Source organism: Sminthopsis crassicaudata, chromosome 6 (assembly GCF_048593235.1).
Source record: "Sminthopsis crassicaudata isolate SCR6 chromosome 6, ASM4859323v1, whole genome shotgun sequence".
In the NCBI taxonomy this organism is placed as follows: domain Eukaryota; kingdom Metazoa; phylum Chordata; class Mammalia; order Dasyuromorphia; family Dasyuridae; genus Sminthopsis; species Sminthopsis crassicaudata.
Window position 1 is genome coordinate 153,118,297 of NC_133622.1, and position 288,358 is coordinate 153,406,654.

Here is a 288,358-nt window from a genome sequence, read left to right on the forward strand (position 1 = left end):
AACTATATATATAAAATATATAATATATAACTATATAATATAATATATATAACTATAATAATAGCAGAATACTTTAATGATCCTTTATGAAGTAGACAAATCTAAAAGAGATAAAAAGGAAAATGTACAATTGAACTAATTGCTGGAGAGATTAGTGTTGAGTTATGCTGTCAGGACCAGGAAATCATTATATACTTCAACAATACTACTATATGATGATCAATTCTGATGGATGTGATTCTCTTCAAGAGATGAATCAAATCTCAATGATGGACAGAAATAACTATACCCAGAGAAGGAACACTGGAAGTGAATGTAAATTGTTAGCACTACTGTCTATCTACCCAGGTTACTTATACCTTCGGAAGCTAATAATTAATGTGCAACAAGAAAATGGTATTTACACACATATATTGTATCTAGGTTATATTGTAACACATGTAAAATGTATGGGATTGCCTGTCATTGGGGGGAGGGAGTGAAGGAAGGGGGGGGATAATTTGGAAAAATGAATTAAAAAAAAAAAAGAGATGAATCAAATCAGTTCCATTTATTCAATAATGAAAAGAACCAGCTATACCCAGAGAAAGAACTATGGGAAATGAGTGTAAACCACAGCATAGCATTTCCACTCCCTCTGTTTTTGTCTGTTTGCATTTTTTATTTCCTTCTCATGTTATTTTTACCTTATTTCTAAGTCAGATTTTTCTTGTGCAGCAAAATAATTGTATGGACATGTATACATATAATATATTTAACTTATACTTTAACTTATTTAACATGTGTTAGTCTACCTGCCATCTAGGGGAGGTGTGGGAGGAAGGAGGGGAAAAATTGGAACAGAAGGTTTTGCAAGGGTCAATACTGAAAATAAAAGCTATAATAGAAATAAATAAATACATAAAAAAGATAAAGTTTGTAAAAAGTGCTTTGCAAAGTCTAAAAAAAAAGTTATGCTGCCTTTGAAGACAGCATAACTGGAACTACTAAAGAATATATATAGTTTTTTTTAGCCTTACATGTAACCTTTGCAAAAACTAATTATTTATTTAGACAGCAATACTGCAAAATAAATGTCAAAAGGCAGAGATACTAAAAATATTCTTTGCAGACTATACTGTAATAAAATAGCAATCCTATTCAGGAGCATAAACAAAAGAAAGCACTAAAATGGAGACTTAATAACAAAATCTTAAATAAAGCATTTCACATGGGACAAAATTACATTCCTATTAATTAATATTATATTGACAAAATAGAAGAGGATTAATGAATTGAATATGTATTTTTAAAAAATCAAAACCCTCAACAAATTAATCCACATTTAGTATAAACAACAGTATAATCCACATTTAGTATAAACAATGAGATATTAATAAAAAAATTAATGAAAAATAAGAGAAACAAAAATATTATGGAACTGATAAAACTAAAATCTGGCTCAGAGAATACTTGCAAAATCATTTGGAAATATGTCCAAAAGCTATAAAACTGTGCATACTCTTTGATCTAGGAGTACCACTATTGGATCTGTATCCCAAAAAAATCATAAAAAAAGAAAAAATCCACATATACAAAAATGTCTGTAATAACTCTTTTTGTGGTAGCAAGGGATTGGAAATTGAGGGGATACCCATCCATTGGGAAATAACTGAATAAGTAGCATATGAATGTCGTGAAATATGACTGTTCTTTAAGAAATGCTGAACAGGCAGATTTCAGGAAAACCTAGACAGACTTACATGAACTGATTCTGAGTGAATTGAGACAAACTAGGAGAACATTGTACATAGTAACAACATCGTGAAGATGATCAACTTTGATAGACATCCCTTCTCAGCAATACAGTGATCCAAGACAATTCCAAAATAGACTTGTGATGGAAAACGCTAAACACATCCAGAGAAAGAACTATGAAGACTCAATACAGATCAAAGCATACTATTTTCATTTTTTTTTCTTTCTCCTGGCCTTTTCCTTTTGTTCTGATTTTTCTTTCACAACATGGCTAATAGGGAGTTCTAATAGGGAAATATGTTTAATTCTGTACTGCAGAATTGTGTGATGATCAACTATGATAGACTTAGCTCTTCTCCACAACTTAGTGATTGAGACAATAAACTTTGGATGGAGAATGTCATTTGCATTTAGAGAGAATTATGGAAACTGAATGTGGATCAAAGCATATTGTTTTCACCTTTTTTCCCTTTTTCTCATGATTTTTCCTTCCTTTCTGATTTTTCTATCCCAACATGACTCATAGGGAAATATGTAAAAAATACATTAAAAATGTCTAACTTTTAAAAAAAAGATGTTGAAAACTGCTTTACATGTAAATTGGAAAAATAAAATGCTATTAAGAGGATACTTGCAAAATTGATAAACCTTAAGTCAATTTGATTAAAAAGGTAAAAGCAAACCAGATGAAATAAAGAGAATGATAGTGACCTACAAAGCATAATTAAATGCCAACAAAATTGAGTACAAAAGAAAAAGAGGAATAATATCTTAAGAAACAGAAAATACTCAAGCTAAAAGGTTCCCAAATAGAAATCTTAAATAATAAAATACAGAAAGGGAAATCAAAGTAGTTTTGAAGGAACTACCAAAAGGGAAGAAACATTTTTGGTCCTGATATATTTACTAATGAATTGTCTCAAACTTTTAAAGAACAATTAAGACTTATGCTACTCTCAAAGACTGGCAAATAAAGTACCAACCTCCTTTTAGGAGACAAATCTAGTTCTAATTATTTTTCAAGGAAATGATAATACAAAGAATTAGAGACCAATTCATTAATGAACATCAATTAAAAAATTTTAAACAAAATCCCATTACTTAGGTTACAATTATCTAATTCAGAGGTAGATCATCTGGCCCAAAACAGATTAAAACATAAATGAGAAATCTTTTAAAAAAATACAATACAACATAAATTATGTTAATTTATGGTTTCGGTTTTCTAAGTCAATATATAACCCTCTTGGGATGTCTTTCTATTTGAGCTGATGACTGCTGATTTAAGATATCATCATAACCTATTTGGATTTATACCAGAGATGAAAGGATGGTTCAACATTCAGAAAATAAACAATATAATTAATCATTAAAAACAAAAATAACTAAAATTATAATGATCTGAATTGATATAGGAAAAGCTTTTGACAAGGCACAGCATTCAACTGGGCAAAATAAACAAATGAACAAAAAAGGGATCTTTTAAAGAAATATCATTAAAAGCATTTCTCTAGAATCAAAATTAAGCATCATATAAAGGCCTCATCTCCAAAATATACAGAGAATTGACTTTAATTTATAAGAAATCAAGCCACTCTTCAGTTGATAAATGGTCAAAGGATATGAATAGACAATTTTCAGATGATGAAATTGAAACTATTTCCACTCATACGAAAGAGTGTTCCAAATCACTACTGATCAGAGAAATGCAAATTAAGACAACTCTGAGGTATCATTACACACCTGTCAGATTGGTTAAGATGACAGGAACAAATAATGATGAATGTTGGAGGGGCTGTGGGAAAACTGGGACACTGATGCATTGTTGGTGGAGTTGTGAAAGAATCCAACCATTCTGGAGAGCAATCTGGAATTATGCCCAAAAAGTTATTAATCTGTGCATACCCTTTGATCCAGCAGTGCTACTACTGGGCTTATATCCCAAGGAAATACTAAAGAAGGGAAAGGGACCTGTATGTGCCAAAATGTTTGTGGCAGCCCTTTTTGTAGTGGCCAGAAACTGGAAAATGAATGGATGTCCATCAATTGGAGAATGGTTGTGATAAATTATGGTATATGAATGTTATGGAATATTATTGTTCTGTAAGAAATGACCAACAGGAGGAATACAGAGAGGCTTGGAGAGACTTATATCAACTGATGCTGAGTGAAACGAGCAGAACCAGGAGATCATTATACACTTCAACAATGATACTGTATGAGGATGTATTCTGATGGAAGTGGATATCTTCAACATAGAGAAGAGCTAATCCAATTCCAATTGATCAGTGATGGACAGAATCAGCTACACCCAGAAAAGGAACACTGGGAAATAAGTGTAAACTGTGAGCATTTTTTTTTGTTTTTCTTCCCAGATTATTTTACCTTCCGAATACAATTCTTCCTTTGCAACAACAACAACAACAAAATTCGGTTCTGCACATATATATTGTACCTAGGATATACTATAAGATACTTAATATGTATGAGAATCTAGGGGAGGGAGTGGAGGGAAGGAGGGGAAAAATTCGGAACAGAAAGGAGTACAAGGGATAATGTTGTAAAAAAAAATTACCTATGCATATGTACTATCAAAAAAGTTATAATTATAAAATTAATAAAAAAAATTAAAAAAAATTAAGCATCATAGATAATGGGGATAAAATAGAAGCTTTCACAAAAAATATAGGGATAAGTTAAGAATATCTACTCTTTCAAAAGCTTTTAGAAATGATAGCAACAGTAATAACACCAAAGAAATAAACTGAAAGTGTAATGATAATTATAAAGGCAATAAAACTATTTCTTTGCTTATGACATGATGGCTTACTTATATACCTTAGGGGTCAGCAAAGAAACTCAAGACAACAGCTTTAGTAAAGTTGTAGTCCATTAAAAAAAATCCCAACAACAACTCAACAACAACCAACAGCATTTCTATATAATATTAACAAAATGCAAGAGTCAATAATCTGAAGGGAAATCCCATTTACATGGCTACAAAATGGCTAAAAGAATTTGGAATCTCTCTACTAAAGCACACTATCTTTGCTTCCACTACAAAGTGGAACTTAAGCAGCTGAAGGAATATCCAGTGCTTATCGCTGGGCCATTTTGTATTGATCCATTGCTTTATATTGCCATAATAATAAAAAAATGACAAGATCACCAAAGTTAATTTATAGTTTTAATGCTATGATAATCAAACCACCAAAGTGATACTCTACAAAACTCAAAAGAATAACAACATTTACAAAAGACCTAGGATACCAAGGGAATTAATTTAAATTTTTTATCAAGAGAATTAATTAAAAAAAAAAAAGAAAGAAAGGAATGCAGGGCAATAGAACTTTCAGACTTCAAACTTATTTATAAAATAGCAGTCAACAAAACCATTTGGTATTGGTTGAGTAGAAAAAAGTAACGGACAGATGAGACTCAGATATAATGGAAAAGGCAAATATGGTCAAGACAGTTACTTGTTCTCCTTTATGGACTAGTGGAAAGGAATGATACAACAAATGGAAACGTTCTATGGTTGAGAAATTAGTGCAGTCAATTTTAGGTTAGGTAGGCTGGCTTTTGAACAACAGATTATATAGGATGTTACAAAAGTCTTAGTGCGACTTAAAACTTTTGGAACACCCTATAGAGTTGAACATCAAAACCATTTCTGTTTGTTTGGGCTTGCCTGCCAGCACCACCTTTGATCACCAAGCTTTTGTCACCATGATGAAACATCAGAGGAGTCAGATGGAGTTAGTTAAAAAAAACAAAACAAAACACATTTGCATAGTTAGTGCTTTAAGGTTAAAAAATTCTTTTTTTTTTCACAATAGCAATCCTCAAAGGAGGTAGCAGCCATAGTATTATTCCTATTGTTATACAAACAACAAAAATGAAGTTCAAAGAAATCCAGTACAGCTAGTAAATACTGGTGACAGGATTTGGGTCAGGCCACGTCTGATTCCAGGTTCAATCTACTTTCTACTCTTCTACCTCATTTATTCCATGTTTCCTTACCCAACCTTCACATTTTCTTTGATATCTTTTGTTTTTCTTCCAGAATGAGACTGACACACAGTGCCACAGCAGATCTGGTTAGTGGTTTCCACTTTAGAAATCCAGATAATGCAGACTCCATATGAAGAAATGTGGACATTTCCTTCAACATGTGGGAATGATCAGAGACTAAACACAGATCCCTGTGACCTGAAGGACACAAGTACTTTTGACAGAATTATTATGAAATCACGCATTAGGGTCAAAGGTTCAGCTATATTTGCCATATTTCAAAGAAATAATGATATACTGAAACATCTCATTAATATGCAGGCACATCTTTAGCTTATGGAGTTATCACTTTTTAAAGATGTATCTTTATTTACAAAATGATAATGACTAACCAGTTACAAAGAGACATCAGAAAATTTCATTTTCCATGTAATGTATATAAATATGTACAGGAAATTTTATAAAGTAAACATTAGAAACTGTGACAGTAAACATTTGCTACTTATTCTATGTCAATTGTTATCTCTTAAATCTTAAATACTGGTTTCAAGTATCCCTTATAAAACAGTCCTACTTTATTAAAATAATGAAAAAGAACTCTGCTATAAACAATATTGCTTTAAAAATAGACTAAGAAAATATCCCAGTAACAATGCTCACCTTGATCAAATACTGATATAATTTTTTCTATAGTCTTTAAGCAAAAAAGGCAGTTTCATAACTGCAGTGATAGGTTAGTGTTTTTTAATACAACACTTTATTTCAATAATCATCATAGGTTAAAAAAGCTATACAGTACAGCTTTATTAGATATTTACTGTTACAGAGGAGATCCTCTCGTTTCAGAGTGAGGAAGGTCTTTACAAAGGTATTGACTTGTCTTGCCCTTTCCCAAGGCTGCTAAATGGCCAGGACAGATGTCTCGAAGGAAGAGTTTAACTAGTTAACACCACAGATGTATGCACACAGAGAACTTCTAAGAATCACTTTACATGCTGCTGCTTATTTTTCTGCTCTTCTTCAACTTGAAGACGTCTCAGTACACAAAGGACAACTTGATAGCAGAAAATATATTGATCCTGGGGGAGAGGAAAAAGCATATGTAAAAAGGTAATATTTTCATATTTGTTGAACAGTTGTTAAATTTGGGGGATTTATAGTTTTAAAACTTTAATATTTAAATCCTATTTTGGGAAGGAAACTAAGAATGAGATATTCTAGATTGGATTAATCTTTCACAGATGGCCAAGGGGAAGCCTACATAACTGATCAGACTGAAATTCACACAAATTTGTTTTTGTTTGGTTCTACTTTCGTTACCTCTTACTTTTATATTGCCATCTCTATTTGAAATTCATGTTTATATAGACATAGGCAACTAACTATGTTATAAAGTGATATAAATCCTGAAAGTGTGTACAGATTTTTTAAAATCTCAAATTGAAAAAAAATTCAAGCAATACATTTCTTGGAATATTGTGAATAAAAGCATTTTTAAAAATAGAACTTAAAAAAGTTATATTTCCTTCACAGAGGCAGCATGGTAGAATGGGCAGAGAAATGGAATAAGAAAGACTTAAATTCAAGAAAGATTAGTTAGAGCACTGGCCACGGGAGTCAGAAGGACCTGAATTCAAATTCAGACACTTAACATACTTGTGTTACCCTGGAAAAATCATTTAATTACAACTGCCTCACAAACAGAAAAAAAAAAAGGTGAGAAAGATAAGCCTTTGACATATTTCAAATATATGTTTATAGGTACCCCAAGTTCTTAGGGGCCCCAGGTAACTCCTTACTATTAAGTTGCAAATGAATTGTTATTTTTTCAATTCAGTACAATGACTTTTTTGCAATTTAATTGGGATGACATTAGTTTATATAAACTAGTTTAGGTAAAATTATCATTTTTAATTATATTGAACCATGCCTACCCATAAACAATTAGTATTTCTCTAATTACTTAAATCTGATTTCATTTATATAAATTAAAAAAAAAGTTTATATAATTTCTGGATTTGTTTTTGCAAATGTATGTATATTATTTATAAAATGATTTTACATATACACATTTGCCTAAAAATTTTACATTGATAACTTTTATTATATATTTAAAAGGAATTTCAAGTTGTACATAACAGATTTATGATTTCTATTATAGACATGCTTGTTTTAATCCATAAATTAAAAGTAAAATTAAAAAAAATTGAATTGTAGATAGAAATTGGTTAGTTTTCATATCAGAAAATCTCCAAACTGATGAAATGACATATCCTGACCAAAGTAAGGTGTTTTTTTTCCTTATATCTTAGTATCCCTAAATTTGACAAGGCATATCACTGGAAAGTTGGCCACCAAAGAATGAATTTTTCTCTACTACATAATGAAGACCATTTCTAAATGTGGAGGGAGGGGTGTCTATGCTCCACATTATTTATCTTTGAAGTAAAAATATTTCATTAACTTAGTCATTCAGGCTTGCAAGTGTAATTTTTTTTTCTTTTTGGTAAAGTGATGATGGATTTGAAAATATACATTGATGTAATATTTTCCTAGTGCCTAAACTTCCCTTTGTTTATAAATGACACTGTAACCAAAATCAGTTTTAAGAACATGGTTGGAAAACTGGTGATCACATTACAATGTCATAGCATTAACAGGCTGCATACCTGGGTTTGAGGTTTAGGCAGCACTAGCCAGTGTGGTTTCCTTGCCATGAAAATGTCTTTGTGAAAGTCAGCTGAATGTTCAGAAGACTGAGTAGATTTAAGAAAATATGTGAAGTAGTCATAACATGAAAGGCAATTTTTTTTTCTGTTTAAAAGGAGCAAATTTTATTTAATTTTTTAAAAGACCAACAATATCTACAAAAGCAACATGTGTGTGACTATATGTGTGGAGATTTCGGATTCTAAATGGAATTTCAGAAAATATTCTAATAATTTAGGAGGGGAAGCAAAATGATTATACTTTCTAAGTGTTATACAATTATGTTTTCTTTTCTTTTTTTACTATACATTCTAAATAAGAAAAGCCGTTCCCCCCCAAAAAAGGAAAAGAAAAGAAAAATGTGGCTAATAGAAGCTTTTAATATTCTCTCCTTAAAAATAACCTTCCACTGTTTTTTAAAAATAATATTTTATTTTTCCAAATACATGTAAAGATAGTTACATTTAAAAAAATCTTTATATATTCTTTAATTAGTTACTGTACTTACTTTTCTTGTATTTCTGTTGACTGGGGTTTTTTGTAAGTCAAATATTTTATTCAGAACCATTTTTCTTTTTTTTTGCAGGAAAGTCTAAAATTTATTCTCTTGTTAAATGCTAATTTTTTCAATGATGCTTAGGTTAAATTTTGAAAGTTCCTTTGTTTTCTTGGAATACATATCCCATTCAGTTTTTTTTTTTTTTATAACTCCTCCATTAAAAAAATACTATTTTATTTTTCCAAATACATGCAAAAATAGTTTTAAGTTTTTAACATTTTTATAGACTTTGTGTTCCAAATTTTTCTTCCTCCGTCCTTTACCTCTCCCCTCCCCCAAGGTAGCAAGCAATCTAATATATGTCAAATATGTACGTTGTTTTAAACATATTTCCATATTTGTCATGTTGCGTGAGAAAAATCAGACCAAAAGAAAAAAAAAAAACACAACTTCCCACTGTTTAAAAAATATTAGTGCCAAAGACATACCTCAGTCTGAATCATACCATGTCTCTGCAGCCTCATTGTGCGCACCAGGTCAGAGATGTCAAACTGCCAAAGTGAACAATGTGTGCATATTTTGGTAAATGCAAAGAACCACAAAAGACTCTTCCCTGCTCTTTCCCCTCTTCTGCCCAAAGCCTTCTTCTAGATTTGTATTAATTCTGAGATCAGTTGTACTTTCCTCTGCCATTTAAGCATATCTACACTGTGTGCTGAAAGGCAGCATCAGTATTGCTCAGTACTTGAATTTCAAGTTTGAAGATTTGTTCCAAGTCACCGTTGAAACGTTTCCCAGCTGATGACTGCCTTTTACTAGCTATGTGAACACGGGCAAATCACTACCTCTTTGAACCTCCATTTTTTCATCTGTAAAATAAGATGGTGGGAGTAGCTGATGTCTAAGGGTCTGCCTTCAGCTCTGACTCCTATGATTGGCATGTTGCCCAAAGAAGGATGTCATTGTGGCTATTATTATTCTGAATCATACAGTAATAATAATAATTAATATTTATTCAATATATTGAAAAGTCAGTATGGCATGGTAGATAGGGAGCTAGTTTCAAAGGCAAGAAGTCCTGGGTATAAGTCCTCGTTGTGCAACCTTTAGCAATGTTCTAAGTATTTCTTTAATACTTTAAGTGACTCTCTGTGTTGGTAGCAGGAGTTTTATTTCCTCTGGGAATTCCCTATGCCAATATAAACACAGATCTAATCTTTATCCTTATTTCATATTTTAAAGGTTATAGCAGAATGCAGATTTGTTATAATTCTCCTCTTCTTTCTGTTCCCCTTTCCCTGGTATTCTCAGAAGGCAGCTACTATTGTAGAACTGGGGCTTAAAACTTTTGGTTCAAATTCCAAATCTGTCATTTATTTTACTGTCACTTACTTTCTTTGAGGTTTGATTCCCTCAATAGTAAAATGGGTATAATAAAATGGGAACAATTTGTATTCAGGGGGTTATTGTAAGGACAGTATGTTGTAAACTAAAAAGAAAGGTGTAAATGATGTGCATCCTGCACAGTATTCAGAGGATCATACTATATCAAGGTTGGAAGGCCTATTATCTAGTCCAATGCTATCATTTTACAGATGAGAAAATGGTGACCTAGAGAAGTTAAATCATTTGTTTTTAAACAGGTTTTCAGGAACTAGAGAAAGAGATTTTGTTTGTTTGTTTTGAGGGTTCTTACTTGACTAGAATTTTTTTCCTTGAAATTTGACTTAGTGTCAGTAACACAAAGTCTATTTATAAAATGAATGAAAAATTTCTCAACTCTAATTTCAGAATCATAATCTACTCTCCAGAGCATATGGATTCATAGAATTTGAAAGTTAAAACACATCTCAGTGGCCAACAAGTCAAATCTACTATACCTGACAGGAATCCTAATGACACTTATATGGCTAGTGGTTATCCACTTGAAAACATTCAAGGATGGGGAAGTACACACCTACCAATGCATGTTTTTGGAGAACTCTTAATATTAGGAAGTTCTTTTTGACACAACCCTATATTTACCCCCTTGTAATTTTTACCAAGGCTCTTAGGTTATGTTCTGTGAGGGAAGAGAAAAAACCTGATTCCTTTCTTGGTGTGATGGCCCTCCAACTATTTGAACACAACTGTCATGCCTCCCAAGTCTTCTCTGGACTAAATGTGGCTAGTTCCTTCAAATGATCCAAGATAGCAAGGACTTGCAGTATCCCTTGGGATACTTTCTCCTTAAACTTCTCATCAAGAACTGAATATGATACTCCAGATGAGAGCAGAGGAGTGGAATAAGTTTCCTTATTCCTGGAAATAATGCCTATCCTAATATCAATTTAACTTCCATGGCTGCCCAGATTCCACTTCTAACTTCTGCTTGGTATATAATCCACATAAATCCACAGTTCATATTTTATAGGGAAACACTCCTAAAACCAGGGCAAAGTTGCATTTTATGTTATTTTTCTTTATCTTTATCTACTGTGAAGTATGAAATACAAAACTTTTGCACCTTATAGTCTAATTGGTTTAATGGATGAGTTTACAAGGGTATGCTGGTAAATGTTCAATATCTAGTTCTCTGAAAACATAAACTTTAAAGTTCAATTTGCATTATTAATATTTTCTCCATCTTAAGTTTAAAGAATCAATAATTCAAGCCCTGATTTGTATTGTTTGTTGGTTTTCAGGGGCTAAATAGTTACACTAAAAATTTAAAAATCAGCTCCTGCACAGCAAAATTCATTGAGTTAATTAGAGAGGTGTTAAGAAGCTCAAATGTGATAAAGGAGGTAAAGCACTTTGCATTCCTTAAAACATTATATAAATTCCAGTTGTAATTATTGTTATCATTAGCCTCCAATAACCAAATGAAACCGATGACTTCATTCTTTTTGATTTCCACTGCATTTAGGCTGATCTCAGGCATTAATATTGGGTAACATAGAAATGCACTAGTAAATGTTTAACACTCAGGCTCTCTGGGATGTATCCTTAAGTATATATACAACACAAGTTTAATCAGCATCACAAAGTCTTCTTTGTGTCTGGACAATCAATAAGCAATAAATCAAATTTTTAGGGATAGTTGCTCTCTGGCAGCAAATCCTTGGCTACAAAGCATGTCCAGTTTAAGGAATATAAAACATTAGATTTAAGAAGAAGAAGCTGAATAAATCTAGCCCCATAGTTTGCTTATTTTAAAGGTGTTTTGTCTACTTGAACCTTAAGAATTATTATAATTCTGTAACATGAAGTATAATTTTATAACTACTGATTAAAAGGAGGGGGAATACATCTGTTTCTAGGTAACATATAATTATTTTTTTTGAAGAAACCAAAGGATTTAAGTGGAAATGTATCTTAGTTAACTGAGCTAGTCTAGCCCTTTCTTTTACACAACAGCAGAATGAGCTTCTGTGAGATTTCATAATGCATATAAAATAGGTAATAAATAGCAAAGCAAAAATTAAAAATTCAAGTCTGGTGAGTAAGAGGTGAGTTCAAATCCTATATAATCCTGGGCAAATCACAAAATTAAGCTTTTTAAAAAAAATCTATAAAATGAGATGGACTAAACTACTTTTAAGATTTCTTCTAGATCTAACTTTTATGACTCTAAATCCAGAACTTTTCCTCTTAAGCCTGAATTTAATAACCAAATTATAAGTGATGTTTAAAAAAAAAATCTCACTTTTAAATAAAGGATTTAAAACCAGAACTCTTGTCAAATCATTCATTATGACAGAGAAAGAGAAAAGATACCTGCTTGATGCTAGACAGAATATATAACTTACTATGTCATCTCACTCTCTTCACCTGAATTCTCAGTGTTTCAAATTTCCCATTTATAAATGTAGGATTACAATCAATATTGACTTTTTATCTGATTCATACTTTAAAAGACCTAAGATTACATCATTGTTATGTACTTTCTTTATGGATGCAAATTGTAACCCCTATATATATATCTAAAATAGAATATGGGAACTTCTTGATCTTTATTGATTATTGATTTATTAGTATAAATATATTGATATAAAAGTCTCTGAATGTTCAATTCCATTACTGCAATAAGTGGGTCAGTACTAAGTTAAGAATTTTCTCATGTAAGAGATAAAAATAAATTATCTGGTTGATAAGGCAGGTCATAGTTTGTCCATGTAGTTAAATCTAGATGAAAACAATACTGCATTTCTCTAATTTGAAAGTAGTAGGATCTAATTTGAAATTAGTAGGATCTTTGGACCATATTAAGGTCATATATTTATGGACCTTTAATGGACCCTTTCTCTTTCTAATTTGTTTCCTCCATAAGTTCCTCATATTTTCCTTTAATGACTGAATCCAATCTCACTTGACAGATGATGAAACTTAACACTTTGGCAATAAAAGGCAGAGTTGGGATTTGAATTAGGAGCTGCTCATCCTTAAGTATGTATGTAACCCTTAAGTTTAATCAGCAAAGAATTCATCTCCTGGCAGACAACCTTCTGGTGATGACCTTTCATATGGTCTTTGGATGTCACATTATCCATTGCAGGCCCATAATCAAAGTTTGTCCTTCTTAGCAGAGTCTGCCATAGCACTTGCATTAAGAATACTGATTTTTAAAAAATATATATGCTGTGATATTAAAGTATCAGAATAGAACTTAGAAGACATATATAGACTTCTTTGTTTCTGTAATGGATCTATGACCTCATTAGTGTAAGGGAAAGATGTCAAATATGTTTTGTAGCCTTTGATCCTGAATGCAGCCAGAACCAGATTAAAATCTAATTGGAAAATATTTAATGAAACAAATAAAAATAAAAAGGAACAAAGTCAATGTTGATATGTAATATTCTAAGTCAGTATTGGTCTACAGGGATCCTTATGTATGATTTCTCTTTGAGTTTCATCATTGGTGTAGGGAACTCAAGGGGAACATGATCTCTGCCAGTACAGACTAGTACCTGCCTGGGGGCAGTGAGACATTAGGTGATGTGCCCAGAGTTACATAGCCAGTGTGTATCTGAAATAGCATCTGAAGCCACAACTTTCAGAATCTTTGTCCAACAAATTTGCTATTATGCAATGCTGTCTTGTATATGCATAATGAAAAAACTAAAATTCAATATTAGTAAAGTACTTCATACAGAGTGTATGTAAAACATTCATATTTACAAACTGAATTTATTATCTCTTTTAAGCTTTCTGATATTCACATTTCCTATGTTTAATGCTATAGCCAAAGTGAATGAAACTCCCACACATACACATCCATAAAGATGTAAAATAAATATATATATCATAAAATATAATTATTATACATTATATAAACATACACAATTATATAGTGATGCCAACTATTAAAGCATCCAAAACTACTGAGGCACTGCCTAAATTCAAGCAACAAAATATTTATTCTAATTAAATATTAAGATTCGTGTACTTACTTCAAGATCTTGATTGATTAGTCCTAGAACCACATCTATACAAATAAGTGTCCCTGAACGTCCAATCCCAGCACTGCAGTGAATGATGATTGGCCCTGATTTGTGAACATGTCTCATGTATGAAATAAACATGAGTAATTCATCTGGTTGAGAAGGTGTATCATGGTCTGGCCAGGCAGTGAAATTTAGATGAGAAACATATCTTACTTCTCCAGTCTGAAAGTTTATGAGACAATTAGGAAATAAAGGTTAAAAATGTTGTTTTTATGCAAATAATTATAGTCCCACCCCCGATCTAAATAAACTCCATTAATATAAATTCTAAAGTACTTTGGTACTTAAAACTATTCACAATCTGGTCTCTCCTACTTTCTAGTCTATTCATGGGGAGATTAGATTTTACTTTAATCTTGAGTGTAATATGAAGATTCTATTGGTATCTTGAGTGGACTGTATCTTCAGAAAGTAAGATCAACTGTGGTTACAACAAAAGTTTAGATGACCTCTAACTGCGCTCTTTATCACAGGTTAAATATGTATTTTAATAGTTTTTATTTACCAGATATATACATGGGTAATTTTACAACATTGACAATTGCCAAGCCTTTTGTTCTAATTTTTCCCCTCCCCCCCCCATGGAAGGTTGACCAATATGTGTTACATATGCTAAAGTATAAATTAAATACAATATATGTATACATGTCCAAACAGTTATTTTGCTGTACAAAAAGAATCAGACTTTGAAATAGTGTACAATTAGCCTGTGAAGGAAATCCAAAATGCAGGAAGACAAAATTAGAGGGATTGGGAATTCTCTGTAGTGGTTCATAGGCATCTCCCAGAGTTCTTTCGTTGGGTGTAGCTGGTTCAGTTCATTACTGCTCTATTGGAACTGATTTGGTTCATCTCATTATTGAGAATGGCCACATCCATCAGAATTGATCATCATATAGTATTGTTGTTGAAGTATACAATGATCTCCTGATCCACAGGTTAAATATGTAAATAATGACACATCTTTTTTTATTACTGATTTTGCTTTATGTAAGAAAAGCTCTCAATATGTTAGCATATGCATGTATACATGTGGGTATGTATATACCTAAGCGTATGATTTTGTTTGTAATTAGCACTCTAAAGTCTACCACCTCCCTATCAGGAGATCAGATGATTTTAATAAGACTCTGCTGAATTACATTTGGTACTACAACTTTTTATTTTGTCACAAAGGGTCTTTCTCTAGTGAAGATATTAAAGATCCCCAGTGTAGAGAATTCCCTACGGCTAAAAATTCTGTTATAAAAACTGGTAGTTTCTAATATTCAGCTTTGGAACCAATTTATGTTGCTGAGTAAGGGCTGACATAAATTATAACTTATTTGTAATGAAGAGGGTTCCATTCAAAACTTCAAAAGAAACCCCCAAAGGTTGGCATCTATTCTAAGAATAGAAGGCGGACAGGAAAGCTAGGAAGCTGATGCAAGAGAGGATGGATGCCATCACAGAAAGAGACAAAGTATATGGTGTCCCTGTTTTTATAACATATGATATCTCAGAAGGCACAGATGATTTCATTCACTTACCTGAATATCCTGGAGCTCCATTGCTCTGACAATAAAGCCTTTTAACTGCTGCACTCTCACTAGGGCAAGCCGAAGCCTGTTATTTACCATTATGGTTTTCCCCAGGATATCTGGCCAATAACGTTGGCATTTGATCTTTTCTCCTTCTACCTCCTGGGTCATCATAGCTATCACTGTAGCATTTTGTTCCCAAATCATTTGCCAAAAGTCTGCCACAGTTGTAGGAAGAGGTCCTTGACAGGCGATGTAAAAAAATTCTTTGTTCCCCACTGGCATCTTAATGAAGCTGGCGTTGATATAGCCCCCTTCATCTCCAAGTGGAACTCTTGTCGCATCATCTGTGATTTCCCATAACAAAATTCAAATAATTATCTTTCAAATAGTTTGGGGTATATTAAAATATTCATTTCAGCAATAAGGAACATTTCAGTGTAGATATTTGGAAGCATCAGAGGTGAGTTTGATATGTCTCCCCACACATGAGCATATGTGCTCCCCTTAGCACATGAGCACAAGGAATTTCTTTTATACATGTTTCTATGTTGAGGCATATAGTCTATTAAATCAATTACAATTAATTAAAATGAGTAAATAAATTTAAATCTTTTGAATAAGTACCTAGGGAAAAGATTAATAACTGCTGTTATTACCTCCTTGTCTATTATTAAGTAATAATAAATGAAAAAGCCACAAAGCTTTTTACTAGAGAACAAAATAACAAGTATTTTAAATATATCAATACATTAGTAATTATCAAGGTTATGGATAAAGTAAACATTTCTCTTATTTAGTTATGCTATATAATATGAATCATTAATTTAAAATAAATATTAACTGAGGATGTTCTTAGTTTATTACCATGTAGATTAACTCCAGGGAAAAAAACGAAACAAAACAGGCAACTATTTCAAATTGGCTCAGTTTATTTGTTAAGTAGAGTTCTCTTTCTCTTATCTTGGAGCCTCATCCTAACATTTATACTTTCAAAGACTCAAAAGACATTTTCACACTATATAGTTTTAGATAACTCGAATACCTTTTTAAAATAAAAGCAGAAACTTTCTGTATTTTTGATATTCCCAATAGAATGATTCTGTATATATTTACATATTTCGATTTAGTGTGACAATCTCTAAAACTAATGGGCAATTATCATGTTGAGAATTTCTAACAATGAGTTCTGAATTTTTCTACCTACTGAGCTTAATTAATTAGTTAATTGTCCTCACTTCTTCCTAAATTCTGGTTCACGCTATTTGACATTAACCTTTCCTACTTATGAACCATCTTCCTGAAACAACTTTTACTTTCTTCCTCTGCTAATTTCTGAGACATAAGTATGCATACAGAATATTGAAATCCAGAAAGTTGAAGCTGGCTTAAGGTACCCCCTGACTACTTGTGCATAATAATGAAAAGAAACAGGTATGCCTATTCATTACTTCCAGATATTTAAATGAATAATCTATCTTGTTATTTGAGTGAGTTATTGTGGTAGAAGACAGAAGTGAAAATAACTTCTCTTAGTCTGCTGGAAAATTTTAAACAAGTGAGGACTACTATTGTAACTCCAAATCTAAATTATTTGATGCTTCATAGATAAAACATAGTTAATTCTTAAAATACAAAATGGGCATAAGGAAGAAATCGTTGATGGTTACAAAGTATGAACTTGGGAAATTTGTCTATTCAGAAATCAAGCCAAAAAGATATATTATACTAGTAAAAATTCAGGAAACATTGAAGAAACTGTGTTACCTGACCCCCATCCAATCAATTTTAAAAGCAGACAAATGGATGCTATCCAAATGCTCAAAAAACCAAAACCAAAACCAAAACCAAAACCAAAACCAAAACCCCAATAGTTCCTTATAAGAGAGAAATGAAGGAGCGAGTATTTGAGAGAGAAAAACAAGAAGGAAGAGGATGAAAAACTGGCCAGCAACTTAAAAAACTTGAAATTGTCATCATAATTTTTCTTTAAAATAATAGCAAATTTGGAAATGAATAATTAGAACTTACAGGGAAGTATATTCTTATATCTGTTTTTCCTTCTGTTTTCTTTTGTTTGTCCAATTAAGCAATGATCCAAAGGTTTTAATTCCTGAAGATTCTGGAAATATAAATGAAAACAATGTCAATTTTTCTGAGATAGACAAAAGGCCACAGCCATGATGATAAATGCTATATATGTGAAGAGAATGGCAGTTGATCAGAGAAGTATAAAATGCTAATTGCAGAGGATGGGAACTCTAAAAAGGTGTACTTAACTAAGCACATACTTAATGTGAATCAATATAGTTGGCATATACTCAGGGTAATATGGTGATATAATGTGTTACACTTGCACATGCTCAGTGTGAGGTAGTGATGTAATTGTACTGGAGTATTTAGACATTACAGCCAATGAACAGATCAATTTTCTAAGTTAATGTTTTGGGCCAATCAAGTTAAAGTTATCCTGTTTAGGGTTACCCTGATTAGGTAAGCCATTGCTGAGTCAACGTTCCTACAAGGGTTTTTTCTTTAACATACTGAAAATAGAAAAGCCTTCTTGGAAATAATTAGCAATCCTACAACAACCAAATTTGAAAAGGGCTTTTAAGATATTTCATATAAATTGTTTAACTCTCCCTTAAGAGGATTCAATATGCTTTTTTGGGGAGGTGGGCATCTATTTAAAAAACTTTGACTCAATAATGAAATTCACTAGAACTACAAATACAAATAGAACCAAAAATACAAATACACAAACCACAAATAGAACACAAAAATCAGTGAGATCATAAAATCTTCCTTATTCCATTCTTGTTTCTATTGAGCAAGTAGAAAGAATGACAGCATAAAGAGAAACATTATGTCTCTCCACCATCAAAAGCTTCATCTTTTGCTAACCTCCTTTGTCAGCTAGTTTTTCTCCCATTGGCTAAATGCTGTAGCATCTGACAATAATAATTAATCCATTAAAATATGAAAAAAATGAATGGCAGCAATGCTATAAATTAGACACTAGTAGAAAAATCAACTGACAAAAATGATGAAAAAAGGATCATAAGATGAGGGGAGTGTGTGGGTGTGTGGGGGGAGGGAGGGATGTATCACCCATTACTACTTTGAAATGGGATGGTGTATTTGAAAGTCTCAGTTACATTAAAACTATAGCACAATGACTGATGTGGATTCTATCTTGTGCTGGAATTTATTTTTTGATATTTTCTGAGTTCTTTCCTTCTTTCCTCAAAGTTAAAAAACCTATGAAACACATCTCTAGGAAAATTCATCAAGCTTCAAGGTAACAGAGATCTAACTCTGAATCAATCTTCTAGGGATTTATTTAGAAGAAATGGAGAGCAATAAGGAGATGTTAGAAAAGACACTATGGGACAAAAATATTTGTATTTGGAAATTAAACAAAGGTTGGTGTTAAGGCATCTCTTTCATGCAACAAAATATTTTATTTATATTCATAAGAAGCAGCATAAGGAACTCACCTCTAGCTCTTTGGAAGGAACCCCTTGCTCTAGAAGACCACGCAACATTCGGATCACACATTTCAACTTGTTACCAGTGTAATTGCCTGAAGGAAGCACTCTGACAACAGGGAGGGCAGAGAGCTCTTTATTTGTTAAGAAGCAGTAATCTACAAAGAAAGATGAAGTCCCCTTATGTATAGACATATTTATAGTAGCTCTGTGAGAGCAAAGGACTAGAAACTGATAAGATGCCCCAAATTGGGGAATAGCTGAACAAGTTATAGCATAGGAATAAGAAGAAATAATATTGTGCTGTAAGAAATAATGAAGGGGATGGTTTCAGAAAAACCTGAAGAAACTTGTATGAAATGATGCAAAATGAAGTGAGCAGAACCAAAAGAACAATTTATACAATGAAAACAATACTGTAAAGACATAGGAGCTAAACAATGTAATGACTAAACATGACTGCAGAGGACTCATGATGAAACTGGCTACCCATCTCCTAATAAGGACTTTATTGTTGGACACATCAGGGGTGTGAATTTCTTTATATATAAAATTCTAACAGGGGTTTTGTTTTTCTTGTTTTCTCAATGGAGGAATATAGTAGGAGGGAAGGAAGGCAGATCATTTTTAAAAATTAGCTAAATAAAAAAGAGATGATATCTAGCAAGGACAGATGAGATTTATCTGTTTTTACCCCTTTTGTCCTTATTGGGACAATTATTTCTGCCATCCTTACAATGTTTTTATTGTATAAAATTGTGCAGCCAGGAGAGATTTGGAGGGTTACTAAAATTTTTTTAGGCAGTGCTATAAGACCAATGAAGTGGATGATAATCCCTAACTCAAGGAGTACTTATGAAGCATCTTAAAGAAATCCTAGATTAATGGAGAAGATGAAATGCAAACAGCTATATAGAAATATAATACATACAGGACAAATTGGGAATAGGTCAGATGGAAAGCACTAAGTTTGAGGACTACTGTAAAAGGCTTCTTGGAGAAGGTGGATCTTTAGCTGGGATTTGAAGGAAGTCAGGAAAACTAGAAGGCAGAGAAAAGAAGAGAAAGAGAGAGTTTTAGGTATGGAGGATGTCAGTAAAAATATTCAGAGTTGAGAGAGGAAATATTGTGTGTGAGGAATAGAAAAGTGACCAGTGAGGCTGAATTTATGAGTAGGTTGTGGGGGGAGGAGGAAAATATTTGAGTTCAGAAAAGTGGAAAGGTAGGCAAGAGTTAGGTAATGAAAGATTTTACATTGTAAACAAACGATTTCACATTTAATCTTGGCAGGGGCATAACACAGTCAGCTCTAGGCATAAGAAACACCAATTTTACAGCTGAATAGAACATGGGCTGGAGTGGAGAGAAAAATGGAGGCACACAGACCCACCCTCAGATATTGTAATATTGCAGGTATGAAGTGATAAGGGCCTGCACAAGGATAGGGGCATTATAAGAAGAAAAAAGGGGGAGTACGCAAAATATGTTAGAAAAGTAAAAATGAAAGGTAACAACAGATTGAATGAGGTGGAGAACAGAAGTGAGAGATGGTGAAGAGTTAAAGATAAGCACTAGGTTGCAGACTGAGTGACTGGAAGAATGGCTGTAGCATCCAGAGTAACAAGGAAATTCAGAAAAGGAGAGAATTTGGGAGGGAAAGTGAATTTAGTTTTGTACATTTTGAGTTTAAAATGGGACACACAGTTTGAGATGTTCAATAAGACAGATGGAGATGTGAGACTGGAAGTCAGGAGAAAAGTTGGGGCTAGACAGAAATTTGAGAATTATCTGCAGAGATGACAATTGGATTCATATGAGTTGATGGGATCATTAGGCAGAATGGTATAGAAAGAGAAGAGTCTGAGACAGAGCCCTTAGACATACACCCACTGTTAGCAGATGTGACCTGGAGGACTAAGAAAGGGTGGTCAGACAAGCAGAAAAAAGAACCAAGAGAGCAATGTCCCAAAAACCTAGAGAGAAGAGGGTGATAAACAGTATCAAAGGCTGCAAAGAGGTTAAGAAAGATGAGGATTGAGAAAAGGCTATTAAATCAGCAAAATTGGTAATTTTGGAGAGGGTAGTTTCAGGTGAATGATAAAGTTGGAAGCCAGATTGCAGAGTGTTAGGACAAGAGCAAGTGGAAAGGAAGTGAATGCCTTTTTCAAAGGGTTTAGTCACAAAAAAAAGAGAAGTTAGCAGGAATATATGCTTTTGAGGATGGGGAGATAGAGGTATGCTTTCAGGCAGGCAGCAGTTTATAGATAGGGAGGGACTAAAGATAAGTGAAACAGGAGGATAATAGTTGGGACAGTCTACTGGAGAAGACAGGATGGTATGAGAGCACATAGACAAGGAGAATGGTCATCTCAGGGAAGGATCCGATGAGCAAGAGCTTTCAGCTAATGGCTAACGCACAAACACATACATAAATATGCACACACACGCATGAAAAGACCCTGACTACATTTTTGCAATGTTTAGGTTTAGTGAACCAAGTGTTAAATTACAACTTGCCTTTTGAAGAATCTTCCTGTTTTTTTGTTTCACTTAGCAACTTTTCATTTCCCCACATTTTGTCACCTTCATCATCTTTCCTCCTTTCAAGCTTTTGAGTTAAGCTATAAAAAAGCAAAGACATTTGTGACATTTCTTTTAGTTTCATTAAAAAATTTTTTTTTAACTTAGACTAATTTTTTTCCTCCTGGTAATTTTGTAAGAAAATACCTAACAATCACATGAAACTAATGAAAGCCTATTTTGCTGGATTCCTGAGGAGGAAACAACAATTGTGTCACCAGATAAGTTCCTCTCTGGATTTCCCTTGCCTTCTCTGCACTTCATAAGGAAGGATCCCTCTCTCGAGGGAGAAGATACATTGATTTTTATGCTTTCTCTTTCAAACAAGGTCATAAGAAGTATATTTTGAAATGCAAACTCTTGCTATATCCTTCTGGTCCTTCATTCTTTCTTTGCACAATATAACCAAATATTATTCAATGCTTAAGAGAAGCAGGAAGGATTAAAGAATCACAAAATAGGAGAGTTGGAAAGGGCATAAACCAAAGAATTCCCACTGACCTCAGTGGTTGTCCATTGGAAAGCCTATAAAGAGGTGGCAATCACCCCCTGTAAATTAAGCAGTTCATGCATATTTAAACAGATAGCTATCTAAATAAATTGATCTCTTGGCAATTTTCACTCGCTGCTTCTAGTTCTGCTCTCTTGGGCTAGCCAAAGTCTTCAAATGATATTATTTCAAATATTTGAATATTGGAATGTTCTCTTTTTCCAATCCCTTCAATAGATCCTCCTGACAGAGATTTCAGATCCTTTACTGTCCCGAGTACTTGATCTCTGAACATTCTTCAGATAATCAATTTTTTAAAAAACTATGGTGCCCATAACTGGACACAATACTCCAGAGAGGTCTGATAAATATGATGAGATTATCATCTTCTTGTTACTGGAAATGATGGCTCTCTTAATATGACCTAGGATCATATCAGGTTTTTTTGGCTGCTACACCATGTTTCTTACTGATTTCTATTAACCTGGGAGTGTACTAGAATTTCCCAGATCTTTTTCAGATTTAATTATGTCTCTTCCATTTGTACTTGAGAAGTTGCTATTTTATATTTATTCCTTCTGAATTTCATCCTATTAGATTCAGTTTGATAGTCTATCATGATCTTTTTGAATTCTGACAGATACTCAGTATATCATCTATCCTCCACGCTTTATGTCACTTGCAAATATGATGATCATACCATCTGTGCCTTTATCTAAGTCACTAATAAATGTGAAAATATATAAATAAATACTCCCAAACAAACAAATAATGTTAATTATCCCATGCCTAGATTCCTAGGAAGTGCTCCACTTAACTAGAGACCATGTTGACATGGAACCATAACAGCTCTTGGAGCCTGTCACCCACCCCTTGCTAGCCTTTCCATAAAACAACAACAACAACAACAAAAAAACCCAAAACACTAAGAGATACTTTAAATTTATATTTTTTGGTTAGAAAAAATGACTGGGAAAAAAAATCAATTAGAGCTCCAACAAATATGTATTCCAAAAAGGTTACATTAAATGACAGAGAATTCCAAAAAAACACAAGTATGCAAAAAATGCAAAATATATCTATGGGCCTGTTACTATTTCTTTCACGTATCAATCAGTATGCGGGACATTATTTTCTCTCTCAGTTCTTTATATGGTAATATGGCATTGTGGTTGTCATTAAAACTCCAGCACTCAAAAGCCTAATTTTATGTCCTCTACAGTATAACAGCCTGCAATTGGAACAAGCTGACTCTAGATTGGTAGGAATATATTAATTATATGGTTTGTGGTCCAAAACATACATCACAAACTAAGAAATGACCATCTTCTCTCTAGACTTTTTAACAAAATAGTATATCAAAGATAAAAAATATCTTTATAGAGCAATCAATCAATAAGCATTTCTTAAATCTTAAGAGGAATAAACACCCACGTACAACCTTAACTGTTTTGATGTTCAATGTTTTTTCTACCTTTTTTTCCTTTGTGGTTTCAAAATAATAAACTTCTTTCCTTATTCTCTCACGTATGTGATTCATACCAGGCACTGAGGACTGCTCCAAATCACAAAAAGAGCAAAAGTTACATATGAAATGTGAACCAAGATCCTCAAACTCCAGAATTGTATTGAACTTTTCTCAAGTGAGGCTGTGATTTCTCTGAGGCTTGACAAGGACTTTGTGCTTCATCTAACTAGATGATGAGTTATCTAACTTCCTGGTCATAGAAAGTACGTGGAAGAAACAGGGGAAAAAGGAAGGCTGCTTCAAACTGTTCAATACAGATGAAATATTGAGGTGACAAATTATATTTCATAGTATATCTGCATCCAGCGTGTATCCTTAGGAGGAAATTTTCCTGTTAAAAATTTGTCTTTCTAGAAAGAGCTCCCCCTCCTCCCCACTATTTCAGATTAACTGAAATTTAAATAAAATTATTCTCAAGGCAATCAGAAAATATTTAACACCAAATTCTAATAGCTTGGGGTTACAACAATATCAATCTATAACACAATTTATTTTCTAAAAGGAAAAAGAACAAGTTATTTTAAAACAACATTTAAACAACAAAAACAAAAATACTCAACTAATTTTGAATAGGGAATTACAACCCTTTTGTTGCAGATATATTTTAGTGATATTTTAAGATTCTCACCTTTTATTTAATATTTTTTCTTCACAGTTGTCTTCACCAGCATCTCCTTTTGTGGACTAATAAGAAGGAAATATATAAACTGAGTATGTTGTTGTTGTAGTAAAACACCAGTTAAATTCAAACATAAATTAGAATTCAATCTTAATTATGCTTTTTTGAATTATTGTAATAATCCAAAGATCAGAAAACTTCACAGGGAAGCCTACCAGTCCTTTGTAGCCTCACTAAAGCTTCTTGTGATCCTTAATCCTCCTCAGTCATGGTTCTATATTTCTCATATAAGGGAAAAGAGAAGATTTCTGAGGTATCTTTTAGCTTTAAATTTATGATATAGGGGAGACATTGAGAATGGAAAAAGAAACCTGAATAACATTAGGATACTTTAAAACCAAATGTAAGTTTGCACATTTCCCCTGAATGGATTATAAGTTTCTATATAACTAGGGTTTGGAGTTATGATTTTATCAATATTAGTAACTTCCAGATGAGAAAATTTTCTCTATCAACACAGATAATACTTTGCAATTTAAAGTAGGACTGCTTGGATAGACTCACAAGAAGCTTAAGTGACTTGTCAAGAAGGACTGAGAAATTCCTGGGTCCAACTTTAATTCTTCTGCCTCTTACCATAGAAATAAGTGAATAAATCATTACACCAATGAATAGACTTTGTTATATTCTCAACTCCTATAATCAGTATATGTCGCTTAAAAATATTACTTTGCACTTTTAATGTTACAGTGAGACTTATACAAAGGACCTAAAGCAGGTCAAGCATCTGACAATTTGGCTGGCTATGGTGCTGAATGGAATCTTGTCATAAGGACAAGATAGTTGGGAAAGGGAAGAATAAGGAAAACTTTATTTCTATGTAACTATCTGCCAAAAAGTTGCAATGCTTCATGACATTCTAGCAATGAAATCTTACTGATGTAATGAAAATGGTATAATTTGTATGCTTATTTAGTGATGATCCTTTATATATGAAGGCGTAAAACTGTTGCTTCAAAACATAAAATACCATGGGTATTAATTGGAAAAAATGGAAAAAACTTGGCTATTTTGCAAATAATATCTTCATTCATCTAAGGTAAAGGAAGCTTAATTCTTTTGGTCTTCTGTCAATATAAAGAGAAATTTCCTGGATCTGATATCTCTTTAGATTCTGTGTATTTTAAGTTCAGTGTAAACTTCTTTCTTCTATTATAATTTTAGGATAATAACAAGATGTGGAAAATTATTTAGATAACCCTCATATAATATACAGTTTAAACAATTTAATTTCTATCACTTATTTTTAGTCATTTTAAATGTCACCTTTTAGGAGCCAAATTAGATGAAAGTGATATTTTTTACTCATGAAATATGAATTGGGTTTAATTTGGATTTGGGCAGTTAATTCTCTAAGGCAGTAAGTACACACTGACAAATGTCTTTGACATTTTGCAACACTTCTTACTTCTGGAAAATCTTCAGGTAGAGAGGAGCCATCACAATCTGTGTCTTCTGCTTTTTCTTCTGTCAAACTCCTAAAGGTCTCTATCATGTCTGTAGGATATATACATTGAAATATCAACAGTAAACAGGCTGAACTACAGAAAGAAGGAAATATTTTAATTCACATAATAAAAAGATTTATTCAAACCAAAAATACACAATATAGTGTTAAAGTTCATATCTAAACTAAGAATAATAATGAAATAATATGAAAAAAAAACATGCTGAATCATTATCTCCCTCTGCAATCCACCAGCTAGAACAATATAATGCCAGAAGGGCAGTTGAAATTAAACTGAAATATAATTGTAGTTTAGATTGGAGGATAAAATTTGGGCACATTTTAAAATACATACACTCACACATAATATAAAATAAATTATACTAGATTTAATGGAGAAGATTGAGAAGATGCTAATTTAAGTGTTTTGCTAGCCAATGCATAGTGATAGTATGAAAATTCAGGGAACTTCAAATTAATTCAAATTTGTTCTCTTGAAATAAAGCAGCAATGCACCAGCCATGGTGTCCACTGATGTACGATGGCTTTGTCTACATGGTACAGTCACCTGCTATTGTGTTATTGCAGTTCAATAAGTTCTGAGCTTCTTCATCTACAACATCCAACAAAGACTGGATGACTTCATCTTCTTGGGGATCATCATCATAACTAGCATCTTCTTGCACTTCAATATCTTGAAAAACAAATTCATAGGAATCATTATTATAAGAAACTGAGTGGAGATTATAAAAAAGTATCCCACTTTTCTATATATTTGTTAATTCTATGAAACTAACTATGATGAGGGAACCCCAAAACTCTGAAAAATCCTTAAAGGAGAAAACCTCCTTGGACTCTGCCTCAGGGAGGGGACTCCACCCTAAGCACAAACAGTTTCATCTTTGTTATCTGGCTCAGTCCTGAAACCCAGCCTGGAGCAAACCTGGGACTCCACACACAAGCCTCCTTCACCCCCTATTATAAAGAGCCAAGCTAGAGTCCTCTCTTTGCAGAGGTCCCAAACATGGCAACCTTACGCCTGCCATGTCAAAGGATTTCTGCCCACTGGAACCCTAGTTCTGGTGCCTCTTATCTCTACCTTCAACTTTACTAACTAGACTTTACTTCCAAACCTCACAATAAACCTCTTTTATCAATCTAGGTTTTCCAGTCTGTAAATTCTTTTATAGGGGACTCTTGCACCGTTACTAGACCTCATTTAACTCTGTATCCTTGTACCAAATCCAAAGGGGTTGCAGGGGAGCTCTATTTGACTCCCTGTACCCCAAACCTGCCACTAGACCTCAATTAAACCTAATTTCATTTAGGTACCCAATTCTAAACCTCATCAACTACAGTTCAAGGTGCTTGATAGTGATTTTCAGCCTTTACATAGAGGTATAGGTTCTACTTCCATGACAATCGTTCTATCAACAGTTTAAACTAGGTTTATAAGGAATAAGATCTCATCACAATGAGCTGACAAGCCATTAATTAACTTGAAACAATCATAGTATTTTGAGGCACTGGGTGAGAGGCAGATAAAAAAAAAAAAAATAGGTGAAATATCAGATAGAGCTCTGAGCCTTAACAGAAAGCCAGATGAGAGTTATTGGCCAATTGATAAGCCTGAGAGAAAGTAAAGCTTCAGAGAAGTAATCATTCTTAGGGGGAAGAGAAAGTTTCTTTTTCTCTCTCTCACCCACCCTTCTTCTTTGGACCATGTTATTAGAGAGATTTAAGCCATCAGGAGAAAACACATTTACCAGAAACACAGACAAATTAAGGATACATTGAGGTCAAACACAGACACACAAGGATATAGAATAATAGCCACTTTATGGAGGAAGCAGCATCTGGAAGTGAGACCCTTCATGGAAGTGAGAATACTGGCTGTGAATTCTACGAAATCACTAAGGTTTGTAACTTAGCAGAAAGACATATAGCTAAGTGAAACTTCAGGAAAACTCTATGAAAATGAGTTCTAGTAAACAGGAGTTATGAGTTTTTTACACATATGTGTCCTACCATTGTATTTTAAATTCAAATTGATGCTTCCCCCCACTGTATGTATTTATGGAAGTGTGTGCCCTGGACTAATTTTTTAGGAGATAGGCAGGTGTTGTAACTACTGTTCTTGCTATACCATCTTAGTAAATTCCTTTTTAAAAAGTTAATGGAGTTCAATTGGTTGACCCATAATGAGAAGCATACTATTGAGTGCTCATTAGCAATAGCACTGGAAACCTATGGGTTTGAGAGTCTTTTGCATTTGAAAGGATTCAATGTATCAATGATGCAAGACCCTGGATTCTGATTCAAGACTCTTGTTCTAGGATAATGTAGCCTGCAGAAATTTGCATTCTCTTCCGCCCTGTTTTAAACTGATATTATTTCTTGGATATTTCCTTAAAGTCAGTTATCTTTTGTAAGATAATTTTTGCTTGTTTAAGTATTCAATTACTGACAATCTGCTATATTATTAGACTCATGTTTTTCAAGATTATGTTACTATTTAGTCACATGTGGGTCATATTTTTTTTTTTTTCTTTTAGACTGCTGGATACAAGTCTATATTGCTTGTATGAGGTTCTTGTGGACTGCAGGATCATATGATAACATTTGTCTGCTGCTTTGGAAATGGTAAGTTTGACCCCAAGTGCTTAATCTCTTTGGTTTCCTTTTAAGTTAAGTTTTAGTGAAGTATAAGTTATAAAATTCATCTAAGTTTCCCTATGTGTTGAGTGAGATTCTTTGGAAAAATTTTGGGAATCTCAAATGATCTAGAGGTCACTATTATCTGGACTTCCAGTAGCATCATCTTATGTTTGAAAGTGATTCCTTGAGACATTTGCTGTACCTTGAATGAATCACTGAAAAGTGATTTAACGTACTTACTCCTTTATTAGGCAGAGGCAATGAAGTAGTATAGTAGGTGAATGAGATGAGGTGAGATCTTTCAAGACAGTTGTGAAAATCGAGTAAGGCTTCATCTACTTCAGAGTTCGAGTAGGCCTGAAGGACTCTGAAGGGCATTGCCTTCCCCTCCTATGATATCTCCCTATTTCATCCAAATATGGGCAACTATGTACTTATTGGTCAAGTTCAATTTCATGGGTAGATCTCGCGTTTAGAATGTAAGACTCTCAGCCAATGAGGATGAGGGTCAGTGGTGGGAGGGGGCGTTTTGCATTAGGGATTAAAGGTGCTGTCCTGCCCACAGGAGGCGCTTCCTCTCTTCGATAGTCTACTCGAAGAGTGGGACGCCCTTCTCGCGAGAATGTACAATAAACTTTGCTTTTCTCTAGAGCTCTCTCCAGCTTTTTTTATTAAATGGTGACCCTTCACCATTTCCGTACCACACAGTTTGGGGGCTCGTCCGGGATCCTTTACTCGGTGAGTAAGTGAACTCCTGGGTGCTAGTGGGATGGCGCCCTGCCTTGATTTAGGCAGCCCGCCAGCTTCCAGGGGCTTCTCCTTGCTCCCTGACGTAGAGTGGACCCGAAGTGGAGAAACTCAGAGAAAAGCAACGGAAACTCCGCGGTGAAAATCCCAACCGGTTGGTGGAGGACAGATCAGTCAAGTAATTTGTTGCGCAGCAACCCAGAGGTAAGCGTCCTGTGAAGCCCCTTGAGTCTAGTTATAGGTTCTGGAGGGGGCTGTAGACGGTAGACAGGAAGAGAGCTAGGCCTTCCTGGGTGACTGAGTTAACTGGTGACAGTTAGCGTGTTTGGGCGTTTTGGAGTCTGTTAAACTCCTTCCAAATTCAATGGGTGTGGCCTAGTCCCAGCCAGCCCTCGCGGAGAGAAATGAGAAAAATATCAGAAAATACCGGTAGATATTCCCTTGGGAGATAAATTAAGTAATTGGAACAAACTGCCAAAATATGAGGAAAAATAAAAAGCAAGAAAAAGCGGATAAGGTATTGTTGTTTTGTTGCAGACTGGTGGTGCCAAAAGGATTAAATGGTACCTGAAAGGAAGGACCTGAGAGGATTTAATTCCATTAGCTCTTCCAGGGGCCTTCGGGCGGGGAGGAGAACGAGGTCTTTTGAAGCAGGGGTCTTTCCAGCTGACCAGAAATAGCTGTTAGTAGATCCCATTTGGGATCAGAAACCCTGTACACAGGGAAGTTTGTGGGATTGAGCCAGTGAAGATGGTGGCTTCCTTCCTCTTCCTCCCACGTGTCCTGACTGCAGCAGGGCCATGTGGGCCAGGGGAAAGAAACCGCTATTTAGTGAAGTTCATTGTTTTAAATATGATAGCAAAGTAGTTTTATATTATTGGGAATTAAAGCTGTGATTGGGATTTTAAGTTAAAACATAGGTTTTTAAAACAATGCTGGTCGCTTACTTAGGGGAGGTTGTGGTTGTATCTCCCTACTTCCGATGGTATGTTTGCTAGAGGTAATTGGGTAATTTGTAACTGAGCTATGCCTTAAGTGTTTGTCAGCTCTGTTGGGCATGAAATTTGGGTCAGTTACGTGCAAACATTGAAGTGTAAAGTTTAAAAATATATACATATATATTTACTTAAAGACGGGACAGGAAAGATTGATTTGTAAAAGTAATTAATAGTTTAAATGGAGCTATGATATATTGGGTCGGGAAGCATGGTAGTGTGGGGGAAGGGTGACCACGTGGAGAGGTCCCTCCTCCCATTAAGTATAGTGGGGTTTTTTTTTGTTTGTTTGTTAGTTTGTTTTTAATAACTGCACCTCCTTGCTGATTTAGATATTAATTATTTCTACTGTTTAAAGGAACAGCCTACATTTAGATAAAATCTTTTGGGACTGAAGCTAATATTTACTTGGAGTTTTGAATTCAGGTATAACTGTTTGCAGAGGTCGTTAAACTCCACCATCTGGAGGTGGGATGGTTAAAATTAGGACAGCTACCTGAAGTAAAACTGCCTTAAATCATGCCCCTGGTTTTTCCTCTTATGTTTGTAATCAGAGCCAAGTGGTCAGTGAGATATACAGTGCTAGGACCGCTCCCACTTTGCCTTTCTTTTTGAGACGAAGCTGACAATCTCTGGAACCCCAATCCCAAGTTCCTGAATATATAAATCTATATTCAGATGCGTTTTTCATGTCTTGCATGATCATGGTGGGGAAAGAACTTTTGACACTCAATCCCCTATTAAATATGCAGAGAAGATGAAATGAAGGGGTATTCAAGTTAGAACAATATTAAATCTAGAGGGCTGGGAGATGGCTCACAGATTCCAGAGTGTTGAAACATGAGGCAATACTATTAGAAAAGAATGCTCCATAATCCAAGATCATAATTTTAATCCTGCTTCCTTTTTGTCCCCTGGAGAACAGAACTATTGCTGTATAAAACTGTATGACTATTGCTATTTTGGGAAATTTACTAGTCTGTTGTGTATAATCTGATAATTTCTGTAAACAGGGGGGGAAGGGAAACTGAGATTTCAACTGGTCAGAAAATTGGGAAAAACTGACGTCTTATTTCAGTTCAGGCCGAATTGGAAACTACTTACTCTTTGCTTACCTCATCATTTTGGTTCCCTGATGAAGGACCTCGAAAAATAGACATGCGGGGTTTGGAGAAGGCTGCAGAGACAAAAGGCCTTTACAGGGGACTCTAGCTGAAAATTTGCTAGACTATGATTGGCTAGCTTATGTTTTAACTTTGAATTATTGTCCTGACTCAGTCCTGCCTCAGTTTCCTTGCCTCTTAGTTCTGCCAAAAAAAAACACCCCCTGCCTCTTTATCAGAATACTTGATAAGACCTTATGTTTCAGAATAGCTGAATGTCTCTCCCATTACAAGTTAATGGGAATCTCTTATCAAAACTTCTTGAATTCTCTTGTGTGTCATTAGACATTCTGTATATGATTGTATTTGCATTGGATGTTTTTAAAAACAAACTGATTTGTATGAATAATGTTCACTTATGAAAGATCTACTTGGATATAAACTCATTGGGACAAATTCCTTATTGTTATCAACACAAGGTTATGATAAATATTTGTTTAGAATTTATGTATGGTTCTTCTAGGATGGTAAATGGGAAAAGAAATGGGTTTGTTAGAACTTCCACTGTTACCAAGGGCAGCCTATCTGCCCATTAGTTGGCTCAAACTTGTGAATTGTTGTGAATTGTATGCTTTAAATCAAGCATTAAAATTATTGCGTGACTAAGATGGGAATATATATATGCTGATTCTAAATATGCCTGGGGTGTGGTGCATGTATTTGAGAGGATTTGGGAGGAAAGAGGATATGTAAACAGTAAAGGTAAAGAACTGGTTCATCATACACTAGTCAGAGAGATACTAGAAAATATTCTGACTCCTAGGAATATAGCAGTAATACATGTAAAGAGACATCAGATGGGAAATTCTTTTGAGGTAAGGGGAAATAGATTAGCAGACCGGGAGGCCAAGGGAGCCGGAGACCAGGATATTTCTCATATAATGGCTTTGATACCTGTACTTCCCCCTAGTCTACCCTCTCCTAGTTTTACTCAGGAGGAAAAAGAGAAGGCCTCAACTCTCGGAGCAGTTGAGAACTCGGAAGGACGATGGCTCTTACCTGACGGCAGAGAGGTACTGACCAAAGCAAGTATGAGGCAAGTCCTTCAGCAACTGCACCAGGCCAGCCATTGGGATGTCCAAAACCTGTGTGATGCTATACTGACAAGGTATGTTTCCCCCGGCCTATATACTATGGCTCGACAACTGGTGGACGGTTGTCTTGTTTGTCGAAGGACTAACAGGGCTGCCCAACGCCAGCTTGCAAAAGGGGGACGACCTCCTGGAATCAGATCATTCCAAAGCATCCAGGTGGACTTTACTGAGCTGCCACCAGTGGGTCGAGTTCTTGCTGGTCATAGTGGACCATCTGACCTCATGGGTGGAGGCATTCCCGTCAGGCCGAGCAACTGCCTCGACAGTAAGTAAGGTCTTATTAGAACAAATTATTCCTAGATATGGAATGGTGGAGAGGATAGACTCGGATCAGGGAACACATTTTTCTGCCCAGGTATTGCAGAATCTGATTAGGGCCTTAGAAATCACTTGGGATCTCCATACCCCTTGTCATCCTCCCTCTTCTGGGAAAGTAGAAAGGATGAACCAAGAAATAAAATGGCAGCTGACTAAGTTATCTTTAGAGACCCAACTACCTTGGACGAAATGCCTTCCTCTCGCTCTGGTTAGAATCAGGACCAAGCCACGTAGAGATATTGGGCTTTCACCTTATGAATTATTGTATGGTCATCCTTTCCAGGCTTATTCTAAGGGAGACTGGGACCCTATTTTAGAAACTAAGGATTTGTTTGTTAAGAGATATGTGAAATCATTGCTGGAACATTTGCAAGGACTTCAACAAAAAGGGCTAATAGCTCAGACTTCTAGGTTTCCCTGTTCATAGAATTTAGGTTGGTGATTGGGTGCTGATCCGTTCCTGGAAGGACGAGAAGCTGACTCCGTGCTGGGACGGACCCTACCAAGTGATACTGACTTCAGATACTGCGATTCGCACCCAGGAACGAGGCTGGACACACCACACCAGGACAAAAGGACCTGTGGCGCCACCTTTATCAGAGTGGACAGTTGAAGACAGGGGAGACCTCCAATTACATAAGAGGAGGGGACCTCCACTGAATGGGAACACTGATTCTGAATCCAGTGCATTGTGACTGTATGACTTCTCTTTTCTTACTTTGGGTCTCTTTGCCTGTTTGTGATTTGATATATTTTCCTTTGGGAAGTTCACCTTAACTTTACGGTGTTATAATAGTTGAACATTATGAGGCTCTCCCTAAGCTTTGGGTTTATCTATTTCCTTATGACATTCTAGAGATGAGAACCAATTTCTCCTGCTCATGCAAGAATATAGGGAGGACATTTAACTTATCAAATTGTTGGATCTGTGGTGGATCCCAACAATTGAACCAATGGCCATGGGTACCTGTCCCCTTAAGCCCAGCCTGGATCCTTAGCAACAGATCCCAAATTCATAATGGGACCGGTTTCTGGAATTTAGAAGAGAAACATCAGTGGTCATTGACAGAAGATAGGAAAGGGAAATACTGCTTAAATCAGACAGGACGAGGTTTGAAGCTGGGAAATAGTGTTTGTGAGTGGACCTATTCGAGAACAGACCTGAGGCCAAAGACAATTGACTGTACAAAAATGTCTAAATATTGGCAGAATAAGGGGAGGAATCCTCAATTGAAGTGTGGAAAGGACTGGAAAGACTGTACCTTGAATGCTCTCCCAGAAATAGGAGAGCAGGGATATTGCTATCAACAAGTCACTACTGCTGAGTGTAGTGAAGTAGAATGGGATGTATTAAGATGTATAAAAGAGAATAAGAGGAAAAGGAACATATACATTGGGTACAGTTACCAATGGGGTTGGTATAATGTCACCCCAGGGACACCCGGGCAACATGGGACTCTGTTTTCCACATTTTGGAGTACCTCTAATCTAACAGGCCAGTGGCCAGTTGCCAATTGTAGTTGGAGAAAAGAGCAAGGTTTATGGAAATGCCAGTATGACCCCTTTGTGGGGGGAAGCCCCCTAGGGATGAGAGACCAACAATATTACCCTTTTACAAGGAATAGCTCAGACATATTTCCAAGGGAACAACCTGCTCTAAAGGGTCATTATTGGATCTGTGGTTTAACTGCCTATAATCACCTGCCTCTCAATTGGACAGGGAATTGTTATATTGGACTAATAAAGCCAAGATTTTTCTTTCTTCCCTAACAGGCAAACCAATATTTAGGGATTCAGTTGTATGATGATTTGGGAAGGGAGAAACGGAGTTTAGATACCTCCATCACTTGGACTGGAGATGCAAATGGTTGGGGTGAGAGGCCTGGCCTCCAGAAAGAATAGTCAAAGAGTATGGGCCAGTGACCTGGGCTCAAGATGGAAGTTGGGGATATAGAACTCCAATATAGATGTTGAACAGGATAATTAGGCTTCAGGCAGTTGTAGAGATTATCACCAATCAGACAGCTGAGGCACTACATCTTTTGGCTGATGAAGCTACTCAACCAGAGAGGCTGTTTTACAACATAGACTTGTGCTGGATTATTTGTTGGCTGAGGAAGGGAGAGTTTGTGCTAAACTAAATTTATCCACATGTTGTATAAAGATTGATAACAATGGTAATCTAGTGAAGGAAATCACTAAGAACATTAGGAAACTTGCTCCTGTTCCTGTACAGACTTGGACCTCACTGTTCAATACTTCTAGATGGTCCTGGTTTGGGAAGCTGGTGGAAGCAGCTCCTTTGGCTTGGCCTTATAGCCCTTAGTGGTGTTATATTATTCCCTATCTACATCCCTTGTTTGATCAGATTAATAACCAGAATTGTCCAAAACTCATCATCTGGAATGATCAGGTTGGAAGAGAAAGCTGAAGGGTCTGTTAGATGGATGCTGTTAAAAGGGTAAGGGTGGAGCCGGTGGCCCAAGGCCAACAGAAACCAGAAGGAAGTGAGGAATTCATAGGGAATGTGAAATTATGTTACAAAAATTTGAAGAGATCTCAGTGTACAAAATAAGAGGAGGGACTGAATGAGATGAGGTGAGATCTTTCAAGACAGTTGTGAAAATCGAGTAAGGCTTCATCTACTTCAGAGTTCGAGTAGGCCTGAAGGACTCTGAAGGGCATTGCCTTCCCCTCCTATGATATCTCCCTATTTCATCCAAATATGGGCAACTATGTACTTATTGGTCAAGTTCAATTTCATGGGTAGATCTCGCGTTTAGAATGTAAGACTCTCAGCCAATGAGGATGAGGGTCAGTGGTGGGAGGGGGCGTTTTGCGTTAGGGATTAAAGGTGCTGTCCTGCCCACAGGAGGCGCTTCCTCTCTTCGATAGTCTACTCGAAGAGTGGGACGCCCTTCTCGCGAGAATGTACAATAAACTTTGCTTTTCTCTAGAGCTCTCTCCAGCTTTTTTTATTAAATGGTGACCCTTCACCATTTCCGTACCACACATAGGTAATGCATAGGACCTGCAGTCAGAAGACCTGAGTTTAAATGTGATTTATTAGCTATATGATTTTGAGCAAGCCACTTAACTTCTGTCTGCCTTAGTTTTTTCAACTGTAAAATGATGAAATAACAAGTTTGGAGTTGTGTGGTCTAACAATTGAGAACTTTACCTAATCCCTAGGAGAGAATCACTTAGAAATTTTTTCCCCCTCTTTCCCTGCCTCACCTTCAGGTCACTACAACTTCAGGAGAGAGTGGCAAATACAATCCATAAGAGAGCCACCTTATGGTCACAATGGTTGGGACAAGAGTGTATAAAGGGGTGCTGTATGGAACAGGCTGCAAAGAGAGAAGGAAGGACTCTGGATATCAGGAATGATGTCTGATGACCTTGTATTGAGTTCTCTTGGTGACATATATGACTCCTTGTAGAAATATTGCTTCAAAGAACATGGCCTATACCAAAATACTCGTTTTTACAATTATTCCCTTTGATATACTAGATCAGATGCTTGGATCATATTGAACTAAACAAAATCGACAAGAATCCTTGTGCTTTACACCGCCCCCCCAAGTCCCATTCCTACAATACATTGCTATTTAAGTCAAATATTTTGAGGACAAGTCATTAATTCTTCTTACCTGAGGTATTACTGAGCGTGGAATAACTGGATGATTGATTGATAAAGGAACCTAGAGGTGTCTCACTGGACATAATCAAATTCACTGAACTCTTGTCTTGTGAAATACAATTTGTTGCTTCAAGAAATGAATCTTCAGCTACTTTCCCCCTATTTGTCTAAAATGTCAAAGCAAAACAAGAAATTAATTTTCTATTTTATAGACTTCTAAATAACGTTATCCCTTTGATAAGAAACATAAGCATCTCTATTTACCTGGGGGTCTAGTCTTAAAACCTTTACATGGTAATATACAGAAGTTAAAAATATTCCTTCTATCATTGATAAAATGGAAATGAATTACTGGAGATAGTAAAATTTTCAAATTTTTTTTAAAATTGAAAATTGCCATTAAAAAAGCCACGTGAGATCAAGTTTCTTCCAGGACAAAGTTGTACTCTGTCTCTTGAAGACAATAATACAATAATGCAATCCAAAAAGCTACTACATGTCATCACTGGGAAAGGTGCTAGAGACAGACAAATGCAAACAAAACAGTTAAGAGCCCAAACACTTCTGATAAAGACTGGAGATGGGAATGGGTGTTTCATCCAATAAGAGAAAGGAATATGGTGGACATCTCAAATTGGTACTTGTGAAAAAAAGATCAGATTTCAAATAAGATAAATTTGGTATTCCATTTAAATTCAATAAACTTTCATTAAGGTTTATCTCTTTCCTGCTCTAGAATGGGAGAACTACTGAAGATTTCTATAGAATTGTCCCCTAGATGCTCTGTTTCTGAGTTCAGAATCAAAGCAGACATGAAGATAAGAAGAAAAAGGGACCCAAGTGTCAAGGAAAAATCTGAAGAAAATGTTTTGAACTGGTGGTGGAGAGAGAAGAAAAGAAAAAAATGAGAGAGGTTAGAATGGGCTCTAAAAGATGGCGTCAACTTCAACAAATGGGGACTGGGATGGTAGATTCCAGGCATGATGACCAGACAGAGTGACATGGGAATGGTTGGGATAAGAGTATGTTAAGGGACAAAGTGTGCAACAAAATGAAAAGAAGGAAGATAAGGCTCTGGATGTCAGGAATGAGAATGTATACTTTTATTGATGAGTAATAAGGAATGACTGAAGGTTTTTCAGTAGAAAAATAAAACAAGAGAGATAACGTGAAGCTTCACTTAGTAGTGGTAGGCAGGCTGAACTAGAACATGGTCAGGATGAAGGCAAAAAGACTAGTGAGGAAGCTAAAATTGAAATGCCTATTTTAATTATCTGATTTTATTCTTCTTGGTTTAGAATCTTGAATAGGATCAGAAGTAGCAAAAGAAAATATCTTAATTATGGCAAGATGAGAATTTCCTGAAGACAGAGTATCAAAATTGTAGGGTGACAGATTTAGATCAGGAAGGGATTTCAGAGATGAACTAGTCTACCCTCTTTTTTTTTTTTTTTTTTTCCCCCTGAGGCTGGGGTTAAGTGACTTGCCCAGGATCACACAGCTAGGAAGTGTTAAGTGTCTGAGACCAGATTTGAACTCGGGTCTTCCTGAATTCAAGGCTGGTGCTCTATCCACTGCACCACCTAGCTGCCCCCCTTCCTTCACTTTCAAGAAAGGGACTCTGGGTGTAGAATACTGCATACACTGTCAAATTCAGTTTATATGAAGTTTTGCCAAATTACTTTTATTCTTAGTTACAAGAGAAAGCCTTCTCTGTAGAGAACAATGTAGAGACATATTTGGAAAGGCAGGTAAAGTAAGAATAAAAGTTATTAATGAAATTCTAAAGAGTATTTTGAATCTACTGCCGAGACACAATTGTAACTCATTGACATCTTACATAATTCCAATTCTCAGACTTCCAGGAATTTTTTTTCCAAGTTGAATACAAACTTCATTTAAATTTAAGAATCAATCAAGCAATGGCTTTATAACAATTTTTGGATATTACTTTATTTTTCACTTTACTTACAAATTACTGCCTGAACTTCAAAGAATAGGATAGTTTGTTGAAAGGAAAATGATTTTGTCAAAAATCCAAAGATAACCACAATGGTTAAGCTGTAAATGTTCTAAAGATGACATTGTTTTCATTAAAATGAAAATAAATCTGGTAGGTGTCTTAAGCCAGTTATGTCAAAAAGTTTTATTCAGTTGTAAGATTCCACTTCTCATGAGGAAGTCATGGTGTAATCATTGGCATTCAAAGGCAAAATAGAGTTGGAGGCTCCTCTGGGAAGATTATGATTACATTAAAATATGTAGGCAGCTTTGGACTGGAAAAAAATCTCATTCAAATTATGTTAACTGAAGAGAAATTCTCCTTTTCTCCCTCACAGCAGGGTGCTGACATTTACAAGAAATACACTCTGCTCAGCAGGAAGAAACCCTGGATGCATGAAAGTTTATTTGCTTGAACTCGGTGAAAGTGGAAAATTGCTGAATAGGCTGAAGAAAGTGAATGTTCTCGCAATTTCTCAAGATTTGAAACAAGAAGCAGTCTCTGACTAGGAATTTTAGATGTTTCTGGCTTATTATTTCTATGATTCATTACTGCCCATGTTTAACTTGGCTAAAGGGAGTGAGTTACCCACCTGAGATAACACAATATATTTTATCATCAAGTTCATACCTGGAAACAATGCCTTTTTTGAAAGTAGGAAGAAATCTCAGAGGTCAAGGAAAAAACAGAAATGGATGGTTAAGTGAGATGCTTAGGATCACAGGGGTAAGTCCAGAGAGTGTAGTAGAAAGGGAATCCAAAGTTCAAGCCTTGACTTTTTTCTTAGACTCTGAGTTTCAGTTTCTTAATCTGAAAAATGGTTCTTAATATATTTATATTACTTATCTTACAGGGCTGTTGAGAGGAACAAATGAGATACAGACATATGTAAAAGCCATATTGTTCATAGTGGAGGTTTGGGTCTAGAATTCAGATTGTAAAGATCTACCGATAGCTAGAAGAGGGAGCAAATCCTGCACATTGTAAAAGCCAAAAACATTTAATCTGTGAGCTTTAAAATGACATTAATAGAGTACATGCAATGTGACGGAAGCTTTCCTCTAAAACATAGGAAAGAGGACAGACACAGCTGTTACCATTTTAGAAATGTTCATCTTAAGTTCTTTTAGGGGCTATTTATACAGATATAAAATAAAAAATGATCAGAAAGAATGAAAGTAGGATTTAGGTATATGTTTAAAATATCCTCTGCAAAACTGTACTCATTTTTCTCTCATTCACCAAAATAACTACCCCCCACGTGTCTATTTTGTTCTTTAAATTAAATTTTGAAAAAAGTGTTTAAAAACATCTAATTCACTTTTTCTCCTTTCTATTCACTCTCCCTTGTCATTGGAAAAGAAAAAGAAAAAAATTCTTTGCAACACACTAACTTAGTCAAATAAGACAAATTCCCACATTAGCCAAGTCTAAAAAATATATATGAATTTACACTGATTTGATTATCCCTTTTTCAAAAAGTAGGTAGCATGCAAAACAATTCTTAAGCTTTTTTTTTTTTTTAAATAATTCCTTAGTGATGAAATTCCTGAACCTTTAGGGAGTATAGTAGATTTTTGCCACAAGTGGTCTCTTGGAAGCGAGGTTTGACATTTGAAGGTCAGAACTGGTGAACACAAAGCTGATACAGCAATTCTACTAACCACATCCTCTTCTGGTATTCCATATCCTGAGGCCAACTACACATAATTCTGCATGTGAGCCAAGTACTCCCAGAAACAAAATGATCCATTTAAGTAATTCAGCTCAGTCAATAATAGTTAAGCGTTTGCCTAATGCTTTGAGTCTATGAATGTGGTATTTTCCCCTTAGTGATCCATTAAACAATGTAAAATTATATGCTTAAAAAGGACAAACAAATCCTTAACTTATTGGAATAAAATGAAAAATGTGAATATTTCACTTAACTTGAGTATGACAGGAATGAATAAACAGGGATTTCTATTTACCTTAGGGTTAGAATTATCTGAGGTTATAGTTGGTTGTCCATAGTGAATGCCATGGTGATGACCTATAAAGAATGGAGAAAAGTGATGATAATGCAGCAGAAAAAAAATAATCAGATTAACTTCAAATAAGCTAAGACTGGCATTTATTCTAGTGCCATAATGGCATAATATCAAAAGACTTATAAAAAAGATTTAGATTTAATTGAATAGTAGATAAAAAGTCACAGTCATGGAATGTTGGAATTGGAAGAAACTTTAGAGATTATCTAATCAACCCTATCATTTTATCAGCATCCTAACATGCTGCTTACCTTATACTATTCCTTTTTAGAAACCACTTTTTAGATATTCCCAATAAATGGATCACACACATCTATCATCAGTGTAAAAATTGATGGAAAAGTGTTAGAATGCAATGGAATGTTAATGATATTAGGAAATGACTAAACTATGATATATAAATGTAAGAAAGACCAATACAAAGAATTCAGAGCAGCATAGGAAAGCTTAAATGAACTGATTCAGAGTGAAGTAATCAGAACTAGAAAAATATATATATATATACCAAAACTATTCATGAAAATGGAAAGAACAAAATCTCCCAAAAAGAAAGCCAAATAATTCTAATGACTAAGGTTAGCCCCCAGAGAAGAGGTGATAAATGCAGCTCCCTCCTTTCTTTGCAAGTTTAGTTATATGCATGTGGAACACTGCCTAAAATGAAAGATTCGGTGATTATTGGCTAATTTTGCTGAATGACTTTGTTTTTCTTTTATTTGTTATTTGTTAGAAGGGACAGCCTACTGGCTAGGGAAGAAGGAAAGATATATTTAGAAATTAAGGTGATCTAAACATCTAGTACATTCAAGTTCATTTTGTAGCTAATGAAATTTAGGTTCAGGACTGATCACTTTTTGGTATAGTTATAGAAACATGAGCAACTGATTAACAGTTATTCTTTTTATATCATGAAAGTTAGGGGTGCAATGTCCTTGCTATCTGAAATACCTGTATAAAATTCTTTATTTTATTTATCTTTATTTCCCTTTGTACTAGAGAAGAAGTCTAAATTATTGTGGTATCAAGGTCTGGTCTTTTAATGTAGAAGCTGCTAAGTCATATGTTATCCTGTTTGTGCTTTCACTATACTTCGATTGCTTCTTTCTAGATGCTTGAAGTATTTTCTCCTTGACCTGGCTATAATATTCCTGGGAGTTTTCATTTTGGGATCTCTTTGGGATTGTTGGATTTTTTCCATTTCTATTTTACCCTCTGATTCTAGGATATTAGGACAGCTTTCTTTGATAATTTCTTGAAAGATGATGTTCCGGATCCTTTTTTTGATCATAACTTTCAGGCAGACCAATAATTTTTAAATGATCTCTCCTAGATCTATTTTCTAGATCAGTTATTTTTCCAATGAGATAGTTCACCATTTTTCTATTTTTTTTTTCATTTTCTTTTGGTTTTGCTTTATTGAATCTTGATTTCTCATAAAATCATTAACTACTGTTTGCTCAATTTTAATTTTTAAGGAATTATTTTCCTCAGTGACCTCTTTTGTACCTCCTTTCCTAATTGGCCAATTTTGCTTTTCAAGGCATTATTCTTTTCATTTGTGCTTTTTTTGTACCACTCAGTTTTTTCCTAAGTTTCTTCCATTTTTCTTAATTTTCAAAATTCCTTTTGAGCTTTTTCCATGGCCTGAGACCAATTCTTATTTTTCTTGGAGGCCTTGAATGTAGGAGCTTTAATTTTGCCATCTTCTGAGTGTGTGTTTTGATCTTCCTTGACACCATAGTAACTTTTTATAGTCAGAATCTTTTTCTGTTGTCTGCTCATTTTCCTAGTTTATTATTTGACTTTTAACTCTTTGTTACAGTAGGACTCTGTTTCCAGGGTAGAGAGGGTGCACTATCCTAAGCTTCAGGGATTTTGTGCAAGAAAAATCAGAACAAAAAGGAAAAATATTTTATTTTCTTTCTTTTGAGAAAGAAAAAACAACAAAAATGTGAAAAAGAGTATGCTTCGATCTGCACTCAGGTTTCACACTTCTTTCTTTGGATATGGATGGTATTTTTTTTTTTTTTATCACAAATGTTTTGAAATTGTTTTTAGATCACTGTATTACTGAGAATAACTAAGTCTACCCTAGTTAATCATCACATAATCTTGCTGTTACTGTGTAAAACATTCTCCTGATTCTGCCTCATTTCACTCAGCATCAGTTCATGTATCTCCAAAGATACAAAAAGAGCTGCTACAAAGTTTTTGTAGCTGTGGGAACTTTTCCTTTTTTTAGGATCTCTTTGTGATACAGACCAAACCAGTACACAATTTTATAGCCCTTTTGTTCTCCAAAATGTTTGGATCAGTTCACAACTCTACCAAGAGTGCATTAGTGAGAGACTACATTTCTTTTTGTTTATATTTGCATCTCCAGGGCTTAACAGAGTGCCCAGGACACAGAAAGTGCTTAGTGAATACTGACAGACTGGAAAGTCCAGCAGAACCTCCATTACTCCTTGCTGAAAAGCTGATTTTTGAGTGTGTACTCACCTAGTTAGAAAATAGCCAGAATTATGTAGCCACAATGTAGTGAACTTGGAGTAGAAGATCTGAGTTCGAATCTTGTGTCAGAGATATTATTTATGTGATTACAGGCAAGTTTTTAATTTCTTAAAGCCTTAACTTCCTCTTCATCTATAAAATGGGAATTTTTTTATATGTGTGTGTGTGTGTATCATATACTTGTGAGGAAAATGATTTGCAAAACTTTAAAAGCAGATTATAGATAAGCTAGATGTTCTATAACGTATCATTCCTTATTTTCAAAAGGCACATCAATCAGTTATTCACCCCAATGTCCATGATATTCTCTATAGAATCTTGGCCACGTCCATATTTGAATTCATTTTGTTTAGGAATTCAACAAATATTTTTGAAGATGAAAATATTATAATGACATGATATAAGCAATTTGTTTCCTAAAATATTATCCTTACCATTAGCATTAGTTGACCTTGAATTTAAACTGGCATGTCTCTTTGACTTGGGAACCACTGGATGACCATCTCTATGATAGCAAGAAAAAGATATTTGTAAGTTACATGGGAAATCCATTGTTCAGACACTTCAAAATATTAGCTGTTTAGTATGATACTTAACTTTTTAATATAATTTTGCTTTGAGATCTACTTAAATACAAAATAATATATCCTCCTTCCTTTACTGTTTCCCCACTCCAATATTGCAATATACTCAGTGCTCAAAAGTCCTGTTACTTTGATGCCTGATTAACTTTTGACTTAACAGTAATAGGTCTCAGTAAATTTTTAACATTAAGATATTCAACCATGTTTTTCTTTCACTGAAGTATAAAGCTTAGAAAACTGTGCAAAAGGTCACATGATAACTTTCACTGGCTTGAGGTGGCAGTAGAATAGAGGGGAAAGTCCCAGAAATATATTTGGTCAGAATTTAGCAATAATTTTTGCCTTGGGCATAGTTTTACGTTCAGTGCTGCTAGATACCCTTTCACTGTTAATAAGACACTGAGAGCAAAAGCACAGAATAATATGGTACCAGTCATTACTGCTGTTGCCTCTCACTTGCCCATCCAATCAATGTTAGCACTGGTATCTACAGTGTTGATTCCCATAGTGCTGATGGGTACAGATATCCAAAATAACAGTAATAAAAGGGCTCTGGTTATTGCTTCAGCAACCCAAATTCCCCCATTTTCCATTTTTATAATGGTAGTATGGGATTTCTGAGATTTAAAAACAATTCACTGGCAATGGAAAAGATAACTCTTTCCCCCAAAATATTTTTCAGATTGTCTGACCTACTCTCACCAATTATTTGAAAAGCCTCATTGGGCAAATGCTTCTTTGCCAATCTAATCCTTAGAAAGACATTAGAAATCAGGCCCGTTAATTCCCCACTGGGAAAAAGGGAAAACATACACAGTATTAAAGGAATTAATGCTATTAGCAAGTCAACTAACAAATTGACTAAAACAGTAATAAAATCTCACATTTGAAAGATAAGCTGTGAAACTCTTGCAAATAGATAATATAGTATGATACAACAGACTATATGAGAGCTTTCCCTGGCATTTATGTATCCTTGATCTAGTATCTAGATCTACCATATCTACAACCTGGATAGATTACATTCATCTTCATTTTCACAATCTATTTCCAAAGATTATAGTAGGAAAAAAGTATTATTTACTGTTTTCTTTTAGCTCATGTAGTCTTTAGGATGTAATCTATTTGCTTCTAAGAATTCCTTTCTTGTTAAGCAATCTAGCCTTACTAACAGGAGTCTAGCATGATCACTTTTCATTTCCTTCTGGGCTGTGCTTCTAATCAGATACCTTCATTTTCTCCTCCTGTGTCCCCCTTGACTCCAATCCATTACTCCCCCCACCTACTTTTCAGCTCCCCTTTTCTGTGTTCCTTTAGAATGTAAACTTCCTGAAAACATAGACTGACTTTCCTCTTACTTGTATTTATATTCCCAGCTCTAAGCATAGTGCTAAATAAATGCTATCTTAACTTTATGACTAAATCTGAAAAAGTTTAAGGAATGAGTGTAACATATATCAAGAAAGGAGCAAATACCTTGTTGCTTTCAGCACCACTGAGGGAAATGACATTTCCAGTATTCTTTCAGCCTCTTTCAAAGTCATCCCCTGTGTACTGATTCCATTCATATAATGGATTATGTCTAATGGCTGAAGATCACCCTCAATGGCAGCAGTTGATTTTGGATTGATATCACTAATATAGATCACCTGGTAAATGCTGTCATGACCTCCAGATAAAGATAATCCTTCAAAGGAAAAGAAAATATGCTCAGTAAATTTTTTTTGTTTGGTAATAAAAGGAAACTTTTTTATTGTGACCAATAAAATGTTTCAGTAAAAAATTTTTAATTTGGCATTACCAAATTCTTTTTTGAGGCACATTAGTGTAATATCAGGTAGCAGATGAGGCAAAATTGGGATCTTAGGTAACTCCAGAATCCGTCCAAGAACTAATCTGACTGTCTTTGGTGCAGCCCGAAGTAAAGTCACTGCATCTGTATGAGTCATGTTAGTGACATCTGTGTCATTAACCTGAAAAGATGTAAAAAGAAGATTATAATTTTATGGCAGTGGTGGAAAACTTAAAGAGAAACTGAGTTTACTAATCTCATGAATTCATTTAAAAATGTAATTATCGATGTTTTATTGTATTTTTAATTTAGTTTGTTAAATATTTCTCAATTGCATGTTAATGTGGTTCAGGCCACACCTGGGAATATTGCTAACCATAAATGTGGCCTGTTTGTTTGGCACTTAATATTTATGGGATATGCGTCAAGGTTGCCAAGGAAGTCATATTAATACATTTAATCTATTTAAAACAGCTTGGCCAAAAACAGATGCATGATGAACGGTAGCCTCTCTGATTAATTGAATATTTTATTTCTTTTAACTTGTAAATAAAATGAAAATGGAAAATATATAGGTAACATAAATCTAATACAAGATATCTCACTAAATTCAAGACTAAAAATCTGCTCTCAAATTTTATAGCTTAGTGAAAAGAATAAGTTAACCTGCTTATTTTTTTAAAAATTAAAGCTTTTTATTGACAAAACATATGCATGGGTAATTTTTCAACATTGATCATTGCAAAACCTTCTGTTCCAAATTTTTCTCTCCTTCCTCCCTACCTCCCTCCCCTAGATGGCAGATAGTGCAATACGTGTTAAATATGTTAAAATATATGTTAAATCCAATATATATGTACATATTTATACAGTTATCTTGCTGCACAAGAAAAAAAGTATCTAGAGAGAAAAAAACCTGAGAAAGAAAACAAAATGCAAGCAAACATCAACAAAAAATGCAAAAATGCTGTGATGTGGTCCACCCTCAATTCCCACAGGCCTCTCTCTGGGTGTAGATGGTTTTCTTCATCACTGAACAATTGGAACTTAACCTGCTTATTTCTAAAATGCTTCAAAAAGCTGGTAGTAGCTTTAAAAGTGGCCTTTTTCATCAGAAGAAACACTATTATCCTTGTATTGGCTCTGTTCTATTCTTCTTTTACTAATGATATGCCTTTCCCCTCTATCTCTTATTTGTCTTACCTTTATGAGTCGGTCCCCAGGTCTGAGCCTCCCATCACTTTTAGCTGGATCTTGAATGACATCATGGACATAACAGCCAACACTCTCAGCACCTTTGGTAACTGTAAATCCTAGGCTACCTTTCTCCGATTTTGTCAGAATAATATGGAGTTCCACTTCCTAATGGAAGAAAATGGTGATTCAGGCATGTTATACCATGTAGTCAGAGAAAGAAAGAGGGGGCATGCAGAAGGAAGTTTAAAACATAACTTTTTCTTTTTGCCTAGAAATAGCCAAAAAAAATTTCCTAAGGATACTTATAATTTCAACATGGATAAAGATATAGTTGGTAGATAGAACTTTATAACTTAGCAATGATTAACAAAGAAATTTCTTTTTTTTTTCCAAAGAAATTTCTAAGATAAACTATAATAGCCAAGAAACTAGGTCCCCCTAGAAAAATTTTCTCTAGATTCCGTATGATGGTTCTACAGAAATTTGTATGAGTTTAAGGAAGCTATGGAACAGCTTTGTAGAGGAAGGCAAAAATGATAACATTAATATCAAATCTTGCTCATGTGTGATGATACTGCTCAAAATCAAATCCAGAAAGTGGGGGCATCCAGCATTTTGAGACTAAATAGGCATTATTATAAGTTTGAAAAGATGCTTATAAAATTAAGCAAATGACAATGTAAAGAGTATCCTTTACACATGAAAAATGGCATCACAGGGTGAGGGAAACAATACATTAAGTTCACTTCAAAAGTCTGCAAAAAAATTTGCAATTTGTCAAGTTTAGGAGTTCAGTGTATTAGGCAGAGACATTCTATATTGGTGTTATTATTCTTAACCAATTCAAAAAACAAACCATAGTCTTTGTTCCTGTGAAAAATATATTCTCCTGAACAGTCTTGAGAAGAAAGAAAATTTTAATTTAGAAGATAAGAGAATTCACCGGCTCATAGTCTTCAAGTTGTTTTTCTAAGCTGTTCTCCAGACATGCCATGTCTTCTTGTGTAGGGAGTTCTGAAGTATGATGTACACAATTGTTATCAACTGAATTGGAGGAGACATCCAACTGTATTCTGCCACCCTGAAGAGGTGCTATCTCCAATGGCAAAGGAGAAGGAGGATTGCTACAGGGAGACAACACAAACAAATATTTTCTAACATCTTACCTTTTTTTTTTTTTTTTTTTTTAACTGAGGCAATTGGGGTTATTTGACTTGCCCAGGGTCACACAGATAGGAAGTATCATCTTACCTTTTTTCTTTCTTTTTTTTTTTTTTTAATTAATCAGTGGTATCCTATTTTATAATTACATGTAAAGATAGTTTTCAACATTTATTTTTCTAAGATTTTGAGTTCCAATTTTTTTCTTTCCCTCCTTTTACCACACTTCTCAAGACAACAAGCAATCTAATATAGTTGTACAATCTTGTACAATCATTTTAAACATATTTCCACATTATTTAAGTGTAAAAGAAAAATCAGAACAAAAGGGGAAAAACCACGAGAAAGAAAAATCAAACAAACAAACAAAAGGTAAAAATAGTATGCTTCAATCTGCATTTAGTCTCCATAATTCTCTCTCTGGCTGTAGAAGGCATTTTTCATCCCAAGTCTTGCTGGAATTGTCTTGGGTCACTGTATTACTGAGAAGAGCTAAGTCTATCATAATTAACACCTTAACTCTTAACTCAAGATGTGAATCCAATGAATTAAGAGAGCATGCCCGAGAACTCATGAGCAAAAAAATTTTAAATAAACTCAAGCATTTGATGTGCAGCATGATGAATATGAAATACTGGAGTACTCATACCAGTTATATGAAATAAACTCTGAAGCATCATCCAACTCTGAAATTCTACAAAACATTTAAGCGTTACTTTAATAGTATTTTTTCAAATATATGATGTTTTCAAAATTCATCTTTGTAAAACCTTGTGTTCCAGATTTTTCTCCCTCCCTTAGAAGCAAGCAACTCCATATAATTTAAACACGTGAAATTCCCTCAGAAAACTTCTCGAAACCAAGCCTCTGAACAGTGTCTTGATGGAATGAAACTCCAGCTTAAGATAAGCTGGAAAAACTTCAAGAAAGAACAGTCTTACTGGGGTGAAAAAGGTGTTCAGTTCAGTTCAGAGAGATTCTGGGAAAGCTGGTGAGAGGGTCTTAATTATAGTAAGTCAGCAAGAAAGCAAATCAGCAACTAAGATCCTCAGGCCTGGATCAGTAGAGGAACAGAACAGTAGGGCAGCTTCTAGTCCCAGTTCAGAAGGCAAACTCTGGGGAATCTGGCGATTTCTTGAAAAAAGCAGGCAAAGCTACCTCTTACAAACACAAGGGGCCTCTGTGCTCAAAGGCAAGGCACAGAGCTGCACAGGAAGATTGGGACAGCACCCCCTTTACCTCAGAAGCAGAGCTCAACCATAAAAAAAATAAGAAATACCAAAAGAAAAGTAAAGAAAACAGCAAGAAACAGAAAAGAACGTTGACCATAGAAAGCTACTATGGAGACAGGGAAGATAACTCTGATGAGGAAAAAATGTCCACAGAGGAAATTTCAAAGAGTGATATGAATTGGTGTCAAGCCCAAAGATGCTTCTTGGAAGAGCTCATAAAAGATTTAAAAAGGCAAATAAGAAAGATAGAAGAAAAAAAATAAGAAAGGAAATGAATAGCATACATGAGAGAGTGAACAGTTTGGAAAAGGAAGGAAAAAAATTGACTGAAGAAAACTCAAAAAATACAACTGGCCAAATGCCAAAAAAAAAAAAAAAAAAAAATCACTGAAGAAAACAACACCTTCAAAAACAGAATTGATCAAATGGAAAAAGAGATACAAAGATACAAAAGCTAATGTTAAAAACTAGAATGGGGAAAATGGAGGATAATTGCTTTTTGAGTTATGTTGTAAAAGAAAAATCAGAACAAAAGGGAAAAGCTATGAGAAAGAAAAAGCAAACAAACAAAAAAGCAAGAATCAAACTAAAAAGAATGAAAAAAATGGAAGAAAATGTGAAATATCTCATTGGAAAAATAACCACCCTGGAAAATAGATCCAGAAGAGACAATCAAAAAATTATTAGCCTATGTGAAGGCCTTGACCAAAAAAGGAACCTGGATAGCATTCTTCAGGAGATCATTAAGAAAAACTGCTCTGACAATTCTCAGATGAAGAAATTTAAACGATTTCTAGCCAAATGAAAAGATGCTTCATGTCATTATTAATCAGAGAAATGCAAATTAAGACAACTCTGAGATACCACTACACACCTGTCAGATTTGCTAGAATGACAGGGAAAAATAATATTGGAGGGGATGTGGGAAAACAGGGACACTGATACATTGTTGGTGGAACTGTGAATACATCCAGCCATTCTAGAGAGCAAAATTTGGAACTATGCTCAAAAAGTTATCAAACTGTGCATACCTTTCGATCCAGCAATGTTACTACTGGGCTTATATCCCAAAGAGATATTAAAGAAGGGAAAGGGACCTGTATGTGCAAGAATGTTTGTGGCAGCCCTCTTTGTAGTGGCCAGAAACTGGAAACTACGTGGGTGCCCATCAATTGGAGAATGGCTGAATGAATTTGTTGTATATGAATATTATGGAATATTATTGTTCTGTAAGAAATGACCAGCAGGAGGATTTCAGAAAGGCCTGGAGAGACTTACATGAACTGATGCTGAGTGAAATGAGCAGGACCAGGAGATCATTATATACTTCAACAACAATACCACATGATGATCAATTATGATGGATGAGGCCCTCTTCAACAATGAGATGAACAAAATCAGTTCCAATAGAGCAGTAATGAACTGAACCAGCTGCACCCAGTGAAAGAACTCTGGGAGATGACTATGAACCACTACATAGAATTCCCAATCCCTCTATTTTTGTCCGTCTGCATTTTGGATTTCCTTCACAGGGTAATTGTACACTATTTCAAAATCTGATTTTTTTTGTACAGCAAAACAACTATTTGGACATGTATACATATATTATATTTAATTTATACTTTAACATATTTAACATGTATTGGTCAACCTGCCATGGGGGGGAGGGGAAGGAGGGGAAAAATGAGAACAAAAGGTTTGGCAGTTGTCGATGTTGTAAAGTTACCCATGCATATATCTGGTAAATAAAACTATTTAAAAAAAAGAAAGAAAGAAAGAAAGAAAGAAAGAAAGAAAGAAAGAAAGAAAGAAAGAAAGAAAGAAAGAAAGAAAGAAAGAAAGAAAGAAAGAAAGAAAGAAAGAAGAAAAAGAAAGAAAGAAAGAAGAAAAGAAAGAAAGAAAAGAAAGAAAGAAAGAAAAGAAAGAAAGAAAGAAAGAAAGAAAGAAAGAAAGAAAGAAAGAAAGAAAGAAAGAAAGAAAGAAAAGAAAGAAAGAAAGAAAGAAAGAAAGAGAAAGAAAGAAAGAAAGAAAGAAAGAAAGAAAGAAAGAAAGAAAGAAAGAAAGAAAGAAAGAAAGAAAGAAAGAAAGAAAGAAAGAAAGAAAGAAAGAAAGAAAGAAAGAAAGAAAGAAAGAAGAAAGAAAGAAAGAAAGAAAGAAAGAAAGAAAGAAAGAAAGAAAGAAAGAAAGAAAGAAAGAAAGAAAGAAAGAAAGAAAGAAAGAAAGAAAGAAAGAAAGAAAGAAAGAAAGAAAGAAAGAAAGAAAGAAAGAAAGAAAGAAAGAAAGAAAGAAGAAAGAAAGAAAGAGAAGAAAGAAAGAAGAAAGAAGAGAGAGAAAGAGAGAAAGAAAGAGAGAAAGAGAGAAGAAAGAGAGAAAGAGAGAAAGAAGAAGAAGAGAGAAAGAGAGAGAAAGAAAGAAAGAAAGAAGAAAGAAAGAGAGAAAGAAAGAGAAGAAGAAGAAGGAAGAAAGAAAAAAGGAAAGAAAGAAAGAAAGAAAAACTGCTCCAATATTCTAGAAACAGAGAGGGAAATATTCATTGAAAGAATCCATCAATCACCTTCAGAAAGAGATCTCCCAATGAAAATCCTAAGAAACGTTGTTGTGAAATTCTAGAACTACAGTCTCAAGGAAAAAATACTGCAAGCTGCCAGACAAATACAATTCAAATACCAAAGAGCAACAACTAGAATTACCCAGGATCTGGCAGCTTCTACAATAAAAGGACCTGGGGTTACAACTGAGAATTAACTACCCAGTATCCTCTTTCAGGGAAGGTGATGGAGCTTCAATGGAAAGACTTTCAATCATTTCTACTAAGAAAACCAAGAACTAACCAGAAAATTTAATCTACAAACACAAGACTCAAGAGAAGCACAGAAAAGTAAACAGGGGGAAATATATATATTATTTAAAGGTTAAACTCTTTACATCCTTAGATGGGAAAAAGATATCTGTAACTCTTGAGAACTATATCTGTCATAGGGCAGACAGAGGGGGGCATCACATGGACTGAGGGTGTGGTTGTGAATGGACTCTGATGTGGTGACTTCAAAAGAAAAAACATTAAGGGGTAGAAAAAGTCTGTACTGGAAAAAAAAAAGGAAAGGGAGGTATAATGGGAAAATTTCATTACATAAAATAGTATAAAAAAATCTATTACAATCCAGGGAAATATGGGAGGGGGATGAGCATTGTCTGAAGCTTGATCTCATCAGTTTTGGCTCAGAGAGGGAATAACAACTATTCAGTTGGCTATAGAAATTTATCTAACCCTATAAAGATGTAGGAGGAGAAAGGAAAGAAAAAGGAGAGGCAGGACAGATAAGGCAGAAACGCTAGAAAAAAGTTAAGAGAAGGGGGAAAGGGGTAATAGAAAGGCAGTGGGTGGGGTGGGTTAAAAAAAAAGTGAAATTCTTCCTAAACACCATATTTATCAAAAGAGGAAAAAATGAGAAAGGAAAAAAATATCAAGCAAACAGACAACAATAAAAACGGTGAAAATACTAAGCTTTGATCCACATTCAGTCTCCTCAGTTCTCTCTCTGGATGTGGATGGCTCTTTCTATTACATGTCATTCTTGAAAAGAGCCAAGTCCATCATAGTTTATCATCACATAATGGGATTAGCTTTTGATGGAGAAGATACTTGCTTCCCGCTTTGTTTCTACTTAAAATTGCATGCTAAAAACAGTGGTGCTATTTGTGTAGTCATTCCCTTCTATTCCCAGTGCTCCTAAAATACCTTTTCCTTATTTTTCCAAATTCTGTGTTCTGCTACCCCACAGCCTGCTCCTTTGAGCCTGATTCCCACCTACCCCCCACTAACCTCCTCTCTCTCTGCCCCGAGTTCACTATAATCTCAGGGATGATTGCTCCATAAATAACAAACCTGCTTAAACCCTTTTCTACTTCTGTTTCCTGGCCATCCTTTCCAGCATTGTTATACTTTCCCTAACTCCCATGTTAAATAAAGTTAAAGAGTAAGAATACTTCTTGTTCCCCCCAGCCATTTCCAGGTTCTTGCCTCTATTACCATCACTCAGCAGATGCTCTCCTCCTTCCAAGTTCATTCAATCCATATTTACCAGTCAAGAGGCTGGTGGCTGGCGAATACTAACATCCACTTTTATTCTCAAGGAGTTTTGTACTTCACTCAGTCTGTCCTCCCTAATTCTGTCCTAACTTGGGGATTTCAACATACATTTGAGGCAGCTAAGTAGCACTGTGGATAGAGAGTGGTCCTGGAGTTGGGAAGATTTCAGTTTGAATTTCACCTCAGACACTGTGACCTTAAATCATTGAACTTCTGCTTGCCTTGGTCTTTTCAACTGTAAAATGGGAATAACAATAGCATCTATGTTCCAGGGATGTTTTAAGGATAAAATGAGATAATATTTGTAAAATGCTTAGCACTGTACCTGGTGCACACAGTAGGCATTACTATTATGTTATTAATAAAGGATGTATTTATAATATAATTATAAAGTACTTTAAATTAATTTTTAAAACAACACTAATTAACTATAAATATTATTTTGATATTATTTTAATACTTCTTCAAATACCCTAACTTTAATTTTCTCACTTCCCATGGACAAATCCTTCACCCCACCTCAGCTATATATAGAGATGGCCATAACCTTAATTTTGCCATCACATATAAATTCAACACTTCTATGTTCATGAAACTCTGAATGCCCTTAGCTGTTCACAAGATATTGTCATTCCGTTTTTCTACTTGCTCATCCCTTCATCCCCAAGTTCTTTCTCAATCCCTTAACCCTGCACTGATTTCCCTCTCTTCCCTTCCCCATCCTGACCCCTTAGTGAAGGAGTTAACCACATTGTCCTCTTCTCTCAAGTTTCTTGCTCTTTTTTCCTATCCTTGTTCCTGCCCTGCTAAGCCTCAGCCTTGGATTACTCCCATCAACTGCTGGCTTCACTCCTATTTCTGAAGGAAGCTGGAGAAAACCTCGAAATTGTGCTGAGTCCACTACAAATTTATGTTACATAACTCCAACCAGGCCCTCATTGTGACAAAATAGTCCCTTTGTTGGTTCAGTCATGTCCAGCTCTTCATGACCCCATTTGGGGTTTTCTGGGCAAAGACACAAGAGTAGTTTGCCATATCTTTTTCAGCTCATTTTACAGATGAGGAAACTGAGGCAGAGTTAAATGACTTGCCCAGGATCACACAGCTAATAAGCTCTGGAGGTTAGACCTAAAATCACAGAGGAGTCTTTTAGACTCCAGACCTGGCTACCTTGTCACGAGTCCCTTTAAACCTCCCTGTCTCACTCAGCAAAGGCATTTCAAATTTTTTTTTAATCTCTCTTCAAACCCTCCACTATTCCCCATCCCCACCACTCTTTCTCAGTTGAGAAATCAGTTGAAAAAATCAAGGTCATTTGCTGAGGGATCTCTCATCTTTCTTCCTGCTCCTTTTTTATTATTCAAATGGCTTTCTTCACTATTTCACTCTTGTCCCACACCACAACATTACAATCACGAAAACTTTTCAAAATTTATCTCTTTTAATCCTCACAATTCTGGAAAGAAGCTACTATTCTTTCTTTTTTTTTGGCAAGGCAATTGGGTTTAAGTGACTTGCCATGGATTACACACTGTCAAGTATCTGAGACTGGATTTGAACTCAAGTTCCCCTGAATCCACCACACCATCCAGTTGCCCCACTAGGTCTTAACTATTAGCCCCATTTTACAGATAAGAACTGATGCACAGTGTTTTAATGTGTCATTTTGAGTTACAGAGCTAAGACCAGATTTAAATTCAGATCTTCCTTATTCTAAATCTAGCACTATCTGCTCTTTTACATATAAGATCCTCTTACATGTCCTTGTATCCTTCTTTCTGTTGCAGATTGACTTCAGGGTCTTCCCTATGACACACTAATACAGTTTGATTATACCTTGTTGTTTACTTGTTGTCTCCTGAGTACACTGAGAGTTTTTTGGGACAGGGTTTATAACTTCAGTGTTTAGAATAGTGCCTAGTATATAATAATAACTTAAATGCTTGTTCGTTGATTATCTACATTTTTAAAACGTTCTATCTTATATAAATTCTCAAGTCAGAGTAACTTTGGTCATATACATACATACATAAATATATATGTACATATATATATATATTTCAAGGGATATATTTTTGCTTTGTGATAATTAGATTGTAAATGTTCCTGAGAAGCCAAAGGTCCAGTTCAGACAGAAATGTGAAAAGGAAGAAAAGACAAAAGGGAAGAGAAAAATGAGAATCATTGATTTAGTTCTTTGATAGTGATTTTGTGATAGGCTGGGAAAATGAAAGTTTTGTTATTTCATGCCTATATGAATATATTCTGGTTCTATGGGTTGAGCTAGGAGGAACATATTAAACAGGAAACTCATCCAAGTAAGGGATAGGACATAACAAATGTTTATAGAAATTACTGCTTTGTTCAATCAGACCAGAAAGACAGGTGGTAACTAGCCCTATAGATAGACACATCTTGTTCTTAGAAACATGAAAGAAATATTTCTCTGGTTGTTAATCATAAAGAGAATAAAATGCTCTGAGCATGTTGTAAAAATATCGATCATACCTGTCATAGTTTGGCCTACTGGGTGGTTCCTGAGGATAATAAAACATGGTAGAGGCAACTTCTTCCTGGCCACTTGTTTCATATCGACTGTTCACAGTTGAAACCACATTATTCAGAGTCTGATGAGAGGGTGAGTTCCAGGTAGTGTTTGTTATCTGGGTGGGAGTGATTGCTAAATCTTCTTCCCCACTTCCACTGCTGTAACCATAGCTATCCCTCCTAGAAAGAGAGTGAAATGGTTCTTTGCTTTTATCAGACATTTCATTTTCATCTGAGCTGGTACCATGATCCCCATGTGATGGTTGATGGGCTTCTTTCTTGCTGTCTGGAAATATCTGCATTGGAGAGTGAATTGGAGTCTGCAATAGAGAAAGAAGACTGTCACCTATTACAATGAACACTTATTTATTAGATAAATTGCTGTGCTCTTTATGTAACATTTTGCCCAGTGGCACTATCAAATTCACCATACTCCCTTAAAATGCAAATTATGATACTATTTTTCATAGACATATCCCAAATGGCATTCCTAGAATAAACAAAACACTGTTCTACCATGCTAGTAATTTTGTATATTTAAGAATTAAAGTTTTAGCTATTATATTTAGTTGGCTATCCTTGTCTCTTCCTTTGGCTTTATTTCAATGTGATAGAAAAATATTGAGCTTAAATTGAAAGTAGGGTCAAGTGACAGGTTATGTGCTAGGTAGTTACAATCTCTTTGAGCCTTAGTTTCTTACATATAAAATGTATGACTATGTACTTCCTCTCAGTTAATATTTCAAAGACATGAAAATTTTTTTCTAATGATTTTTGATAATTTTTAAGGTGTGACAATGAATTTTCATATTCAAAAATCTTTAGTAGTTTCCTATTATCTCTTGATAAATATAAACTCCTGGGCTGGGAATTTAACAAAAATTATTTTCCATTCATAACAAACACCAACAAAAGGAGCATAGCAGAACAGCTATATGCAGTAGTGGATAGAGTGTCACTTACGGAGTCTTTCTGAATTCAAATCTAGCCTTAGACACTTCAGGCTGTATGATCTTGGACAAGTCATTTAAAGAATATAGGAGGACTTGAGTTCTAATTTGGCCTTAGACATTTAGTATGTAGTAGCTATGTTTCCCTGGGCAATTGGGTAAACCCAATTACCTTACCAATTAAAAAACAACAACAAAAACTGGGAGAAAGAAAAATATGAATATAGGAAATATTTATAACAAGTAAAATGAATCTACAAAGTAGCCATACTTTCAAAAATATAGAATTTCAGTTGAACCCCCCACTCTGTCTGGAGGTGAATAAATACAATAAAGGTATACAAGGGGACATTACATTCATCAAAGTGCTTAAGACTTTCAAAGTTATTATTATTTTTTAAAACAATGTTGTTGCCTTAACTGCTCTCCATTTCTTCTGACTTTATTCTATAATAGGTCACACTACCTAAGATCCTCCCTAATAGTCTTTTTCCCTATTTTTGATGATATAACAATATTCCATTAGTGTTAGACCACTGTTCATGCCTAATGATAGGCATTCCCTTAGATTATTTCCCATTCCATTTCCTCAGCCTTTTAGGATCTGGAAGTTTGTTTTGCTTGTGATATTCCCTTCCTTATATTCCTCTTGCCACACCATCCCTTGGTCACTGCCTGCTTTTTGTTGAGTTGATATATTTCTACCGCAAACTCAGTATTTGTTTGTGTGTGAATTCAATCTTCCTTTTTTCTGTTTCAGATAAAAATGAGGTTCGTTTGATACCTGCTCCCTCTATAGCCTCTTCTATGTTCACATACTTTTTTCACATGTTTCCAATTGTGAAAAATAGAATTCCATCCCCTTATCCCTGTTTTCCAAAACTAGCACATTTCTTTTCTTTAAAGCCTTTGAAAAACATTAAAGTTTTGAAGGGATATTTGTTTCTTCCCCCCTGTAGATCATTAGAGCTGCATAGTTCTTACTCAGCGCTGACTTTTTCATGAGCAGTAATATACAGTTTGTTCTTCCATTAAATGTCCATTTTATACCTGAAGAATAATACTCAGCTTTATAGAGAAAATTAATCTTGGTTGTAAGACTATTATTCAGTCATTTTTATTAATGTCTGACTCATCATGGCTCCATTTGGGGTTTTCCTATTAAAAATACTGGAGTGGTTTGGCATTTCCTTCTCCATTATTTTATGGATGAAGAAACTGAGACAAATGGGGTTAAATGTCTCACCCGCAGTCACACAACTAATAAGTGTGAGAATAGATTGGAGCTCAGTAAGAAGAGTCTTCCTGATTCCAAGCATAGCATTCTATCTAGAGTTCTACCTAAGGCACTTTCTGTAAAAGTATACTATTAGAATATTTTTATTTAAAGATCTTCTTTCATTTTAGTAAAAATAAAAGCTGTCAGGTCTTGTGGGATTCTTACTCTTGATTCTTTGGTACTTGAAATTTTTCTTTCTGGATGCCCTTGTAATATTTCTTCACTAGAATAGAATTCTTTTTTAAATGTTGGTGACAAGTTCCTAGGACTTTTTCCTTTCAGTGATTCCTTTAAAGAGGTCATTGGTAGATTTTTTTTGTAACTTTGTTTTGCCCTGTGGTTCTCAGGTATCTTTAAAGTTTTCATTTGAAATTTCTCAACATAGTATATGTTTATAGTTTTCTTGTGTGTGTGTGTGTGTAAATCATGATTTTAGAAAGAGTCCAATAATTTTCAAACTGTTTCTCTGTGACATGTTTTCTAGATCAGTTTTTAAAAATCAGATGGTTTAATTCTTTTAGTTTTGTTCCTTTTTTTTGTTATTTCATGGAATCTATTTTTCCAATTTTAAGAGATTCCAAAAACCTGGGAGGCATTTATCATTTTCCCTTGTAAGAGAACCTCACAAAAATTCTTTCCTCCAGGTCTTTTTCCCATTTTACAAATCTTTTCCTAATTTCTTCTAGCTGTGGAAAATCCATCTTTTCTTTTGAATCTTTGCTTGTAGTTGTTAATACTAGTTGTTATCTCAGATTGGCTAAGATGGCAAGAAAAGTTAATAATAAATGTTGGAGGGGATGTGGGAAAACTGGGACACTAATATATTGTTGATGGAGTTGTGAACTGATCTAACCATAGTGAAGAACAATTTGGAACTATGCCCAAAGGGCTATCAAACTGCATACCATTTTATCCAGCAGTGCCATTACTGTGTCTGTATCCCAAAGAGATCATAAAAAAGGGAAAAGGACACACATGTGCAAAAATGTTTGCAGCAGCCCTTTTTGTAGTGGCAAGGAACTGGAAACTAAGTAGATGCCCATCAGTTGGGGAATTCCTGAAGAAGTTATGATATATGAATGTAATGAAATATAATTGTTCTATAACAAACAATCAGCAGGATGATTTCAGAAAGGCCTGGAGGGACTTACATGAACTGATGCTAAATGAACTAAGTAGAACCAAGAGAATATTATATACAATGGCAACAAAATTATGTGATGATGAGGGACTTGGCCCTTTTCAACAATGAGATGATTCAGGCTAATTCCAATGGACTTGCAATGGAGAGGGCCATTTGCATCCAGAGATGGGTGGTTGACCTTTGCTTAAGTAGCCACTTTGGCTGGAATGTAGCTGGGCATTTCAAGCCCTTTTTAATCTGGCTCGCACCCGCTTTCTCAAAATTATTTCCTATCTTTTTGTTTTGCACACTATTTTCCAGATGAACTAGCTTACTAGTTACTCCCTAAAAGTGACATAGTTTTTGGTTCTGTTTTTGTCCAGGCTGTTATGCATGCCTATGGCACACTGCCTCTGCCTGTCTTAGAAGCCCTAATTCCCTTTTAGGCTCATTGCAGAAGCTGGATTCTATAGGAAGTCTTTCCTGTAACTAAAATAACCACTCCACCACTGTAGAGCTGTTATTCTCCTTCTTGAAATCCCAGATTGTATTCTGTGCCGTCCTCAAACTCATTGTCTTATCTTTCTATTCTTATGAAGTAGGCACTTAAATGTTAGCTAAGTCAAATCCATGTTTAAAGAAATGAGCCAAAGTCAGGCTTCTGATAACTAATTTATGGCTATGTGGATCAATAGCAATCAATGTCAAATTTACAATTCTTTTTCCAGAGATCTTTAAAAATATAGTAACAATAAACATGCATAGTGCCTAGGAAGAAGAAACAGGAAGAGATGATATCAGTCATTTCTAGTTCTGAGATAATATTGATAGGACAGAACCAAAGAAATGCTCTTTGGTAATAAGTAACTGTGAAAAACAATTAGCCAAATATTTCCTTTTCTTTGGCTATTGCATTGATGAAGTACAGCTTTAAGTTTTTGATAACGTAATTTCATGCTTATGTTATATATTCCTGGGACTTCAAAGCACTCTTAAAAGAACCTTTAATTTTTTAAAGATGAAGAAATCCATGGCTACAGACTGGATCATGGACCACTAATAAGATAATTCAACTGTACTATAATAGCTACATTTTTATTTCCTTAAAAATGAAAAATACCATCTCACAGAGCTTACCAAAACAGATGCATCTATCTCTGGCAATGTACCAGGTGGAGGTCGGCAAAGAAGTAAAGAGACTTCTGGGGATGTTCCCCTGAGAACAGAGATGACGTCCTAAAGATAATATTGATGAAAAATTAAAATATAGTTCAACAAATATTGTGTTACCATTCTGAAATGCCAGTTTTTCTTCTAATATATGCAAAGGCCACCTGTTTGTTACTTACCTGCTGGGAGAGTCCCTTCAGAGAAGCCCCATTCACTTTCATGATGACATCTCCAACATCAATTTTTCCACTTTCTGCTGCTGGCTGTCCAGGAAATAGTTTTTTAACCCTTACAATGCTGGCATTCATTTGCTCTGGAATGAGGTTGTCTTCACGGGAAAAACTAAAACCTAGACCTGAGCTATTTTTCAGTAATTTTACTTCAAATGTGTTGTCTGCAAGAGAAAAAAATAAAGAGGGTATTTTTCTTGTACCTGATACATTCAAAAATCTTCAAGTATAGTGCTATTTTACTAGTCTATCTCCCATCCTAAATCTACCTCTATGCTAAGAGAAACAAGTGAATATTTATATACTTCCAAAGATCATTAGGAAATGTAGTGACCATGGAGGTCCAATAAATAATTTAAAAAGCAAAGTTCTGAAAAAAAGAAAGAAAATAAAGCATTTTTCAAAAGAGTTTATTTTACGCAAAGTCAATAAGCATGGTTTCACTGCCTCTTATGTTTCAGGCTCTGGGCTAAGTCTTCTGAATAAAAAGGTTTTGAAAGGAAAAAAAGAAGAGAAAACCTTTAAAGAAAATAATTCAGAGAATGGCGAAAAAGAACATAAATCACTTATGGAATAAAGATCAAGAAACTGAGTTTATATTTTAGAGTTCCATTCTGATAACATCAAGTAACTAAATGTTTGACTGGTAAAATTAGTGAAAATACAGAACTATAAAAAAAAAAACAACCAGGAAAACCATAGTCGAATATTCTTAAAAGAGTGAATGAGAGCTAACTCTTTGTGAAAACACTTTTGAGGTAGCAAAAGACTAGAAAAAAATGATTGAAAAAATATAAATACTTCCTATAAGTCTATGATCTCAACTTGGAGGTGATGAGCTATGGTGCAGCATGGGTTTATATGCTGTCACATCCTTTTGTTTCATGGATTTTTGTTATGAGGAGGATTTGGGGACATTGAGGAGGGATTCATTGAGAAACAATAATGGTGTAAAAATATCAATAAAACATTAGAAAAAAAGAATGAGGCTGTGAAGTAACTGGCAAAATCATGTATTCCTAACCAATAATCTGCTGAAATAAGAAAGAGTTATTACTTTCTTCTAGTTTAGATTTCATGAAATTTAAGGGAATGGAAAACTAAAAAACTAAATGTCTAGGTTAGAGGAAAGAAGGAAAATAAAATGAATTGAAAACAATATTGTTGTTATTATACTTTGTTCTGAAAAAGTATTAAAATAATATCACTATGCTAAGAGTTGAGAAGATGTGGATTTAAATCCAAAGTCTGCTACTAAACATGAACCCATTCTTACTTCCCGCAACTGATTACACATAGGACTTTTTCTTCATAAATCTCACTGAGAATCCCAAAATATATGAGGCAATGCTATGAAAACATTAGCTATATAACTTTAATTTATAACTCCATATAATTCCATCATCAGGAAATGGGTTGACCACTCTAATTTGTACAAAAGCTCCTCAGTTTGTTTTTTTCCCCCACTAAACTTTGGATGTTACCATTATAGGAAGAGCCCCATGAGTAAACTGTCTTTCCCAACAGAGACTGGATTTTAGATTTACAATATCTGAGAGTTAGGTGCTTGGGCCACCACGAAATTGCCCTTTTTCATAGACAGTATAGGGCAGAGGTGGGTCCCCCAGCCACTCCAGGCCTTTCTCAAACTATAATAATATGTGGCAAAGTGAAAATGACAAGAGATATATAAATATATATAACAAGACTGTGTTGGTATATATATTTATGTTTATACATAAATAACATGAACCAAAACCATTGAAAAGGAAGAATGAGGAGATAATTTCTTTTAGGACTGACCTTCAGTAACAAAATCATAGTCTTTGGTGTTAGGTTTTTTCATGGATTTTTCTAGGGCAGTCTGTTCTAAAAGAGTTCCTTGGGGAGTCACTGGTGCATGTACTTTGGTTGTTGGAGGTTGTCCTTTTTCTAACAAGAGATGGACTACCTAGAAAAAAATGTATATTGGTAAATTAAGATCAAAGAGAAGAAAACATTTTTCCCAATGGCTTTCTGGGAATGACAATTTAAAAGTAATTTGATATTACTCACTTACTTTACTGTATATATTATATCCATGAATCAAATAACCTGTACATTCTATTCAGCCTCAAATAATTTGGCTGAAATTCTCCTATGTCTTGGAAAATTGTTTCTTTGAAAAGTAAAAAATTTGATCACTCTGTAGTAGACTTAGTAACAAGTCTGTCCAAACCAGACTTCAGACAGCAGACATGCAATGTCACAGGGTGCATGTTAAAATCCTTTCCAATTTAGCAAGGCCTGGAATAGGTTGTAGGCCACAGGCACCACTGTGGAAAATCCAGGGTTATTTTCATTACAAGGGATTTTAATTGAGTATCAGAAAGATGGAGGCAGAAAATAAACAATAAAGGAGGTTATAGTGACATTTTAAAGATTGGTGTCTTATTCTGGTCTTTATAATGACTTGCTATGAAGTCTCAGACAAACAATTCAATTTCTCTAATATTTTTCATCAAAATATATGTGTAAAAATCTCAGATATCCTATAGGTACCACAAATGCATCAAAATACGTAAGGTTAAAATAGCCCAAGCTTCCTAACAGTTGCTTTAATAAAGGATACTTCTATACTGCTGTCCATGCTAATTAATATAACTGAAAACTGAGAAATGTTATATTTGCATTTTAAATTTCTTCATGAAGCTTTTAGCTTTGGCTTAAGGTGAAAATTTAGAAAGATAGCACCCTACTCCACAATTCAAAATGCATACTTACTATGTTTGACCATAAGCTAGAAGAAGAAATAAGTGGAAAAAATATGAAAATGATTGTCTACCAGATTTGCTGACAAATTATTCAAACTCACAGAGTTTGGTGTCTCTTTTTTGTATTCCTCTGGTAATTTAATAAATAGAAAAAGCATATATTACCTGCCCTGTATTTCTTAATACTTCCACAGCCTGTTTATGCGTAGTTCCTTCCAAACTAACGCCATTAACAGATAAAACACGGTCACCTTAAAATATGAAAGAAAGAATAATTTGGTAAAAATTGAGAAACTTGGTATCTTTTACTTCACATGATATAGCCTTTTAGGGTGGGCATAGGGACTGAGGACTGAGGCAATCAGGATTAAGTGATTTGTCCAGTCACATATCACAAGTATCAAGTGTCTGAAGTTGAATTTGGACTCAGATCCTCTTGACTTCAAAGCCCACCTAATTGGGTTCATTACACATAGTAACCTTTCAAAAATACTGCATGAAAATTAAAAAAAAAAAAAACCATAACTACAAGATCACCTAGTTTATTGCCATCAATATGTTTTTAAACCAAGTTTAAGCTCCACTTTTTCTATAATTAGGACAGATACTTGGTACAGTAGATATAGCTTGGGCTTGGAATTAGGAAAACTCATCTTCATGAATTCAATTTTGACATCACTCACTAGCTGTGTGACACTGGGCAAGTCACTTAACCCTGTTTATTTATAAAATAAGTTGGATAAGGAAATCGCAAACCAATTGGGGATCCTTACCAAGACAACCCCAATGGGGTCATAAAAAGTTGGATACCACTGAAAAACAAAAAACTTGCATAACTAGGTTGATGGGAAACATGGCCCCAACAAACTGAAGCATTGGTCCAAACCACGAGAAGAGACCATATGCAGCTGAAACACAGATACTAGGAGAGGAGTTGAAAAATGTTTCCTGGTGAAAACACATTTGAACATGGCCAGTATTGTTACGATCTTTGTCTCTTTCTGTGAAACTGAATCAGGGCAATTGTTATGTGACAAATTTAAAACTTAAAATCAAAATGCTTTACAACTGGACTTTAAGCTGGGACTGAGAACATTTCCATAATAGAATCAAGATTGTTCCTGACTGTTGTTATTATGCTTTAGCACATTTTTTCCCTTCTAGATTGTGAATTAAATGATCTATATTAATATTATTGTTTCATTTCTTATATATGTGATAGAGAAAAAAACAGCAGAACTTACCTTTGTGAATTCTACCATCGGACTCAGCTGCTCCCTTGGGAATCACAGCCTTCACATAAATTCCACCATGTCTGACACCGGTATTTACTCCTCCCTAAGTGGAAAGAAGCACAAAAATAAGAAATGCCACAATCCCATTCAAACCTTCATAAAGCATAAATGATCTCAATCAAAGGCAGCATCATGAGTTCAGCACATACAATGACTTCCAGAATGAAAATGACAAGCCCCAAACCTCTAGCATATTGATAATGTGGAATTTCTATTACACAAAACTATTTAAACTTGAATACTCTAAGCTTCCTGTCACATAGTGAGTTTATTTCTTTAGGGAGATTGCTTCTTTGGATATTTATATCATGCATTAAGAATGAGATTATAGAGGAATGCAGTTAGAAATACATTCATGCAAGATTAGTTTCTGCTTGTGACTATTTGAAAGTATTCTCAAGAACAAAACTTTTTTCCATCATAAAAGATTAGACTGATTGTAAGATTTCATTGGCACAAGGAGCTTCCAATAAAGAAACTCCTCTGAGTGCAAGTTATACTCTTGCTACAATTTACAGACTCTGCCCGTTTCAGTTTTCTCATCTGTAAAATGGGAATAGTAACCACAATAACCAACCTAGGGTTACTGTGAGACTCCAATGAGATAATCTTTGGAAAGCATCTTGCAAACCTTAAAGTACCTTATAAATGCTACTATTATTTTGAATATTTTTGTTATAATCAGGTCAAACATCCTAAGTAATATCCTTGAAAGTAAACACTGACTCTTCTATTTTGAATGACTATGATTGAGAGTTTCCATGTATTGCATGTGAAATTAACCTAATTGGTTCATTTTACTATAATAAAATGTGGCTTTTATTTGCTTCTACAACACAGGCAGATAATTCAATGTAAATGAAGGGGGAAAGTGAAAGGACAGAGTAAAGTTTAAGTATGGTTAAACATTGGGTTTCTTCTTCTAATGAAAATTTTAAATATTTATATGTCAGTATTTTTTATTCAATATTTAAAAATTGTTTTAAAATTAACTTTGATATAGTTGGAGAGGTATTAAATAGCTAATCTGTAAATGTTAAAATTACCTATTTTTATCATTCTTATGGAATTTAAAAAAAATTTTGTATCAGTTTAGACACAATTATAAACTATTTTAGCTAGAAATAAATATTTATTATAGGAAACCTTTACATTCTAAGGTTGTAAGCTCACATTTATGTGTTCATTTTTGTACACAAGATTTATTAAATAGCCTTGTTTATTTCATAAAATACTGAGCATGCATAGGAGCAAGTATACATGGAAATCAGTCAATAATGATTTGTGGCATAAGGAAAAGAATGTTTTCTATAATATTTTGCTTTGGCAAGAAACAGCCCAACTCCAGGAAGTGGCTTATTATAATTAGTGATTTTGAGGGCATCATTTGATTAAGCAAATCTGAATTTAAATCCCCATAAAACTCTTGGGGGAAAAAGGAATATTTCTCCAATTTTTTTCTTGGGTAGTGGAGAACAAAAATGAGACCACAGAATATACTAAGAGGCTCTCTCCCTTCTGCCCCACCCAGGGTTTCGAGTATGCCTCAGTTTAATAGAACTGGGAAGACTCAATAAGCAGGTCTGAATAAATGTGTAAGTTACTCTACTGCTAGAGATGGAAAACAAAAGAAAACATGTGAAAACCTTTTCAAACAGTACCGTGACACTTATTCCCAAGCTGTTATCATTTTTAGACAGTTCAACTTCAAAGATATCTCCAGGTTTAGGAGGTGCTGAAGAATTGTTTATAAAATTCATTTTGGTAGAAGTACTCATTGAAGAAGGCTCCTTAATAAAGAAAAAACAAACAAAAACAAGGGATTTTCTGTGTCAAAATGTATGATTTAGTGGAGGAGTCTTATGGTGTTTTTTTTTTTTTTTTTTTTTTTTGGAGGGGGGCGGGAAATAAGCCAAAATGTGGTATAAAGGGATACAGTAAATTAATAGAACATTAGCGTTGATTGTACAATCCCATCTTTTAACAGATGAGGAAATGCAGGAGTGTGGTGACTTGCCTTAAGTCATAATTCCAGCAGACATGAATGAGATTGGTACTTGAATGTAGGACTTTGATTTCAGTCCATGACCCATTTCACCTTTACTCTGTTTTCAATTTGTAAAATGTTTGAGAGAAGTTTTAAATAACTTTAAAATTTGTCATCATAGTTTTTTGTCTTTATGTCTAAATTCTTATTGTGTTCCTATAGATATCTGGATTTTATCTATTTCATATAAAACATACAGGCTGAAGATATGCTTGTATATGTTGTTTAAAAACATTCTTTTCATTTGGGCACATGTTTGTTTCATTCTTCGAGTAAAATTTTGTACTGTCTAAGCTCCTTTGCAATTGAATGGCCAAACTATAAAAGTGAATTTTATTCTTTCAGTCTTCCTTAGCTTCCTCATCCGTTTACATAAGCATGCAGCTCATTGCAAGCTTTCTAAGATAACATATGCTCTAGGGTTAGTGCTCAAAGCCTCCTATTTCTTTCAGCAAACAACAGTAGCAGTTAGTGGGTGAAGATCTAAGGGTCACAGAGAGAGCTGGAAGAGATCACTGACAACAACCCTGTCTTTTGGCAAATGTGGAAACTGAAGTTGGAGGGGGTTAAGTGACACAGTCACCACAAACCAGGATTCAAATCCAAACCCTCTGATTTCAAGCCTTTTTCATTTTACCTCCCTTAACCACACTGTCTCCCTAGCAGAAATTTTTATTTTCCAGACTATAAAAGTAGCTAATGAGAGATAGCTCTGCCAGAAGCAGTAAGTGCTCCTTGATCAAACTATGGGACACTGACTTTTTAGGAGCTTAAAGAGATTTTGGAGGTGTATAAAAGAGAGGAGGGTTGGTGTTAATAGAAAATAGTCTGGGAAATAACTTATACCTTTTTAGTTTGATGATCCTGACTGCTTGAATAAGTGGCTTCATCCATGTCCGAATCCCCACGGTCAGAATAATCCACAGTTTCTGAAATGCCCAACTTTTTAGCTTTGCTTTGGTTTTGCTCATTTGAGGTCTGTTTTTTCTCAGCTGTTTTAGACACAGCCAAGGAAGAAGGGCTGGAATGCTGGAATTCCTGCTGGGCAGGGGCACCCAAATGGTTTACTAAGAAGCCATTCAAATGGCTCTGTGACAAGTTGGCACTCTCAGTCCTAGAATCCTGAGAACTCAGGCTTCCTTCCTTTTGGCCCCCTGATAGTGCAGAGGAACAAAGTGAGATACGCCGCTGATAACACTGTGTCTGATGGTGGTCTTCTAAAGAAGATTCCAGATCATTGTCTTTAATGGAAGAAGGCCTGGGTACATAATTTTTTATCCTATTGGAAAGATATGTAGGTGTAGAAGGAGCTGAAAATAAAAATTGAGTGAGAATTACATTTATTTAAGGAGCAAAAATTTCATTTGATTAGCAAGCATATAAACAGCTTTTAAATTAAATGTTGAATGTATTTATTTGCTTTCTTTTTTATCAATAGAAAAATGAGAAGGAAACAAGCTAATATCAAAATTTTATTTTATTATTGAGAACTTCAAATAGCCCAGAGCAAACAACCAAAATAAATATTCCTTGATATGTTTTAGCTTTGTCCAATGAGAAATAATAATGAACAAATTCTGTTCATAACAACATATTCATAATGGTAAAAGTCTAGTATATTTTGGAAATAATAGTGCTCTTAAAAACAAAAATGGTTTTCTGAAATGGAAAGATTTGTTGGAAATGATGTAATACAAAGTAAGGAGAACATGAAAAACAATATTCAAAAAAATGACAATAATGTAAGGGAAAAAAAGCTCAAAGGAATACAAGCTCAGAGATCAGAACTCAATAATCAATCTTGACTTCAGATGATAAAACATACCTGCCTTCTCTCATTTTTGAGGTAGCTGACTAAAGTGCAAAATGAAGTACTTGCTAACAGAAGTGGTAAATGTAGAATTTGTTTTGCATAATTTTATTTCTTTGTGATAATGGAGAATTCAATTAGGAGTGAAGTGTTATTAGGAAGTCATTGAAATCAACGAAACATCAAAACAATTGAAGAAAAAAAAAGACTCCCATGTCTAGTTAAAATACCAATATTGCTATGTTACTAAGTAATAAACTATTTGAAATATATACATTTTTTTGATATCTTGGGATGCACTGACAGAAAAAAATTACTAAAGTTATGTTCTCAAAGAATTAACAATCTAGTTTCAGAACGTAGCACTAAATTGAATGGAGTTGGGGGAGAGGATATTCACATACACAATTATGACTACAGAAATTCTCCTCCTATAGAAGATGATATTGGAATTCACAAAGAGACCCAGATTGCAGTATAGTCCCCTAGCTGATGTCATGGAATTATGTCTAATAGATATAAGGTATCTTTCCTGGGAGTCAATCTAACTCCAAATACTATCATATAGAATAAAATGTAAAAATATGAAACAAAATAAATAGCAACATAGTATTTTTAATTTCATATTTATATAACAATTTACAGATTATTTCACTTCTCCTAAAAATGTTGTGATATGGGTAATACAATAAATTTTTAACTCATTTTAATCCATCTTCCAGTCAGCTGGCTAAGTGATCTTCCTAAAGCACAGGGTCTGACTATGTTTTCCTATTCCTTCCTCCTTACAAAATGAAAGCATACCCAAAATATTGCTAGTGCTAAGTAATTCACAGCATGCCATATTTTTCTTGTACAAAATGGACCTTTTTCTGTTTTGATCTCTGGAGCTATGTCTAGTTGAAGTATTTCTGGGTTAAAGTGCATGCACAGTTTAGGAAAGTTTGGGCTAGAAAGAGAAATTTCATTTGGAAAAACTATAGTATGTATTTAAAAAATCTGAGAGAACCCAACCAAAAGTTCACAAGAAACTTGCTACAAAATTTCGCTACTTGTTTTTCTTCAAATTTTAATCACTGATTTTATGTATGTAGAAGTCTCTCAATTTTATGTAATCAAAATGGTCTACTGTGTCTCCTATGATTTCTTCTCCCCTAATTAGTCAAGAGAGTTTTGTATCATCTTGTATCCACTTAGAATTTATTGTGGTCTATGAGAGGAAATGTTAGTCTACGCGTAATTTCTGCCAGATTGTCTTTTTTACCTTTATGAGTAGTTTTCCTCTCATAGAGTCTCTGTCCCAGAAGCTGGGATTTAGCAAACCATCTTTGCTAAATCAAAGCCTGCGTTGCTATATTTACCTATTTTTGTATGTTGTGAATCTAAGCTACTCCACTGATTAACTTTTATATTAATTGGTGTCAAATGATTTTGTTGATTACTGCTTTTTAGTGTAATTTCATATCTAATACTGCTGAGCTACCTTCTTTCCCAATTTTAAAAAATATTTTCTTGACAGTTTATTCTTCTGGATGAAAAGCTATTGTAAAAATAACTGTTAGTCAACATATATTTATTAAATGCTTACTGTATACTAGGCAATGTGCTAAGAAGGAAGGATACAAAAAACCAATAACAACTCTTGTTCTCTTATGGAGACAACATGTAAAAATAGCAATGTCCATCACATATTGTGTACACGTGAATATGTATGTGCACGTGGAGGTATAAAACACAGGGAAGATATTTTCACTAGTTCTGGAAGAAACCAGGGAATACCACCTGAAGGATAGTAACTTTGGGTAGTACTATTATTTTTATGATATTGTCGTGGCATATATAGAGAAAAGTTGATAATTTATGTGAAATTATGATGCCTTGTTCTATTAATTGTTTTAATTAAATTTTTATTGTAATGCTAGGATTCTCAAAACAGATCATCACATCTTCAAAAACTCTTAATTTCATCATATTGATTTAATATATCGAAACTTGTAAATTTAACAAAACAATACATAACTAAGAGTAATTCATTAAATTACCTTTGGAAATCTTCTCTTTTGGCTTGGAGATAACAAGTGTCACATCTTCAGGAGCATTCTGCAAAATTTCTAATGCTGCATTGTAGCCAACTCCTTCGAGACTCATGCTATTCACAGATATTAAACGATCTCCTGTATAAAGAAATATACATAATTATAGGATAGTTATAGGCAGTGTGGCACTTTAAGCATCAAGAATTTTATTCATAAATTTCATTGCTGCCTCTCAGAGTTTTGACTAAATTCCATTGGTCCTATACAGGCACCATAGATAGTGCAAATAAAAATGCATAATGAGACCAGTCGTTTTTATTTCTCATTGAGGTAAAATAATCACTAAAAAGTACCTGGCTTTAGGGAGCCATCCAAATCAGCAGGTCCCCCAGGTGTTACTGAACTGATAAAAACACCCAGATCCAGTCTTCCTGTCTTCTCTCCACCAACAATCTGAAATCCTAAGAAAAAAATGCATTTTCAAAGAATCCTTTCAGAATTGTTTCTGCTTCTAATGACTCATGTTTAGCTACTTGAAACTCAGAATTCCGGTCTCAGCATAGAATATGAATGGCTCCTAAGTCTATTTTAGAGGCTTTCCCTGTCATATGGAAAATTACAAATGGAGATATTCTCTATTTACTTTGGTATTTAGGACATTTTCTGTAGATAATTAGTTCTTGCCAAAGATAAATTGGGGCTTAAAAGCCTTTCAAACTGTTCATGGAATTCTCTCCAGCTCTTCATTATCACCTGCAGTGACTTACCTAAGTCATATTTGTTATCCTTTTTCAGATTCACCAAGGTGATTTCCCTTTCTGGTGAAGACACAATGCTCCATCTTTTTTGCAGATCATCTATTGGAAAGTCACATTTTAAAAATAAAATATACAGAGTGAAGGTAGGCATCAAGGCTGCATTTGTCAGTTTCTTCCAACTTAATTATTAAAATGATTTGACAATGGATCAATCCTTCAGTTACTTATAAAGGACTCATGTTAAAAATATATTGTTTGATCTGATTAGATTTTCTTGTAGTTTTCTGTACAGTCCTGCAGTTTTTAGCAGTATAAATGTGTGTGTAATATATATATATATATATATATTTTACACACACATACATACCCATATATGTTGGTAGCTTTTATCTGCAATTTAAAAGTCAGAATTGTTATTTCTAAACAAGTATCTATAAATAAAATGTTCATCTGTAAAAAGGGAGGATGGGATTAGACGACCTTTGAGGCTTAAAGTAAATCAATAATCCTAAATTAAGTTTTGTTTATTGTTTGTTCTATTCATTTTTATGACTGTTATGGCAGAGATTATTTTCTTGGTTCTGCTTATTTCACTTTGTTCACATAAGTTTTTCCATGCTTAGGAAATCTTCATACTCATTAGTTCTTATTGTGAATTTATTATTCCATACCAAACAGGTTCTACAACTTGTTTAATTATCCCCAAATTAATAGACATCTATTTTGTTTCCAGTTCCTGTTACTACCCAAAATGCTGTTATAAATATTTTGTTGTATATGGTATCTTTCTTTTTATTTGTGACCTCTTAGGTGTATATACTTAGCACTGGAATAGCTGGGTCAAGGGATCTGGACATTTAAGTCATGTTCTTAGCATAATATCAAATTAGAAAGTGACAATCTGTATTTGTCAAATGCCTTTTATTTTCTTAATGCACTTGTACACATTTCACTTCACTATAGTAAGATTGGACAATTATTACTCCCATTTTTACAGTTTCAGTACAGAAAAAATAAGTGATGCTCAGGGTCACTTAGTAGTATAACAACCAAGATGAGAATCTAAATTCAATTTCTATTTGACATTTTTTCAGCTAGATATGAAATACGTTAAAATAAATACTGCACAGAAAACTAAGCCCAGCAATGTGTTTATTAATAAAGAATCATTAACAAAGTTATCCACTTAGAAACATAAACATATATTTTTAATCCAATTACTTCCATTCTTGCTATTGTCCTACATCTTTTCTTCCCTTCCCAGCTAAGAAGTCTTCAATAGCTGCCCTCTATTTTCTCTCCATTTCCTTTAATTTCTGTAATGTTATCCAACCTCAGTAATCCACTAGAACTGCTCTTTTCAAAGTTACCAATAATTTCTTAATTGCCAAATCTAAAGGCCTGTTCTAGATCTTTATTCTCTTCAACCTCTCTGTAGCCTTTTTATATTGCTGATTGTCTTCTCTCTTTTCACTAATTTTCTGAGATACATTTTTTGATTCTCCTCCTATCTATCTGATGGCTCCTCAGTGTTCTTTGCTGGATCCTTATCTAGATCACATCTTATAACCTTGGGTATCCTTTCAGGTTCTGTCCCGGGGTTTTTTCATTCCCTTTATATAACTGTACTTGTTCATTCTGTTAGCTCTTATAGAATCAATTACCTACCATCTTTAGGATGATTATGCTCAAATCTACTTATTCTGACCCAATTACAATGTTGATTTTCCAATCTTACATTTCCAACTGCCTTTCAAACGTTTGAAATGTTTGATCTTAATGGTCATCTTGAACTCAACAAGTCCATTATTCTTAGCTCCCCCCAAATCCCTTTAATCTCCTTTATTATTGCAGAATGCAACATCATCCTCCCAGTTTCTAAGGCTCACAACCTAGCAGTTATCCTGGATTCTTCAGTATCTCTTAACCTCCCACATCAAACGTGTTATCAAAACATATTGATTTACCTTTACAACTTTTCTTTGAGAAGCTCCTTTCTCTCTCTGACACTGCTACTACTCTACTGCAGGCCTTTATCACCTTATGCCTGGACTACTGCAATAACCTGCTGGTGAGTCTGTCTGCCTGCCTTTGGTCTCTCCCCACTCCATTTAGCCACCAAAGTGACCTTTCTAAAATGCTGGTCCAACCACATCACCCCCATACTCAGTAAAATACCCATTGCCTCTAGAATCAAATACAAAAGGTTATATTTGACATTCAAAGCCCTTCTTAAAATAGTCTCCCTTTATCTTTCCAGTATACCTTGTTGCCCAACATGATTCTGTGACATTGGCCTTTGGTGGTTCTATAAACAAGACACTCATCTCTTGGCTGTGGGTATTTTCTTTTGCTTCCCATGCCTCCTCCCTTGACTACTGACCTCTCTTTCTTCCTTTAAGTCTCAACGAAAATCCTGCATTCTCTAGGAAGCTTTTCTCAACCCCTTTTAATTCCAGTGCCTTCCTTTTCTTAAGAATTTCTTATTTATCCTGTACAAAACCCTTTTTGTATATCTTTGTTTATCTATCTCCTTCATTAGATTGTAAACTCCTTGAGGTCAATGCCTGTCTTTTACCTATTTTCATAACCTCAGCACTAGCATAGTGCCTGTCACACAGCGGATACTTAATAAATATATGTCAACTGATAAATCATAACTTTATGAAAATCTTTAGATTAAAAGGCACACAAAAGTAGTTAATAGCTCTTCCTTGGTAAAGACCAATGTATCTTTGATAATTTATTTATGATCAGTAACTATAAAGAGTATGATGATTTTGCTATATTAATATTTTAATAAGATACATAAAATTTCATTCTGTGGATTTAAAATATTCAATACCATAAACAATCTTTAAAAGTGTCAAAAAAAATCACATTTACTTGTAAAATTTCCACCTCTGACTTTATTTTAAAAGGACTGATAGGTTAATTTTATGTGACTTCTAGGATAATTCATTTTAAAGGAAAATCATATTTTGCAAAAAATAATAGGTGAAAATGTCCCAATCATGGTGCCAAGGGAGGTAGTATTGGATTTTATAATAAAAGGATCTGGGTTAGAATCCCAACTCTGGTAAGTCTTACATAATAATTAAATAATATGGATTAAATCAAGAAGAATAAAGAATAATATCCATAAGGAATAATATAATAATAAGTAACACTAAAAGGCAGCCAAATGTAGGTTTATTACAATGAATGATCTTGGGATGATAATGAAACACTTTTCTTTGTTCTTGAGAGAGATGTTTGGGAGTTGGGCTATACAATGTTTGGTGGTAATAAGACTGCATGTACTAATGTAGCACTTATTCTGATGCAGGTTCTAAAATAATGCCTAAATTACAGGATTTATTAATAAAATCAAGGATCCATTTGTATAATGCATTCCATTTCATGGAATCACACAAAGCCACAGAAGTTAGGATTTTTAAGGGATCTTGCTGTCATGTAGTACAATTTGAATGGGTTCTCCCTTCTAGCATATCATAAAATTCCACAAGTAGTCATCTCCAGCCTCTACTACCTTCATCTTTTTGACCTTTACTTCCATCTCTTGAAATCCCTAGAATCCTTCAGGAGTAATTGTTCTCTTTAGTTGTTAAGAGTATACATTGTCATCCCCTCCCTCCATATAAATTTCTTAACAGTAGGGACAATATTAGTATTTCTATATCCCCATTGTCTAGCAGAATGTCTATTGCTTAATAAATGAACTGAACTAAAAGGTAGATTAAGGTCAGACTATGGGTAACTTTTCAATTCATCAGTAATGACTTTTAAAAAAACCTATGTCTCAAAAATATAGAGATATGCAAAGATGAGAAGGGTGACGGACTGTCCTGCATACATCATATTCTATACATGTTTTTCCAATGTGGGATGGTTTATCATAGGTGAGAACAGGAAACTGAAGAAGGGAAATAGTAAAAGCTAGTTGTTAAATAATCATTCTCAAAACATTTTCCATATGCTCAAGATTCATTTGGATTAAAAACTTCCTCTTTGGGCAAGCACACACTTCCTAGAGGAAATCAGTCCTTTGCATTTGATTATAAATCATTTAAATCAGATTAAAGCTGAGACCTGGTAAATGAGTTTTGACAGTTGGGATGGAAAGAGGTAAAGAGGAAAAAAAAATTGGAGGAAGAGAAGACATTTATCACTATGTCACACTCTTTTACCCTCATCTGACCTTTTCCCCCCAAACCCTTCTTCGCATAATTCCTTACTCTTTATCTTGATTATATAATCTATTCAAATGGATTTATGGGATCTATCTTGCTTCTAAGGCTGAAGGAGAATCTTCTTATAGTTCTACAATGCCTTACCAGATGATGGCACAATAGATAGACCACTACTAGATCAAGCATAAGGAAGACCTGAGTTCAAATCCAATCTCAGACACAATGATCATGACTCGGACAAGTCACTTCAATTTATGTTTGCTTCATTTTCCTACCTCAAAGGGTTGTTTGTGAGGATCAACTGAAATATTTGTAAAAAAAAAAAAAAAAAGCATTTAGTACATATGGAAAGAACTATGTAAATGTTTATTTTCTTTCCTTGTCATTTCCTACTCAGATTTATAGTAATAATGGTGAGTGTGTGTGTGTGTGTGTGACTGCAAGGGTTTACAATGTGATTTATATACCTTATCTCATTTAGGCATCTCAGTTAATATTAATCGATTAATTAATTTTGCTGATGAAAATATCAAGGGTAAGACAGGTTAAGCTTTAGTGTTATATAGTTCTTAAGTGTGCAAAGAAAATCCAATTTTTTCCCCCATTGCTTCCTAAAGAAGAGGAATATAAAGAGAAAAATTAATTTGGGAAGAGAACCAGCTAAAAAGGTGATATCTGAGAATGGAAGTTGGATTTTTAGACCACCACTTAAAATGTGAGAGTGCCAGATTCCTGGCTGAAAATGAAAGAAACCCAAAAAGGCTGTGTCTTTGCCATATGTCTTGCAAATTTAATCAAAAAGGCTTTAATTTTTAAAGATTATGAGAGAGAGAAGATTGCTGAAAGTGTTCCCCAAATTAGATACTTTAGGGGATAGTCACAAATAAGGAAAAAGAACAATTGCTAAGACACCCAAAAATTCATGACAAAAAAATCTAAGGAAAGAACCAGTGGTAAAAATCCATGGACTTTACACAAAGATATGGAGGTCCAAAAGCTTGAGCAACAACCAATTAGAACCAGAGGTTTGAATACAAGAAGATCTGATCTCACAGTGATCAGAGACTTGGTGAGCTTAAAGTCCATGGGAGGACTGTGGCTCTGGACCCAAGAGCAAGGGGTGGAACTCTGAAGCAAGCCATTTTAAGCTTGACGTCAAGGAAAATGTCTTAATAAACAGAGTTGTCCCCAAATGAAGCAGAGTGGGTCTTTCCTCCTTGGAGATCTCAAGCACACACTGTGCAATCTTGCTCAGACTGCCTTTCATGTAAGGATTGGAATAGATGGCTTCTGAAGTCACTTCCAACTTCCTTTTTGTAAAAAAAAAAAAAAAAAAAAAAAAAAAAAAAAAAAAAAAAAAAAAAGTTTCTAACTATCAGAACTAAATAAAAGCAGACTGGACTGTCTTAGGAGGAATGGAGATTCTCCCTAATTGGAGACTTCAAAGGACTCAATATCCTTTGGGGATATTGTTAGAAGGACTGGATTCACTGAAGCAGGAGTTAGACCACAGGATTTTCAGGTCCCTTTGTACTCTAAGATCCTATAATTCTTTCTGACTTCAAGTCCAATCAGTTATCTATTATGCTCTCTAGTGCACCAAATTATGCACTGTTTGATTTTGGAGATGAGGATAAAATTGAAAGAAATATGTGATAATAGAAAAATTCAATGAAATTAATTTTGATACATATCAATAACATTAAAAATGTATTGTTAATGGACAATTTAAATAGTCTAAGATAAAGAACTATACTTGTTGATATTTTAATGTTGCAAGATTAATCTAAAATGTAAGGAGGGAATAGTCAATATTCAAAATGTCCTTTTTTACTTGAAAATACAAGCTATCATTAAAACTTCAATGCTGGACAAATATTCAATTTTCTAAAAATAAATAAAAATAAAGAACTCTGGTTTGGGAAAAGTAATTGAAATAATATTATGAAAACATTTTACTTAAAGTTTCTTGTTTTCCTTTCTTCCAATATTATATAATATACTGTATAATTTTTTAAGTCATGAATTCTTTGGAACTCTGGTGAAGACTATGGCTTTTTCTCATAATCATGTTTTTAAATATGTAAAGGATTATATAAGGATTATAAAGGAAATGAATTATGTTGCAATAATTATCAAAATATATTTTAAAAAATCAAGTTCATGCACCACAAATTAACAACTTTTAACAGAAAGTGTTCATATCTAAAACTTAATATGTACTTTATTTTCGCAAAATATCCTCTTTAATAAATTGATTTTAAATAAAGGGTTACTAACCATACTGATGATAGAAGCATCTTTTCCTTGGCTTAGAGCTAGAAGAGAATTTCAGAGACTACCTAGCCTAACCTGTCCATTTTAAAGATGAGGAAACTAAGGTATACCAAGGTCATACAGATAATAATTGTCAGAGGTGGAATTTGAACTCAGGTTCTCTGACTCTGGAAACAGTGTGCTTTCCATTTTGCCATAAATGGAAGATATCTCAGGAGAGCTAATTTGATAATTATTACTTACATAATCCTCTTAACATGATGTTAAGGTAAATTTTAGAGGGCCTAGTTAGGTTCTAAGAACTTATTAGATGGGAAACTTTATGGTAGCCACTGTTAGCATCTTTTAAAAATATTTGCACTCTAGCACAGGGCTCTGCACACAACTGAAACCTTATGTATATATATATATGTTGAAATGAGTTTCATAAATATGGTGATTTTATAGAAGAAAGTGGCTATTTTGTATTAATCTTGGTATTGGAAAATGACTTTGGTGATGGCAATAATATGCATGCTTGGTTGTGTATTTTAAATATATACATTAATAAAATAATATTCAATCATTAATTGAAGAAAATGGCTGATAGATTATGAGACAAAAAAAGATAGCAATAGATAAGTAGCAATAATTTTGGCAAACCCACCATTTTCTTTCAAGGATGCTTGAGATAATCCATTTCCAGAGCTAATTCCTATGGCATAAATCAATGATTAGACATTAGTCAAAAGATTAAAAATCTACCATTTCCTCAATTTTAATGTATAAAATATTAAGCTTATAAATGAACTAAAATTTATTAAAAATCTCCCCAAGTGGTTATATTTACATACTGAACTTTCACTTTATTTACTCATCAAGGTCATTTTGCAGAAAATATTTAATCAGAATTCATGTTTTTGAGATAGATGTTAAATCATGAAAATTATATTAAAATTTAAAAAGTCAGACAATGTGAACAAAAACAAATGGAGAAATACATGTAAAAGGATCTTTTTCATGTGTTAATTTTCTTTTATCCTACATAGATTCCCTAGATTCATATATAATCTTTAGATTTATTTTTGAAAAATAAGATGCATTACATTTTTGTTGTTGTTCAGTCATTTCAGACTCTTTGAGACCTGATTTGAGATTTTCTTGATAGAGATACTGACGTGGTTTGCCATTTCCTTCTTTAGCTAACTTTATAGATAAGGAACTAAGGCAAACAGCATTAATGACTTGCCTGGCATCACAAGTGCCTGAGACCAGATTTGAACTCAAAAAAAGGAGTCTTCTTTAACTCCAGGCCTAGCACTTGTGTCATACAATTGTCCCGTATATTGCATATGGAGATTTTAAAAAAATGTTCCAATTTTTTTTTAAAAGCACAATTCTAGAAGGTTGCAAAACATAAAGTCTAAATCTATAAAAATTGGATTAATGGTTTCTTTTTTGGGGGTTGGGAAAGGAGGTGAGAAGGGAGGAAGACTGTGAGGTAAGAAGGGGAATAATAATTATATTGATGGTAACAGCTCATATTTATATAATGCTCTGAAGTTTGCAAAACCCTTCATATACATTCTCAGTGAAGAGATGGCAAGGGCAAAAAGCAAGGATTGGAAGGAAAAGAAATGGAATGAAGAACTCTTTGCTTTTCTTCTGTCTTACATGTTCTTCTTTCAAGGTAATCAACCTTTTAATTACCATTTATTCAATGGTTAAGAGACTTGCCTCTGTATGTTTTTCTTGCTTGAAGCAACAAGAAAAATCAATGATTTTGTTTCAGTAGATAAGAATATTTGTTTGAAATTACAGATAAAATAATAATTTGACCTTTTCCAAATAGTGAATTGTTTCCTAATGGTAAACTAAATATATATAAAAAGATAATACTTTATGTGCTTAGTCAACTGAAGAAATAAATACACCATAGCTTAGCTAGAAAATTTTCTGATGAGAACTAATAATTGAGAATTTGTATCAATAACTATCTAAAACAAGCTATAAATATCACAAAAGTTATTTAAGAATTCATTAGAGATAATTCATCTCATGTCAGATTGAAAGTATCTGAAGTAAACTTTTTTCAAAGCATGCTGCAATCAATATAGTTTATCACAAGCACCAAAGGCAACAGAAGAAAATCCAAAGGATAAAGATAGTATACCAGACAGAGACCAGAAGAAAAGTGTCTGAATTCTCTGATAGTGAGCTTGATGATAACTGAAGTCAAGAAAAAGGGAAGCAAATATTTGTGTCAAGAAGCAATTAAAGCAATTCATTTTCATGTTAGGTTACAGCACAGATTTGGTGTATTTTAAACAGCAAGGGCATTTCAATTTATGAATTTTGATTAAAAATGAACATTTTGATTAAAAGCAAAGATCATTGGCAACAGTGACACAAATCAGCACAAATAATAACTAGGTAAGCAACATTAGCTTCTTTACTTTTAAATATGAATTTTTACATAGGGGGAAAAAAGGTAAGCTTGATTATGCTGACCTACAACATATGCGTGACCAGTGTCTTCAACCGATGATGAGTCTGATTCATGCTTTCTCCTCTCAGGGCTTCTATTTAAACTTGCAACAGACTTTGAACTAAAGTGATAGGGGAAGGAAGGTAGGAGGAGGAAGAATCAATTAAAAATTGGCAAAAATAAAAAAATGTCAAAAATAACAAACAAAAATGTGTATATAAATGTAATGTGTATATTCACATATATTGTATACATGAAATTCAGAAAAATGAGGTTGGGTAACTTAACAATGATTCTTACTTATTGAGTTTTGTGAATCCTGTCACACATTCTGTCTCAGGTCGTGCCATCTGGTGAGATGGTTTTCCACCAGCTCCGAATTGGTTTGTGACGGGGAGTCAACGTTGTCAATAATACTTTTTTGATGAGGGTAGAGAGAGACCTGACTGAGATCATGGTAAGATTTACTCATCCCGCTGGGCCTTTCCTCCCATGATGTTTTTTCACTCCTTTCTTTTGAACTGCCTTGCAGTGGTTGGTACAGGGACAACTCCGAGCACGATAGTCTCTTCAGAATCTCAGCTTGAACGGACAAAGGCCGAACAGCCAGTTTGTTCAGGGTGCTGCTGGCCAGGCTGCCAGTGCTGATTGCACGCCCCATAGTATATCCTCTAACAGACTCTCCTTGGAAGTTCAGGCTCCTAAACGAAGCTCTCTCTACAAGGAAATAGCATGGCTTTACCAGACTGCATTGCTAAAATAACTTTCATTTGAAGATATTATAACTGTGATAGAGTAAATGGAAACATGCAGATGAATGCTAACTTTTTGATTGCTAGCCTAAGGACACCGTCAAGGAAGAAAAGATTTTAGTCATGTGGGCTGAAGGTCTTGGCTTTAATTACATCTCAACCATTTCATTTAACTCACCTACATCTCCTCATTGAACAACTCTCAGTCCTAGCAGCTACAGGAATTATCACCCTCAGCTCAGACATCTCCCCAAAATGAGGTACTTTTTTAATCTGAGGTGGCTGAGAATAGCTAAAAACTTCCTAAATTTTATATCATGCTATTTTCCTATTATCCTGACATAGCTAAAAACTTTCTAAATTTTTTATCATGCTATGTTAAAATTTCTATTATGTTATCTTTCAAAGTAAGATAAGGAGACAATTCTGGAAGAAGATACAATGGCAACATATATACATGGACAAAAAATGTTTTGAGATATGCTTCTACACACACACACACACACACACACACACACACACACACACACACACACACACACACACCTTCAATGTCTTCATAAACAACAGAAACCCAAGCCTGCATTTCTTACAATCTACATTTTTTAAGCTAATAGCTCCTGTTATGCTGATGACTTAATGGCTGGATTTAGACAGGGCACTTCCAGCTAAATAAAATGTTAAGCAGTATCTCAATGTTTTCATTTATCCATATGATATGGAAATACTGGTATGACTAAGCTTTCAGCACGTTAATCAAATGTCTATAAAATGTGGAGAAACTTCTAAGATTCTTTCTAAGTATTCCCTAGCCTGATAAATACTGCTCTTAGAACAAAATGAACAGACATGACTGCCCTTAAAACTTGGGATCATTAAGGGTAATCAATAATTTCTCATGTAAACCAAGAACAAACAACAAAAAGGAATAGCAGATTTTGTCTTCTGAAGCATTAATGACCTTCATCTCTATTCAGAGGCAAGAAAAACGCCAGGAGAAAGATTAGTGGCTTTTCTCTCCCTCTCAAACCTCATGTGGGTTCAGCATGAGGTAGGAAATAGTACACCACATCTGCTAAATTAGATAGTATTTTGGAGCCCATTTTGACATCAAGACATTATATTTCTCTAAAACCTCATCTTGTGGATCAGCAGTAAAGGCTGGAAGTTACATAGGAAGCCTGAAAGTTGGTGATGAAGGCTTTTCAATTTTCACCAGCTAAAAGAAAGCAAGATGTGTATTATTTATTATGTAAGGATAGACCCTTCCTACTCCCATCAAAATCATAAAAGTAAAATAACATAGCCACCAAATAGTACCTTTAAAAATTCAAAATTTATTTTACAAGGCAGATTTTTTTCCTACTCTCCAAATTAGGAGCTAAGGAGCAGAACTTATAAAAATGAGTTGGCATTTATTTAGTAACATTTTGGGGAAAAAAGAAAACCTTTTGAGTTTACAGTTTTATTTCTGTGATTAGCAATCTCTGACAGTGTCTTTGAAATAAATTATTCTTATTATATGTCATCTTTCCTAATAACTTGTACACCTATAGTTTCAGATAATAGTCTCAAGTTTGAGTTCTTATTTATTTCAACATAATCTTAGGATAAAGTTTACCTAGCCCTTCCACTATGTCCTCTGGAATGACCTTTTTCACAGACAACAATCTTAAATCTTTTGCTTTCCCATTCCTTTTCCCTAGTAGATCTTACTGAAATTCAGCTTGCCCCTGATGACACAGCCTCTCTGGACACATTTTCCAGTAGTGACCTTACCTTTACTCATTCCCCTCAGCTAACTGGTCAAGGCAGGGAAGATGCCACTTCCAGGTTCTCCCTCTTCCTCCATCATTCAGTAACCTCTTTTCCTTTGAGGCTCATGCTACTTAAATCTCCTTGTAGCTATTGTCTATAGAACCACAGATTGTGCTGACTAATTACTGGTGTCTCTTAGAGTTTTGTGAAGGCCTTCTACCCTTCTCCCTCTATACCACTTCACTTGGTTATATCAGCTCCAATGGATTTAATTACCACCTCTATGCTGATGATTCTCAAATCTACGTAATTTATCTCAAACTCTTTGCTGTCTCCAATTTCACATCTACAATGGCCTTTCATACTTCTCAGACTTCATTGATATTCAGTAGAAAACTTAATCTCAATATGTCAAAAATGAACTTATTATCTTTCTTCTTAAACCTAAGTTCCCTCTTATCTTCCCTATTACTGAGGAGAGCTCAATCCTCCTCCCAGTTCCTCAGATTCACAACCTAGATGTCATCCCAGATCTCTTATTACCTCTTATAACCAATCTGTTGCTAAAGTCAATCAATTATATCTTAGCAATATCTCTTGAAGATAAGACTAATTGACTTGAATAATATTGGATGTGGCAGAACCAAGATCTGAACCCAAATCCTGTTGTCTTTCTACCACAGAAAATCTCTGGAATTCTAACACCTTTCTGAAAATAAGCATCTCTTTAAAAATAAATCAGAACACATCAAAGTAACTAAAATTTACTATTGACTACAAAAGCCCAGAAATAGATTTATCTATTCTTCAGATAAAATCTATTTGACCTACTTGCAAGAATCAGCATGTCCTTGGAATTTGAATTCTGGACTTCTGCACAATCAAACTTTGCAGAATAAGAGGGTTACATGATGTTAGATCTAGACCTGAAAGGCACTAGAATTACACCCCTACTCTAACCTTCTCATTTTACAAATGAGGACACCTGCGAAGGAGATCAGGTGACTTACCCTTTTATTAACATTTAAATTGTATGTTTTTTTTTTTTTTAAAGCAACTGAAGAAGTCTTCTAAATAATAGCCTGAGGACTACATGGATTGTACATTATTCTTTATTCAAAATTTTAAATGTTAGATTTCTTTTTAATAATATTTACATTCCTTATTCTAATCTTCAAGAACATTGTCAGAAGAATTAGAACTATTGTGCCTGTACACACTTTGTTAGGAATGTACACACTATGAATTCTGGTGATGGACTAACATCAACACATTAAGTAACTGAGAAAGGAAAAGAAGATGTCTTAGTGCTTAGACCCTCAATACTACCTTCACTGAGCATTTTAAGTGGACACATCACATTCTCTCATTCACTAGGTGATACTCACGACCTTGAGAGGAAGGTGAGGAAGATAATATTAACTTTACAGAAGACTGAAGTCAAGTCACTTTGCCTATGGTTATAAGACCAATGAGTTGCAAAATTAAGATTAGAAACTACTTCTTCTAAAGCCAACATGATATAATGTTTCTGAGTCAGAGCTTTCAATTCAAAATCAACTCTTCTACTTAACAACTTAAAAATTTTTATATACATGTAGCCAAAAAATAAAAATAACTTCCCTTGATGACTTTGAAATTTTATATTCAATATTTTCCTTTGTCTGAGTAATTCAATTCAAACGAGACTATTCAAATTCTGGAATAATTTTTATCTTATAATGTTGACTGAAGAAATTATGTGATTTTTAAAAATTTTACCAATAATGTAGCCTACTAACTAGGAGGATCTGACTAAACTAAACCTCATACTTATAATATGCACATTACCTCAATAATCCTTACAACAGGCCTGTGATTCTGGTACTATATATAGTTGTATCACCATTTCTAGTACACAAAAACTAGTAGTCAACCATGTTTATATGACTTGCCTTGAATCAGAGAGAACAGGGAATATGAGAACAGAATTGCCACTATGGTCCAGTGCCCTAGTTATCAAGAAGACTTTAAAAACTAATAAGTTTCTCAAACCTGAAAAAAAAGTCAGACACAGTAAACTGAGGCAAAGAAGGTCAAAGAATGGTCTTTAAAAAAGCCCATGTTTAGCATGAGTTGGAAGAAAGGAAAACACTTTCTTTAACATTATCAAACTGATTCAAAGCAACAATTATTTTTCAGAAAAGGTTAAAAAAAAAAAAACTTCTGTGTGTGTGTGTGGGGTGTGTGTGTGTGTGTGTGTGTGTGTGTGTGTGTGCGCATGCGCATGCAAGAATGCATAATTTTTTTTCATGATTTGCTCTGAAAAGTGTTAGAAAATAGAGACCAGGCAATGAATAGAGCTTTCTTTTAAAAGGCAGATTACAGGGACAGAACACAGCATACATTGTTAGACAAAAATCTTGGATTGGTTGTTTTTGGTATAAGGTTTTCTTTGCCAAAAGGAAGGGTTCAATTTGGGGAAAGAATGAAGGAGGAAAACAATAAATAGTAAATAAAACATAAGATAATAGAATAATAAATGAATAAACATGGTATGATTTTTTTCCGATTTCAAAATTTCATAAAATAAAATGTACAGTATTCCATCTAAAACAGAACTTTTACTACTTATAAACAAGCAGTAAAAATTTACCATCCCATCAGTCTCATGCAGTTGATACTAATACCTGTTCTGATAGTCATAGTTCTATTTTTAAGGAACTTTTTGAACTTTGTCTACATAATACAATTACTCTGACTCGTTGGTTGTATAACAAGTTTGTAGGAGATGAGATGACTCCACTGACCACCCACCCCCCTTCAAAGATTTTGTTATAAATTATGCCTTATCCTTAAGAATTTTATTTTGGATTATTTACAATAGAATATTTAACCAACCAAGAAAACAGCTAAATAGGAAATTGATATTTCATTATATTTTGACAAATAAATAACAGAATAATTACAGTACACATGGAATGTGGGAAGAAAAAGCAGAAATGCATACATTTCTAATTTGGTTACTATTAATTCCTATGATTCTGGAGGCAAAATTTTGACTTTGGGAATTATGAAGGGGAAGAGGTTTATGATTGCCCTTTTAGGGCCTTTGATTTGATTGATTCAAAATAATGCCAACTTCATAATGTTTCATTTGAGAACATAATCTAGTATATGGGAACTTTATGTTTTATTGTTGTAGAAGGCAATAAAAAATAGGAACTTAATTGCTATTTCCTTATCTTAAAGACAGAAATCATAATATTTGTAGTATTTGCCTCATAGAGCTGTTGTTTGGAAGGGTTTTAAAAACCTTGAAATTTGTGTCATTATTGTTATTTCTGAACAATTACTTTTTTAAAATTCTGAAATAACATTCAGATTTTTGGAGTCATTTCCATTTTCTTTTTTTCCTTTCCTTCTTTCTTTTGTTTCTTTTTTGCTCTTTCTAGTTTCCTGGATCACTCTCCAGTTCTGGGAACTAGAATAGCTATTTTAATCATCTGCACTGAAGTATATGCATCTCATGTCATCTCAGTCCTGAAACAGTTACTCATAAAATTAGAAGTCTATCAGTATAGATCACTTAATGTCTACCTACAAAATTGATATGGCATATTAAATTCTGTCCTATCAACATACTACTTCCAGTCCTAATATTTGGACCTGGCTTATGGTCCCCTCACCTGGAACGTTTCTTTTACCCAAATCCTACCCATTCATCCAAGTTCAGTTCCAGTCCTAATTCCTTCACAAAAATTCTCTTGACTTAATTCTAAAACTTAATGATTTTCTTTCCCTTCTTATTTTTTACAGGTTTTATGGTATTAAGACTATACAATTTAGGTCTCAATTATATACTATCTTCATAGGTAAGTATATACAATTCTAAGTATTTTAGTCATCTCTAACTACATTAAGATTCCTTGAAATTAGTGCACTCTCTCTTCTCTCTCATGCACACAATGAATGATAATGACACTACACAAGAGACACATCACAGACATTATTCCCCTTCTCCTAGACAAATTCTTTTTGATGGATATGGGATACAATCTATTATTAAAGGCTAGAAAAATACAACAGGCACAAAACAACTATAAAAGTTAAATTCTCAGCTTCATTTATGACTCATCTTATAAACTTGACTAGGTTAAGATTCTATGTACATCAGTTTTTCTAATTCTAACATGGTCATTTGAAAAAAGTCTTCCTCCTAAAAGAAATGCATGCATAGATATTATCATCTTCTAAAATCTTCTAGGTCTTACCAATATCTAGGGCATCTTGATTACTCTGTCTTGTTCTCATTTGCAGCTGGAATTTGTGTTGAGAAGAACAGAGATGTAGGAGGTATTGACAAACTTTACTGTTATTGGTCTGGAACGTATGCTTGATTTCATCTGATGTATTCTGCAGGGTGATTTTCTTTTTCTACAACATCAAACAGAATAATCATAAGGATATTTTGATATTTCAAAGGAATGTTAATCTCACAATCTTGTAACATGGCACTTAAAGATAAAAACATGGTTATTTTAATGGGAAAGAGGGAAAAAAGGAGTTTCTGATATTCATTAATTCCCACAGTAGAGGCTTCCTTTGGGTACAGGTCAGCAACCCTTTTGTAATACATAGAGAGCCTCAAGCTGTTTTGATCATTAAAAAGAGTAAGTGACTTTCCCAATAAGGCAGAGACCTTTTTGAAATGATGCCTTTCTTATATTTTATTATTTAGAGCTGTTTTTCAACTGTTGCAAATAGGTATGGATGAACTTATTCACTTTTGGGGGAGGGGTGAAGGTTGGGTCCTACAATCTATGAATGAATATGAATCATTCTTATTTCATATTTTGAAGAATGCATGTTTTAAAAAATACTGCTTAAAAGTTAATGCAATAAACTATGATCCAAAATTAGGAATCTTCTAAAGCAATAAATTAAATTGAAATTGACTATAACTTTCTTTCTTTCTTTTTTTTTTTTTTTGACTACACCTTTCAAACACAACCATTTAAATCAGGTATCAAGAGATATTAGTGTCCTGAAATTTATAGGAGTTTCTCCAAGAATAAAATTTGCTGAAAAAGGAATGAAAAAGAAAATAAATTGTTGCCTTGTTTTTGAAAGTCCAAGCAAAAAACTTGATTCGTTATTGTTGACTAGGGTTGGGGTGGGTAGTAGTTTCATCCAGGCAACATTAAAGTGCTCCTGTCAGAGGACAGAGCTGGTGAGAGGCAAACAGGCAGGGCTCTGTCAGTGCAGACCCAAAAGATGCAGTGATAATGAGTGAGCCAACAGGATGGACTCTGGCAAGTTCAAAAAAAGGACAGCCCCAAGTTTATATTCTGCCTTATTTTTCAGGGCATTTTATTTTTTAAAATTTACAAGAGAAATTTATTATAAAAGATAGAAACAGTCAAAGTCTTTGCTAGAGAATATTATCACCAAGAGATTTACTATAATAAAACAATAAAGGGCAGCAATGCTGTTATCTCTGGATTAAGTTCTGATACTTTGTTTTGTGTGTTCTATATTTTATCTTAAGTTTAAAAATCTGCCACAATCAACCTGGTGTGTGGTTTCTTGATTTTTTTTTTTTTTTTGAGAAAGAGATATATAATGTGCTGCAGGAGAGAGTGACTGATAGGGCTTCCTGAGTGAGGAACAAGGGTTGAGAGGACCACACTAATACTGTAGGCTGGAGCCCTGGGAGATCCAAGGATCCCAGTAGAATGGAATCATTCTGATTGTCTTCCAAGGCTGAATCTCCACTGAACAGAAGTCCTCTGAGCACCTAACTACATCTTCTTTGGCAGCTCCTGGGAGACCTGATTCTTCCTAGGCTTACAAACATCAAGCTGCACCAATAGTCTAGAGTTACTCAGCCTGACAGCCATGTGCCGGAGAGCCTAGGATTACATTCTTAGGGTCATCTTTAGGCATAGTATCAAACAAGCTGAATACCACCTTCCCAGACAGGTGTACAAACAAACACCTCTGGTCTTGGCACATAATTGTATCTTGCAGAAACCCACAGGGTAAATAGTGCCCTCATTATGGAAGCCAGGTCAGCCAGGGATGGGCTTCCCATCTGTTGTTTCTTTTTCCTTTTTCTCCTTGGATTTCATCCCAATTGGCTCTTCAACTAGTGCTGGGCCCAGTCCAGCTCCTTGAATGGACCCAAGAAAGAGGAGCAAGACACAAGTCAAGACAGGTTAAGATGTTCTTCTGTCCAGGTCTCCCCTTTACTTCAAGTTGTAGCTGGGCTAACTTTTTCAGGAGTTATTTTCATTCTTCTTTTGATGTGATAAACTCCCCCAGGCAGGCAATTGCATCATAAATACCTGCTCAGCGGGCATAACTACCTCAAATAGTCAGAGAAATATCAGCCAGTATTTCTTGTTTTGACTCTTATTTGGGGGCTTCTTCAATCTGGGCTTGCTTATTTGCTTGCAGGGGGCACAAGGAAGGACAAGGAAAGCTGCCTGGGGGGGCTCATGAGTCAATAGAATTAGAGTCAGGCATTATGCTAAGTCCTCGAGAGCCAAAAGAAGGCATAAAATAGTCTGGATTTTAAAGATTATACTGATGGAGGAAGATTACATATACAGAGTCCTGTAGTCAGAGTGGGAAATGAGTTGATTTCATCTTGCAAGATGATGAGTTTCTGGAATCATCAAGTCCAAGAGAATAGCATGATGGGAAATGGCCTGGCCAGGCTGCCCCTCACTGGGCTCCAGGCATTGGCTCTTGTTTCCACTCCAAGGAGGAGAAAATAGCTCAATGGCTCCCAGTCAGAAGCCCCAGTGAGGCTGCCCAGCTGGCTATCTAATGTAATTGTGGGTCCTTTTTCCTGATTTTTTTCCAGTTAATAAATCAGAAAGAAATGGATAGTGGGAAAATGCAGAGAAATTTGATTTTTCCAGCACCTAATATACAGTATGCCTAGAGTTGAGTTTCCTAGCAGCCCTGATGGGCTTTCTGATGGAATTCCATTCCAAATTTAGCTTCCTTAATTTAATTCCTTCTTTCTCTTGGCTCTTTCCTCTACCCACCTTAGAACCTTACAAGTTACTTCATTTAGTCCTTACAATAACCCGAGAGGTAGGTAGTATATACTATATAATGTGCTGCAGGTGAGTAACTGGTAGGGATTCCTGAATGAGAATTAGTATCTATAACTGGTTGTAGGAACATTTAGATCATTAACACTTGAAGGGCATGGTTCTGTGATTTTTAGAGGAAATTATTTTCTTTTCCCCAATCCCCTTCAAAAATCTATTCACTGTATATAGAATGAATTGAATCTTTCACAGTGGATCTCAAAATGATGAGGTGCAACAAGTTCTTACACACTGACAAGTTCTCTAGGGCCAGTATGAAAATATGAGGCCATAAGAAAATGGAAGACTATTTGCTGATAAGACTCATTGCCATCCACAAATTGTATTCAACTATAACTGGGCCTATTTTTGGCAATAAAAAGAATCAAAATTTCTAATCTTTGTGCAGATTTATTTCTATTCTATTGTAAAATCAGGATTTTAGTCTTTAAATTATCCCACTTTCACAAAACTCTGAAAGGTTTTTGGGCTACAAACTCTGATTTACACAAAATGTTAGTGTCAATTAACTGAACAATTTAACTGGTTAATTAATTAAGAATTTCTATGATTGATCTCTTAAAATATTTTCACAGGATAAAAGAAAATATCCCAACAACATCAGAATTTTTTTTTTTTTTTTTTTTTTGAGGCTGGAGTTAAGTGACTTGCCCAGGGTCACACAGCTAGGAAGTGTTAAGTGTCTGAGACCAGATTTGAACTCGGGTCCTCCTGAATTCGGGGCTAGTACTCTATCCACTGCCACCTAGCTGCCCCAACAGCATCAGAAATTAAGTGTGAATATAGTCCTGTGAGCTCATACTATCAACCTCAAAAGTATCTAATTCCATTCAATTTAACAATGACTATGTGTACTCCATGCTATAAATTACATTAATACATTTCATTAAAAATTTCCAGTAAACATGGCAAAAAACAAAACAAAACTGGAAGTTTAGACATACAGAAAAAGAAATCTTCCTGGTTTCTCTCCATGGGAAGCGAAGTACCAAGGTTCTGATTCCATTGTGAACCTCAAACACAAGGACACCTTTAGAACAGATGCCAAGGAGTATTCCAGTTTGAGACTTCTTTTCTGGGTGTACTCGATGAAAATGAACACCATACTCTGTCAGTCTTTGGCAGACCTATAAAAAAAAACAATTAATTCTATAGGCATAAAAAACAAAATAAGTGGAAAACCAAAACCACAACATGCACAATAGACTTTAATCTAGTAAAGACATTGAGCTAATTAAATAAAATCACAATTGACCTCTCCATCTCCCCATCTCATCCCCCACCAATTTCAACTCTATCCTTTTCCTGCTGGACTTAAGATCTGCCTATTCTTTTTATTAAATCCATCAGGACTTAAATTCCATAATTAACCAACTTTCTTTTATTTATACTTCCTCCTCATGTGTGACTTAAAAGAGACCTAATACCCCAGATGACACTATCCATGATCACATTTTTCAGTATTCATTGTATCTCTGCTATCTCCTGACTCACAAGTCCCAGAAGAGGAGTAAGAATATTTCTTTTTTTCCATTGCTACTTTAGGTTACCTCTGCCTTCATTACCCAACAAATAGCTTTATGGTTGACTCTATACAAATGTATCAACCAATTCAGACTTTAGTAACTATTATTCTACCTGGCACCAGGTAATTCATTTTCAATTTGTAAAGAATCCAGTGCCAGAATTCTTCTTTTCTGCTACAGCAGAGCCTGAAACATTATTACTTTCCAGTTCTTCAATCTACTCTAATGACTGACCTCTTCAATATTACTTCCCTTATCCACAGGAATCATCACAATCTTTATCTTGCTATTACTCACAAGTGTTTTACTTCTTAGGCTCAATAACTCTTAAATTATGGAACTAAATTCTTGTTAGAATACCACCAGTCTCCAACCCTCTCTGAGTTGTGGCATCATAATTTAGGGAAAAAAAAACAAAAACAAAACTAAGACATTAGCCATTAGCTCACTTTTTTTCCTTTTCTCTAGCTATCCCAGAATCTTTTCAAAATCTTTCATTCTCTCTTCCTTTAATCTAGTCTCTGATGGTGGCCCTTCTTCTCTGTAAGGCCTTCCATCTTCATACCATCCTCTTTTAATTTCTCCAAAAGATTGCCCCTACAATAATTTCTTTGCTTCTTCTGATATTTAAACCTCCCTATCAAGTAGTTCCTTCTTTACTGCTTACAAAAATGTCTAAGTCTTTCTCATCCTTAAAAAAAAAAAACTTTCATAAGATCCTACCATTCCCTCAAACTTTCATACAATTTCCCTTTGCAAGGGAAACCAAGACCCCAGAAAAAAGCTATCTGTATTAAATACCTCCATATCATCTCCTCCTCTTACTTACTTATAGGCCCCTTGATACTGACAATCTAACTTCAGAACAAAACTAAAATTAATCTTTGTTAATTTACCAATGACATCTTAATTATTAATGCCAATGATTCTTCTAGTTTGTTTGTTTTTTAAACCAAATAAAATGGCTTAAAATACCACCAGATTCTTTATTTCAAGAGCACTTGGTATCCAGCTTTTGATCAGTGTTAATGGTAATCACAGATAATGGAGGGCTAGCTAGGTGAATAAAGTCTGAGATGGGGTGTTAACTGAACCAAGTAGGGTGAGTCTGGAAAGATATCAAGGAAGGTAGCTAGATTGTATTTTGCAAAGGAAAGGAGAATAGCCTAAAGTCCCTTAGTTCCCCTGAGAAGCCCACAAGAAATTACTAGACTTGAAATATTAGGAAATCTTTCTTGATTTAATTGAAATCTGCTTCTCAGTTACCAGTTTTAACATATACCACCATGGTCATAAATTATAACAAATAACCACTACTATATCTGTATTATCTTGATAGAGGTGAAATGAAACCTCTTTAACTATTTACAAAGGATGGGGAAACTTGACTCTCTCCAAAGGCACTGAAGAGAAGGACGGAATACTTTTGGGTCCTGAGGAGCTAGTTCAAATAAAAACATGGAATACTTTCTCCCCCTCTATTTTTTGGGGGATTGGAAGAGGACGATGATAAAACTCTTACAATGAATAAATCTTTTAGCTTTCTTAATAATTGCCCATGGTCACACAACTAATAAATATTTCATGTACAAGTCTTCCTGACTACAAGCGCAGAAACTTCATTGACACACTGTCTGTGTTGTTTACTCAATGTAAAATCTTTCAGTGGTAGGACGAATATGGAGACTCATAGAACTTACTATTTACATGAACCTTGGGGCCTAATACACTTTGACTTACTTTTAAAAACTCCATTTCTGTTTCTTTTTCAGAAGCCCCTATGTAAGTACTGTGCAATTTAGGTAATTCTTCCTTCACATAAGATAAATCTAATCGCTCTATCACTCTAGCAGGCAAGTAATGTTCCAGTCTAAAGTAAGACACACCATGAACCTATGAAAGAAAAAGATAGAGATGAGAAACACATTGATGTCAACTACCAAAATACACTAGAAGCTGTTTCCTTCAACTGCTTACTTGAAACAATACAACATAAACTTCAAAAAGTCAGACTTTTGAGAAATTTTTTTTTTTTGATAAACAGTATTTTGTTTTGCAATTACATGTAAAAATAGTTTTCAACATTCTTTTTTTTTTTTTTTTTTTTTTTTTGCTGAGGCAACTGGGGGTAAGTGACTAAGCTAAGAAGTATTAAGTGTCTGAGGTCAAATTTGAACTCAGGTCCCCCTGACTTCAGGACTGGTGCTCTATCTACTGCTCCACCTAGCTGCCCCCCCACATTCATTTTTTTATAAGATTCTGAGTTTCAAATTTTTCTCCCTTCTTCCCAAAGAAGGGGAGAGAGGTTGTTTCCCCCCAAGATACAAGCAATCAGATATAGATTATACATGTATAAATATGTTAAACATATCTCTACATTAATCATATGGTGAAAGAAGAATAGGAACAAAGGAGAAAAAAAACCACTAGAAAAAAAAGCAAAAAACCAATTTTAAAAAGTGAAAATACTAAGTTTTGAAATTCATTCAGCCTCCATAGTTCCTTTTCCGGATAGAGATAATATTTTCCATTATGGGTCTTTTGGAATTATCTTAGATTACTGTATTGCTAAGAGCTAAGTCTATCATAGTTGATCATTACACACTATTGTTATTTCTTGTATACAATAATCAATGACAAATGCTTGAAAGCTATATAATTATTCAATAAGACAAGGCAGGACTAAGACTAACACAGAAATGGTCTCTGCTAATACGTGAAAAAAGAAAATCCTACCTCTGGTTGGTAATCTCCATACTCTGCTTGAAGGGCCAAGGAGGCTAATAGTAAGGAAGTTTCATCATCACAATGGATCCTTTCCTCCAAGATATCTTTACGCAGCTGGAGGTAATATTGGTGACAGGTCAAAGCATGTCTGAGAAAAGAGAAATTTATGTTAGCTATTTATTCTAGAATCCTTCGGTGATTTTGTCAACCAACAATTTGGTGAAACATTTTATACAACAAAATGAAATCTTTCCTATTGATTCTTATAAAGATAATATTGGAAATTTGATCTAAGTTATTTGAGAAAATAAGTATTAGAAAATTATACAATTTGCTATGACAATATGTTTTACATGATTGCACATATACAACCCATAACAAGTTGCTTACCATTTTAGGAAGAGGCAAGGGAAGAAGAGAGAGAGAAAATTTGGTACAGAGTTGAAAGAATTAGGAAGCCAAAAAAAAAGAGCAAAAATCTTCTATGTACTTACTGTATTAGACTGACATCATCTAGGAAAAATTTAATTCGTAGAAATAAAGTAAAATCTACAGTTGTTTTGTTCTTTTTCTTTGGTTCTTCTTTCCATCCTTCTGGGGCTACTTTAGTTAGTTTCAGATCAGGATCAACAAAGAAATACTCATTATCTAGAGAGGATGAGAAAAACATCCAGATCAAATATTAACACTTGATAATATTTTATTGGGACATAATATGCCTTTAAAAATTTTCCATTTTAACTTTTTTTTCTATGAATTTTATTTTATTTTTATAGCTTTTTATATACAAAACATAAGCATGGGTAATTTTTCAACACTGACCCCTGCAAAAACTTCTGTTTCAACTTTTCCCCTCCTTCCCTCCACCCCCTCCCCTAGATGGCAGGTAGTCCCATTTTATTTTCAACAACAAAGTTAAAGTGAGGTTTCATTTCCAGCTGAAACTAGATTAGCAATTTACTTATTATTCATGTTATCACTAATAATTCAGTATCCCATGGATATAAGTATTATAATTGAAAACATCCAAAATAAAACTGATTTCCCTCCTTCTCAACTTCCCAGCTCACTCATCTTTAAAACTTGATTACTTCTGTGTAGGGAACCATAATTCTCTTAGTCCCTCATGTTCACAATATCAAGAATATATCTGGTTCTACTCTCTTCCTTTCTCCCAATTTTTAATCAAGTTCCACTTTTTGTTAATTTATATAGCCACAGACTTTCACAATCTCAAGGTCAACACGCCAGTGTAATACCTTCCTATTTGGTCTTCCAAAACCCAATTTTTCCTTTTTCCTATTCATCCTCAATAAAACTAAGGCACAGGTCTGCCCTCAGTGGCTATTATTTCCTCTTAGATCAAGTGCCAAAGACAGGGCTTGGTACTTAAAACTCTGCACAATCTGGATATCTGTCCATACTTAATTCATGTAAGTCTTTGTTCATCCTGTGATCTAGGAAAATTATTCTTCTGGGAATTCCATCTCTTCTCTTGAAGTTTTTCTACAGGCATGTCCCCTAAACTTTACTTGAACTTCAATATGCTCAGCCTCTCAGGCTTCTTATATTTTAACAAGCTTCAAATCAATTCTATTCCTTCACATTCCCTCTGATGCTCCCATGTCAGCCCAATTGTTACAGTTTCCTCCCTTCCCAAATAAATTTATATTTACTTGGTTGCAAATAAGCTGTTACTCTCCTAATCGATTCTAGACTCCTAAAGGGAAGGGATAAATTAATTTTCATTTTGTACTTCCCATAATTCCAGCCCAGGATGTTGGTGCTTAATAAAGTTTGTTATTCAGAAATTATTCAGCAAATACCTATTGATCCAAAACACTCAGGAGAATTTTGGACAATTCTAATAATATTCTGTTTAAATTAAGAGATTACTAATATTTAAAGAATCAGATATCAATAAATTAACTAAAATCATAGTGGACATAATTTGGTAGTTCTTCAGCTCCTTACAAAACATGGGAGTTTGGTTTTTAAAATTATAACCAACTTATTCTGAATAAAGAACACATAAAATGAGTACAAAATAAAAGACATATGTAAACCTGCAGCGTCAGAACTCATTTCTCCCTTCAGTTTACAAAAATCTTTTTTATTATTGAAGCTGTTCTGCTTGCATATATTTCCAACTGACCTTCCTTTATTCCTTCAAGGAATTTTGGGGAAAGTAGTTTATGAACCCTAAAATACTAGCTACATGTGAGGAGGTCTAGAACTTTGATTTTGTTGGTATAGAGACTCCCAATGTAGGAACTCCCTTCCCTAATACAGACCAGGAATTCTTTTGTGACAGAAAATTTAAATGAGAGGCCTTTGGTCATATAACTAGTTTAGAAACAGGATGTAAACTCAGGTCTTTCTGGCTAGTCTACCATTTATCAATGAAATCAACTTAAAGAATATACAAACGTTCTCTGGCCTAGACTAGGTAAAACTCGATGATGTGGTCCTGACAAGGTAACATAAGCATAATCTTAATTTCTGCTTTCTTACCTATAGGTACAAACTTGCTTTTGGTTCTTGGAATTTAATCTCAGGCAATCAATAAGCATTTAAGTGCCTATTATGTACCAGGTTTTCCACTAAATCAAGAAGATGAAAAGAAAGGAAAGGGACTATCCCTGTGTCCAGGAATTTAGTTTAATGGGAAAAGAACTAAAAATAAGGATTGTAGAAGGTAGAATTTCACCTGGGTCTTAAAGGAAACCAGGATAGTCAGGAGGTGGAGATATGAGGAAGCAGAGTTTCCTAGGAGAGAGGGAAAGTCAGAAAATAAATGTCAAAAACCAAGAGGGAGCTCTGGTTTGAGGAAAAGCAAGGCCAGTTTCACTGGAACAAAGAGTAAAATGGAAGAGTGTAAGCAATATGAAGGCTGGAAAGGTCAGTGGGGAGGAGTTAATTTATGAAGGGCTCTGAATAACAAACAGAGGATTCTGTGTTTTATCCTGGAGGTAAGAAGGAGCCACTGGAGTTTATTGGTCATCTAGGTGTTGAAACAGAGTGTCAAGCCCAGAGTCAGGATGATTCATTTTTCTGATTTCAAATTTGAACATGATGAGTTTAAGATGTCTTTAGGATATCTATTTGGACATATCTAATGGGAAGGTGGAGATGGAGTTGGCGGATAAGTTGTGGTTTAAGTAGATTTGAGAATCATGATCATAAAGATGATAATTACATCCATGGGAACTGATGAGATCATCAATTAAAGTAGTATAGAGCAAAAAGAGAACCCAGGAGATAATCCGGTGGGATAGCCAGGATTAATGGGCATAACCTAGATAAAGATCCATCAAAGGAGACTAATAAAGAGCAGTCAAACAGGCAGAAAAAGCCAAGAGAGAGGAGTGTCTCAAAATCTAGAGAGGAAAGAATATTAAGAAAAGTGTGATCAAGAATGACCACAGAAGGGTAAAGAAAGATGGGGATTGAGAAAAAACCATGAGATTCAGTAAGTAAAAGATCATTTGTAACTTAAAATATGGTGTTTTGGGTTGAACAGGATCATTCTTTTTATAGTCAGACGTTTTCTCTTAGAAAATGCCTGTTAAAACCCATTTTAAATAAAATGTCCTTATATATTTAACTTATTTCTATTGGAATATGGGTAAGGCATGGTGGTAGTTATAAGCACCCAACATTGTCAAAGTTTCCCAGTGTGGATAATGTGAAAATGTAGATATTTTCTGCACTCTCCTGAAAACTTGCAAAACTTCTTTGTACCTTTAAGGCTGGCTAAGGCAAACAAATGATGTTCCACCAAACCAATATGAGCCACAACCATATCAAATACATCTTTACAGAGAGTTTTGATATCACAGGTCAGCTCCAATCGCTGTCCACTCAAAAGCATGATGTTTATTTTTCTCCGAGTATCCTCATTCTTCCCTTTCTTGGTCTGCAGTTGGAAGAACATAACATTGTTTAATGAAAACAATATCAGAACTATATAGTCATATGGTTTTTGAAGTTTTTTTTGGATTAATACAAATTGTATTTGTTATTACTTACAAGGATAGATCGGGGTAGATCCAAAGATATAAATGGTTCAACTGTCATCTTTACAAATTCAGGTCCAAAGAAATTCTGTAAATCATATAAATCAAGTCATGTCAACAAGTATTTGTTCAGCAGTGAGCAACAGAGCAACAAATGATGTTCTCTCAAAGGGCATAGGAATAATATTGATAATTTATGCTCAAGCATATTGCTTGTCATGTGAAGTTCACTGTCTTCCAAGATGAATACTGTTGCATTTCTCATAATGGTTCCTGATACTAGCAAAGAAATTTACTTAAAAAAATCTTTTTAATGTAAAATCAAAATTTGATAAAAATTTATTTTCCTTACATTCTACATATAATTTTAAAGTTGCACATAAAACAAATTATAAGGAATTAATCACAGCTAATTCTGAATTTTGCTCACAAAACAACCCCATGAAAATTTATGAAAACTCCTGGAGATACATAAAAGACATATTGCCAGCTTTTTAATATGTTGAGTGTATAAAGAATCTAATATTTACAAATGAAATATCTTTTTTTTTCATTTTTAATTCCAAAATTTGTCTCTTCTTCCACCCCCTTCCAATTTCATTTTTTAGAAAGGGAAAGATTTCTGTATAAGCTAATAATTTATTAAGGGATACACTAAAAAGAAATTTTATGAACTTTCTTAAACAGTTAAGAGATGAAAACTTCAATTAAAGTGAATTTCAACAAGCTAGGTTATTCTAGAGTATAAAATATATAAATTTGGAGGCAAGATGGCAGAGTAAAGATAGGAACTTGCCCAACCTCTCCCCGAAACTGCTCCAAATTTCTTTAAATAATGACTCTAAACATCCAAAGATAGAGTATAATATGTTTCAGCTGAAGATAATTTAGAAGGTCAGAAGAAAATGTATATGACAAAAAGGTGAGAGTCCAGCCTGCAGATCTGGTGCAGGCTGTGTCATTGCAGCCCTGTTCTGGCCCTTTGCCAGCAAAGGAGGAACAGGTCTAGAGATCCCTGAATCAGCAGCATTACTTGTGCTTCCAGACTACTCAGCCTAGAGACACCAAAGAGAAGCAACTTGGAAGGTCAACAGAAAAGGTTTGTGGCAACAGAGTGGAAGTCCACACACATCCCAGCACAGGCTAGCTCAGCCTTGGCTCTGGCCTTTGCAGTGCTAGTAAAGCAGGACAGTTGTTTTAGCACACTAGATCTTACAGATACAGTAGGATAGGAATATTCCAGGACAGAAAAGAGTGCTTGTGGTCAGACCCCTGGAGAGATCTCTGAAAACAGCTGCACAATATCCCTAAAGCTTGGACCAGTGCACCCTCTACCCTAGAAACAGAGTCCTCCTTTAACAGTTAGAAGTTGAGTAATAGTACAAAGGAAATAAAAAGACTAATGAGGAGAATACCTTAAAAAGCAAAATTGGCAAATGGGAAGGAAAATACAAAATCTCACTGAGGAAAATAATTCCTTAAAAATTTGAATTAAGCGGAATGAAGGTAATGACTATGAGAAATCAAGAAATAATAAAGAAAAATAAAAAAAAAAGGAAAAAATGTGAAATATCTCATTGGAAAAATAACTGACCTAGAAAATAGACCTAGAAGGGATACTTTGAAAATTGATGGTCTACTTGAAAGTCATGATCAAAAAGGGCTTAGACAAAAATCTTTCAAGAAATTATCAAGGAAAGCTGCGCTGATATTGTAGAATCTGAGGGTAAAATAGAAATGGAAAGAATCCACCGATCACTTCCTAAAAAAGAGCCCAAGATGAAAACTCCTAGAATATTATACTCGAATTTCCAGGTCAAGTAGAAAATACTGCAAGCATCCGGAAAGAAACAATTCAAGTAGAGCCATACTTAGAATAACACAATATTTAGTAGCTTCTACATTAAAAGACCTGATATTCCAGAGATCAATATAATTAGGATTACAACCAAGAATCACCCAGCAGGGTGAACATACATTGAAACAGAGAATTTTCAAGCAATCATGATGAAAAGACTAGAGCTGAATAGGAAATTTGATTTTCAAATATAGAATTCTGGAGAAGCATAAGGAGGTGATCAGGAAAGTGATTTAACTTTATCTGTTTACATTTCTACACAGGATGATGATACTTGTAATTCATTAGAACTTTGTCATTATTATGGCAGTAAGAAAGAGTATAGAGGGCACAGATATGAATGGATAATATCTAAATGAAATTATGTAGTGAGAGAAGAATGTACTGGGAGAAAGAGAAAAGGAGAATATGAATAGTTTAAATTATCTGCCATAAAAAAGAGGCAAGAAAAAGCTTTTACATTAAGAGGAGGAGAAGAGGGTGGATGAGTGAACCTTACCCTCATCAAAATTGGCTCAAAGACGAAATAACATACACATATATAATCATCAGGGTTTAAACTGGCATTCACTTGCAAAGAAAGCACAAAGAATTCCCTAGTTACTTCTTCTCCAGTAAAGTCTGAGCTCTCTCCACTGTGCCATCTAGCTGCCCCTAAGTAATAGCTTTTTACTTTCAAAATGCTGTAAAGATAGTTTTCAGCATTCACTTTTGCAAAACCTTGTGTTCCAAATTTTTCTCCCTCCTTTCTTCCGTCTTATCCCCTAGACGGTAATATGTTAAAACATGTGCAATTCTTCTTCTTTGTATAATTCTAACCTGCTTTACGGAATACTCTGATACATCTGTAATTCCAAAGCTGGGGGGGGGGGGGGAGGGAGGAGGAAAGGTCACTGAATAACTCAGACAAAAGGATAATAGATACAAATAGAAACCTGAATGAAGACAAGAACTTGTACTGATGTACAAAAGAGCAGGATTAGGAATTGAAGTTACTTCTCAAAATGGCTTGTAGTCATCCAAGAGCAGCTTGGTGAAATTATCTAAATTTATGAACAAGAGGAAATGACTGGGAGGCTTGCTTAGTGTAAGCAAAATTATCTTCGTTAACATAACCTATCCCTTGAATTTGAATATTCATATGAAATAATATTCTGCTTTATATTATTTTCCAAAGATAATCTTTTACAAAAACACTATTGTTCTCTAGCTAGCAAGTTCAGCTTTTCCAGAAACATTTAAAGTATATTAAAAATGTAAAATAATATGGTCTTAATTATTATTAACCTTTGGTAATGGGGCAATGAAGACTACAAACACAGAAGCAGATTCAATTTTCATGTCAGTAAGTATTTCTTCACATTTACATTTTTAAAAAAGGTAATGAGCTACCATGTGTAATGGTTTAATTTAAGAGATCTTCAAGATGAAGTTGGAAATGCCCATAACTTGAGAATATTAGTGTAGATCATGTTCGAGTATAGGGTGGACCAGATAGTCTTGGAAATGCCTTAAAATTCTGTGAATAAAAGTTGTTTTTTGAAAACTATCATTTTTTGATGAAATGATCAAATTAAATCTTAAAAGAGAATAATAAACACTTTTTTTCTGTAAATATAATATATTTAAGATTCAAAACTTTTAATCTTATGGTTGTCCCTACCATCAGCTTGGGGATGAGTTCTTGGTTTGAATAGTCTCAAATTAGACCGTGGCCTATTGGCATAGCTTTTGATAACTCAGCATCACTGCCATGATAAATCTTTGGATTAAGACTTTGTATTATTTTTTTTTGCCCTGAAAAAAGAAAGCTTTACTCAGATAGCTGAATTATAGCAAAGATGGTGGAATGGGTGCAAGAGGAAAGAGACTAAAAACAATGAAAAAGGGATTGGTGCTAAAATCTTCTCTTTAAACTTACTTATTCTTTAATATTCAAAGTCAATAGGGTGGTATATGCCAAATAGGTCTTGGTCCAAGGAAAGACTGATTTTAGTTAGAAGACAGGATGAGAAAAGAAATAGGTCTAGATGTGAAAGCAAATATAAGAAATAATACTTGAGTCAATTATAGACTAAAAGCAGGGTTAATATTGCTCACTCCCTGTAGGATTGAGGATTTTTAGAATTTTATTGTTTGTTTTTTTTCTTCTATTTGCTATTTAGTCTATTCAATTGTATGGTCTGGGAATTTGTGTGAAACTATACATATATATAACTATACACATACATACTATATACTATGTAGTATACTAGTATACTATATACTATTCATACTATATATAACTATATAATATACTATAGTATGGAATGGGACACAAGCCATCACTTGAATTGAAACTGACATAAAACTCTTACTATATGTTTAAATTTATCAGTAAACTAATACCATGCAAACAAACAAACAAAAAAACCACAAAAGAAGATGGTTTCCCAATGAATAAATAAAACTGAACAGAGATCAAAGGTCTAACAGAGTAGAGTTAAGGAAAAACAAAATGAAATAAAAGGAAAAAGTGAACATAAAAATAATTTAAATATTATTTGTGGAAAGGTTATTAGGAAAATTTTTATATGCAAAATATCTTCACAGTTCATAAATTTTTTTTCCTCTGAATATTATTTCTCCCAAAAAACAGTACAACAAAAGTATTGCATTTCATTCATCCTAATCATCCTTTGGCTTGATATACTCATTAAAAATATAATTTAAAAAATTAAATAAATTAAAAATATAGATGCTTTCTTCCTTTTACACTTTAAAATGGTATGTATCCAAAGCCAATTTACTTCTGGGAAAGTCATTCATATATTATATCAGTCTAAATGTAGACCACATGCCTAAAATTATATGTACTTAGGAGGAAAAAAACATATAATATGCACTGAAAAATATAATAAATTCCACACAAGTCATATTTAAAAACAATTATGGCTTGTGAATAGATCAACATGATAAATTATCTGGTCAAAGAATGTTTTTGTCTAGCTGGAAAACTTATGGGATTTTAATAAGACAGTTAAGATATATCCTTTGAGAGACAGTATAGCATTCCTGAGTCAGACATGGTGGAACTTAGAATTTAGAAAACTAGTATTCCAGCCACAGACAGTGAGCACTTAGTCTCTCAGTATCCTAGGCAACCAGGGGGCCAGGGGATTGACAGGCCAAAGTTTATTATTAATGATTTTGGATATGTTTAATTGTGGAAAAGAATACAAGAAGGAATAGAAAATAAGTCTATGTCTATGGAGTGTTTCTGACGTTATGTAAACAGTACAAAAATTAAAATATCTTGGCCACTGTCCTTAAAGTGATTTAATGTTTTCAAGGAAGATAAATATACCAAATCATTGATTCTTATTAATAATTTTTAAAATAGCCACAGTTCTATATTCCATTTAGTTGACTGTATCATCTTCAATATGGTAGGGAAGTACAGTAAGATTGCTAGCTGTGCCCTGAAAAAGAAGGACCTAAAAAGATGTTATATAGAAAGTTTAGCAGTAAAAAAACCAACAACATTGGATTTTGTCAATCACTGTTTACTACATACCTTTGTAAGGAAAGGGAGTTAAGCATTTATGTAACTCCTACAATGTGCCAGGTACTATGCTAAGTATTTTACAAATATCATATGATCCTCACAACAACCCTACAAAGTAGGTGCTAGCACTTTATCCATTGCATCACCTAACTGTTCCTGTTAAAAATGTTCTAAGTAACTTTAAAATGACTATACCTAAGGCCAGTTGTCTAAAAGTTCCTTAACATACCTTTGAAAAAAGGAACATTTACAAGCTGTGTCAACCCTGGCAAGTCATTTACCTTCAAATGCCTAGAAATAAATGAAACATTTCCTCCATACAAAGTCTCCTATGATTGTTCTAGTCAAGCTCTGGCAGCTCCTAAACCAAGCTAGACAGGCTTAATGTATTTATTATTTATGGATTAACCTGGCTCAATCTGGAAACCAAAAGGGGACTGGTGATCATTTTGCTTGACCATGGTGATCCATGAGCTCAAAATGACCCTCCATTCCTGTAGTAACAGAATGGGGGAAAGCCAAAGGATAGTAAGAATCATATAGTTCATAGTCTATAAAAGTTTCCTTCTATTCTTGACATACTTTGTTCAAAAAGCAATGAGAGAATGGTAAAGAAAAAGCAGTCCACAATGGGGGAATACCTGAACAAATCATAATATGTGAATAAATAATATAATTTTGTTGTGTCTTAATAACTGAAGGAACAATTTCAGAGAAACCTGGGGAGACACACAAGCTGATACAGTTGATGAACACAACTCAAACAGTTTATAGAATAATAACAACACAGTAAAGAAAAACAACTTGGAAAGACTTTAAAACTTTAATCAATGAGATAGCCAAATCAACTCTAGTAGACCTATGTGACCCTAAGAAAGTACATTTCCCTACAGGGTTCTAATGCTTCATCTATAAGCACATCATCCATCTCCTGACAGAGAAGTGATGGACTCTGGATACATGATGAAACATAAGTGATATTTAGACATAGTCAATGCAGAAATATATTTTGTTTTATTATGCATATTTGGTATAATGATTTTGTTTTTCTTTATTCTTCAATGAATGAATGGTGGGTTAAAAGGAAAATAGATTTTTGTTAATTAAAAAAGTAACTTAAAAAAGAAAATGACTAATAATCTCGTTACATACTAGTGGACTAACTAAATCACATATGACATAAGAAAAGATTTAGTTAAATATGAACTGCTCATAGGCTTTCAGTGGAAAGACAAATAAAAGTTTTGGTGAAATTGGCTTCATGTGATAGTCACATTGTTATTCTGCCTTAGTGTGGTCATAAGAAATGTAAGCAAACAAACCACCATGAAAATAATTGCACAATTTATGTGCCATCCACCATAGGAGATTAAGTACTAAAGAATTTCTGAGCAATTCAAAAGGTCTTCCAAGTTAAGTAAACATATTTTGAGACAAAATAGCTTAACTGCAAAAGTAACTTAGGGGTGAAAATGATTGGAAAATATGGTTTGGGAGCAAGAAATGAAAAATGCCAAAGGCTTGTAGACTGCTCAGAAGCCTTTTGCTTATATATTTAAAATATTTTCTTTAAGAATTAAGAGTTTCTGGATTTAATTAAACTAAATATCAGTAAACTGAGCTGACTGAAGCTTAATGGAAAGGAAAAGGAAACAAAACTTGCTAAAATGTAGCAAATTTTAGAAATAGCTCTTTTTCTGTATTCAGATCAATTGATTAGAAAAGAGTCTGTTTAAAATGCCAACTAACAAGATGGTACAGTAAGGAATAAATTGCTGTAGCTCTCCCAAATTTGCCTACAAGGAACCATAAAACAGCATCCTGGAATAGTAGAACCAGCAAAAAAGATGTTGTGAAACAAGCTTTTAGCCAAGAAAGACAAGAAAGATTTGTCTCACTCAGATAAACACAGCACAGGAAACATCCCAACAAGCCAGGAACAAGTCCCACCTCAGCAACCCATTAGATCTTCAGTCCCACTCCTGTGAAGCAGGCGATTGTCAACATCAGGACCTATCAGCCAGAGAACGGGCTCCAGCTCCGAGAACTACAAGGTGCTTTAGCATAACCCCAGGCAAACAAATAGATGCTAAGCATTTATGCTTAGCTAAGCAAACAGACAGCAGTGCTGGGCACCCGTCCACATGCACCAGCAGAGCCCCCAGCAGTCAGACTAACATGAATTTGAATGAAATGCAGAAACACCCCACTGGCCTCAGCACATATTGGACACCAGCACTAGAATCCCAGTTCAGCACCAGGTAAGCTGCCTAACCCCTATTACCTCTATCAGCCACCATCCACCTCACCCCTTCCCTGCAGCACCAAACATAAGGGTCTCCCACAGGTCTCAGGTCAAAATCAGTGCAGTATCAGCTAAATAATCAGGGGCTGCAGGCCCTGACGCAAGGACCCTGAAAGAGTTCCAGCAAAGCTCAAATAAAAAAAAAAAAAAATTAAAAGGAAACAGGTTAAAAAAGATGAGCAAAAAATAACAAAAAAAGAATCTAACTATAAAAAGTTATTATATGATTATACATGTATTACGTATATCAGATTGCTTGCTGTCTTGGGAGAGGGGAAGAAAAGGAGAAAAGAAGAAAAAATCTGGAACTCAGCATCTTACAAAAATGAATTTTGGAAATTAACTTTACATGTAATTAGAAAAATAAAATAATGTTGAGGAAAAAGAAAAGTTTCTATAGTGATAGGAAAGATTAAGACAAAAACCCAGGACAGAAAAACACTGTCAAAAACCAATGGGCAAAACTTCAAAGAAGAACAGAAAATGATCTTTAGCCCATAAAAAACTCATGGAAGAATTCAAAAAAGATTTTAAAAATCATATAAGAGAGGTAGAAAAAGAATTAAGGAAACAAAAGAGAATGATGCAAGGAAATTATGAAAAAATTGCCAGTCTGGGAAAAGAAAATAACTCCTTAAAAAGGAGAATTGGCCAAGTGGAAAAGGGGATAACAACTTAAAAAGCACAAGTAGCCAAATGGAAAAGGAAGTATAGAAGTTAACTAAGGAAAACAACTCCCTAAAAGTTAAAATCAGACAAGTCAGAGCTAATAACTCTATGAGATACCAAAAATTAATCCAACAAATTCAAAAGAATGAAAAAATAGAAGAAAATATAAAATACTTCATGGAGAAAACAAGTGAACTGGAAAATAGATCCAAGAGAGACAAGGTTAGAATCTCCAGAATGTCTGAAAGCTGTAATCAAAAGGAAGACCTGGACAGCATCTTTCAAGAAAATATCAGAGGGGACAGCTAGGTGGCGCAGTAGATAGAGCACCAGTCCTGAATTCAGGAAGACCCGAGTTCAAATTTGGTCTCAGACACTTAACACTTCCTAGCTGTGTGACTGTTAAGTGTGACACTAACACCAGCCTCAGGGGGGAAAAAAAAAGAGAAGAAAATAGCAAGGAAAACCAAACCAAACTGATATTGTGCAACTAGAAGGCAATACAGGCATTCAAAGGATGTATTGATCACCTCAGGAAAGAGATAAAATTCCAAAATACCACAAGAAATCATAAATGGCATAATCTTCCATGCATGGAGGATAGTTTGTATTTTAGAAGTAGTGGGGAAAAAACATCAGTGATCAGATATGGCAGCAACTAAGTTACTATATCTTTATCTTTAAAAGAATAAAAGAACTATGAGGTTTCTCATATGAGAAGTAAAAAGCATTCAGAAACACTTGGGAATTAAAATATTTTGATATATTTTTTAAACATCTAATTCAGAACCACATTTTAGCAGTAATGAGTAAGACCACAATTCTCCTTTTCTGGAACTAAAATGGCAAATAAGAGCTTGTGGGTACTTGTAGAAGCTCCAAAAAAGTCCTATTTTACCTGGCCATCAGCTTTAAGAGTAAGCAATTCTATCTTAGGAACCAATTTACCCTCAGTTTTCGTTGGGTCATAGCAGTTTCTAATGCCATTTCTCGCAGGGGATCCCTGGTGACATCAAGCATGGATGCTTTGATGGTATCTCCTGGATAGAGGCTCAATCGAGACTGACGAAGAGCCATCCTAGTTTGTAGCTGCATCAATTCTTCTTCTTGACGTTTCAGCATAATCTCTTGACTAATCAAGTTGCCTTCAAATGATTTTTCATATTGTCTGCTGCATTGAAGAGAAAGGAAAGTGTTTTAACATAAAACCATTAAGATAAATTCAGAAAAGCACTATCCTATAGACTAATAAAATTTAAAAATACCTTCAAAGTCACCATCTCCCCTCCTATCAAATGATGACATTCACACTGCTAGTTATAAACAAATATATAGCTAAAATGAGGGGCTAAAAGAAAATCAATTACATTTGAGCTGAACTAAAAGAAGCAGGCAGCAATCATTTCAGATAAGGTTATGGTAAATAACATAATAAAGAAATCAGCAGAAGAATTATATTAAGCATAAGCTTAAAAGCATCACATATGACAAATCAATATCAACACTTAATGTATATAAACAGTATATATACATTTTTTAAAAAAGATAATCAACTTAGGAGGAAAAAGAGATAATCAAGCTAGAGTAGAAGAAGACCTTAAGGTATTCCTTTCAGATCCAGACAGATCTATCCAAAAATAAACAAGAAAGAAGTTATAGACCTAAGACAAATTTTATGTTATATTGAATAAGAGACCTTTAAGAGACTAAGTAACATAATTCTAAGCAAACTGCAGTTCAAAGAACAAATTATGAAAGCAACAGAAAGTTTATTATAAAAACAATGAAAATAATGAGTCAGCATATCAAATACTTTTAAAATTTGGGTAAAGTACTTGTTAGGGGAAAAATTTAATTTCTAAATGCTCTTAAGAAAGAAGAAAATAATCAATAAATTAAGCCCACAAATTAAAAAATTACCAAAAAAATTTTTTTAATTAAGCAGAAATCCTAAAAACTGAAGAGATTAATGAACCTTAAAGCAAAGTGACCATTAAATTGATAAATAAAAGTAGGAGGGTTTTTTTTTGTTTTTTTGCAGGGGGGAGGAAAGCAGGGGAGAAATAAAATAAACAGGTAGCAAATTTGATTTTTTAAGAGAAAAAATTATTCATATCTAAAATGAAAAAAGATTTAAATCATTAAAAACTATTTTGTTCAATTATAATTTACAGAAAAAAATTTAAATCATAAGAAATAGACTACTTAAATAAACCAATATCAGAAAAATAAAATGAATAAGCTACATATATATTCCCAAAGGAAAGGTAGGAGGGAATTCCAGGAATAGAGGCATTTGCAAATGAATTATATTCAGCACTCAAAGAACAACTTATTTCAATACATAAACTATTTGCAATAAAAAGAGAGAAGGCAGCTTTCCAGTCTCTTTCTACAATGCAGATATGATCTTTATACTTAAATCAGACACAACTAAGAGAAAGAAAATTTCTAATATCATTAATAGATAGTGATGTAAAATTTTAAATAGAATGTTAGTAAATGGCCCAAAACAGCATATTATTGGGTTGGGTTTATACCAGTAATAGAGGATTGGCTGAATATGAGATTAAAATGTAATAAATCATGTTAATGATAAATAATAAAAAACATAGGATTACATCAATGTTGCTGAAAAGGCTTTTGATAACATTCAACATATGTTTCTATTTAAAAATGTAGAAAATGTAGTAGCAATTGGAGCTTTTCTTAATAGAATAAGTAATATCTCTCTGAACCCAGACACAAACATAAGGCAGCAAAAGTCTCTAATTTTTATCCATTCATCTCTGGTGTACACTCTTCAGAACATAATCCATTCTAATCTGCAGTTTCTGAAGGGCAAAGAATAGTCTTTAGTTCAAATTTCCTTTCCCTTCTATTTTATTTCTATGCTTACAGAATTTGTCCTTTCTTTTTAATAAGAATTGCTTTTTTTTTTTTGGTAAGGCAATTGAGGTTAAGTGACTTGCGTAGAGTCACATAGTTAAGTCTTAAGTGTCTGAGGAAATGTGTCCTTTCTTATAGGAGTTTATGTCTATAACTTAGATTTTGTTGCAGGTTTTTTTTTTTGGTTTTTATTCCTTTCTGGACATATTCTAAGGATTATTTTGATTAGTACTTTGTTTACTGAGATCAGGGAAAAGCAAGAATGCTCATTACCACTTAAATAGTGCTGGAAATACTACATATAACAGTAAGACAAGAAAGAGAAATTACAGGAATAAGCATAGACAAAGAGAAAATAAATCATTTTATCATTTTTTAAAGATGATTTGATGATTTACTTAGGAAACTCTAAAAGTTAATAACATTTTAAAAGAAACAATAAATTCAAAATTATAGGATGTGAAATAAGTCCAAATACATCATCAACATTCTTGTATCTTAGTAACAAAACAACAGAAAAAATTACAAAGAAAAATTCCATTTCAAATAACTATAGAAACTATAAAATATTTGGGAGAATAACTACCAAGAACCTTAAAATATATTAATCTAAAATTTTAAAAAACCCACTTTGCAGAAATACAAACATCCAAAATACTAAAAAAACTTTTTTTAAACCATAAAAATTTCTTCTAGTAGCCTACCCTCTCCTCTCAAAAAACCATTCCTTATAACAATATTTCTAAGTCACTTTATAAAACAATATTTTGAAAGAAAAAAGAAAAGAATCAATAAAACTTTTCTTTAATAATTAAGAGACAATAAACATTTATTTAATGCTGTGCTAAACACTAGGAATACAAATATGAAAAAAGGCAATTTTTATCCTTACGGAAGTTTTTATCCTTAAGGAGTGTACAATCTAATGTGGGGAGGACACACACAAAAAAACCCCTAAAGTGGAGGAGGGAGGACAGAAAGCATGCAGCTTGGAGGCAAGATGGAGAAGTGAAAGAAGTCTAAATAAAGTGCACTGAGGTGGGCAATGAGGAGTTGTCTAAGGACATATGACCAATAATTTTTAAAAAATTCTGAATGATCAGAAGTATTATTTCCATGAATCTCCCATATAAGCAAAGCAGTGAAGTAAAGGTGCTTTTCATTTGTATTTTTGCAGGGTAAGGTTGTCTTGTGGTGGTCTACATCTTTCATTTATGCTGCCTCACTATTTTTATTGTGTCTGAAAAAAATGTATTTACTATTTCTATCTTTTTCTATTTATTTGCATTATTTCTGGGCATGACCAGGTTTTAAAAATAGTTCAATATAGTACTAAAAAACACATATATTGTTGAGCAGAACTATTTAGTGGAAACCAGAAGTCTTTTAGTTATAGTTTCTTCAGCAACTTGAAGATTATTTTATTGCTCTTTATGTCATCTTGTAATTTGGTTAATTTAGCCACTAAGACTTTTACAGTGTGTAAGTTTAAAATGAATGTTATTTTGTCTATGGTTCCTTTCAGTATGATGTAGTTTCTTTGTTTATATTTTTGTGTTGTCCATTTTTGTCTCTGCTTTGTCTGATAACATGGTTTCGGTTACTGGTTTGTTGTTTTTTTTTTTTTTAATTAAATTGGATTCACCATACAGACATCAAATTTTGCTTGAGCCTTTCATTTTTGAGCACATCTTTGCTTTTTAGGTATGTTCCTTATAAGCAATACTTTATGAAATTTTGGGTTCTTAGCCAATCTTACTGTTTCATTTTATTGAGTTGTTTTACTCATTTATATTTAAATTTCAATTAGGTTTACAATTTTCTCCATTTTCTCTAATTTTATTTTTCTGAGTTAAGATTTTATCATTTTTGTTCTTTCTTTGTAAAAACAAACAAATCAATATTTTGTCTTTTCAATTATTTTTTGTTATTCTAAGGATATCATTCCTTCACCCTCAAGCCCCAATTTTCACTAATACACTTTTTATTATAAGTCTGTTTAACTTATTAATTCCTTCCCTTCCTTATCTAGCTGTCCAATTCTTGCTTCTTTTCCTCCTCAGTTAAGTAGTCAAAAAAAATCTAGCCTCTCCCTTTTCAACTTGTTTTTGTTACTTTTTTCTTTCATTTTCAACATCCTTTCTTTTTTTTGCTGAGGCAATTGGGGTTAAGTGACTTGCCCAGGGTCACAGAGCTAGGAAGTGTTAAGTATCTGAGACCAAATTTGAACTCAGGTCTTCCTGACTTCAGGGCTGGTGCTCTATCCATTGCGCCACCAAGCTCCCCTTCAGCACCCTTTCTTAAAAAAAAAAAAGATTTTTCACTTATTCTCTCTTTATTCTTTTCTATTTCTGCCTATTTTTAAAAATCAATTTATTTTTTTGATTTGTGTTCCTTTTATTTATTTACTTATTTAATCTCTCTTTTCCTTATAGAATTTCAACTTCTAAAGTATCTATTTTTAATTTACTCTTTTAATCAATTTCTACATTCTTAGTAAACTTTTTGCCCCTTTACCATATTTCTTGTTGTTGTTGTGTCTTTCTCTTAGAAGTGTTAGGTCCTGGAGTAGATAGGATCAACATATTGTTTCACTGAAGAAATTTTCCTAAGGCCCTGATTATACAGTTCATTACTATCCTTTTTTATTCCATGCCCTTTCCCCAACCCCCTTTTTCTCCATTTACCATGAAATTTCCTCTCTTGGTCTACACTCTCTCCCTCCTCAGGATATCAATTACCCTCTAGAGTTTTGATTTCCCTTCTCTTGAGTCAGTGTGTTGTACAAGTGTTGTACAATACTTTTAGAGGTAGTGGTCTCTTTAAGCTAAGGGTAGCTGTAACTAGTCAGATGTAGCTCTTTGCTTATTTTTGCTTGACCAATCAGTTAAAATGATTTTTATATTTCTATTTTGGCCCTTGGGGTACAGTCTGCCAACTCTTCCTTTAAACAACAAATCCCTATAAATTACACCCTCATCTCTCCTATATACTTGTCTTCTCCAATGGGAAGGTTTTTTTAGTCGGACCCATTTCTACCACTAAATTGACATTTCTCTCTTTATTTCTCTCTGTTTCCATTCCTTTATTTATCATTTCATTGATTCTGTTGGCTGCTTTTTCCCAGAAATTATAAGAATTATTTTTTCTTCATTATTTAGCATTGACTTGATCTATCACACACTCTTCTCTCATTCTGTAGTTTAGCTCCCCGCAAGCTCCCAAACCCTGATTTTCTTGTAGACAATGGTGTGAAGTTTAATCCATGATGTTTCATGTTGATTCCTCCACCATTAGTACTTTTACTTATGTAATACTTTTACCCTCTTCTGTATTTTTAGAAAGAAATCTCTTAATAGTTGTTCTTATTATTCTCTGTGTGTGTTTTTACCATCAAGATGCTTTTCTCTTTCAAACTCCTTTTTTTTTTTTTTGATAATTTATTTTGTTGCTTTGTGCCTTCCTAGATTGTTCCATCACTGTTCTCTCCCCAGTCTGTATTTCTCTTTTCTGGCAACTTTGTAAAGCAAATAATCTGCTCACGCTTACTTTTCATTGTTGGAATTCTTCCAGTGCCTCTTTTTATTAAATATCCTTTTTTCTTTCCCATTGATGATTAGGGCTTGGTCTTACAGGGCACATCATCCTTGAGCTTCTTTGCAGAGTTCATTCTACTCTGCAAGTGGAAGAAGGTCTTGTGATGTTAGAATTTCTTTTCCCCTCCATTTTATGGCATTTCTCTTGGATGCTTATAGAATTTGTTCTTTTTTTTTTTTTTTTTTACTAGCAATTCATGTCTATAATTTAGAGTTAGTTGCACAGCCTTTTTTTCTGGATATATGCTAAGTATTCTTTAAATTGCCACTGTTTTCTGGTTTCAGAAGTACCAGGTAGCTCTCTTGTATTCTTTCTTGCATTATAGCATTCAGGTTTGTTTGTTTTTTAATTTGTATCTTTGCAACCTGCCTCTGACATCAATCTGTTTTGTTTATGTAGATATCCTGTTTAAGTTATTGCTTTTTGCTTTTCTCTTTCTATATTGTCCGTCACCCCATGTATTTTGTTCTCATAATTCATTGTTCTGTTTTGTTTCTTTGTTGAGATTTGCTACCATGGACTTTTTTTTGCTGAGTAAACCAAAAATTCTGCTTTCATTATTTTTATTTCTTTCTTGAACAATCTGGGAACATCTCCCTCTGGTTATATACTTTCTTGAAAATCCTTTACCTTACTAGGTATTGTGTGTGTGTGTGTGTGTGTGTGTGTGTGTGTGTGTGTGTGTGTTTCTTTATCTTGCAGTATTTATTCTCAATTTTTTGGACTTGTTTGTGAAGACACACTCCCTTCTGTTAGTATTATCTTCCCTATTGGTTTATTAGCTCAAAAATTTTAATTGAAATCTCTTCCTCCTGAGATCTTTGGTAATTTTGGTAATTTCGGTAATTTCAGCCTTTTTCTCCCCCCCTTCCACTCAGACTGTGACTCCTTCCCTTTGGATAATGGATCTCCCAAGGGCTATCTCTTAAACCTGTTTTAGTCTCTTCCCTCACTGGGGAATTCACCTTTCACCATCTTCCAGTCTCTATCATTTCAGATTCTCTCTTTCAAAACCCATGTTTGGTGATTTGTCCTCTCTGTCTCTTAGTTTTGTGGATGGCGCTGCTGCAGGACAACTGGATGCCAGAGTTTTGCTCTAGGTAGAACAAGCTTCCTGCTTCTCTTCATAGGACTGCTGTAGAAATGGCTCTGCTGCTTGTTGCCTCAGAATGGTGGAATGGGGCTAGCAGAATGGCTGAGTCCATCCCATGGATCCAACTATGTGTCTGCTAAAACTTAGTGGGGAAGAGAATGCTTTTAAGTTATCAGGCACCATATGCCTTCTTCACTAGCCATAGAGGATTATCATAAGGGGTATTTGTAAAGCAAATATTCTCTCATTACTAGGAAAAAATATCTCTCACATCCTATTCTAAGACAAGGTTTATTTAGTATTAACTACATGGGATGGTTTGGGCAACTCTGAAAGCTTTCACTTGGCCCTGACCATGATAAATGACACAGATATTTCTCTAAGTCCCTATTTAAGGACTGACTTCCAAGAACTCATATTTTCTGTTTTCACAAAATTCATAGTCTTCCTTATCATTAGCCACAACAACTAGGATTCAAAAAGGATTTTTCAGCACTTTTACCTGAGCAAGGGTCTGGTTCCTTGGTGATCTTTGTCCTTAAGCCACTTAAAAAATCTGGGATCATGCTTTATGGGACACAAGAGCAAGGTTCCTTTGTTACACCACTATTTGCCTGCTGGTACCTAACAGTGTCTCATACAACTTTTTTATATCTCCCTTTCAGCTTCCACATGGTTATCTAGAAGAGCCTGAAACTCTGGAAACTTGCCCTTGCTCTCAATGCTTGTCACAGTGACTGGCACATAGATGCTTAATAAATATTTATTGACTGATTCCAATCTGGATAAAAAAAATCTTGAGTAAATCCAAAAAATAAGTGGGAAGGGAGTTTTCTGAGGTGTCTGAAATCTTGATAAGGTAAATGGACCTTTAATGTCCCAAATCTAGGATGTCCTGATACAATTTTATAAACATTTGTATAGGCTAATCATTATCTTCTTCCTGTCCACTTCACGTTTCAAAAACCATATCCAAAGTTCCTTATAAAAATTAGTTATCAACCTCTACTAACTTAATATGACAGCAAGCACTTTATTTCTTCCCATGATCCCTAGAGAGTATGTTTATATGGACAGCTTTATTTGTACAGACAACTAACTATTGGGGTTACCTCAATTACCTGCTCAAACTTTAATTATTGATTTCCCTAGGCAAGTATAGCTACCTGACAAGGAAAATCCATAAGTAAATAAGATTTAACTGCATCTGCAAATGTAACCACAGAAATTCAAGAGATAATGGAGGGCCAATTAAACTTTAGCGGATTAAAAAGGGATAAAGAACAATTCCCAGGTGTGAGTATTGGGGTGTATGGGAGGAATCCTCTAACTAGTTAAGCTGATTTTTTAAGAACAAATTTTCAAAAAACTGATAATTCATGAAATTATGCAATTGACAAAAATTGTTCAGTTGATTTAATTTAGACCAGGTGTCAAAAATGAAGTCTGTAGGATATATGGCCCACAATTAATCATTAAATACTAATGAAGTTCATGATATATGTTAGGTACTAGGGATTCAAAAAGACACAAAGATAATCTTTCCCCCTCAAGGAGAATGTTCAAATAAAAAATGCAGTAAAACAAAGATAATATCTCATTTTAAACCTAAATTAATATGAGTACTTCAAGGATTTTTATGCATGGACTAGCAATCTTCTTTCTATATAAGTTTGAGTTTGCATAGATTGTACCTTCATTAGCTATTATTCTCATGATTCACTAGCCTACTATGAATTCTAATTTATTTTTTCCAACATCTTCCCAACTTCCTTGGTGGTAAAAGTCTGCTTATCCACTTTCTCCATTGCAGAAAAAGTCATTCCCATCTTGGAAATAATATGCTGAAGCTCTCTTTATCATCAGATCCGGTTTTCTATGATCATTATTACTCTTACTCCTATTCTTTGATCATATAATCCTGATGTTGATAGGATTTAAATCATTCTGCAAAATTGCTGGTTGGAAGTTACATTCCTTATCTGCAGCCTTAAGCCCATTATTATTAACCTGTGCTACTTCTAGATCAATATCATGCTCCATTGCCTGTAAGGCACAGACCTTAAAGATCGTTACTTTACCTCCACATGAAGTGGTCTAATATTCAAGGACAATTTATCTTTATTTTCCCATAATGCGAAGGTCCAGTTTTTCTTAAGCCATAAAAAAGAGACAAGAAATACTTGATTTTGTGATTTTTTTCTAACTTTTTGGGTTAAACTCTTTAAACATCTAAAGAGTCAATTCCATATAATAAATTTTCTCAGCAAATTTAGAGCCATGGTCGTCAGCTGAGAGAGCAGGAAGAAGAGATTCTAGAGACTGAAGAGAGAGGACTTGGAATAGCTTCTGTGGGGAATAAGAGAGAAAATCAATTAGGGAGGAATAAAAGGACAGCCTTGCTAGAGGGAAGGACCAATTGAAACCGGACAATAAGCATCAGAGTGTTCCCAATCGTCAGAGTTGTCTGATTTTTTTCTAATTAACCTTCAGCTACATTTAAGTTGGAGTAAGGATTCATTAGTCAATCATTAAGCATTTATGGAGCAATTATTATGTGCCATGCACTATAAGTAATGGGGATAGAAAGAAAGACTCTTCCTGATCTCAAGGGGCTCACATTTTAATAGAGGAGACAACCTACTTAAAAAAAAAAACTCTATACAAAAAAATTGTGTGCATAATATATGGAAGATAATCTCAATAGGAAGATACTAAAGGAGGATACTAAAGGTGAGGAAAGGCCTTCTGCAGAGGATGAAATCTGATCTGAGCCTTGAGGGCAGTTAAGAGATATAGGGCATTAGGGGAAAGCATTCTAAGAATGGGAGATAGTCCAAAGCACAGTTCATACAAAGCAAAACAATAATAGCATTTCAAATCAATAATGGCATTAGCTTATGTTATATAATCCTTTATGACTAATAAAGCATTTTTATTATATCATCTGTATGATAGAATGTGGACATATAAGCGTTCTCATTTTAAAATGAGAAAACTGAGGCACAGATAGAGAAAATAACCAAACACAAATCAATTTGATTAAAAGATTCAAAAATAGAAAAGATAATAATTAGCTAAATTTAACATGATCTTAACATGCTCATTAAAGGAGATTTAAAAAGAAAATGAAAGAAAGCAAAAACAGAAGAGACAAAGAAAAAAATACCTTGCTCAGTAGAACAACTGCTAAATGTGAACACAAAAAAAGTTATTTATTAAAATTTACTATCTTTAGTTAATATTTTACATACCTTGGTCTCTGTGATTGTCCATGGCTTGATGAGGTTTCATCTACTCCTTGGAGTCCACTACAGGAATCAAATGTTTTTGAAGCTTCACTCCTCTTCACTAATGTATGAAAAAAAGTTAATAAGATATAGAAATAATAAAAGCTCTATTTAACAACAAGAATTTAAAAAGAAAAATATTTTAAGGGATTCAGATTTTGATGGCACCATATAAAGCCATTATAGCATTAAGAAATAGTCTAAAGGAACTGAAGTTATTTTTAAAAACAAAATACTATTTCTTCCAAAATGAAATGGCTTTAAGGAAACATGGTACTAGGCTGTTAGAAATTTTCTTAAAAACGGAAACTTCATGGGAATTTTGTTAAATTCTTGTTAAATTCCAACCCAGAATTAACTGCCAACTAGGTTAACTCATTCATTTTGCAGATAGGAAAATTGAGACCCAGGGAAGTCTGGCCCAACATCATATAAGCAGTGAGCATCACTAGAAGGATGTGAAACCAAGTTTTCTGATTCCAAAGCACTGTAATATTCTTTATCTCAATGTTTGACATACATACCAATGATGGTTTTGACAAATAGCATCTCAATCTAACATATTATGTGTATATATGGTGGAGTGTCCTAATGGTGTAGTGGACGTGAAATCAGCAGAGAGCTAGCTTCTAATCCAAAGTCAGACACTTAATCAATGTGTCATCCTAACAAGTCACTTAACTTGTCAGGGCCCCAGTTTTCTCATCTGTAAAATGGGAATAAATGTTTTACACTATCTTACAGGATTAGGGTTGTTGTAAAGAGTGTAGTTGAGCTAGTCTTCATACCTTTAGGATCTGTGATGCTATTATATTTAATGCTTCATACCTTGTCGGAAATCTGGCTCAGAAGAAATAATAGATGGACTTTCACTGGCAGTACTGTAGATATCACTGTGATAAGGTTTGTATCTCCGAATTGGTTCTAAATAGATAAAACAAAGCAGGACAGCATTGGAGGTCATTAACTATTTGGCCAAAAACAATTTAATTTTTGATTTTATCATGAAACAAAAATATTTTAAGCAATAAATAGGAAGACTCCATCATTACATTAATCAGTCATGTTACCCCCATAAAAGGGTAACCAGCCAGAATTAATTTTTAATTGCTTATGTTTATAGCAAAAGAAAAACTTGAAAATAAAGTAAAAATATATGTACATGTAATTTTTTAAAATTTAAACAAAAAAATAAAAACAAAAGCAGCCACTGTCTCCCAGGAAAAATATACTCTTACTAAAATACTAAAATGAATATTATCCTTTGGTCTAAATTAGTATTTTTGAATAATTAAGTTTATCTAAATGGTTGAATATTTTTCAAAAATTAATTTCCTTTACTATCTCTACAAATATCATTAATAACACAATTTAGTATAGGCAAGTAAATGAGCTACTTAAAAGAGAATGGATTGTGGGTAAAGTAGGACAAGAATTTGTATTTTTAGTAACAAAGCCGAAAAAATACTGGCTTCAGAAGGGCATTAGCAAAAGAGAATTGTACGAAGCGAATTGTCCATTTTTTCCCTTCTGTTTGTGAGTTAAATAGAGTTGAGAATTTATCAAGGAAATTGTTAAAATGCTAATCAGTACACAGTGATCAAATAGCTAGTGTCTTTGCCTTCAAACAGTTGTCTGGCTTCATATACGGTGGTACCTCAACTACTTTTCATTAATTGATTCTAGAGGGCATGATGAGTAGCAAAAACGAGTACCAAACAAATTTTTCCCACAGGAAATCCATCTCCAATCTGTAGTCTAACCATTCTTCTCCACCTGACACCCAAAGAGTCAAATGGGGATTCCAGCTGAAGAGAAACAAGCCAGCTTAGCCCAGCCAGGTTCCTCCCTTCCTGAGCCAACTTACTTTCTGAGAGGAACCGGGACCTTTATATTCTCTTTCTCCAGGGTCAGAGTGGAGGAGAGACTAGATGTGGAGGCAAAAGCTACAGTCCTGCATTGCCAAGGCTCTAACTTTGCCGAGGGCTCAAGGCTGTTAGGAGTGCTGGGTTCCTGAAACAGCAGCCTCTGCTTGGGATCCAGCTGTTGGTAGTATTTGCATTACCACAGCTGCTTGTGCAGTGTTATTTCTCCTCCTGTAGAGCACACCTGCCACACTGTGCTCCTTCCAGGACTACCATTTTGGGAGCTGGGAGTCTACATGCCGCAGCCCCAGTCCTGCAGGAACTGTCCTACAACCTGCCTGCTGAGGCACACAACCTCAGCATAGTGTGCTCCAACTTGACAGAGCTGCCACCACAGCTTTTGCTGGGAAGGAGGGTCCCACAGCTGAAGGCAAAAGCAGAGGCAGTGGGGACTGACTAGGCAGTACACCTGGTCAATCTCATACCTCTATTGCTCATCAAACAACACCCAAATACAAGGGTCAAGTGCTGAATGCATTTTTGTTTCTCTTTGAAATACATCAAATTTTGAATTCCACAAGTTTTGAAGCAGAAGTGCCAAGGTACTACTGTAACTGATTAGGCTACTAATTCACAATATAGCAAATAAAGGCTCAAATTTTTCCTCAGACACTAACAGTGTAATAACTCTGGAGACATCATTTAACCTACCTGGATCTTAGCCTATTCATCAGTATTAATAATAATAGTTAGCATTTATATAGTTCTTTAAGGTTAGTGTTTAATGTTTACAAAGCATTTTACTAATATTATTTTATTTGATCCCCTGGGGAAATTTACAGAAGATGAATCTAAAGCAAACAGAATAGCTTATCCATGTGTTTTGAAAATAAAAAGCTTTAAAAACATGAAAAAGTAAATGCTGAAAAATATCTTTACATGTAACCATAATAAAATAAAATACTATTAAGAGAGGGGGAAAAAGAAAAAGAAATGTTGGGTAGATTTGATGAACTGCTTTTTTCATCTCTTTTGAAAATTATCTGATTTAAAGAGGGCTTGCTAAATTGGGGAGGAGGAGTAAGATATACATATTTAAAAATGATTTAAAAACAAAAGATTGCCATATAATTCCGAAAATAATATAATTTTGCTGAACACATTGCCTAATAATTTAAAAATTAGAATGATAAGGAATGTAAAAAAATCTGTTTATTTCTATTTAGCCCCAAAATCTTTAAAACATTGAAAACCATGCCCTTTTTTCACTATTTTTTCCCCTTAAATTCAACTTCTCCCTAGTGACCTGCCAAGTACAAAGAAAGTTTATTCTTTCTCATTAAGGTAACCACATTGGAGTGAGGGTGATGTGAGATATAACATAGGTCAAATAGTATACAGTGCTATAATGATAATTACTTTTTTTTTATAATCACATTTCTACAAAGCTTAATAGTTAAGAAGGCACTTAAACATTGTCTCATTTAATCCCAACCATCACCTTTGTGAGTCAGAAGAAGCAGACACAAACATGCCCATCTGAATATTAGGAAAACTAATACTTGGAGATTGTAGTTAATTTGACCAATATCACACCATTAATAACTGGATAAATAGTAAGGACGCACATGTTTCTCACTTTATAATACTGCTTCTTTTCTTGTCTACTTTTATAACATTGTTCTCAGAACTGAAATAAAAATGACAGTCAAAAGGCACTCTAGTGCTTACTGTGCTAAGCAACAAGGTTACAAAGAAAGGCAAGAACACAGTCCCTCTTTGAAAACTACATGTAAGATTTATTACATAGGTTTTATTTGTGAAATAGAAATGTATTGTTTTATATTGAATCAATCAACATGGCAATGTTCTTTTTCATTTTGTATTTAAATTTAAAATAAATAAAAAATAAAACAAGTCCTATCCTCAAGGAACTAAATTCTTGTTGTTGTTGTTTTTTTTTTTTTTTTTTTTTGGCTGAGGCAAAGCCTAGGGTCACATAACCAGGAAATATTAAGTATCTGAGGCCACATTTGAACTCAGGTCCTCCTGACTTCAGGACTAGAACTTATATTCTAATAGACCACAAAAAGTCCAATAGTCCACAAAAAGAAATGCACAAAGTATAGATATATACAGTGTATACAGAAGGAAATCTCATAGGGAATTTAGCAAAACTGACTCCAGAACCAGCCCTACCAAAGGCCACTCTGCCCTTAATTTGAAGAGAAAACAGGAGTGCAGGACTGAGGGTGCAGAATATGGGATTGGAATAAAGTAAGTTGGAATTTAAAGTAAATTGGAATAAAGTAAGCTGAGAATTCAGTGAGAAGAGGAGATGGCCAGTAAAAAGGCCCACAGTCAGAGGGAAGCATTGCTATATCTTAGAAAATGTGGAAGAGAATGAAGAACAAGTCAATTTGAAAGAGAAGGAGCCAGGTGAGGAATGGCTTTAAAAGGAAAACAAAACATTTTATATTTGATCCTAAGGATAATAGAGAGCCATTCTAGTTTCTTTCCTGAGTAAGCAGGTGACATAATCAGATATGAACTGCTTTGGAATCTGAGTGGAGGATGGAGGCAAGGAGACCAAAGAAGAAGTGAGAATTATAAGGTAGACATGAAGAATGGGTATCTATACCAAGGGGTGGCCATAGGACTGGAGAGTAGAGGACTTAGGACAGATGTGAAGGCAGGAACAAGCAGACAAGAGACTCGACATGTAGGATGGGTGCCAGTGAAAAGATAAGGATGATAAGGAAGTTATGAGCCTGGGTAACTACTGAAATGGTACGGTATTCTACAGTAATAGGGAAATTGGCAAGAGAAGGAATTTTTGGGGAAAGATGAGTTCTGTTTTGCACACTCTGTGTCTGTGGGACATCCAATACCACATCATTCAGTATAACACTAAAGGTCAGGAGAGAGACCGAAGTGGGAAATACAGAGATAGCTAGGAGGATCAGTGGATAAAGCCCTGGATCTGAATTCTAGAAAACTTAAGTTCAAATCTAGACTCAGAGAGTATATTAGCATAAATCTGGGCAAGTATTTTTAGCCTCTGTTCATCTGAGTTTCCTCATCTATAAAGTAGGGATAATAGCAGTTCCTGTAACCTACAGTTATTTTAAGGATCAAGTAAGATAATATTTGAAAAAAATTTGCAAAAAAAAAAAAATGCTAGCTCTTATTATTGTTAGACCTGGGAATCCTCTGCATGAGAAGTGATAATTAGATCCATGGAGACTAATGAGATCACCACTTGAGAAACAGAAAGAGACTTCTATCACTGGTAGATGGATATGCTGTGAAGATGATCTTTGGAGCCATAGAAGAAAACCCAGGGATAAAGACAAGGGCTTAGGAACAAACAATTGGATCCTAGGATGACATGAAGATTCTTGGGAGAACCTTCTTAAGGGTAATTTTAAGAGTTGCTTTAATTAGAATACCTTGAATTTGAACATTACAGGTGTTTAGAGGTACCTGTTAAATGAATATGTGTATATATATATATATATATATATATATATATATATATATATATATGTACAATATATACGTACATATGTAAAGAGAAACAGATAAACATATAGAAGAACCAAAGCATACATATTTCCTATTTATAACTCACAATGGTGCTTGGAGAACCCTTTCTACATAACAGCTAATATAAAGATAAACCCTATCCAAACCTGTCCAAGTCAAAATTATTTCCCCACATAGTTAATACACCATAGTCAAATCCAATCATAAAGTCAAAAAATCTTGCTATTGTTATTATATTAACTGATCTTTTAAGCCTTTTATACTATGGTTCTGTGGAACTAATAGAATTGCTTCTCAGAACATAAATTCATCTAACACTGGAGATAGTAGAAAATTCTGAAAATAATGTATAACATAATTTCACTGAACACATTGCTTAATAATTTAAAAATCAGAATGATAATAAGGAATGTAAAAAAAAATTCTGTTGATTTCTATTTAGCCCAAAAATCTTTTGGCTGATTATGGCAGCTTGATGCTCTCTTGTATTGGCCATCAATTCCCCATTAGGCATTTTTGTCCTGTTTTTTTTTTTTTAAGTTACAGCCCACAGCACTTGTATATAGTATGTAAGGGATAGAAAAATCCTATCCAAAAATGACTACTCAGAGATCTCTTGAAGTAAAAAGCAGAAAAGTTGTTTTATTTAATAAATTCTCATGAGAATGAGCCATTCCACTGTGAGGAGGGAAAAAGAGAAAGCTCACGGTAGAAGGGCTAAAGAACTAGGAGAAGATATACAGTTTTTATAAGTTTTAATTACAAAGGATTACATCATGAGTTTGGGGAACATTAAGGGATAGGCGCCCCCCCCCCCCGGTTAATTGGATGTTACTATTCGTGCCAAAAACAGCAGATTCTCCAGTTCAGAGAGGAACCATACACCAAGCAACTAGTAGTCTAAACACTGATAGCTTGAATAGAGATAAATGTCATCATCTTGGGTTAAATACATATATCTAAAATCTAAGTAAATTTTGGCTAATAACTCAACATACTTATGCAGGTCACAGAGACCTAGAGAAGATAGAATACAGAAAAGGAATTTAATATTCTTGTAAGTTCTTCACCATATCTTACTCCATACTTGTTCCACACAAGTACAATTATGTAGACACAGATAGCTGAAATTTAACAACAAAGATATCAATAAAAATGTTAGCCAAAATAGGCATAATAACAGACTGTGGGTACAGTTATGAACTGGTACAACTGATTTGGAAAACAATTTGGAATTGTGTGAGAAAAGTTACTACATTATTTTAATTTCTTAAACCCACACTTTCACACATATGAAAGAATATTTCAGAGCAGCCCTTTTTATGATAGCATAGGTTAGAAAAAGTTAAGAAGTATACTGAACATATTGTATTAATGTAATGATTCTGCAGTGAAAAATAACAAACATGAGAAATTCAGAGAAATGGGAAAACTCTATAAACAAATGCAGAATGAAATAGGCAGTCAGAAAGAAAATATACATCACATATAACAATGTAAATAAAATGCATGAAAGGGAAGATAAATATTAAATACCTGAAAATGCAATAATGGTACGAGAGTAAAAGATGAAACACATTATCCTCTGGGTGGCATGAAAACGGAATACTATTAACCAGACTGCTAAATATATTATCAAGGTTATCACTATATTAATTATTTTTGCTTTTGTTATGATGGTAGATTCAATTCTAGGTATGAGTATTTTCAAAATAAAATGGAAGCATCAATGAAACCTTCTTATAATCAGACAAATTTTCTTCCTGTAATGTATAACAACTATAATCAGAATAAAGCTCTCAAAGGAACTTAAAGAATTATAGAATCACTGAGTATTCCAAGATTCTTCATTGTCAACCCATGCCTGGGAAATTCTATTATACCTGTCTCCACTTTGATCTTTCCTAGTATTTGAAAATGGCTTTAAAAAAAAAAAGTCAACCAATCAAAGTGAATTTCTGATTCTAGCTATAGAAGCCAATGAAATACCTAGAAAACTTCATCGAAAACAAAACTCAAATATAGCAACATGCTGTTTAGAATTATAGAACAAAACAAACACCAAACACAGTTCTCCACTTATGTTCTTGTCCCTCTTACTTTTCTTCTATTTCTCCCATACCTAAAATGAATTTTGTTTCTCCACATTCCATTCCTGATGCTGATCTTTGTCTACATGTAAAAGTGATTCTACCTTCACTTAAAATCTGATTAAGATGGCATCTCTTCCATGAAGACCCTCCTGATCTCTTCCCAAGAAATACTTTCTCCAGCATCTCATAGTATTTTCCCTGACTGTTCTTTTTCTGCCTTAACACTATTTATTATATTTATTATTTACCAATAATACTAACATAGTAACTTAAACATGGGTGACACTTAATAAATTTAAGAGTTTATCCGGTCAAAGTTCAACCTCCACCAAAATGAAAGACTTGACAAGACAAAAAGAATGTAGTCCATCATCTTTTTCTACCCTTAGGGAGTTATTTTCAGCACTTAATGACCTTGACAATCAAGAAATTTTTCCTTTTATCTAGCCACCTCTTACTGCAATTTAAAAGCATTTTTCTTATTTGACCTTTGTGGAAGTGGAATTATGATAAGTTTGCTCAAGAAATCTCTCGAGTACCTAAATACAATTGATGTTTTGAAATTTTCGCAGTAAGACCTATTTGTATTTATTTATTTATTTTTCTGAGGCAACTGGGGTTAAGTGATTTGTAGCTCACAGCTAGGAAGTGTTAAGTGTCTGAGGTCAAATTTGAACTCGGGTCCTCCTGACTTCAGGGGTGGTGCTCTATCCACTGCGCCACCTAGCTGCTCCAATTTGGTATTCTTTTTATAATTTCTATTATCTAGATCATGCCATTTTTTGTTTTTTTGTGGTGTTTTTTTTTTTAATGTGGAGAACAAAATAATCATTAGACACAATATTCTTAGAAGGGTTTAATCAAAACAGAGTAGATATTGTGAGGATTATTTCACAGTCTCTACAGTGTTTACAAATATTAACATTTACAAATAATATCTTTGTATTGAAAAGTAATGTAATACCTTTCTAAAATTCAACTTCTGAGTATGATTCCCAAGCCATCCTCTTCTGTTGTTGTTGTTATTGTTGTTGTTGTTTTTTTTTTTTTTGAGGTGAATAAATTTCAGCTACCTGTATCTATATAATTGTATTGTAATTCAACTGTTATGGGCTGTAACTTAAGAAAAAAAAAAAAACAGGACAAAAATGCCTAATGGGGAATTGATGGCCAATAAAAGAGAGCATCAAGCTGCCATTATCAGTTAAGCCACATAACCCAAATGAGCTACATCATTTGGCATGAAAAAAACTGGCAGACATAAATGCTGAGCTGCTCTAATAACATCTTGAAAGACTATGAATAGGAAATGTACTGAAGGACTAGAGAATGCCAAATACTGGCATAAGATTTCCAAATATGGTAAGAGAATATATAAATTATGTTAGTGAGACTGATTTTGATTGTTGAGAAAATTCTAAAATGAATAATTAAAGAGATGACTGATAAAGATCTAGAAAGGGAGGGAGTGTCTACAGTCAGTATAGTTTCATGAACAATTAATTGTTCATGGCATATTAAGATTATTAATTTTTTTCGACAGGGCTTTTGAATTGGTAGATGAGTGAAATTCTATAGATAAAATTTATCTAGATTTTGAAAAAAACCTTTGATAAAGTATCACATATTATTCTTATGGAAAAGGTGAGAAGATATAGACTAAATGTGGAATAAAATCACTTAAGTTAGGAAAAGGTAGAATGGCACTAATCAAAGAAAAATCATTAATGAGTCAATGTTAATTAATCAAGATAAATATAATGGATTATTCCAGCTATCTATTCTTGGTTCTATGCTGTTTAAGATTTTAAGGATGACTTGGCAGGAAGGAGGAATAGATGTCACTCTTAAAAATCTGCAAATAACACAAGGCTGAGAGAGGTACTAGATGACATATCAGATCCAAAAAAAATCTTGTTTGACTACATGACTGGGCTGAATTGGAAAAGATGAAATTCAGTACAAAGAAGTGTGAATTCTGGAACTTAGCTTCAAAAAAATCAACTGCAAAAAAAATGCAAGGTTGGAAAGATTTGGGGTGAAAATGTTCTGGAGACTGAAATTGACTGACTGCTAAATAAGCCAGCAATGGTAGCCAAAGAAGCTAATTCAATCTTGGGTTGCATTAGGAGAAACTTCGTTTCCAGGAACAGAGAAAGGATTGTCACTTTGTACTCTGCCTATATCAGATTTCAGTTGGACTATTGTGTACAGTTTTGGGCTACACATTTTAAAAAGTGTCTTGGAAGTCAAAGCAGGAAAGATGATCTAACAATGAGAGCTGTCCAAAAGTGTAATGGTTTCCTCTCTATGAAAGTTTTCAGAGATTGTTAAGTATATCACAGTTTTGTATATGGATTAAATTAGATAGTTACTGAGGCCCTTCCTAGTTAAGAAAATCTGTACATATCATTTAACTAAAATAAATCAAATAAAAAATGTAGAGGCAGTCTGAAATAGTGGTAAAAACCCTGGGCTTTTTCATGTTATCAGGGAACTGGAAATTTAAGTGGAAGCCCATCCACTTAACAGCTGAATTAGTTATGCTATATGAATGTAATGTAATGTTATTATTCTATAGGAAATGATGAGCAGGCTAATTTCAGAAAAAGCCTGGAAAGACTTACATGAACTAATGCTGAGTGGAGCAAGCAGAACCAAGAAAACATTTTAAATAGTAACAACAATTTTATGTGATGATCAGCTCTGATGGACTGGCTCTTTTCAAAAATGAGGTGATTCAAAGCAATTCCAATAGACTTGTGCTATAAAGTGACTTGTCTATGCTCTCCTTAAGATTCTTTAAGACTTACTGACTACATTAGAGATGTAGTCCATCACTTTTGATGTATGGAAACTAGCAGTTCGCCAAGATGGTAAAATAAGTGACCCTTTCCATATTCACATTAACCAAAAACATCTGAATTCTATCAATGATTATATAATAGACAAATGATAAGTGTGTCTTGATTTATTGGCTAGGATTTTAACAATACATGTAGCAATGATTTTCAAAATAATATACATAAAATAAATGTGCATCTTACTTAATGTACTTAATGTGCACACAATATTTGATCTTATTTTGATAACTCCAATAGCTACTTATGATTTTTAAAAAACTCCTGTGAAAGATCAAACTGGAAACATAAAAATAAAATTATTTTGTCAAATTTTGGGAAATAATCAAAATATTATTGCACATTATATTAATCATCACTTTTTGATATTGAGAAAGAAATATGGATTGAAACAAAAATCAATTTTTAATGAACAATGATAAAATTAAGTCATAAAATTCCATTTCATCCATAGGATTTCCCTTTTGGATATTATACATGATAATTTTTTCCCATTATTCATATTGCCAAATACATTAAAGTATAATTTAAAAAATATTTAACTTTTAAGATCAATGTCCTAAAAGAGAATGGTAAATGGTAAGGAACAGCTAATTACATAATATAGCTGCATAATAAGAGATTTTAAATTTTCCATAGGAAAGACCAAACTGAAGTAATAAGAAGGTCATAACATTAACAGAAGAGAGCCAGCTATCTAATTTTCACATGAAATGGACTGCCTAAAAGTTCTCTTTCTTAAAGAATATATCTTAAACTCTCTTTGGGAACTTAGTTTTTATCAAGCCTTTGTCTTTTTTTCCTTGTGGTATTGTTTTAAGAGCGTTTTAAGAGTCTATATAGTTGGGAGATCTGAAAGTATATTCCTGATGATTAGGGACTTAGAGGGTTGACTCTGGAGACTTCCATTGTTTTAGACTCTTAAAACACTCTTAAAACAATACTATATCACAAGAAATAGAGAAAGGAGAATGTTAAAGAAGTCATTATGAAAACAGGCAATTACTTTCTCTATCCCTGAGGTAGGAGTGAAAAGAAAAGATGTTCTCCTTCCTTTCTCACTAATTTTTTTCTCCCCTGGGGCTGGGGTTAAGTGACTTGCCCAGGGTCACACAGCTAGGAAGTGTTAATGTCTGAGACCACATTTGAACTCAGGTCCTCCTGAATTCAGGGATGGTGCTCTATCCACTGCGCCACCTAGCGCCTCATCTCCTTCCTTTCTCAAGAAGATTAGTACCTCATGATTTAAACATAAAAGCTGACACCATAAGCAAATTAGGGAAGTATTATATAGTTTACTTGTCAGATGGATAAGGAAAGAATTTATGATCAAACAAAAGAAAGAGTATTATGGAATGTAAAATAAATAATCTTGATTATATTAAATTAAAAAGGTTTTGCACCAACAAAATCAATATAGCCAAGATTAAAAGAAAAGCATAGAGCTGGGGAGAAAATGTTTTTTTTTTTACAGTAAATGTCTCAGATAAAGGCCTCACTTCTCATATAAGAACTGGATCAAGTTTGTAAGAATATAAGTCATTTTACAATTGATAAGTGATTCAAGGATAGGGACAGAAAGATTTCAAAAGAAGAAATCAAAGCTATCTATATTCATATGAAAAATGCTCTAGTTCACTATTGATTAAAGAAATATAAATTAAAATAACTCTAAGGTACTACCCCATATCTATCAGACTGCCAAATATGAGAGGAAAAAATAGATAAATATTGAAGAGGATATGGGGAAACTAATGCACTTTGGGCAAAATTGTGAAGTAATCTAACTATTCTGTAAATCAAATTGGAATTATTTCCAAAAGACTATAAAACTGTGTATACCAGCAGTACCAGTACTAAATCCATATTCCAAAGAATTTTTTAAAAGGACCTATTTGTGCAAATATTTTTATAGCAGTTCCTTTTGTGGTAAGCAAAGAATTAGAAATTAAGAGGATGCCCATTAACTAGGGTATGGTTGAACAAAGTGTGGTATGTGGTTATAATGGAATACTACTATGCTACAAGAAATGATGAGAAGGATGCTTCCAGAAAAAGCTGGACATCAATTGAGGCAAAATGAAGTGAACAGAACTAAGAGAATATTGTATGCAGTAAAAACAAAAGTGTACAATGATCAACTGTTAATGACTTAGCTCAGCAATACAATAATTCAAAATAATTCCGAAGGACTTATGATGAAAAATGCTATCCACTTCTAGGGAAAGAACTGATGGAATCTGAATTCAGATCAAAGCATGCTGTTTTTTCACTTTATTATTTTTTTTTCTGTGGTGGGTTGGGCTTTGTTTTCTTTCACAAAATGACTAAGATGGAAATATATTTTGCAAAACTGCATATTTATAACCTATATATCATAGGAAAGGGGAAGAAGACAATTTGGAATTCAAATTAAAAAAAAAAGTTTAAAATGTTTGTATATGTAATTGGGAAAAAAATCTAGTCTTCCTGTCACCACAACACCTACCCTTCTACTACTAAGGAACCTCAAAACACATACTGATACTCTTTTAAAACTGATAATCGCCCAATTCCTCAATGTCCTCAATTCTCATAATTTACTTCTTTGTTCTACCTGGGCTACTCTCATAGATGACCATTATCAAAATTTGGAAATTAATTTATTCAACTCTAACTTGTCTTTTCCCGGGCTTTTACCAGTCATATTGATTCTTATTTTGTTATTAGATTCCAATAACTAGACAAAAAAAAATTGAAGGTGATAACTTTGAGTGGCTCTGTCTCATTTAAATCCAATTCACACAAAAGTCAAGACATTACCCTTGTGATATCATCGGTCCTCTTCAAGAATGAAGGACTACCTATTCTGTAATTCCATCTCTTCTTTATTGTTACTAAAGACCTGCAGTCCCTACCCCATAATTGTCTCTCAAACCACTATCCCAACTCTGGCTTCACTGTTTTAACCAAAAGTGAATCCAGGGGATTGTGAATTTCTTAAGAACAGGAACTAGTTTTTATCTTTCTTTGTATTACAAGGATGTAGTACTGTACCTGGCATGGAACAAGTGCTTAAGAAATGTTTGTTGACTGCCATCTGCGGGAAGGAGTTGGGGGGAAGGAGGGGAAAAGTTGGAACAAAAGGTTTTGCAATTGTCAATGCTGAAAAATTACCTATGCATATATCTTGTAAATAAAAAGCTATAATAACAAAAAAAAGATTTCTCAATCTTTTCACTCTATCTCCTCCCCATCTCCCACACCTACTCTCTCAGCAGAAAGAAATGCTTTTTATAATTTACAGAGAAAATAAGAGACTATTTTGTGAGCACTTTTTTAATACACTATATTTCAAAATTCCCTTCTACCATCCTTCATTCTCACCATTTTCACTCTGGTCTCCCATAAAGAGTTAGACCAGTTGACTCCATTCTCTGCCTTCACTCATACCTTAAACTCATTCCTGGTTCTCAAATAATAATCCTCAAACTCCTTACATCTTATTGGCTTATTTCCTCATATCTTTCATGGGGGAAAACCTTTCTGATTTTAATAATCCTCAAGCTATTGTCATATTCTCCTCTTTCAGAACTAGGGAGGGAGAAAAGAGGGAAGAAAAAAATTGCATTTTTGTTGTATATTTAGAAGGGAAAGCAAATTGTATATAACAGATTTGCAGTTTGTTGTGTAATGATCTTTTTTTATACTGTTAAGGAAGTACTTATTTTATTCTACAAATTAAAAAAACCCACTAAACTCCTAATAAAAGTTGTCCATTCCTGTTGCCTCTCCTTGCACTCACTTTTAAACACTTTTGTGACCAATCTTCCAACCTCAGTATTCGACTAAAACTACTCTCTCCAAAATTACCAGCAAACTCTTAATGGTCTTTAAATCTCATTCTTTTTGATCTTTCTGAAAAATCAGAGATTGATGACCACTTTCTTGTTCTGGAAACTTTCCACTCTGGGTTTTCATGACAGTCTTCTTTAGTTACCTTCTTACTTGCTTCAATGCTTCTTTTCAGTTACCTTTGCTAAATCAGCAGGCCTATCATGCTCCTTAATAGTAAATGTGTCCCAAGTTTCTGTCTGAGGCCCTCTTCTTTTGTTCCCATGCTTTCTCTTGATAATATCATTAGCTCCCAAGAGTTTAATTAACCAACTCTAGATTCAGACTGATAACTATCTAAGGGATATGTCTAACTATATTTTACCTCAATACCTCAAACTCAACATGTATGAAAGAGAACTTGTGTTCTCCCTCCTCCCCAAAGCTCCCCAGTTTCCTAGCTTCCTTAATTCTATTGAAGACAGCCCCACCTTTTCACTCACCCATACATATATTCTTAGTCTTCTTTCACTCCTCACTCAACACCATTTATTAAACAATTACTATGTACCAGCATGTGCTGGAAATCTCCCCACCAAATCAAATCAAATTATTTCCCTTAAGGAATAATTCTATCACAGAAAACAACACAATTATCCAGAGAGATAGCCAGAAACACACACACACACACATGCGTGCACACAATGTAATTGTATGGGAGAAACACTAGCAGCTAGGAGGATCATGAAAAGCTCTATAGAAATGGTGTGTGAGATGACTCTTAAAGAAACGAGTGATTCTAAGAGATGAAGATAAGAAGGAATTCTAGCCCAGGTGTGAAGGACAGTCAGTATAGAAGAGGAAGGCCAGTTTGTCTGTAATATTGAGTTTATTAAGGGGAATAATGTATAATAAAACTGCAAAATTAATTACATGAAAGTTAAAAAAGGCTTCAAATGCCAAAGGAAATCATATTTAATAAGACATAAAAGATAGTAAGAAATCACCAATTTGCTATTAGTGAATTCAAGTCACCTGGCCCAGAAGAATTACAACCTTGGGTTTCAAAAGAACTGACACATGAATGCTGAGCCACTGTCATGCTGTTTGTCCTTTGTTCTTGAGAAGGGCTATGATTCTATGACTGAGGAGATGATGTCATGACATGCTGATGAATTGGATTTAAGTGAGTGAGGGCTGTAAGAAGTCATCAGCCTCACTTTCCCCTTCGAGTCATCTGGGTCCAGTGACTAGATATAGATCAGGACAATTGGAATGGTCCTGCATAGAGTGGGAGACACTGGCCTTTTTAAGATAGGGCCTTTAACAGGTCTCAGTTTTATTGAGGCAATTACCCATTCAGTGATTAAAGCAAGGTAAAAAATGAGGCAGAAGAAGAGGAATCCTTTGCCTGACTTGCCAGAAGCTGTACATCTTGAAGGAAACAGTGAAAAGCCAAAGCTCTTTGCAAAGAAGGTAAGGGTGTTTTATCTGAAGAATGGAGATTCAGGGGGAATATCCTAGCTGTCTTCAAAAATTTAATGGACTATCATCAGGCAGTGATTTATCTCATTCTGTATGGTGCCAGAGGGCTAAATGAGTAGAATTTGCAAAAAAGCACGATTTAGGTTTGATGTCAATAAAAAAACAAAACAAAAACCCCACCATCTTCTAATGAATCAGTTATTTAAATGTGGTTCAGAAATGTTCCTCATGCCTGGGCTAGAATTCCTTCCTATCTCTATCTCTTAGAATCACTAGTTTCTTCAAAAGTCATTTTAGTAACTCAGAGATTCACTGAGAGCTTCAAGCAATAATGAGCTATGTTATGGAGGCAGTTCCTTTTTAGTAGGATACATCCTAACCCTTGAATTCTGTGATCTCCAATAAGCTGTTGAAAGCTACTGAGTAGGTGATAATTATTCTTTAAGAAAATCCCTTTGGCAACAGTGTGGAAGATTGGCTGGAAGACAGGAGAGCCCTGAGGCAGAGAGACCAATCAGGAGGCTTTTGCAACATTTCGGGAAGACATGATGTAGCCCTGGTCTCAAGTGCTAGTTTTGTGAGTAGGAGGGAATGAAAGAGAGAATGTAGAAAAAGAAATGACAAAACTTAGCTATTGGATATGTGGGGTAAGAAAGAATGAAGAGGCAAGGATAATAAAACATTAGCAAAATTATCATACATTATGACTAGGACAGATATATACCAGACATGAAAAGTTTGGTTCAATATAAGAAATACTAAATGTAATCATGTTAATTATATAAATAATTTAAAACTCTGTGATTATACTAACAGATGCTAAAAAGGCTTCTTATAAAACCCAACATACATTTCTATCTTTTTTAAGTGCAGAAATAAATGACTCTTTCTTAATTGGGTATGGAAAACATACCTGTCATCCCTGCTATTGGGTAGGTTGATGCTGGGGGATCAATTGAGCTTGAGTGTTCTGAGATGTAATAGGGCTAAAGTATTTGAGGTGTATGCTCTAAATCAGCAGAAGAGAAAGGGATCAAGCTACCCAGGAGGGGCAAACTGACCTGAATTAAAATTGAATAGCATGTTTATTATGATCAGCAACAATCAGGACTGCCAGTGGCCCCTACATTGCCAGCCTGGGTGAGAGAAGGACATTTATTCTCAAAACAAACAAATAGAAACACAAATCCAAGAGTAACGGTAGGAAATGGAGGAAAGTTAAAGGCCTTTCTCATAAGATAGGATAGGACAATGGATGCCCATTGTCACCAACTCTGTCCAATATAGTGCTAGAATTGCTAGCTATAGCAATAAGACAAAGAGAAATTTAGGGAATAGGTGCATCTAAAGAGGAAACAAAATTATTACTTTTTGAAGATTATATGATGGTATACTTGGAGAACCCTAGAGAGTTAATTAGAAATTACATAAAATCATAAATAACTTCAGCAAAGTTGCAAGATAGAAGATAAATCATTGGCATTCTGAAGTGTAACCAACAAAATTACATTTAAAATAAGAAAATAAATTACACTCATGAGTTTATCTTCCAAGAATTCATTCAGGAACTGAATATAATAATAAATCATATTTTTTTTGCAGAAAATGAGATACCTTAATATTTGTAGAAACAATAGTTCTTGACTATGTTGAGCAGATATAACATACATGATAATACTATCTAAATTAATTTGCTTACCAAGAAATCTCCCCCATCCCAATATTGTAAATTCATACATAGGAACATAAAGTCAAGATGAAAAAAGGGGGAAGGAAAGATACTATCTTTACTATATCAATACTAGACCTCAAAAGCAGTTATCATTAAGGTGATTTTGGCACTGATTAAAAAACAGAAAGGCTATTTATCAATGAAATATATACAGTGAGAGAGTTATCACTAGATACCAGTTTATGTGAAGAGAATTTTATAGTTTTAGTAGATTTACTAGCATGATGTAAGTCAAATATATAAAGCAGCAATCAAAAAAAAAAAAAAGAAAGAAAGAAATTAATGGTCAGCATTAACATCCAAATTAAGGGAGGTTGCACTCTCATTGAATCCTGCCTTATTATGATCACATATATTATGATCAATTCTGGATATCAAACCTTATACATCTACTGACAAACTGAAACATATTCAGAAGTAAGTCATTAGAATGGTGAGAAATCTATAGACTATGGATAGAACTAGGTCTATTTAGTTGGAGAAAAGATGATTAAGTAGGATATTTCAGTTGTCTTCAAATATCTGAAGTTTGTCACAAAGAAAATTTGTCATCCTTAGCCTCAAAGAACAGAATTCAGAAAAGGCGGGGGGGGGGGGGGGGGGGCAGAGGGGATAAACTACAAAAAAATAAAACTTTTCAACAATATAAGAAAAAAGCTTTCCAATGATTAGAACTAAGCACCCCCCCCAAAAAAAAAGCATAATAGACTGGCAGAAGGGAATTGGATAGTTAAAAATTAGGAATTCCTATAGATGTTCTTTTGTCAGAATTGTTCAGGAGATTCACATTTAGCCATTTATTGGGCTTAGAGATTCAGTACGATATAGAAATGTATTTTCTTCTTAGACTTGATTTTCTTCAGCTTCTATCAAGGTGATAAAAAATGAACTAGCTTAAAGTAGGTGGAGAGTAGAATAAGAGAGAGAATCAAACTGACATATTAAGAACTGGATAATCCAGAATGGACTGAAGGAGAAACTATACAAAGTTTAAAGCCCATCTCTCCACTGAATACCAACAATTCAGGTCCACATGACTGAGAAACAGGTCTTTCCAAAGACTAATCCTTTAAAAGATCACATGAGCTATCTGAAGTAAATACTTTACATGTCCTGACACATCACCATAGGTTTATTTTCAAAATTTAGAGGCAGCTCAAATTATGGGAATGAGCAATGGTTGGAAATTAGCCTTTAAAATACATCAGTTTTTCTTGCCTTTAGTTTCTTTGTCAGTAAAATGAAGAGGTTGGAACGAATGATTTCTAGAATTCTTTTCAGGCTTGAAAGTCCTGTAACACTTCACAGAAGCTCCTAAGAAAATTTTGAAAATTGTCTAGAATATTATTTAATAATTTAAGAAATTTTTACATAGTAGTATTTAAAATGTAATATGTACCATTAAACATTCATTCATCTGCCTAATTTTAATACACAAAAGCATTTATGAAAATTTCTCTGGTAAGAATCAAGTGAACACATTTTATGTAATATTCCCTATTTTGAACTTTAGCTAAAATCTTTACTTTAGCAAATTGTCTTTATTTATACAAAGTGCAGAAATTATCACAAAAAAGAGCAAAACAGAACAAAACTAATATATTATTCAATTATATATGTGTGTGTGTGTGTGTGTGTGTGTGTGTGTGTGTATCTCCCCAAAGTGTGATTCATATCAAATCCCAACTTTAAAATGCTAAGTAAATGTGATTTGAATAAATATGAAAATTTCCCTATAACAATTATGGAATGATTAAAGTTGCACTATTCCTAAAAAGCCAACTAAGGATACTTAATTTTGACATAAAAATACATTCTAGAAAGACAGACCTGATTTTTAAAAAATAGAAATAGTTTTGTATAAACTATTTTCTAGAATCACAAACTGTCAGTTTTTTAACTGACAATAAAAGAAGAAATTCATTGACGCACTTAAAAAATAAAAAGAAGAGAAGGCAAGAAAGAAATCAACTTGGCAAACAAGTCAGTTTTTAAGTTACATGCTTGCTTTATTAAATGTTTCTAAAGAAAGACAAGCTATATAAAATAGATTTACAGTTTCATGTACACATCTCTTTTTATTCTGTATATGGAAATGCTCATTTATATAGGTTTATTAATTCAAAATTTGTTATAAATAAAAAAATAAAAGTGACTTCTTCCTCTCCCTCCCCCCCCCCTTTTTTTTTTCTTTTTGGCAATGGAGACATGGGGAATTTTTAGCTGTCATCAGGTAGGGAACTCCCTTATAGGGGAACTCCTTTCATTGCACATAATCAACTTGTCTGCAATCTAATCTTAAGAACAGCCTGAGACACTGAGAGGATTGATCACGTTGCTAATATATTTTAGAGGCAGGACTTAAGCCCAGGTTTTCCTGATTCCAAAGCCAATTAATTCTCTACCAACCATGCCATACTATGTACTATTATTTCTATTATGAGAGGCTGCCCAGTTTTTCTATATGTCATTTGTAATATAATGCCATTTGTAATGGATAAAACTCATCAAAAGATGACATAGGTTACTTCTCCTGTATGATCTATGGTAGGGGGACCACTTTCAGTGCCTATCAGCATAGTGACTTCTAAAGAAGTATGTGAGGCAGAAAGGGTTTAAGAAAGAGGACTAGTGTTGAATAAAAAGGCAGAACAAAAGCATGAAGCTGTTTTGAAAGGATATAAGTCTATAAAGAAAACCCAAGATCAAATGTAGACAGAAGTGTGGAAGAATTTGAGAAAAAAAATGGAGAACTACTCAAACAGAAGGAAGAAAAAAAAAAAAGCTCAGTATGAATAAGGAAAGGGATTGAGAAAAGCCTGGGAAGAAAGAAGACCAAAGGAGGAGAATAAATTTGGAAGGGCAGGGCCAGTAAAAAAAAAAAGTGAAGAAATAAAAATTGACTTTAGGAAGTGACAAAAGAGTGGAAAGGTGTAAGAAGGTGATAAAAGGATATAATCATGTTGTTTGTTGTTCTCTGTCTTTATCCCATTCTTATTTTTTTTGTCCAACCCTATGGAAATACTGTTTCAAGGGCTAATAAACTGCCCTTCATAGTAAAGCTGTGCCCTCTTTCATGGATTACTGTGTATATATTTTGTATTTAATTTTAATTTTTGATATTTATACCTCAAAATGTACGCTCCCAGAGGGCAGGATTTACTTTCTGGTGGATATGAGACCCTTGAAAAATTCTTCAACTTAATTGCATTTTCAAGATATATATACTATTGTCAATCTTCATTAGGTTCACTTTTAGAAGCTTGTCATTCTTACATTTCAAGTTAAGGTCTATAAATCTAAATTACTATAGGTCAAGGTTGGTGGAGGTTGATGGGTCCTGGGGTCTAAACTCCAAACCAGACTGGGTCAATCCTTCCCTATGATCCATTCCAATACTGAGCGTAATTTAATCCATCAAATGGTAGAGTAGAATTTTGGTCTCCAGATTGTGGGTCTGTGTAAAGGGAGAATGGTGGCAAAATAAGGAGAAGCAGATCTTAGATAGTTACAAAGTAAAAGGGAAAAGGAAGTCTGAAGTACTCACTCTCCAATCCTTAGTGAGGTGAGCTCTGCTTCACTCCAGTATTGAGTAAATTATCTCCTACCTCTACTCTGAGGAGTACATGAAATTTAAAGTGCAAAGTATGGAAGAAAGAACAAACTGTCTTGGTATAGCCACAAACCTAAATACCATAGCAAATAATTATAAAGTAGGAAGACTAACAATTGAGGCACTCTGAAGTTCACAAAACTCAAGAAAGGAGCAAGCTATAAAACTATGACTTCAAACATTCTAACATATATGCACAGAGAAAAAGCAATAAGCAAAATGAATCAGAGGTTCAAAAGAGGCAAATGTGACCAAATAGTTATTGATGAAACTAGCTTGGGAAAACCCATGACTAGAGTATGGTTTTAGATCAGTATATTTTATATTTAAAAAAAAAAACAAAAAAAAACCCCACCACCTAACTGGATAAGTAAAAAAAATTTCTCAATATTAGCATATTAAGAATGTATAGCAATAAGAGGAAATCCATGAATTAGAGTGTGGAATGCATTTGGCTGAAGACCAATGGAGAGATAAACCTAAGTCATTTTTGTTATTGGAATGTATCACAGATCATTTGGACAGAAAAAGGAAATTGTATATAATATTAGCATATAATTTTTTTTCAGAAAATAAATGTAGCAGTTATTAACAACCAAAGCATCAATTTTTGGAACACCTACATAGTTTTTTGAGGGGACAATTTGTAGATGAAGAATCTGAAAACAGATTACAAACCTAGAAGAAAGGGATGATACATCAGTGATGGGGGACTGGAATTATCCAGATATCTGGTGGATAATTGTATATTCTCTCTCTTCTACTTTTTAAATTAAATTCTTTGAGATTGCCATCTACAATCGGTGTCTAACTCTCCTAAACCATCTGTAATCTAGTTTCTAACTTCATCATTTAATTGACACTTCCCTTTTCAATATTAGCAATGAAGTTTTAGCCAAATATAACAATTTTTTCTCAGGTCTAAAATGTTTGATCTCAGAAACATTGGACACTGCTGCACATATAACCTTTCATTTACTTATATGTTATGTACTTCTTTGTTAAAACGGAGGATTCTGTGAGGGTATGGACAGTTTCTGGAGAATGACAGTGATGGTGAAAGAAAATCAAGAAAATGTTTCATCATGAAGGGGGAAAATATAAATTTGGTTTATTAATTCAAAACACAATAAATAGTATGTGAGTATAGACAGCTAAAAATTAGTAAGTATTCATTCCACTTGCTTCAGTTATGAGTTCTTGTGTTACTTAAAAAATTGAGTGGGAAGAAGGCCATCAAACAAACCAACCAACAAAATTTCTGAGCATCTGTTTTCGCTAGATACACAATAAAACTGCAGAAAATCTAGTGTGGTGAATAGTGATTTGCCTCCATATTCTTAAAAGTTTAGGAATGGAAGATCACTATGCAATATAAAATCAGTGAAAAATACACACAAAAAACATCATGGACTTGAAAAATATGATCCTTGCTTAGCCACCAGTCCTACCTTATTGCCTTGGCTTCTCATGAAAACAGAAGAACTACATAGAACTCCTTTCCTTGACTACATGATGTCTGATGGCATAAACTCAAATACTTTGAAAAGTTAAGGAACACTATGAAATGTATTTTTTATTTTATCTTCATTCTGCAATTAACTCAATAAAAATGGCATTCTGCTATAGCACTTTTAAGTATACAAAGCACTTCCCTCTTAACTTTGTAAGTCATGTAGAACAAGACTTACTATTCTCATTTTACAAATGAGAAAATTCAGTCTAAATGAAAATAAGTGACCCACATATGGACAATAAAGTCTCAAAATCCTGATTTTCAAATCCACATTCCTTTTAACTTGATCCAGTGCTCTCTGTTCTACACAACATCCCTCCTTATCCCCAAAAGGAGATGCGCCACTAATGGCTGAGTGATTGGACTCATTTCAGCACCTTTGGTCTAAAACATTTTATGACAAAGTAAATCTATTTAAAGGTTGGACATTCAAAGCACCTTCTCCTGAAATAAGAATCTCTGTTGCACACATAGGTTTTTCAAAAGAACCACACTAAGAGTCGAGCAACAATTCTGACTCTAGTAAGTTAATCAATACCTCTTGAATGTGTTATTATAAAATGAGTGATACAGAGGGAGATGAGAAGGGGAGAGAAAGAAAATTCAAATCATAGCCTCTGACTTCTATAATTTCACAATAAAAAGAGAGATGAGTAAATATGAAAAAGAAAATAAGAACAACTCTTGTACAAATATAAATTAACATAATATAAATTCTAAAATAAATATTGAGAAAATGGTGAGTGACTTGACCTGGAATCTCATACAGAAAAACTGTCTAGAAGTAATGAGATTTGACTGAACAGGGAACATGAATTGGCAGAGAAGAGAAAAGGATGTTGAAGGGAAATCTGAAAAGGTTTGAAAGTGGGCGCGTTTCCAAGATATATACTTTATTTGTCAAATGGTTTAGAGTTTATTATGAAAGTCAAGGATTAAGATTCCATTTCCACTCTTCTCCAAACACACACATAACTACTAACCTTCTATATTCATGGCCTCCCTCAGCACTTGGAGCTTCTTCTGTCTTCCTCGTATCCTGTCCAAGGCACTTGATATTGCTGGTGAGGTGGGTAACTCTGGCATATGTCGAACTGGAACTAATCGCTGAGGACCAAACACATCCAAGGCTAGACTTCCATCTGAGTATCTTGCCTCCTTCTTTCTGGGAGCAGTAGAAACTTGTGCTTTTATTGCCTCAGGGAAACAGTGACGAAGTCTTCCAGTCTCTCCAGAGAGCATGTCTTCATTAGCTGGGTTGTCAGAGGAGCAAACCAAGTCTAGTGATGAAGCCCAAACCTTCTGTTTATGAAGTATATTGGGACCAATGTGACCCTTTCTTTCTGTGCCATTAGTTTTATAGTGAAAAAGGGAACTGGGACCTTCTGAATCTTCATATCCAGGATTGTGATCTGAGGAAAGATCCTTGAAATAATCTTCCTCATCTGGTGTGTCTCTGATGGAGAGAAATCCCATAGACTTACTAAGCCCTTTATTGAGAAAGCTCTGCTGAGAGAACGCAGCCTTGGGTACACCTAGTACATCAGAAGTAGAGCTTCTCCCTGTAATGATAAGAATCTATCATGTATGTACACATTTTTTCCAGACTCTACATCGACATTAAAATTGTGACTAGATATTTTTCTTAATATCCTCGAGAAGCAGAATCCAAATAAATTACCAAAGAAATGTCACCCTAGAATGTTTGAAAATTATATGCGTTTCCTCATTTTTCTTTTCTTTTTATTTTTGAGGCAATTGGGGTTAAGTGACTTGCCCAGGGTCACACAGCTAAGAAGTGTAAAGTGTCTGAGACCAGATTTGAACTCAGGTCCTCCTGACTTCAGGGCTGGTGCTCTATCCACTATACCACCCAACTGCCCCCATTTCCTCATTTTTAATGACAGAAAAATATATACCAATCCAATCCATTATAATGTCTACTATCCCAGAAATTGCACATTAGATAGTGTAGATCTTGCTTTACTGCTATCTCTTTACTTCATAAACAATCTTAGTTTAGTTAACAAAGTCAAATAAACTTTGTTTTTAAAATGCCTGTTTTTTATAAATACATACAATATTGATTCAGTGATCCATAAAATTCTACTTTCTGATTTACTGATATTGTGATGAATGAGGTACATGTTATAGTGATGAGTCAAGAACTTTATAAACTATAATATACTGGGAGTATAGTTTTCAAACCTTATCTAAAGTACACAAACATGATGAACTCCTGGCTGTTATTTTTTTCTCCCACTTAATATAATTTTTTCCCCAACTACATGTAAAGATAGTTTTCAACATAGTGTAAGATTCCCTCCCTCCTCCCCAAGACAGCAAGTAATCTTATATAGGTTATACATGGACAATCATGTTAAACATATTTCCATATTACTCACATTATGAAAGAAGAATCAGAACAAAAAAGAAAAATCACAAAAAAGAAAAAAAAACCCAAAAACTAGAAATAGTATGCTTCAATCTGCATTCTGTCTCCTTAGGTCTTTTTCTGGATGTGGATGGCATTTTCCATCACAAGTCTTTTGGAATTGTCTTGGATCACTATATTCCTGAGAAGAGATAAGTCTAGCACAGTTGATCATCAGTGTTGCTCTTACTGTGTGCAATGTTCTCTTGGTTCTGCTTACTATACTCAACATCACTTTACATGAGTCTTTTCTAGTTCTTTCTGATTTTCACTACTGAAAACATTTTTCTGGCTCTTACTGAAATTGACCCTTGTTTTTTCTCCACAGAAATAATGTTCTAAAGAGTAGTTTAGTATATAAAAGCCTAAAAAGCAGCTCAAAGTAGTATATGCACAATGAAATATACTAAAAATGTTTCTATAAAACTAAAAATTAAATCAATTGAAAAAAGGATGAGATTAATATAATGTTATGATTTAATGATGAAGGTCTCATTTTTTTTTCTTTAACATTAACACTTGCAAAACCTTGTGTTCCAATTTCCCCCCCCCCTTCCCTCAACCTCTTCCCTTACATGGTAAGTAGTCCAATATATGTTAAACATGGTAGAAATATATGTTAAATCTAATATATGCATACATATCTATACAATTATCTTGCTGCACAAGAAAAATAGAATAAAACCAGAAAAACTGAGAAAGAAAATAAAATGCAAGCAAACAACAATAAAAAGAGTGAAAATGCCATGTTGTGGACTATATTCCATTCCCACAGTCCTCTCTCTGGGTGTAGATGGCTCTCTTCATCACAAGATCATTGGAACTGGTCTGAATCATGTTATGTTTTTTTTTTAATTAAAAATTTTTATTTATAAAACATATGTGTTAGGATTACTAAGTGAGAACTGAGGTTGTCTGGACAGTGACAAGGTGAGAATTCAGGTTTTCTGGACAATTACAAGGTGAGAACTCAGGTTGACTTGATAGAGGGGGCAAGCTCATTGGCTGGGGTGGTTCTTCCCAGAAGCCCTTGCATTATCCCACGCCCATTCTCTGGGAGAATAAAAGAGAGGACTCTCAAAGAAAGAAGAAGACTTTGCATTACATCTGGCTTGACGGGGCTCTCTGCAGGAAGGGAAGTCACTTCTAAGGACAAGAGTTAACAGCAACTGCCTGGAGACAACAGCTCACTACAATTGGCATCCACACGTGGGGCAAGGACTTTTGCTTATCCTGACAAGAAGAGCTAGACCAGACCTTCGCAATTTGGCGCCCGAACAGGGACAGACACGGTCCTGATTCCAGTGGAAAAGCTTCCGATCTAGATCTCAGTCTCTCTGACCCAGAACCGTGAGTAACGAGGAAACTTTGTTAAAGATTAAGTGAGCGTGCTAATAGATAAATAAGGAACTTAACTTGTTAAGGGCTAAACCAGGAATCTCTTATAGCTGAAATGGGGCAGATGTTAGCTATATTCAATCCCTGGACCTCAGCCGACTCATCCCCAGCCCCAGAAGCAACCTCAGCTCCATTCAGGAGTGGTACTATAGAGAGTATAATCAAGATAATTGAGGAGCAGAGTTTACTTGTAACCTGGGTACAGATTGCTAAACTCTTGGCTGCATTAAGACGCACATCCCCTTGGTTCTTAGAGGAAGAAAAGATAGATGTAGATAAATGGAAGCTAGTGGGATATGAAATGAAAGAATTTCAAGCAAAAAATGGGCCTCGTTCAATTTCTGCAGAAGTATTTTATATCTACAACATAGTTCAATTAGCCTTAAACTATCAAGCAAGTTGTAGGAGAAGGAAAAGTTCTAAAAATGAACAGAGGAGGAAGTGTGAGGAAAAAAGGAAAGATCAAGATCTTTCCCTAGAGCAAGAGGATTTAAATGAGGAATTATGGTATGATTCTCTTGAAGAAGCTTCAACCCTGCCTAGAGAACAGATTATTGACAGGCCCACATCAACCCCACCTTCAGAGATGGAGGAAGAAAGAGGGGAAGAGGCAGAAACACAAACAGAAATGCCTGTGAAGAAGCCTAAGCCTATGACAAGATTAGAAAAAGCATTGGTTAAAGCTAAGAGAGAAGGACAGGATATAAGTGATTTTATACATGCATATCCTGTGATTGAAAATATTGACTCTGTAGGTCAAAAAAGGAGAAGATATGCACCTTTAGATTTGAATAAAATTAAAGATTTGAAAAAAGGTTGTACCCTTTATGGGGCTACATCAGCTTATGTTAAAATGTTACTAGATGGTTTGTCTTATGAAGTCCTAACCCCAAATGATTGGAAATCCATAGCAAGGATATGCCTGGAACCTGGAGAAAATTTATTATGGCTTTCGGAATTTCATGAATTATGTAAAATTCAAGTCAGATGCAATTTGGAAATAGGAGTTAACACACAATTCACTTTTGAGCACTTGGCTGGTGAAGGTTGGTATGGAGAGAATTAGGAACAGATTAATTATACCATGACAATATATGAGCAAATTGCTAAGGCTGCAATAAAAGCTTGGGGTGTCCTTCCTGGACAGAAAGATCGTGGAGAGGCTTTCACTAAAATACAGCAAGGTCCCAATGAACCTTTTGCAGATTTTGTGGGACGTTTGCAAACTGCTGTCAAAAGAACTATTGGAGAAAATTCAGCTACAGAAATAATGACCAGACATCTGGCTAAGGAAAATGCCAATGAGATTTGCAAAAGAATTATATGGGGATTAGACAAAGATGCTCCTTTAGAGGAGATCATAAGACGCTGTGCTACAGTGGGAACAAATGCTTTTTACACCCGGACAATGATGAATGTGGAAAGGCAGGGTCCCTCCTGTCAAGGGACTTCTAGAGAAACTCGGCGATGTTTTCAATGTGGAAAAATTGGGCATCTAAGAGCTCAGTGTAGGTATGGAGATACAGTGAGAAGACAGGGTGAAAGAAGACCTAAAACCCCATGTCCAAAATGCAACAGAGGACTCCATTGGGCATCAGAGTGTAGAATAATTCAGGGAAATGGGATGAGGGGCCCAGGTCCAGGGCCCCAGGCAAAAAAGACTTGGGGCATGATGGCAGCTGATGTTACATCCAAAGAACCTTTAGAAGGCCAGGACTCTGATTTAATCAACCAGCAGAAAAGCAATCACATGGCAGAAAGGGATTACCTGATAAGTGAGTCAAAAGGCAATCAGATTGCAAAAATGGATTACACTTGGGGAGAATACAGGCCTTTTAAACCAACAGGGCTGTGCCCAGTGCAAACAACTCCAATGTAATTGTCAGATGATGAGAAGAGATTTAGAAAGTGGTAAATAGAAGGAAATTAGATAGGTTAACTGCCTGGGAGAGAGGGTTTGCTTGTATTTCTTCAGCAGGAAAAGGAATCAGATGGGTGCCAACGAGTCATATTCGCCTTGTCCATCAGAGAGAGACAGAAAAAGAGAAAGACCTCAAAATAAAGGAGAAGATCTAAGAAACATCTGACACTGAAAGAGCATGGATAATAAGAAGACTGTTAAAGAACTTTAAAACCAGCAGGAATCATTGGACTTCCTCACACAAGATGAGACTAATGGACAATGGACTTATGGACATTTATAAATTTTCAATTTATGATTATGTTATATACTTCTAGCATGTGTTATGTTACTATGTTACTATATGCTTATGTAATTTATGTAATTATCTGTAATACTTCCCATATTGATGGATTTATGTTTCAAGGTCATGACTGTCCTATGTTCTAAATCAAAAGAAAGGGGGAGATGTTAGGATTACTAAGTGAGAACTGAGGTTGTCTGGACAGTGACAAGGTGAGAATTCAGGTTTTCTGGACAATTACAAGGTGAGAACTCAGGTTGACTTGATAGAGGGGGCAAGCTCATTGGCTGGGGTGGTTCTTCCCAGAAGCCCTTGCATTATCCCACGCCCATTCTCTGGGAGAATAAAAGAGAGGACTCTCAAAGAAAGAAGAAGACTTTGCATTACATCTGGCTTGACGGGGCTCTCTGCAGGAAGGGAAGTCACTTCTAAGGACAAGAGTTAACAGCAACTGCCTGGAGACAACGGTTCACTACAGGAAGAAGAATCTGTCGGAGAGATTTGAGTAGACACAGCAGATCTCTTCCCAGAGAGTAATCCGGCAGCTTCTAGAGACGACAGCTCGTTACACATATGCATGAGTAATTTTTCAACATTGACTCTTGCAAAACTTTCTGTTCCAAATTTTCCCCTCTTTTCCCCCACCCCTTCCCCCTAGATGACAGGTAGTTCAATACATATTAAATGTTAAAATATATGTTAAATTTTTTATATATATATATATACATATACACAGTTATCTTGCTGCACAAGAAAAATCAGATCAAGAAGAGAAAAATAAACCTGAGAAGGAAAACAAAATGCAAGCAAACATCAATAGAAAGCATGAAAATGCTATGTTGTGGTTCACACTCAGTTCCCACAGGCCTCTCTCTGGGTGTAGATGGCTCTCTCATCACTGAATAACTGGAACTGGTTTATCTCATTGTTGAAGAGAGCCATGTCCATCAGAACTGATCATTTTATAATGATCTTCTTGTTGCCATGTACAATGATCTCCTGGTTCTGGCTCATTTCCCTTAGCATCAGTTCATGTAGGTCTCTCCAGGCATTGTGAAATAATCCTGCTTATCGTTTCTCACAGAATAATAATATTCCATAACATTCATATACATAACTTATTCAGCCATTCTCCCAACTGATTGGCATCCATTCAATTTCCAGTTTTTGTCCACTACAAAAGAGGTTGTAAATGTAAATGTGAGTAGATGCCCATCAATTGGGGAATGGCTGAATAAGTTATAGTATATGAAAATATATTACTATTCAATAAACAATGAACAAGCTGATTTTAGAAAGGCCTGGAAAGATTTACATGAACTGATACCTAACAAAACAAGCAGAACCAGGAATACATTGTACACAGTAACAGCAAGATTGTGCAATGATCAACTATCAAAGACTTAGTTCTTCTCAGCAGTTCAGTGATCCAAGGCAATCCTAAAAATTTTGGATGAAAAATACTATCTGTATCCAGAGAGAGAAGTATGGAGACTGAATGTAAATACACACTTCCGGTGTTTACTTTTTTCCTTTTTCTTTTATTTTTTTTCCTCTTGTGGTTTTTCCCTTTTGTTCTCATTTTTCTCTCCGAACATAATTTATAAGGAAATGTATTTTTTTTTAATGAATGTACGTATAAGCAGAAAAAAAAAAATAAAGACAATAAAAACAAAAAATAAAACAATAAAAAATGTGACTTTTTAGCCTTTCTTGAAGAGTGAATGAAAACCCACCACATCCTAGTATGGCCCATTGTACAATTGGTTAGTTACAAGGGATACAAGGAAAAAGAAGGATGGCAGGAGGCAGGCAGAGGGAGAAGAGAAGAGGGAGAGAAACAGGGGAGAGAGAATGTGAAAGAAAGAAAAGGGATTGAGATGGAATTAGCTAAGCTATTATTTTTAAAAAAGAAAAGGGGAATACTGTATACCTATGATCAATCTGAGAAAAAAAAAGAAGACAGACATGTGTGTGTATATATATATATATATATATATATATATATGCATACATTATGAAGAATGTAGCATAAACAGTATTATCTTAGAACTGAAGGACCAGAGTCCAAGTTCTAATCCTTGTTGGCCAAGTGAACCTGGGAAAGTCAATTATTTCCTCTCTTTCTTTCCTCACTTGCAAAATACAAGCACAATACTTGCACTTCATACTTGAAAAAGTTATAAAGAAAACATTTTGCAAGCTTTAAAAGGTACTACTACTACAAATCTAAAGACCTAGAAGTGAATCCTAGATCTTAAGCATCAGTGTGAACATTAATTGATTCTAATGAGGAAAGTCCTATGTGGCTTTTAACACTAGGTCTTGTGACTCTGCTATAGGATTCCCTATAGTAGCTCACCTTCAAAGGAAAAGAGTTGAAAAGGCAACTGTCAAAAGCTCACAAAGGCATTAGATACTCCAAGAAAAGAAAAGGGTAGGTAATTGAATCAGAGTCTCAGGTCATGTCATGAATCCCACAGAAGTTGGAAGTTGAAACTCTGTGTTATGTTTAGAGAACTTAAGTGATTGTAGATTTAGAGGTGATAACCAGAATATGTCTGGAACCAATGTGGGAGTGATGTATCATTTTGACGTAAAATTTTAGTTTTTTAGATTTCATTCAGACTCATTGACTAGCCATAAAAATAATCACAAAGATTTTTCCAAACTATTTTCTATTTTCCTCAAGGCATTTTTCTGTTCCATACAAATCAAACCCTATACTATCCTCTCTTCTTATTTTAAATTTTATTTTATTTGAGCAAAAAAAGAAAATAGTTTTTTATCCCTTCTACCTCTTCTGTTGACCTCAGTTGAGAAAGAAAAAAATAAAATCCCTAATACAAAGATGCACAATCAAGTAAAACAAATTCTTCCACAGGCCATGAAAAAAAAATCTCCATCTGAGTCTGTTAACCCATATTTAGGTTGTGGGCAGCATATTCCATAATGTATCCTCTGAAATTAGGTTAGTTAGTTCTTTCAAAACTATCTTTAAAACACTGTTTTCTTGATTTAGCCCATTCATTTAATTTTTAAAAAAATTTTACAGATTTGTTTATTTTTATGTAACAATGATTTATGGATTCCCCTCACTTTCTGAGAGGTCTCTTGCAACAATGTAAAATAGTTAAGGAAAACAAATAATAGAGTAACCTAATTTGATAGTGCATGAAACAAGTATTTTATGTGCTTTGATGGGTTGATTCCAAAAAATTATAACCATATTGTGGTATTTTGAGTGGGATTTCCCTTTCTATTGTTACTTCTTATGTTTTGTTGTTGTTATTATTATTATTATGTAAAAAGGCTGTTGATTTTTGAGACTTTATTTTATAATCTGCAACTTTATTGAAGCTATTTTCTCAATTATATCTTTGTTGATAATTTGGATTTTTCAAGTAAACCATTATATAACCAGCAAACAGGGACATATAGTTTTGACTTTACTTAATGATGTTGTGAGTATTTTCATAACTATGGCATATAATAAGGGGAGAACAGGTTTATTTGCTTCACTCTCATATTAATTAGAAAATATCTTCTTTGAATATGATTCTTTCTTTTTAGAGAGCTGCATTTTATGATATTAAAAATGGTCCCACTATATCCACATTTTCTAAGGTCATGAGCACAAAGGAATACTGCATTTATCAAAGGTCTTTTCTACATCTTATAAGATGACCATATGATTTTGGATGTTTGGGGTTTCAAAATTATTAATTATTATGTTTTCTTACTGCAGAATCATTCTTGCTACTCTGGTAAAAACTTGGACATAATGAATAATTTCTTGGGTAAACTGTTCTATTCTGATATTGACTTTTTATCTATGGCTCATTACAGCATAATATAGTTTATTTGTTTATCCCTTTATATTTCTGAATGGCTTATTTGCTTTATCAGATATCATGATCACAATCCCTGCTTTTTACTTGATATACAGTAAATTTTTTGCTATCTTCAGTTTTTTTAAAACTGTATTTGTGGTAAGAATCACGTTGTAAGATTTGTTTTCTTATTTGTCATTTTTTTGTTTCAATGGATTATTTAATATATTCACATTTAAAGTTACATACAGTAGGTTTTTTCAGAATTTTTAGTTTATGTTTAATTGGATATTTTTATTTGTTGCTTTTTAGTTTCTTTAGTTGCATGCTCAATTCATCAATCTGTTCTTTATTGTTGATATAACATGTATATATATATATATATATATATATATATATATATATATATATATATATTTGCTTTTCTGCTTTCCATGTTTTCTAATAATTTTGGTATACTGTCTCAAAGGAGGAAGTGAATTTGGAGGTCTAGAAGAATAAGTCAGAAATATAGATGATCTAATGGGCAAATAATATATGGTCCCAAGTCAGGAAAGAATTTGAATAACTTGGTGCCTAAACGGATTTGAGACAACAGTATTTATACAGTTTGCTATACTTGGTATGGTGAGTTAATTGGCATTTTTATATATCCTGGTATATGGTGTGCCTGCCCTCTTTGCTACATTAAATACACTGGCTATGGACAATTACCACTTACTGCTAAAATTTTTGGCAGAAAACATCACTCTATTTGAACTAAGGAGGATGTACTTTTGCACAGAACTAAATCCTTCCATGTTTTCTTTCTTTTAAAATATTTTTATATTTAATATTTAATATTTTTCCAGTTATATTTAAAAAAAAATGTAAAAAATTGTTTTAACTTTTGAGTTCCAGATTCTTTCCCTTATCCCCACATTAAGAACTCCATTAGGAAACCGCATGTGAAGTAATGTAAAACATTTCCATAAAAGTTATGTTGTAAAAGAAAACAAAGATCTTCCATCCTAATAAAAATAAAGAAAAATAAAGTTTGAGGGAGAGAAAGAGACAAGAAAGAATGGTTCAATGTGTTTTCAGAAGCAATCAGTTTCTTCTCTGGGTATGGAAAGGATTTTTCATCATAAGTTCTTCAGAGTAGTCGTGGACCACTGAACTGCTGAGAATAGCGAAGTCATTTATAGTTGATCAACCTATGTCACGGCTATTATTTTGTATATATTACATTACACTTTGACAAGCAGGCGTATATTTTTCTCTATGTTTCCCTCTTCTATTGTAAACAAAATACTGTATTTACTTTATTTCTTTTGTTAAAGTGGCTCTGTTCACACTTACATTCTTCTCCTTATTTCTGATAATTTTTTCTGATTTTTTTTACCTTTTTGCCTTCATGATTTTTCTGATTTGGTTTTTTCTCTTGCTTTTCTCTAGCTTTATAATTCTCCTCATTTTTTCCTATTCAGTCAAATAGATTCTTCTTTCCTCTCTTCCTGTTCAACTAGTCCCGTTTATTAGTTTTTAAAATTTCACTTTTTTGAATACACCCTTTTCAAAAAGGATTTTTCTCCTCTTCAATATCCTAGTCCCTTCATTAACCATATTCTTTTTCTGTCTACTTTGGACTCCCAGAAATTACTCTTGTATTTAGAAAGTGCAAATTTCTGAATGGCATCTTTCTATGGAAAGACTTAAAAGAATCTATGACAAGGTAAAAAGGAATCTGAAACTTGACACACTCTGCTACTGCAATGATTAATTTAGACTACATAGGTAAAAGATTTTTTCCAAGGACTAGCTAAGGCTAACAAGGTTGATTACAGATATTTGGTGATGATTTTTCTGACCAAGAGAGCCCATTAAACAAAAACAAAAACAAAAACAAAAACAAACAAAAAAAAAAAAAAAAGAGAGAGAGAAATACAAGTCTTCAATCAAATGCAACCTTCTTCATCTTATGAAGTGAAAGTTTCAGAGTACTGGCAGAAAACAATAAGAACAAGAGTTCAGATTATCTATAAACATTAACTTACCTGTTAGTACCAAGCTGCTAGGGTTTTAATAAATGATGCAGGAATGGAAATAATATTAAAGAAATAAAATTATAATAATATTGGTATCATTGCCATAAATGATACCAAGAGAAAAGGGATATATCAGCTTAATATGGCTCATGGTTTGTTCTTGAAGAAGCATATAAAAGAAGTAACTCCATCATGTTTAGAAGCATCAAAGAACATAATCTTGTAAGATATTTGGCCACCCTGTATTCCATTGGTATGCAAAGTATTTACTAAAAAGCTTCCATGAAAACAATGGCAGCTTTTGTATCACTATTGTAGAAGAAGAGAGGGTTTCTTGTAGAACAATAATATTCTAAAACATCCATATACCATAACTTATTCAGCTATTCTCCAGTTGATGGCCATCCACTCAGTTTACAGTTCCTTGCTACTGCAAAAAAGGCTTCTACAAACATTTTTCTGTATATGAAATGGACCTTATTCTTAAGCCCACAAAAACAGATACCAAAAAAATAAATTAAAAAACCCATGTATGAATACTTTCTCATCTCTACAAAATTTTTCTGATGATAATCTATACAAATATTGAGAGAATACCTGATAAGTTTTTGAGAAAGGATTACTAGGCTTTTAAAATGATGTTCAACAAGATTATTTCTTTTCAATCACGCAACTAATTGAAAATCTAGTAAATACAAAATCCTACAGTGATCACTGATAGTTAATTATAAAAAATTGACTTGATAGTACAAAACTAACCCTTGAGAATTCTCTTCAATACAGTGTGATTCATAATCATTTAAATGATCTCAACAATCTAAATGTCCAAAGATATAAAACCAGATATAAGAAGAATAACTACCTTCTGACTATGAAAGAAAGTTATAAGAACTCAGATCTGATCCACTAGTATATTCTTTTTCAACAATATAGGAAAAATAAGGAGGATCCAGAATTGAAAAAGAGAAAAGAACCTTTGGGAAAATGCAGTGTTCTTAATAACTTTATCCCCCTCAAACAAAAATCCATCTCTTTTTTTTATCATCAATAATCATGCAATATCACAGTATCTGAAAAATTAAAAGTTTGAGGTGCTCTAAAAAGCAATAGAAATGCCCAGATGTATGGGAGGAGGGAAGAAAAAGAAGAAAGGAGAAGAGGAATGAGGAAGGAAGAGGAAGGAGGAGAAGAAGGAGAGGAAGAGGGAAAGGGGGGTAGGGTAAGATGGAAGAGGAAGAAGAGGAAAGGGAGGAAGAGCAAGAGGGGGAAGAAGAAGAGGAAGAAGATGAGAAGGAGGAGGAAACGGAGGAAGAAGAGGAGAAAGAAGAAGAAGAAGAAGAGGAAGAGGAAGAGGAAGAGGAAGAGGAAGAGGAAGAAGAAGAAGAAGAAGAAGAAGAAGAAGAAGAAGAAGAAGAAGAAGAAGAAGAAGAAGAAGAAGAAGAAGAAGAAGAAGAAGAAGAAGAGAGTTACAGAGTGAAAGGAAAAGATTACCAATAGATAGTATCCATATAATGTTAGAGGAACTAAGGGAAGGCACCTTCCTAGCTGTACCAAATCTAAAACTATATTATAAAGCAGCAGTTATCAAAACCATTTGGTACTGGCTAAGAAATAGACTAGTTAATCAGTGGAATAGGTTAGGTTCACAAGACAAAATAGTCAATAACTACAGAAATCTAGTGTTTGACAAAACCAAAGACCCCAGCTTTGGGGATAAGAATTCATTATTTGACAAAAACTGCTGGGAAAATTGAAAATTAGTCTGGCAGAAATTAGGCATTGACTCACATACAACACCGTATACCAAGATATAGTCAAAATGGGTTCATGATCTAGACATAAAGAATGATATTATAAACAAATTAGAAGAACATAGGATAGTTTACCTCTCAGAGGTGTGGAGAATGAAGGAATTTGTGACCAAAGAAAAACTGGAGATCATCAATGATCACAAAATAGATAATTTTGATTATATTAAGTTAAAAAGTTTTTGTACAAACAAAATTAATGCACACAAGATTAGAAAGAAGCAGTAAACTGGAAAAACATTTTTATATTCAAAGGTTCTGATAAAGGTCTCATTTCTAAAACATATAGAAAACTGGACTAAATTTATAAGAAATCAAGCCATTATAATGACAAGGAAAGATAATGTGCAATGTTAGAGGGGATGTGGGAAAACAAGGACACTGATACATTGTTGGTGGAGTTGTGAATACATCCAGCCATTCTGGAGAGCGATTTGGAACTATGCCCAAAAAGTTATCAAACTGTGCATACCCTTTGACCCAGCAGTGCTACTATTGGGCTTATATCCCAAAGAGATCTTAAAGAAGAGAAGAAGAATGTTTGTGGCAGTCCTTTTTGTAGTGGCCAGAAACTGGAAACTAAATGGATGCCCATCAACTGAATAAATTGTGGTATATGAATATTATTGTTCTGAAATTACCAAAGGATGATTGGAAAGGCCTGGAGAGACTTACATGAACTGATACAAGTGAAATGAGCAAAACCAGGATATCATTATACAGGGCAACAATAAGACTATATGATGAACAATTCTGATCGACATGGCTCTCTTCAATAATGAGATGATTCAAACCCAGTTATAATTGGTCAATGATGAAGAGCACCATCTACATCCAGAGAGAGGATTATGGGAACTGAGTAGAGACCACAACATAGCATTTTCACTCTTTCTGTTGTTGTTTGCTTGCATTTTGTTTTCTTTCTCAGGTTTTTTTTCCTTCTTGATTTGATTTCATATTGATACATATATTGGATTTAAGATATATTTTAACATATTTAACATATATTGGACCACCTGCCATCTAGGAGAGGGGGTGGGATGAAGGAGGGGAAAATTTGGAACAGAAGGTTTTGCAAGGATCAATGTTGAAAAATTACCCATGCATATGATTTGTAAATAAAAAGCTTTAATAAATAAATAAAAAGAAAAGGGAAAAAATAAGGGAGGGCACCTTGCAAGTTTGGTAGCATTAAGCTCAAGGATTAAAAGAGAAAAAGAGTATAGCACAGAAGAATAGGCATTGAGAGGTGGCTGATATGTACTATCCTGAGAAATTCCCTCTTGGATGAGATCAGAGTTCTATGGAAATACTGAGTATGATAAAAACAAAATGTGACATTTCTAATGTTTTCTAAAAAGATATAAACTAATGATTTTGCAAACATATATAAATAATAATTATAAATAGAAACCTACAAAATGGGCTAAAATCACTGAGTAGAGTCAATATGTGATTCATATCCTATTAATATATGCAAACAAGGATTTATTAAAAGTCTTTTCTATGCTAAGTACTGAGGATACAAAAAAGAAAATGTGACAGGCCCTGCCTTCAGAAAACTTACATTCTACCAGGAGACAGAACATATACATGGATAAGTATACAGAGAACAATTTTTTTTTTTAATTAAAAATAGTTTTGGGAGAGAAAGCCCTAACAATTGGGAGAAAAGGAAAAACTTCACTTAAAAGGTGAGCTTTGTCTTGAAGGAAGTATAAGGATGGAGGTAGACCAGGAGTCCTGTGATATAGAGGTGAAGAGAATGCCTTGCAGGTATGTGGGATGAGGCACAATAAGGCCAATGGCATTGAGTCAGAGACTATAGGAAGAGAAATAATGAAAAATGAGGCCTGAAAAGTCAGAATGAATTAAGGCTGTGACAAAACTTTTAAAATCAAAACACAATAGTTTATATTTATCCTAGCAGCAACAGGGAGCCAACAGAAGTGACATGATGGTCAGACCTGAATTTAACAAAAGCATTCTGGGATCTATGTGGAGGAAAGACTGAAGAAAAGAGACATAGCCTGTGACAGAAGCAATTCAAGCAGTAGCTGTAAATGAAAAGGTGACAGATGAGAAACATTGCAGAGATAAAGAAAATACTTGGCAATTGGATGGTTATGTGGGGTTAAGGACAGTGAGAAACGTTCGCCTGATGATGGAGATATCTATATTGCAGTACTCTAGTTTTCTTACAAAATTTCAATTAAAGAAGCTGCTTTTTATCACTTAGACAGTTTGGAGACTGTTTAAAAATTATATAAGGTTGCTCTTTAACAAACAGAGTATTGGGCCACTAAGCAGAATGCCCCCTTGTCAGTATACCACTGATGTACCGGGTCACTATAGAGAATAAATTTGATAACTAATGTGAAGCTCTGTTCTTTTGGACAGAAACAACACATTTAGCTTTTATTCTATTCCCTATTTAGTTCCCTATCTATTTGGGAGATATAACAAATGATTTTAAAACTGTAATGATCAAAGCAGAGTTAAAAAAAAAATCTCTTAAGAAAAAAAATAGTGAGATAAAATAAAATCTTGCAGCCTCAATTTCAGTACTGTCCATATAATAAACAGTAAAATCACTGTGTCTAGAACAATGGAGATAGCCTTATGAAAAATATGAGGTTGAACATGACATGAAAGAATGGGAGGTCATAGTCCTATTTTCAGAAATTCAATAAATTAAAACCTTAAAACTGAACTATAAAAGCTTTCCTTATGGGGCGGGGGAAGTCCTGTGTAAAAAGTCACAAGCTAAAAACACAGCCCTTTGAAATACTCCATATAAAATTACAAAACAAAACCCCCTGATCCTAGGGACACATTTACCTTATGCTAACATCAGGACGTGAATCAAAATGTGGCTTCACTAAACTGAAATAATAAGACTCCAAAGAAACAGTCTTTAACCAACAACACTACCACTTTGTCATCCCTCTTCTACAATGTTTTTTTTTTTCTACATGAGTGCTAAACCTCAGCACGTCTTTTAAAAAATCCCACTTCAAAATGCCATTTGTAATTTTTATAAAGCAGCATTTCATAAGCCAATCTCACCAAAGTGGACCCTATCTTGATCTTGTGCAAAGTGTAGTCAGAACAGACCCTCTCCAAGCCATTGTAAATATGGAATAAGCAGGAAAGGTCTAACTTCTCTCTACTTAGCATAGGTAATTTCATCACTAGTACAGAAGTTACATGAGAAGCTGGAGGTTCCCCCCTTAGCCATGGCAACAATCACAAAAAACCAAACAAGGAGAATGAACCTTTTTAAGGTCATCCACTTGGAGCTAAAAATTAATTTGAAAATAGCTCACTCCTCCATGATAATGAACCACTATATAGCAAACATTTGTCATCGATTTCTACTTATCTCATTAGGCCTTCCATTTAACAATTTTTTTTGTCATGAGCTAAATCAATCACTATAAGATGTTCTCTAGTCAATTTTAAGAAACCATTACTCCTACTTTAAAAGGATGTACAGCAAAATATCTCCAACATAATCGGCTGCACAATACTGCAGGAGTTAAAAGAATGCTACAGCAACTATTTAACTCCAGAACTGTAATTTCACTCACTTTAGAGAGAACTTCCTCTACCAATGAAGATCAGCAACTATTCTGCAATTTATATTTTTAAGAATTTACCTAAAACACTGAGAAAGCAACTAATAGTATATTCTGAAGCATAATTTGAACTCAGACTTCTCCTTCTTAGAGATTCAGCTGAGGAGTCTGTATTTAAATCTAGAGGCACAAAAATAAGACGTCATTACAGATTCTCGAGCAGGGATGTGATATGGTCCAATCCAGTCTTTAGGAAAAGTACTTGTGACAAAAGTTTGCAATATGGATTGAAGAGAGGAGAGAATTTTTGCAGGGAAATCAATCAGAAAGTTACTTCATATAATGGGTCAGGTGAAGGGGTTATAAAGGTCTAATTAGGATGGTAGCTGTGTGAATGGAGAGAGAAAGATGAATAAATGATGCTGTAAACATAGAATTGATAAGACTTGGCAAATGACTAGACATATAAGATAAGGGAATGAGGAGTCAAGACTACCATAAAGCTGCAAACTGAAGTGATCAGAAGGAGTGTGATACCCTGAATAGAGAAATTCAGAAAGAAGCAAGATAATGAGTTCTGTTTTGTACAAGTTAAGTTTAGAATGTGTCTGGGACATCCAAGTGTATATGTTAAATAGGCAGCTGGTGATTCAAGAATGTCACTAAGTACAGAGATTAGGACTGAATATAAAGATCTGGGAATCATCTGTATAAAAACTGTACTTGACTGAGTATGTTAAGGAGAAAAGCATTGAGGGACATTCATATTTAATTTCAAACTCCTTCTCCCTTTAGGACACAGATGATACTTCAAAGAAGGAGATGAAGAGGGATAAGACGAGTAAGAAGAGAAAAAAGGCAAAGAAATACCATGAAAACACAAAGAAAAAGAACTTTAAAAGGAGAGAATGAGGACTGTTCTCTAATTGGTAAATACTCAAAGGATATGAACAAACAATTTTCAGACAAAAGAAATTAATGTCATTTCTAATCATATGAAAAAAATGCTCTAAATCACTATTGATTAGAGAAATACAAATTAAAGCAACTCTGAAGCACTATTTCACACCTCTCAGATTGGCTAAGATAACAGGAAAAGATAATGATTAATGTTGGAGGAGATGTGGGAAAACTGAGACACTAATACATTGTTGATGGAGTTGTCAACTGATCCAACCATTATGGAGAACAATTTGGAACTATGCCCAAAGGGCTATCAAGCTGTGCATACTCTTTGTTCCAGCAGTATCTTTACTAGGTCTATATCCTAAAGAGATTTTAAAAAATGGGAAGGGACCCACATGTGCAAAAATGTTTGTAGTAGCCCTTTTTGTTGTGGCAAGGAACTGGAAACTAAGTAGATGGATGCCCATCAATTGGGGAATGAATAAGTTATGGTTATATAAACATAATGGAATATCATTGTTCTATAAGAAACGATCAGCAAAATGATTTCAGAGGCCTTAAAAGACTTTTTTGAACTTCATATGAAGTGAGTAGAACCAAGAGAACATTGTATACCATAACAACAAGATTATATGATGATCAATTTTGATAGACATGTCTCTTTTCAATAATGAGGGGATTCAAGCCAGTTCCAATGGTCGTGTGTTGGAGAGAGCCATCTACATCCAGTAAGATGACTATGGGGACTAAATGAGGATCATAACACAGTATTTTCATCTATTCTGGTATTGTTGTTATTTGCTTGCATTTTATTTTCTTTCTCATTTTTTTCCTTTTTGGTCTGATTTTTCTTGTTCAGCTTGATAAATGCAGAAATATGTTTAGAAGAATTGTACATGTTTAATCTATATTGTATTACTATCTAGGGAAAGGAAGAGGTGGGGAAGAAAGGAGAAAAATATGAAGCACAATGTTTTGCAGAGGTGAATGTTGAAAACTATCTTAACATATATTTAAAAAAATAAAAAGTTATTATAAAAATAAAATTCTGAATTTATGACAGAAAATACTGATATTTATTTGAGGAATTTATTTATATTTATCATCAAGTGAATTATAGAATAAATATTCAAAGCTATTTTGTTTTAGGGAACATGAATATAAAAATTTTAACCTGTTCTACTTTAAAAAAAAAAAAAAGAAGGCAGAGGAAATGAAGACTGGGAAAAGATCATCAGATTTGGCAAATTAAAAGATCATTGGTAATTTGAGAGAGTAGCATAAGAATACTGATAAATAAATTTTTGTGAATAGTCTAAGAATGGTAGGATTTCTTAAATTCTCTGTACTAATTTTCAATATATTCTACTGTTGTTGGCCATGTAAAAATGAGAGCCATTTTTATTTTATTTTATTTTGAGATTGTCACCTTTCACAGTTAAAAAGAATACACTTTCTAGGGACCAATCTGGTGATGATGTCTCTCTTTACTTCTGCTGCACTGGTTCTCAGTAGCAAATTCTATCATTAAAACCAGACTTCAGAAACTTCAAAGCTTTTCCAATTTGAGAGAAGTGCCATGGCTTATAGAAAAATCTTGGGGAAACTGGGGTCACCTTCCATTACAATGAGGTAATAGAACAATATCTTTATATATATATAATGATATTTAATCAAAACAACACCATTTTTTCCTGTTTCTTAATTTGTATACAATTTTACCTTCAATAATACTAAGGTTAAATAAGTTATAGAATTCTATATAATTAAGTAAAAAAGCAGAGAGTTTTAGAGATTCTAACAGTTTTATGAATAACCCAAATAATAAGTCTGTATTTAACTAGAATCTAGAAGCCTCAAAAAAGCATTTTTTAAAAAATCTTGCATGTCATCTAAATGCAACAGTGAAATAAATCATAAGCTGCAACCTGGAAATGTTATTCATTTTAAATCAACTTCGAGATTATCTTACAGGGTCAATAAAAATTCAGGCTACTCTTCAAAATTCAGACCTGCAATACTGTCCAATGAAAACTGATGTTCATAATTTTACCATGGGACACTCAAAAAAATGTCATCTAAACCATCAAAAACAATTAAATTATCTTTAATATACTTATAGCACTTCCATTTTTTAAATTTGCTAAAACAATATCAGCATAATTCAATTCAAAATAATTTATTGCTATATTCAAGACACAATATGGAGTGTTAGAGCTAAATAAAAAATGATACCTGCTCTCACTGTGCTGATATTCTAGTAGAGGAACACTTAAATGCAGATAATACAATAAAATTTGAGGGAGAGACTAGTATTTGTAGGGATTGAGATAAGCAGGGGTGGAATTTTTTTTTGACAGATTGAAACTGACAGATTATTGATTCTAAACAACTTTGCACTGCATAATTCATACATATCAGTGTAAGTATAAGAAATTCTTTTCTTCCTATTGGAATAAGACTATTTCTCAATTATAACAATTCTTTCCCTTTCCCCCAATGTTTTGTAGTGTACTGGATAGGAAAAGGATGGAAAGAAAAGGAATGGATTTAGAAATCAAGACAATGGAGAAGTCTCAGATGGAGCACAGAGAGGCTTGATCTTGTGCAGGGTTCAAGAACAGTTGCTAATTGTTAGTTTTATCACTCAGTAGCCAATTCCAAGTCACAGAACAAAAGATCACTGAGAAGGGAAGTGTGCCTTGCACCCTCAGGTGTCTGAAGGTGAACAGTGGTCTTGAAGTTTGAGATATGCCCTGAGTGAGCAGAAGCTATGTGGTTCTCAGTTCCAGGTTTTTTTTTTTTTTTTTTACAATTTTAAAAGCTTCCTGGCTTCTTAGTTTCTTTCCTTTCTCCCTTCTTCTTCTTCTTCTTTTTTTTAAGCAAGGCAAATGGGATTAAGTGACTTGCCAGGGATCACATAGCCAGTAAGTATGAAGTATCTAAGGTCAGATTTGAACTCAAGTCCTCCTGACTTGAGGACTTACTCTATCTACTGTGCCATCTAGCTGCCCCATCCTTTATTCTTCTCACTTCTAAGTAGAAATTTTGAAACCAGCATGGGAGTGGTCAGAGAAGTGATTTTCAGTGACTTTAGAAACATTGGGAATGTTAGGAAGACAGAAGTAACTGTGTGATCATTCAACTTTTCAGTGTCCCATTCAATTCTTTAAGACTACAGATTACAGAGCAATATTGATTTACATTCTAAGCTAGAGTTTCCTCATTGGTCATTCTTAATACTGATAAAATCACAGTTGAAGATTGCTATCAAACAATAAAGAAGGAAGAATTTACAGTCTCACCTTATGAAAATATATTGACACACAGATGAGAAAACTATTTTCTTACATCAAAAAAATAAGATTTGTGAAATAACTGAATTGAAGAAAAAGAGCTACTCAGGTTATTAAGTCATAAATGAGTACTTATTTTCTATATTAAATTAAAACAGTGTTCAAGGAATCAATAATGTTTTTCTATCATTTTTCTTGCCTAACTTTTAATATCTTTAGTACAATAAGAAATCCATTACAAACTAAATGAATATTTCTACTATAATAATAATGAGGGTTAAAATGGAAATGATGTACTCTGGAAAATTTCAGTGTATTGCCATTATAAAGTCATATGAATAATGTTAAAGAACTGATTTACTGATCTGTGTAAAAAGACCCAGAATTTTGTTCATAACTGACTTCTTCCATCTTTTGAACTCACTCCATCTACTCCCATGTAGTCATAACTCACAGTCATAATTGTTTTTGGTAATTAGAATATTTTTTGGCAGGAATAGATAAAGTCAGCATTCACAATCATTCTTACCAGTGGGTAGTCCTTTTCCTCTCAATCGGTCCCGAAGAGCTTGGCTTCTATCAGGGCGTAGTTTCTGCTCGCTGTTATAGGGAGGTTGATCCATCTGTGTAAATAATCAGAAGTCAGCACTGGCAAGGGTTCTTCTCATTCAAGCCTACATCTTTCCTTTTAATAATATGCACAGCAACAATAGTAAGTCACTTGGGAGTTTTTCTCTAACAAACATAAAGGAACCTCCTTCCTGCTTTCAATTCACTTTGTTTTGGTTAGACATGAACATCTCAGGTCTAGCCCAATCACCCTAAGAAAATGAAAATGAGATGCAAATGTCAAAAAGTAATGTGCACCTAACAAATTGTTGATGGAGTTGTAAATTAATCCAACCATTCTGGAAAGCAATTTGGAACTATGCCCAAAGGACTATTAAACTGCATTTCCTTTATCTAGCTGTGTCTCTATTGGGTTTGGGTTCCAAAAAGATCATAAAAAAGGGAAAAGGACCCACATGTGCAAAAATATTTGTAGCAGCCCTTTTTATAGTAGTAAGGAACAGGAAACTGAGTAGGTACCCATCAGTTGGAGAATGGCTTGAATAAGTTATGGTATATGAATGTGATGGAATATTATTGTTCTATAAGAAATGATCAGCAGGATTGTTGTGCCCATGTTAGTATCCTGGATATCTTAGAATCAGCCGGAGTCAGGATAAGCAAAAGTCTTTATTCTTGGTCTTTTGGGGTCGCCTTCAGGGGATTAGATATTGGAATCTCCACACCTCCTTTCTCTCTCTCCACCGACCAAAAATGATCCTACTTCTCCTATTCCACCCTCTGATCTCTTCTCCCTTCTCGGTCAACACCCACAAATCAAGCCAGCACAGAGTTGAGTAGGGTCATCCTTTAAACACGTTAATAGAGTACTGTCCAATTGGTAATTAGCCTTAAGTGCTAGGTTATCTTGCATTATGTGCATTTGCTCAGTTCCAGCCCTTTTTACATAGGATGATTTCATATCTGTCTGGAGAGACTTACATGAACTGATGCTAAGTGAAATGAGTAGAACCAAGAGAACATTGTACCTATCAACAATAAGATTATGTAATGATCAATTCTCATGAATGTGGCTCTTTTTAACAATGAGGTGATTCAGGGCAGTTCCAATAGACTTGTGATGGAAAGAGCCATCTGCATCCAGAGAGAGGACTTTGGGGCCTGTGTAGATCACAACATAGTTTTTCTTCCTTTGTTGTTGTCATTTGCTTGCTTTTGGTTTTTATTCTTATTTTTTTTCCTTTTTGATCTGATTTTTCTTGAGCAGCATGATACATATGGGAGTATATTTAAAAGAGCTGCATATATTTAAGCCATATTGGATTACTTACTGTGGGGGGAGGAGAGGAAGGGAAGAGACAGAGAAAAATTTGGAACATATGGTTTTGCAGGAATATTGAAAACTATATCTTTGCATGTATTTTGAAAATGAAAAGCTACTATTAAAATTTTTTTAATGTACACATAAGTTAATGAAATCAAATCAGCAACCATTTATTTAACTGCCTACTGTGTACTAGACAATGTACTAAGGGCAGAAATGGTTTCTACCCTCAGAGAATTCCTAACCTAATTGGAGAAACAAGATCCAAACAACTATAAATAAACAAGATAACAGTTTGAATAAGTTAGAGATAATCCTCAGAAGGAAGGCATTAGTCTTAAGGAAGTTCAGGAAAAGCTTCTTATAGAAAATGGTATTTTAGCCAAATCTTGATGGAATGGGGAAGGGGGGGGGAAGCAAAGGGGAAGTAAAATCAGTTTATTTTTACTTAATTTGTTTTTATTTTCTGTTTCAAATTCATTCCCTCCTCAATCTATCTCTCATCAACATTACAAATATGCATAGTCTTGAAAAAAAATTACCACATTAACAATTCGTTCACAACTCCACCAATAATGCATCAGTGTCCCAGTTTTCCTACATCCCTTCCAACATTCATCATTATTTTTTCCTGTCATCTTAGCCAATCTGACAGGTGTGTAGTGGTATCTCAGAGTTGTCTTAATTTGCATTTCTCTGATCAATAGTGATTTGGAAGTTTCAATTTCATCATCTGAAAATTGTCTGTTCATATCTTTTGACCATTTATCAATTGGAGAATGCAATATCTATATTTTTAAAAAGGCTGTAAATCACTAAGAAATGATTTGAGAAATGAAAACTAAAATAACTGTGATTCTACTTCTTCCATTCTGGAGAGCAATCTGGAATTATGCCCAAAAAGTTTTCAAACTGTACATACCCTTTGATCCAGCAGTGCTACTACTGGGCTTATATCCCAAAGAGATACTAAAGAAAGGAAAGAGACCTGTATGTGCCAAAATGTTTGTGGCAGCTCTTTTTGTAGTGGCTAAAAACTGGAAAATGAATGGATGTCCATCAATTGGAGAATGGTTGGGTAAATTATGGTATATGAATGTTCTGAAATATTATTGTTCTGTAAGAAATGACCAACAGGATGATTTCAGAAAGGCTTGGAGAGACTTACATGCACTGATGCTGAGTGAAATGAGCAGAACTGGAAGATCATTATACACTTCAACAACAATACTATATGAGGATATATTCTGATGGAAGTGGATATCTTCAACGTAGAGAAGATCTAATCCAGTTCCAATTGATCAATGATGGACAGAATCAGCTACACCCAGAGAAGGAACACTGGGAAATGAGTGTAAACTATTTGCATTTTTGTTTTTCTTCCCCAGGTTATTTTTACCTTCTGAATCCAATTCTTCCTGTGTAAGAAGAAATTCGGTTCTGCACACATATATTGTATCTAGGATATACTATAACATATTTAACATGTATAAGACTGCCTGCCATCTAGGGGAGAGGGTGGAGGGAGGGAAGAGAAAATTCGGAACAAAAGTGAGTGCAAGGGATAATGTTGTAAAAAATTACGCATATGTACTGTCAAAAAAAAAGTTATAATTATAAAATAAAAAAAAATGTGGCTTTTGATAGTTTAGGTTTCTTCTGAAAATACCATATTTACATCTTTTGAATATTTTATCAATCAGAGAATGGCTCTTATTCGTGTAAGTTTGAATTGTTCTCTTTATAACTTAAAAATGATTGTATCAGTTTAATACAAATATTTTCCCTCTTTATCAGTTTCTCTTTTGATTTTTAACTGCAAACTGTTCATTTTATTTTCTGTGATCCTTTTTACCTATTAATTTGACCTCATTAATTCTTTTACTAATAACAGACCTGATTGGCAATTTTTTCCTTACTCTTCTAATTATGTTACTCTTTATGCCTAAGTCATGTATTCACTGGAATCTTATTTTGATATATGATTTAAAATGGTGTTCTATGCCTAGTTTCTGCCTCACTAGGTAAGGATTAATATAAACCCCTTGTTCTAAACTGTCAATTTTTCCCTAACTTTTTTCTTTCAAATTCATCTTCATTTTTTCCCTTCAAGTTTTTTCATTTTATTTATTATTCTCAACTCTCTCTTTTTCTTTTTCTCTGACACCTTCTCTCCATACTGGATCTTGTATGTACCAATTTATATCCATTTTATTTTCTCTAGTTGAACATAAACTTCCTTTAAGGCAGGGAATGTTTTCCCTTTTTCTTTGTGTCTCCAGAATTTAAAAATTTTCAGATATATATATATATATATATATATATATATATATATATATATATAAAAAGTGCTTAATCAACAATTGATTGATATACCTATAGTGAAATCTTATTCCTCTTCTTAAGATAATAAAAAACCAAAACATATTGATCCAATTATAATAATCAATTTTATTTCTTCCTCATAAAACATTCTCTTAAAAATATCCAAATTCACATAAAAACTCTGAAATTTCATGCATTTCTGAAGACACTAATGAAAAATAAACCACCAGCAAAAGCACTGAGACTCAAAATTAAGTAACATATCTTTAATATACCTTTGCATAATGTTCATTTTTTATCTCCTTGTACTTCTTAGAATACTTAGTACTAGAATGTACTTAGAAAGTACTTAGAATGTATTTAGAATGTACAGTAATCAGTTAAATTAGATATCTTTCTTTCTTATCATAGTCCTTAAATCACCTAATCTGTCTTTATGACCTGAATTCTGTTACTTCATTTCTTAAAATAAGACTTAATTGGGACTACTCCTAAGAGAATATAATTATTTAAGACATTATAACTGATTTTATTGTCAATCCATAAAGGTAAGGGGAATAAAATGAATCAACAGAACTTCAAAATCTAAGGGACAGGATATCAAAGATCTCATTATGTACCAATAATAGCAAGCCCCTAATTGCCTTTCTACCTAAAATCTCAAAATACTCATAAGCATTATTTCTAATATTTTCATACCTGTTTGGTAAAATGGAATTGTTTTTCCAAATTGAAAAGTAGAGGTTGTAAGTAATTTTATGATGACAATATTTTAAACTTTTGAACACTCAAAATCATTTGATAGTTGCACACAACAGTGTCTACTACAAATCTCCCACCATTGATACTCTAGAGCTCTCCAAGAGGAGGGAACAGAGCTTATTTAGCCACAACTGGAAAAGGACACTCTCTTCCACTTTTATCTGCTGTTTAAATCTCTTTGAATTACACAGCAACAGAAATGACTATTTTTAGTATCAGACATAAAGTACCACGATTCTCACAATTGTACTATTAGTTATGTCTACAGAAACATAATGCAAAAAGAAAAGGAAGATTTTTTTTTTTTTAAGGGATGGCCTCATGAAAAGAGAGAAGAGATAGCTATATTTGGAAAGGAAGATAAGATTAAAAAAACACATTTTTTGCCTCTTTTCTTTTTCCAAATAAATTAAATATAATAGATGAGGAGGCAGGAGTCTAGAACTCAGGTTCTACCCTTTGCCTCTCACTAGCCTACAGAATAAACAAGCTGAATTAGATGAACTCTAAGGTCTAGTTCTAATAGTTTTTAATCCTATGATGTTTTCCAAAATTTGCTACCTGAATTGTAAGAGTAAGATAATTTACTATATCCTAGTTATCTATTTTATTGTAGACCAGAGATCAGCAAACTATATAGCCAGAGGGTTAAATATTCCCTGAGAGCTAAGATTAGATCTTCCATTTTACCATATTTTAAATACAAATTTTTTTTAAAAAAGATTTTTACAGAAGATTTTAATCATTTTGAAAAAAAAAAAAGAAGAAAACACTGATGTACAGTAGCTCTCTGTGGGTTTTTCCCCTTGGCTTATCACAAAGGCACAGTCTTCTCTCCTTTGTTGTAATTTTCTTTTTCTTATTTGTATGTCATTTTAAAATCAGCCTATCCTTTTAATTTATATAACACATTATTTTGCTTGTGAGATTCCAATTTTGTTGTCAATTAGACCTTTGTTTATTTATTTTTTAAACTTATTGTAATATGAGCTTGCAGTGAGGCTTTGAGATCAGAATTACAAGTGACATATTTTAGAATTTGTTTTATACATTATATTCAATAAATACAGATTTTAAAATGTAAAAAGTAGTCAATTTGAAGGTCATACAAACAAGCAACAGACTGAATTTGACTCTCAGGAGTAATTGGCCAATAAGAACCGTTTGTAGGAATAATTTAATGTTATTATAATAGTAAATTAATTCTAATATCACCTATTTCTCATTTTCAGAAGCTAACCATGTATATTAATATGGATATTTCTTACCTATATATTGTATGTATTTAAGTTTGCACTGTATGTGTGTGTGTGTATATATATATATATATATATGCCTTATCTCTCCATCTTACCCCAGATTCCTACCTCATTGTCAGCTCCTTGAGAGCTTTTATATTCTTCTTTTTTTAATTATTAAAGCTTTTTAATTTTCAAAAGTTATGCATGGATAATTTTTCAACATTAACTCTCGCAAAACCTTGTGTTCCAATTTTCCCTCCCTTCCCCCTACCCCTTCACTTAGATAGCAAGTGATCCAATATATGTTAAACATGGTAAAAACATATGTTAAATCCAATATATGATACATATGTATACAATTATCTTGTTACACAAGAAAAGTCAAATCATAAAGGAAAAAATGAGAAAGAAAATAAGATGCAAGAAAACAACAACAAAAAGAGTAAAAATGCTATGTTGTGATCCAAACTCAGTTCCTACAATACTATCTCTGTGTACAGATGACTCTTTTCATCACAACATCATTGGAACTGGTCTGAATCATCTAATTGTTGAAAAGAGCTACATCCATCAGAGACGATCATCTATAATCTTAGTTTTGCTGCGTACAATGTTCTCACATTACATCAGTTCATGTAAGTCTCTCCAGGTCTCTCTGAAATCATCCTGCTGATTGTTTCTTATAGAACAATAATATTCCATCACATTCATATACCATAACTTATTCAGCCATTCTCCAAGTGATGGGCATTTACTCAGTTTCCAGTCTCTTGCCACTACAAAGAGGGCTACCACAAACATTTTTGCCCACATGGGTCCATTTCCCTGCTTTAATATCTCTTTGAGAGCCCAGTAGCACCACTGCGAGGTCAAAGGCCAATGCACAATTTGACAGCCCTTTAGGCACAGTTCCAAATTCCTCTCCAGAATGGTTGGATAACTTCACAACTCCACCAACAATGTATGAGTGTGAAGGCTTTCACTCTTTATATCCTCAAAACTTAACACAGTTTACATATAATAGATATTTAATACATATTTCCTGAACTGAACTGGTGAAGTCGGCAACAGCAACAGCAACAACAACAACAAGAATTTAATTGTCAAACATTCAAAATTTTAAAATTAATTTAATGAGCTGGAATTATTGATGAAAAACCACTAGACAGTTTATTCTTTTCATCTGGTGACCAAAAAAAAAATGTCAAAGGAGCTTATAGAGGTCAAACACAAAAAGAATGGTCCCATGTGTCTTAACATATATAAAGGACCAATTTTTGTAATAGTAAGCCACTTAGAGCAATGAACAAGAGTCTGGCTAGATAAATTACAGTGTATGAATGTAAATGATTACTTTTGAGCCGTAAGAAATGATGAATGTGAGAAATTCAAACAAACATGGAAGACTTGTATGAAACTGATGTGGAATGAAAGTAGAACAACAATTAAAACAGTCACAATTTCTATAAAAGTAAAGCAATAGGTTAGCTGAATTCAGAATAAACATCACGACCAATTTTGGTATAGATGAGTGAACAATAATATTTCTCTAATTTCAATAGGGAGGAGGCATATGATATTGTATCTGTTATCAAAAATAGGTTTTGTTCAACTGCTTTTCTCTGTTGTGAGGAAGAATTAGGTAAGGCAGAAATAATGGAAAATTACTGTGACTTTTTTTTAAAGCATCAATAAAACTTTTAAATGTAAAAATAGACATGTATAAATACAAGTTAAATTAAAAGCCACAGATTAAAACAGTAACTTACCCCAGAAAGGCTTCCAAGAACCAGCTTTACCAATTGTTTTACATAGGAGAAAGAAGGTGCACAGTTGCTGTTTCTAATGTGGGCACTGCAAGCATCCAGGACAGTACGTATAGAAACACGAGCATAAATAACATCCTCACACATTCCAAGCAATATGCTGTTGAGATGGTCTCCAAGCTTGATAGGCTGAGTACAAAGGAAGGGAAAGTCATATTAAATTCACCTTTATAGATAAAATAATAATAATAATTTTCATCATCATATACACTTTACACATACTTCAATGAAATCAGGCTAATCTCTTAAAAATAGTAATCATCCTCCCTCTCTAATAAACCAATGGGAATGAAGGAAGGTGGTATGGCTTGATTAGATTTTTCTTTTGATTTAATAGATCAATTGCATGTATATTTAATATACCTAAAAATAATTACTCGTTACCCCCAAAAAATTTGGTAGCTGAGATACTAATGTAAATCAAAGCAAGTCTAAAGTTTTATTTCACACCTATCACACTGACAAATTTGGCGAAAGAAAAGAAAAAAAAAAGAAAAGGAAAGAAAGGAAAAAGAAAGGAAAGGAAGGAAGGAAAGGAAGAAAGAGAGAGAGAGAGAGAGGGAGGGAGGGAGGGATGTAAAGGGAGAAAGAGAAGGAGAGGGAGAGGGAGAAAATGACAATTGCTGAAGGAGTTGTGGGAAAATAGGCAAATTAATGTACTAGTTGATAGAGTTGTTAACTAATCCAGACATTCTAGAAAGTAATTTTGAACTATGCCCCAAAAGTCCATATATATTCAGCAGTACTATTAACAGGCCTATACCTGCAAGGAGTTTAAAGAAAAAGGAAAAGATCTTTTATGTATATATTTACATTGGTTCTGTTTATGGCAAAGAAATGAAAAATAAAGGAATAACTATCAATTGGGTTTATGAATGTAAGTGAATGCTACTGTAGCATTAAAAAAATGAAGACAGCTTCAAGAGAAAGGAGCAGAAACAAAAGAATGTGACAAAAACAAACAATTTTGGAAGACTGAACTTTGATCAACATTATGATGAATCATGGCTTCAGAAAGTTAATGATGAAGAATCCTATCCACTTCTTCACAGAGAAGTAATGAACTGATATGCAAAATGAGACACACATTTGCAGCATGTCTAATATGGAAATTTGTCTAGCTTGACTATACTTTTTTCCCCCAGTCAAGGGCAGAAAATGCTCTTTGTAAATGTTTCCCTTTGGCTTCTCTTCTAATAAAATGTAAACTCCTTAAAGACAAGACCAGATTTGCTTACCTATCACCACACTTAGCAATAACAGGTGCCTACCTATCAGATTAGCTAATATGAGAAAAAATAAAAATGATGGATATTGGAGGGGCTATGGAAAAACTGGCACACTAATGCATTGTTGGTGGAGTTAGAAACTGATCCAACCATTATGGAGAGCAATTTGGAACTATACCCAAAGGACTATAAAACTGCATAACTTTTGACCAAGCAATATTACTATTCACTTTATATCCCGGCAATATAAAAAAAAAAAAGTGGACCTATTTGTACAAAAGTATGTATAGCAGCTCTTTTTGAGGTGGCTCCGAAATGGGAATAGAAGGAATTCCCATCAATTGAGGAATGGCTAAAACAAACTGTGGTATGCGACTTTAATAGAAACCTACTGCTCTATAAGAAATGACAAGCAGGATGATTTCAGAAAAATCTGGACTTACATAAACTGATAGAAAGTAAACAGAACCAGTAGAATGCTGTACATAGCAATAGCAATATTGTTCTGTGAAGAACTATGAATGATTTAGCTTTTCTCAGTAATAGAATGAAGACTATCCTAAAGAATTAATAATGAAGCATATTATCTGCCTCCAGAGAAAAATTGACATTGTTTGAATAGAGACTGAAACATGATATTTTTTACTTTCCTTCTTTTTCTTTTATATTCTTTACAAAATGGCTAATATAGAAATGTTTTATATAATTGTACATGAAAAACCTATATCATACTGCTTACAACTTAGGGAGGGGGAAGAAGAGAGTAAGGGAAGGACAGAATTTAAAACTTAAACCTTAAAAAAAATTTTTTTAATTTTGACATATAATTAAGGGAAAATAAAATATATATTAAAAAAATAGGTGCCTAACAAATTCTTGCTTAATGGTGCTGAATATCATCATTATGACCAGCACTGAACTCCACTATACAAGCAATGAAGGAATGTATAATTGAGAATCTAGTTGAAACCTCTTGAGAAGAATTTGGATTAAACTTTTCTAAGCAGTCTAAAGATTGATATTTGCTTCAGAAAATAACTTCACAAATACTGGATCACAAATAAGTGATTAGTTTTCTCAAATAATCTACCTGTAACTAATACTCCTATTATAATATATCGTTCTTATTAAAATAGAATGAACACCAGAAGTTATTTTTTCCATCAAATTACACATTCCTATATGTGCAACATCCCACATTTCTTTAAAATATATCCACATTTTATATTTTTGTCCTATTTCATATGTAATTAAACTGCAAAATATATTTCTGAGAAATATTTTCTGTGGCAATTTAACTTTCTTTTTAAAAACTGATTTTTAAAAATCAAGTAATATTGAATTATACACATAAGCACACACATATATACATATATGTGTATTGAACTAAAATGAGAAACATCTTTCAGTGAAAGTAGGAAGTAAAACTAGAATTTTACATGAACCTTAACAATTAAAAATAACTTAATAATTTTGTTATATCTAGATTCTACATTTACTTCTAGCCACAAAAATACCATAAGAACCATAACAAGACTGGGATATAGAGAGCATGAAGAGAAAAATTTAAATGATTGTAACCTTGTGATATTTTTCCCATCTTAATTGAGTTCCAAGGATTGTCAGAATCAAATTGCAATCAACTGATAAAGCATTTTTTAAGAACTCAGGACATGCCAGGAAGTGTGGTAGGTTTTGGGGTACAACTGCAATAAATAAAATAAGAGGCACTCTTACAGCATAGTAACAAAGTCTTTTAGAATCCCTACTATCAGTCATTTCCCTTGAATAATAAGAGGAAAAACCAACCTACCAATTTTTCAATTCTTACATAGGAATACAAATACATTTCCCAGAATAAATCTGTGATCCTATTACCTTACTTACCTTTTACTCTATTTCAGATACTAAAATGAATTTGTCTGGTGTTTTACTGAAGGTCATTTTGTTACAGAACATTTTTAAATAGACATTCAAAGAGATGCTGATTCTATGTCTATGCTGCTTCTGAACATATTTTAAAATTTGGGAGATTTTTTTTTTAATTTTAAGATGTGAAAACTAAAAATAAAACCAAGTAAAAAAAAGTCTGACTTACTTGTGTTTGAGGTACTTCATGGTCAGCTCCCCAGTATAATGTCATTCCAAGAGAATAAATATGTATCTAGGAACAAAATTCAAACTGTTAGTTATAGTAACTTAATAATTATGTAAGAAAAACTGTAGATAAACAATGCCATAGCAGACTGGAGTATGCACTTAACCTATGTCCTCCAATGCCAATCATGGTGTTCTACTCGTAATAAATACTAAAGGTTTGTTGAATGAAAACAGCTAACATTTACAAACAAAAAAGATGTTTTTTCCTCGCCAAAAACACTTAAGAGAGATTTTAGATACTCATTTTCCATTCTGAATAAAAATATTTATGGTTTATTTAAAAAAAAAACTGACACCAGAGAAGACATTTATTTTAATAATTAAAATGAAATATTGTTAGTATCAAAATATTGCAAAAAAAATTCTCTAGTAAGTTACCAAAACATTTCCCAAATAAAAGTTAATACAGTTCAAAGCTGCTGTTTTAAATATGGATTATTATACATCCTAATTTACATGCTAATATTAAAATAAGTTCACTGAGTAAATAAAGATTAAGATTTTTACTCTTAGGAAATAGCTGTATGAAACAGATTAACAGCTTTTTTTTTTTTTAAAAAAAGCAATTATAATCATTTGACTGCTTTTTCATTCTATTGACTGATATATATATATATTTATACACACACAGTATATATGTTTGCCCATAAATGCACATATATATTACTGAAAATGGTCCAATAATATACAAAACAAAAACTATTCTAACAAACTGTAATGTTAATAACACTATATATGACAACACGTAGAAGTAGTAATTTTATAGCTAACCATTAGAATTCAGTTAAAATTCACAAAGCCTATACCATTCTTTCTCTGTAAGAACAGTACATAGAATAAAAACATATTTTTTCCTTAGTATGAGAAAACAAGATCATATTTATTTCACAGAAGGAGTTTTATAATATCTCTTCTTTCCCTATTTTACTCAATCATTAAATGTTATTAGGCAACGTCTATTATCAGATCCCACACCAAATATAAGGGTTACAAATATGAGAAATCCCACTGATTCTGGGGATTTTTTTTAATTTGAGAGGTCATCTATAGTTTCTTCAATTTCTTTTTTGAAGATTAAGTAATATAAATTATCTATTGGTTATCCCTAGTATGTGACCACAATAAAAGTGATTGCATGCTATGATGTAGTCTGGTCCTTTGCTACCTGACCACTCTATATCACAGATTCATACTCAAGGAGACTATACAGACACACAGTAATTATGAAGAACCAACATAAATAGAAAGATACGGGAAGAAATAAAGCTCCACTGGAATGGCCATAGCTTGGTGGCATGGAGAGCATGACCTCTTCTGGGTGACTTGATAGTAATCTGCATCACCTTTCATGAAATTACCTACATCTGTCATAGGATCAATTGTCTCTATTGATACATGCATGAATTTTCAAATTTCATTATTACTCCCCAAAGCTACCTCAGAGAAAAGAGTAGAAATCTCTATCCCCAAAGCTTCCAAGATCTGAAGGTTCTCAAAGGAGAATTGATTTGTTGAATTTCCTATCAATGGAACTATTCTGTCATAGATAATTGCTTTTCAGAATTCTAAAGCAATCATTATTTCTATCCTAGAGGGCAAGGACTGTTATATTTCAGCTTAGAGGGACACATTAAATATTTGCAAAATTTCTGTACTATGTATCTAATTTCAACCTCAATTTGTTTTGTATTTTCTTCTGTGCTATAGAAAAGAGAAGAGCTAGCCAGCTGAGCCAACTTTTAAGTTTTATTTACAAGGTAATGAAAAACTATTTTATTTAGCATTCCTTTTTTAACTGGTTTATCTTATTAGTCAGGCTTACAAAAAGAAAGACTGTGAGAAAATAAGTACGTTAATGAACTCTTGATGAGTCTGTGAACTGATCCAACTATTCTGGAAAGCAATGTGGAATTATCCCCAAAAGATATTAAACTGTGTATATCCTTTGACCTAGCAATACCACTACTAGGTCTATCTCCCAAAAGAGATCAAATAAAGAGAAAAAGGACTCATACATATAAAAATATTTATAAAAGCTCTTTTTGTAGTAGAAAAGAAATAAAAATTGAGGTGGTGTTCATCAACTGGGGAATGGGTAAACAAATCATTGCAAAATGAAGTGAGCAGGACCAAGACAACAATTATATCACTAACAATATTATAAAACAAACTACTCTGAAAGCCTTAGTAAAAGATCAACACAATGACCAACCACAATTTCAGAAGACTCATAATGAATTGTATCTTTCACTTTCAGATAAAGAGTGATGGATTCAATGCAGACTGAAAAATATTTTTTCCTGCATATAGTTAATATGGGCATTGGCTTTATATGATTATCTATACTTGCAGTGGACTATGTTTTTCTTGCCTTCTCAAGAAGGCGGAAAGTTAAGAAAGAGATTTCAAAATTGAAAATAAAAATTAATTTGAATTTTTAAAAACTTTTATCTTAGAATCCACTGAAATTTGATATTAAATTCTGCCTCTCTGAATATTCTCCTTGCCAACTTGCTAATAACATCCAATCATACATTTTTGGCATAGAAACAACATATTTCAAAATAGTTTGAATTCTTTAATGAAATAAAAGTAGATTTTCCAACAAAGCTTCAAGAGATTACTTTGATCTAGAAAAGACTATTGTGTAAAATTGGTGGGAAAAATCTCCTTTTCTTTCTATTTTATAGCTTTGCCTATTCTCATTAATCAGTTTAGCCTATAATTCAAGTCAAATGATAAGAACTTGCTTCACATTTCATAAAACATTTGTTTAAGGGCATGTATAGTCACAACAGGGCATAGAAAATGAAACTGCTGATGTAGGACACTATTCCTGTTTAACAAGTTGCCAGGTGTATGAGCCATGTGAGGACAAAGCTGACAGATGAATTTAAAAAAGAGATGTGCAGGAAAACTGAGCTTTTATTACTTGGCAACTCTGAAGATTCCCATATTGGAAAGAAAAATGCAATATCTTATTAGCACAATCTGATACTATTTGGTAGGCATTTAAACATTTTTTAAACAAATAGAATAATCTTTCAGAAGGAAATATATCAAAGGCATGATGATTTCAAAAGGAAAAAAATCAAATTGAAATTAGTTGAGTTGTGGCTTTTGTTAATCATTAAAAAAAATTCCCTTTGGGGAAAAATACATAGCTTAAATGTATACTAGTCATACTCATTTAGAAGTAATCCAAGTAACTAAAAAAGCCTAAGTCCAGTGATTTGATAGGATTTGGGAAAAATTGAGCATAATCACAATTTTCAATTATACTCATGAAAAAATATCTATTTAGAATATTTCTACTATAAGAAACAAGAAATGTGAAGATTCAAAGTAGCACTAGGAGATGTAATTAATAAAAATAAAACAGACTAAGGATACAATGTTCATAAGGACTATAAGAATGTTTTAAAGGGGGGGGGGGGAGACTCAATTCTGTTTTATTATTAAAAACCAGTTTTATTAGCTCCAGAATTGAAAAAAAAAAATAATTCCCCTTTTTAAAAAGTAGGAGGAGGGAGCATGAATATCATTTAAACTGTCAGACATGATTAATGTTCAGGTTAGTTTTGGTACACAGTTTTTATTGTCTCATTCCTTAAAAATCTGTGTTGCTCACAGACAGGTATGTATACTCCAAAAATGAAGGTGGCATAAAACCAAAATACATCAATAACTAAAATTTTTTAAATGTCTTTTGCAAATGGACTCAACCAAGTTACTTGAGAGGTTCAGAAATCAATTAATTAGTGTCCTAGAACAGAAATTTTTCAGTCTTTGGAAACAAAAGCTGGCAAAGAAATCCCTAAATGGCATGCAAACATCTAAATAACAAGTTAATGAAAGAAATTAAGTAACAGAGAATTTTTGTTGTAAAAAAATTTTCTTCATTAAAGTACATTCAAGTATCTCACATAGCATTAGTTTAGATAATTTTAACTATTTCTTCAAAAACTGAAAACTTTACATTTGAGTTTCTAGAACGGATTTGGATGGTGGTGGTAGGGGGGTAAAGGCGAAGACTACTTTTTCTTTTCTCCTATTTAAATAAAAAAAGTTTCAGTTACCTTTTCAACATCTGAGAGAGAGTTCAGTGATTGGTTCTGAAGAATCTCGGGAGCAGTGAAGGCTCGAAGGTCTTGATGGGAAACACTCTCATCTGTAAATGACACACTGCCAGATGGCAACAGCAACAAAGACCATGGAGAAATGATGAAACCCAGAGCAGTAGGATCTGCTGTGTTCACTAGTTAAGGAAGGAAAGAGGAAAAGAAACACTTAAAATACAAATCTGAATTACAGAACTTTATTTGTCTCATTTGGACCATTCTTGACAGAAAATGACAACATTGTTAAAGCTCTTTCAACAAATACAGACAATAGGATATAAGATGAAGCACTTCTTCCTGGCTGTTTCTATATACAGATTAAGGTCAGAATGAAGAATAAATCAACCCTTAATACTGACCACACCACAGGAGAATAGTATTCTACATCCAACTCTAAGACTGAAGCAGCACCAAATACTAACAATACCTTAATTTTTAAAGTTATAGAAACATGGAAATCCTAGAAGCTAGAAAACAGAAACTTTTAACTAATGACCCATCATTAAAAAGTCAGATTTAGGGGCAGCTAGTTAGTGCAGTAGACAGAGAACCAGCCCTGAAGTCAAGAGGGCCTGAGTTCAAATTTGGCTTCAAGATACTCAGCACTTCTTGACTATGTGACCCTGGGCAAGTCACTTAACCCTTAGCAAAAATAAATAAATAAGACAAAATGCCCGATTTGAGGGAGGTTTTTCTTATGAGTTATAGAAATGATAAGGAGATGATGCAGTAGATAAAGTGCCAGATCCAGATGGATTAAAAATAATGACTTTAGTTTTAATTTGACTTCAAATACTTCCTCACTGTGGGACCCCAGGCAACTCACTTAATCTCTATAGGCTTCCATTTCCTCATCTGAAAAATGGGAATAATAGCAGTACCTATCTCAAAGAGTTATTGTGGAAATTGGATAAGAGTTTAATTTCCACAGTTAAGAAACTTTAATCAGAAAAAAAATGAAACCTAAGAAATGGAAGCTAATTTGGAATAAGGAAACAAAAACTAGTGGAGGGAAAATGCAATTAGGATGAGAGTTTACTCAAAAGTGGAAAGGAAGATGTAATTAAGAACTTATTGTCAGGTTGGAGGGTGGGGAGAAAAAGAAGTAATGATGTAATTAGAGGTGGAGACTCATATGGGAGAATTTGACTCTCCAAACAGACTGTAACCTTTGTAGTACTCAGCCATTAGGGAAATAGAAAAAGGACTAATTTCCACAGTAACCACCAAGGGAAAATGTAATGATGGAGATTCACATTCAGGTGGGGGCTTAAGCACTCAGATAGGCCATGACCTCTGGTACCCTAACAATGGGGAATCATAGAAAGGATTTACATTTTGGGTGACAAGGTATAAAAACATATGTCAATTGATTCCAAATGTGCTTATTCTATAGGATACCCACTTGTGCAGTAATGTAATTAAAGAGTTTTAGCTTTACCCCTCTCAAGTCCAATGGAGTTATTTCTCACATAGTTATGAGGATCAAATGAGGTAAAATTTATAAAGTACTTAATAGCACAATGGCTGACATACAGTAAGTACTATATAAATGTCAGCTATTATAAAATGTCACTGTAAATATTCATTATACAATGCCAGCAACTGGACTCTAGAGTTAATTGCTAGAAAATTGGAAAATAGTATGGCAGAAACTAAGCATTGACCAACATCTAACATGCTATATCAAGATAAGATGGAAACAGGTTCATGATTTAGACATAAAGGGTGATACCATAAGCAAATTAGGAGAACAAAGAAGAGTCCATCTCTCAGATCTATGCAAATCATGAAATACAAAATGGATAATTTGAATTATATTAAATTTAAAAGGTTTTGTACAAACAGCCAATTCAGGCAAGATTAGAAGGGAAGCAGAAAACTGGGGAAAAGTTTTACATTCAAGGATTCTGATAAAGGTTTCATTTCAAAAATATATAGAAAGTTGACTCAAATTTATAAGAATACAAGACATTTTCCAACTGATAAATGTTCAAAGGATATGAAGACAATTTTCAGTGAAGAAATTAAAGAATAAATTAAAAATAAAAACTGGGGCACTAATGCATGTTGGTGGAGTTGTGAAATGATCTAACTATTCTGGAGAGCAATTTTGAACTATTTCCAAAGGGCTATCAAACTGCATCCCAAAGAGATCATAAAAAAGGGAAAAGAACCCACGTGTGCAGAAATGTTTGTAGCAGCCCTGTTTGTAGTGGCTGGGACCTGGAAACTAAGTAGATGGCCATTAGTTGAGGAATGGCTGAATAATAATAATGTTATGGAATATTACTGTTCTATAAGAAACAATCATAGGATGATTTCAGAGAGGCCTGGAGAGACTAATTGATACTAAGTGAAATGAGTAGAACCAAAAGAACATTGTACACAGCAAAAACAAGATTATGGGTGATCAACTCTGATGGATGTGGCTCTTTTCAACAATTCAGGCCAGTTCCAAAGATCTGGTGATGGAGAGGTCCATCACATCCAGAAAAAGGACTGAATGTAGATCACAAGATAGTAGTTTTACCATTTTTATTATTGTTGTTATTGTTTGCTTGCTGGCTTTCTTTCTCATTTTTTTTCTTTTTGATCTGAAATTTTCTTGTGCAATGTGATAAATGTGGAAATATATTTAGAAGAACTGCACATGTTTAACCTCTATTGGACTACTTGCTGTTTAGGGGAGGAAGGCAAAGGAGGGAGAAAAATTTGGAACACAAGGTTTTGCAAGGATAAAAGTTGAAAACTATGCATATGTTTTGAAAAATAAAAAATCTATTTTTTTTAAAGCTAGGCTAGATGGCCTCTGCAGTCCTTTCACTTTGGAAGGTACCTCAGAGGCCTCACTTGGTTAGTCATTGACTTCAAGAGCAGTGCAGTCTTGGTTTCCTCATAACTGCCTTTTTGTGAGCTGAACTGGAAAATTCCAGTCAAAGTTAACTGAATTGCAATGTGACTAGGGCCTGCCAGGGTCAAGCTGATCTCAATAGATACTATTCCATAGGCTCCCAGAAAACTGCTTGTGTTTAAAAGGAGCAAACTATGAATTCAGACTCAATTCAGCATGAATGGGGGGAGGGCAGTAAATGATATATTTCAAAGCATTTCCTTTAAGGTCTGACTTCATTTTTTAAAATTCCCTTACAAGTTATTAAAAGAAATAATTTCAGAAGTGCAATTCTACCTGATTTCCTTTCCAATTTTCTGATTAGTCCTTCTTTTGATCCCTTCCTCCATTCTCTAGGGCCTAGGGCTCAGTGAAAAGTTATTGATTGTCAAGGCCATACTTCATCATCACTATTTTTTGATCTTTGGAGAAATCTGCTACATAGTGTCCAAAAAGATTTACAATGGCATAGATAATTCAAAGCTTCAAGTATCCTAAAATTAGAATCCAAAAGGATCTTTGAGAAATCCAGTCTGAAACATTTATTAGTTGTGTTTTGTCACTTAACTTACTCTGCCTCAGTTTCCCCATCTAGAAGTTGGAGCTAGAGAAAGAAATGGCAAATCACTCTAGTATCTTTGCCAAGAATACCTCAAATGGGATGGTAGATAATTGGTTACAACTGAAGCTGTACAATCCAATCAATGTTACTGAGTGCTTGCTATGTACTTGGAACTATACATCCTTGTATGCACAACTCCAAAGTACATATAGGTGCTTCATAAAGTTCTTATTGACTGACCGACAAATCTATCCGTACACATACACAATTCACATATATAAGTATTATCTAAAGATACTGGAGATTAAATATTAAAGTAAAATAGTCCTTGGATTTCTAATTTAAATATTCACAAGATAATTGCTGTATAATGTAAGATTTTTGGTTACGTTAAAAATCTTATTCCTATAATATGAAATATAGTAAAACATAAATAATGAGGTAAAAACACCACATATATATTTTCTTTCTTAATTTTAACAATTATTTTCCAGTTTTTCACTTGTTCAATTCTAAAGAATTTTTCACAGCAATGAGCAAAATGCTACCTACATCTTCTTTTATTCTGCCCCCAAAAGAGAATGATCTTGATAGGCAAACATATCCAAATAATACTTCAAAATCATTGAGATTCTGTAATGGGTTTAGATCAGTGAGGCAACTAGTAGTTTTTATTTACTGTGTTAATTACCAAACTCCTGAAAAAATTCCAGACCATGTAGCTTATAACAAAATCCTTGTTTTTTTTGCAAACACTGATGACAATGCAAACAAACAATGTGCTTCAATAAAACTGATTTTTAAGAGGAAAGAACAACTAGCAGGAATGTAGAGCTCTGTGGTCAGAGATAATTTGATGACCTTTGAGTATTTCTCTTGGAACTAATCTCTTATAAGCCAATTGACCCTGGCAGCCGGCATCAGGGAGGGAAGAACAACAGCATTATCAATGGAATAAAAATTTTAAAAAATATGTTTAAAATGAACTTTAGGGATTTCCCTCCCCAGTCATCTTAGGTTCTTTCTCACAAAACTCTTCAGATATGTACCCACATTGATTCTTTTGATATTAAACCTCTAGTCTACTCCTTAAAGAATTTTATGGGGGGTTTAATGTCTTCTAATCTTTCCTTCCATCCAGTTTTTAAAAAGAAAACTAAAAAACTGAATGAAATAAAATATTTTTGTGCGTACATTTCCTAGGGGGCAGGTACAATGAACTTCTTTAAGCTAATTCCAGTATTTACTACATTAGAAAAGCTTCCTACATTTAACTGCATCTCCCTTCCCCATCAGCCTTAGCAGATCTCAATTCCCTTGGGTTTGCAGATGACTCTTTATAGGTACATCCCCAGGACAGCCACCTGACCAAAGATGGAATGAATCTCCCTTCTTGGCTCCAAGAGCTTGAGCTCCCACCTCCAGTCCGCTTGCCTTCTCTGGCTCTGACTAAGTTCCAGCTTATATGCTCTACAATGAGTGTAAACCAATCATTACATTACTAGGAAACCATTATTTGTTGAAAGATTAAATCAATCATACTGAACTAGAGAACTAGCATGCTAAACTAGATAACCATTGTCTTATCAATTCCACTGATTTAACACCTTGTAGGAATTCTTGTTTCAAGTTCAGAGTTCTGGCCCATAACAGTACTAGGTCAGCATCTAACAAGTTTAATAAATTGAAGGTCCTTATGTAACTATGCAAATCTGACTTCAGAATTATCACTAACATTTGGTAGGATAAGACCCATAAAAGGAATGTGGCTCTGCATGTTTATACTTTTTCAAAACAAATGAAAATATTAAAAGAAAAATGTAGCATTTTTTTAAACAAATATGTCATGTTAATGTCTGACTTCATTTTTAAAAATTCCCTTACAAGTTATTAAAAGAAATCATTTCAGAAGTGTAATTCTAATTTCCTTTCCAATTTTCTGATTAGTTTTTCTTTTGATCCCTTCCTCCATTCTCTAGGGCCTAGGGCCCAGTGAAAAGTTATCGACTGTCAAAGCCAATTTTTGATCTTTGGAGAAATCTGCTATATGTTGTACAAAAAGATTTACAAAAGACAAAAAGAATAGTATTAGTCACATGGATAAAGGTGAGGGAAGGAAGAAACAGAAGTGATTTTGTCAGCAAGCCCACCAAAAAGACAGGATATAAGACTAATGGGGACTATAACACATTGAATTAGAGAGAAATTGGTGCCTCTCTCTCTCTCTCTTTTTTTTTTTTTTTTTTTTTTTTTTTGAGGCTGGGGTTAAGTGACTTGCCCAGGGTCACACAGCTAGGAAGTGTTAAGTGTCTGAGACCAGATTTGAACTCAGGTCCTCCTGAATTCAAGACTGGTGCTCTATCCACTGCGCCACCTAGCTGCCCCTGGACAATTCTCTTTCTGAGTTTATGATGACTATGGGGAAAAGACCCCTTTCCAATAAATCCTATTCTTCTCATTAAGTGGCCAAAATATTTAGTTCCAGCCTCAATATGTGTCCTTTCAATAAATTGCCTGAATGAAAGTATTGATGGATTTGATCTCCTTGATGTCCAAGGGACTCTTCTTTTTCTTTTTGCATTCTGAACTTAGAACACATTAAAATAGGAATTTGCTAGCCATCACTGTTACCAATAATCTAACTACTAAATACAATGATATTTTCAGCCCTCATTCTACTTGATCTCTTTGAAGCTTCTTATACTATTAACTCACTTCCTTTGATTTCTTCAACCTTTCCCCTCCCATTGCCACCTTTAACCCTTAGTTCTGGCTTGGTTTCTCTCCTCCATGTCTGACCATTTGACAGTCTCCATTTCGAGATCATCTCCATCTCTTCCATCAAACATAAGTATCCATCATGGCTTTGTTCAGGTCTCTCTTCTCTGTCTACTTTCCTTCTCAGGGATCTCAACAGTTCCATTGGGTTCAAAGAATCATCGGTATGTAGATGATACCCAAATCTAATTATTTCCTGAATTTTAATCTCAATTCAGTTTTTTTCTTTTTATATTACCAGTGCATGTAATATGGATACTTTAAAATAAATAATCTAGAAAATGAATTGAGGAATATTTACTGGATTTTCTTTCAAGTTTGGGGGAAGCCTCAATTTCATCCCAGAACCCTATTTTCTTCTGTGAGGACCAAAATTTATGATATGTATGAAAACCCTTGGTAAATAAAAAAGCACCTATAATATGCAATAAAGCATTATCATCTTTAGGTATAGGCGCTTAGGTATATCCACTCTGACCCCAAGTCAGACTGTATTTCCACTTTGCTGCCACTTTGGGGCCCTGAGTATCCAATTTTTCAATATTCTGATTTCAGAAAAGCCTGGAAAGACTTATACGATGCTATGTGAAATAGGTAGAATGAAGACAACATTGTACACAGCAAAAAGATTATGTGATGATCAACTCTGATGGACTTGGTTCTTTTTCACAATGAGGTAATACAAGGCAATTACAACAGATTTGTGATGGAAAATGCCATTCACATTCAGAGAGAAAACTATGGAGACTAAATGTGGATCAAAGCATAGTATTTTCATCTTTTTTTGCTTTGCTCTTTGTTTTTTCTCTTCTGATCTGATTTTTCTTGTGCAGCATGATGAATATGTTAAGTTGTTTAAAAGAACTGCACATGTTTAACCTGTATCATGCGGCTTGCTGTCTTAGGGAAGGAAGATAGAAGAGGAGAGGGAGAAAAATTTGGAATATAGGGTTTTGCAAAGATGAATGTTGAAAACTATCTTTGCACATATTTGGAAATAAAACACTAGTTTAAAAAAAAAAAGAAAAAGAAAGCCCTGTCTTCTGATTCTACAATTATATTTCATTTTGAGCTTTTCCATTACTCATCTAAATATAGGAATAGTAAGCATAAAAAGCCTTATAGAGAAACAATTACATGGCATAGTAGATAGAATGCTGGATCTAGAATCAGAAAGATCTGATTTCAAATCCAGCCTTTGACATTTACTAGGCTATATGACCCTGAGCAAGTCACTTATCTTCAATCAGTCAACTAGAATTTATTAAATACCAAGGGGCAGCAAGATGGTGCAGTAGACAGAGCACCATCCCTGAAGTCAGGAGGACCTGAGTTCAAATCTGGCCTCAGACACTTAACACTTCCATGCTATGTGACCCTGAGCAAGTCACTTGACCCCAATTGCCTCAAAAAAAAAATTAATTATTAAGCACCTCATATATGCTAAGCATTATGCTATGTACTGAAAACATAAAGACAAAACAAACCAGTTTCCTCTTGTGTAAAAAAAAAAAAAAGAAAAGAAAACAATAATACCTATTTCCCAAGGTAATTGCAAAGTATTAGAAATACCTTAGAAGGCCAAATAGATGCCAGATTTTAACTTGATTCAGGACTTCTCCAATACAAAGCTATTGAGGCTGGGTTGTATATTCTTAAGAAAAATTAGAAGAATGATTAATCCTTGTTCTCATAATTGTTCTTTAAATTATTTTTAAAAATTCTTGACTTAGAAAAAGTTTTATGAACTGATAAAAACCAAAAAAGCAAATTCACAATGAATATAACAATGTTTAAAAAAAAAAAAAAGGCAAAGCAAGGCAAAATAAAACACAAACAAAAAAACTAAATTCTGAATAATAGCTAAGACTCTTCCCAGAAGAGAATTGAGAAAATAATAGTGTCTCCTGCCCTTTGTCAGAGATAAAAGATAACCGAAGTGGAAAACTGCATATACTGTTAACATGAAATGAATTGTTTAGTTTTGCTAAACTGGGGCAGCTAGGGGGCGCAGTGGATAGAGCACCAGCCTCGAATTCAGGAGGACCAGAGTTCAAATCTGGTCTCAGACACTTAACACTTCCTAGCTGTGTGACCCTGGGCAAGTCACTTAACCCCAGCCTCAAGGAAAAAAAAAAAAAAAAAAAAAGTTTTGCTGAATTATGGATGGAAAGAAATGACAATGGAATAAAAACAAAAAAAAAGTCATCAATAAAACATTTTTCCCTAAATTGGCATATGATATTTTGATAAATAAAGAATACCTCTTCTGAATAATTCCTGAAGGCTTTCTGCACTTTGACTTAATACGGCCCATATTTCTTCTTCTTGAAGTGGTCCTCCCCGAACCTCCAAGGCCTCAGCTAATGACACATGCATATTATCTAGAACAGAAAAATTGAGAATTTTCACAATTGTCTTTCAATTGTACTGTCTTATAACTCAAAGCACTATAAAGTTAAGTCAGTAAATCGCGAAAATTTCAAATATAATTAAACATTAAAAACATAATGGAAAATATAATTATATGACTTATAGGTCTCCCATAGCCTCTGTAATAGGTTTATGAAACAAATGATATATAGATGGCAAAGCAACTACTTGAAACATTTGTTTTGCTTGGCTGTGCATATTTGTTACTAAGATTTATTTTTCTTTCCAATTTTGAAAAAGGGAATAAAAGGGGAAATGAGTTAGCTTTGAATAGGATAAACTGAGTGAAGACCTCTCATGGGACTGTGATCTTAAACTATAGCTTTGCAATAACAAATTGTGCTATAACTAAAAAGCTGCAGGTGTTTGACATGCCTTGGATGAACACTTCCCTTCCTGTTTCCTCCCACTTGTTAATTAGCATTTAAGTGCCTTTTTTTTTTTTTTTTTTTTTTAAGGCGATGATGATTTTGGGAATTCAAGTAACAGAATTCTCTCATCCAAGAATATCTGCTTATATTGCAGTTCTCTAGGAAAATTTGAATTTAAGAGTTTATTTATTCTTTTGTTTCTGGGATAGATTTCTGTATTTAGATTGTAGGCCTGGACTCCCCCAGACAATAGGAGAAAAGGTTGGGGTGGAGGAGGTCTTCTAGTCTATAATATTGTGTTTTGCAGTTTGTAGTTTGCACTCCTCTAGGGAGAACTAGCTGTTGGGAGTTGGCTTTTCTCGAAAAATTGGAATAAATCCTAATTTTTTGTTTGTTTGTTTGTTTTTTACCTTGAGAGTCTGTGATTTTAATTTGGATAAGGGCCACTGTCCCCCAAAGCTTTAAGTTTACCCACTCCCCCCCCCCAAAAAAAAAACAGAAAAAGGAAAAAAAGGAAAATATTCAAGCATTCTTTTTTCCTTTTTTTTTGCAATGAAAGAAATAGAAAGAAGACCACCATCAGGAAGGACAATTTTGAAAGTTACATACTGAACTTATATATTTAAAAGGAAAAGCAGCAATTGTCAATGTTGCAAAATTACCCATGCAAATATCTGGTAAATAAAAACTATTTAAAAAAAAGGAAAAGCAAACTACTTAAGTCACATTTCCATATATACATATATAATAAATATTCTTTTTGTGATATATATATTCTCAATAAATCAGGGGAAGAGGATTATATACTTGCTTTTTAAAAAAAATTATTTTTTCCAGTTTCATGTAAAACAAATTTTTTTACATTTTACATTTGAGCTCCGGATTCTCTCCTTTCCTCCCTTCTTACACCACTCCACTGAGAAGGCACATGTGAAGGTATCCAAAACATTTCTATAAAAGTCATGTTGAACAAAAAACCCAAAACACACATATAGATTCCCCCTCCCCCCCAAAAAAAAAAACCTTCAAGAAAAATAAAATTTTTATGTTTTAATCTATATTCATTCAATCAATTCTTTCTCTGCATAGAGAGAGCATTTTTCATCTTATATCCTTCATAGTAGTCTGGACTTTGTATTGCTGAGGATAGCAAAGTCATTCACAGCTTCTCATCCCATAACATTTCTTTTACTTTGTACACAATACATTTCACTTTGCATGAACTCATGGAGCACTTTCCAAGTCTTTCTGAGAACAGAGGATTACATACTTTCAAAGATTAGAGAGAGACTATATAAATTATGAGCTATCAAGGTAACAAAATAGGTGCCATTCAATACAAAAATATTTGAATGAATATGAAAAAATCTTAAATGTAAAACAAACAGAATTAAAAGAACACTGACACTTGACAACAAACCTTTTTTTTTTATAGCTTTTCATTTACAAGATATATGCATGGGTAATTTTTCAGCATTGATAATTGCAAAACCTTTTGTTCCAGTTATTCCCCTTCTTCCCCCCACCCTCTCCCTCAGATGGCAAGCTGACTAATATGTGTAAAATATGTTAAAGTATAAGTTAAGTACAATATTATGTATACATGTCCATACAGTTATTTTACTGTACAAAAAGAATCTGACTTTGAAATAGTGTACAATTAACCTGTGAAGGAAATCAAAAATGCAGGCGGATAAAAATAGAGGGATTGGGAATTCTATGTAGTGGTTTATAGTCATCTCCCAGAGTTCTTTCACTGGGTGTAGCTGGTTCAATTCATTACTGCTCTATTGGAACTGATTTGGTTCATCTCATTGTTGAAGAGATCCATGTCCATCAGAATTGATCATCATATAGTATTGTTGTTGAAGTATATAATGATCTTCTGGATCTGCTCATTTCACTCAGCATCAGTTCATGTGAGGCTCTCCAGGCCTTTCTGAAATCATCCTGCTGGTCATTTCTTACAGAACAATAATATTCCATAACATTCATATTCCACAATTTATTCAACCATTCTCCATCTGGTGGGCATCCACTCAGTTTCCAGTTTCTGGTCACTACAAAGAGGGCTGCCACAAACATTCTTGCACATACAGATCCCTTTCCCTTCTTTAAAATCTCTTTGGGATATAAGCCCAGTAGTAACACTGCTGGATCAAAGGGTATGCACAGTTTGATAACTTTTTGAGCCTAGTTCCAAATTGCTCTCCAGAATGACAGGTGTGTAGTGGTATCTCAGAGTTGTCTTAATTTGCATTTCTCTGATTAATAATGACTTGAAGCACCTTTTCATATGGCTAGAAATAGTGTCAATTTCTTCATCTGAGAATTGTCTGTTCATGTCCTTTGACCATTTATCAATTGGAGAATGGCTTGATTTCGTATAGAGTCAATTCTCTATATATTTTGGAAATGAGGCCTTTATCAGAACCTTTGACTGTAAAAATGTTTTTCTGGTTTATTGCTTCCCTTCTAATCTTATCTGCATTAGTTTTGTTTGTACAAAAACTTTTTAATTTGATATAATCAAAATTTTCTATTTTGTGACCAATAATGATCTCTAGTTCTTCTTTGGTCATAAATTCCTTCCTCTTCCACAGGTCTTAGAGGTAAACTATCCTATGTTCTTCTAATTGATTTATAATCTCATTCTTTATGCCTAGGTCATGAACCCATTTCGACCGTATCTTGGTGTACGGTGTTAAGCATCAATCAATGCCTAGTTTCTGCCATACTAATTTCCAATTTTCCAAGCAGTTTTTGTCAAACAGTGAGTTCTTATCCCCAAATCTGGAGTCTTTGGGTTTGTCAAACACTAGATTATTAAAGTTACTAACTGTTTTGTCCTTTGAACCTAACCTATTCCACTAATCAACTAGTCTATTCTTAGCCAATACCAAATGGCTTTGGTAACCACTGCTTTATAATATAATTTTAGATCTGGTACAGCTAGGCTACCTTCATTTGATTTTTTTTTTATTAGTTCCCTTGAAATTCTTGACCTTATGTTTTTCCATATGAACTTTGTTGTTATTTTTTCTAGGTCATTAAAATAGTTTTTTGGGAGTTTTAATTAGTATAGCACTAAATAAATAGATTAGTTTATTATATTTGCTCACCCTATCCAAGAGCATTTAATATTTTTCCAGTTGATTAGATCTGACTTTATTTGTGTAGAAAGTGTTTTGTAGTTTTGCTCATATAGTTCCTGATTTTCCCTTGGCAGATAGATTCCTAAATATTTTATACTATCAGTAGTTACTTTAAATGGAATTTCTCTTTGTAACTCTAACTGTTGGATTTTGTTAGTGATATATAAGAATGCTGATGACTTATGTGGGTTTATTTTGTATCCTGCAACTTTGCTAAAGGTGTAAATTATTTCTAATAGCTTTTTAGTAGAATCTCTGGGGTTCTCTAACTGTACCATCATAGCATCAGCAAAGAATGATAATTCAGTTTCCTCATTACCTACTCTAATTCCTTTAATCTCTTTCTCGATTCTTATTGCCAAAGCTATCATTTCTAATACAATATTGAATAGTAATCTTGATAGTGGGCAACCTTGTTTCACTCCTGATCTTATTGGGAATGGTTCCAATTTATCCCCATTATATATGATGCTTACTGATGGTTTTAAATAGATGCTACTGAGTATTTTAAGGAAAAGTCCATTTATTCCTATACTCTCAATGTTTTTAATAGGAATGGATGTTGGATTTTATCAAATGCTTTTTCTGCATCTATTGAGATGATCATATGATTTTTTAAATTTGGTTATTAATATGGTCAATTATACTAATAGTTTTCCTAATATTGAACCAGCCCTGCATTCCTGGTATAAATCCTACTTGATTATGGTGAATTATCCTGGGGATGATTTTCTGTAGTCTTTTTGCTAATATCTTATTTAAGATTTTAGCATCAATATTCATTAGGGAGATTGGTCTATAATTTTCTTTCTCTGTTTTCAACCTACCTGGTTTAGGTATCAATGCCATGTCTGTGCCATAAAAGGAATTTGGTAGGACTCCTTCATTTCCTATTTTTTCTAATAGCTTATATAGCATTGGCGCTAATTGTTCTTTAAGTGTCTGGTAGAATTCACATGTAAATCCATCTGGTCCTGGGGATTTTTTCTTAGGGAGTTGATTAATAGCTTAGACAACAAGCCTTTTTAAAACAAAAGGAAAAGTATGTGCATATATATAAAAAAGAATTAAAAAACAAAAAACCTAAAAGGGTAATTTTTTTTGAGCAACTGTAAGAAGCTGTGTGTGTGTGTATGTGTGTGTCTGTTTTAAACGTTCTGATTGGATTTGAGGAAAAAATTATCCTTTCATAATCTTAATGATATTAAAGGGTATTAGGAGAATTAAATATCAAGGTCAAAGCAGATCAATAAAAGAATACAGTAAGCTATTACCTTTTAAAGATACTTTTTTGTGTATCTATTATGTAAATAGCTGTTAGTGAATGCTTATATTAGTAGTTTTTGGTGAAACAAGCTTAATGCACAAACATAAACACACACACAGACACATACATATTTAAACTATGGTGTAACAATAAGGAAGAGGACTACAGTATCATAGCTGTAGAGACTTCAGAAGCTACCTAATCTTACAGATGAGGAAACGTAGGCTCAAGAAAGTTAAAAAACTAGTCCAATGCAGCAGACATAACCTCTTCAAAGTGCATTTATCTACTTTCAGCCAAGTTGACTCCTTGAACAAGATGCCAGCTCTCATACATTTATTCCAATAAAACCTCAAAATTCATACTAGAAAGAATAATGATCAAAAAAAATCCAAAGAAGAAACAATGATTTCTTCTACCCAAGAACTACCCAAAAAGTCATCCAAAATCCTACAGGAAATGCAAAAGTAGAAAAAGTTAAATGATCCCTTAGCCCCCCCCACCAGGTAGGACCTGAAAAAAGACAACATACACATATCTGTACAAAAGTAGGAAAGCCACAGTCAAGGACCATGGAAACACAGTGAAGCAGCCCCAACTAGTGCAGACTAATCTGCAATTAGCACCATGAACCACAAAGTACTCAATAACATCTTATCCTGAGACACCTGTTAATGCAGTTCTCTGAAATTCAATGATCTAGGAAGACCTAACACTAAGAGACAGGAATAGATACTGGAAATTAGGGGACCCTGAGAGAGTAAAGCTAACAACTCCCCGCCAAGAACACAGTAGAGTGCAGAGTCCAGACCTTAACACAAAGGTAGAATTCAGGAAATAAAACTGAAAAGATGAATAACCCAAAGATAAGAAGGAGTATTTTTTTAATGCAAATTTGAAGATTTTCACCAAGAAAGAATAATTCTGTAAGAACTGAAAGCTAAGACTCAAAGGAAAAATATTATTTCCCCCAAAAATGATATGAATAACATAGAAAAAAAGAAACTGAATTTAAAAATGAAATAAAAGCTCTTGAGGAAAGAACTAGATAAAGAATAAAAAGCCAACTAATGGAGTCCCTGAAAACTAGGACAAGTTATAAGAAATTAGAACACAAAAGACAGAAAAAGTATGAGATCTAATATTAAAAAAAAAAAAACAAACCTGACCTGGAGAAATGGGAAAAGAGCTACTTTAGAAGATAACAATCACTAGACTATCTGAAAATCATGATTTAAAAAAATAAATAAAACAAGTCACTGTATTAAAACTATGAGAATTGAAGGCAAAATCTAAGAAAATATCCATCAATCAATCATGAAAGAAACCCCCCAAAATTTCAGATGTCCAAGAAATATCACAACCTAAATCCAGAGTATCAAAGTATCATCTAAAAAAATACACTAAGCATTAAGGAAGAAGCAACTCAAGTATTAAAGAATCACAGCTATGGATTGGATTTGAGGAAAAAAATTATCCTTTCATAATCTTAATGACATTAAAGGGTATTAGGAGAGTTCAACAAAAGACACATGAAGGTAGATGGTTCTGTTTCAAGGATTTTAAGAAGGAAAAAGAGAGAAAAGGGGATATATCATTGTAGAAAGGAGAAAAAAGGGAGGTGAAATTAGAATTTGCTGTGTGAATTCTGTGAAAAAACTGGTTTAAAAAAGGCAAATAAACATGAAAGAAGGAATGGGGGGATAGGGCATCAAATGAGCCTTGTCTGAAGTGGATGAGAAGAACTGAACATGAAGTAATTATAAACTGGGAATGGGTGAACAAATTGTAGTACATCAACATGATGAAATATTACTGTACCACAAGAAATGATGAAAAGATTGCAATGAATTCTGGGTATTATAAACTGATTCTGAGTGAAATAAGTAGAACCAGGAGAAAATTTAAAGTACAGGTGGGAATATACAAAATCACAAGTGATGACTACACTCTTTTTCCTCCCCCTTTCCCCCCCTCCTCCTCAGTTCTTTAACATGATAATTTTGTATGGCTTTGGAATAATGTTATAAATATCCTAATGGCCCTTGGAAGAAATAAGATTTGTCATCCCTGATTTAAATGCTAACAATATAAAGGAAAACAACTCTGAACAACTAAAGTCTGATCAATATAATGACTATCTCCTATTAATAGGACTTATGTGGGTGGGGCCAGGGGAGAGGAAGGTTTGAGGATACCAATATGTCAGCATTCCCCTCTCCTTAGAGGAAAGGAGTATAGTGGTTCTGAAAAATATAGTCTATGGACCTCAGGGTTCCACAGGTCAAAACTATTTTCATAATAATACTAAGTTGGTAATGGTCTATAGATAAAACTCATATAAATACAAAAGCTCTTTGAAGAGTCCTCAGTAATTTCCTAAAAGAAGGAGTCCTGAGACCACAAAGTTTGGGAAGCTTAGGGAATGATTATATCTCTCACTCAATTTCTTTAGGTAATTCAACAAGTAAATAAGACCCTGAGTTCACACTTGCATTTTGTGGGACGGCAGGAACAAGTTCAGAAGCAAATAAGAACTGTGCGGCTCTGACCTAAGGAGTGAATTGGGGGCTCAAGTCCTAGTTTGAAGCCTGCAGTAGAATAAGAATCACAGACCAAGAAGAATTCTTCAGCTCTGTCAGTCCAGCTGAGATATGGAGAGTGGATGGGGAATTAAAGGAATAGGAGGCAAATAAGGAACAAATATTATTAATTAAGTGCCTACTATGTGTCAGGTAATTGTGTGAAGCATTTTATAAAGCCTTCTCCTGCATCAGATCACTTTTGGGGCACCTAAAGTTTACAGGTACACACCCTAAATTGTCCTGAAAATCCTGAAATATACAATACTCAATACTCCCAAGAAAACAACAGAAGGATGTAAGAGGACAAAAACTGAGCCCAGATATTCTCCTCAGAAGTATATGTAGCGCACAGCCTAAAGATAAAAAATCTTAAGCCAGGAAGCTGGCTATAAGAATGAGCAAATAAACAATCCCAACATAAAAATCTACTGTGAAGACATAGAATCTAAAGTCACAAATCCAGAAGAGAATGAATCCCAAAATGCCTACAAGCAAAGCCTCAAAGGAAAACATAAGAAAAACATTTCATTGGGTGAAACTCCAACCAGAATTCTCCAAAGAGGGAAAGGGAAGAGGGGGAGAAAAAGATGAAGCAAGTTGTGTGTGTGTGTGTGTGTGTTTAAGAACTGAAATGAATTTTAAAAAACAAATGAGAGAACAAGAAGGAAAACGGGAAAGCTATGAAAGAACTAAAAAGAGAAATAAGAATAAGATATATAAAACCTTGCCCCCCCTCCAAAAAAAAAAAAAAAACTCCCTCAGAATTAGAATGCACCAATTAGAAGCTAATGATTCCATGGGACAAGAATAAATGTCAAAACAAAATCAAAAGACAGGGAAAAGGAGAAAATATAAAATTAATCTCATTGCAAAACCAATTACGCTGAAAAACAAGAGATAATTTACAAAGCACTAAATGGCCTGAAATGCATGTCCAACAAGAACCTGGACATCCAAATCATTTAAAAAAACAAAAACAAAAGTTTTGTCAAATATCTCTTAGAGCCAAAGGGTAAAGTAGAAATTCAAAGAAATTACCAATTATTTGCTGAAAGAACCCAAAATAAAAAGCAATAACAACATTATAGCTAAAATCCAGAACTTCCAAATCAAAAGATGCTACAAGCAGCCAGAAGGAAAGAATTCTAGCATTAAGCCACAGTCAGGATCACATATAATTTATTGGGAACCATTATAAAGGAGTTGAATCACCTGGAATAAATACAATGTTCTAGAAGCTAAAAGATACTGGCTTACAGCCCAGAATAACTCAGCCAACAAATAGGGATCTTCAATGAAATGCAGATCTTTTCCAGCATTCTTGGTGAAAAGAGCAGAACTAACTAGTAACTTTGAAACAAAAATACAGGCATCACAGGAAACATGAAAAGGTATCATGAATGATCATAAGGGAGTAAAAAAAATATTGTAAGATGGGGGAGAAGGGGATGATACATGTATCACCTCAAACTAACATCATTAGGAGTCATAAGAGTCTAATTAGAGGGCTAGAAAGTAGTTTGCTTAGATCATCTTAAAAAGAAAAATGGAAGGGAGAAGAATACAATGGAGGACGAAAAGAAAAAGGAAAAATGGGGAAATTATCTTATATAATTGTGTTATACAAGTAGAAATCTATAAAACAAGGAAGAAAGATCGGAGGGAGTAAAAAGTGTCAAAGAATAAGGTGGAGGGAACATACAACACATAATAATCCTAACTGTGAATATGAATGGGATGACCTCAATCTTCAAAATGGAAAGGGATAGCAGAATGAATTAGAAACCAGAATCCTTACACACACATCTGATAAACTTTAATATGTTTAACATGTATGAGACTGCCTGCCATCTAGGGGAGAGGGTGGAGGGAAGGAAGGGAAAAGTTGGAACAGAAATGAGTGCAAGGGACAATGTTGAAAAATTACTCATGCATATGTTCTGTCAATAAAAAGCTAATAAAATACATCTGAAATACATATGCAAAGCTGCTATTTCAGCTAAAGTAGAAAAGGCAGAGGTAAAGCAACAATTCAAAAGACTTAATTAAAAGAGATAAATAGAGAAACTACATTTTGCTAAGAGGTACTACAGAAAACGAATTAATATCAATATTTAATGCATAAAATAATATAGCATCTAAATAATTAAACAACTCTACTAATCAAAGACCTAAATTTAACCTTATCAGATGTAAATATATCTAATTAAAAAAAAAACAGAAAAGGGAAGGATAAGTAGAATTTCAGAAAACTTGGATATGATAAATCTTTGGAGATTATTGAATAGATATGGAAAGGAGTATACTTTTTTTAGCTATATATGGCACTGTTATAAAATAAGTCTATTAGATTATGAAACTTCAAATTTAAATGCAGAAAACCAGGAATATTATACCCATTACTTGCAAATGTAATAAATGTTATATTTATATAACAATGTAATAAAAATTATATTCAACAAAGGGTTGCTTTAGAAAAAATTAAAAGTTAACTGGAAACTAAAATTCTAAAGAATAGGTAGACGAAATATCAAATCATAGAAAAAAATCAACAATTTTATTAAAGATAATAATATTGACACAAATGTTAAAATTTTTAGGATTCAACCAAAGCCATCTTTATGAAAAAATATATGTCTCTAAACACTTTATCAGTAAAGGAGAAAAATCAGTTGACTAAAAAAAAGCAACAAGTTAAAAAAAACCAATTAAACAAACACCAAAATAGAAATCCCCAAAATAAAAACATTAAAAGCAAAAATAAAAAAATAAAAAAAATGAATGAATAAGTAAGAGGGGTTTTAATAAAAAATATTTAGCTATATAATTTAATTTTGAAGTAAGTCAAACTACCATTATCAAAAACTAAAAGGGTGAACTCATAACCAATGAAAAGAGAAAAAAGGAAATATTTTGCCCAATTACAGGCCAATAATATTGATAATCTAAATTAAATAGATGAATATAGAAATATAAATTGATAAAATCCAACATCCATTCCTACTAAAAACGCTTGAGAGTATAGGAATAAATGGACTATTCCTTAAAATAATAAGGAGCATATATTTAAAACCTTCAGTAAACATCATATGTAATGGTGATAAACTAGAACCTTTCCCTGTAAGATCAGGAGTGAAACAAGGTTGCCCACTATCACCATTACTATTCAATATAGTACTAGAAACTCTAGCTGTGGCAATAAGAGCCGAGAAAGAGATCCAAGGAATTAGAGTAGGAAATGAAGAAATCAAATTGTCACTTTTCGCAGATGACATGATGGTATACTTAGAGAACCCCAAAGACTCTGCTAAAAAGCTATTAGAAATAATTCAGAATTTTAGCAAAGTCGCAGGATACAAAATAAATCCACATAAATCCTCAGGATTTTTATACATTACCAACACAATCCAACAGCAAGAGATACAAAGAGAAATTCCATTCAAAATAACAATCGATAGTATCAAATATTTGGGAATATATCTACCAAAGGAGAGTCAGGAATTATATGAGCAAAATTACAAAACACTTGCCACAAAAATAAAGTCAGATTTAAATAATTGGAAAGACATTCAATGTTCTTGGATAGGCCGAGCGAATATAATAAAGATGACAATACTCCCCAAACTAATCTATTTATTTAGTGCTATACCAATCAGACTCCCAAGAAACTATTTTAATGACCTAGAAAAAATAACAACAAAATTCATATGGAAGAATAAAAGGTCGAGAATTGCAAGGGAACTAATGAAAAAAAAGTCAGAGGAAGGTGGTCTAAGTGTACCTGATTTAAAGCTATATTATAAAGCAACAGTCACCAAAACCATTTGGTATTTGCTAAGAAATAGACTAGTTGATCAGTGGCATAGGTTAGGTTCACAGGACAAGATAGTGAATAAAAATAGCAATCTAATCTTTGACAAACCCAAAGATCCCAAATTTTGGGATAAGAATTCATTATTTGACAAAAACTGCTGGGAAAACTGGAAATTAGTATGGCAGAAACTAGGCATGGACCCACATTTAACACCACATACTAAGATTAGATCAAAATGGGTCCAAGATTTAGGCATAAAGAACGAAATCATAAATAAATTGGAGGAACATGGGATGATTTACCTCTCAGACTTGTGGAGGAGGAAGGAGTTTGTGTCCAAGGGAGAACTAGAGACCATTATTGATCACAAAATAGAACATTTTGATTACACCAAATTAAAAAGTTTCTGCACAAACAAAACTAATGCAAACAAGATTAGAAGGGAAGTAACAAATTGGGAAAAAATTTTTACAGTTAAAGGTTCTGATAAAGGCCTCATCTCCAAAATATACAGAGAATTGACTTTAATTTATAAGAAATCAAGCCATTCTCCAATTGATAAATGGTCAAAGGATATGAACAGACAATTTTCAGATGATGAAATTAAAACTATTTCCACTCATATGAAAGAGTGTTCCAAATCACTATTGATCAGAGAAATGCAAATTAAGACAACTCTGAGGTATCATTACACACCTGTCAGATTGGCTAAAATGACAGGAACAAATAACGATGAATGTTGGAGGGGCTGTGGGAAAACTGGGACACTGATGCATTGTTGGTGGAGTTGTGAAAGAATCCAACCATTCTGGAGAGCAATCTGGAATTATGCCCAAAAAGTTATCAAAATGTGCATACCCTTTGACCCAGCCATACTACTACTGGGCTTATACCCCAAGGAACTACTAGAGAAGGGAAAGGGTCCTGTATGTGCCAAAATGTTTGTGGCAGCCCTTTTCATAGTGGCTAGAAGCTGGAAGATGAATGGATGTCCATCAATTGGAGAATGGTTGGGTAAACTATGGTATATGAATGTTATGGAATATTACTGTTCTATAAGAAATGACCAACAGGAGAAATACAAAGAGGCTTGGAGAGACTTAAATCAACTGATGCTGAGTGAAATGAGCAGAACCAGAAGATCATTATACACTTCAACAATGATACTGTATGAGGATGTATGCTGATGGAAGTGGATTTCTTCAACATAGAGAAGAGCTAATCCAATTCCAATTGATTAATGATGGACAGAACCAGCTACATCCAGAAAAGGAACACTGGGAAATGAATGTAAACTGTTATTTCTACCTTCTGAATCCAATTCTTCCTGTGCAACAAAAAATTCGGTTCTACACACATATATTGTATCTAAATTATACTGTAATATATTTAACATATATAAGACTGCTTGCCATCTGGGGGAGGGGGTTGGGGGAGGAAGGGAAAAAATCTGAATAGAAGTAAGTGCAAGGGATAATGTTGTAAAAAATTACCCATGCATATGTACTGTCAAAAAATGTTATAATTATAAAATAAAATAAAATTAAAAAAAAAAAAAAAAGAAATATAAATTGACTATATAAAAAGAATAGGAGAGAAGTGAAATAACTTTACTTTAAAAAAAGCAATTGAACAATATATAAAAGAATTTCCAAAGAAAAACAATCTCAGGCCCAAATGGATTTATAAGTCATTTCTATCAGTGGAATTAATTAGGTATACAATATATGGAAGTAAATGAACAAAGTAACCTAATTATGAAAATTTTAAAGATTCTAGCTAATGGAACAAGAACTCAATATTTTACAAAAACTATGGAGAAGTTGGAAAATATCACGGAAGAAATTAGATATAGAGAAATTCGCATACTCTTTAACAAGATAAGCTCCAAATGACTTAGACATAAATAGGGATATTAGAAGAAATGACCACATCTATGACCAAATAGGAAATAGGCCCACAGAAAGTAAAATTCGCAATTTTGATTACACAAAATGTATACATTTCAGCACAAACAAAACCAATGCAGCTAAGATCAGATAAAAGACAGGTAATTAGGTAAAACAAAATAAAACTTTTGATAAGTGTCATTTTAAAGATATATACCGGGAATTGATTCAAAATTTTAAGAATAAAAGCCATAATTCCAATAGATTTGTGTCATACACATCCATAGAGAGAACTAATGAGACTGAATGTGGATCAAAGCATGGTATTTTCACCTTTGTTGTTTGTTTGCTTAGTTTTCTTTTCCTTTTTCATATTTTTCTCCTCTATCTAATTTTTCTTGTTTTGCTTGATTTCACATGTTTGCAGAAAGATTTTGCATTGGTAGGGAGAGGGGAGAAGAAGAATTCTTCATTTCAAAGAAAATTAATTACAGGACTGTTTTGCCTGACATCATATGTCTACTTCTTGATGAGATGGGGAAGGATGAAAGAAACAATTTGAAACTGAAAATAAAATGGAATTTTAAAAAATTTAAAATTAAAAAAATATTTTTAAAAATTTAACTTCTGAACTAGAAGAGGTAATATACCAAAGCAAATATACCTCTATATCAACTAGCTACTTCCTTACTGCTTACAGTCTTGTCCAGATTCATCACTGTTTTAGAAAATCTTCATTTGACCATACCATCTTCGTTTATATGTCTCTTGTCTTTCACAGCCAAATTCTCTAGAAAAAGCAATGGATATGGCTCTTTTTCCTTATTTTCTACCCCCTTCTCAGCCTCTTACTATCTGGCTTCTTCAAGTGAAACAGGTTTCTCCAAAGACAGTATGAGTTGTGATTTCATCATGACTAAGTGGATTTGTGTGTGTGTGTTTTTTTTTTTTTTTTTTTAAAGGATATAGGTTTTCTTTCTTTTTTTTTTTTTTTCTTTTCCAATAGAAGGTGGAAAGGAGGAAATATAAAAGTTTATTTTTAAAATTTAAATTTACAAAACATTTGAAAATATGTTTAATTATCTGAACTAATGGGGGAAGAAAATAAGTATTTTTATAGTGCTCACTGTGTGCCAGGAACTGCTTACCATTATACAAATTACTCATTTAATCTTTGCAAGAATTCTGAAAAGCAGTCTATCATTTTTAATTTAATATTTTATTATTTCTCAATTACATATAAAAATAATTTTAACATTCTTTTTTCAAATTTTGAGTTCCAAATTTTCTCTTTCCCTCCTCCTCTTCCCCATTGAAAATGGAAGCAATTTGACATAGATTATACATATGTAGTCAAGCAAATACATTTCCATGTATGTCAGACTCTAAGAAAAAACAGGAAAAAAAAAAAAAGAAAGTAAGGGAAAAGTCTCTTAGATTTGCATTCAGGCTGCACTAGTTTTTCCTCTGTAAACAGACAGTACCTAGCATCATAAGTGCAAATGCTATGATTATTCCCGTTTTATAGTTGAGATATATAAGACAATGGGTTTAAGAACTTGCCCAGGATCATGCAAGTTAGTATCTGAGGTTGGATTTGAGTCTTCCTCACTTCAGGCTGGCTACTCTTTGTGCCAACTGTCTACCTTAAATGGAGACTAAAATTAGTAGAATTATATAAAGAAAAAAATTGAAAAAATTAAAATTTTGTTCAATGAAGGAGGCTAGCTTTTCTTAAGTAGAGGGTCTAGCATGTAGTAGATAGAACATATTAACCTCAGGAATACCTATATATGATAGAGATTCATTTTACCTTCCACCTTTTCACACAGTTGAATGAATGTTTAATGCATTTTGAAAACCTGGGTCTGGTTTAAGAAGAAAAAAAGTTGTATATTTAAAGAAGTTTGGAAAATGTAACTTTAGGTATTCCTTTGTCCCTTCCCCGTCTTCATCCTCTCATATTTCAACCTAAATGGAAAAGAAACCAGCTAGGACAGTCTTCCATCCTCCCTTCCCTATCCTTGGGCCACAGGATGCAATGGCTATTCACAACCTTGAATGAGCAAGGTGTCACCACCCACTACTATTCAGGTGAGATGATGAACTACCAGGTCTTCCATCTGCCCTGACAAGAGTCCCAAGATTCCTTGGGTCTCATCATTTACACTGCTGTTACAGTGATGTCCATACCCTCAGGCACTGCTATCTACCCAGTTAATGAAACTAAGGAATCCTGTCTTACCATCTGACTACTATAGCATCCTAAGATTCTCCAAGGCTATCTATATGCCCCATAACTGGGAGTTCCTTAAGAATAAAGGCTAATGCATTGCTTGGCACAAAAAAGGCCTTAAATAAATGCTTTTAAATTCATACATTCATTGCAGATCAAAGCATACTATTTTCACTTTTGGGGGGGTTTGGCTCCCCCCCCATGGTTTCTTTCCCTTTGCTCTGTTTCTCCTTTTACAACATGACTAATACAGAAATATATTTAACATGATTACACATGTATAATCTATATCAGATTGCTTGTCCATCTTGGGGAGGGGAAAAAGGAAGGGGAAAATTTTGGAACTTAAAATCTTATAAAAAATAAATATTGAAAACTACATATAATCAGAAATTCACAAATGATTAAATTCACAATAAACCCAGTTTTCCCTCTAGTAAGGCCAGCTTTGATTTTAATCACAATTAATTTTTTTTGTGATCCTATCAGAATTTAATTCAACAAACTCTTCCATGATTATGAATACAGCATTAGGCTTAGGTATGCGAAAAATACAAAGTTAGATAAGACAGTTTATATACCTTCAATAAGATTGCTATTTACTAAATTCTAGGGGAAAGGGAAAAACAAAATAAAATTTTGATAAGTCCTGATTTTCATCTCGTTTGCTTTGATAGCTAGGAGAACACTTACCTAAGACTCATTCACACAGAATATTTAATAGTTTATTAAAATTCCCTCATACTATAACATATTATATAATTATAGCAACAAAATTAGGTTAATGATTATAAAATTGAAATGATGACATGACTCATAAATCACAGTTTAATGTCAAACTTTGAGTTCAGGGTAACTCCCTTATTCTACAGGCAACTCAACTCCCTTTTTTGGAAAGACTTGTTTTTCAAGCATTACTGATCATTTCTTTTTCATTTTAATTATGCAAGGCTCTTGTGCAACTCTCAAAATTAAGTGACTAATATGCAACAGTATCATTCTGTGTTAATGGGATTCTGTGTAATTCATAAAGCATTTATTAAATATCTGGCACATCCAGGCATTCTGTAGAAAAGACAAAAAAGATCAAAACCTGCCCTCTAAGAGTTTGTATTCTAGTTGAAAATGAAGAATTATACTCAATCCTATCATTTAAAATATAATGAAGCTATTTCAGAATAGAGTAAATGTACACCTTGAAACACAAAATTCACTTGTTCACACTTGTCCATACTCTGATTTGAATTTGAAGCTATTATAAACACTAGTCAAAATAACAGAAAAAAAAGCTATCCCCACTAAACTTTTCTTTCTACACAAGATCTCAATATAAGAATTCAACTATTACCTCTTTAATTTATAAGTATAAAAATAATTCAGTATTCATCACTAATTGGGTACAGAAGGTACAAAAAAATGGTAAAAATGATGAGTACCTCCAGTCTACATAAAGAGTATACCTCCAAGTCTACAGCCTAACCACCCAATTCTTTCTCTCTCTCTCTCTCTCTCTCTCTCTCTCTCTCTCTCTCTCTCTCTCTCTCTCTCTCTCTCTCTCTCTCTCTCTCTCTCTCTCTCCCTCCCTCCCTCCCTCCCTCCCTCCTCTCTCTCTCTCTCTCTCTCTCTCTCTCTCTCTCTCTCTCTCTCTCTCTCTCTCTCTCTCTCTCTCTCTCTCTCTCTCTCCCTCCCTCCCTCCCTCCCTCCCTCCCTCCTTCCCTCTCTCTCTCTGTCTCTCTCTCTGTCTGTCTCTCTGTCTCTCTCTGTCTCTCTGTCTCTGTCTCTCTCTCTCTCTCTCATATACACACACACACACACACACACACACACACACAATGCAGTGCAAGCTTCCTAGAGACAGGGTAGGAGCTTCTAGGTGGAGGCAGAATCCATGGTTCCACACCCTCTGCTACCCAAGGCTTAGAGCAACCAGGAGATCAGGTCTGCTGCTACCACAGTTGCTTCTGTTCTTGCTGCTTCTCCTACTGAGCACCTTAGTTACTCTACGTCCCTTCCAGTACTACTGTTTTTGGAACAGGGAGACTACATGCTTCAGACACATCATTCTGCAGGAACTGCCCCTTCATCTGCCAGTTCTGTACACTGCAGCCTTCACTAGGGGCTGGGGAGTACAAATGACCAACCTCACATTTCTACTACTTAACCAAGACAACAAGCAAGTGCAATAAGTGCCAAGCAAGTATTAAATGCTGAAGCAATTTTTTTTTCACTGAAATGTGTCGAATACCAAAATTGGACAAACTTTGAAGCAAATCAAGGTGCCACTGAACAAAGATTCAATTTTCAATTCTATGCACCAGTGATTAGACTGAACTTAATTGAACTAGCCCTCAGACAACAAAATAAGAGTCCTTTGTCAAATACATATTCAAGCCAGGCATAATTATTTTTGGTTTTAAGTCAATATATTTTGCCTTCTGGAAAATCATATTCCAATTTCTCTGCTCCTTTACAGTAAAGATTGCTAAATCTTTTTTGGTATCTTGACAGAAACTCCTAGGTACTTGCCTCCTTTCTTTCTGACCGCTGGAAACAATTTTTTTCCTTTGGCATGGAAGTACAGAGAATGTCCTTAGCAGCACCCAAGGTCTCTCAAATAAGGCCCTGAACTAACTAATCACACTTTAGTTCCTAGCTGATAACCCATTGCAAAACCACAAAGGATTTTCCCCACTTAAAACTCAGGTAAAACTTAAGTTCTGCTGACAACTCATGAAGTAACTTAGCATAAGGTTTGCATTGTGGTTTGCTCCTTCCTACTTTACTGGACAATTCAAGTGCATTCTGGACACCGAATGCCCAGTTCAGAAAATCCTCACCCCTTGCTCAAATACCTAAAAAATTTCTTCATCTTCCTGCCAGTACAGCAGTTTTCCTCTATTAAAAACTAACTCCACCCAGTTAAGCTGTTGTCTCCTTTAAGGAGAAGAGCCCACCTGGTGCAGTATCCTCAAATGAATGTCTTCACTTGATTTGGAGACTGTGTAGACTTAAATTCTTTCAAGATAGTGACACATGCCCATCCGTTACCTCAAAAGAATCATGTTCCTGAGATTTTTTTTGCCATACTATATTAATAATAAATCCTATATTAAAAACTTTCCAGCTCTCTTTGAACCAGACGGCTGAGGAAAATTGAGAGAATTCAATAGGTACCTCCTGAAACAAATGGCCAAAATAACTCACATATTTAGCTAAATGTAATTCAAAAGAGGAATTATCCTTTCAGAGAGACCTGGAGAGGACATGAACTGATGCTAAGTGAAGTGAGTAAAACCAGGAAAACATTGTACACATCAACAGCAACATCATACAATGATCAATTCTGACAAAAGAGGCTCTTTTCAACAGTGAGATGATTCAAGCCAGTTCCAATGGTCTTGTGATGAAGAGAGCAATCTGCACCCAGAGAGAGGACTATGGGGACTGAATGTTGGTCTGTTTTTCTTGTGTAGTTGATAAATGTGATAATACGTATAGAAGAATTGCACATGTTTAACATATTGGATTACTTGCCAGCTAGAGGGGAAGGTGGGAGGAAGGAAAGGAAAAAAAAACATTTGGAACACAAAATTTTGCAAAGGTGAATGTTGAAAATTGTCTATGCATAATTTTTGGTAATAAAAAGCTTTAATCAAAAAACAACAAAAAAGATATTATCCCAAACTCAAAATTTGACATTAAATATATTTTAAATATTATATATATATATATATATATACATACATACACATATATAAATACAAATATATATATATATATAAAAACTAGATATATAACTATACAAAGTTCCAAATCACTAATAATTGGGAAATGCAAATTAAAACAATTCCGAGGTTCTATCTCATCAGTCTGCCACAGCTAATTTAAAAAAAGAAAATAATAAATCTTTAAAGGAACTGTAGAAGTACAGATAAATTAATTTATTATTGGTAAAATGATCCGATCAGTCTGGAAACAATTTGGAACTAAGTTACCCTTTGAGAAAAAGGAAAAGGACATATATGTCTAAAAACATATTTTACAGGAGCTCTTTTTGGTGGTAATGAAGAACTAGATACTAAAGACGTGTACATCAACTGGGGAACAGCTAAACAAATTATGGAATATTAATGTGATGGAATACTATTGCTTGTAAGAGAGAAAGGGATTTCAGAGAAACCTGGAAAGACTTATTCTCAATTAGAAAAAGATAAATTATACAGGAAACTACATGACAAGAAATGTATACAGGTACTATAAAAACAATACAAATGGCAAATTTTTATACTTAATTTTAAACAAAAATATTAATAAGATAACTTTTAAAAAGCAGCATAGTACAAACATAGTTTGTAATTTGGCTGTGTAGTCTGATAATCAAGAGTTGTCAGTGAGAAGTGAACTTCTAATCCTCCTCAAGATTCTGATGGCAAGATGCCATTACTGAGAGATGAGGAGGCTCTCTAGGGACTGATGGTGCTCACAATGCTTCAGCTCACCAAATGAAACTTAATGGTTAAATGCAGTCCCAGAAGCCTGAAGGCTGGGGATGGGGGGGATAGATGGAGGGGCACAGAATTATGGCTTTAGCCTAGAGTTTTTAAGCCAGGATAACTGTATTTCAATGTAATTAGTTTTCTCTGAAATCTTATGTATTTTTTATTTTATGTATTTAAACACAAAATTTTAAGAAGATGTGCTTGGACTTTTTTCAACTGCCAAAAACAATCCAGGACCCCCCAAAAAGGTAAGGATGCCTGCTTTAAAGAGTCATTAGACTGGAAGTTCCTTCTTAACAGCAAAAGCTACTTTTTGTTTTGGTTTGGTTTTATTTTTGCTTTTCATCGTATCCCCAGCCCTAGCACAGTGCCTGGTACATAGTAGCCCCTTATAAATGCTACCTGATTGGCTGGTACTGATAAGGACCTTTACAGTTATTTGTCATCTGGTCTGATCATCTCATTTTACACAGGATGACTTGCCCAAATTTATCCCAGTGGTTAATGGCCTGGATTTGAAACCAGGACGTCAAATTAAATGAACTTTTCATTATATACTGCTTTCTGAATAAAGATAATTAACTTACTCATGTTCTCTTCCACCTCTCAAAAAAAAAAGTGGGATATAGCTAATTAACAGAAGCTTAGTCTAGCCATAGAACTGGCTCTAAATCCAGGAAACCCCAAGTTTGAAACATACCTCAAGACATTCACTTAGAGGGATGAGTGTGAACCAGCCAACTTAACTTTCAAGGCTTCAATTAATGCTAAGGCTATATAACCTGCAGAGAAGATGCTAACATCAATTGCTGGGGAGAGTATCCTTATCCGGGGATTCCCTAAATCAGTGAAATAGAACCTAATCCCAACCCCAGAAATAATTATGACTAATTAATTACAAAAATAAATATTACTATATTTCTTAAAGCAGGTATCCCATGTTATTTTATTATTATTACCACAAATAATAGACACTCTCATTTATAAAGTGTTTCACAGACCTTAGAAAAAACAGTATGATGAAATGATGAAGGAGATACAAAGTTGTACTCAAAGTCAAGAAAACCTGGGTTCAAGTTGGGAATAAGCAGACTTTTGTTTGTTTAATAAGATAAAAAGTATCTATATAAAACAGGGCTCTTTAAACACTCAGCCAAAATGCATGGATTATTTCTCAGTATAATATTTTTAAATGCATAAAATACAGAGAGGATTGCAGAAGAAATCAATTATACTGAAATAATCATTAGAATTTTTTTCTTTAAAACAAGTTCAGAAATCTCATATTAAGAACTTTAAAATCAGGAGTTAGCATTTCATGCCATGAAGAAATATTAGAGGCTATTTTATTAAGATTGAGGTTAAGCAATAATAGCCACAGTGGCCACAACTCTAGAAGTATTCACTACTGTAGCTATCAGGAAAAAACAAAGAAACATGCATAGACTAAAAAAGCCAAATAATACTATTTGATGTGGTGATTTAAGAGAACCGTGAAAATAAAACTAAAAATTAACTGAAATAACAATTTCAGTATATGACAAAAAATAATAACTACCTTTGTACACATTATCTCATTTGAGTCTCACAACTATTTTATAAAGTAAATATTATATTATCCCCACTTCATAGATGAAGAACTGAGAAAGCCATTAAGTGACTTTCTTGGTGTCTGAAGTAAGATTTGAATGAAGAAATCTGGTAGGCTCAGAATATTTAAGTACCTAGAGATCCATCATTCTATTAATTACAGATAGATAACAAAAATCATTACTATAAATTCCAGTTATTGGTCTGACTATAAGCTATACCCTTAAAATACAAGCTCTTTGCACTTTCCCTCACTTTAAGTCTTATCTATTTGTAAAAGGACCAGCAATTTCCTGACAGTTTCTGATCTGGGGGCATAAAAGGTCTCAGCTCCATATGTCTGGAGGCCTTTCAGACTTAGTGGGTGCCTGAGACCACTCAAGTTGAATTACCCTGATGACTTAATGACCAGATGCATTTCCAGACAGAAATGGGGGAGAGGAGCCACATCCCAAGGCTAAGTATTACTGTATTTTTGAAGCATATTCTTCCTGTGTAAGAGCAAAGTAAACCTCCTTTGTTAAACATTTGGTGCTTTTCAATACTATTAGGAAAAGAGCTATGGGAGAGTATAGGGAGGAAGAGAAGGGAAGAAAAGAGGGGAAAAAGTTTCATGAAAACTTATATATTTTAAAAGAATAGTAAATAGCAGATTGCTTGCTGTCTTGAAGGGGGGAGGTAAAAGAGGGAGGGAGAAAATTTAAGAATATAACATCTTACAAAAATGATGAAGGAAACTATCTTTTTGTGTATTTGGAAAAATAAACTACTATTGAAGAAAAAAATAATAGTGTTTAAGGAAAGGGTAGGGGAAAGGGGGGAAGAAAAAATTTAGAACGCAAGGCTTTGCAAGGTGAATATATGAAAACTATTCATATATTTTGAAAATAAAAAGCTAGAAAGAGAAAAAAAGAATAGTAAGTTTTATATAATAGATTTGCAGTTTCATGTAGAGTCATCTCTCCCCTCTTATTCTACTATGTAATGGAAATGCTTAGCTTAAAATGAAGTAATCTTTTAAAAATAAAGTTACTAAAATGAAAAAAAAAAAAAAAAAGATGCCCAGGTGAAGAGATTAGGTACACAAGACCCTGAAGTATCTTGCAGAATGCTTAATAAAAGCAAGGATGCCAAACACAGGGGTAAGGACTCTATTCAGCAAAAAAATGTTTAGGAAAACTAGAAACCATAATACTATGCTTACCCTTTGATCCAAAGATCTAATATTAAGTATATACCCAGAGGAAGGCTTCTGTACAAAGACAGCTGTACGAAAATATTTAAAGCTGTACTTTTTGCCATAGCAAAGAACTAGAAACTGCTGATTTATCAGCTGGAACATGTTTAGACAATTTGTTTTATACAATATAATGGAAAGTAATGTGCCATAAGAAATTTAAAATATGATGAATTTAGAAAAACCTAGGAAGACATATATATAACTGTATGAATTGAAATAAGCAGAATCAGGAAAATAAAAGAATGTAACTGTGGCAACACAAGAACTGTGGTCAATGCAAGGACCAGATCCATTCACAGTGACTGACATATAATAATAAATAGTCAATCATCACTTCAAAAAACTAATGAAAAATTCCAAGAACCTCTTAACATTAAAGTGATGAATCAAATGTGCAGAATGACTCGTACTCTTTTCAGATATTGATAATTATTTGATTTCCTTTATTTGACTATACTTATTTGTTACATTGTAATATTATTACAATTATTGTAATAATTACAAATTATTATTATTTATTTGTAATAAAAGAAAATTTATTACAAATTTTCTATTTGTAAATAGAAATTACAAAAATTACTATTGATTAGGAAGGAAGGAGGAAGAATAGGAAGGGATGTTAGTAGTAATGACAGAAAAGAAAGAAATATCAATAAAAGATTTAGAAATATTTAGAAAGCCAAAAGTTCAGAAGGGAGCATAAAATGATTTTGTCATAACTGACAAATTTCATATAAACTTACAAAACAAATTTATATAAATTCATAATCTTCGTATATTTTTGTGTTTACCAAGGAAGCAGGTAACACTCTGCTGAGGCAAAAACCTCTTTGTGCCTTATTTTCCTTACATGAAAAATGGGATGAGAGAGATTATTTATAATGTCCTTCCTATATAGAAGTGCCATGATTTTAGGTAGAGATAAAGATCTTGGGTTTATCCCTATGCAGGTCATTTAGTTTGTTATATTACATGTTCTCAGGCTGTACCTACAACAGTGGCCTACTATCTTCTTTCAAAGGACTTTGGGGGACATTAAATAAGCACAAAAACCACCAGTCACTTGAAAAACAATTCACTTGGCATGTCTTATCTCAGAGTAGTCTATCTTTACATGGGGAGGACCATAATGTTATTTTTTTAAAATTTATAACATTATTTAGTCTTAAAATGTCTGTGGAGCTGGAAGATTTCTGTAATATTACTATATATGTCAAGGCAATATCTTATGGAACACCACCTCAAAATTACAAACACATCTTGTGTTTGTGATATATGTGATAAATGTGATCATAATAAAATGTGCTTCCTTTCAAAATCATAATGGAAACATACTGTCATTGTAATAATGAAGAATCAGGATAACTCATGGTGAGAGATATATTATAGCTGTCATTATGCATGAAGGATAGATGAAGACCTAGGCTGAAAGCTGTTAAAAAAATTTTCTGAGATCATCTAATTCAGCTGTCTAATTTTACAAAACCAAGGCCAGAGTTATGATGTCAAATCCAGGACTCTGCCTACTTAATGAATTGTGATATTCTATTTTTATTCTACTTATGCTTTAAACATTAATCTATTATTTTTTGCAATTTCTAAAAAGTGTCTGAACTTCATCATTTATGTACATAAAATACTATTATTCCTCTTAGAAATATATGGTATTGTTCAGTTGTATCTGACTTTTTGTGACCTCATTTGGGGTTTTCTAAAACTTTTCTTCTTCAGCCCATTTTACAGGCAACCAGGCTTGAGTGACTTTCCCAGAGTCACAGCTACTAAGAGTTGGAGGCCACATTTCTAAAATACATAGCAAATTGACTTAAATTTATAAGAACACAAGCTATTCTCCAATTGATAAATGGCCAAAGGATATGAACAGACAATTTTCAGATAAAGAAATTAAAACCATTTCTAGTCATATGAAAAGGTGCTCTAAATCACTATTGTTCAGAGAAATGCAAATTAATACAACTCTGAGATACCACTATACACCCCTCAGATTGGGTAAGAAAGATGGCAGGAAAAGACAATGATGAATGCTGGAGGAGAAGTGGGAAAACTGGGACACTAATATATTACTGGTGGAGTAGTGAACTGATGAACCATTCTAGAAGCAACTTGGAACTATACTCAAAGGGCTATCCAGGAGTGTTTCTATTGGGCTTATATCCCAAAGAGATCTTTTTTTTTCCTCAATATTTTATTTTTCCAATTATATGAAAAGATAGTTCTCAACATTTTTAAAATTAATTTTATAATTATAACTTTTTTTTATAGTACATATGCATGGATAATTTTTTACAACATTATCCCTTGCACTCACTTCTATTCCGAATTTTCCCTTCCTTCCCTCCACCCCCTCCCCAGATGACAAGCAGTCCCATACATGTTAAATATGTTATAGTATATCCTAGATACAATATATGTGTGCAGAACCGAATTTCTTGTTGCACAGGAAGAATTAGATTCGGAAGGTAAAAGTAACCTGGGAAGAAAAACAAAAATGCAAACAGTTTACACTCATCTCCCAGTGTTCCTTCTCTGGGTGTAGCTGATTCTGTCCATCATTGATCAATTGGACTTGAGTTAGACCTTCTCTTTGTTGAAGATATCCATTTCCATCAGAATACATCCTCATACAGTATTGTTGTTGAAATGTATAATGATCGGGGGCAGCTAGGGGGCGCAGTGGATAGAGCACCAGTCCTGAATTCAGGAGGACCCCAGTTCAAATCTGGTCTCAGACACTCAACACTTCCTAGCTGTGTGACCCTGGGCAAGTCACTTAACCCCAGCCTCAGGGGGAAAAAAAAATTAGAAAAAAAGAAACGTATAATGATCTCCTGGTCCTGCTCATTTCACTTACCATCAGTTCATGTAAGTCTCTTCAAACCTCTCTGTATTCATCCTGCTGGTCATTTCTTTTTTTTTTTTTTTTTTTTTTTTAAATTTTATAATTATAATTTTTTTTACAGTATATATGCATGAGTAATTTTTTTATAACATTATCCCTTCTATTCATTTTTCCAAATTTTCCCCTCCCTCCCTCTACTCCATCCCCTAGATGACAGGCAATCCCATACATTTTACATGTGTTACAATATAATCTAGATACAATATATGTGTATAAATACCATTTTCTTGTTGCACGTTAAGTATTGGATTCTGAAGGTATAAGTAACCTGGGTAGATAGACAGCAGTGCTAACAATTTACATTCCCTTCCCAGTGTTCCTTCTCTGGGTGTAGCTGTTTCTGTCCATCATTGATCAGCTGGAGATGAGTTGGATCTTCTTTATGTTGAAGATATCCACTTCCATCAGAATATGTCCTCATACAGTATTGTTGTTGCAGTATATAATGATCTCCTGGTCCTGCTCATTTCACTCAGCATCAGTTCATGTAAGTCTCTCCAAGCCTTTCTGAATTCATCCTGCTGGTCATTTCTTACAGAACAATGATATTCCATAATATTCATATACCATAATTTACCCAACCATTCTCCAACTGATGGACATCCATTCAACTTCCAGTTTCTAGCCACTATGAAAAGGGCTGCCACAAACATTTTGTCATATATGTCCCTTTCCGCTCTTTAGTATTTCTTTGGGATATAAGCCCAATAGCCTACTGGTCATTTCTTACAGAACAATAATATCCCATAGCATTCATATACCACAATTTACCCAACCATTCTCCAATTTATGGGCATCCACTCAATTTCCAGTTTCTGGCTACTACAAAAAGGGCTGCCACAAACATTTTGGCACATACAGATCCCTTTCCCTTCTTTAGTATTTCCCAAAGAGATCTTAAAGGAGGGAAAGAGACCCACATGTGCAAAAATGTTTGTGGCAGCCCTCTTTGTAGTGGCAAGAAACTGGAAACTGAATAGATGCTCATCAATTGGAAAATGGCTGAATAAGTTATGGTCATGAATGTTATGGGATATTATTGTTCTATAAGAAATGATCACATGATGATTTCAGAGAAGCCTGGAGAGACTGAGAAGTAAAATAAGCAGAACCAGGAGATCATTGTACATAACAGCAACAAGATTATTTGATGATCAATTCTGAAGAATGTGTCACTTTTCAACAATGAGACACTTCAGACCAGTTCCCGTGATCTTGTGATGAAGAGAGGCATCTGCATCCAGAGAGAGGCCTATGGGAACTGAGTGTGGATCATGAAATAGCGTTCTCACTTTTTTTTTGTTGTTTGCCTCATTTCATTTTTTCTCATTTTTTTCCTTTTTGATTTGATTTTTTTTGTGCAGCAAAATAATTGTATAAATACATATATATATAGGATTTAACATATATTTGTACCATGTTTAACATATATTGGATTACTTACTATCTATGGGAAGGGGTAGGGAGAAATGGGGGGGGGGAGAATTGGAACACAAGGTTTTGCAAAGATTAATGTTGAAAAATTACCCATGCATATCTTTTGAAAATTAAAAAGCTTTAAAAAAAAAAGTTGAAGGCCAGATATGAACTCGGGAAGACTAATTCTATCCACTGTACCCCCTAAGCTATTAAAAAACCCTCCCCAAAACAACATACTTCCTATTAAAATTAGTGCTTTAATTTCTTTCAATAAGCTTTCAAATTGACTATCACTTTTCATGTATCATAGCTATATAGACTATTTTCTTTCTGTCAAAGTACATATTTGGCAAATTTAAGTATGACTTGATTTCAGTTACAAAATAAAACCATAGTACATCTATCTTAATCACTGCAAATGGACAATGAACTGGGCACAGAATTAAAAAGTAGGAATTGAGTAAGATGAATTACAGAGGAACTCATATAATACTTTCAACAAACCCAAGTTTCTCATAGAAAAAAATTCCAATGTTTAACATTGATATTCTCCTTATGATGCTATGTAGCTATAAATCATAGAGAACTAAAAATCTTTGAAGAATCAAAATTTTGGACAGTGTGGGGAGGGGGAGAGAAGCATAGCTGGTAAAGGCTGCTGCACCACAGAAACTATAGAAGCAAGAGCACAAAACATCAAAGAACAATGTCGAAGACATCATCAGAAAAAGATTGTGGGATAATAGATTTCATGCTGGAAAGGCCTTATGAGACCAAATAGTCCAATCTCTTCCTTTTGCAGGTAAGGAAACTGAGGTCCATTATTTTACAGGTAGTAAATAGCAAAGAGGATCTGAATCCTTTGATTCCAAATGCAGAACTCTTAGGATACATATTAATGTCAGGGAACTAAAGAAAGATCATTACACACTCCAACCCCTTCACAAGACACAACAAAGCATCACTCTTCTATTTCTGGAAACATGTATATAATAAACTTCGTAATGAAATTCAGATTACATGAAACTATAAAAGCTATTTTTAATTCATTCAGAAAATATACTGATACAAATCAAGAATGTATAAAAACCCAGTCAAAGGAGACTCACGTCATTAAATAGGATCAATAAATCTCAATTCATTATCTGATGTTGTCCTTTTCATTTAAATAAGTGAATCACACATGTCATGTCTCCTTCATTCCACCAGGAGCTACTGCTCTAAAAATTTATTATTCTATACAGAAAAAAAAGTATTTTACAGAAATAAAAATAACAAATTCTAATAAATGTTCATTTGTGTAAGGTTTCCATAGAAAAAATTCCATTAAATTATATTTCTCTGTTGGACCATCAAACAGAACCTCTATGCAAAACTTGAGTTAAATGTAGTTGCCAGTAAAGTTATTTATTCTACAAGCTTTCATTTTTATTTAATGAGCATTACAAAGAGTTGTTCAAGTTCACTGAAACAGCACTTTAATATGAAATGATTTGTGCACACTAAACATCTCATAACCCTTCCTTTCATGGAATAATTTCCAATTTGTTATCCTCTCATTTGCTTGGCTATAAAGGATAAGAACATTTTTATAAGATCCTAAGGAAAAAAATGTATCTTAGCTCAAACAGAAGAAAACAATTCTACTTGAAAAATTGGTATTTTTTCCTCCCTCATTTATTCCCAACAGCTCTCTAAAGAAAAGAATAACTTCGATTATAAGATGTCTGTTTTCTATTAATTATGTGGTGGTGGGAAAATTTTACTAAAAAGTTCTTTCACAGCTAAGCTACTGTGGTTAAAAAGTAACAAACACTATTAAGATTTATGAGATAGAACTAACCATCCAAAACATCTGAATTCCTACCCTAAAACTTGGCTGTCTAAATCAGTGAGTGAAAGAAACTTACCTAGCTCACTCTAATTCCAGACCAGACAATGTTTTACATACCATCCAGTCATCCACACCCAGACATCTTGCTATCTTCCCTGACCCTAAAGAGCTGTTGCTTCCCCAATATCACAGTGTGTGACAAATATTAAACATTTAATCATTTCTTTTCTATTCATTTGTTCACTTGGGGAAAGCAAAAGTACAATGGAAAGACTGCTGGGGTGGTGTCCAGAAGATCTAGGGAAAAGTCTCCTTCTACCAGTTAGTTCCCAAAGTAACTGGCAAGTCCTTCACCCTATTTGAGCCTTAGATTCTTCATTTGTATAATGAAAGAAGCTTGACTAAATGGGTGTATTTTAAACCTACAGGATTACCAGCAGAAAACATTTTATTTTCTTTCTGTTGTAAAAAAATCTTAAGGGCACTTGCTCCAAATAGATTCCTTTGTTACAATGAAGTTTGTTTTTAAAATAAACTTAGAAATATACCAACTTATAGAGAGGGTAGCAACTTATAGATAGGGATATCTATACTCTCTTCTCCCCGAAAAAAGCTTCAAAAAGATAAGGTAGAAAAAATATCATTTCAGAATAGTAGTGACTATGGAAAATTCAAAGTCTCCAAGTATCTATTAATACCTATACATTGAATTCAACTATTAAAGGAGCTTAAGATAGATGTCACACTTATGTATACATATATTGTATTTAATTTATACTTTAACATATTTAACATGTATCGGTCAACCTGCCATCTGGGGGGGGGAGGGGAAAAATTAGAACAAAAAGTTTGGCAACTGTCAATGTTATAAAATTACCCAGACATATATCTGGTAAATAAAAACTATTAAAAAAAAAAAGATAGATGTCACACTGACATTGGAAATTATAGACAGACACATATAAAGTCCTAATGGTGTTTCTGAGTGTAATGAAAATTTAGGTATTTGAAAGAGAGGAGAAAGCAAACACGAAATATGAAGATCGTGAAAACAGATACAGCACCTCCACAGCCTGCTGATAATTAATAAGTGATCTTTAATTGCTTTCTAGAAAAAAAATTTTAAAAAATCAAGTGAGAGATTTGAAATATTCAACAAGCATTTTCTTCGCAAGAGGGATGATGTTCTGAGGAAAAACAGCCCTGTAAAAAACCGTAGGCCACAAAGGACACACAAGTAGTGTTTGGATTGTGACAATGATGATTTATGAAACTCTGCTATCTCTGCCATCATTTAACTTCTTTTAAAAAATGCCTAAACTGCAGATTTGTCTTGAAGGCTCCCCAGCTCTGCAACTGACACTGACCATCCCTCTCTCTTACTCAAAGTGTCCTGCCTTCCTGATGATCCAATCTAATATCAGCTCTTCATTCTTCATCCTCTTTAACCTTTCTAGTTATTTTGGCACTGCTGCCCACCTCTACTCCCTTTCTTTTTGCATAATTTCCTCCCATTTGACTGACAACCTTTCTTCTGCCTCTTTTGCTTCCCCTTCTCTCCTTCACCGGTGGCCTACTCATTCTCTTCTAGGACTCTTAAAGGAGGAAGTAGTAGGATCCTCTGCCTTTCTAAATTAATATTCTTTCCATTTGTAAGCTGATTTACTCCTATAGTTTTGATCAAACAAACTTTGAGGCCTGTACCTATCCTTGTGCTCAGTCCTTGGGATGATAAAGCACAAATAAAATAAAATGATCCCTGCCATCACAAAGACAACATATACAAGTTTAAGTATTGTACTGTACATGTAAAATATTATAAAAGATAACTTTCAGAAAAAGAAACTGTCACCTGAGTAGGGAATCGAGAAGTGGCATTTGAGCTGCTAAGTTTTTAAGGAAATAAGAATTCCTTAAGAGGTGAAAGAAGGATGGAATGAACTTCAGGAACAGAAGGTAGATAGTACAAAGATATAGAGGAAATGGAGTTTCTTGTATGAACAACAGCAAGAAGGTGAGATTAGTTGGACTTTAGGGAATGAAAAAAACCCCAAAACATTAAAATCTGGAAAAGCAAGTGAGAGAGATTGTGAAAAGTTTAGTTTTGTATGTTTTTAAAAAGAGTTTCTACCTCATGCTAAAAGCAATAATAGGGATCCACTGATATTCTGTACTTCTGTCTTTAACTTTTTTGTATTATGTGCTTAGTAGTCATATTGTTGTATCAAAGGGTATTGTAATCTACTGACTTTAGGTATAGTTGCCGATTGTTTTCTGGACTAACCTGGATCATTCTGCAGTTCTTCCAACAATGCAATTGTTGGAAGTTTATTGATTTAAGAGTTTACTCAGGAGAGTGTGAGATCATCAGATCAGTGACTTAAAAAAAATTACTTTAGTAGCTCTGTGAAGGAGGGATTAGAGATTTGAGACAGAAAGATCAGTTTAAGGACTCTCTATCTTGGTTCCAGGTAATAGCAATGTGAATGCAGAGAAGGGAATATCTGTAAGATTTCGCAATAGATTGGACATGTGGGATAAGGAAGTGAAGGTTTTCATATATGAAGATTTTCATAACCCCAAAATCTGATACCACCATATTTTTCCAGTCTTATCTCATACTACTGTCATCCCCAACATTCTCTAAAGTTTCCTAAAGGCTTTTCACTGGACTGTTCACTCTCCCCCCCCAAATACCCCACAATTTCTTACCTCTAGGCTTTTGATGTACCTGGCATGCCCTACCCTTTTTTGGGAATTTCTAATTAATAATTTATAATGCCTAACTCAATTGCCACTTCTTCAAAGAAGTCTTCGATGATTCTAGTCATGCTTCCTCCACCACTTTATATAGTACTCTGCATTTCTTTAATGGACATATCACGTATTTTTGTTATATTTTCCTAAAGACTATTAATATCATGAAGGTAAGAATCATATCATCTAAATAGGCATCTTTTTCTAGCTCTTAGTAAATATTGTTTAACTGAATGACAAACCAAGCACGTAGTTTAAGGTGAATTGTTCCATTTCCACTTAGAATAGAGATAGATATGAGATCAAGGTTCTAGGGAGCACTGAACAAGAAAAAAAAAAGTTCATTTCCCACCTTTAAAATTAGTCATTTTCAATTCCTGAAGGGTTTGTGGGAATAATAAGAGCACTAACACACTCAGTGCGATTGCATTATAGGAAGAATTACCAAATCATCCAATTAGTCCAAAAAACAATCTGGAATTATATCTAAAGTTAATAAACTACACATATCCTTTGACACAGCAATATCACTACTAAGAGCATAATTCAAAGAAGTTAAAGATATACGTAAATAAGCAATACTTTTTTGTTGAAGCAAAGTAAAATAAGAATAGAGTTGGTACTCATTAAATGGGAATTGGCTGAGCAAAACAGGAATAAATGGAATGATGACTATGAAGTTGTATGTAATAAGATGAGGATTACTCCATTTCTCTGCAATACAATTAAGTTTTCCCTAAAAAACAACAAAGCTGTCCATGGGACTTGATCAGCCGTGCTTCCCTTAATACAGGTTCCCGGTCACCAAAGGACAAAGCTCCAATCATGTAGAGTTGGTACCCCCTCAAATTCAGGTGTTGTTGGAAGGTCATCAAATATGTTCCCACAAGATGACAAGGGTCCAGAAAAGCTAAGGGCATCCTTGTTATGTAAATACCCTTTTGCTTCAAGGATTTGAGTGCCTTATTTTGTATCATCATCTAATCTGAAATAACAAGACAGACTTTAAGCTGCCTGAAACAAATGCCTATGGAGAAAATCTTAATTAAAACTTGTATGTTTCAATAGTCTAATGTACACAGTGACCAATGCTAATTTATATGCCCATGATGGTGCTGGCTTTGCTGTTGGCCCCTTTTCCCATTGCCCAAAGAGTCTGAGTTTTGCACTTCTACAGTTGAAGTCACCCAGTCAATAAAGATTCATCAAGTGCTTACTCTGTGCCAGGAACTGTGCTAAGTGCTAGGGATACAAAGAAAGGCAAAAGACAGTCCCTGTTCTTATGGAGCTCATGATCTAATAGGGAAAAAGAAAACAATGTGGCTTCTCACTAATATGGCCTCTCTTCTTGGCAGAGAAGCAAGTAATGAACTAGAGGTGCAAAATGACTTAAACATATATACATATATGTACACAGATACACATCCACACACAGATATTCAAACATGGCCAATTATTTACTTGATTATACTTATTTGTGTTAAGGTACAATAAAACAAAGTCATTTATTAAAACATTTAAAAATACATAGAAGAAAGAAAACAAGAAGCCATTCAGAATAGGCCATATACAAAACAATTTAGTTACTATTTTTGTCAAGTTAATTTAATATACACAAAAATCAAACTGCATGGGACAAATCCATGAGTTCATATGTAACCCTCTTTCTTGTTTTTTAATTGTTGCCAACAGACATGGCAACTTCACAAAGTTACATGAAAAACTAGGTTTATTACAAGAGAAATGAATATACATGTGGGATGGAATCCTAAGCAAGTGCAAAGACAAATTATGTCAGCTTAGGAGGGCTTCATCCTTGACATGTTCATGATCTCCTGCAAACTCTGGATTGTGTTTCTGGAAATTACAGTAACTCAAAAAGACAAGTTCAGGGGACTAACATTCCTTAACAGTATTGAAACATTAATATTTACCAATTGCTTAGTTTATAATAAACAAAATTTTAATTTTAAGGAGGTTTCTCATACCCCAAAAAGAACAGGACAGCCTCACAGTCAGGGGTTCTTAACCTTTTTTTGTGTCATGGACTTGGGAATTCTGGTGAAGTTTATAGCAAGTTTCTTTAAACTTCTTAAACTGTAGATCACAACTCATAACTGAATATAGGAGTCACAAAATGATGGTTTATTACCAGTAAATGTTTGATTTGTATACCTATTTTATATATAACTATATACATTGGGTCACATAAAAATTTCCTGGGTTGCAAGTTGAAAAAGTTTAAGAAGTTCTGATATATAGAATCCTTAGAATAATCTTTTTTTTTTTTTACATTATATGTATGTAACCATATCTATATAGAAAGTTTGTAAAGAAAGCATTTTTTACAAATATTGTTCTATTTTATCCTCACAACAACCCAGAGAGTAGATACTATTATTATTCTTATTTTACAAATTAGAAAATTAAGGAAGACTGAGAAAACAGAAATTAATTAACTCATTGATGTTAAATGATTTGTGTCTAAGGCTTGATTTAAATTCCAGGGTGAATGTTCTATTCACTGTATCACCAAGAATTACAAAGGAAACCAATTACATTGAAATAATAGTAATAATAATTTTTTTTGGTAAAAGAACAAGTTCAAGAAGCCCTGGTTAATAACCTTTGATCTAGTCTACCATCTCATCTTTATAGCTGAGGGAGATTAAGTAATTTGCCCATGATGAAGCAGGTAGTAAAATACACAGGAATGATCTGGCCTTACTTCTTCTCTTTTCTAGAGTTAATACTTCTTTCATTACTCTAGGAAAGTCCCAATAGGTGCATCTTGGACTCTGCAGGTATTTGGTCTCTACCTAACAGATTTATTCACTGACAGAAACAAACAGGGCAGGACAGGATAGAACAGGATATGTAGTTTGCAGACAACTGGCACTACACAGATAGGAATCTTCCAGATGTTTTCATTTTTCCCCTAAGACCTGGAATGTTGGAATCACTCCACCAGCTACTCCCTCTCCTGTTTCCCACCTCCTTCCATGGCTTACAGACAATATGATAGATTTGACAGTAACCTAGTAGGTTGTGAAATTTAACTTTCATTAGTTAGAGTTTTGTATTATTAATACTTAACAAAAGTATATCTCTTCTATCTGATCCTTTACTTACTAAAGAGGGAAAATATCTTATTAGTACAAAATATTCCCAGTGGTTTGACTGCTGAGAGATTGGGAAATCTGAAAGCATTATACTTATTTTTTCTTCTCTATACCTAACCTAATCTGACCAAAACTTCTATGCGCTTTCCCTCTTTATGCCCTGCCTTGTGCATAAGTATTATGAGCTCATGACAACAGACAGAGACAGCCAAGGACACCAGAAGTCTCATTAGTAGAAAAGCAGTTACTGCTTTAAATGATTGATTAAATTTTTGCAAACTTCAAAATGTAATGATTTAAAAATAAAACTTTTTCCAATTGATAAATGATCAATGGAAATGAACAGGCATTTCTTCCCTCTTAAAAATCCAAGTTACATGCTATACGCTCCAAATCACTAATAATTAGAAAACTGCAAATTAAAGAAACTCTTGAGATTCTCAATCATCAAATCAGCAAAGGTAACCAACAAAAGGAAATTGTCTTGGAAGGATTGTGGGAAAACAGGAACGTGGTGAAAATACATGATGAAATTGTAAATTGGTCCTCATAATCTGGGAGAAAAAAATGGAGCTATGCTCCCATAGTTACTAAACTGCATACCCTCTAATCCTGAGATATCACTCTTATGTCTATAACCTAAAGAAGTCAAAGAATGGGAAAGATACTATATGTATACAAATATTTATAATGAACATTACTTATAGTGGTTAAAAACCGGAAATTAATTATGTGCCTGTCAACCAAGGAATGGCTGAACAAATTACTGTATATGAATATAGATACACAAATACTGTATATGAATATAGATACACAAATACTGTATATGAATATAGATACACAAATACTGTATATGAATATAGATACACAAATACTGTATATGAATATAGAGACAGTTTCAAGGAATCCTGGGGAAACATGTATGAAATGATGCAGAGTAAACAGAATCAAGAGAGCATTTTATAACAGTATAAAAATGAAGACTTTTGTAAGACTTAAGAATTCCGATCAATGCTTTAAAGGCTTGATTCCAGGGGACTGGTGAAAAAGGCAACCCATCTGCCAACAAAATTTAGAAAGTGATCAACCCAATATACAGAATTTTGGACATACTTTTGTACAATGTCAAATGTGGGATTTTGTTTTGCTTGACTATGCATATTTTTAACAAGAGTTTGGTTTTTCTTTTCTTTTCCAGTGAGAAAAAAATAAATGCTTCATAACTGAAAAAAAGCAATCACAAAATTTTAAATGAAAGGCGATCCTAAATGCACAAATTTTTATTGTGCTTTAAATGCATAATTGGTCATTAAACCCAAACTGGCATTTAAATTCTCTTATCTAAATGTTTACCTTGTAGGTCACCTTTAAACTAAACCAAACCAAAAAAAACAAACTATCCCCATGAGGAAGGATCTATAATAAAGTTCCTAAACCTGGAATCTGTGAACTTTTTAAAAAAATATTTTGATAATGGCATTTCAATAGAATTAATTCCATTTACAATCCTATGTACTTTATTTTATGCATTTTAAAATATTATGAGAAATGGTTTGATAGGATTTGCCAGACTGCAAAAAGGGTCTATGCCATCCACACAAAAAACTAAAAAAAAAAAACCCTTACCTAATACTATCTCAGATACAGTCGATTTCTGACAAAGGGAGGAGCTGAAAAAAAGTACTCAGGGTCACTAAAGGGCAGAGTTGAGAGATGCAGCTTCTCCCTCCCACTACATACTTGTACCAGGAACCAGGCAAGTTTGCAGCCCTATCTTAATCTTCCCTTAGGCTACTAAAAATAAGTTATTTTGCTAAAAGAGATCATTTACCAAACATACCTGAATTTTTTAGCAATATGTTCAAAATGAAACAACTGAGGGAAATGATCCGAGAACAAAAGTATACAATGAAAAAGTCGAAAAAATTATCTTAAAGGTCCTTTCCAGCTAGCTGTAAATACTAGGCACTCTTCCCTTTACTCGCCTCCCTAATCTCCTTGAGGTCTGGGACTATTTCATTAGTCTTTGTACCTTGAGAACAGTTCCTGACGTAAAGCTCGAACTAATTAAGAAAAAGTCAAAATTGTACGGCTGCTTTATTTACCAAAGCCTTCAACAAAGCAACCGTGCATTTGGAAACAGCAAGCCCGGCAACAAGTACAAGATGGGGGAGAGCTAAATTTTAAACTCAGGCAGGGAAAGTAAAAAACAAAACAAAACAAAAAAACAGCCACCGACAGCTCTGCGAATCTACAGGGAAAAAACCCCAACATGTATATTGTGAAAATAAAACCAGATGTTCTTCCAATGTTCCATCCCATAACCACTGCAATCTAAGAACGTACCCTCAGACTTCTGGAAACATCACCAGAAATTTGGGGAATCACACAGCTTACTTAATGCTTATTTCAGAACGCTTTTTTCTCTACGATAGTTTTTCTCCACCATTTATACATAACACACCCTAACCTGCCTAGATAAAAATAAAATTCTGATAACCAGTTCTCAAACCGCCACAGCCCACAGTTTTTGAAGTCCTACATTTTGTTTAGGTCTCCGCCTTGAAAACAAACCCAGTTGCCCCATTTTCTCCCGTAAACAGAACAGAGACTCCTCTGAACCCGCGGCAGCTTTGTATGAAGTCACCGCGTTTGTTGTTTCAAACATACAATTAAGGGAAAATGACACAGACAATCCATGAGATTAGTTGGCGAAGTGTGGAGGTGTAGATCCTATGGATAACACCCGTGCGGGCGGTATTCCTGCAAGTCTATCCACCAGCAGGCGATAGGGTTTCCAATCCCATCCCCCCGGCTCTTCTTCCCCAGCATCCCGGAGGCAGCAGCGTATCTCGGCAAGTTTCAGAACTTGGAGTTCACTTAAAAGTCCTCGCCGTTTTCTCTAGAGCCGCAAATTGCCATAAACCCCGGGAAAGAGGACGATAGGGGGCATCCCGCTCTTTCGAGGGTCCGAACCAAAGAAAAATAAGAAAGCCACCAGCGCGCGGTGGCCGCGTCGCTCTCTCTCCTCGGCGACCACCCCCGCGATCGTTTACGGGAAGCAGAGCAGGGGCCCCGGAGCTGTAACCCAGAGAAGCGCGGGCCCGGCTCCTTTCTCCCCTTCTCTCCCCCCCCCCCCCCGGTCCCTCGCAGCATCCCTCCCCTACACCGCACAATTCCCAAATCCGAGACTGGTACGAGAAATTTGCCGGGGGCCCAAACTACTACCTCGCCCCACCCCCAACCACGAAAGCCATTCTCTCCTCCCCCTCGCTTCACCCTCCTCCAAGCCCCACTCCAACCGCCCCCCATCCTCCCCCCTTCACCACCACCTCCTCTAGCTTAGAGGGCCAGGAAAAGTTCCTTCCAGCGGGGCAGCCAGCGGGGCGAGTCATCGGCGCGGAGAGCGGCCCCGGGAGGGGAGAGGAGAAGCAAAGAGTAGGAGGGGGAGCGAAGGGGGGCTTCTTCTTCCAAGTATAGCTGAGGACACTAAAGCCCAGGAAGCTGGATAACTTGCCCCAGTTCCGGGGAAGAGAGGTGGTTAGTTAGTATCAGTCCTGGTTCCCCCGCGCCCAGCACTTACCGATCCGTCCGTAGACGCGCTGCAGCGGCCCAAGAGCTGGGGGACTGAGGGCTCCGTAGTCCCGGCGGGGAAGGGGCGATGTGGGCAGCGGGTAGCCAGGGACGCGGGGGGTTGCAGCAGGCGGCGGTCGAGGCAATCAGGAAAGGAACCCGGGGAGGGGGAGCAGGGGAACAGCATCTCTTTCTCCTCCCCCCCTCAGTCTTGGAAGCCCCTCTCCTCAAAGTAGACGCGGAGGGCGCTCCCGGGGTCGGTCACGGCGCTGCCCTAAGTTCCGCTGTCCGCTGCTACGGCCCCGCGGTGCAGCTCGGAACCGGAGCAGGCTGTCCAGGGGCCCCCAGTGCCCGCAACGGGGCCAGCCCCAGGCGCAGCCGCTGCCGCCGCCGCCCTCGACCCCGCCCCGCCCCGCTGTCACTCAGACTAGCACGCCCAGACTCCAGGGAGCCCCGCCCCGCCTTCTGGGCCGGGGCCGGGCCCCGGCCTCACTCTCTGGGCTCCTGAGGTCGACCCCTGGGACACGGAGAGTGCTTCAGCGGACCACGTCCCAGCTCCGCGCCTTGGGGCAGCTAGAACTCGCCCGTGCTTCCTCCTCCGCTCGTCCTGGACTTAGCCACGGCCCTCCATCTGGAGGGATGTTCTCTAAAACTCACTTCTGTTCTGCTCACCTGTAAATGCGGGCCCTGGACTTGCGGTCTCCAAGTGACCTCCGAGGCGAGCCTCCGAGTGCTAGGGACGAGGGTACAACTAAGATGTACTGGGGAAAGGCAGCGACTGGGGGACTAGACTGGAACCGCGGGAAGAAGACGCAAAGGAGGGAAGAGAAGTTAGAGGCACAGCGACTTGGAGTTTAAGTTCCCATCCAGAAAATCGAGAAACTGAAACAATTCGCCAAATATTTATTTAGCACCTACTAAGTGCCCTCAAAGACAAAAATAAGACAGTCCCTCTTCGGGAAGTTAGCTTTCTATTGGGGGACACATCACCTTCTCAGGTAGGTAAATACAGGTGTAAAGGGGCCATGGAGCATGCCCAGATTTGCACTTCCTGGTGGGTTTCACAAAGTATGAGCAGACAATCCCTGCGGGATTCCAGGGAGAGCTCCGGGGGCCGGTTTCCGCTTTGTTTGACCGGGGTGGGGTGGGGGTGTTTCAGTGAGAGAAGACTTAAAACCCCCTAATTGGCAGCTGTACTGGAAGAACTGATGACTCAGTGGAAATAAATAGCTAAAGGACCTCGTCTTACTTTCTGAGGGCACAGCAAGAGGAGTGAAAGAAAAGAAAATTGCCGTCTCCCAACAGGAACCCCACTGGCAAGAACACAGTTCTGGTGTGTGTGTGTGTGTGTGTGTGTGTGTGTGTGTGTGTGTGTGTGTGTGTGTGTGTATTCTTTATAGACTTAGGCAGACAGGTAGATGTGTTCAAGATGGCAGGAACTTTATGTGTTCTGAAATTTCTGATATCCATGGAAACCTTCAACTGCTGCTGCTTCATTGGCTGACTGCTTGGCTGATGATACATAAATCAGAGATCCTGCTCTTAGAAAGATCAAGCTTTTAATTTGATTGGACGGAACAGCACAGGTGAATGGTAAATTGCTTCATTAGTAATATAAAACATTCTTTTTAAAAGTTTTATCTATATGTTTATATTACAGAAATGTATATATTGTTTCCACTTCGTGACAGGTCTCTTGTAACAAATTAGAACAGTGAAATAAAACCACTGACCATCCGAAAGTGTATATATTTCATATCTTTGCAACCCTCCCACACTACCACTTCTATATTTTTTAATTGAACGGAAATCCATTTTTATTCCTTCCCCTTCCCTATCCCCTCTTGTGTGTGTGTGTGTGGGGGGGGGAAGATAATTTTATTAGAACAAATATGCATAATCAAGCAAAACAGATTTCCCAACGGCGGTATACAAAAATCTTTCTCATTCGCATCCTAAATCTATCACCTCTGTTTCATTATTGGCCATACAGAATCATGAATGGTCATTGTATTGATCATAGTTCTTAAAGTTTTCAAAGTTGTTTGTATAGGGACAGATAGATGGTGCAATGGATAGAGCACTGCCCCTGGAGTCAGGAGGACCTGAGTTCAAATTTGTGCTCACTTAACACTATCTGTGTGATCCTTGGCAAGTCACTTAACCCCAATTGTCTCTCAGAAAACTCCACAAACAACCCAACCCCAAAACAAAATTGTTTCTTTAAATTGTTCTGGTTCTTATTTCAGTGATTCAACGGTTTACAAAAGTCCTCAAAAAGTGCTCATTTTTATAGTTATATGTATAGCATTGATGCTCTCACATTATATTGTAACATTATAATTAAACATATAACATTATAAAACAATATAAAATACTTCTGCTTACTTCACCATGCATCAGACCATATATTTTCCTCTCTCTTTTTGAAATCATTTTCCCCTCATTTCTTACAACATAATTTCCACACCTTTACATATGACTTTCCCAGCCATTCCTCTATTAATGGACCTCTCCTTAATATCTAGTTTTTCCCTACTACAAAAAAGAGCTATTGTAGTTATTTTTTTTTACATAAAGAATATTTTTCTTGTTCCATAATATTTTTGGGTACAAGCCTAGCAATGATATAGCTGGGTCAAAGATACATTTTGTGTATAATAATAAATTATAGTTCAGATTATCTCTCCATGAGAGAGCCACCGATAGTGCAATAACATGCCTGTTTTTCCAGAGGCCTCCAAAATTTATAATTTTTATTTTTGGGGTAATCTGCCACTCTGATGGGTGTAAAATAGAATCTCAGAATTGCTTTTATTTTCATTGTTCTAATTAGTGATGAATTGGAACTTTTTTCATATGACTATACATAGCTTAGTATTTATTCTCCTCTTGAGAATGGCCCATATTATTTAGGGGTACTTCTTTTTCTTATAAATTTAAATCAGTTCCTTATATATTTTGCAAGTGACAACTTTAGCAAGATTTTCCCCAGCTAATTATTTCTTTTTAATCTTAATTTAATTAGATTGTGCAAAAAACCTTTACATTTTATATAAAAAATTATCCTTTTTCTCTTGTGCCCCGCCATTTCTTATTCACAAAAATTTTTCCTATCCATGAATCTGATAGGTAATTTCTGTCTTACAGTCTTATGAGGCATAAGTATTAGTCTTCATGCCAAATGTAATCATAATTATGTTATTTATATCCTGTTAATTGTGTTAATGCTTGATGTGATTCTTCCATTTTTAGCATTTTCTGTTTAATAATAAACTACCTGTCTCATACCTGATTCATATTATATATTGAATAACTTCTTTTACTTCCCCCTTTTTAAGGGAAACCTTAGAATAGTGAGCCATATAACTGTTACTAAAATTAGCATCAACACTGCACCCAGGTAAAGTATTTAATGAGCTGAAGAATTTGAAAAGCAAGGTCTTTGTCCCCCAATGAGAGTTTCACCAATTAGGCTTCTTCTTGACCAAAGTTGGTTCATAAATGAAAATGGTTAGGGAGTATTGTGGTTGTTTGTGCTTGGTTCTCGAAGAGGACCATGACATCAGAAAGGTGAGGACATGACATACTAGTGAATTAGATTTAAGTGAGTGGAGCCAAGATGGTGGAGTAGCTGGAAGAAGTCCAGTGAACTCCTTAAACCTAGCACTCCAGCACAGGGAGAGGTTATATGCCAGGGCAATAAAGTGTCCCAGATTCAACTCAGAGAAACTTAAATCTATTGTAGGGTATGGGGACAACTTTGTCCCTCAGAACTCAGTTCTAGGTCACAGATCCAGTAAAGTGTGACTTTCAGGGCTAAGGAGCAGTCAAAGACTCTAGACTATGTACAGAGAGGAAAACACATAGCTGTGGGTGACTCAGACCCCAGTGAGATGTCAGCTTCAGCCTCCAGTCCAGTCTAAAGCCTTCAGAGGAATCAATAGGGCAGAAATCTCAGACCAAAGAGGAACTGCAATTCTGTCTCTTTGAATTAGCAGTTTCCCAGATGACTGATAGGGACCCATATCACTATTGTCCATAAAACCAAATCTTGCCAAGAACTTGCAGACTCTGAGTACATAAATAAAAGGATGCATATGAGAAAAGTTATAGAAGTAGAAATGACAAAATTTGGCTACTGATTAGATGTGTTACATGGAATTGAGATTACGATTTCAAACATTAAGTTACTTCAAAGATGATGGTGTCCTTGAAAGAAAGAGGAAAATTTGAAAGAATAGTAGGTTTTTTGGGAAATAAAATTAGTTTTTTATGCCCATGGAGCAATCAAGGAGAAATGTTTATGAGGCTGTTCGGGATTAAGAAGACTAGAATTCAGGAGAATGGTAAGGATATTGAATCAAGTCATCATCCTGTTTACATTCCTTTTTGAATAGTTCTTTCACGTGACTCAGAACAAGCTTTGAGAAATCTTATGAAGCTGGAAAAAATTCCAATGTGGACCCAGCTATGGACAGTTTTCCAAGAAGGAGGCTAGTTAGCATCAAACTCATCACCAGAATGTTTGCCTCCTGTAATATTCTTCTTTAAAATATTATCTTCTCTGGGAGCAGGTTTCTTGGGGGGCTTCTGGAGGCAGCTTTCATTTCAGTGTAATCACCCCAAATGCAGCCAGGAGTTAAAGTCCAGATCCTTTATTGTCTCCTTCAAAATAGACCAGTTAGCTTTCTTAGAGGCCTATCTCTCTCCATGGTTCTGAGAAGTCTTGCTGCTAGTCCTTTGCCTCTGCCAGCTTCAGCCTCCAGCCAGCACAAAGTGGAATATGGAATGAATCTGACTCAGCCTCTTAGAGTGGGCTTGTAGGAACTCCTCCTTATATATGCTCTCTTAAAGGTGTGAATCATGTGAAATCAGTTATAACTACATCTAGAGAACTGTTAAGCACCCTGCTAAACAACCATTGTCTATCAATTCCACTGACTTTGCACCTTGTAAGAATTCTAATAGTCACCAGATGCTGAACTGGAAGGTGAATATGCATATAATTGAGAGCAGCTAGGTGGCACAATGGGTATAGCACTGAACTTTCTCTAGTCTAATCAAAACCTGAGTTCAAATCCAGCCCCAGACACTAGCTGTATGACCCTGGGCAAGTCACTTAACCCTTTTTAAATTTCAATTTCCTCATCTATAAAATGAGCTGGAAAAGGAAATGGTTAAACCATTCTAGTATCGTGGCTATAAAAAAAAAACACCAAACTCCAAATGGGATAATGGAGAGTTGGATACAGCTGAAACAACTGAACAATAAATGCACATCATTCAGGGCAAAAAATGTTTAAAGTATTGAAAAAATACCTAGAATGTGATTAAAAGATTTCATCTCCCTATCCTAAAATGTTCAATAATAATTCCCGTTTGTGGCCTGTAGTACCAAATTAAAAACTACTTATTCTGTAGCACAATGGATAGAAGATTTGGCCTGAGTTCAAATTTCCCTTAGACACTTAATAGCTAGCTGTATTGATATTGGACAAGATATCTGGGCAAGTCATTGATTTTTAGTTTCCTTGTCTGAAATGAAAGGATTAGACTTGATATTTTCTAAGGTCTAATGTTTTTTGCACAGTGAAGGGACTATGTGTGGAATGAATTTCTGATGTCTTCTACCTGTAGAATCCTGCCTTGTTTTAAAATACCTCCTACACAAGACCTTTACTGATAGCCCCCGCTGATAGTGTTCTCTGCCTCTTGAAGGGGATAGGAGTGGAGAAAGATTAAGAAGCTCTGGTCTAAATGGAAGGTAAATTCCAGAGGGATTTACTTTCTTACAGAAAGAAGGCTTTGAGCTGAGATTTGAAGGAAGCCATAGTGCCCAGAAGTCACAGGTGAAAAAGAAGAGCATTCCAGGCATGGGCCAGCTGACCAAAAAGCTAAAGAGGAAACATCCTGGGTAAAAGACAAGTAGAACAGTAGTTTCATTATGGAGTTCATGGAGGGGAGAAAAGTTTTTAAGAAGTGAGGAAAATTGGGCAGCTAGGTGGCACAGTGGATAGAGCACCAACCTTGAATTCAGGAGGACCAGAGTTCTTCTGGTCTCAGACACTTAACACTTCCTAGCTGTGTGACCCTGGGCAAGATACTTAACCCCAGCGTCAGGAAAAAAAAAAAGAAAGAAAGAAAAGAAGATGTTAAAAAAAAAGTAAGGAAAATTAATATTATGCTAATGTTTTACTTGATTGCACATGTATAAACTATATCAATTATTTACTTCCTCTGGGAGCAGTTAGGGGTTGAAAGGGAGGAAGGGAATGATAGAATTTGGAACTCAAAAAAAATTTTTTTTAATAATAAAAATCGTTTTAACATGTAATTAGGTAAAAAAAATATTTGAAAATTAATATTATGCTATATAATTTAATAATCACTGTCACACTGTAATATATCCTGTTCCTCATTTTGTTAAACCTGATTTCTCCATCTAACTCAAAAAACAGATTTTCCCAATCCAAACTAAAGATGTGCTTGAAAAATATGCTTGTTCTTATGTCTAACGAGAGACCCTTATTTCCTTTACCCAATAAACAAAGAACCAGTTTGGGCTAGGCCTCTCCCCTGGGGATTGCTTTTCTATCCTTATATTTTCGTGTCAAAGTTAGAACTGATTTGGTTTTCAAGGCGAAAACTAATTGGAGGGATTTTGATTGTAGTGATACTGATTTTTCATGCCAGGATTATTAGAAGTGGGTGAGGTTTATAAAAGCAATTAGTATTCCTTGATTGTCAGAGGGGTGTGATCAGCTGCACCTGAAGGCTAACCTACTTTCCCCAGCAACAGATGATCTTAAGCCTTTTCAACTACCTCTCCCCCTTTGGGGATCTCAATGAGGGTCTTTTCCATATTTTCCTGGTTGTAGATCCACTTAGGGAAGACAACCTGGGCATTTTATAAACCCACTATTAATAAACTGTTACCTTGACCTGGAGAAAAGTGTGCTTCAGTTTGCTTCAGTGTCATTTTGTTTGTCACAGAAGACTGGAAAGGTAGGGAGGAGCTTTTTAAAAGTCAGGTTTTATATTTGATCCAGAACCCAATAGGGAATTCAGAAGCAACATGGTCAGACCTTTGATTTAGTTTTTGTTCTGAACTAGAGTTCTCATCACAGTTGCCCTTTGGACACTTCAAATTGCATATTGTGTAGACATTTTAAGCCCAGCAGGCCTAAAACAGTCATTATCTCTTCCCCAAACTTTTCTAATACTGTCCAATACACCACCATTCTTCCAGACTTCTCACTCTAATTATACAACCTCTTGGCCAAACTTGTTATTTCTCCATTCTTGACATCACTGGTATAAAGACCTTTCTCTCCATTTACATTGCTATCATCCTGCTCCAGGCCTTCATTACCTCATGCTTGGATTATTGCAACAACTTGCTGATAGCTCTGCTTGCCTAAAGTCTCTCCCCACTCCAATCCATCCTTCTCTCAACTATCTAATAAATTACCCTTTGCAAAACTTTGTGTTCCAAATTTTTCTCCCTTTCTCTGTTCTTCTTTCCATAAGACAGCAAGCATTCTGATATAGATTAAACATATGTAGTTCTTCTAAACATGATTTTCATATTCATCATGCTGCACAAGAATAATCAGATCAAAAGGAGGAAGAAGAAGAGAAAGGAAAAAAAGCAAACAAAACAAAACAAAAAAATGAAAACACTATGCATTGAAGTCCATAGTTTTTTCTCTGGATGGAGATGGTATTTGTATAAGTCTATTGGAATTGTCTTAAATCAGTGTTTGAGAAGCTAGCAAGGGGAGCGACTGATACATATCTGTATGGTTTCCTTAACTCAATCCCCACCTCCAACAACAATGAAAGCCCTGTAGGTAAGAGTTAATACTGTAGAAGTGTAGAAGTTTAATACCTACAGTGGCAGAATAGTTCAGTTAATATCTGACAAATGGAACTAAAACTACCTTTCTATAGTGTGCCCCAAGGTTTTGCTTGGATCCAATTATCATCTTTATTCAAATGGTTCCTGAGGCGCAAAATGTTCAACTTTCATTTCTCTTTTGAGTTCCAGGTCCTTATCTCCAACTATTTGCTTTACTCCTATATTCAACCAGTTGCCAAGGCTTGATGATTCCACTTCCTCAATATTTCTTACATTTGTCCCATAATAAAAACGCCTTAGTCCAGGATCACATCATCTGATGCTTTGACTATTGCCATAACTTTATAATTGATTTTCCTGTATCTAGTCTCTTCCTTTTCCAATTCAACTTTATTTATTTATTCATTCATATTTTTTTTTCCCTCCATAGAATGTGAGCTCCTGGAAGACTTTGTCCTTTTTTGGACATCTTGCACTTAACCCAGTGCCTGACACAATAAATGCTTATATCCCCAACCTTTGCACAGGAAAATCTAGAACTCCCTTAAAGATTTAACTTAGTTGCCACCTGCCTCAAGAAGCTTTTTTTGGGGGGGCAGCTAGGTGGTGCAGTGGATAGAGCACCAGCCCTGAAGTCAGGAGGACCTGAGTTCAAATTTGATCTCAGATACTTAGATACCTAGCTGTGTGACCCTAGGCAAGTCACTTAACCTGATTACAAAAAAAAAAAAAAAGAAAAGAAAAGAAAAGAAAAGAAAGGCTTTTCTTCATTCTCCCAGTTATTGATGCCTTTTCATTCCCCCAATCCTGAATATGCTTCTTTATTGATCATCTGCATGTAGTTATCTGTGAATGTGTTGTAACCCTCCATTCTGAGAATATTACTCTTTGAGAATAGGGAATTTTGTATATTTATATTCTTAAGATCTTACATGGTTCCTGATACTCAGAAGGTTTTTTATTAAAATGTTGATCCAGGCAGATAGAATCAATGAGTTGATTAGAACATTTCAATGTACAATGAAGGAATTAAATAAGCAATTTGCAGTTTAATTAGTTTGTCAATTTAGATAGCATGTTAATGAAACAACAGACTGCCTTGGGCATGTTCTCCCTTACCTTACAGAGGTCTGAAATTATCATCGAGTCCCTCAAGATTTAAATCTAAAATCTCTTCATTGTATTTGGAAGACCAATGTTCATTTCCCTCTTGAGTCTTTTTTTTTTTTTTTTTTCTTTTGTCAAGACCTATGATTTCACTATGGTAGGTCTCTTTTTATTCAATGAATCAGTAAACTTTACTCAGATTACAATCAAAGAGAATTGCCTGTGGGTACTGGGAGGCCATGGAATATCCAAGATCTCATAGCCAGAGTGTGTTAGAGATTGGCCATGTCAAAAAGTCTCATTCTGAGGCTGTTTTATTTTTTTAATAGATTTTGTCACATTAACTTGAGTTATTTGATGGGATCAACCATTGTCATTTTGAATCAGCTATAGCAAAGTTGAGAATGAGTAGAGGAATAATAGGGCAAGAAAAAAGGAGTCTGCTTAGAGCCAGGGATATTGCTATAGTTCCTGGAGAAAGGGGGGGCATTGCTGGTGCCAGAGGGAGTGCCCCAATAAACAAAACTTTGCCTGCTCCACAATTTTACTTTAAGGCTAACTTTGACTGGTTTCAACTACTTGTCTGAGCACGTTATCTAATTGCTTCTAACTTGGGCTATAGGGGACAGTGAATGAGCCCAATACTTTTGTCCTTTCGGTTTCAACCATGTTAGAGCATGCATAAAGTGTCTCAAGATGAATTCTGCTCTCAGCTAAACTGGAACTGTCAGTAATGTTCATGGACCTGTGAAAATGACATCTTAGACAACTGCCTGAGGCTCAGAGATATAAAGACAAAAGTTAACTACTCTTCATAGTCTTATCTACTTGTTCTAATTCTAGACTCAACCCCTTAAGGGAGAGAGTCCTCAAGGGTCTGAGGGTTTCTTTTACTTGCTTGTCACTTCTCTCTTTCCCTCCCTTTTCTCTCCCTCATTTTGCAATCTAATTAGCCCCTGCACTTCTGAACAGCATTCCTGCATGTTTCCATATGGACATCCCACTGGCATTTCACACTACACATATCCCAAACTGAACATACTATCATTCTCCCCAAACCTGCTTCCCCTTTCACCTTCATTATTTCTGCCAGTGGCACCATCATTTATCTAGTTTCTCATGCTTGAAATCTCACTGGAATAAGAAAGTTGAAAGGGACCTCATAGGCCATCTATTCCTAATTGGCCAAAAATGCTTTCTGTGACATCATGCAACAATTTCCCTTCTTTGTTATATTTAATTGGCTACCAAATCCTACTGATTCTACCTCTTAATCCTTTCTTCTCTAGTCCCACTACTACAACCTCTAGTTCCAGTTCTTATTACCACCTGATTTGACTATTACAATAATGTCTTTGTAAGATATTTCTCCCTATTCATTTTTACTTATACATGTTATTCCTTTGCCCAAAAAACTGACATAGCAATCTCTTCCCTTCCAACTAAATTTTAGGGTCTTTTGCCTACCCTTTGAGAGCCTTTATTTTTGACATTATTCTGTCTTTCCAGACTTATTTCATATTGCTCTTTTCTGCAAACTTTACCAAACAACTTCTTCTCTATCCTTCTAACATGCCCTGTGCTTCTTTGTCCCAGAGTGTTTTCTTTTTGAGGAGATACAAGCTTGGTTATTATAATTATATAATGTTCAGTTTCATTTTTTTTTTCTATTCATAGTATACATTTGTTTTCTTACTGATATATATGGTCCTTATTTCCAAAATATATAGAGAATTGACTTTAATTTATAAGAAATCAAGCCACTCTCCAATTGATACATGGTCAAAGGATATGAACAGACAATTTTCTGATGAAGAAATAGAAACTATTAAAAGATATTAAAAGGTGCTCCAAATCATTATTAATCAGAGAAATGCAAATTGAGACAACTCTGAGATACCACTACACACCTGTCAGATTGGTTAGGATGACAGGAAAAGGTAATGCTGAATGTTGGGGGGAATGTGGGAAAACTGGGACACTGCTGCATTGCTGGTGGAATTTTGAATGAATCCAACCATTCTGGAGAGCAATTTGGAACTATGCCCAAAAAGTTATCAAATTGTACATTGATCTAGCAGGGTTACTACTGGGCTTATATCCCAAAGGGATCTTAAAGAAGGGAAAGGAACCTGCATGTGCCAAAATGTTTGTGGCAGCCCTTTTTGTAGTGGCTAGAAATTGGAAACTGAGTGGATGTCCATCAATTGGAAATTGGCTGAATAAGTTGTGGTATATGAATGTTATGGAATATGATTGTTCTGTAAGAAATGACCAGCAGGATGATTTCAGAAAGGCCTGGAGAGACTGACATGAACTGATGCTGAGTGAAATGAGCAGGACCAGGAGGTCATTATATACTTCAATAACAATACTATATGATGATCAATTCTAATGGACATGGCTCTCGTCAATAATGAGATGAACAAAATGAGTTCCATTTATTCAACAATGAAGAGAACCCAGCAAAAGAACTCTGGGAAATGAGTATGAACTACAACATAGCATTTCCACTCCCTCTGTTTTTATCCACTTGCATTTTTTGATTTCCTTCTCATGTTATTTTTACCTTATGTCTTAGTCCGATTTTTCTTGTGCAGCAAAATAACTATGTATATGTAAACATATATTGTGTTTAACATATACTTTAACATATTTAACATGTATGGGACTACTGCCATCTAGGGAGAGGGTGGGAGCAAAGAGGGGAAAAGTTGGAACAGAAGGTTTTGCAAGGGTCAGTGCTGAAAAATTATCCATGCATGTATCTTGTAAATAAAAAGCTATAATAATAATTTAAAAAAGAAATATATGGCCCAACTTCACCTGTTGACTGCCTACCATCAATTGGGGAATGGCTGAATAAGTTATGGTGTATTGATATAATAGAATATTATTATTCTGTAAGAAATAATGAACAGGCTGATTTTTAGAAATCCTGGAAAGACTTACATGAGTGAAATGAGCAGTAACAACAAGATTATATGTTGATCAACTATGATAGACTTAATTCTTCTCACCATGCAGTGATCCAGGATAATTTTAATAGACTTGGGATGGAAAATGTCATTCTCATCCAAAGGGAAAATTATGGAGACTGAATGTTTGTCAAAGTATAGGATTTTCACCTTTTTACTTGTTTGCATTTTCTTTCTCATGGTTTTTCCCCTTTGGTCTGATTTTTTTTTTTTCTTGTACAACATGACACATATAGAAATATGTTTAAAAGTATTATACGTGTTAAATATATATATCAGATTACTTTCACTTTTGGAAAGGGGGGAAATTAGAGAAAAAGGGAAAAAATTGGAATACAAAATGTTACCAAAATGATTGTTGAAAGCTATCTTTATATGTATTTGGAAAAACAAAATACTATTGAGGGGGAAAAAGGAAGTACTTGGGAGACTGTGGAACATACATGATCATTGTGTAACTGGGTTTGGTTGATTTACTACATATTGACAATGAACCTCTTTGGCTGAAGAAGTATTCACAAAGAACTGTTAGATTAAGTCGTAATTTCTTGGCTTTATTGATGACTCCTTTGTTTATGGAATAATAGCAACAATCATTTATGCATTACTTACTACTTGCCAGGCACAGCTAAGTACTTGATAAATATTTCATTTAATCTTTGCAGAGAGAATGGTGATATTATCACCCTCATTTTACTGGTGAGGAAACTGAGGCAAACATAAGTTAAGTAGCTTGCCCAAGGTCACACAGCTGGTAAGTGTTTTCCTGAATCCATACCTTCATGACTCTAGGCCCAGATCTCTATTGTGCTTTCTAGTTGCCTCAGAGGAAAGATTATATAGTAAGACAAGAGACCATGGGGCCCTTTCCCTATGAGGCCAGATGGTCCAGAGAAATCCTTAGTCTAATGTTTTGTTCTTTTCTTTTTTAGGGAAAAAGATTGGAGCCTTTGACTTTGTGAGTTCAAAAGGTTAAGAGGCCATTACAACATCTTCACTTTCACAGTCTACATTCCAGAATTAATGTAGCATCAATGCCCTAAGGATTCAGGAGTGACTTCCTGGACCCTATCCAATGGAAACAGAGGAAGACTTATCCAAGTCATGCTATGTCTGGACATGAACTTGGTAGGACCAGTGTGTTTCAACTGACATAAGTTAAGCCTCCTCTTCCAGCATCTGAGGTGATGTTAGAGATAGTATGCCCCCAAAGTGATGGGTGAATGTTCTTGCTATAGATTTGAACTATATATGTATATATACATACATACACATGCATACATACATATATATATATGTACACACGCACCTCTATCTCCTTTTTAAAAGGTAATTAATATTGAGAAGTCAAATGGAACTGTAATGCTAATTACTGGCACAAAACAATAGGGAAGATACATAGTTAGCAGGGCCTTAAATTGAAGACTAAGGAGAAACTATGCACCAACCCCTCAGTTTCCTGCTGCAACCCTAAGGCATAGATGGAGCAGCACAGCTCTAGGAGAGAGACAGAGCATTTTCTCTATACATAGAGCATTTTCTTTTGAATTCTTTTAATGCTTTTATTGCATAATTTTGTATGGTATGCCTACCTTTGTATTTATACTCTACTAGACTGTAAGCTCCATAAGGGCAGGAACTATGACTTCTCCAGACTTAATTTCTACTATTGTTTAGCACATTGCCTCATACACAGCTACTTAATAAGTGTTTATTAAAATTTATTTTTAAGAGAAGAATTTCACTGAATATAATGAAGACTTATTAGGAGCCAGCTGCATGTTAGCATCCCAGATTTAATGTTGGGATAAAATGAGGCATTCATAAGTCATGGAACAATTAGCCCTAACATAACAAGGATGTGCAACAATTAATTCAGCTATGACCTTCCTTATCTAAATGTAGAAATCTATCTGGTGTTCAGACATCCATCAAATCAAAGGGTCACCAACCCCAAACTTTGTGTAGATGAGAAATTTTTTAATGCTCCTAAGCATACAAGCTAAAGGTCCCTGTATTAAGAGAGACACAGATTAAATCTTTTTCCTCACATTGTAACCTTGTCCAATGCATGGAAGAGTGGAAAAGAGGAGAGGAGGAAACCCTGGTAGATATTGGTAGATATTTTCTTTTTTTTAAAAATGTATATTTCAATTATATTTTATTTTCCCAATGTAATGATAGTTCAATATTCATTTTTATAAGATTTCGAGTTCCATTTTTTTCTCCTTCCCTCCTTTCCCTCCCTCTTCCCCAAGAGAGCAAGCATTCTGGTATAGGTTATATATATCATGGTCTTTTCCACAAAGAATTACTCTGAAGATTCATCATGGTGTGGAGAAATTGAATTGTTGAAAGCTAAACCAGAGGGTGTAATTTCCAGAAGGGTCTGACATGTTAGAAATGTTCCCTGCAATGGAACAAACTTGCTTTTTAAGGACAAGAGCTAAGTTCAGGGAAGCTTATCACCAGTAGGTTGGGCATATGGTGATTTATTCTTTTACTAAGTTAACCCATGAGCAAAGAAGAATGTAAAGCAGACAATCCTTTTATAGCCTTTTATTGCTGCTTTTATAGTAGAAAATGGGACAGAAAGTCCAAAAAAAAAAAAAAAATCACACAGTTTTTAGCTTTTTGTCTTTTCCCCACTTTAAACTTCTTTCTCTCCTGTTTCTCTTTTGGGTGAAAGGTATTTATTTCTGAACTCACTTTATCTAGTACAGATGAGAGTGAGGACAAGTATCATCCATGACCCCAAACCCCTGATTCTAATTGTATATACTGCTACTTGTGCACCCTGATTATGTGAGACAACTTTCCCTATTATTTCTTTATCTTTCCTCCTTTTTAGTGTATTACTCTTTCCCCATTTCTATATTTTTCTTTTAAGATCAGGAAAAAAAAAATAGAACAGAACCACTCCAAGATCTTCTGATTAGATTCTATGACCTCTGATGATGATAAGCATTCTTTCTAATTGTATATATAAGTATTATTTTCCCCAAATGGATTTTCCCCCTTATTTATCACTTATTATTCACTCTTGAGCTTTTTATACTTTTCTTGATGCTAGTGTTTGTTAAAGTTTCCATCTATATTTTGATTTTTCATCAAGAATGCTTGGAAGTTGTTTCATTAAAACTCCATTTTCCTTCTCTGGGATTATACTCAGTTTTCCTGGGTGAATTATTTTTAGTTCTAAGCCTAGATCTTTTTCTTCTTAGAATAGCATATTCAAAGCTCTGTGCTCTTTCATAGGCTACAACATCTTGTGTGATCCTGACAATGGATTCTCTGTAATTGAATTCTTTCTTTCTAGCTCTTTGGGGTATTTTTGCTGTTGTTGGCCAGGGAGCTCAGGATTTTGGCTATAATATTCCTTGGAAGTTTTAATTTTGGAGTTTTTTTTTTTCCAGGAGGCAATCAGTGGATTCTTTCCATTTCTATTTAAAAATACCTGGGCAGTGTTTTTTTATGACTACTTTAAAAATAATGTCTTTTTTTTTTTTCTTTCAGATAGTTTGGTGAGTTCATAAATGATCTTTCCTAGACCTGTTTTTGCCAAGAGTTATCTCACATTTTTTTCTATTTTTTTTTTTTTTTTTTAGTCTTTTGATTTTGTTTTGATATTTCTTACTGTCTCATGGAGTCATTAGATTATATTTGGTTAATTCCAATTTTCAGAGAACTTTTTTTTTTTTTTAAGTAAGATGTACCTTTTCCCCAAGATGTTAATTTTTTTTTCTATATCATTCATAGTTCTTTTTACTATCCTACTCTTACTTTATTCTTAAAATAATTTTTAGTTTTTTTTTTAAAAACTCATCTCTTACCAAAATTTTGATTGGTCTTGTGTCCAAGCTGTAATTTTCTTTGAGATTTTGCTTGTAGGTATTTAAGAGTCATTTTCTTCTTTTGGATATATGTCTTGAGCTTCCTTGTTATCATAATAGTTCTTTTTTTTTTTTTTTTTTTTTTTTTTTGAGGCAATTGGGGTTAAGTGACTTGCCCAGGGTCAAGCTAGGAAGTATTAAGTGTCTGAGATCAGATTTGAACTCAGATCCTCCTGACTTCAAGGCTGGTGCTCTATTCACTGTACCATCTAGATGCCCCTATCATAATAGTTCTTTTTAGTAGAATTCCTTTTTTATTTCTTTGCTTGCTTACTTAATCTTTCAGCCTACTTCTTGGTCTTGGATTGTTAGGGTTAGACTTTGTGAACTTCTAAAGAGGAATGAATGTCTATACCGAATTTTTGTCCTTTTGGGTTCTTCTACTTCTTTCTCCAGATATTGAGTATAATTCTAGGATTTCGGGGACTATTCAGACTGGAGATTTACAAGTTCTCAGTACTCCCAAAGTAATCTGAAATTATGACTGCTCACTAACTTCTTGGGCTAAAGTCTGCAAGTTCTTATCCCAGGTTTTTGTTGTGTTTTTTCTTCCTAAAAAAGTTAACTATTAAAAAAAAATTTAAAAATTAAAAAAAAAATTTTTTAATTAAAAAAAGTTAAATGTTAGCTTCTCCTCAGATTATAAAAACCAGTAGACCGTTGCTGGACTTAGCCATTATTCACTCAGAGTCACACAGATCCTATTTGCTTCTGAACTTACCCTTTAGTCTCTCTATAGCTACTGCCTAAAATTGCCCCTCTCCAAGAAAGGGTATGTGTGGGCATAGATAGCCTGACTAGGATCTATGACTTGGAACTGGGTAGTGAATAACAAAGCTGCCTGATAGCAACCTTTCCTGCACTGTGCACTAGTTCGGGGACTTCCTAAGAATTATTTCTGTCCCAAGTTTATAGTTTAGTTCTCTTTTAATCCCTAGATACTGGAATTCTCCATGTGGCACATTTATGTCCAGACCTTATCCAAGTCCACAGAACTCTTGATCTGTCTCCCTAAGCTGACCTGGGTAACAAAAATTTCTTATTGTGATTTTATCTTGGATTCTTGATCAGGATCTGGTCTGATATAGTTCTAGATCTTCATGCAGAAGAAGTCATTAGACTAGGCTGTTTTTGTCCCTGCTATTCTGCCATCTGGCTTTTATCTCTCTCTCTCTTTTTTTTTTAGAGACTGCTGTCATACTTAGAACATGAGTCCTTTCTCAACTCCATTTCTTAGAATCTGTTATTTCCTTCAAGACTAAGTTCAAGTGCTACCCACTGCATAAATATCTTAATCTAATAGTGCCTTTTTTCTCTCTAAACTACTTTATATTAATTTATATATTAAATAAATATGTATGATATGATGTGAGATGGGTCAGGGATTCATGAAGTTTCATCTCTTATAAGTCAAATATGAGTGTGAAAAAAGAGTCTTCATATTGATTAACTTCTGGAATTTCAAATTTAGAGCTTACTTTATTCAACTGATTGGATTTTTATTAAAATGAAAATTCTTCTGTAGTGCTTATTTCTTTCTTTTTAAATAATATGATTTAACTTATATCTATTTGATTCTGAATTCTTAAGTTAAAAATTCAAATTAAATATTTTTTATTTTGTTTTTTATTAATTTTTATAATTATAACATTTTCTTTGACAGTACATATGCATAGGTAAATTTTTTTTTTTTTTACATTATCCCTTGTACTCCCTTCTGTTCCAAGTTTTTCCCCTCCTTCCCTCCACCCCCTCCCCTAGATGGCAGGCATTCCCATACATATTAAATCTCTTATAGTATATAAAAATTCCAATTAAATATTAATGTTAATCTTCCAGAAACCATAAAGCCTAAAGGAAATGTCCAGCAGGTGATAAGAGCCAGAGATGTTTCATCCATTTCTATATTAGTCTCTCTACATTATAAACATGAATGGAGAAACCATTTTGCAATTTTTCGTTTATAAGGATAAAGAAAAAAAGATTATGAAAATAGTGATTGCTCAAGAAGGTCAGGAAAGTACCATGAAAAGGGGAATGAGGCACAAATATCGAGTGTAAGGGCACTGAAAAGAAACTTAACTGTTGTATAATCTTGTCTAAGTTGGTTTCTGAAAATGTCTCTTTCAATATCCCCCCCTATATAGACTACATTTATCTTTACTTTTTAAATAACACTAAGTGTTATTTTTAAATATCTGTGAAATAAAATTTGAATAGTAATTACCTCAGTTTTCATCTCACCTGGTGAGACAACAATCTCTAGGTCCATTATGTCATACTCTCACATTGCATTTTCCAAGAATTAAGATTTTCAAACCTTTTCCAGATGTTTTTCCTTTCAGATAAATTTTTCAGATAGAATAATCGAGATACAAAGGGTTAATGGGTTACATAATTGATAGTAGAGTGAAGAATAAGATTTAGATCTTCTCATTTCTGATTTAGAGGGCTTTCTACTGAATAATAAAATCTACAAAGGATTCTGAAACACATATTCAAAGAGGAATGTAAACTAATATATGATATTGATAAGACAGCAGTTAAAGTACATAAAATAGATTAAGTTTAACATAGAATCTTCAAGGTAGAAAGATCCTGAAACTTTATTTCATTCTAGCTCAAAAATAGCACCATTGGTAGACCTGAGATGAGTAAATTGATCACCTAACTCCTAGAATAGTGATTTTTTTCTAAACTATATTAGAAATTTTAAAAAATAAAATTCATCATTTTACTTTAATATAAGAAAATTGTTGTAAATATGCTGTCAATTTCTAAGAGAAAAAAGTGCTGCCTTATAAAATTTTAGTTTTTACTTGCCTCAATAAAATTGGGTATATGCAGTGTGCAATTATATTTTACAAGATCATCTAGCACAACAGATTTAAAAATCATCATAGGCATCTTTATACCTAAAAGTGAGGAAATAAAAACTTTTAGATGAGTGAGTTTCAATAAGAAAATGCTGCGTGTGTAGTGATATCTCATCCTTGTGGGTGAAATCAGCTAATACATGGAGTAAATAAAATAATTTTTCTTTTCTTTTTTTTTTTTTTATTCTTAATAGTATTTTATTTTTCTAAATACATGCAAAGATAGATTTCAACATTCATTTTTGCAAAAATTTGTATTCTTTTGCCTCCTTTCCTTCCTCTCCCCTTCCCTAGCCAGCAAGCAATCGGGAATAGGTTAAACATTGTAATTCTTCAAAATACATTTCCGTATCTGTCCTGCTGCATAAGAAAAATCAGATCAAAGTGGAAAATAAAAGCAGGAGAAATGGAAAAAACAAAAAAACAAATAACAACAAAATGATCAACATTTAATCTCTATAGTTCTCTCTCTGGATGCAGATAACATTTTCCCACAAATTGATTGGAATTGCCTTGAATCATCTCATTATTGAAAAGAACTAAGTCCATCATAGCTGATCATCACATAATCTTGTTAATGTGTACAATGTTCTCTTAGTTCTGCTCACTTCACTTAGTATAGAGGGCCAAACTCTGGAGAAGCATATTTGAAACAGGATACTTACAACAAGGTGTTAACTCAGTGGAATTGATGAGATGATGGTTCTCTAGCATACATATACTTAGTTACTTAGTACTTAGCATGGTGATGTAATGGTTTTCTAGTTCACACATAATTAGTATATGTAATGATGTAATTGTAATAGGGTATTTAAGGGCTGAGAAGGACTGGAAATGAGACATTCCATTTTTGACTAACAGCTCTCCTGCCTCCTGCACTCCTCCACTAAGATCAAGAAGACTCTAGAGTCTATTCCTGACCATTCTTGTGGTTTCTATCCTGCCCATCTGAAGGACCTCCAGAAAGCTAACCTGAATATTACAACCTAGCATCAGTTCATGTAAGTCTTCACAGGCTTTTCTGAAATCAGCCTGCTCATAATTTCTTATAAAACAAAAATATTCCATTATATTCATATGCCATAACTTATTTTTTTCTTGAATTTTATTTTTTAATTAAAATATTTATTTTTCCAAATATATGCAAAAATAGTTTTCAATATTCACCTTTGCAACACTTTGTGTTACAAATTTTCTCCCTCTTTCCTCCCTTTTCCCCTCCCCTAGACAACAAGCAACCCAATATAGATTAAACATGTGCAATTTTTCTAAACATATTTCCATATTCATCATGCTGCACAAGGAAAATCATATCAAAAGGGGAAAAAAAACAGGCAAACAAACAACAATATCAACAAAAGTATACCATAATTTATTCAGCCAGTTGATGGCATACATTCAATTTCCAGTTCCTTGCCACTATAAAAAGGGCTGCCACAAACATTTTTTGTGCATGTTCCCTCTTTTATGATCTCCATGGGATACAGGCCCAGTAGAGACACTGCTAGATCAAAGGGTGTGCACGGTTTTATAGCTCTTTGGGCATAGTTCCAGATTTGAGCTCATTTTTCTTATGGCGTTACTTATATACTTTCCCTACTCACAGCTCCAGTGTTTGAGCCCCTGTCTATTCAGCTATTCACAATAATATGGTTTTGTAGCTTAAATGTAACCATTACTTAACAAGGTAAAAGAAATTATGTAGAAAATATATTAAATCATATATATATATATAGATATATAGATATATAAATTATATAACAATACATATATAAACCCGATTACACTCTGCCATCAAAGTATTCAATAATTATGGTGAATAGAGGGAACTCATTTATTGAAACATAGCATGGAATCACATCAAGGAGGAGAATTCATCTGCTTGGGGCTACTCATCGCTATAGAGTCTAGACATTTGCACCACATAAAATGACTTCTTTTCTTACTGTTTGACTGTTGATCCTTGTTCATCTTTAGATGGGAGAATCTTCTCTCCTCCAATGTAATCTTTATAAGCTTTTCTGATGAACAGAAGTATTAGCTCTTAATGTGAATATCAGTTCCTATTAAGACAGACAGTTGCTAAGTTCATCAAACAAGCTATCTTTGGCAGATAGATGAGACCAGCCATTAAACCCTCTTGCTCTGTACTATCCAAACACAATGAAGCTTATAGCACCATAGCCCCAGTCTCAAGAGAGCAACAAGCCCTTATAGAATGTATCATCTTACTTCTACTTAGGATGTTAAACAACAATAGTCATTGCAGCTCTTGGCCAATGATGTCAAATGCATAAATAAGGGTTTTATTGTTTTGCTAATTATCTAGACTTAAGAAAATGATGGAGAAAATGTTAATAATATGTATTAAACTTGAAAATATTAAAATAAAAAACTTAAAAATTAAACTTTTTTTTCCCCCCAGCAACCTGGACTACTGGAGTAAATAAAAATCTCTAGACTCTGTGACTTTCTACTTACCTAAAAAGTTATAACTCTCTTCATTTCTCCTATCAAATTGACATTCCTTTTCAGTCATATCTCAGTGTCCAAATGTTTTTATGTTTTATTTTTATCATCTTAAATTTGCTTTCTTTAAGCAGCACTATCATAGTGATGCTCTGCCCTAAACCAACAATCACAAACATCTTGAAACAATGATAGTCTTATGTTCAGACACAAAAGTTTACAAAGAATTCAAGGAAAGAGAAGAATAGATGCAGGTAAAGAGAAAAGTTGGGACTGTGCTCCATACTGTTAATATGAAGAATTTGTTGAATTAATAAAAAATTCTGTCAGCTACTGCTAAAGAGAGAAAGAGAGATATAACCATTTTGGCTGCACACTAAGCAATGCTTAGTGAAAATTTCTCCCTTTGATGGGAGGGTGAAGACTCTATTAAATGAACAGCCTCTCTGAATCCCTCTGTTCTTCACTCCATAAATGGGTAAAAGACAAAAAAAACAAAAACAAAAACAAACAAAAAATATCTCTATTAGTGTTCTCAAAGGCATTTTTTAATTGTCTGCTGTTATTTCTTCTGTGTTCCCTTTCACTCCTTTCTATTTCCTCATGAATGTTTTTATCCCATTGTTCTACAAGACATTGGCAGAGTCACCAATCTCTATTTGTATTTATGTTTTTAACATAATTTTCTTTCTTTTTCTTATTTGTGTCCCCAAATGATTTGCGTGATACCTTTCACATAGTAGATACATAAGAAATGTTTTTTGTACTATGTATTATGCAATTCATGTTTTCTTCAACATCCTATTAGGTACAGCAACCTATAGTAATCTGAATTATTTATGGGAGAGCCTAGTGTCATATCATTAAAAACTTTACAAAGTTAAAAAATAAAAGCTATCTGCATAAAAATGTTAGCCACATCTAGTTTCCCCAATGGGAGCAGTGGGGTTATGGAGGAATAATGGTGATTTTTTCTAAAGGACATCATAGGCCTGAGCAAACATACCTTACTTTTCCTCATCCAGCTCAAGATGATAAACAGGAGAAATCATAAGAGAGAATGAGTAACCAAAAGCAAGTCATGTTCCCCTAGGCCAGAGTTATCAGTAAGTTCTGGATTGAAAAGGGACAAGACAGGCACTTATTTTCACATATACAATAGGTTCCTATTGAAATCTTTTAGTTGTATATTCCTAGATCCTCCTTCTTTTTCAGCTTATCAGTGAATGAGGATATTTATACATGGAAGAACTTCTTTTCTTCCTTGACAACCATCAGTAGAATATACTTTACACATGTATGAAGGCAAGGACTGGTAATTGACTATGAATACAAAAACTAAGCTAAATTAAACAACAAAATATTACATAATCCTTACAGGTTTATATCAGAAATACTAATGTTGAGAATTAGTTGAACCTGATGATAGCCAAGAACAAATATATATTTTTAAGTTTGTGGAAGCCAATAGAAAAACAAGAGAAATTATAGGACTTCTGCTTGGGATGGAAATGGAGGGATGATAATTTTGAAAAGACTGAAATACTCATTTCTTATTTGACTTCTGTGTCTCTCTCTCTCTCTCTCTCTCTCTCTCTCTCTCTCTCTCTCTCTCTCTCTCTCTCTCTCTCTCTCTCTCTCTCTCTCTCTCTCTCTCTCTTCCCATATCTTCTCTTTTAAGAAAAATGTATTTGGATTGGAAAGGATAGGGGGAAAAAAAAAACACAGGAGAAAATGTATATTCAAGATAAGCAAAAGAGACAGCCTTCAATTAACTTAAGATTTGAATCTAGATGTAAATGAACAACCTCCTAAAATTCTGAAAGAACTGGCAGATATGGTTATAAGTGGCTAAAAGAATTATGATCAGTGTATTAACTAATCACAGCTCCAGAAGATGCTTCCCACATCTTGCAGTGAGAGGTGCAGGAGACTTATATTTTTAGTTATAGCCAATTTGTGAATGTATTTTGCTCAAACATACTTTTTTTTGTTAGAATGGAAAACAACTTCCATTCCTGAGAGAGGGGCAGTTTAGGGGAGATGAATGGTGAATTTATAAAAAAGAAAGGAAAGGGAATCAATGAGATTTTTAAAAAGCATAGAAAAGAGCAGAAAGTTCAAGAGGAAATACACAAGATAGGGCAGTTTTGTTATGTTAAATTTAATATGCACTTTAAAAGCTGTATTTCATGGAGTTGTTTTTGTTATAGTCCTCTTTTTTGTTCTTTTTATATTAAAATTTTAATTTTATAATAGGTAATTTTTATATAATCTATAATATAATAATAAAAAATACTGATTTTTGTTCAGTTTGTAATAATGTAATGTGTTTCATTAGGCTCTCCTAAAGAGCGACAGATCATATCTTTAAAAGTCAAGTGGAATGCTGCAGAAAAATTGCACTGGCAGTTTAGTTACTTTTGTAACAGTCATTTTTGAGTTTATTCTCTTTCTACTTTAAGGTTACATAGGCCTTCTATGCCTTCATTCATTTCTAGGCTGCTTCTAACTTTTCTGTATAATGCCCCAGAAATCCATTAATCCTAAAAGCTCACTTCAGTCCTACATTTCACACATTGGAAAGACTTTCCACCCTTTCTTCTTCCTCTGATTGGTTGGTTGGTTTCTCCCAGAATCTTTATTTTAAAGATGCTCAGATGTTTTTATTCCTCTCCAGGCTATACTCCTCATTATGCTGGACTTTCTCTGAAACAAAATCTGCATTCTGGACACTTGATTTCTCTTCACTCCACCCTGCTCCCATTTAGCATTCTGTTCTGTCATTTACTGCATTAAAATGTAAGCTTTTCAGGATGATTTCAGAGAGACCTGGAGAGACTTACATGGACTGATACTGAGTGAAATGAGTAGAAACAAAAGAACAGTAACAAGATTATACAATGATCATTTCTGATGGGACATGGCTCTTTTCAACAATGAGATGATTCAGGCCAGTTCCAATGGTTTTGTGAAAGAGAAAGCCATCTGCACCCAGAGAAAGGGCTGTGGGGACTGAGCCTGGATCACAACAAAATATTTTTGCCTTTTTTGTTGTTGTTTGCTTGATTTTTTTTTTCTCTCACTTTTTTTCTTTTTGATCTGAGTTTTCTTGTGTACTATAACAATTGTGGAAATATGTACAGAAGAATTGCACATGTTTAACATTAGATTACTTGCTATCTAGGAGAGGGGTGGGGGAAGGGAAGGAAAAAATTTGGAACACAAGATTTGCAAAGGTGAATGTTGAAAATTATGCATATGTTTTGAAAATAAACAGCTTTAATTAAAAAAAAAAATGAAAATCCAAGGATCCCTTGATCCTGGAGTCAAGGATTCTTTTAATTCTCAGTACTATGTACTGCTGCCTGACACTTAGTAAATGCTTAATGAATGTTTGTTGAAATAACTCTATTGGATTCAAGATAGTATTTGTTTTTATTTAGACCTGTGAGATAAACTAGAGCAGACAGAGAGAAAAGCAAAGGAGGAGAAACTTTTTTTTTAGTTAATTTAACTTGTATTTTGAAGAAACAGTATAAAAAAGAATTCTAAAAGGAATGAAATTAGTTGAAGAGACTTTTCCTTCCATATTTCTTCTTTCCTAATGAAATTAGGAATTCCTAATTCCTAATGAAATATAAATTAAATATAAATTTTTACATTTCCTAGGTAACTTCTCTAGGTATCTTAAGAGAAATTGAGTGGTGTGAAGCTGTTTTTAGTTATGCAGCAAACATTCATTAACCACTTGTTAAGTGACAGGCTTTGTGCTTAAACACTGAGGTTACAAAGAAGGCAAATGCTTTTAAGGAGCTTGCATACTCACAGGGGAGATAACATGTAAACTAGGTGCATATAAAACAGATTAAATGGAAGTAATCTGAGAAAAGGCACTAGTTCTGGGAGTGGGGGGTGGGAAAGGGCAGTAGGAATGACCTTTTACAGAAGATATGATTTGAATTGAGTCTTGAACAATGTCAATGAATGTAAGAGTCAGAAGTGAAGGGGCAGGATATTCCAGATTTGAGTGGGAGAAAAGAATCCAATGCAAGGACTTAAAGACAGGAGTGCATTGGAGTGCATGGAGAGCAATAAAATGTAAGAAGACTGAAAACATGATGTAGCAGGAGGATGAGTCAAGGGCCAAATTTTGGGAATATGAGCTTTGGTAAATCTGCTTCTAGAAGAACTTCATGATGACATGTGATGGAGACTGTGCTTGTCACAACATATTGGAGGTATCCTGAAACTGTTTTCTATCTGCTTACTCCTTGGTGACTGAACTAGAACTGAGAACATACAAGAGGCATTAACTGGCCAAATCAGTTTCTCTTTTTTCTTGAAGGAAGATATGATATGAGCCTCTGGATAGAGCCGACATGTGCCTTGTAAATGTATGACCTGGATGTTTTTGGGATTCAGTTTATTTTTTTCTCCCTGTAAAAGACATTGAAGATCCACCAGCAACAGTGGCTGCCAATGTGGTTGGTAATGGCTAATGAAAGTGGAAATCCCTACAGATGAATGCAGAAAAAGCTATTCATGGATAGCTTCAGAGATCATGAGATATTAGAAAGAAGTGCCATCTATGAACTCTAGAAGAGCATGGTCCTTGAATCTCACAGAGAACTATATTGACACAGAAATTCACAGATTCCTTGAAGAAAGAAGGGTTTACAGGGGCAAGAAGCAGAAGGTATCCTTCAGCTATATGTGTTCTCTACACATGTGTTTCATTATCATTCTACTTGTGGATAGAGTGCCGAGAGCAGTCAGGAAGACTTGTGATCAAATATAGCTTCATTTACTTTTTGGCTATGTGATCTTGGAAGAACGACTCGATCATAGTGTCTTTGGGCACAAAGAATCAACCGAATAGATCGAACGGCAACAAAAATCATTCTACTTTAACCTTGATCTTGTTGTTATAAAAGTGTTTTGCATGCAAAAGGAAAATGAATCCCAGCTAATAGGAGGGGATTGATTTTGCAATTACTGCTCTTATTTTGCCTATCCTTTTTGTAAAAGTTAATGGAGTCCAGTAGGCCATTTGGTAGAAGGGAGCACACTAAAGGTGGTTCAGGAGCTCTGTTATGGGAGAAACCTAAGCCCTATCATGTTACCCAATGATAGAATTCTGAGGACCTCACTAATGCACGTGGGAGCCCAACGGTGTTGCTACATGTATAAAGGACCAGCTAGATAGTTTTAGATTTGGGGCTCATCCTTACATTAGATTTTGTTTGTTTAAAATGAAAATATTATAGATAAAGCATTTTATATACATAAAAAGAATAATAATGGTAATATATTAAATATAAATCAAATCAAATCAAACCAAACTACCATTATCACTATAATTCATAATTTTTGTATATTTTTACGTTTTTTGTATTTTTCATATATAATTGTAGTGAAGAGCTGCTTTTCTTCTTCTGAGATCTCTTACTTCTTACAGTGAATTCAGCTTTAGATAGCCACATTTTTGTTCTTTTTTTTTTTGGAGAACTTTGAGGAAGTATCCTGGGGTAATATACATACTAAGTGCTAGGGAAACTAAGATGAAACTGAAATTTTCCCTATATTCAAATGTTTTAAAATCTAACTGTGGGTGGAGGGGAATACCACTACTTACTTTCTTTCTTTCTTTCTTTTTTTTTTCTTCTTTCTTCCTTATCTTGAATGGTACATACATGATAGTATTTAGGATTTGAAGGAGATTAGGGATTCTAAGAGGTAGAAGTACATTATAGGAATGGAATGCATCCAGTGCAAAGCCCTGAGATGAAAGATGCAGTGCCATTTATAGATAGAAAAAAAGGCCAGTTTGGATAAACCAGAGTGTATGTGAAGGAAGGGGAAAAAAAGCTAAAGGAAGTTGTAAATACAAACAGAAAGAAAGAAGAAATGGTTTTTCCTGAACCACTAAAGATAGTGGAAGGAGTGACGAAGGCACAGAATCAAAGTGCTTGGTTAAAGGGCAGGGAAATGACTATGAACTTTCCATAAGCTGATACATACATAGTGAGGGGAAAAAAAGATCTATTTAAGCAGAGTAGGAGAGTTTCCCATGGTTACCTAGAGAGAAACCTTTGTGAAAGGCTTGGCTGTGGAATTTGAATTTAAAATAGCAGAAGATTCAAATAGTCTGGTAGCATTTGCCTCAGAGGTAGGGAATTCTAACGTTGTCAACTGAAGCTACTGTGTAGTCCCTCCATGGATCAGCTATTCAATAGTTGAGAACTAGGGAAGAGATAACTAGATAATCATCTACTGGAGGAAAGCCTAACAGCATGCAGAAGAGAAATGAAGCTGAAGATCCACAATGGTTTCCAGGAATGGATGATAACTACAGCAGCAAGAAGAACCAATGGCCCATTGTCAGAAGGGAAGGACTGAACAGTGGAGGAGTAGAGCCTCACCAGGAGAATTGCCAACTTTTAAAAAATCAGGTGCAGAGCTTCACCTTCAAAGAGTGAACTCTAGCTGTTGCAGGCTGGGCCTGCTTCCAGTCTGGTGCTTCAGGTGTGGAATTGAAATGAAATGAGACACTTGCTGATCATCTAACAGTTAACAAAAATAGGTTTACTTAGCCATAGCAGGAAAGGGATACAGCATTGATTTGGGTGAGCTCAGTTTTCTTACCTCTGTGTTAACCCATCTAGTCATCTGCTCCAACCTGAGGGAGAGAAATTTCTACCTCCCTGTGGTCTGAGTTTTGTACTTAGATCAGAAATAAATGGCCTCTAAACTCCTTAAACCTCAAAGACATTTTCAATCACTTTTGAAGAAAAATTAGCCAATCCCACATGACAGACATTGCTCTTATCATGCCCTACCCCTTGATAGCAAGGTTCTAAAGGTCTTCTAGAAGATCTTCCACAACTTTTGTGACTTTAGGGTTGTTACTAGACAACTCTAATCATAGGGATTTGAGAAGACTGCTTTATTAGAGGAAGAGCTTAATACAGATAAAAGACAAAAAGAGAACAACATTTTTAAAAAGATAAGGAAAATCATTGCTCTTTGAATAAGTAACCAAAAATGTAAAAGAGTGAAATTTTCAAACTCTCTTTCAGAAGGACCCAGTTGCAACATGGATATAATCCTTATGGAACGTGATACTTAAACCTTGCAGTTGGTGTTGGGTATCCTGATATGAAGATCATAATGAGTAGGAGCAACAAGAATGATGCTTCTATTACAGTTGTGGAACCCCATCACAAGGCAGGACTATTGTTAGTAACGTAGTTAAGAAATCATTATCCTCTTGCACAAAGTCTATTCCAGTGCCAGTCAATGCCAAGAATTGTTCTGTACCATCACCCACTTAGTGTTCTCTGGGCCAACCACCAACCATCATTCCCCTTTCCCTTGACCTCCTATAAAAGGAAAGAATATCAAATCTTTGTTCTTTGGTGTCCTATCCTAAGGCTTGTTCCCTTCTTCTATTGAAACTGGGTAGACGGTTTCACTTCCTTCCTCCCCCGTTGCCATGTCCATGATCTCACCTCTTTGTTCTCTAACCCTTCCTGAGTATTATACTATGCCAGCCTGAGGTCTGGGGAAGGCACTGACATTGTGATTTGAGTGTGACACTTTGATGCCAGAGCCTAGTGATGTCCCTTAATAATAGGCCAGAAAATTCCCCTTATATTGTAGCCTGTATTGTATAGTGTAGCAGAGCCCTGCCGCCCACTGTCAGGGCCCAAGGACTGACCCTTAGTGTTAGTACTGCCCTTTCTGGGTCTTGAATACTGACCCCCTTTGCAGGGCTAGACATTGCCTCCTCCTTAGTACTTAGTACTAATATAGGCTCCTACTATAGGGGCCTACTTCTGGGACCTAATAGATCATCCTCCATCCTCCCATTGGGGGTCAAGTGATACTGTGCCAACTGCTATAACAGATGCTGTTGCTGCTCCCTTTTTCCAAGATTGAATTATGTGCCCTTGTCCTAGGGCCTAGTGTTGCCCCTTAATTCTGAGCTAAGCACAAAACCCATACCCAGTTTTAGCTGCCATATGCCAGCTGTTTCCACCACCACAAGGGAGCACACTTAGAACCTGTGTCTTGGCTCACTCTGAGTGGCCCAGTTCTCTTTAGGTATTTCAGTGAGGGAGTTACAGCTCATAGATTCTAGAACAGAAGTTGTCTTTCCATTTAAATAGATACAGCTTTCTCCAGAAAATTTTTCCTTTACTTGACAAAACTGTTTTAGGTTTTGAGATTTTGTGAATCTGAATGTTTTTAAGGACTCTTCAGGAAATGTCAGATACTGAAGGCCCTCAGGATTCAGATGGAAGCAAATTAGCCATGCAGGTGGGAAGATTCTGAAGGTTACCTGGATCCTTCAAGCCAGGAGATAGCCTCTGATATAAGGATTATATAATAATAATAATAACAGGTCATATTTTTATAGCTTTTCTTAACACAACTCCATGATGTGGCTGTTACAAAGTTTTTCATGATACCATCACACCCACGTGTCTGTTCTTTCACTCTTGCCTATTCTTTTATTCATTTAAAAATATTTACTATGAGCACTTCCTATGTACAAGACATTATGTAAGTGCTTTGAATACAGAGTTGAATAAGACATGATCCCTGCCCACAGAGTATGTAAAGTTGTAGGTGAGAAAGATATGTAAATATCTGAAATTTAAGACAATTTGTGACACTTGTCAGGAAAGTGATATAAAGAAGAAAAGCATTTGGGGGAAAGAGACCTCTTTTTTAGATGGGAGAGGGGGACAGGGAGAAGGAAATAGGATCCTTGAAGATGTGTCCTTGTAGAATAAGTAGGATGTTAATAGGCAAAAGGGATGGCATGAACAAAGACAAAGACGTGGGAAAGGAAAACCAAAAAATAGTAAATAGCTACTTTGTCTAAAGAATGGGGAATATGTAGGGATGATTAGAAAATGGTCTAGAAAGTAAGTTGGGATTAGACTAGACATGAAAGATTAAATGGCAAGCTAAAAGTTTAGACCAATGGGTAATCAATGACATTTTACAAACAAAAATATAAATAAATATTTTCTGAATTTTAAATAATAAACCAATTAGAGTAGGACTGAAGGGAGGTCTATTTCTTTTTCTTTCTTTCTTTCTTTTTTTTTTTTTTTTTGCTGAGGCAATTGAGGTTAAGTGCCTTCCATCAGTCTTTTATCCCATATGTATTAAGATTTATACCTGAAATTGCCTGTAAATTAGTCACCTAGAAAACCCACATAACCTAAAATAATAACCATCAGGCATTCAGATAAAGTTTCTCATGGGATGGAATTCAACAAGGGAAGAATAAACAAAAAGTAAAATTGTTTGTTAACTGTGGTGAAGAGGGTGGAGGTTTGGATGAATTTCTTCTGAGATAAAATGAAAAACTTATAGACACTGAACTCAAAGCCAAACATTCCACAGGCACTGACTGTGTGCAGCCTAAGTACAATAGAACTTCTTTCACTAGCACTTGTTTTACTATAGGCATTTTATTAGAAATACACATTGTAAAGGACAGTTCACAGAGTTGTCTAAGAAATTGAATCAGATACTAATGAAGTAATTTGTCTTTTTCCTTCTGACCTGGCCCCTTTGGGGTTTAGAGGGTCCATTCTTTTAAGGATACCTTTTATGCCCTAGTATCTGATAATGTCCTGAAAAGAGGGTGTGGGTGAGGTGGGGAAGTATTTTTGATCCTCAGGTAAACCAACAATTTTTCTTTTCCTATGAAATTTTATAATGCTATGGAATAGCTTACTGAAGACTTTACCCAAAAGTCAATATTTAAGGCAAACTTTTCATCCTTTTCTCCCATATGAAGCTTACATCTCACATGCATAAGTTTTATAGAGATGATAGAAGGAATATAGCATAGTGGAAAGAGCTTTAGAATTGGAGAGCAGGGTTTGAATCTTCCTTCAGCCATACTATAATTAGTGTGATATAGGACAAATCTTTTTCTGTGCTTCAGTTTTCTTATATTTAAAATGAACTATTCCATCTCAAAATTAGATCCTTTCTTTACTCCCCTACTCCCTAGAATTCCTAATTGGAGCAGCTAGGTTTGTGAATAGAACTTGATACAAAATAGATTGAATTGATTAGTCTTTAAGTTTCCAGGTAAAATAACCAAGTTTATCAACTCCTTTCTCAAAGAATAATTTGGGAAATGGTGACAGCTGGATTGTAGTTAATTATAATTCAAAGCTTATTCCAATGACAATGTCAATAATTAGTTTCATATTATATATTATATCAAGTAAGACAATAGAAATATAGGATATAGAAAAATGAGTTCTGAAAGATTTAATTTTAAAAGAGGGGGGTTGTTTGGTTTTCTTTCTTTGTATTTTGTTTGTAGGTTTTTTTTTTTTTTTAATGAGGCATTTGGAATTAAGTGATTTGGCCAAGGTCACACAGCTAGTGTCTAGGGCAGATTTGAATTCATTTTCTCCTGACTCCAGGATCAGTGCTCTTTTGACTACACCATCTAGCTGCCCCAACTAGACCATTGGATTCTAAAATGGAGTAGACCTACATTAGAGAAGTTTGGAAGCCAATTAAAATGCTCTAGCATCTGAGAATTGCTAATAACATTTCATTGTTATGTGGCCTGAAATTAATTATTTTTATTATGAAAATTGTGCCATTTTCCTTAAATCTTTTTTTTAAATTCAACAGCATCACATTTACCATAAATATATATCAGGACTTTAAAATGTATAACATAAGTGCCTACTTGTAAGATAAAGTGTTTTCTAAATATTTAGACTGGGATAGAGGTTGGCATGGATACTTACATCTCGTCTCTGCTGAGCCAAGGAGAAAGATTATGTCTAAACTGCCAATATGCAAGCAAGGGCAAGGGAAAGGCAAGATACAGGGTACCCAACATGTCCAGTGAGAGGACTATAGGAACTGAGTGTGCAGCATAGTATTTTTACTTTGTTGTTGTTTGCTTGTGTTTTGTTGTCTTTCTCATTTTTTCCTTTTTGATATTATTTTTCTTATGCAGCATGATATTTATGGAAATACATATAGAAGAATTGTACATGTTTAACATATATCAGATTACTTACTGCCTAGGAGAGGGAATGAGGAGAAGGGAGGGAAAATATTTGGAATACAGGCTTTTTCAAGGATGAATGTTGAAAATTATTCATATGTTTTGAAAATAAAAAGCTTTTATAATAAAAAAAATACAAGGCATCCAAAGCAATCCTAATAAATTTTGGATAGAAAATATCTGCATCCAAAGAGAGAACTATGGAGAATTAATGTAAATCAACACATGCTATGTCCAATTTTTTTTTCTTCTTCTTTTTTTCTCTCGTAGCTCTTCCCTTTTGCTCTGATTTTTCTTTCTCAACATGATTCATAAAGAAATGTGTATCAAAAAATTAATGTACATGTACAACCAGAAAAATAAAGAAAACAGTTAAAAAACAAAAACAAAACAAACAAACAAACAACAACAACAACAAAACCAGGGTAATTTGGCATCCTAAAACAAACATTCTGGAGATAGTGGGACATAATCTTGAAGAAGGGAATGATTTTATGAAATATCAAATGTATATAAATGATTCAGGTTCTTTTATGTCATTTCTATAAAACTGGTAAAGATTTAGCACTGACTGCAAGCTACCTTTTGTAGAAATTTACAGTAATAAACTACAGGACCTCTAGATATATAATTCTCCTCAGCAGGCTTGACCACTGACTGTTAAAGAATAAATTCCCTCACCCATCCATCCTGTTCATGACTTGTAATTCTGTTGGTCAGATATTTGGTATCCTTAAGGTTTGGGATCCCATCAGTGTAGTTTGGTTATAAAAACAAATCTGGGTTTAGAAGGAAATCTACTTCCATTATGACTCTTAAAGAGGAAGATAATCCTCTAGCTCAAAATTTTAGACTATCCCCAACCAAAAATTACACAAAAGACCATCACAAATAGTACATTTATTTATCAAAGAAACAACACATAGAAATTAGAGATTAGAATATACCAGAAATAGACTAGTGAACTCTTCAGCTGGGAATGAAATAAGATCTCAGATCAAATCATGAGAGGGGGACAATTTCTTGAATTTTAGATGCTGTAGATCAAGAAACGTGTGGGACCAACTTCCATAAATATTTGAGGCCTGGAGGGCTTCAGTTTACCATTTAAAATCTTTCTTTCTCCAAGGCCTCATAGAACTCCATTCTTAGAAGAATGTCTAGACCCAGTTCCCTTAAGTCTCTACAAGGCAGGTATAAAAAGTAACATTCAGCATTCTCTCCTCCAATCAGGAATCAAATCTCCCTCTGAATACCTAGCAGCTCACAAAAACACTTCAGGCTAGGGTGGAAATCTGCTTACAAATGTTTACTGTTGTAATCATATGAGTGATACCATCTTAAAAGAAAAATTGGCTAGAACTGAGTGGGAGGGGAGCGAAAGGGAGGGTAAAACAAAACATTGGTCCTATGGTTTTAGAGCATTTAACACAAACTAATATAAAAGAGTAGAAAAGAAAGTTCATTGTGAAAGGAGTGACTCGTAAATACAATGGTTAAAGTATTTACTAGAAGAAAGAAGCAAGAAAAATCTTAGGGCATTCATATGATCCCTTCATGTATCTTCTTTTTTTGGGGAGGGGAATGAGTAAATGTTTTGTTAAATATCATCAGCAAAATATTCATTAATTATGTGTAACATTTCTAGGCAATAAGAGATATGCAATTTCTTTCTTTTGGGAGTTTATAATCTAAGAAACATATGTTTCTTTTTTTTAAATGTTCTTTTTAAAAATAAATTATTTATTTTAGTTTTCAACATTGACTTTTATAAGATTTTGATTCTCACTTTTTCTTCCTCCCCCCTTCTGTTCCCTTTCTCCAAAAGAGCAAGCAATCTGATATAGGTTATACACATACAATCAAAATGATAAAAATTGTGTCCTCTTTGACTTTTGGGGATGAACTCTCAAACTCTCCTCTGACAGAGATCTACCATTCAGGGCAGTTAAGTAATCTCATTAAGTAGGAGATCTTGGTGGGGACTAGCTGCACTCTCTACTGAATTGAAGATTAGCCCAGGACTACTCCCAATAGCTTGAACTTAAGTGATCTTATTCAGTTGGAGATCTTGACTTGATACTCCTATTGAGTGGCTTGAAACTCCAAAATAAGTACTTTCTTTTCAACTGGAAATCTAGGCCTGGAGGCATTGACAATATTAAGACATTCTCATTCAATTTTGAATGGAAGCTCTAGCCTCAGATTTCTATAAAGAACAATTCTGAACTTCAAATCTGCAGAAGTCCAAAATAGAATTATGCCTTGCCAAGGAACCTCTCTTCTTGCCACAGTTGCCTGCTAGGACTCTTGCCTGCTATGAAGATACCCTCTTCTCAGTGATAACCTTTGTTATTTCTCGGATAGGACCTCTTGCTACTGAGGAATCTGTCTTCCTAGCAAAGCTGGCTTCTCAGTGCCAATAAAAATCCCTTTTCTTGCCATATTCCGATTTCAGGTTTGTGAATTCTTTCACATTGGACCTGCGATGACCAGAGAGGATTCCCACCCCAATTCTCTATCTCTATAACTGCATCAGTAATAAGCATATTTCTTTATCAGTCATGTGAAAGAAGAATCAGATGAAAAGGAGAAAGAAAAACAAAACAAAAAAAAAGAAAAATACTATGCTTTGATCTACATTCAGACTTCATAGTTTTTTCTCTGGGCATGGATAGCTTTTTCCACCACAAGTCTTTTAGAATTGTCTTAGATCATTGGATTGCTGAGAAGAGCAAAATCTATCAAAGTTGATCATCTGCCCAATGTTGCTATTAATGTGTATAATATTCTGGTTCTGCTCATTTTACTTAGCATCAGTTCATGTAAGTCTTTCCAGACTTTTCTGAAATTAGCCTGTTCATCATTTCTTATAGAATAATAATATTCTATTATACTCACATACCACAATTTGTACAGCCATTCCCCAATTGATGGGCATTTTCTTGATTTCTAATTCTTTGCCACTACATAAAGAGCTGCTCTAGACATTTTAATACATGTGGATCCTTTCTCCTTTTTAATGATCTCTTTGGAATACAGACTATTACTGATACTGCTGGATCAAAAGGTATGCACAGTTTTATAGCTCTTTGGGCATAGTTCCAAATTGCTATCCAGAATGATTGGATCAGTTCACACCTTCACCAATAATGCATTAGTGTTTCAATTGTTCCATACTCTCTCCAATATTTATAATTTTCCTTTTCTTTTATATTAACCAATCTAATAGGTATGAGGTGGTACCTCAGAGTTGTTTTAATTTGTATTTCTCTAATCAAGAACAATTTTTTCCTATGACTATAGACAGCTTTAATTTCCTCATCTGAAAAGTGTCTGTTCATATTCTCTGACCATTTATCGTGGGGATGACTTGCATTCTATAGGGAACTGAGTCAAGCTCGGATCTTTATATGAAACACTGGCTATAAAAATTGATTTTCAGATTTCTGCTTCCCTTCTAATCTTGATTGCATTGACTTTGTGTAAAACCTTTGATCATCAAAATGATCTATTTTGCATTTCATAATGTTCCATGTTGTTATGGGACAGAACTTGAGACAAGGTGCTAAGTCACTGATAGAGACAATACTTATGTATTGTCCACACCTTTAAGAGAGTTCACACATTAGGGTTCACATCTTTAGAGAACATATCTAGGAGCCTCTACTAGGATTGACTTTGGGAGATTCACATGTCAGAAGTCCACAAATCCACTCTCTGAGAGATGAAATCAGATTCATTCCAACTTCCACCTTTGTGCTGGCTGGGGACTTCGGGAGATTCAGTCCCAGGATTCAGTCGAGGAAATTCACAAGTCGGGCAGAAAGGAGGAAGACAGAGAGGCAGACTGTCCAGAAAGCCTCCAGAAAACTATCCGAGCCCTAAGTGAAGGAGATAGTTTGGAAGAGACAGTCAAGGTTTTGGACTTTAACTGCTGGCTGAATTTGAAGTGATTATTGAACTGAACTGAAAGTAAGGCTGCCTCCAGAAGCTCCCCAAGAAACCTGCTCCCAGAAAAGATTATATTTTAGAGAAGAGAACATTACATTTTGGCACCTGAACATGGGACCAAGAACCTTCATCTGTGGCCCAGAAATTAGGGTGAGTACAACAAAGAAACTTTGTTAAAGAGCTAAATAAGAATTTTAACTGAAATGGAACAGATGTTTAAAAAACAGCCTTCTTTTCCAGTTCAAGGAAAATGTGTCAAAAACTTGGTCAGACTGATAAAAAAAATCAAGGTTTAATTGTAACCTGGGAGGAGATCACTGAATTTTTAGAAATTATACTACACATCTCCTTGGTTCTCTAAAGAAAAAGAATTGGATCCAGAGGAATGGAAATTAGTAGGAGAGCAACTAGATGAATACTACAATTCCAATCCAAACTCAATTTCCAAAAATACATTTAATACACATGATTTAATACAACTGGCTTTCAGAAATTATATAAGTGTTAAAGTAAGGAAAAAGAAAAAAGAGCAGGAGAGGGAGTATCCAACTAAACTAGGTGAAAAGGATGAAGAATCAGATAAGAATGGAGTTAAGTATAATTTTGAGTATGGCACTTCACAACAGGAGCAGTTCCTATCCCCTGACCTACCTCCCTCAATTAATCCTTCATGGGTGGAGGAAGAAGGAGGAGGGGGAGAGGCAGAAACACATTCAGCACCACCTATGAAGCAGTCTATGACAAGATTAGAAAAAGCACTGGTCAAGGCAAAAAATGAAGGACAGGATATACTTGATTTAAAAATAAATGCATACCTTGTAATTGAAGAGCTTGGCTCTTCAGGTCAAAAAAGGAAAAGATACACTCCTTTTGATCTAAAAAAAATTAAGGATTTGAAAAAGGATTGCACTCTTTATGGAGCTACATCATCTTATGTAAAGATGTTATTAGATAATTTGTCTTATGAAATCCTAACCCCGAGTGATTGGAAATCCATAGTAATGACATGTTTAGAACCTGGACAAAACTTGTTGTGACTTTCAGAGTATCATGAATTATGTAGGATTCAAGCCAGACACAATAGGCAAACAGGAGTTAATGTACAAATCACTTCTGACCAACTAGCAGGTGAAGGTCAATATGCAGAGAATTCAGCACAGGTTAATTACCCCATAACAGTTTATGAACAGATCGATGCTGCTGCAACAAAAGCTTGGGGTTCTCTCCCAGAAAATGATGAAGGTAAAGCCTTCACAAAAATAGAGCAATGTCCCAATGAACCCTTTGCAGATTTTGTGGGACGTTTGCAAACAGCTATAACAAGAACTGTTGGGAAAAATGCAGCTACAGAAATAATGACTAGACATCTGGCTAAGAAAACTGCCAATGAGGTTTGCAGAATTATAATATGGGGACTACACAAAGATGCTCCTTTAGAGGAGATCATAAGACACTGTGCCACAGTGGGCACAAGTGCTTATTATACCCAAACTATGATGAACATGGGAAGACAGGGTGCCTCTTGGCAATGGACTTCTAGAGAAAATCGTCGATGTTTTCAGTGTGGAAAAATAGGACATCTTAGAGCTCAGTGTAGATATAGAGATAGAGTGAGAGGACAGACTGAGAGAAGATCTAAAACCCTATGTCCAAAATGCCACAAGGGCTTCCATGGGGCCTCAGAATGTGGATGGACCCAGGGAAATGAGATGCAGGGCTCAGCTCCAAGATATCATACAAAAGACAGGTGGGGCATGATGGCATCTGAGTTTACACCCAGAGAGTCTTTAGAAGGTCAGGACTCTGATGTGATCTATCAGCCAAAAAGCAATCAGATGGCAGAAAGGGATTACAATTGGGGAGAATACAGGCTTTTTAAACCAACAAGGCAGTGTCCAGTGCAAACAGCTTCAATATAATTGCCAAGTAATGAGGAGAAATCCCAAAAGTGGTAAATAGAAGGGACTAGATAGGTTAACTCCCTGGGAGAGAGGGTTTGCTTATATTCCTACAAATAGAGAAGGAAACAGATGGGTGGCAACAAGCACCTGGAGAGAGACAGAAAAAGAGAAAAATCTGAAAACAAAGGAAAAGACCTAAGAACAAAATCTGCAGGAATCATTGGATTCCCTAACACAAGATAAGACTGTTGCAGGACTTGAAAACCATCAGGAATCATTGGATTCCCTAATACAAGATAAGACTATTGCAGGACTTCAAAACTTGCAGGAATTATTGGATTCCTGACACATGAATTAATGGACAATGTGTAACGTGCTCTCCTGGCAGTTACAATTACTAGTCTGTCCTAGACTCACCAGAGTACCTTTGACCACTGTCCTTTGTAGTGTGAGCTCTACCCGGCTCGCCTCCTCTGAGGCCTTCTAAGGTCTCTGGCCACAATCTCTTGAATCTATAGCTTAGTAACCGGTAGCGCACTCAAGAACAACCACATGTAATCTTAAAAGCCTTTATTATACCTACTCACATAATGCCCTGATGCCCTGACTTGTTGGTTCCCAAGTGAACACCTGGTCAGAAGACCCATGTGTTCACTACCAAAACCCTTACCTCTTTCGGCTACCCATCTTGGCTTGGCCACCCAGGCTAGGAGCCAGGGTGAACAGCAGGAGGTTAAAGAGGCCAGTTGCTGCCTGCAGTGGGCTTATATAGGGCCTGTGAGGTCACACACACAGCCAATCAGCGAGAGAGTCACCCATTACGAAGCTATCTCAATATGGCCAGGATCCCGCCCAAGGGCAGTCCTAATATCCACAGAAATTTCTGGGCCTCAATCCCGATGCACTGTGTCCGCCCATTTAAAGGGCCCTTACAATTCCCTTTCTCTTGTTTTGCGGGAACCGCACATCTCACCAAGCTAAACTTTTAGCACCAGCTATAGTTCACTTGGTCCATGAGATGACAGAGTGTTATGCCCAAAGAGGTACAAAGCAGCAGATCAGTAAACAGAAGTATGACAATGAGAACCAGGCTCAACAGTGGCCCAAATGTTCAACCCATTCATCAAAGTCATACTCGAGATAATAGGCCAAAGAGATTGGATGCCAATGAGGTAGGATGTCAACACTGAGGTGGGAAGTCAACAAGGTAAAACATCACAATTCTAGTTAACAAATATCAGTAGGTATGTTGTCACAATTCTAGTTACATTTATCACAGTTCTAGACCAATTCTAGTTTCTTACAATTTTCTGTTGCACTTTTTACACTCCTAGAACAATTCTAGCTTATCACAATTCTCAATTGCACTTGTCACAATTCTAGAACAATTCTAGTTTATCACAATTCTCTATTGCACTTTTCACAATCCTAGAGCAATTCTAGCTTATCACAATTCTCTATTGCACTTTTCACAATTCTAGAACAATTCTAGTTTATCACAATTCTCTATTGCACTTTTCACAATCCTAGAACAATTCTAGTTTCACAGGTGCACATAAACAAAGTCATGTCCAGTAACATTGTCTCAATAACAATGGCAGGTGGGTGTGTTGGTTTTTCACCCACTAATTTAAAAGCATAGTCCTTCAATAGAAAGCATAGGGCAAAGCCTCTTCCCAGGCCACCATATGGCAAGTGGCCACGGGAGAAGCAAGCAGGCCCATTGTCCATTTACAGTCTTTATATTGCGTATCACCCAAAACAGTCCATTTCAGCTGCAACACTGGAACTGTGTCTGGTGTCTCTGGTGTCATGGTCAGGAGGGACATTGCTGCCATCAGCGTCTGAAGGGCTGCTGACATCTGGCTGGTCCCTCTGGGCTGTTGTCTGGTCCTTCTCTTGGATCCCCAGGTTACAAATGTCTCTGGTGGGGATGAACTCTACTGCTGGATCTGCACCTAGGAAGGAATGTACTTGGGGCCCAACTTGGGCCTTTCCAAATGCCATCCAGGCCTTTCCACATCACAGTGGAAACAAAGTTGTTGTCAAAAAGATCAAAAGTCAGACAAAAGTCAGTCTGTCACTTAGCTGCACTTTCTGTGTATGCCCGAAGTGCATTGCTAAGGTAAAAGGCAAAGAATTTAAAAATGTAAAACCAAAATAGATTAAAAATATAAAACCAAAATAACTTTAAAATGTAAAATCAAAATACTTTGAAGATGTAAAATCAAAAGTGTTTAAAAATGTAAAATCAAAATTTAAAAATTGTAAGCAATCACATATCCCAAAATTCCCTTCTCTTGTTTAGAAGAGAAGATCTTGGGGATAGTCTGTGCAGTAATGACTTTACTAGAACACTCGGCTATATCCCTGAATTCTTTTGCCTAAAAATCAAAGTTTGAGTTTCTGATACCGAATTGTACTCCAGGAGTGTGAATCAATAAATCTGATATTTTCCTCCTGGGTCAAAGATCACACACTGTCTATTTATTCTAGTGATTAAAACAGCAATTTTCCAACCCATTCTAAACATAAACACTGTTTTATAAGTACCCGTAGGGGGTTGGGAAATCAAGCTCACCTGTGGAAGTGGAAAATCCACAAGGTAAGAAAAGAGGAGTTCCAACTCTCCAAAGACGATCCTAGCAGTTTTACAAGTATAAAACTCCACTCTCTCTAACTGCAAGGTCTTGTCCCTGTAAGGTTTCTTAGAAATTAACTGAACTGTATTTTTAAAACTTTTCTGATTATACTCAATACTCCACAATTCCTTTTTGCCTTGGGGCATAAAGCCTACTCCTGTCCTTTGAAATGAAGACACAGGAGTTTTAAATGGATTAATGGGCAGTGCTGATGGTATTATCGCCCTTCCTTTTCCTCCTCCCCCTTCTCCCTTGGCCCAAGAAGGTGAGGCAGAGGGAAGAAGAATTGGAAAATTCCCCAAAGGCTGATTTAAAATCAAACCTGAGCTTTGCACATAAAAAGAACTAAACTTCTTCTCAATGAAAGAGTAATCAATAAATTCCTTAAAACAACAATGCACAAGGTAAACCAACAAAACGCTAAGAAGAATTTCTACAACTGAAGTCCATGTGATTCGTTTATTTCCTTCCTTAGTTTCAGCCACTGGTTTGAACTCTTCCTGTTCTATCTGTAGTAACCTAGCTTTTTCTTCTTTCTCTATCTCCATCTGTAGTTTAACCTGCAATTCCAGCAACTCTTGCTGTGGCATTTTATACTCTCTACTGTCATACAATCGCATTAGCTCTAGGTTGCTCCCTCTCCTAGCTCTATTTACTGGGTGTGGGGATAGCCTTTGTGGAGCTTGATTACAAGCTTCCTGCTGTTCTTCAGTGGTGATCTTTGTTAAAAGATCTTCCATCTGGCTCTTTAACCTCTTTATATAATAAGCATTATGTTCAGCTGTGTCCTTGAGTCTGATCCCAGATTTACCTGGGTCCATATTGCTTCTTTGTCTTCCCTCTTAAGTGGCGTTTCTACCGGATCTTTCAGAATCTTAATTCTGAATATTAAATATTTTTAAAACCTGATAATTTCTGATGCGTCCACCACGTTGGGCGCCATTTGTAACGTGCTCTCCTGGCAGTTACAATTACTAGTCTGTCCTAGACTCACCAGAGTACCTTTGACCACTGTCCTTTGTAGTGTGAGCTCTACCCGGCTCGCCTCCTCTGAGGCCTTCTAAGGTCTCTGGCCACAATCTCTTGAATCTATAGCTTAGTAACCGGTAGCGCACTCAAGAACAACCACATGTAATCTTAAAAGCCTTTATTATACCTACTCACATAATGCCCTGATGCCCTGACTTGTTGGTTCCCAAGTGAACACCTGGTCAGAAGACCCATGTGTTCACTACCAAAACCCTTACCTCTTTCGGCTACCCATCTTGGCTTGGCCACCCAGGCTAGGAGCCAGGGTGAACAGCAGGAGGTTAAAGAGGCCAGTTGCTGCCTGCAGTGGGCTTATATAGGGCCTGTGAGGTCACACACACAGCCAATCAGCGAGAGAGTCACCCATTACGAAGCTATCTCAATATGGCCAGGATCCCGCCCAAGGGCAGTCCTAATATCCACAGAAATTTCTGGGCCTCAATCCCGATGCACTGTGTCCGCCCATTTAAAGGGCCCTTACAACAATGGATTCCTTTTGGACTATTTCTAGGACTTATGGACATGTATAATTCCTCATGTTGATTCATGTTATTTGTTATTTCTCTGTAAAGGGTGAATTTTTCCTCTACAGGGAAAAAGCCTTATATTTCATGCAAAAGTAATCAAATAATAATACCTCAGTGCTTTGACTTTTCTTCTTCTGTAAAAATAATGGAACAAAACTGGAAAAATACACAGAAAAAAACACCAGAAAGATTAGAAGAGGGCCCAAATAAGCAAGAAGGTATTAGTGTAAATAAAGGGAGGTTGCAGATATTCTCTGCCTACTTGTAAAGAACCAGATGGTAACTTCCGTCCTTGAGCAGGCAAGGGTTTAGACTATGTGATGACTAAAAATCTTATAGCCAACTGAGAAACTGGAAGAATTGATGACTCAGGAGATACTCAGGCTGAAGTGAATGTATATTACAAAAGATCTCTCTCAGTTTCTTTTCTTTCCCTCCAGTAAATGTGACTTTAAGCTGCCCAATGGGGATGGGATAACTGAATTTCCACAACTAGCTGCTTTGTGTCTGAGGACATATTGTCTCTGCTTCATTTATATTTGTTTTTCTTTATCTTAGGTGAATGCGTATCCTGAAATGAGAGTGTCTAGGTAACTTTGTAAGTCTGGGAAATGTCCAAAGTTTCATCAGAACTATCAGGGTCTCACTGACAACTGGATTTGATAGCACAGTCTGATAAGATATTCACTGGGATTTGAGAGAATCAAAAAGCAACCTTGAGATTATTTGGTCAAGCAGGATTCTTGTGGGTACTGCAAGGTCTGGAGAAGTTATTGGGCTTCAATTGAATGGGTTGGTTTGCAACTCCTGACCTGGGTGAGGAGTCAGCTCAGCAACTGAGCAACTCATTTAGTTCAACTCAACATAGAACTATACTTATGGGAAACTTCATAAAAAAGGGATTTCCTGGGCCAGGAGTGGAGAGAGAATCTTTGTAACTCACCTATATGTTTTACCTACATGTGCCTCACTACTAGTTAATTTAAATTTAAGCCCATTCTCTTTAGGGATTTTGTGTGAATATGGGGAGAGTGCTGCTCTTGGTTTGCTGGGGGAGAGGTGAGTATATAGTATCTAACTGTCCTTAGTATACTTTCTCAATAAATTCCTTTTATAAAAGCTAATAAGGTTGAACTGAATCTGTTTTGATAATTAAGCAGTAGGAGTTACAATATTAAAAGCCACAAACTAAAATGGTTTGTGGTAAGGAGCCTTTTTTCTGCCAAGGGCCATTTGGATATTTATAACATCATTCACGGGTCATACAAAATTATTAATTTATAGAACCTTAAGCGGTGTGAGGTTGTTGTCCCTAGCTTTCAGATCATTATCATTTGCCATTGCCTTAGCAAATGATTTTGTTGTCCTGATACAATCTGTGAGCCAGACATTCCCTACCCCTGCAGAGCCTTAAGGGGAGTGGTAGTAAGCCAACAATTTGGGGAACCAAGCCTTGAGTGCAAATAGTCATTTGGGGAATGATACAGTACTATCATGTTAAATTTAATATATTCTTTAAAACAGTTAGGTATAATAGAAATTAGGTTTTTTTTTTTCCCATATATCTTCTTTTCTTATGGAAATGTTTATGGTTCTTAGTTTTATAATAAAAAAGAAATTAAATGAAGGGGATGGAACAAATACAAGGTCCTTTCTAGTTCTAAATCTGTATTCCATAGTGACAGTTTGGTTGATTTTGCTTCTTTAGATAACGCTTTAAGCTTTTTTCAAAGATGTAAAACCTGTCCATAGAAACAGGGTGTGTGGATTAAGTTCAGCAATCAATACAGAGAGGTAATAGCAGAAAAACCAGTTGAAACTAGGTTTATGTCAGGTCGTCAGTTCACATACAACATACAAGCCTCAACAGGCAGATGTGAATCAGTCTAAAAAGCCGTATTATAGCAATAGTTGAACAAGGCTTCTTTGGAACCTACAATGGCCCTTTAAATGAACTGATCATGTAAATAACATTAATGAAAGCTTGAAATCTGGTTATAAATAGTGTATAGTGTATTGGTCAGGGAGAATCCCAGCCTCTTAACCATCCATTTTTGATAATCAGTCCTGTCAAAAATCCCTATGAAGCAAGAGGAGGAACATGGCCTCTGGCATCCTCGAAGTTGTATTCCAAGGGTTAACATGTTTAGCCCTGCTTAAACAAGTTTGGGTCCTGAAAAAGCCCTCCATGTTCATGTCCCCAGGTACCAAGTAACTCTAATGAAGGAGCAGTAAAAAAAGAGTCCAATAACATGTGGACTTGTAAGAGGGAGGAACTACCCAAAATTTAATCCTGACTTTGTCCAGATTTACTGGATGTCCCTGGGCAAGGCACTGATTGTTTCAGTTTCCTCAACTGTAAAGAAGGCATTATCATACCAACAGGCTTCACAAGGGTGTGGTTCAAATTAATTAAAGTCTATTAAGAGCTTGGAAAGCCTTGGATGAAAGATGCTTTTCTAAGTACAAAGAATCACCATTTGTTTGCACTGAGGTAAGAAGAATATAAAACTCAATCTCATCAGGGCTAAATAAGAAAGATATTTTTTTCTGGATTAGCCATTCATAATCATATTTTATTTAAAAGGAAAAAAAGGGATTTGTTATAATTTTAGCTCAAATATAGCTTGACTCATTCTTTGGCTCTGAAATTCTGATTTGAAAATGGAAGCAAAAGCAAAAAATTAGACGTCTGTCATTTACCTTTATCTCATCTATAAATTATTACTGGCCTATTAATTTCATAGAAATAACAATCAAAAAAGGCTACTTGAGGGATAAAACATGCTAAACTTAATTTTTATTTGCTGAAATCACTTAGGGCCAAGAAAAAAAGACTCACTTTCTGCAGTAGGAAGTTCTATGTAAATTACTTATAAGTAATGAGGAAGGCATTAGGATCATCCCAAATTCAGTATAATGTATGCATTGTTTTCCTGCTGTTTGATTTTTGCCAGTGTATTTTCAATACCTCATACTGTGCCTGGAAAATAGTAGGCAATAGATAGATATTTTAGATTGATTATTTCTCATTGAAATGATTAGTCAGTTGAATAGTTTAACTCTTAATTATTGTATAGGTCAAGGTTTCTTCCCTTAATATTCTTTTTAGTAATAACTTTGTTGTTATTTTTAAAATATTGGTCCAGAGTTATATTCTCAGGTCACAGTTATTCTGACATGAGTTGGATTATGCTACTAGGCTATAAAAAACATAATCTTGAACATTCTTATTTTAAAATTTCTATTTTCTTTTTTTAATAGTATTTTATTTTTCCAAATACATGCAAAAATATTTTCAACATTAGTCTTTGCAAAACCTTATTTTTCAAATTTTTTTCCTCTCTCCCTTCCTCTTCCCAATGCAAGGTTGCAAACAGTCTATTATAGGCTAAATATGTGCAAAAATGTCTACTTTTTATCCTCATCATAAGAAGAATGGAGAAATGAAGGAGAAATGAAATAGCTTTATTCAATTTTAGCTAATATTCTCAGTAATGAACATGTTTGTATTTTTTGGTGGAAAACAAAACTAAAAACTTGTTCATCTACCCTGATTTTCAACTCTAAATTGTAACTGTAAGATTGATAGCAATGAAATAAATCAGCTTAGTTTTGGTTGGTGGTGATGAGGGTTGGGGTCCCTTTAAGATTCCTTTCTAATTGTCCAAGCCATGGCTGACCTTGATTCACAAATCCTGGTCAAAGGCATCCTTTGAATATCCAGGCCCAGCCCCCACCCTCAGCTCAGCTTCCCCCAGCCCTCACCTGATCTGAGCTAACTGAAAAGCCCGCTGAGAAGTTAGGGTACCGCCCATCATCTTTTGGGTATAAAAGAGGTGAGTGGGGAACGCCCTCATTGCAGGAGCCCTCCCAGCCAACACATGGTATCCTTCCAGCCATGTAAGGGTTCCTGCCCGCTCAGTGGCCACCTCTGGCCCTGGCGTCTTTCTAACTGAACTTTACTTCCAAATTTCTACAATAAACCTTTTATTTATCAATCTAGGTTTTTGGGCCTGTAAATTCATTTACAGGGGACACTGAGCCTCATGGGATTATCTATGCACCGAGAAATGGGGTTCCCCCTTTCCTTTCCCTCATTAGTTAGATCATGTGTGATTCATCATCTATTCCTCTGGCCTGTCTGCTCAGTTCTGATGAGCAAGGATGGTATTTTAAATAACTCTTTTCCAAAGGGATATTCATATAATTTTCACTACTCAGTCCACTTAGAGGAACCACAGAGTAAGTAACTATAGAGTAACTAATATAGAATTGGAAATACACTTTAAATCTGATTTTTCTAGAAAACAGTTTTCGATTTATTATTATTATTATTTTTTTTTTTTGGCTCAGGCAATTAAGGCTAAGTGTCTTGCCTAGGGTCATACAGCTAGGAAGTATTAAATGTCTGAGGTCATATTTGAACTCAGTTCCTCCTGACTTTAGGGCTGGTGCTCTATCCATTGCACCATCTAGTTGCCCCAGCTTTTGATTTTCTTTCTCTCTTTTTTTTTTTTCTGAGGCTGGGGTTAAGTGACTTGCCCAGGGTCACACAGCTAGGAAGTGTTAAGTGTCTGAGACCAGATTTGAACTCGGGTCCTCCTGAATTCAAGGCTGGTGCTCTATCCACTTTGCTTTTGATTTTCAATTTTCAAAATATTATACAATTAATTGTTGACAGTTTCTACTGGATGGGATCTATAAATGAGTTGTTAAAAATGTCATTTTATCTTGCTCAGCTGCTAATATATTTAGGGCTAAAAGGAATCTTAGAAATCATGAGTCTAACTTCCTCATTTAACAGAGGAAGAAATAGGGTCACCTAGGATAAATTACTTTTCATGGGTCATACAATATGAATCAGAAATCAAACCTGGTCTTCTGACTCCAAATACAATGCTCTTTCTAGTCCACCAGTCCCCCCAGGGATGGAAACCTGAGTTACCAAGCTTCTGAGTCAGTTACTCTAGCAAATTTTTCTAACTTTCCCCCTGCAGTGGTTCCCTATTGCCTCTAGGATAAAACACAAATTTCTCAATCTACCATTTAAGACCATTTACAATGTGGGTTCAATCTACCTTTTTCAGCCTTATTTCACACTTGGCTTGCCTCCCACACTGTTACAGCCATTTTAGAACATTAGCTATTGATCAAACTAAACTTACTATCATACCCCTGTTCTTTCACTTTAACTTCTCCTTAGGTATCTCCTCCTCATTTATTTCTCACAATCTTTCAAGGATAAGGTACTGTCTTATATGCATGCCCTTATCTCCACCAATTGTTCTCTTCTCTTCTCTTGTGTTTCACATTATCTTGTATTGATTGATGTGTATACTTCGTGTCTTCTAGTAGAATGAATTAAAAGATAGCAATCTGTTTATTCAAATCATAGTTTGTTTACAATGGAAACAATAGTTAAAAAAAAAAAATTTAAGAGCTAATCCAATTCCAATTGATCAATGATGGACAGAACCAGCTACACCCAGAAAAGGAACACTGGGAAATGAGTGTAAACTATGAGCATTGTTTTTTTTTTGTTTGTTTTTCTTCCTAGATTATTTTTACCTTCCCAATACAATTCTTCCTTTGCAACAACAACAACAAAATTTGGTTCTGCACATATATATTGTACCTAGGATATATTATAAGATATTTAATATGTGTGGGAATGCCTCTAGGGGAGGGGGTGGAGGGAAGGAGGGGAAAAATTCAGAACAGAAGGGAGTACTAGGGATAATGTTGTAAAAAAAAAAATTACCTATGCATATGTACTGTCAAAAAAAATGTTATAATTATAAAATTAAAAAAAAATAGTTTAACATAAAACTTAAATATGTTTTTTTTTATTACCTTTAGGAGACATAGTAAGAAATAGTTATTGGTGCTTAAAAAAAAAATCCCAATATTACCATTTCCTAGCTATCACCATTTTCTTCTTGCTCACCCCTTTATATTTTTGTGGTTCGTTTATTATATTATAGTATTGTATCCTGGTTTTCTTGGTTTTATTCACTTTGCTTTGCATCAATTTATATGTAGTCTTTCTATGTTTTTTTTTAGAATTCTAATTGTTTCTTACATTGTATTACTGGTATATTGCATTTGTAAATTACAATTTAAGACAATTTTTTTGTTTATTTGTATTAATTTATTTTTAAAGCTATTAATGATCCAATTACATAAAAAGATAGTTTTCAACATTCACTTTTGTAAGATTTGGAGTTCCAAATTTTTTCAGTTTCTTTCCTTTCCCTTTCCCCTTCCCAAGACGGCAAGCAATCTAATATAAATTATATATGCAGTTATTTTAAACATATTTCCATCTTAGTCATGTTGTGAAAGAAAAAACAAAAGGGAAAAACCATGAAAAAGAAATAAAAGGTGAAGATAGTATGTCCACATAGTTCTCCCTCTGAATGTGGATAGCATTTACCATCCTAAGTCTATTTGAATTATATTGCAGAAAAAAAGTTAAGTCTGTCATAGTTGATCATTACACTTTCTTGCTGTTACTATGTACAATGTTTTCCTGGTTCAACTCACTTCACTCAGCATGTTGATGATATTTTAGTGGAGACCCTTGCTCACTAAAGATGTCTACTGGTGTCATGAAGGAAATTCAGGACAGAGTTCAAATAGAGAAAAATTCTCTGTATTTCTGAGGTAGGTTTGACTCAGGACGCTGTGGTGGTTCAGACTTAAGATTAGAACAAGCTAAGACACTTAAGACCATCTAATATTTAATAAAAGAAAGTCTACTCAACAATAGCACAGAAAAAGTTTTCAACAAAGATAACAAAATCGTTCCTCTTGGGCTAGCTGCCTTTGCCTCTGCATTTGTCACTGTGACACACATGATCAGGATAATGTGTTGTCTTGAGATCAGTGAGAAGTCTGTCAAGCCTGAGGAACCCCAATTACTGGAAACTGAACTTTTCTGTTTTAGGCAACAAGCAAACTACATCAATGGTCTGAACCTTAGTTCTCTTTTCCAATAAGTCTAGAGGATGGTTTTCATTGCCTATTTAGTCAGGGAAGTGCTATTCTTCTTAAGCTATATGTAATGAATTTATAGTTGCACAATCTTGCTTATTGGCATTGATTCCAATCAGATTTGCAGTAGATGTTGTTCCTACCAACCATATAAATTGTGAAGGTCTCTAGATTCCTGTTAAAAATAATGCTGTGCTGAATTAATGAAACTTAGAACACTGCAGAGCTTTCCAAAAGAAATCTATAATTATTCAAAGACTTTGGCCTGAGAATTCACACAGGAAAATCTATGTGGCTGAAAGAATGCTATTGTCAAGAGTATAATATGCATTTGGATGAAAAGTCCATAGAGAGAGCAAGCCTTCTAATATAGTATGGAGGCCAAGGGGAGGCCAAGGGGAGGACAAGAGAGGACAGACACTGGGTACAGAAACAAACAAGAGCAGGAAAATGGGATTGGTTACATTTGGTAAATTGAACAGAGCTTTCAGTTACCAAATGCTTCATTTCCCTCCCTGACATGATAGACTTTGCCACTGTAGAATTAATGAGGGAAAGGAAAGGGGGAACCCCATTTCTCGGCGCTTAGATAATCCCATGAGGTGCAGTGTCCCCTGTAAATGAATTTACAGGCCCGAAAACCTAGATTGATAAAAGGTTTATTGTAGAAATTTGGAATTAAAGCTCAGTTAGAAAGACGCCAGGGCCAGAGGTAGCCGCTGGGCGGGCAGGGACCCTTACATGGCTGGGAAGGATACCATGTGTTGGCGGGGAGGACTCCTGCAAAGAGGGAGTTCCGGCTCACCTTTTTTATACCTAGAAGATGGGTGGTACCCAAGTTCTTGGTGGGCTTTTCAGTTAGCTCAGATCAGGTGAGGGCTGGGGGCAGCTGAGCTGATAGTGGGGCTGGGCCTGGATATTCAAAAGGCTTCTTTTGACCAGGATTTGTGAATCAAGGTCAGCCATGGGCAGTCAGAGAGGAATCTTAAAGGGACCTCGACCCCCATCAGATTCACCTGGCTTCTGACCATGGGACTTCTCTTAGCATCTGGCTATACCGTGCAATAGAATCTCTGCAGTGCCAGTCCCTTCTCCTATTGCTGAATTCCTTTTGAAATCTCTATTTTGGGGATGAACTCATGCATCTAACTAAGGATTTTGCTCATCATCCCATGCATTCCCAATTTCCAGCTCTGTTTTATGTCTGGCCTTCCCTAATTAGATTATAAACTTCCTGAGGACATGACTATTTTTCACTTCTCTTTGTATTAATAAGAATGATAGTAAAATAGCTGACATTTATATAATGCCTATGTGCCACACATTGTGCTAAATGCTTTATAAATATTATTTCATTTGACCTTTACAACCTTAGGAGGCAGGTGCTCTTATCATTCCTGTTTTACAGTTGAGGAAACTGAGGCAAATAGAGTTGCCTGATGTCATAAAATTAGTAAGTATCTATGGCTAAATTTGAAATAAGGTCTTCCTCACTCAAAGTGTTGTGACTGCTTCAACACAATCACTATTGCTAGTTGTTTTAGCTTTGAAAAACACTTTATAAAAATTATCTTTTTTTTTTTTTTTTTTTTCAGATTTTCTCATTTTACAGATGAGGAAACTGAGGGAGACTGAGATTTTTGTCTATCACAAGGTCATACAGCCTAAGTGTCTGATGGCAACTCAAATTCAGAATCATGAGAGATCATGGCTCCAAAGAGGAAATTTCATGGAAAAGAAACTTATCATAGAGAAGGCAAAGGGTGGAAATATATCACAAGATCAATGACATTAAAATTTCTATCACTGAATAACATTGTTATTCTCACTAAATATGAAAAAAACCTGGTGCTTCTAAAAGTACACTGGAATAGAAAAAATCAGCAAGAAGGCAAATCTACAAGGCAATAACAAGGAAATTCTTTAGAAAATAGAACTAAAAATAAGTTCTTTAGAAGCTTTAATTCCATGAGAAACATAGCCACTAAAGAAGGAACAAATAAACTTTAGGGCCATTAATCAAAGAATAAATGTTTAGAATAGACAGAAAAGGAAGAGTATTAATGTAGAAAATGAGATAAAGAAATCCTTTTTAGAAAAACATGCAGGAAATGAGAAAAAAAAGCTCAATAAAGAAAAGTAGTAAATAGGGAGCTGAGAAAAGAACATTTTAATTAACTACTTAACTGAGAGGATAAAAAAGGGAGTGGGAGAATTAGATCATTGGGTAAAAGGAAGAAAAATAAATTAAGTCAAACTCCAAAACTAAGGAATGGGAGGAGGAGTGATTGAAAGTGAAAGGAAGAGATACTGTGGGAATAGAATTGGCTTAAAATAGATAAAACAAAAATAGCCTGAAGAGATAGTTTGTTGTCTTTAAAAAGGATGAATGGCAAAAAAAAATTTCTATTTTAGAAAAAGTAATATTAAAGACAAATAGAGGGAGATCATAGGCCTATCTCTAACTTTTAAAATATGAATGGATACAAAATAGTATAATAATAACAAAATTATTTTGGTTAAACAGAAGATATAAAATATCAAGGGAAATGATGAAGGGATAAAGGAGGAATAGAACTTCCAGACTTCCAACTATATTATTAAGCAGCAGTCATTAAAACCATCTGGTATTGATTAAAGACTAAAGAGATAGATCAATGAAACAGAGAGATTTAGGAAGACTCAAAGATATCACAATAATCAAGTGTTTGAAAAAGTAGAAAACATAAATTCCCTTAGGAAAAAACTTGGGGAAAAAATTTTGATAAAAACTGCTGAGAAAACTGGAAAGCAAATCTGGCAAAAAATTAGACTTAGACCAACATCATATTTTATTTCAATATATATTGTAAATGAATATGTGACCTTAATATTAAAGAACATACATAAAAAATTAAAAAAAAAAAGATTATATGCCTCTCACAACTCTGGGTAGATGTATTCTTAGCCAACACCTAACTTTGATTAACTAAAATGCTTATGCAGACAAAATTAATAAACCGAGGATACAAAGCAAAGTAGTTAAGTGTGTCTGTGTGGGAAGTCTGTGTATCGAATTTATTTGTTAAATATTTGTTGTCCCTAATGCACTGTTGGTGGAGTTGTGAATAGATCCAACCATTCTGGAGAATAATTTGAAATTATGCCCAAAGGGATATCAAACTGCATACTCTTTGATCCAACAGTATCTCTACTGGACCTGTATCCCAAAGAAATCATCAAAAAGAGGAAAGGATCCATATGTGAAAAAATGTTTGTAGCAGCCCTTTTTGTAGTGACTAGGAACTGGAAACTGAGTGAATGCCCATCAGTTGGGGAATGGCTAAGTAAACTATGGTCCATGAATGTAATGAAATATTATTGTTCTATAATAAATGATGAGCAGGATGGTTTCAGTAAAACCTGGAAAGACAGTATGAACTGATGCTAAGTGTAATAAGTAGAATCAAGAGAACATTGTATACAGTAACGTTATGTGATGATCAATTTTGAGGGACTTGGCTCTTCTCAACAATGCAGTGATTCAAGATAGTTCCAGAGAGAGAACTATGGAGATTTAATGTGGATCAAAGTTTAGTATTTTTTCCTTTTATTGTTGCTATTTTTATTGTTGTTGATATAATTTGTGGTTGTTTTTTCTTTTTTGTGTTTTTTTTCCTTTTGATCTGATTTTTCTTGCACAGCATGATAAATATGGGAATATACTTAGAAGAATTGAACATTTTTGGATTTTTTTTTAAATTTACTTGCTAGCTAGGGAGAAACGGAGAGGGGGGAGAAAATTTGGAACACAAGGTTTTGAAAAAGTGAATGTTGAAAACTATCTTTGCATGTATTTGGAAAAATTAAAAGCTATTAAAGAAAAAGGTTTACTGTCCAAGATATATAAACAATAATACAAAGAAAATAATATATATGCATATATATGTGTGTGTGTGTATATATACATATTTACATATATATACACACACATATACATGCACAAACGCACAAACTAATAGCCATTCCCCAATAGATCAATAATTAAAGGCTATGAACAAACATTTTTAAAAGAATTGTAGGGGCAGCTAGGTGATGCAGTGGTTAGAGCACCAGCCCTGAAGTCAGGAGGACCTGAGTTCAAATTTGACCTCAGACACTTGACACTTCCTAGCTGTGTGGGCCTTAACCCCAATTGCCTCAGGAAAAAAAAAAAAAAAGAGAGAGGGAGAGAGAATTGTAAATTATTCCCCAACATGAAAGAATGCTCCAAATCACTAATAAGAGAAAAATGAATATCAAAACAACCATGAGGTTAAAAATAGCAATTTTCAATGTTTGGGGAATTATTTGGAAGGATAGACACACTAACACCTTATTGGTGAATGGTACACCTATGCCGGAAAGCAACTTGCAATTATGCAAAGTGACTAAACTGTCCAGCCCTTTGAACCACAGACTCTTATTACCAGACTTATATTCCAAGGAAGACATCAAGAAGAAGAAAGTCCTCCTATATACCAAAATATTTATAGTAGCAGTTTTTGTGTATAGTTAAAAATTGTATACAAAGTAAGTACGTATCAGTGGGAATGGCTAAACAAATTGTGTTATATAAATGTGATAAAATATCACTGTGCTATACATGTGATGAATATAGAAAATCATGGAAAGATCTGTACGAAACTATTGCAAAGTAAAGTAAACCAAGAAAACACTGTACACACTAACGACAGCATTGCAAATGAAAAGAATGACAAACCAAAAAAAATCAAAAGTGACAACTTTTGTTATATTTTATTTTGTTTGTTTTTATAACAAAGTTATAAATATCCAGCAAGACTGGAATGAAAACATATGAGAAGATACCTCCAATCTATGCCTTTGTGGAGGTGGGAAATCCATACATCTTACACATTGCCCATATTTTTGGCTTTCAATGTATAGGCCAGTTGTACTGATTTTTTTTTTGTCTCTAAAAATACTATATTTCATATGGAATGATTGTCTAGGAGAACAAAGGATACCATGGTGATGTCAGAAACATAATATGTCAATAAAATTTATTTTAAAAAATGTAAATGGATTTAAACTCTAACAAAATGAGAGTGATAGATTGGATAAGAAGCCAAAATAATCTCTTGCTTACAAGAAGCATATTTAAAAATTAAAAACATATAGAATTAAAAACTAGAGATGAGGCTAAAATTCAATATGTATCTGGTTAATAGAAAAAGTCATTTATTGATTTATTAAAATCTGTAGCTTTTTTTCTCTGTTCTATGAACTAATTAAAATTTTGGCTGCATTTTCATTTATGAAGAATATATTTAATATTTATTCTTTTTTTATATTTATTTACAATACCTCTGTGCCCTGATAGATGGCCAACTTTGGTAAAAGTTTCATCTGGTGCTGGGAAATATGTATATTCCTTAGCACCACCATTTAAAAGATACTGCAAGCACCAGCCCTGAAGTCAGGAAGACCTGAGTTCAAATCTAGTCTCAGATACATAACACTTCCTAGCTGTGTGAATAGGACACAAGTAACTTAACCCCAATTACCTCAGAAAAAAAAAAAAAAAAAAAAAAAAAAAAAGATACTACAAATATAGCCTCTCTAGCAATTTGTTCAATACTACAGTCTCACTTTTATTCAAGTTTCTATAATATTTGTATTGTTGGAACTGAGAGAAGGACACTAAAGCCTCCTGTGATCATTATGTTACTATCTCTATCTTCTTGCAATTCAGTTAAATTAATTGGAACATATACCTTTATTACTAATAACTATTTTGATATCTTTGGCTTTTTTAGTACCAGTCCATCTACAAGTATTTATTAAGCCAAGCAATGTGCTAAAAACTTGAGAAACAAACAAAAAAATATAAATATTCTCTGTCATCAAGGGAATTATTAAGAGAGGCAAGGCCCTAGTTTTAAAAGAAATTAGGAAAGGCTTCTGGAAGAAATGACTAGGGAAAGCATTTCAGCTATGGGGCACAACCTAAGAAAATGCCAAAGGGAGTCACTAGAATTTATAGAATCAGGGAGTTAATATGGTTAAAACTGAATAATTTTAAGTATAATGGAATTTGCAAGTTTAATTCTGTTTATATTTTGGATATTTGTCTTTGCTTTGCCTGCAGTTAGGAAGATCCAAGTTCAAATCTGATCTTAGATACTTACTAGTTGTGTGATGCTGAGCAAGTTTATTGCTTCAGTTCCCTCATCTATAAAATGAGCTAAAGAAGAAAATGACAAAACCACTCCAGTATTTCTGCCAAAAAAACTCCAAAAGGGATCACAAAGAGCTTGACATGACTAAAACAACACAATCACACAATATTACAATATATCTTTTCATTGTCTATTTCTATATCATGTCAATGAAGAAAATGGCCACAATATAATGAGCAAAATCCATTCTCCAATGCATAACTGATCAAAGTATATTTATAAATAGCCCTTATGAAAATTGTAAACCATGATAGTGGAATAAAAGCAGAGACATGCCTGAGCTCTTTCCCTCACCATTCCAACTACCTTTAAATAATAACTCTAAACAAATTCTAGAGTAACAGACCCACCAAAAGACAGATGAAACATCTTTCCAGCCCAAAACAACTTAGAAGGTTGCAGGAAACGTCTATCGTACTCAGATGAAAGGGGAACACAGTCCAGTGCAAGCTGTACCAGTACAACCTTTCCCCTGCAAACCAGGAGCAGATCTTGGAAGCCACTGAATCATCATCATCATCAGCAGCAGCAGCTGCTTCTGGTGTTCTTAGCCCACTGGTTGTAAGGGGTCAAACAATTGATCAGAAGGAGATTATAGGGGCCTCTTTGTTAGTACTGAAATAGGGTTATGTTCTTTTTCCCATACTTGGATCTGGACCTGAGCTTGTTGTTTCAGTGGAGTAGAGAACCTCATCACCATTCAAGGGGAGAAAAGAGTGCACAGACCAGAAAAATAGTAAACAACCTCTCCTAAGATCATATCACCTTGAAATAACTGAAAACTTACAAGTCCCTAAAAGTATCTCTGGAAATAGCTGCACAAAACTCCTGAAGCTTGGGGCAGCCGACTCTTTATCTTGGAAGCAGAGTCTTACTTTAACAAAGAGTTAAAAATCAAGTAATAGATTGGGGAAAATGAACAAACAGAAAAAATATTTTGACCATAGAAAGTTACTATGTTACAAAAAAGCTTTAAAGACACTCAGAAGAAGCTAACAAAACTTCTACATTCAAAGCCTTCAAGAAAATGAATTGATCTCAGGCCATGGAAGAGTTCAAAAATGATATTGAAAATCAAGTAAGAAAGATAGAGCAAAAATTGGGAAGAGAAATGAGAGTGATACAAGAAAATCATGAAAAGTCAATAGCTTGATAAAGGAGACACATAAAAAAAGTATTGAAGAAAATAACACCTTAAAAACCAGACTAAGCCAAGAAATACAAAAAGCCAATGAGGAGAAGAATGCTTTGAAAAGCAAAACTGGTTAATGGAAAGAGAGATGCAAAAATTCACGAAGAAAAAAAAAATCCTTAAAAAGTAGAATTGGTCAAATGGAAAAGGAGGTACAAAAGCTCACTGAATAAAATAATTTCCTAAAAATTAAAATTGAGGAAATAGAAGCTAATGACTTCATGAAAAATCAAAAAACAATAAAGCAAGATCAAAAGAATGAAAAAAAACAAGCCAATTTGAAATTATCTTATTGTAAAAATGTAAATGGTCTGAATGCAGAAGTTGGGTTAGGGGTGGGGAGTAAGGAGGCTGTAGAATTTACCAAGAGATCCCAAAAGGAAAACTCCTAGGAATATTCTAGCCAAATTCCAGAGCTTCCAGGACAAGGAGACAATATTGGAAGTAGCCAAAAAGAAACAGTTCAAGTATTGTGGAAGAACAGTCAGGATAACACAAAATTTAGTAGCTTCTACATTAAAGACTGGTGGACTTGAATATGACATTCCAGAGAGCAAAGGAGTTAGAATTCCAACCAACAATCACCTACCCAGCAAAACTGATTATAATCCTTCAGGGGAAAATTGAATATTCAATGAAATAAAGGATTTTCTAGCATTTTTGATGAAAAGACCAGAATAGAAAATTTGACTTTCAAATATGACTCTAGAGAAGAACAAAAAGGTGAACAGGAAAAGGAAATCATAAGGGACTTGATAAGATTAAAATATTTATATTTCTTCATGGGATAACTCATAAGAACTTTCTTATTGTTAGGACAGTTAGAAGAAGTATATATAAATAGAGGGTACAGGTGTGAGTTGAATGTGAAGGGATAATATTTAGAAAAATAAAATTAAGGGGGGAGAAAGGAATGAAGAAAGGGAAAGGGAGAGGTAGACTGGGGTTAATTTTTTTTACATAAAAGAAGCAAGGCAAAACTTTTACAGTAGAGGAGATGAGGAGGCAGATAAGAAAGAGTGAGTAAAGCTTACTCTTATCAGAAGTGACTCAAAGAGGAAACAAGATACACACAATTGGTATAGAAATGTATTTTACCCTATAGGATAATAGGAGGTAAAGTGAATAAAAAGATGGGGGAGGAGTGATAGAAGGCAGGGCAGATTGGGAGACTCCGTAGAAAGAAGCAAAACATTTTTTGAGCAGGGACAAGATGAAAGGAAAGAGAATAGAATAAATGGGGGTGGGGTGGGAAATACTGTATGATTGTAATTTTTAAAAAATTTAAGGGATAGCTAGTTGATGTAGTGGATAGAGCACCATTCCTAAAGTCTGGAGGACCTGAATTCAAATTTGGCCTCAGACACTTAACACTTCCTATCTGTGTGACTTTGGGCAAGTCACTTAACTCCAATTGTCTCAGGAAAAAAAAAAAATTGAAACAAGTTTCTCAAACATATAGAGAACTAAGTAAAATTTGTAAAAATAAGAAACATTCTTCGGTTGATAAATGATGAAAAGATAAAAAGTTTTGAAATAAAGTAATCAAAGCTATCCAGTCATGTGAAAGAAAAATACAAAACATTAATACCTATATGAAATAATGCTCCAAACTAATAATCATAAGGGAAATAAATTTCTGCATTCCAAAAGAACATAAGATCTTACTTCATCTCTAGAAAATTGGCAAGATGACAAAAGATGGGACTAGTCAATATTGGAGGAGTTTAGGACAATAGCCTCACTAATCTATTGTTGACTGAGTTATGAATCAATGCAAACATTTTGGAAAGCAATTTGCATTTGATTATGCAAGAAAAGCAACTAAAATATTCATAGTCAAAGGCCACAAAAGATTTTTTACTGCCAGGAATCTATCTCAAGGAAGTAACTGATAAGAACAAAATCCTTATATGCACCAAAACATAGTAGCTCTTTTTGTGGTAGCAAGGAATAGTATATGCCTGAGAATTAGAGAATAGTTCAACAAATTATGGTACATGAAATGTAATGGAATATTATCATGATTTAAGAAATGATGAATATGAAGAATGAAGAATATGGAAATACTCATATGAAATGATGCAACTTGAAGTGAGCAGAGTTAAAAAGACAATATAAAAATAGTTATAACAATTTAAATGGAAAGAACAACCAAAAATTATTGAACATGAGTGCTGCGTAATGATGAAGAATAAGACCCATGGGTATATAAATTGACTATATTTTCAGAGTTTTTTGGTAGGCATGGTTGCTGCTGAGCTTGCCTAGACAGATTGCATGGCAGCCAGACATGGCTGCTTCTGAGTTGGGTCAGTTGCTAGCTCTCTCTTCAGCACGCACTGGATCTCTGTTGGATGGGCTACTCTTCCTGGGCTTGTTCTTCCAGCACCTGGCTCACCTATTCTTTACTTTGGGAATATGATGATGTTCTTTCAGAAAGGATAGAGAACCTTAGCCTAAATTGGCAAATTTTTTCCTATTTGGCTCACTGAGGGACTCATTTCTGAGGTGTGTCACCTTCCAGGTAGGTGGTGGGAGTGGTATAGTTACTCTCATCTGACAATTTTTTTTTTCTGATTCAGAGCTGGGTACCCTCAGTGACACATCCCTGATGAACAGCTAGTTGAATTTTCCAGATTCCTCTTGGGTTCTTGTGTAAATAAGAGACTGAGGACAAAGATATTGTGCCAATCCACATTCAAAAGTAAATCTATTGTCTATTCTGTCCTTTTCATGTGTCTCTTAAAATTATGTAATACTTCATTTACACCTAGAAGAGCCTCCCTTCTATGCTTCCTTGTCTTTCACTTTGTCATTTTCAATTTTTCTGGAGTCTAAACAAGACACACCCTTACAATAGAATTAAACATTCCTGCCACTTTGGCAAGTACATAAAAGGGAGTGTAAAAAGAATTAGATATGTGTAGGAGTCAAGCTTAGCTTTTTTTTTTTAAAAAAGATCAGAAATATTTTAGAGAGATATAAAGAGATGAAATGAGTCACTAATTAAGGGAAGGGAAAGAAAAAGAAAAATACAAAAAGTCATTTAAATGAAAGACTACTCCTACTTTAGTTTTGCTAATAAGAGGCTTTGAAAGGTGGAAGCCATATTTGGTTATAGCTGAAGAAATTGAGGAAATATAATAATTATGACTGATAGTAAGGATGGAGTAGTAGGATTACTTTTAAAATCCCAGCATTGCTTTGCAGTGTTATTCTATCCAGACATTTATTTCCTCATATTCTTATTGCTAAGTGCTCCATCCAAAGAAATCGTTTTTATCAATTAGAAATTTTTAAATGATGTTTCATCTCAGTAGAATATAAGTACTTTGAGAGAAGTTTCTTCTTTTGTCTTTCTCTTCTCAGAACTTCCATAATTTGAATGGTAGGTGAAATGAGCCTACATATATGCCTTTGCTGCATATTCATGTAACTAATCAATAAAAGCGTCATTTATTGATATTTTCTAGTTCTAAACATATTGCTAAAGTTATCTACCAATGTAAGGGAAATTCAATAAGCATGTGTGTGAAAACAAGATTCTAAATTTAAAAAAATGTACTAATTTTGATTGTTTTTTATCAAATTGAGGAATTTTAAACAACGTTTTATACTTTGCTGTCTTTGGATGTCTCTATGAGGTTTTTGTTTGTGACTGCCTGATAAGCTTCAAAAACAGTAGTTCCATTGAACTGTTAGAAAGGAAGTTGTAATGTCTAGATTATTTCCTGTGGTAGACAAAGGGCTTTTCCAAATGTAACTAAGTCAGAAGTTACAGACAGAAATTGGCCACATATTTCATGTCAACACATTTACCTTTCTTTCTTTAAATTAAAAAAAAAAAATTTACATTTATCTTTCAAAATTACATGTTTTCCTGAACCATGATTTCAACAGCTAAGGAAAGAGGAAAGAGATTACCAGAAAAATCTCTAAAAACTGTTACCTAAGAAATCAGAAGACCAAGAAACAATAGTATAACCAAGCTTTCATATAATTCTGATGTTTGATAAAAAATTATAAACAATATATTTATGATAGTATTAAAATGTGTTGAGTTAGATATCTTTTGAACAAGGAAGAGATAAATTGCTTTTCATAGTATAGCCCTTCAAAAACTTCAAAACACCTCTGCAAAAACCACATCCTGAAAACCCCTAGAGTATTCAATCTCAAAAGGCACAACAACTCAGAAGAAATGAAAATACTGCCCAAAGAGGCATGTTGGAACTATATTTTCATGATCAGAGGCTAAGGATGACTGGAGACATCTAGATTTTCAACGCTAAAGGTTTTGAGATCTCTTTCCCTAATTCTGGCTGGGGGTGGGTCATGGAGCTTTCTTCTAATTTATTAATTATCTCAGCTGTGACTGGGGATTGGAATTGTTTGGTTTATATCTCACTTTTATATCAGCCCTCTCGCTAATGAGGGAAAAGCCACTCTTTCCCAGAACCTCCCTTCAAGCCTCCATGGGCTTGACTTTCCCTTAGCTCTGCCCCTAAGGAGAGGGGTTTCCATGAACCTGACTAGTAAACGGGATTATAGGAAAAAGAATTTGCTAAGATCTTTTACTGAAGAGAAAAGTTTATATCAAGTCCCTTTCTCCTCTAATGCTTAGCACATTCTTTGGACAGGGATATCTAGGAATGGTTTGGTTCCTTTTGAACTTTATGTTTAGAGAAATCTAAGACTGTCTTTTTCTTTTTTTTTTTTGAGTGGAAAAAGAAGTATACATATATACATGAATGGGTATGTATGCCCACATACATATGTATATTCCCATTATAAATAAAATAATTCCCATTATAAATAAAATAAAATAAAATAACATTCTTTTTTTAAAAAGTTGATTTCAAATGATCTCCCTCTCCTTTGTCTTGAGAAGGCAAAGAATTTTATATAGATTAAAAATATACAGGAAGATGATGTTTTTTAATGAGTCAGGCCCCAGCTGGTATGCCAGTATTTTAGAATGTGTGTCCCCTCTCTTCCCTTGTGTCTCAGGGCAACAAAGTTTTTGTTCAGTTACTTATAACAAAGCAAGATTATTGCTTTCTCCTTCACCCTTCCTGCTGGAACTCTGTCTTCCTAGAAATCAGCCAGAGTCAGGCTAATCAAAATCTTTATTCTTAGTCTCTTGAGGTCACTGTCAGGGGATTAGATCTAGCAATCTCCAAACCACCTTCCTCTCTCTCCACCACCAGAATTCCTCAATCTCCTCCTCCTACTCCACCCACACACGTCACTTCCCCTTCTTTGTCCCACCAATCGAGCCAGCACAGAATAGTTGGGGAGGGTCAACCTTCAAACATGTTAATAGAGAATTGTCCAATTGGCAATTAGTCTCACGTGCTCCATTATCCAAGTGCATTTGCTCAGTTCTAGCCCTTTACACCTCCCCATCCCTGGCAAAAAACACATAAATGCTGTGAATAATATTTTGCACAAAAAGTTTTTCTTTTCTATTCTCCTTCCTTCCTTCCTTCCTTCCTTCCTTCCTTCCTTCCTTCCTTCCTTCCTTCCTTCCTTCCTTCCTTCCTTCCTTCCTCCCTTCCTTCCTTCCTCCCTTCCTCCCTCATTTCCTCCCTTCCTCCCTCCCTCTCTCCCTCTTTTTCTCCCTCCCTCCCTCACTTCATTCTTTCTTTTTCTTTCTTTCTCCCTCTCTTTCTTTTTTCTTTCTTTCTTTTTTCTCTCTTCCTTCCTTTTCTTCTTCTTCTTCTTCTTCTTCTTCTTCTTCTTCTTCTTCTTCTTCTTCTTCTTCTTCTCCTCCTCCTCCTCCTCCTCCTCCTCCTCCTCCTCCTCCTCCTCCTCCTCCTCCTCCTCCTCCTCCTCCTCCTTCTCCTCCTCCTTCCTCCTCCTCCTCCTCCTCCTCTTCCTCCTCCTTCTCCTCCTCCTTCCTCCTCCTCCTCCTCCTCCTCCTCCTCCTCTTCCTCCTCCTTCTCCTCCTCCTGCTCCTCTTCCTTCTTCTTCCTTCAGAACCCTTAACTGATACATAAAGCAAAATCCTTTTTTAAAATAAAGAATGAGAAATAGACGCAATGAGAAAGTTAGCAAAAAGGGAAATGGGAAGGTAGTTTGTCATTCCAGCATCTGTAGAACTAACTGCTTCAGTGTTTCCTTTTTGTTTCAGCATTCTTTCTATTGAAAATTCAGTCATGGTTGTGACTTGTAAAGATGCCAATATACTGTTGTAATAATAAGAGATGGCTACAAGTAGTAGTAGAATCAATGGTGCTAGGAGTAAATCTTTTTCCTGTCCTCTCTCTCCTTCTTAACATGGAGAAATCACATTTTACTTTGAAGTCATTGCTTACCTCACATGAAACCTCATATTTTCTCCTTCCTTTTGGATGAAAGGAGAAAGTTACTGGTTTTTTTTTTTTTAACACATTCACAGTCTTGCCATTCTGGGTGTCAGGTAGGAATGATGTCAGAATTCTCTGTCAACTAGCAGATACTGTTACAAGAGATGTGCTACAATTGTTAAAATGAAAATGCTTTAAGGAATAGATTTTGGAAAATGAGGAGAGAGGGCTAAAAATCAGGGATGGATATTAGATACCAGAGTATGAGTACAGACACAGGATTATAACTCTAATTCCAAGCTCATACATTGTTGTCTCATCCTAAAAACAAATTCTATTTGCTTTTAGTCTCATTTTTGAGAGGAAGGATTATGATTCTAAGTGTCTGCCTTTTCATTAGAGAGTTTGGGAGCTGCCAATTTGTTATGATAAAGCTCACAAAGCCAAATCTCTTCTACCATATTGCAATGATATTTGAAATTATATCTTTATATAATAAATATATATATATATATATATTTCTTGCCTTATAACAAGAGTAGGGAAAAGGGTTTATTTGGAAAGAAATGTGATATAAAAATTAATGACATTACTAAAATCTAGAAAAAACTTAAACCTAAAAAAACTCACTCTTTGAATTAAGACATTCCATCTCCAAAGTATCCTTTTCAAATATAAATATTCCAAATATTTTGGAAAAAGTTAATTCATGAAATTGTTTTCTGAAATTGGACACAAGATAGGTATGAAGGATTTTTTTTTGTTTGCTTGGAAGGAAGATAAAGGAAGTTTGGTGCATCTAAGTTGCTTAAAAGAGAACTTGGAGTCAGGAGACCTGAGTTAACACTGTATGCTTCCAAGCCCTTTTTGCCTCAGTTTCCTCATTTGTAAAATTTTGAGAAGGAAATGGCAAAATCACTCCAGTATCTCTACTAAGAAATTCCCAAATGGCATCATTTTAAACTTGTGTCTAACTCTCCATGACTGGTTTGCCATTTCTATCTCTAGCTCTAAACTCCAGATGAGGAAACTGAAGCAAATAGGATTAAGTGGCTTGCTCAGGATCACACTACAAATATGTATCTGAGGCCAGATTTGAACTCATGAAAATGATTCTTCCTGACTCTAGGTCTGATACTTTATCCACTGTATCATGTAGCTAGCCTCTCAAGAAATTACCCTGGATGTAATTATTGTACATATATGTATATACACATATACACAAGTGTATATATGTAAAGGGGAGGGAATTGGATCAGTTGGTCTCCATAGTCCTTGTCACTGGGATTTGTCAAAGTAAGAGATGCCCACTCAGTAGACTTTAAAAGGACAACTTTT

General features: G+C 34.5%; 1 protein-coding gene across 1 annotated transcript; it reads right to left on the minus strand.

Annotated features, from left to right (window-relative positions):
• Window positions 1-6,088: 6,088 nt before the first annotated feature.
• PTPN13 (protein tyrosine phosphatase non-receptor type 13) lies at window positions 6,089-224,126 on the minus strand. The gene is given in 49 exon segments (XM_074273918.1): window positions 6,089-6,830; window positions 9,448-9,510; window positions 14,395-14,610; window positions 15,978-16,315; window positions 18,000-18,090; window positions 19,469-19,617; window positions 21,977-22,080; window positions 24,686-24,741; window positions 26,145-26,233; window positions 26,752-26,877; window positions 36,812-36,968; window positions 40,774-40,835; window positions 43,779-43,849; window positions 45,405-45,615; window positions 45,730-45,901; window positions 46,924-47,082; window positions 47,861-48,041; window positions 55,909-56,267; window positions 60,437-60,535; window positions 60,649-60,863; window positions 62,503-62,650; window positions 63,618-63,703; window positions 64,697-64,790; window positions 66,409-66,537; window positions 67,641-68,104; window positions 70,647-70,778; window positions 70,994-71,101; window positions 71,408-71,497; window positions 78,515-78,562; window positions 80,359-80,456; window positions 80,636-80,705; window positions 80,708-81,052; window positions 87,099-87,261; window positions 90,899-91,081; window positions 93,221-93,373; window positions 94,217-94,355; window positions 94,702-94,855; window positions 97,952-98,126; window positions 98,240-98,314; window positions 107,554-107,776; window positions 117,439-117,535; window positions 118,303-118,398; window positions 140,985-141,563; window positions 162,018-162,111; window positions 169,480-169,665; window positions 172,864-172,929; window positions 177,005-177,183; window positions 185,544-185,663; window positions 223,994-224,126. Coding segments are annotated over 48 exon segments (7,503 nt in total). The 5' UTR covers window positions 185,659-185,663; window positions 223,994-224,126; the 3' UTR covers window positions 6,089-6,734.
• Between the last annotated feature and the right edge of the window lie 64,232 nt (window positions 224,127-288,358).